Here is a 239,496-nt window from a genome sequence, read left to right on the forward strand (position 1 = left end):
GCTACAAGAGGGGAAGTTGATACGGTCTGAAAACGTGCAAAGCCCGGGGTCCTGAGAAACTTCGCGAGAAAGGGGGCGCGGCGCTGCCCAGCCCATGTTTGGGCAGATTAATGGAGTCGTGGCTCGGACTCTTGAGTCCTGCCCTGGGAGGGACAGTATCTGTTTAGATTTGTGTCTAAATTTAAACCCCTATCCGGCCTCCCTCCCAACTCCCCTCCATTCCCCTCCCCTCCTCCTGCGTCCCTCGGTCCCTCCCTCCTCCTCCTCCTTCCTCGTTCTCTGGCGCAGGGCCCCCGGCCGGGGCAGTCCCGCAGCCGAGCGCAGCCAGGCGCGCGCCGCCGCCCACTCGCCCAGAGCCCGCTGCAGTCCGGAAAGTGGCCCGGGCTGGGAGCGGAGGGGACAGCGGGGGATCGTGAGCTCCTGCCGAGCGAGCGAGCGGGCGTATCCGCTGCCGGAGGTCTACCTGGAGGACTGGAGGCATGGAGGTAATGACCGGGGGAGACTCGGGGCTGGGGTGGGGGTGGGGGTGGGACGCAGGGAGAGTGAGGTCAAGGAGCTCCTCTCCAGGTTGCTGTCCCTGATCACAAGAGGGAGCACGCAGCTCCAAAGATGCCAGGCCAACACCAAAGGCTGGTCCTTACCCCTACCGAGGAGACCCCTGTGGGACAAGTAGTCTTGTCAGGAAAAGATCGCAAGATAAAGTGTGGGGGGCGGGGCGGCGTCCCTCTTTAGGGATTCGGATGTTTTGACTGAGCACATGCATGTCGTTTAGAAAATAAAATTAGGTACCGCTAAGGTCATAAACCGATAAAGGTGTGTGAACCAAGAACCCCAAAACAAAAACTCCAGTGACCCTGACTCAGAGGCACTGAGAAAAAGAGCGGGTAGTTGAGGTTGGGGCTCCATGGGCATGGCTTCCTCTTTCGTTTGCAGCGTGGCCGTTCAGACCAGCTGTCCTCTTGCTTCTGAAGTACCCCTTGTGCCTGTGGCATCTTCTTTCTTTACTTTCTGAAAAGCTCCCTTCATGTCAGTCCAGTGAACTTATTTCCGAGAAACTCGAGTCTCCCCAGGATGTCCTGCCTTCTGAGGTTATGTGCACCTTGGGGTGTGGTAACCATATCTGAGGGGTGTGCAGAGGTGAGTTCCGGACTTTTCTGCTTCTGAGAGGAGACTAGGGACTTTCCCTGCACTTTTCCAACCTCAGTGGAATACAGGCCACTGCTTTCCATCTGAGGAGTAGCTGGGACATTCCTTCCCCTAGCTCCCTTCTCCACATCTACCGACTTCCAAAGATGCCCTCCTTCAAACCCACTCCCACTCAGAAGGAAACTGCTCTTCCCTGGACCGTGGTCTACAGTGGTCCCAGTGATTAGAAGTACAATCCCTTCTAGGCCTGAGCCCGCTGTCTTTTCTAAGTTCCGCCGTCTTCTTACCATCTCTAAAAGAACAGTAGATTTGTCCTGGATAGTCAGCTCAACCAGTTTTCATTAAGAAACAAAGGATTGCATTCTGGGGAACTTGAGTACTTGGGATGCTGGGGTCTGAGATGGACCTTCTGTAGCAGTAGGGTAGATAGACCACAACACATTGCAGATGGGCTTGCAAGTCTGCCCAGACCCTACAAACTCAAAGTGATAGGATTCTCTGAGCTACGGCTACAGGACAGAGGGGAGCAATGGCCCAAGGACCCACAAAGAAACTGCTGTACTTGTAGGTTCCCTCTTTGGGGAGCACTTGCCGTGTTTCGTGCACCAAGCTGGGAGCTTGTGGGATAACTACCAGGACTGTAATGGACAAAAAATGAAATACAGCTGGGCTTAAAGCAGGGTGCTGCTCGAAGGCCCAGTGCAAACTCTAACTTTAATCTAGAGAAACACAGAAGGTCTCCCTCCACGGGGACACTTCTTCCTCCCTCAGCTGAGGAAGAAACAGGGAGTTCAAGGCTCTGAAAATATCAGTCCAGCAACTTCCTGTGTGGCTTGGTAGGCAGGAGGCACGAAAAGAGGGCTCTCCCCTCTCTAAATCGCTTTATACAGTAACTGAAAAGGGATTGGATGGAGATAGCCAGATTCCTGTGTGCCATACGCTGGACCAACACAGGGAGAGATTACCTAGTCAACCAGAACGCCAGGCAGATCTGCCTATGATGGTCTTGAGGTTGATGGTCTTGCTGGTTGGCAGCGGCCGCTTTGGAAGTTTCTTTGGCAAAGCCAATAAACCAAAACACTGCCACAACTGGGCATAAAGGGCATAAAGGGGAAACAGAGGACAGCGGAAGTGACGGTTCTCAGCTAGGAAGGAGCCCAGAATCAGCCTCAGGAAGGAGCGCCTCACTTTATTTGAGAAGAAACCGAGTCATGTCATGTCCCCATATCAAGTATTCAAACCTAATCAGCAGGCCGTGGCTCTAGTGCTCCAACCCACGCTTACCTGCTGCAAACGTTGGGGAAAGCTTCCAATCGCTGGGGCTGTTATTAGTTGCATTAATCACACCTCAGCCCACAGGGATCTCTCAGGGGAATAAACAAAGCAAGGTGGCACTTGAGCCCTGCCTTTCAGACACTCCCAGTCCAATAGAGGAAACAGCACTCACGTATCCTGTCAGGCATACTCTTTGAAGAGGTGTGCTAAGTGACTGTTTCTGCAAGCGAGATTTGTACTGGTCAGGGTCGATGCTAAGCAGGAGAAACCTTGAGATCCAGGCAGCGGCCAGGTAGAGAAACACACAAGGATGGGGCTGGGAAGAACACACCAGCTCTGCTCAGGAAGGCAGAACAGTTGGTTGGAGGGGAAGTAGGGGGTCATTAAAGGAAGAAAAGTGAAAGCAGCAAGATAAAGCCAGGAGACCAGTAAGTATAGGAGCCACTCAGCAGGTGGTTGAGCCATCAGGGGCTGAAATCTAAGCTACCCAGAAGGCCTTACCTCTTCTTCATATAAAATCTCCTTCCCTGGCTGTGCTCTTAACCTGGAATGTGTCTTCTAATTCACCGTTTTCAGACCTTGAAGGCCAGTTCATGAATGGCCCTGGCGTCTGTGCCACAGACTGTAGGAAACAGAGAGATGCGTGGGGTGGCGGCCATGATGCAGCAAGGTGGTCTATGCCACCCGTGAGTACACAAGGCTCTCAGGCTAGGGGGTCCCTTTGAGGCGTAGGATGAAAGACAAAGGGTAAAGACTCCCGTGTGCTAGAGGGGAAGCAGAAACCACATCTGCATTTGAGTTCACCAGGGGGCCCAGAAGAGGAGACCTTGCATAGCCTGTGTGAGGCCCCAGGTTTGATCCCTAGCAGAGGGAGGGACAGAAGGAGGGAGAGAGAATATACCTCAGTAGAGGAAGGGCTGCCTTACTGATCTGTGGGTCTCCATGAACCAACACAATGTCCATCCCAGAACCCAAATTTTCCAGGAAGATTTGCCTGATAAAATAATAGAAAATGTAGTTCAAATGTTACCACCTCTGGGCACCTCCCCAGAGGCCCCCCAGCCTCTACAAAGCACTTAACAACCCCACTGGGACTGGCTCTCTGGCTCCCTGCTGGGAGGGACCATATTTTCTATTTCTAGGGCCTCATGGGTACCAAACAGGACATATTGATTGAGCGAATGTGTTCTTGGAGTTGAGACTTTTAAAGTTGACTTTTAAAACAGAGAGAAGGAGAAAAAAAGAAAGAAAAGAAAACGCAGACTTTAGTGTGTTTGTTGGTTGGTTTGACGGTTCTGGGTAGTAATTTCAGTACTCGGAGACATACAGACCTCTTCAGTTACAGAAGCGATTGTCTCTAGAAACAATAACAGTGAAGTTATTGTAGATAGGAAGCCAGGGGAAACCCCGTCCTAGCCTTTGAGGGCACAGCATGAATGTGTGCATACACACAAATAATGGTTTTTTAAAAAGTAGGCCAATACGTGTAAATAAAAGTTATTTTTTAAAAAGCGAGCTGAGAATGGCGGCACACGCCTTTAATCCTAGCACAGAGAGGCAGAGGTAGGCTGATCTCTGGGGGTTCAAGGTCAGCCTGGTCTACACAGTTAGTTCTAGACCAGCCAAGGCTACATGGTAAGACAAACCCTGTCTCAAAGGTGTGTGTGGGGGGGGGGGGGGTCAAGCTGGGTGTGATGGCTCACAGTTTAATTATAGAACATGCAAGCTTGGAGCAGCAGAGTCAAGATAAAGATCATCTTCAACTACATACCGAGTTCCAGGCAGCCTGAGCTCTGTGAGCCCGTTGTCTAAAGAAAACACACACAAGCCAGGCAGTGTTGGCGCACGCCTTTAATCCCAGCACTGGGGAGGCAGAGGCAGGCAGGTCTCTGTGTGTTTGAGATCAGCCTGGTCTACAGAGCAAATTCCAGGACAGGCTCCAAAGCTACAGAAAAACCCTGTCCTGACAAAACAAAAACAAACAAACAAGCAAACAACAACAATAAAGAGCATACGAACACATAAAATCACAATATCAGCAATATAAGTGTGTGCATGTATACACACGTGTCTACATACTGATATATGTATGATGTATTTATTTTGTAACCTGTCTTAATTCATGTATTTTTACCTTGTTAAAAATTGTGCTGCTTTATTTTTAGACCAATTTAAAACATTAATTTTTGTTTTATTAATTATTACTATTATTGTGTGTGTGCACGAGTGTGGGGTCTCAAATGCCGCCCTGTGCATATGGAGATCAGAGGACAGCTTACAGCAAGCAGTCAGTTCTCTCCTTCCACCACGGGAATCCATTCCGGGTCAACCCAGGTTGTCAGGCTTTTTCCAGTGAATACATTTACCCATCGGACCATCTTGCCTGAGCCTCTATTTTATTTTATTTATTGGTGTGGAAACGCCAAGTCTAGGGAAGAAAAAGGATTATTCGGGGATGTCCCAGTGAACCTCATTGGTTTTCCCCCATGGGTCACTGAGCCATGGTGTGCTGGTTGAGGTTGGTGGTCATAGTCGGGACTATTCCGTCTCTGAAGCGGGAGGCAGGCTGGATGGATGTGTGGGCATGCCGGGATACCCACTCCTCGCTCTCTCCTTTTGGGTGGGACCCTCGCAGTCACTCTGGCTCCTCTTAACAGACATCTTCCGTTTGCTGGGCTGTGAGAATAGGAGCAGTTTCGGGTAGGCGCGCTGTCAGGACCCGGCTCCTATCGCAGGGGTGAGAGCATTCCTGGAGCGGAGTCGGATTTCAGAGCCTGATCCTCAGCAGGCTGCCCACAGCAAGGAGAGCCTGAGCCTGGCTCCCGCGGTTCCGTGAGAAATCTGAACGCTGGCGGCTCAGCAACTCCCATAATCTTATCAGAGCCACAGGAGAAAGCCGTTCGGTTCCAGAGAACTCTCAAAGCAACTGCCTTCGTCTAGTGAGTGAGTGTCTTGATTTTTGCCGAGCCAGTCTGGCCTACCTAAACTCACTAGAAAAAGGCCCTGTAGCCCTGGGACAAACAAGGCAATACCTGATTGCTCCAGTCTTACTGGAAATGAGCAAACCAGCCTTGGAGGTATGCTGGGTCTGGGGCGCAGTCGGACCTTATCTGGAGAGTAGGTTAGCCCACACTTTAAAAAGTCCCAGTCTCACGAAGTTCCATCACAGCTGCAGCACGTGGCTCACGTCCACCTTCACAGAGTCAGGTGGACACATCTTTCTGTGATCCCACAGGCATAGCACAAACATTAAAACACTCCTTTCTAATGCATTTCCTTAGGACCCGCCGGGAGCTCATCTCCCAAACGTACATACCTGAGCCAGACCAGAAGGACATTGCCTTTGTCCTTTGTTTTTTTTGTTTTGTTTTGTGTTCGTTTGTTTTTTAGAGACAGGGTTTCTATGTAGTTTTGGAGCCTGTACTGGAACTCACTTTGTAAACCAGGCTGGCCTCGAACTCATGGAGATGTGCCTGTCTCTGCTTCCCCAGTGCTGGGATTAAAGGCTTGTGCCCTGGCTGGGCCATCCTTTGGTTTTTTGAGGCAGGTTGCTCTCCACCCCACCTTTTCCTCTTTGGGGTTTTGTGAGTACAGGTTGCAGGGATTTGTGGAGACTGACTAGCGAAACCCATGAGGCTCACCTTGTAAAGCCATTCATCTGGGTGGGGCAAAGACTGTTCTACAGACAGGGCTCCAGTCACTGCCTTTCAGCTCTCCGTAGCTCCCTAGAGGGGTGAGGTGGACATGCAGGACCCTCACCTCTGTGAGAAGCCCACACGAAGTGCCGCTAAATCCCACTGTCAGTGGACAGTGGGAGTCCCCAGCTGTAAATCCTCAGTTCTGGACAATGGAACTAACTGCTTCCTTGTCAAGAAATGAGCATCTTGGAGCATCATAGATGCCCCTACCCTTTGTTTTGGATCTGCCTGCACCACTTCGGGCTACCCTCCTGGCCTGTGGATGGCAACCGCAACTTTCTCCAGCTGAGTCTTCTACAATCTATTGGTGGCAGTTTGCGAGATGTCAGATAACAGTCTTGTTATGCATGCGCGCGCGTGTTTGTGTGTGTGTGTGTGTGTGAGTGTTGTGTGCACATATATTAAGTGCTAAAGTACACATGAAGGTCAGAGAGGTCAACACTGTCTTCCTCAATTGCTCTCACCTTGCATTTTGAGAACCTGTCACTAAATTTAGAGCTTGCCGATTCAGTCATGCGCCACCATGCGTGACACACACACACACACACACACACATACACACCCTTTTAATTAAGTGCTGGGGCTTGAACTTGGGTCTTTATGTTTGCAGGGCTAGCCTTAACGCCTTGAGCTCTCGCTCCAGCCCACAGAGCTGTTTAATTAGGCTTAACCAACACATAATGGTCACTTACTGCCTGCCACGCACTGGGACCTTAGCTGTGGCCTTATCTCTTACCTCGCTGGGCTTCTAAGACGGGAAATGGGCACTTAAACCCTTAATTGCAGAACTGGATGAGCAGCAGCGAGGGCTTGCCCCACTGGAGGAGGGGTACCACACCCAGCCTGGGACGGGGGATGGGGTGGGAGGGCAGGGAGTGGAGGGAAAGGGGGAGGCTTCCTGTGACAGATGACTTCCGAGTTGAGTGTTGAAGGAGGACTAGGAGTTAACCAGCAGCAGAAAGTTAGAAAGAGTACATTCCAGTCAAAGACAAACAGTGCAGTATGCATGGGAACTAGGCGCAGTTGGTTCCTGGAAGGTAAAAAGAGATGAGATTTGAGAGGGAGGACTCTGGTGGTAGCAGAGAAATGTAGATTGCAGCTACTACCATAAAAGGGCTCTTTCCTATTTGGAGACCCAAGATCTACACGCAGGATGTGACTTTCTGAAAATACAAAATGTGATCTTGATAAGCTGTGAGGTGCACGGTGGAGTTCAAAGTCGGCTTCTTCTGAGTAGGAGCGAAAACAGGCTTCCTCCTTGGGCTTCCCTCCAGGTGTTTCCTGACAGCCTTGGGGGCTTGTCACAGGGAGCTCACTCCTACCTGCAGCTCCTACTGAGGACCTCGGAGGTCAAGCCCACCAAAGCCACCCTCAAGGCCCTCTTATCTTTTTTTTGACTCGAGGCCTTAGAACAAGCCACACACACACACACACACACACACGTTAGCCCCACCCAGAGCAACGGAAACGAAAGGCTAAGCCTGTGGTTGCTGTTGCACAACGCAAGACATAGACCCGCGAGGGCATTTCCATCATCTAAGATGCCATGGAAGGCTTCCACCTCTTCTGAACCCCCCTTCCTGCTCGACCCTCACTCGAATAGTTCATTCCAAACACATGAGCTACAAGGCCACTTATTCCAGCCCGCTGCCCCACCCCCACTCTCTCAGCCCTCTAGAATACATTTCTCAGCCTCAGGTCCCTGGCTTGTCATGCTTTTGAGATATGAGTTGATGGATAGTGGGAAATTCATTCCGCACAGCCGCAGTAATGGCAGTGTGGGCAACATTTAAAAGCTGTTGTCATGGCAATTACTGTAACACGTTGCATGCCTACTATATGCAGGTATTTTCCATAAATTTATCTTTTTAATCCTCATAATATCTTATTGCATCTGCCTCTGAATAAGGGAGGTGAGGGTCTATGTTGCTGGAAGATCTGGAAGGTGATCTTCGCAGGAGCCACGAGGTAAATCCGAGGGCGGGGTCCTAGGATTCCTTTCTCTTCCTGGACAAACTTCTTCCAGACCGTGCCAGGCCAGGCGGCCCAAGGCTTGGAGTTTTTTAAGACCTGGCTCAGGTGAATTAATTCTGAATCCTCATCTAAAAGACTCCAAGAAGGTTTCGCTGTGTCTTTGGTGGAGACAGGAGGCCACTGGTGCTAACATCAATGACAAAAAAGGAGGTGGAATTTTCAAAGTTGATTTTTGTTATTGTTGTTCTTAGTAAGGTTTTTGGGACTGGGTCTCATATAGCCCAGACTGACCTTAAATTCTTAAACCTCTCTCACCTCCAAATGACGGCATTATAAGTGTACATTACTTCACCCAGCTTAAAAACTGACTCTTAGACTAGCAGAGGAGTTTGGGAAGTAAAAGGAACGAACAGTTCCTCTCATCCCCCTTTATTTGAAAGGAGGGGTCCCTAAACATGACCTATGGATGGCCACACTCGAAGTCAGGTAGTAGCTGAGTCAAAGCTACAGCAAAAGCTTCCTAACCCCCAGGGCACTACAGGACACATCTGATCCATGGGCCTCGCTTCGCTTTGCTGCCTCTACAGCTGTCTCCCAAACTTTAGTGTTTGGTGTCTGAGGTCCTCCCAGCAAGCATTATTCTCCATGGGACTTAGGAGAAAACCAATTCCATTATCACTGCTTTAACTAGAGTCTAAAGACCCAGAGCCAAGGCTAGAAAGTGTCCATCCCCCACCTCCACCTCTGCACCCTCCACCTTGTGCCACTGCACCCCCCACGTCCCATCCCCACTCCCCTTCTTGCCAGCCAAGTACAGCACTGTGCCCCCTTCACTGGGCCTCAAGATGGCTTCCTCAGGGAGATCTGTGGTCTCCATTATCTGGCCATGGCCTTGACCCCTCAGGATGGCCTGGCTTTGAATACTCCAAGCAGAGTATGGATGATGCTACAAGTTTTCCTTGTGGAAATGTATGGGAGGCTCAGTGAGATACCTGGTGCCAAAGTCAGGGGCATTAGCCAGTGTCTGCATTTGCCAGGGCTCTGCTAAGAGGTGGCCATGGCCAGGCCAGGTGTTAGCGGAACCACACTTCCTACAGAGGCTCCTCCAGCAAACAATCCTCTTCTGACTTCTCTTCACTCCTGGTACTTGCTGGTTCCGGCTTGGGAACACATCCCTCTTCTCTCTTTGTTCTTTACAGGGACATTGTCACTGAATTATGATCCTAGGTCGCGATTTAGGATGATGGTCTCCTCATTTCAAAACCCTTAACTCCATTTACCAAGTCTCATTTTACAAATAAGGTTGTATTTACAGATTCTAGGGATCAGGGAGTGAGTGTGTGTTTGGGGAGTCACTAATCACCTCTTTACATCAGGAAACATGTTATCCATACAGACAGAGGGCAAGGGATAATCCTTGGTATTAGGTTAGGGTGTAAGCATCCCCACCTCTCTGCCCTAGGGGCAAATGTCTAATGAATATAATGAATACTCATTTCCATTTGCTGAGTGACTAATTCCTTACCTCTTAGGTAGCCCATCTCCACTCTGGTGTCCCTCATACCTAAACTGGTGCACATTTAGCTACAGCTCTTCAATGGGAGAAGCTACTGTTGGGAAGGGAGGCCCCTGGGAAACATAACATCTCCATGAGCCACCCTCATCTCCTCCTGACCTCATCTCCTGCTAGTCAAACTAGATGATGGCTTAGCAGGGTGGTAGGAGCTCAACAAAGCTCATGGCCACCTTCAGGAAGGGACAGGTGGCAGGATTCTATAATGACTTTGTACCCGATCTCCCTCCGTGTTCTAATCCTGCATTCCTTAGTCATTCCCATTCTTTCAGTCTTTTATCTAAAGACATCTACTGAGAAGTTACCAAATGAGAGCTACTAAGACACAGTAGTTGCTTTCAGGCTGTCTGCCTCCTGGAGGTGGAGAGGGGAGCAGAAATCGAGGCAAGGCAGTGTGGTGCTTCCGCGAAGATGGCGAGTAGAGAGTTAAGCAACTTTGTGGGTCTAAAGTTCATATTTATCTTTTATTACAACCAAGGAAAACTAGAGAGAAAGCAACTGATGAACTTTGCCAATACAAGGCAGAATAGATCTTCACATTTCCTGCTTCACTAAAAAGTCTGCCAGATACTATGGGCCTGTAGACTGAAGACAGATGCCCCAACATTACAAACCAGGCCAGTGTTGCTGTAACGAAGGCCACAGCCCTAGCCAGTGAAAGCAGCAAATGTGTGTTTATGACTCGTGCTACATGGTTGTCACAGCTGGGGTCTCTGTTCCACCTCATATTTGTCCTTCATCGAAGACCCAGAAAGGGGACAAGTGGCCACACAAGTCCTCAGCACCACAGGGCCGGGATAGTACTGGCCTATCACCCCACCTCAAGTGCGGAGAGCTGGAAATCCTTTGTGGATGGTTTCTATAGGCTGTGGGGGTCTTGATTCACAACAGTGACCATCTTGGAGCTGGTCTGGAAGCAAGGCTTTGTCCTTCAGGCTGATGAAGGTGGGAAGGCCAGGGAAAGCATCAATTATATGCACCCCTCAGTCTCGGGCCTAGAGGTTTGCAGAGCTCTGTGTTCAGATCCGCTCTTCCTGATTGAAGTGAAAGTTGCTTTGTAAGCAGGAAGATCGTTCTCAGTGATGCCAACTGTTCTCTGTGCTTTAGAAAGGCAGTGGGTTTGGAAGGGAAGTCGGAAGTACGTATACACCCATTTCTATAGGAAAACCTCGGAGACATCTATAGCCAAGCCATTAAGTGAAGCTGTTTGGACAGATTCTTAAGCATTTTGGTCCTGGAACAGCTCGTTTCTCAGAGTGCCATCAGGAGATGCAGTTTATAGCTCTATTGGCTCCAGGGAATTCAAACCTCCTGGCCTATTGCTGCAGCACAGTGCCGAGCCACCCAAGGGACTTTGATTTTAAAGCAACCCTGCTCCCCTCAAAGAGGGGTCCTAAGTCTATTTCCTACATGCAGTTAACTCTACATGGAGACTGACCATCCTTTTGTTCAGAAAGCCTTGCCTTCTGAGCCTGTTGGCGGGCTCAAGGTCAAGGGAACTTTGTGGTGAAGTTGCAGGGCACAGTAGTTCCTTCGTCTCCTGGCGAGCCAAGAGGGGTGCGGTACAGGAGGGAGACGGGGAATCTGAGTTTCAGGTTCAAGAGTAATAACAGCCTCAGAATCCATTCCCCATCAGGAAAGCTAATACCTCCTTACCATGCAGGTTGTTTTAAAAGAAAATATGATCCTGTATGTCATAGATAAGATGATTGATGCTGTCAACTTGAAAAGCTACAGAGTCTCAAATTCAAGGTGGTACTGGTGTTACTAATACTTAATAAACTAATGCTTAAAAAATGTGACAACCCTAAATAGGCCTTATAGTATAGGTGCTGGAAAAGGGAGGAGGCAAAGAAGGGGACATGCGCAGAGCTTTGAGACAGTAAGGCTTCTAATATAAGCAAGGACCTTTCATAGAATAAAAGTGGCTGTAGGGCCAGACATATAGCTTAGTTGATAGAGCATTTGCCTATGCATAAAGACCAGGGTTCAGTCCCTGGCACCACGCACCAGGTGTGGTGGTGCATGCCTGTAATTCCAGTTCTTGGGAAATGGAGGCAAGAAGTTCAGATTCACGGTGAGTTGGTGGCCAGCCTGTCTCAAAACAAACCAAAGGTTCTGGAGCCAGTAAGATGGCTTAGCCAGTAAAGGGTTGCTGCCCAAGCCTGATGCCATGAGTGTGATCTTTGAGTTCCCACATAAACATGGAGGGGGAGAACCAACCGCACAAGGTTATCCTACGATCTTTAAGTGACTTCTGTGGCATGTATGCATTCCCCCATTCACATATCTTACCCAAAATAATTAATAATAATAGTGATCATAATAGTATTAACAAATAAGTTCTGACCTGTGCCGTGCAAAAACACTTTCGCTCCTCTAAGCTGGAAGGGCTGAACACCTTGGTTATGGACCCTATGGTGAGAACAATATACACAGCTTGCCCTTGTCCCTGAAGGCAGGATCACAGATGTCCTAGAGCCACATGCAGAGACAGCCCTGCCCCATAAGTGCTAAAGAACAAAGGCCCAGGAGCCAGATGGCTGGGGTTCTATCTGATTTTGCCATTTACTGGACTGCGATCTCCTGGGCTCTTGGTTTTCCCATCCGTAGAGTGGAAAAGTCTTAAGAGCATGCACCTCTGGAGTTAATGTTAGTGAAAAGTGCCCGGCGTAAAAAGTGAGTCTGGGAGGAGGTTGTCGTTTGGAAGAGAACAGCCCCATGCAGCTGGTGCAGCCTTGGTGGGGACACCAGGACATCTGAAGTTCCCCTCTAGCCCCAGGGTCTGTGACAGACAAGGAGTTGTTGCTGACCACACATCAGCCCACCTCTCTGGACTTCTGCAGACAGCTGGGCCGGGTGTGAAATAGCAGATCAAAGTTGTAGGCTCCCGGGGCAGCTAAGGGCTGCCAGAGGAAGGGAGACTCCTTGTCTTAATAAATGTGTTTTGGAGAAGGGGATGGAAAGAGAGGGTAAGGGAGGGGAGGAACAGCAAGTGTTTCATGCCTTCACCCGGGAAGAGTAGGTAAGGGAGGAGACAGAAAATGAGAAGAGTGGTCGCCCTTGGTATAGTCACAGACCTCGGGGGATGTCTAAAACCACAGAGTACCGCCCGGATAACCTGGTCATTTAATGTCCTCCCCCATTTATTTATTTATGTATTTATTTATTTATTTATTTATTTATTTATTTTTGAGACAGGGTCTCCCTCACTTACATCCCACGCTGCCCTGGAACTTGTAGCAATCCTCCTGTTTCAGCCTCTCAAGCACAGAGGTGGCGAGCATGAGCCAACAAGCCTGACTTGCCTTTCTGATCACAATTGGAGCCTGCGCTGTGGTCCTGACCTTCCAGTGTGAGGCACAAGCTGCACAACTGCCTTGCCTTTGTTTTGCTTTTCTCTCCTTCTTTGCAGCCGTAGACAGATGACTCAGTCTCATGAGAACCTTACCAGTCTCAGGTTATGGTTTCCTTTTCCCTAGCTTATCCAAGCTCCTCACCCGCAGGAAGTACTTCATAGCTTCTTTTGGATATCTGGATCACCTGTGCTGCTGCTCCCGCGCTCTGGGGCCAACATTAAGTGAAATAAAGTTGCTTGAACCTGAGCAGTGACGAGACGGTAGATCTGTAGCTCTGCTATTAACTAGCAGGCAGGTAGCATGGATATGCTGGACAAAGAGGGCGTAATTTGTAACCGTTAAATTCTTCCTTCCTGGAAGTTTCCATTCAGTATTTTTGGATTGCAGTTAGTCGTGGGTAGTTGAAAATAGAGAAAATGCAGTCAGGGCTAATGGAGACGATAGTGTGTCCCACTCCTGCTTTCCCGTGTCCCTCACCTCCCCACCACACTCCACCCACCCCATCTCCCTGCTGACTTTCTGTAAGCAGGTCTGCTGGGGAGCAGAACAAAGTGGGGTGCCGAGCCTTAGGAGCACAGCAGGGATGGGAGGGTAAGAGTCTAAACATTCTGTCGTGAACCCATCTCTCCCTCTCAGCCATCAGTGAAGAACTTCTGGCTAGGTTTAGAGAATCAAATGTTCTCATAAACCAACAAGAATATCCTGATTTCTCAAACTCATATTATGAGGGATTTTTTTTTTTTTTTTGGCAAGATGAATTCAGAGTAGATTGAGCTACCCTGTGTAAAATATCCTCATTACGGACCTTAGGTCTTTCCCCAGGACAGTCTCCAGTGGCAAGCCTTGGCATTCTGTTCTTGGCACGCACTTGTTAAATATTTTTGTTAACGATTTGAATGAAACCTAGAAAGAATCCAGATGACCCACAGCTGGGATACTTAATATGATATATGACACATTCAAGTTCGAAATGATTTATAAAGGATGGGACACGGGGCCAAAGCCAACACAATGAAATTAAACAGGGATAAATGCGAAGTCCTCTGCTTAGCTTTAGTGTTGGACAGACCTGGCTTGGAAACACACATCTGCTTGTTCCGTCTTTCTGCTGTAATGTCGCAGCTAGCTGCACAAAGAATGCTGTCTGGGCTCTTGGAGGGAGTGAAATGTAAAGACAGTGAGCTGAGGGTTTGGGGGTGAGTGGAAGTGATGCACTCCCAAGACAAAGCAAGGAATGGGTATTGTGAACGCAGTGAGCCCATGCGGTTGGAGAACTTATGGAGAAAATACATTCTGCATTTATGCAGCTGGAAGCATCTTTTCTAAGCACGAACAATGGTGAAGGGATACCGGTGAGGGACTGCAGGGCCTCCGATGTGTAGGGTGCACACCAATGGTTGCACATGGGGATAGGGCCAGTAGGAATGCATGAAGCGAGCCTATGTGCTGATTAGAAGACAGCATTGACCAGTTTGTGCCTCCTTCTGTCCATGAGGGCCCTGGAGGAGAGCCTCTCAAGGCACCAAAACTGCTGGCAGGCTCTTAACTGCCCCCAGTGTATCATGGGTGAAGAAAAAAGAGGCAGAAATACCAGTTCAGGAGCTGAGGTACTAGTGAGAGGTGGCCTTGGGATTGAGATGGCAAAGACATTGCAAACGCAACTAAGGAAAGATGGAGCTAGAACTCCGGGCTGATGCTTTTCTTCAAAAAGAAAAAAAAATGAGAAGGGGAGGGAGTGAAGGAGAGGAGAGGAGGGAAGGGAAGGGGGAGAGTAGGGGAGGAAAAGGGAAAAAAAGAGGGGAGAGGAGGAGAGGGGAAGGGAGAGAAGAGGAGGGGAGAGGAGAGGAGAGAGAAAGAGGGAAGGTGAAAAAAGAAAAGAGAAGGGAGAGAGGAGGAGAGTAAGGAGGACTCACTCTCAGATTTTATTTCCACCCTGCACCTATTAGAATTTCTTATCCTACCTAGGTGACCCCCTGGGATGTGTGTATCTCCTCCTCCTTCCCCTCAATCTTCAGGATAGGGGCTCAGAGGAAACAGCATCTTTAGGACCTCCGGGCTGTGACCCGTAGGCTGGATAGTGGTAGCCAGATGGAGAACCCCGTAGATAGAATTATTTGTTCCTTATGCAAATGTCCTGTGAGGGCTTTTGTGGCTGTCAAGCTACAGTCCCACACTGCAGATAATTTACAAACCTGCTGTCGGGTACTGGAAAGGTCCAAATGAGGCAAGTTTCCGTTATTATATTCCACAATAAAGTTGCAACTGAGTGGGGAAGGGAGTCCTTCCAGAAAGCCTAGCACTTTGTGTTCAAGGCATTTCCCATAGTTTCTAGTCACTTACAAATAAAAAACATTAATTTATTAATAAGGACCTGAAACTGGAACAACATCTCAAGACCAAGGCCAGCCTGAGCTAAAGAACCCAGGTGGTATAGGGAGTAAAATGATGATCCCACTAAATATAACTGCCTCCAACTTCCTGTGTCTTTATTATTCTCAGACACGTAATTATTCTTTTAAAATTACTATTACTGTTTTATTATGTGTATGGATATATTTGCATGTCTGTTGGTGCCTGATGAGGCCAGAAGAAGGCATTGGATCCCTGAGTTATGGATGACTATAAGACAGCAAGTGGTTGCTGGGAATTGAACATGGGTCCTCCAGTGTTATTAACTGAGCTGTCTTTCTGGCCCTCACTTACACTATTATAATAGGCATATATGCATATAGCTTCTCACTCTATCTTTTCACTTAAAGTGACTTGCAAGATAACATCCTTGTTCTTACAAAGCCGTATTTTCGCTTCAAATGTCTTTGTGATAGTCTGCTGCACGAATACACCATGGTTTATTATTTTTCTATTTTGGGTCATGGCATTTGCTTCTACTTTCTGTGTGTTATAAATAACATAGCTCTAAACAGTGCATGTATCTTTTGCTTGTAATTTTAAGTAATTTCCTTGGAAGCAATTCCCAAGAGTGGAATTATTAGGCCAAAGGATATGGCTATTTTTATGACTCTTGATGAGCACTGCTGCATTGCCCCGCCTGCCCGCCTTCCACACAGCCTAGCTGGACCTGGTACGGCCACATTGCAGGCTCAGCAGGAAGACCAGAGAGGGAATGTAAGGCAGGAGGGACTCACATGCTGTCCAGCAAACAGCCCTCTCCTCACAGGGCCCTGCTGCCTCCCAGCTGGGAGGGGAGAGCAAGGCAGGGCAGGAAGGGGATGTGGACACTCTGGGAAATGAAGCAACCATTTGGTACTTCCTGCTGAAGCATCTGCAAATGGGGTAATAACATATTGGTGGGGTGTGCGCGCACACACCTGTGTTTATACTTGTGTGTGTGTGTGTGTGTGTGTGTGTGTGTGTAGCGAGTGTGCAGGCACAAGAACTTGATCTAGTCAGGAGTAGGCAGAACCTGAGCACTGGGCTAATACAAAGGGAATGTCTTCTAGGGAATCCTTCACAGCTGCATCTAGTGTGGTCCGGATCAGGGAGGAGCAACCATCACTGGCTCACTTAGTTGCGTGGTAAATATTTGACAAGAACACAGCAAGTCAGCTTGTTTGCGGGGGTCTAGACTCCATGGGAAAGTGACTTGGCCCCTGTCTTCAGCAGGGGTCAGGGGTTGCTGTCTACTGAGGAAATCAGAAAGACAACAGGGGATTGCTGCAGTTTGATCAAGTTTTCTGACAGATACCACTCAGGTATCCTGTCCAGAGTAAGGAGCAGATAGGGTGTTTTGTAAGGGGAGGGGATACTGAACTCAATCCAGAAGCACAGGTCAGGACGGGTTACAGAAGGACAGAGAAGGATGTTCGTGCAGTAGGGCACGCGAGTGTGACTGACATATGGCTGGTTACAGTGGGAGCTCCTGTCAGACCTTCAGAGCAGCATCAGGGCTTGAACTGGGAGGACCCAGGATCTCTGCACAGAAAGTGCTGCAGGGTGCAGACTAGTCCCAGTGGAAAGTCTCAGGGGCTAGCCTTAAATCTGTGCCCACATAGCTGACACACGCTTCCACCTAAATTGAATCTTCATGGGTGTGGCTGATGAGTTATAGCTCTCCCTTTTGTGGTCACCACTCAGTCTATGCTCAGAGCAAAGGGGTCAGGGATTGTACCATCGGGCTTACTGTTTCAGCTAACAGTCACAGTCACTATGACTCGGAGAGTGGGTGGAGCTTCAAGGCAGTGATGCAAACCTTTGGGGGCTGCTCAGGCATCTAACTCTAAGGCCAGGAGAGCTGGGCTTCAGCAGGAACAGGGAAGGGAAAGGCAGGGAAAAGAGGTCCTTCCCTTATTGGGATAAGACTTTCCAACCTGAGTCCAAGAAGACTAAGGATCCTAGGTGCCAGTGTGGATACCCAGATATAACCACAATTTTAAGGACAGACCAACTGGAATTCTTGTTTCCGTAGCAACGGCAGCTCACCGGGGTCTCTGGGTACATGTGCTTCTGTTGTTGTGCGCGCATTAGAGGAGACCCCAAGGGTCTTTAAAGTCTAGCTTAAGGAAGCTGGAGCTAGGGGTACCGAAAGGCACTCCATCACTAAAGCGCTATGGGATACTGGAAGACACTCCATCACTAAAGTGCTATGGGATACTGTATCAGGCATGCAAGGTCTGGAGGCCTCACCGGGAGATAGTTTCCTCCCTGTTTGACAAGCAGGGAGAGTTAAATGAGATAATGTGTTCATAGGCAAAGATTTGGAAGACTACACATGCAAAGTATTGTTACCACTGTTCTTTTAAAAATACAGAAAAATATCTGGATATGACTTAGTCCCTTAACAAGAAGCATGTGCCCAGAAGCCTGGAAAGGTGTCTGGGAGTGGGGATAAAGCTGTGGGCATATACCTCTGTTTGAAGTTCTGCCTCTTCCTCTTCTTATGGCTTCCCTTTGATGCTCCAAGCACTGTAATAGATGAGAGGAGGGGTTGGGTGGGGTCGACAACCCACTCAGAGGCTGAGAGTGTTTGAAGGTGACAACCAGCGAATGGCAGCACTTTCTGACTCCCCGGAAGAGGGTTGAGCGCTGGTGGGAGATACTCAGAGATACCTGTTGCCCACCCCTCAAGGTCCGCTGCCCAGCCATCCAGCCATAAACTGTCCCAGTCAGCAAAGAGCTAAAGATGCCCCTGTATTAAGGACAGAGCCGGAGAGATGGACATCCAGAAAAGTGTCTCAGGTTTGGGCAGCACTGGGGAGATGGCACATGCTATGAGCAGGAAGGTTGTAGTCCAATGTGGGAGGGGCAACCCCACAACTTCTGCAAGGCCACCAGGTGTCTCAACCATCAGAACATTTTTCCTTGTGGTTCTGGAGCCTGGCAGTCTAAGATGAAGGTGGCTGTGTGCTGTCCCTTCTGAAGCTTCACTCTAGGGCTCTTACGTGGCCGTCTCCTCACTGGGTCCTCACATGGCGTCTGTATTAGCTACCTTTCTCGTGAGGAAATACCTGACACGGGGGGAAGGGTTTATCGGGGATTACTACTTTAGAGGTGTCCGTCTCTCGTGGCAGGGGTTAAGGCAGACCCTCTCACAACAGCATTAAGAAACAGAGAGGGACACAAGAAGGAGCCAGGGACAAAATACTTACGAAGATCACCCCCCAATGGTCTCCTTCTTGTAGGTAAATCCCATTTCCCAGAGTTTCTAATTCCCAAATGTCCTAGGGACCAAACATTCAACACAAGGAGCCTGGGGACAACATTTCATGTTCAAGCTATAATGGTGGGTGTCTATGCCATTTTCTCTTCCTGTATGGTTTCCTGTGTTGGTTCCTTCCTATGTCCCTTTGTTTCCTAGCAGTCATATGAGACAGCCTGCCAAAAGACCACCCTCAGGGCTGCAGAGAAGGCTCAGTGGCTAAGAGCACTGGTTGCTCTTGCAAAGGACCCAGATTCAATTCCTAGCACCCACATGGTGGTTCACAATCATCTGTAACTCTAGTTCTAGGGTGACACCCTCCTCTAATATCCATGGCACCAGGGATTCATGTGGTATATATAAATATGTATAATCAAAACACTTATACACATATAATTAGATAAAAATTTTAAAAGACCACCCATAAGGTCACATTTTAATCTAATTATTCTGGTAATTATACTAAATACAGTTGCATTCTGAGGTGTTGAAGATCAAGACTTCAACAAGGGAGCTTTGGCAGACTCAATCCAAACCATCACAATGCCCCCAGCCCCTCGCTGCCTGGCCTGGATGAAAATGGAAGGTCCCAGGAGTCAACTCTCTAGCCATTGCTACTGCTTCCGCCTGGCAGAAGAATGTCAAGGGCTCTGAATAACACAGCCCTTGGAATTCTTTGAGCCCAGTGGTCTGGGGCCACCCTGTCACTCACCAGTTCCTGCCATTCCTATCCCCTGCCACATCCTGAGAGCACAGAGTACAGTGTCGCTGCAGAGATTACCTCACCCTCTGCCCTCCCTTTGACTCCAGGCATGGCTTCCATCATTCACTTCCTTATGGGTTGATAAACCAGTGATACCCATAAACATAGTGCAAGGTCAATGCTGTGAACCACATTTCCTTCCTTCCTTCCTTCCTTCCTTCCTTCCTCCCTCCCTCCCTCCCTCCCTCCCTCCCTTCCTTTCTTTTTTCCTTCCTTCCTTCCTTTCCTTTCCGTTTGTTTGTTTTTTGAGACAGTTTTTCTGTGTAGCTTTAGTCCTGGAACTCGCTTTGTAGACCCAGCTGGTCTCGAACTCACAGAGATCCATCTGCTTCTGCCTCCCAAATGCTGGGATTAATGGCGTGTGCCACCGCTGCCCGGCTAATTTTCAAATGACTCTGAGTAGCATTCCTCCAGGCTGGCTTCTCCCCCCATATCATACCATCCCTGACTCTTCCCTCCAGGTCCTTCAAGATCTTCTTACTGGGATTTTCCTCCCCTGTGTTTATTCTATGTGAGAAATCCTGTCTTCCCATTGAAGACAGAGAGGAAGGGAGTACAAACATGGGTAGTCACCCAGGAGGTGTGGTAACATGAACCAGTGGCCTAGGTGGTTCCTGTCCCCCTGCCATCCCAGGTTTCTGAGAGGAGAGCCTAGCTGGGTTATCAGGTCCAGGTGGAAGGAACTCTCCGACCCCTGGCTCCCGCCTCCCTCCTAGTTTTTCATCTCTCATGGGGCTCCTGTTCCCTTCTTATCATCTGGACTGGAAAGAATTTAAATAGAAATGGAGCTGAACCCCTTCAAAGTTGAGTCCTCTCCATGGCCCGATACTTGAGGGTATTTTCAGCCCTTGGGGCCTAGGTGAAGAGCCAAGCAGTTGTCACTGGAGCTCAGCTGGCTCCTCCCTAGATACAGCCAATGGATCAGCATACCCAGGGGAAGACACAGATTTTCCAGTGACTGTTTTTCTGATTATGAGAGGCGTGAACAGCCCCAAGGCTAGTAAAAATTTACCATTTTTGCTACCCTGGCAAATTCTCTCCCAGGCTTTGCTGACGCTGGGTGCGGCATCCATTGTGTTCAGTTACTCCATACACTTGCTATAGATTTTTCGGCCATTTTTCTGTTGTTGTTTCACATCTATCTCATGGTGCTGGAAATATTGTGTGTCATCTTTAATGGGAATGTGATGTTTTATGACCTTCGTGCTCTATAACAGACTTCAGTTCTTCTCTGAAGCTTGCATTCAGGTGGCTTCTAATTTTTCACCTAATGGGATCAACACTGCTATACACAATTTTGCGTGACCAACATTCTTTCTCTACCTCCTTAGTGTATATTCTAAAAGTACAACGAAGCATTGCTTATGTTATTCTTCCAGATGACTGCACCAAAAGGGTCAGCATTAATCACTGTGCAATGCTCACGGCAATTTTTAAGGAGCCGAGTCCCACCATAAGCTTTGGCTTCTTACCCCGGTAACACATTGGGCTTTTGCCATTCTGATAAGCTAGGCAACAGTCCTTCAGTGCCTTGCATTGTATTAGTAGTGTCATCGGTGCCTTCCCATGGGGACTTGTGAGTTGGTGTTTTCTTGCTTGAGAAGATTTTCCTTCTCTGTTGCTTTCCCCAGACTTCACACACACAGACGTGGGACTGCCCTGAGGAGCCTTTGCCTCCACTGTCCTCTTTAGACTCCAGCAATGGTGTACACGCCCAGATGAATGTTAGAGATTCTAACATCCCAAGCCTGGGAACTATTGGAAATAAAAGAGAGCTAAACAGACTGCTCTCAGTTAACACAGAGGGAACTAAGTCACAGTGGCCTAGAACTTGAGTCCCAAAGACAGAACACCCAGTGGCTGCTGCCTTGAAACCAACCGATTTTGTTGCTTATGTGTTATATGTCAGTCTCTCTTCTAGAAGCGTGGGGGGCCCAAAGTACATCTATGGTTTGGCCTTCATGGGATGGTTACAGTAGGGTGAAAGGAACAAAGTGCCAGGGTGGCAAAGCCAGTACTGTGGAGAGAATGGGGGAGGAGGGGTTCTGACACAGCTCAGGGAGAAACTTCATGAAGGCCCCTGGGAGAGGTAGCAGGGGTGGGATCAGAGAGGATGAAGGACTGTCTAGACAGGGGCAACTGGTCCAAGGCATCTGAGGTATAGAAACTGCACAGGGCCATGGAGATGCATAGTGTGTTGGAAGGGCTGTAAGAGGTCCATGATGGGAAGTACAGAGGCCTAGAAGAGGCTTCGCTGGCTGGATTCCAGCTCCACCACAACTCTGGGGCCCTGAGCAAGTCATGCAGCCACCTGAATTCCAATCTGCCATCCACGTGTGATCCAGAAGCAGTGGCAAGGATGCAGTGGGCTCGCGTTCGTGGTTCCTGCGGCGTGGCACATTCCGCTGCTGAGGAAGTGTGACCTTCTCAAGAGGAAAGATGAGCAGGGCCTTATGTTCTGAGTAGGTCTACGCTCCCTTATCAGAAATGCTTGTGGCCAGAACTACTTTTTAAAGATCGATTCTGTTAAGCCGGGCGATGGTGGCGCACACCTTTAATCCCAGCACTCGGGAGGCAGAGGCAGGTGGATCTCTGGGAGTTCGAGGCCAGCCTGGTCTACAAGAGCTAGTTCCGGGACAGGCACCAAAGCTACAGAGAAACCCTGTCTAGAAAAACCAAATAAATAAATAAATAAATAAATAAATAAATAAATAAATAAAAAAAGATTGATTTTGTTATTTTTAATCATGTATGTTTGTGGGTGTGTGCTTGTGAATACAAGTGCTCAGAGAGGCCAGAGGTGTTGGATCCTCTGGAGCTGGGGTTACAGGTGGTTGTGAGCTGCCTTCCATGGGTGCTGAGAGGCAAACTCAGGTCCTCTGGAAGAGCCGCAAGTGCTTTTAACCACTGGGCCATATCTCCAGCCCACAAAATTATTTTTTATCAGCTGGGTGGTAGTGGTGCATGCCTTTAATCCTAGCACTTGGGAGGCAGAGGGAGGCAAATCTCTGAATTCAAAGCCAGCCTGGTCTACAGAATGAGTTCCAGGAAGGCCAGTGCTACACAGAGAAACCCTGCCTCAAAAAAATTACATAATATATATATATATATATATGTGTGTGTGTGTGTGTGTGTGTGTATATTACCCTTAGATTCTTTTCAGATTCAAATATGTGGCTATCTTAACTTATTTGGGATACAAGTGAATTATAAATATGAAATTCATTCAGGCTGATGATAATTTTGTAACATATTTTTTATTTTTTGGTATTCCGTCGTTTGGATTGCCTCCTGTCACATGAGATCAGTGTGGAATTTTCTGTTTGTGCTCTCGTGTTTCCATCTAAAGAATTCTTAGTTATGGAGCATTTTTGATTCGGGATTTGACGATTAAGGATGTTCATCCCCTACAAAGGCGTTTTGAGCGTAGAGTGGGTACCATGTACCCAGTAAACCAAGTGGGAAGGTGACTGAACTCAATTTTGAGAATGATTATTTGCACGGTGCTGGGGGAGGGGGGAGAAGAAAAACAGAAGCAAGAAAACCAGTTAGGTGACCGTCATCAGTGACCACAACTAAGGGAGAATCGGTAGCGGTCTGAGGGTCAGTGGTCACAGTGTTGTGAAAGCTAGGTCAGAAGAAAATGCTAAAGACAAAAGCCCCAGGCTCGGCTATCTCTTACATGATCTATTTCTGGATTGCCACTCTTAGTCCACTCCGCAATCAGCCAGGTCCTGCAGAGACAGCATCATGTCCTCTCTAGACAGGACTATCATCAACACCCTTGTGACCCTAGGGACAGACTTCCTGGGATTGAGAAGACAGTGGAGGAGGAACACAAGAGTCCCTTGTTTCCAAAGCTGGCTGGAGGCTGCATGTCTCCCCAAGGAAATGAGGTTATCTTCGCTTCCCCTAATACACCCTCCTGCAGAAGAAGCCCTGAGCTTGGGGACTGGGAAGCCTGTCACTGATAGACACCATCAATTATCAGGATGCCTTGGGCTGCTAAAATGTGTGGTCCAGGCACATCTCTGCCTGGAGAGGGGTGCGCTTTGCTGAGAGGAAATGGCTCCAGTCAGGTATCGCTTTGTTTGCTTGCCCTGTGAAGAAAAGAAACGATTTTCCTCTCATCTTTTATTTATTTTTTAGGGATCAGGCAGATATTTTTAATTCTTCTAGCTTCCCGCTGCCTACAGGTGTTTCCTATGGTGTTGCTATGGAAAGGACAGATTCCATGACATAATCGGCTTTGTTCCCAAGGGCTCCCAAATCCCTGCTCCTTGGATCCCTATTGTTGCCTTGGATGCCGACTGGCAAGTTGTGGTGACTGCACTCCTCCACCTACCTACCCTGTGCCCCTCGTCCAGCCCCCCACCCCCAACCCCAAGCTGTCTGGAAGCACAAAGGGGATCCTCCCGGTCCAGCCACACACTGGCTGTGGAGTCCCTGGAGACTGGGGACTGGGCAGAGGTACAGGCACCCAGGAGAGCAGTTCTTGACTTCTAACCTGCAGACAACTCTCCCTCCCGTTACTTAGGGGATGATAGGTGAGATGTCTTTCCTCTGACATTGAAAACAGTTAAGAGCAAAAAGTCGCCCAAGCGACTGTTCTGGAAAACACCATGTTTTCCGTGCACTAGAGAAGCCTGTTACAGGAAATCTTTTTATAAAGAAACTATTGTTAAATAATATCTGTTTATTTGTTTACAGTCTACGTGGATTTATGGCACCTCATGCCTGTCTTTTAGACTGAATAGAACAAAATGTTCACAGAATGTTTTTACCATGTAGCTTCCTGGCTGGTCTCTAATTCAGAGCTCAGAGATCTGCCTGCCTCTGCCCCCCAAGTGCTGGCACTAAAGGCCTGTGCCACCCGCTCTGCTGAGGTGGCCTTTCTTTTCTTTTTGTGCGGATCACAGAGTCTTTCTCTGTAGACCAGGTAGACCAGGCTGGTTCAAACTCCCAGAGCGCTGCCTGCCTCTGCCTCTTGAGAGCTGGGGTTAAAGTCGTGCACCACTACACTGAGCCAAGTGAGGTTTTTTGTTTGTTTGTTTCTGTTTTGGGTGTTTGTTTGTTTGTTTGAGACAAGGTTTCTCTGTGTAACAGTCCTAGCTGTCCTGGAACTAGCTCTTGTAGACAGGTCTGGCCTTGAACTCATAGAGATCCACCTGCCTCTGCCTCCCAAGCGCTAGTATTAACAGCATGCACCACCACCACCACCTGGCTGATTCTTTTTTCATGTAATTTTTATTTTTGATTATGTGTACGTACATGTGCTGTGTGTTCATGTGGGTGCAGCTATCCTCAGAGGCCAGAACAAGTCATTGTATCCCCGGAGGCTGGAGTTACAGGGTGTTATGAGCTTCTCAACATAGACGCTGATTCATTTTGCCGATTAAGAAACTAAGGCTGGGAATGTTAGGAGATTTAATCATTGTTAAGGGACTGGAGGAGGATTTGAACCCAGGCCTTTCGTCTTGTTTGGAGTTTTATATTATAATACTACTTATAGTTTGAGGAGGAAGAAATAATACTTTTGATGTCAGTTAATACTAAAAATATAATATATTATGAGCATATAAAAATTAACAATAAATTAATATATTAAGCCCCAAGACTATCACATGGAATTGTTGGGAAAATGGGAGCTGTGTGATGGAAGAATTCTTCCCATAAATCAGCAGTAGCAGACAGATACCTGGCTTAGCCAAATGTAGCATTTCCCATCCCCAGAGAAAGTCTCTTTCCCACTCCCTCTCATTATGTGTTATAATCGTCCATTGAGAATCAGACTGAACTGATGATTTGGAGTCTTAGCTGAGTAGCCCCAGCCATTCATTCAGATGGACATGGGTTGCCCACACATCCCTAATGTCATTTCGTCTCTGTAGACCTTGAGGTTTACAACGAACACCTCTGCCTCCAGAGGGGGCGTGTCATGGACTCAGCCGGCAAAGGTCACCACTGCAGGGTCAGAAAGAAGCTCATATATTGGAGAGATCCATTCCCCATCTCTTCCAAAGTGGGGCATTGTCCTCGGGGCAGAGTGACCTCTTCTGTCCACACTGGCACGAAGAGTAGAAGTCGACCTTGAAGACGTGAAGCTTGCCTGGGAGTCGACTCAGTGAGTTTTGAACCCAATGCCGTTGGGCCAAGCACACGACCATGGGAGATTATCTCTGTGATTCCCTGGAAGTAGGGACTGATCTTGCTGTCCATGCACCTCCTAGGATGCAGAGAGAACTAGGAGCAGATGCCTGTAATGTATACACAGGAAGTATTTCATCTCTATTGGCTCCTGCCGTCTTTCTCCTCTCCCAAGCTAATGACTTCATGACCTCCACTGGGGATGGAGTCTGTTTATTGCCAGGAATATGAGTTTGTGCTCGACTATTCAGCTCTGAGGAAATCAAGGGTGTGGGATGGAAAGGAAATCACCTGTGCTCCCACTTCTCACTGGAAATCTGTTTCTTCGGGGCGGATGGCGAGGTTAAGTGGCTGTTCGCACTTCAGATTGCTCCCAAGAGGAGGAAGAGGCAGCTCTCTGAAGATGTGTCTGAAGCTACTGCAAACTGGCTTAAGTTTCAGTTTTCCTAAAACCACCATCAGGGTGTACATATTTACATTTTGTACCAAAATATCTTCATGCAGTTATTGGTAACTTTACCTCCTCCTCCCCTCTGGGCGTGTGTACCCCTTCCATAGACACCTGGGGTTTGGAGCTGACCTCTGAGAGGCTGGCAACTCCCTCACTGGGGCGTTTTCCAGGTTTAGTTCCCACGTTCAAGCCACACCTTCCTCAGAGAGCAGAGCTCAGAAATCTCACGTCAGCAATTCAACATTTTTTCTGTTTCGAATATTTTATATTTTAATGCCTCTTGGCGATTATCTTTCTTTCCCTCAAAAACACATGACGGACAGCTTTAGACATCGGCTCTGAGTGCTCCCTAGTGGCGCATGCCTGCACACGCGTGCTCAATCACATACGTGTGATTGCATGACTGAGATTATACCAGCATACTGTCTTTCTCAATACTACTTTGATTTTAGTTGTTTATTTCAAATCAGCTCTCTTCCCCACAGCCCCTAGAAACCTCATGTGTGTCTTTCTGCGGAATGTCTATGTTCCTATAGCTAGTCACTTGCATGTGTTTGTACACATATATACAGATGCAAGATATACACACAAGGGGCAGCAGGTTTTACATAAGCGGGACCATATATTGACTTCACTATGTCTGTGGTTCTATATGTATGTTACAATATTTTTGTGGAAGTTCAGAATGTTCTTTCATTCCTTTTATTGGTTTTGTAATAGCCTGTTATGTGGATAGACCATAAACCATTTCCTTTTTTACGGGTATTCTCTTTGTCGCCAGTACTCTACTGCCGTAAACAGTGCTGCAGGCGGCCGCTGAGCCCGTATTCCTGGGGCTTTTTACAGCCTATGAGGTGGACTGAAGAAGAGCTGAGCCGGGAGGATTTGTGTAATCTAGTTTAATAGATGCTGCTAGGTCACTTTGCCAAAACACTGAGACAACTCGTGTTTCCTCCAGCGATGGATGAGGGCTCCCCGGCGGACTCTGGCCCCTCCACCTCCTCCTTCCTGCCCCTGTGAAAGGCATAGCAAGCTCAGTGCTACTTAAAGTCACATTTCCTTACAATGAGTCCTAGCATCTTTCTATGTAGACTGGCTTTTCACATCTGCTTTTCTGTGGTTGGCGTGTTTGTGCTCTTCGATTATATGTAGACTGTTCATGTCATGCCAACGTGCTTTCTGTGACAGATGCCGCCTCCTTTTTGTCCGTGTTACCAGTTCTTTTCCAGATCTGCTGTTTTCTCTTTCTAGTATTTTTTACCATTCAAGTTTTTAGGGACTGGGAAGATGGCTCAGTTGGTAAATTCTGCTGTGCAAACATGAGGACCTGAGTTCAGATCCTCAGCCCCCACATAACAGCTGGGCATGGCAGCGTGTGCCTGTAACTCCAGCCCTGGGGAGGCAGAGATGGGGGACCCCTGGAGCTTCCCGGCCAGTTAGTCTAGCTGAATCAGTGAGCGCCGGGTTTAAAGAGAAACCTTATCTCAAAAAATAAGGACAGCGATTGAGACGGACACCCAGCATGGACTGCTGGCCTCCCCATGTGTGCACACCATGCACACCCCCACATGTATGTGTGCACACACACATACGTGAACAAGTATACATATACCACATACTAGAAACAGGTTCCAAAAGTTTTAATAATTACAGGGGTTTTTTGTTATTTGAAGATTTTTTTCTTAAGATTTATTTATTTACTGTGTATACCATGTTCTGTCTGCATATATTCCTGTACACCAGAAGAGGGCACCAGACCTCATCATAGATAGTTGTGAGCCACCTTGTGGTTGCTGGGAATTGAACTCAGAACCTCTGGAAGAGGTGCCGGTAGTCTTGACCTCTAAATCTCTCCAGCCCTGAAGGTTGTTTTGTTTTGCTTTTTAAAAAGGTGTCTAAGTTCTCTGTCTTGATTTAAAAAGGGAAGTATATCATGTTGACACTCATGTGTCCTGCAGTTTACTGCTGCATAAATTTGCCTTGGAAATCCCTGGGACCTCAGAACCAAGTGCGGGGAATTTTAGCACAGCTTGCTGAGTCCCGACTCACACCTCCCCTCAGGCCTTGCTGAATCCTGTGACTGCAGTTTCACCCAGGCTTCAAGCCCATTCTTAGATCCCACAGCAGATACCAGTCTGGAATGTTTCTCTGTTCTAACTGCTGTCTTGCTGTCCCTCCCCAGAAGCCTCTCCCCCATGCACTCCTTAAATGGAAGTCTCCGCTTCCCAGCTCTCTTCTCTACTTTGCCCTTTGCTGTGGTGGCTTGGACATGGACTGTTCCTGAACTCTCCATGTCCCTGCTCCAGACATGCCCAGTATTACAAGGTCTCTCTCAGTAGGGTCCCCCACCTTCCCTGGACCATCAGCCCTCTCTCTGGAAGGACGTCTGTACCACTGAGATCTGCCCCACTGGATTGGATTTTGCAGCCTCTCTTTGCATGATAGGGATCCAGGTCAAGTGTTTTTCCTTCAAACCCTCTACCGTTTTCACTTCTTCAAGATAGCTTCCAAATATTTTGGCTTCGTGTTTAAAATCTTGCATTTATAGGACACTTAGTCTGACAAATACTTTGCACACATCCTCTCATTTGATTTCCTTTTTTTTAAGAAAAAGATTTATTTATGTTTATTTTATGTGCATGAGTGTTCTGCCGGTGTTTGTCTGTGTACTGTGTACATGCAGTACCCTCAGAGCCCAGAAGAGGGTGTTGAATTCCTTGGAGCTGGAATTATAGACTGTTGGGAGCCGCCATGGGGTACTGGGAACTGAACCCCAGGTCCTCTGCAAGAGCAGTGTGCATTCAGTCTCCGAGCCGTCTCTTCAGGCCCTCATTTGACTGTTGTGCAAGCCTGTGATGGTAGGAATTGCTATCTCCTCTTTACAGAGAAGACCCTGAGAGTTCTGGAGGTGACGTCATCCACCCACGGTCATGGAAGAGTAAGCTTAGCATCAGACTTTTGTTCCCACAGCTCTGTCCCTCACCTCATCCTCTCCCCACCTTTTCTTCCTGGGTTCGGGAGTCTGAACTCTCTATCCACCTGCTGATGTTCTTGAGTCTGCCATGTTGAATGCCCTAAGCCAGCTGACTTGCAAACTCCCAGGCAGCCTCTCCTGTTGCCACCACTCATCTCAGGACAGGCATACTGGGACTGAGGATGCACACGGACACATCCAGGTTTTGTTTTTTTTAAAAAAAAAAAAGTTTTCTAAAATCTTCATTTATGTGTATGCATGTGTGTCTGTGTGTAGATCCCACGTGTGTGCAGGTATGTACAGGGGCCAGAAGAGGGTGCTGGATTCCAAGCAGTTGTAAGTCACCAATGTGGGCCCTGGGGACCGAACTCAGCTCCCTGGAAAGGCAGTGGGCACTCTCAACCCCTGAGCCATCTCTTCAGGCTCACACAAGCAGCTTTCTCATGTGGGTTCTGGGATCAAATTCAAGTCATGAGGCTGCCATGGTGGGGTTTTACCCACCGAGCCACCTCACTGCCCCATCGCCCAGTTTCTCTAGCTTGTTTGGTTTTCCAGCCTTTAATCCTTCCCATCGTGGTTTCCACCTCTGTTCCGCCATCTTCTTACTGTGTTGGTCTTTCTATTTGCTCCACATTTCTCCAGGTGGGCTGTCAACTTAAACAGCACAGGGGATATGGCTTACTTCCCTGTGAATACTCCCCTTATTGCATTAATCGACTGCTTTTTATTTTTCAAGAATTCTTCCTGGTCTCCAGAAAAAAAAATGTTGTTTATTCAAGACTCTACAAGAATATTTTCTTAAATTTCAGTTGTCAAAACCATGACCATAAACTTACAGAAGTCCGTGCTCAAAGTTACCAAGCAGATAATAAGTACTTCAGGGTCATAGTAAGTAAAACCAATCTAAAATAGGAACAATAAATTGTGGGAGGAGATGGCTTTTAATATTGGGTTTTTAATCCCTCATGCACATTATTTCATTTAATATCATAAGGGTCTTAGAGACACAATATCGTAGGTACAGCCTCATTTTACTGAGGCGGGAAATGAAATTCTGAGGTCCCTGGCATGAAGACAGACCCCGCCCTTCCCACTGTTACATCCTGCTGGCCAGATCTTGCTAGCCTCTTCCCAGGTATCGGGCTAACTACACGCAGGCCCACATGGGCCAGTCCGACCTCACTGCCAGCACCATCGTGAAAATGAAACCCTCTACTCTATGCTTTCTGAGGGGATGCAGAAGGTCATTTTCAATTCCCCGTCCTCTGTGAGAACTAGGCTGAAAGTTCTCTCCTGGGAAAGCCACCTCTGTGACCATCCTGGGTACCACCCAGACAGTTAGAAAATGTGGGGTGTGCTGTAGGGTGATGGCATAAAGCATTGCCTAGATTACCCACTGATCCACTGTTGGTTGATAGAGAGAGAGAGGGGAGGGAGGGAGGGAGGGAGGGAGGGAGGGAGGGAGGAAAGAAAGAAAGAAGAGAGGGAGGGAGGGAGGGAGGGAAGGAGGGAGGGAGGGAGGAAGGGTTCAGATGTAGCTACAGGAGGCTGGTTTATCTGTGTCTTAGCTCTCATGAGCATTACTCTCGGGTTGGGGCTCTTTCTGGGTTCACTACTTGGAAGGCCTTCTTGAGTCTGGGTTTCCTGCGAGCGAGCGATATAACTTATGCATGAGTCTGGCAGATCCCAGCTCTTTAGCCCCCGGGGCAGACACTGCTCTTCCTTGGTAAGGGATCCAAACCCTCCTTTTCCTAGTTCATTCCTTGATAAAATGGGTACAAAAGATATAAAAGAGCTCACAGAATATTTGACCACTTAGCTGGAGATGTTACATCTTCTGAAGAAAGGCCCTGTTCTAGCATAGGGTGGGTTATTAAAACCAGAGAAGACAACACCCAGGGAAGGAATATGCGATTGTAATGGATTTCTTAGCTCCACGTAGACACAGGGGCTCCAATTATTAGTAACGGATTGATCAGGGAACATTCCCCCTCTGTCCTCCTGTTACTATTTCAGGGACCCTGATGAGCCGCCGCCATTTAACGAGAATGTGCCAATCAGTTTGCTCAGAGCCATCCTTGGCTGAGGGTCTCTCTCCACTTTCGCCATAAGGTCCTGGTCTGTATTTATCAGGCTTTCAGAATGTTGGTCCGCTGGTGTCGATTCGCTGAGGCATGGGTCTGTTTCTTCATTCTTTATTGGCAGGCACATGCGAGGTACCTCCTATGGGCCAGGCAACCTGCTAGAGGCTGGGAACTAACCGCATTGTTTCCGTGCTAGGGGCTGACAGCAGAAGAGACTCTCACAGAGCTGTGTCTTAAAGTTCCCCTTAGTTCTAGTTACACAAGCTCCCCAGGTCCCCCAACACCTCTTCACGTACGCACGCACGCATGCACGCACTCACGCACGCACTCACACGTACACACATACACACATCACTTACCTTGTCTACACCGCTATTACTTATCTTAAATGTCACAACTTGTATCGGGCTTCTTTCTCGTGTGCTTTCCTCACCCTTCCCCTCTGCGGCATTTTTGCCCTGATAACTATAAACAAGGAAAAAGAACGATCGCTGTTGAGTGGGCCTCTCCCACAGTAGCCTCCATTATGGAAGGAAATATTTCTTGGCACCCCCTGAGCACTCTGCTGTGCAGGGCACAGGCTCCCAGAAGCATGAAGGCACGCGTGTAAGACAAGGTAGGACAAAGGAGGAACAGCTACTTCTGCCCACGTTTGGCAGAGGGATGAGAGCTGCCTTGCAGCCGCTGGAGTTTGTGTAAGTGCCCAGGCTGGGCTTGGGAGAGGCTCGGTGTCGGTTTACCAGGCAAGGTCTCTGTATGCATAGGCCCAGCACTCTCCGGTGCTAGACAGCGTTTGGTCAGTGTCGTGGGACAGGCTTGTGAATTCAGTCGTTTATTTAAAATAATTAAGTGTTTAGTCTTCTGTTAGTGTCTTCTGTGTCTATACTGGGCAGTTCTACATGCGTTACTTCCAAGAACAAACCAGGACCAAGTGGACTCAGCGCGTGAGACGTTTTTCTCCATGTTTGCAAACAGCCTTTGGCTGTCACTTCAAACACTAGAAAGCCTTGCTAGAGAGGGAGCTTCTTATCTGGAATTTTCAGGGAACCGTGGCAATTTAATTTATAGTAGGCAATTTAATCAAATCGTCATGTTTTGTAAGACCATCGCAGCAGATAGGTAGTGACTGATGGGGAAAACGGTTTAGCGTCCTCCCTTCTGGTCACTCGCGCCCAGTGGCGTGAGCCCAGGCCTCCTGGCTTCCACAGACAAGCATTTAGCTGGGCCCTGGCTTTGCCTGGCCTGTCCTTTTCAGACCAGCCCTTGTCCTATCTTCTCATTATAGCTAATAAGAAACCACTCATGTATGAGACAGAATTCTGTGCACATTCCCCCAGAGGAACTCCAAGGAGCATTGCTGTCCTTGCTCAGGGAGTATAACCCATTAATAACTCTCTGCCTCAGTTTCCCTAGCCACGGGAAGCTAGTGTTTCTCCTTCTAGTCAATCAAATCTTCGTGTTACATAAGGTCTATGAAGCCATATCTGTAGACGGGCTGGCATTTGGAAGGTGCTCAGGGCACTGTAGCCACTGGCATTACCAATGGGTTCTTCTGCCTATGAACTGGGTCCACAGCTCAGATGAAAGATATCTTAAGGGTTAGTCCCCTCCCCAATCCGTCCTTGTCAGACACTCAACAGTAGGTACTCTAAGGCTCAGCAACACACACTCCTGTGGGCACCCCAAGCATGGGACATCCTGAGAGCCCCCAAATGAATCTCCCACTCATGGCTGTGCTGGCTCCATCCCTCAGGGAGCCAAGAGGACGCTGCTGTAACAGGAGAGGCAGCAGCTGACTGGCAGGCAGGCCAGGTCCTTGGGAAATTTGTTCTAATCTTAGTAGTCTCCACCTTCTGCTGTGACCAGCAGGATAAATGTCACAGACCTCAAATACACATACACTGTTACTACTGTGATTCCCAGAGAAGGGTTTTTGTGGGTCTCTCTAGGTGGCTGCCCAAAAATCTTGAGGCTTACAGTGAGAGGGACTCTCCGGTGGTCAAGTATATTAGTGCTCTTACCAGGGCAAGCATAGCACAGGGCTGGGAGGTTCTGAACAGACTTTGGGAAGAGACGGATTGTGTATTTACTTGTTGATGAAGGTGAATGAGTTGTCTGGGAATCAGGTGCATCTGACCATTTGACTCTGGGACATGATGTTGCCGTCCACAAAGTTCACAGTCAAGAACTGAGCAAACGAATTAAAAACAAAGCAAAACAACCAAAAACCTGATAATGTTTTAAGTAATTTTGTGTCGGTCTGCATTCATAGCAATGCTTTGCTGACCGTGGTCTGTGTCCCTTCATTCCTGCTTGTCTGAAGCCTCTGCTGTCACCCCATAGTACAAGCTAAGATCCAGCCCCTGGAGGCTGACTCCCTCACTCCCACGCTGGTGCTGTGGGTCTGTGTGCTCCGCCTCACCCTTTCTGGGCGCTCATCCTGTGGCACCTTCTCTAACTTCTTTTCCTCAGCCCTGTCTCTCTTCCTGGGCCTCTCCTGTCAACAACACTCTTGTCTACCCAGAAGCCTCTTGGCTCTACCCTGCACCTCCCATCTTCCCCTCCTGCTCCAGCCACGGTTTGGGATGCCTCAGAGCCAAAGTCTCCTGTGTGTTCCCACGGTTGTGTCATCAGAGATCCTCAACTAGATGCTTCTCCCCTTGCCATCTCCCCCCCCCCTGCCCGTTCCTGACCCTCTCAGTCTCCACCCACCAGGATCACCCCTCCCACTGTGTTCACTGCATTTGTTGACTTGTGGTCCTTTCCTTCCAAAGGCAACAATAGCGGTCAGACTCTTGGCTCCAGTCACTGACTCTGACTTTCTCCTGCTCTCCTCCTTCTTGTAGAAATTGTGTGGTTACACATGGCCCACCCAAACCATACAGACTATTCCCCATTTTAAGATCAGCCGATAGACAACTTTATTTTCACCATTTACTTCGTCTGCCATTTACCATGTGACCTTATGTAGTGACGTGACAGCTTCCAGGGACTAGGATGTAGATACATGTGATGGGGTCAGGGGACCATTACTCCGTCTCTCCTGGTGGCGGACCTGTTTGTGGTACTTCAGCGCTTGCTTCCAGAGGTGCAGCAGTCCTCATCCTGTCCAGCTGTGCTCTTCTCCTCCAGTGTGCTCCCTGGTTCGCTGTGTCATTCTGATGTCACAGGTGCAGAGGCTGGGGCTTCAGGAACTCATGTGACTTATCCAGAGTCGTCTAGAAAGAGGAAGCTCCAAGAGAAATGAGGATATCCTAGAAGTGAGGATAGCCCGAAGGCGATCCTCAGCCATGACAGCAGGCCTCCCAGAGCTCCCGGCAGGAGGTGGGAGGAATACACAGAAAATAACAGAAATGGTCCAAATCAGAGAAATGAGGTCATAACCAGGATGAGGAAGGAAGGAAACAGTGACGACACATGTATCTTTTTAGTGGTACTGCCTTCAAAGAGTGAAGCAAATTACCTCCCGCTGCCCAGCATCCCCAAAATGAACTGAAATCTCCAGCATGGATAGATGGATGGAGGGATGGCTCACGGATTAAGAGATTACAGCGGTGGTGGTGCACACCTTTAACCCCAGCACTCGGGAGGCAGAGGCAGGTTGATCTCTAAGTCCGAGGCCAGCCAGGGCTACACAGAGAAACCCTGTCTCAAAAACTAAACAAACAACTGACTGCATACAACTCCTGCAGAAGACCCAAGTTTGGTTCCCAACACTCCAATTGGGTGACTCACAACTGCCTCTCACTCTTGTTGTGAGAGACCCAACACTGTCTTCTGGCCTCTCTGCAGGCATATGCGCACACATAATTTAAACAACAAAAAGGCATCTTCAAAACAAAAAGACTATTCATTGTTGCAATGTCTGCCTTGAGACTATACAGCAGGTCCCCTAACATTTCAGCCCACACCAGCCTAAGGAGTGAACTTAGTTCCGCACCCCGTGTTCCATGTGGCAGCTCTCACTTAGCCCTTCTCGTGCACTGAGTGGGAACTAGAGGAATGAGCCCGTCACCCAGGGAACTCATCAGAGGCTGCGACAGCTGTGACATGCTCATCACTTCCTCTGTGTGGTTGTCCCTGGTATTTCTTCCCCACGCTTCTGGGTGAGGCCACCCAGCACAGAGTGGCCCTTCTCATCATGGTATTTTCTACCACCAACCAGGCCTTCAGGTAAACCAGGAGCTCCAACGCCATAAAGCTTACCCTGTAACCCCCAGACTTCACCTTTGTTAGGCACACAGCTGGTGCCCCCGAGACTCAATCCCTGCCTGACTGAGTACAAAGCCCGTGCTGGTTCTTGCAGCAAGCTCATTCTGTCCTTGAAGACCTCTGGAGATTGGTAGCTTTTTTATAGCTCAGCTCCTTCTCCCAGCAGCTGACTGCAGGGCACTCCTCAGATGTGCCCGCAGCAATGAGGCAGGCTGGGAATGGGAGAATTCTGTCAATGGAGACTCCAGAGCACAGGGAAAGGTCAGGACTGTGCAGGCAAAGTCAGTTTTCTCTCGATTAGACCCTTTAGGCTGGGTGTAAGGATTTGTTGTCTTTTAAAGTAATAATTTGATTGAGATGTAAATAACACACTATACAATTCATCTATTTAAAGTGGACAATTAGTGCCGGCAAGATGGCTGGGGTGGGGTGCGGTGGGCAAAGGCCTCCAAGTCTGACAACTTGAGTTTAACTCCTGGGACCCACTTAGTGAGAGGAAAGAAATTAATCTCCAACATGCACACCATGACACCTGTGCACAGATACACACACAGACACACACACACACACTCACACACAGACATACACACACACACACACACACGCATTCAGTAAAAATAAGTTTAAAAAAAATCAATGGGCACTGGGTATGGTAGTGCACACCTTTAATCTAAACACTTTTGAGGTAGAAGCAGGTGGAGCTCTGTGAGTTTGAGGCCAGTCTAGTCTGCAGAGTAAGTTCCAGGACAGCCAGAACTGTTGCAGAGAGAAACCCTGTCTGCAAAATAAATAAATAAAATATTACAGGCCATTAGAAGGGGCATGTTGGCTCGTGCCTATAATCCCAGCACTTGGGAGGCTGAGGTGGGAGGATGGCTGTAAGTTTGATACCAGCCCATGCTACAGAGAGTGAGACCCTGTCTCAAAAGTGGGGGGGGGGGGAGGGTGAAACAATCTGTATTACATCCGTAGATGTGTACAGCCATCATCAGTCAACATTAGAGCACTTTCGTTGTCATCTTCAAAAGAAGAAACTTCTATGGCTACATCACCCTGCCGTCTGTCCTCCCATCCCCTCTGGGCAAACGTCAATCCTCTTTCTGCCCTCTAGGTTTGCCTGCTCTGGACAAGTATTTAGGGCTTCCTGTTTAGTGTGATGTTGGTGTAATTATCTATGTTGCATGTGTATCAATATTTCATTCTCCTTTTAAAGAATTACTGTGTGTGACAGAAGGGGCTGCGTGTGCCACGGAGCACATGTGAAGCTCAGGACAACCTTGTAGAGGCAGCTCTCTCCTTCCACCTCTCCGTGTATCGTAGGAGTTGAGCTCCCTAAGCTTACCAGGATTGCTCCACAAGCATTTTACCTGCAGAGCCAACTCACAAGCTCCTAATTTCATTCCTAATTATAGGTGAATATTATTGCACAGTGTAACTGTTACAATCTACCTCTCCATTCCCTGGCTAGTGGGCATGAACCTGATACTTTGATTCAAGTGCTTTGATTGACTTAGGGATCACACAGCTTGGATATATGTTTAGGATTTCTGTGAAGTATTCCTGGGGATGGTAAACGAGGAAAGGATGGGGTATCTGCTAGGCACCCATCTTGGTAATAAAGTGGCCCATCATAATGGTTGGCACAGGATGTCCACTCATAAGGGAGAATATGTCTTAGCTGAGCCCTCTGTACTGCAGAGGGGATAGAAGAGTAACGGAAGATTGGGCCTAACTCTGAACATCTCTTAGCCATTTGCGCAAACTGCTAGCCTCATAACCAACATTCAGCAATAGGGAACAATTATTGAACCCTTCCTGTGTGCCAAGTTCTATTCTAAGCATTGTAAATGCATAACTCATTAAGTCTTGCCAATGGCTCTATAACATAGTACTATTATAATAATTCCCTTTATACAGATTGGGATCCTGGGACACAAAGTTTGGTAACCACTGCATCCAGTGTAGATGGATTTGACCTGACTAGGGGTATGGAGGAAATGGAGAAAGGACAGACACCCCAAAAATCTGGGGGCAGATGATCTGTGCAGACACCAATGGAGTGGTACCAATTCCGCTACAAACCAGGACATCAGCATGTTTATTATGTATAGCACGGGGCTGGGGGGGGGTTAGCTAGTCTCAGTAGGATGTGTTTGCAGGGGCGCAGTCTCCAGCTGTAAGCTTCCAGGATGAGGAAGCTGCAGCTGTATCTTTTGCACACACCAATCACTCTTTCATAAACACTCACACTGGGCCAGAAGAAAGCTTTGGCCCAATCCGAGTCTGACCCAAATGGGAAAAGCTCTGACAATTCCCTGTGAGTCAGAGGCCTTGATCCTTGACGTGGCCAGCTCATGTCACATAGTACACATTCACTCAGGTCTCCACTGGCCCAGGGCTTCACTCGCTCCCTACAGTTAACATCTAGGGCCACAGAATAGAAAACGTGGGGCTGATATTTGCACTCAGTCAACCTGTGCCCCACACAGAGCATGGTAAAACTGTCACTGCACCCTGCCTGGAACACAAGGCTCATTCCCAATCAAGTGGGGACTCTGTGGCTAATAGTCTGCTTCTTGCTATCCATGAGGGGAGGGCGGTACAGCCACCAAGAACCAGGACACAAGTTGCAAACTGTGTTGTCGCAAAGGCTGGTGGGTATTAATAATCTCACTTACAAAACAGGAAACTGAGGCTCAAGGTACTGTTGGTCAGCTTTCCATTGCTGTATTAACAAATACCCAAGTTAAATTAACTTTAAAGTATGAAAGGTTTTTTTTAGGTCTGTGGTTTCTGAGGTTTCCAGGGCCAATTGGTCTTGCCGCTTCGGGCCTGTGGTAGCATAATAATACATCATAGGGTGAGTGTACAGGAGAGGAGACTCGCTCAGCTCACGGCAGCTAGGATGCAAAGAGAGAAGAGAGGTCCGGGTCACAATGTCCCCTGCTACAGCACGTCCCCAGTGACTTAACGCTCTACCACTAGACCCAGCTTCTCAAAGGTTTCACCCCCTCTCAATAGCAGGCTGGAAACCAAACCTCAAACACATGGACCATGTAGACATTGAAGATGCAGCGGAGGCCCCTGCACATCGAATGCAACCAGAGCCCGCATCTGGCTCCGAATGTATTGTTCTCATCCATCATCCCTCTGCCTTTCTAGGCCTAAATAATTCCTTTCCTTGTGCTTGTACCATAGCTCACAGGTTTTTCAGAAAACGTTTTTCTCAGATTACATTGCTAAGTTCCAAGCATTGTCATAGAGCTTTCTGTTTCCTCTGTTACCCATCACTGTTACCTGGGCATTCACCCAAACTCTAACCCTCTGTATGTTCCTGCTTTTATACCTGCTGGTCCCCATCTAGAAGACTCCCCAGGACTCCTGCCCTTAGGCACCCAGGACTCTGCCCCATAGTAACCCCCCCCCCCAGGTCACTGGGCTGCAACACCAAGTCCCAGATAAAATGGAAAGCCCAGAAAGACCCAAAGAAGGACTCGCCCCTTGCCAATGCCTAGGGCTCCTTTGGTAGGTTGAGTATTTTTTTGGGTTTTCCCTCGGAGGGAGTTGCAGAGGCCAAGGAACTTCTATTTTCAGGTCCTCGAATCTTACAAGTGGGTAGGCTGGTGATGTTTGGGACTTTTTTGGTCTGTGTGAAAGGACTATTTGTTCTCACATACCCATTTCTACTCTTCTACCTCAAGGATTTGTTATTGTTCTTCACCTCTGCCTTCCATTTTCCCCTAGAGCAGGCTGCTCACAGCTTGAAGTCATCACTTGTTCCCACAATGCATTTGACAGCATCTGGGGATGCTCAAAAGAGAATGGATGAAAGAACCACCTAGAGGGATGAGGGACACCACACACAAGTCATGCGGAACATTTGGGGTTACTCGCCCTTCCCCCATTCACTTTAGTCAGGGAACTTTCTGACATTGCTCTACCCCATCTGCAGTTCACACCAGTGTCTCCCCTGGAGCAACAGGGGTGATCCTCCTTCATGGATGAAGGCCAGCTCACACAGAGGAGATAGCACAGTGTTCAGCCTTTGGTCTCTTCCCGTTCTGCGTTTCTTCTAATTTGATCCAACCTTGTGACTTCAACTGCCATCTCTACCTGGGCACTCTCACGTGCCTGTCTTGGTTTCCTCCTTTGACCTCTAGGCTCGGGTGTATATTCAACTCTCTCTACTGCATCTCAACTAGGGTGTCTATGAGACATTTCAAACTTTCATAATTGAGAAAATACCATTCCCCTCATCCCATCTGTCCCACCCACTCTTCCAACCTTTCCCAACCCAGAAAGTACTTCCGGTGTCCTACTGTCCATAACAGAAGTCGGGCACCATTTTTGGTTCTGCTCTGTTCCTCACGCCTACACAGGCTTCATCAGTAATGCCAGCAGTTTTATCTCCAAATCTCTCGTCTCCCCCTCTCCTGCCTGCATGTGTGGGCCCCTCCACTGTCAGCCCTGGTTAGCTCACACCCTGCAAGCACCTGCCTTTGGTCTCCTTCCCATTCTCTTCCATCTTCCACGTGGAGCCTCTCTATGTGGGTCCACTCACTCTCTCGCTCAGACCGAAACACAAGCTGCTTGTGACGGGGTACCCACGGGGGCTGGCCCCATCCCTTACCTCCCCACCCAACTCTGGTGCCCAGATTGTTCCTGCCTCATTTTCCTCTGCTCTCCCTCATCCTGTTCCTGTTTGTGATTGTGCTCAGGAGACCTCCCTTCCCCATCTTTTCCCTGCCTGGGATTTAACGGAGCTACTCCTTTCTCGGAGATACCTTTCCACACCCTCACTGGAAGGAGGACCGGCTTTGCCTCCATCACATCCTTTCTCAGCCCCGTATCTCCTTGTTGTTGGTCTGTCTGCATCTTTGTTGTTGAGAGCAACAGTTCTGCCCTGTTCACCTTTGCATCAGAGGCTAGAACAGGGTCTGTGAAAGAGGAGAAAGAGACACACGAGGGTGAAGGGCTGGACGTGTGGGCAAAGCTGGCATTCCATGGTGGTTCCCTCCCATGCCATCACTTACTCACTTGGCAGAAAGTTACTCTACAGCATGGCTCCACTTTTCTCCTCCAGTTGAGGTAAAAATCAGACAGTGCGTCACACTGCTCTGAGAACAGTACTCAGAAGCAGGTAGGATAAGCGAACCTGCCTAGTCTGGTCCAGAAGCCTTTCCATCGTCCTAGGATGGCAGTGAGGGAAACACTGGGATAAACGGAAGAGTTAGGAGCAAAGAGAACACCCCAAGACGCTACACTGCTCCTTCCCAAGTGATGATGAAGCAACTCTGTAGGGATGGGAACTCTTCCTAGGAGAGAGCCTTGTCTTATGATCCTTTTCCTTTCTGGAGGACCAAAACAGCAAGCATCCTTTATGTCTTTGAGGCTCTGGGTTCACTGTTCTGATGAGCAAGAAACATTCTTATTGGCTAAGAGCAAACGATCCTCCACCCTCAAGCCCAGCCCTCTCGTGGCCGTGCACAATCAGGCTTCTCAACATACCTTGGTTCCCTACACTGTAGCCCAGAGTCTGTTAGGCAGTTCAGCTTTCAAACAACAAGCAGAGTGGAGAAGCAGGGCAGAGCCAGAGAGGTAGCCTGGCCTTCTTCTGGCCTACACACAAAGGTTCTACTATGTGGATGGTCAGCATCCTCCAAACTGTGTTTACTTGGCATAGCAACACCATCCAGGAAGCTCCACACAGTCTAGACATAGGCTCCTCAGTTCTCAGAAAATCCCACAGACATGGAAAGGAAACATCACAGGTGATTTGCTCCTGGCCGCGGCAGAGTCAGACATTCTTGTAGCTGTGGTCTCAGAGGTAGCTGGCAGAACCGGGCTTGTTTGGTGGCAGGAAAGGTATAGCAAGCAAGATTCAGGTCCAGAAGGATGTTGTGGAGGCTGGGGCTGCAACCAGGTGTGGTCCCCAGGGTGAGTTAAGGGTGTCAGCAGCTGGAGGAGCAGGTACCTAGGTCCTACACTGGCAAATAGGGCCGAATGGGGATGGGACAAGCTCTGATGAACTCCTTCTACACTTCAGGCCCAGTGTTAAGTACTTTATGAACCAGAAAAAAAAAATTTATCCAGGGAAGTTGAGAGTGTTGGGAATGCCTAGAAGGAGGCAAAGACACTGAAGTCATTTTTTTTTTTTTTTTTGGTTTTGTTTTGTTTCGAAACAGGGTTTCCCTGTGTAGCCCTGACTGTCCTGGAACTTGCTCTATAGATCAGGCTAGCCTCAAACTCACAGAAATCTGCTTGTCTCTGCTTCCCCAGTTCTGAGATTAAAGGTATGTACAACCACCGCCCAACTGAAGTCTTTCTTAGAGCCAAGAATACATGGGCTACAGATGTTGCTCAGTAGGTAGAGTGCTTGCCTGGCATGCACAAAACCCTGGGTTCGGTTCCCAGTGCTGCACAAAACTAGGCATTGTAACCTCAACACTTGAAGAGAGGCAGCAAAGAGATCAAAAGTTTAAGATCGCCAGGCATGACGATTCATGCCTTTAATCCCAGCACTCAGGAGGCAGAGGCCAGAGAATCAAGCTGTGAGTTCAAAGCCAGCTGGTCTACAAAGCAAGTTCCAGGACAGCCAAGGCTACGCAGAGAAACCCTGTCTCAAAAGAAAAGAAAACAAACAAGCAAACAAACAAAAAAGTGTGTGCTCAGTGTCTTTAAGAGTAGCTTGATTTACACAAGACCTGATGGGGGTGGAGTACAGTACAGAAGACAATGAGAGTGTGGGAGCCCAGCCTGGGATGGGCTTGCAAGCTGTTGCACCCACCGAAGGAGCTCTGTGGCTAAGACCGCAATGCAAGCTGGAAGCAAAGCCTCACATGGGCTGAGCTGCCAGCCTGAAGATCATGCTTCTTCCATTGCACCTGTGCAACTCGCTGGCTAATAATACTCTTGATACTTACATAATAGCCCTTTGCAGTTCTTAAAGCGCTTTCCACGGGATGTATTTTTACTTAACTCATGGCCCTCGCTGGGTGTCAGGGTCAAATATTCCCATGGTTAATTCCGTTTGGTTTCTCCTGTGTGACTTTGGCTAACTGATGTGTGCCTCTGGCCTTCAGTGTGTGCAGTAGCCATCCATCAGTACTCGGAAATTTAGGAAAGGAGGTGCCCTGGGGACAGGTGGAGGTGATAAGCTTTGCCATTTGAAGATAACTTATTAACCTAGGGGACTTACGGAAGCAAACTCGGTATTCGAATCTCTCCTTTCACCCAACTCGTAAGCCCTTAGTGCTCCCAGAAGCCTTCCGGTTCCCTGCCACTGAGCCTCTTGCCAAGCACATCTTGAGACAGGGAAGTTCCGGTGTTTTTGATCCCTCTGTAGCTCTATTTTTAGCTGGAATGTTTCTCACTGCACCACTAGCCCTCGGCGCCTGGAAGCTGAGGTAGAGTGCACCGTCAGCAGGCCTGGAGGAATAAATAGCAGTGGACAGAGGCCGTGCTGGTGAGTGACAGGAAGCTAGATAGATGGACAAACCCATCAGCCTGCATCTTTGCCAAGGGCAGCTTGATTTGCCATACTCTGCCCCCTGAAGCCTTTCTGGCGCTCCAGGACAGTGAGGTGTGGGTCTCTGACCGCTCTTCATGTGACCAGTGGAAAGATCAGACATGGACCAGCCCTGAGCCCATCCAACAGCCTCCTCAGATGGAGTGTCCAGGCTTCCAAGGCATTCCCAGCAACTTGAGGAAAATCTGGGGGGGGGGAGAGATAAATAATTTGAAATCCTCCTTTAAATCAATGCCAGTGTTTAGACTAGGGTGGGATGAACTTGAGTGACGCGGACAACAGGAATGAAATACCTGACTTCGGCCCCAGAACAGCCATTCACATCTGGAGGTCTGAGGCTCCATTCTTTCTTTCCTACCTCTGCACAGATCTCCTTTCCAACCAGATATATTTATGCTACTTAATTGCTGGGAGGTAGCAGAGGCCAAATCTAAAAGTGGAGACACTTTTAGAACCAAAGGGGGTGGGGTGGACATGTCTGTGCACAGGGGTATAAGTGGCATAGAAATGCATGCTTATGCTGGAGTTGGGGCATGATCCATCTCCGAAGTCATGATACCACCCGTGGGGAGGCAAAGACAGAGTTTCTCAAACTGCTACCCAAGTCCCCCAAGACAAAGGGAGAGTGATAATGTTCTCTATGTTAAGAAATGTCACCATCACAGTGAAAAACAAAACAAAACAAAAAACCTAACAGCTCTAGGGTCGAGCACATAAGACCACCAAAAACCAAGAGGTGGAGCCAGCAATGTGGTTCAACAGGTAAAGGTGTTTGCCACCAAGCCTGACAACCTGAGTTCAATTCCCGTGACCCACTGGCAGAAGGAAAGAACTGACTCCCACACTAGGGGACAGGATAAGAGCGCTGCTGGAACTCAGACAGGAACTTGCTCCACCTCTCTCATTGCTTCAGCAGTCTGAGCCTTGACACGGGTGGTGCCAGTCTCTCATTAGGGCTGTCCGAGTTTAGTGACTGACAATTTAATGGCTGTGGAAATTGGGAGGAAAGGAGGGGAGGAGCAGGGTGTTGTTATTATGACTGGCTACAGGTCCAACTTGCAATGCTGCAAGTTGTCCTCTGACCTACACACACGCACACACACACACGCACACTTTAAATTTAAAAAGGAAACACAGAAGGAGCTGGGTATGATGGCACACATCTATAATCCAAACACTGGAAGAAGACAAAGTCGGACAGATGTGAGTTCAAGGTCATCTTAGTTTACAAAACAAGACCCTGTAGGAGAGAGAGAAAGAGAGAGAGAGAGAGAAAGAGAGAGAGAGAGAGAGAGAGAGAGAGAGGAAGAAGGAGGAGGAGGAGGAGGAGGAGGAGGAGGAGGAGGAGGAGGAGGAGAAAAGAGGAGGAAGAGGAGGAGGAGGAGGAGGAGGAGGAGGAGAGAAAGAGAAAGAGAAAGAGAGGGGGGAGGGAGGGAGGGAGAGAGAGAAAGAAAGTAACCTAAAACAGGTTACTATGTAAACCACAAGACCTGCCATTTGCAGGGTCAGTAACTCACTCTGTATATCAAAGTGACAAGTAGCATATGGGATGGACTGTGCCCTTCAGGCATCTTAGCTTGAAACATCAATAAACTAATGGCCAGGACAGAAGGCTGGACACATAGCCAGCCATGATAACAACCCTGTTCTTTCCCCACCAACCCACAGCCATTAAATAGTCACCAAACCCAGAGCAGCCCTAATGAGAGACACTGGCACCGCCCCGCCAAGGCTGGCCCGCAGTGAGAGAGCTGGAGCAGGTCTCTGAGTTCCAGAGCCCTCGTCGACTGCTACTGCCTCTCAAGTCGTTCATTAATAAATGGTCACCACTACCCACGGCATTCAGCTAAGTAGGGAAAACAAAATTTAAAAAAAATCACATCTGGATGTGAAAATTCTAGAAAGGGCAAATGCTCTCTCTGTTTCCTACCCTAGTTCCAAATGCATTTTGCCACCCTACTGAACCCCCATTTTTTAGAGTCATTAAACAGGAAGGAGGTTTGCAGACTATTGTTGATACTTCCCATGTTTGATGGGTGTTTGCAGAGTGGGAGACCCTTCCCTGACTGCCTCCAGCTTCACCTTGGATTATTTGTCCCCAGGGGCACATCTGGAACCCTGTGTAATACATTGTAGCTACTCACTAAATGTAGATAATTGAATAGTGTGTGTGTGTGTGTGTGTGTGTGTGTGTGTGTGGTTGTTTTTAAATTTGGATATAGGAACCAATTGCAAAATACTTTTAAAAATGTATCGTCAGGGGCTGGAGAGATGGCTCAGTGGTTAAGAGCATTGCCTGCTCTTCCAAAGGTCCTGAGTTCAATTCCCAGCAACCACATGGTGGCTCACAACCATCTGTAAAGAGGTCTGGCGCCCTCTTCTGGCCTTCAGGCATACAGACAGAATATTGTATACATAATAAATAAATAAATAAATATTTAAAAAAAAAAAATGTATCGTCACAGAATTCCTGATGCAACCACAAAACAGGTGCCTTTCATGGCACCCCATGTGACCCTCCGAAGAGCAGAGTGTGCACTCACTTGATGAACGTTTGCCTCTCCTTTGTTTGCCAGGAAAGATCGGCAGAGACCAACTCCAATGTGGACAGCTCAGCGCAGCCTTCCGTGGCCCAGCTGGCTGGGCGGTTCCGGGAGCAAGCGGCTGTGGCCAGAGAGGTAAATGTGGAGCTGGGACTGGAGGAAGAGGATGCCCATCAGGCCCTGAGGAGAAAGCTCGCAGGAGGAGCTTTGGCAATTACCAAATTAGGAAGAGAAGCCAGAGAGGGTCCCTCTGAATGTGAGGAATGTACCACCAACCTGCTTCTTTGGGGCAGAGAATCCTTCCCTACCAGAGCCGGGCTTCCACCATGGTGAGGAGGGGTGAATGAGGCAGAGCGTGGACTCCTGTTCCTCTTGAGCGTCCACGGACAGGGATGAGTGCTGTATCGCTTTGTCCAGCCTGGATGGGTTCAGAGCAAAGAAGTCCCAGCTCCTGCTTCTAGCCTCGGAGCAGGAAATAGGCAAGGCGGCATCAGATCCAGAACTGAGGATTCGCTAGGAAACACTTTCCAAAAAGATACCAGGAATGGAGGACCAGTGGATTCTAGAAGAATCCTGCTGAGAAAAGAAAAAAAAAATTTTAAGTGTTAAAACTTTGCGCAGTTGGACCAGATTGTTTCAGACATGTAGTGTGTGGCTTCCATTCCAAGTGAGCTGAGGCTAGGCCAGAGTGATGCACGCCTTTAATCCCAGCTCTTGGGAAGCAGAGGCAGGCGTATCTCTGTGAGTAGCCCAGCCTGGTCTATAAAGCAAGTTCCAGGACAGCCAGGGCTACACACAGAGAAAGCCTGTCTTGGGGGTAGGGGTGAGATGAGCAATAGCAAGCGTGGTGCTGCACGCCACCGAGATTTCAGCACGTGAGTGTTGAGGACCAAGGCTTCAAGATCATTCTCAGTTATATAAGGACATCAAGGCTAGGCCAGGCTGTAGGAGACTATCTGTCAAAGCAACCAAAGCAAAGGCAGGGAGAATCCCCAGGTGGCAAGGGTCCGCCTCGGCCCCGTGGCCTTGTTCTTTGATGTACACAATTTTGCACTTCTGTTTTCTCAACTAAAAATAAAATCGACCCATGCTATCTAAACAGAAATGCTCTAAAGGACAAAGAAAGGGGGTGGCGATGATCTAAGAGACTGGTTCTGCCTCACGGCCAAAAAGGCAAAATGTGGATGTCATCTTGAGAGGATGGCTCAGATCAGGGGGTGGGGGGACCTCGAGTATAAGATGACATTATTGCTGAACAGAAAGGGGAGCAAGATAAGAGCACTGATGCATTCAGCAGGAGGACATCCCTGAGACAGCCGGTTCCGGTTCCATCACCATTCTTTCCTCCTCTAGCCATTCCCTAACCATTCCTAACACCAGTTTCCAGCCCTTCCTCCTCCTCCCTATCGCCCCATTCACTGCCTCTCTTTTTCTCTCTGTGTTGTCTGTCACTCTCTCTCTAGACACCAGCCAGTAAACCAACAAGAAGGAAACCACCCTGCTCTCTCCCCCTGTTCCCCCCCAAGGTAGAGCTGGGCCAGAATGGTGAGGAGGTAAGTGCTACCCTGGGATCAGAGATGCTGGCTGCGGGGCTTCATCCTCCTTGCAGGAAGAGCTGCAAACACCACACATTTAGACCTTGACATCAGCACAAGGGTCTCTCCACCTCAGATGCAATAATGGGTGTTTAGCAACTTCCTGGATCTTTTTAACCTTGGAGGCTCACTTTCCCCAATCTCTTACTCCAAGACTCCTTAAGCATCAGTCAAGGACCAGAGTGGTGTTTCTGAGTCTAAGGGAAATGGTGGTAGAAGAGGCGTGGAAGGGTCCTGGAAAGAGAGGCTGTGCTGTCGAAGGCAGAACTATGGTGCTGGAGACGTTCATGCTCACTCCCTACCCTCGAAAAGGCTGGCTATTGTCCGGGATCACTGGAAGAAAACCAGAGCACACAGGAGGCCTCCTGGCCCTCGGATATAAATAGTCAGTGCTGCCAACATAATGAAGGCTCTGGTGTCATAGATCATAGCCAGTAATAGAGTCCCGGCCTGCTCGCTGGCCCAGCCTTATTTATCTAATTGTAGCTGTTTAGAGCGGCTGCTGCGGCCCCAACCCAGCAGCCCATGAACTTTCACTGTGGTCACGGCCGTGGTCCTGCCAGAAACCAATCTGCACGTTGTCTTCAGGCCCAGGAGGCCAAGCCCAAAATAAAGCAAGCAAGTCACACAGCTCAGCTCCCAATTCCCACTTCAGCTCCCTCCTTTTCCCTCCCCTTCTTTCTGGGGACCAGCATCCTGATAAAAGGCCCCAAATACCCCTGTGAACTTAGGCAGACCTACATTTGGTCCCCTATAAAGTGAAACGGTTGATGTAGATGAATGGATTTTCAGGCCTTTTTGTCAGCCCAGAGCTCACAAGTGCATCAAAAAGCGGAGAACTCAGGCCAGCAAGAGGGCTCAGCGGGTAAAGGCACTTACTTGCCACCAAGCACAGTGACCTGAATTCAGTCCTTGACAACCACATGGTAAAAGGAAAGAAAGTTGTCCTCTGACCTCTACACATGCTGTGGCACGTGTGTGCCACACACACTCACACACACATAATAAATACAAACAAACAAATAAGCAAGTAAGTAGAGTCAAGTGGTGGTGGCACACGACCTTTAATCCCAGCACTTAGGAGACAGAGGCAGGCGGATCTCTTTGAGTTCGAGGCCAGCCTGGTCTACAAAAAGAGTTTTAAGACAGCCAGGACTGTTTTGAAAAACAAAAACAAAAACAAATGTGTGTGTGTGTGTGTGTTGCTTGAGATATGGCTCAGTGGATAAGAGCACTCATTGCTGTTCCAGAGGACCAGAGTTCGATTCTCAGCACCCACACATGGTGGTCCACAACTATCTGTAACTCCAGTTCCAGGGAATTTGATGCCTCTCTTTGACCCCTATGGACACCAGACACCAAAACACCCATACACATAAAGATTATTTAGTTAAAAATAAATTTTAAAAAATTCAAAGGACAGAGAACTCGTAGCTACCTCCCAGTCAAGTAGGGTTGGGGGGGGGTCTGGGGCTTTTTCCACTGGGCAGAATGGTCTTGTGAGCTGAGAAGTCCCCAGAACCTAGGTTAACAAACTGTTAGGTCTCCTCAGGTGCTGGCATCCATGATGCTATGGCCCCATGGCATTCCCAGCTGATGCTACCACCGCCAACTTTGCCAACTTCTCTTTACAAAGGGTTAACTTTTGTAGCTCTTCCCTGTTGAGTTTGGCACCTCTGCTGGTGCAGGGCTGAGGCTGTGGCCATCTGGGGCTGTCCCCAGGGCTTTCCTCAAGAGGATCATTGCCTCCTACTAGTTCCTCATTTGTGAACCGAGGACAGGAACATTACCAGAAAGTGTGCGGTGGGGCTGGATGGGGAAGTTTTGCTCGTGGGAATAAAAGCAGATGAAATGGGTCAGGCTCATAGAGATTGGATTTTACGGCTTCATTTCACGGACTTTATAAAATCCAGAAGTTAAAGGCATGTAATGGCCAAGGGGTAGAACGAAGAGGAAGGTGGGGGTCAACCTGAGAACCCCTCTAGAGTGTATTTATGCAAACACTGCCCCCAGGATCGATGACTTTCTTTTTGCCTTGAAATTCAGAGTGAGGGAGTCATGGCACGCAGTCATAATCCCAGCTCATAGCAAGCTCCAGGCCATCCTGAACTTCAGAATGAAACCTCTGTCAGAGAAAGTGGGCACAGTTCTCCCGGCAGAGCTGGATGGAGATGTTACTTGCCTGTGTAGTACATGCAGCCTACGGAAACCCTGACAGCCTTCCGGTTACCCTAGCTCATGCCCAGGGATGGGAAGGACTGCTTCATCCCTTACCTCCTATACCTTCTGGGCCTGAGATGTGGGGTCAGCCTCCAGGATTTCTCCTGCTGGTTGTAGGCAAAGTAACAAGTTACCTTTCCTGAGAGAACCAGATGACATGGAAGGACATGGATACTACTTCATGAGAAGCTATCAGGTCCACAACTTCTAGATGTCATGTTAATACACATACACATAAAATAATGAATGCCAAGTTGGTTTTTTTCTCTGCAATTTGTTTAACCTTAACCACTGGCCTGGAGCCTGTCATTAAATTATAAACTAAATGCTGCCATCTGCTGTCCATCCTGTGAACTGCACTAGCGGTTGTACAGGATCCCAGTCCACACCTGCTGCCGTCTCCAGCACTCACTGTGCTCCAGAGGTGCTGCTTGTTGGATTTCCACTGTCTTCCAGAAGAGTTGGGAGAGTTTATAATATTACCTAAAGTGAGATTCGGTAGGGAAGATTTTAGCTGCAGTTTATGAAAACCACGAAATTCCTCCGTGAAGCCCTGAAACTAGGAACCTCTCAGTTGGTGCCGAAGGATCATGATGCTCACTAGATACCAAAGTTCCTTGACAGGCATCTCTAGGAACATGTCTGACAATGGAGACAATCCAGAGCTTGAAGGAAAGCCCTCGGCATCCTTTGCCATAGCCAAGAAATCTTGGTAGAGCAGGCATCCACCTAGCCAGCAAAGTTGGAGTCAGAAGGAGCAGGTCCCGTTGCAGCATGCTCTCCCTTGGCACCAGCATCTGAAAAGTTCCTGATCGGTTGTTTCTGTCTCTCTTCTTCTACAACTAATATAATCAGACACCTCAGAATGTTACCAGGCAGCAGCAGTGATGGTCTTCTTACGGTTCCAGCACAGCCGTATATGGAGATGGGGGAGGTAACATACTCTGGTCCCCAAATACTGAGACTATCCCTTCTGTGCTTGACGCTGTCTGTCAACGTGAAAGTCGCCTTTTATCTCTCCACCATCATTTATTCACCATGACTGTCCTCACCTTTGTATTATACTGGGAATTTAGGGTGAAACAAGGAGCCAATCCTTTTACAAATATCTAATCTGGAAGTGGGAAAGACTCACAGTGTACATCAATCACAAAAATAATTTTCAGAGCCTGCATAGTAGATAGCAGTCACAACTGTTCGTTCAGGGAAGGGAGTAGATCACCTTCATGTTCATGTACCCACCGTGATGCGTGAGGGACATTAGATACTTAATGTGTGTATCTGATAAATTAAATGAATAGTCACATTTGGGAAAACTGTAGTACATGAACCATGCCATTGATGGAATTTTCCAAAATATCAATTCCATGAAGGAATTTTGCTAATACCGCTGCCTAATTTCATTCCCCGCCTAGGATTTATTGTTTTGTTGGTGACCATTTTTGCCCTCTGTCTGTGAAATCCCCTCCAATTGTTGATTCGCCTTGGAAGGCCATGAAGAGATTCTCCCTGGGAGGGGAGGCTTCCTGTAGTCCGAAGGTCTGCCCTGACTTCTCAGCTCAGACTCAAGTGGTCTTGCTTGTGGTGAAATGCGGGGGTGGGGGGTGGCCGGGGGTGGTGGGGAGGTGCGGGCAGGCAGGAAGTCTGTCTCATTCAGGCCTGACAAGGTAAGTGGGCATCAAAGCGGTGGCGGCTTGAGAGACCACTCTGTCTCCTCCCTCTGGCTCACTTGGTTGCTTTTGGTCTATTTGCTCTGTAGAAATCACCATCCAACACCAGCCACCCACCTAAAATCAAGGTGAAGAGCTCTCCGCTGATTGAGAAGCTTCAGGTCAGTGTGAAGTGGCACACGCATCCCCATGCATGCTCATGCACGCTCATGCGCACACCCTGCCTCACGCACATTCCCTGGCACCTGTGGTCCAGCATTCCCTGGTACTCATCATATGCTATTAAAAAAAAACAGAAACAAAACACAACCTGGACTTAACAATGCTGCCTCTTGTGCATTTTCTGTATTTAATTCTTCCCATGACTTAGTCTCGTCTGCTTTGTGCATTTGTCCTTAAGACAGCACCCGGTAAATAATAGCTACTTTCCTAAACACGCTTAGTGCCTTGAAGCCAGAGAGTGCTAACATTGGGAGTTCTCAATGTCATCTCTCTCGCCTGAGAGGAGTACTGGGGAGTGGGGCATTGTGAGTTTGGAGTGTACTAGCCAGAGAGTAGCCAGAAATCAACCACAAAAGGTTGTGGAGATCAGGCTAAAAGTTGGGTCAGAGGACCTGAGTCTCAGAAAGGGTGTTTAGACTTGCTCAAGATCATCAGCAGCTATTGAGAGAAAGATCCTATATCAAATATAATTGGCTGTGTGGAACTTTCTGTTGTTCCGCCAGCCTCTACTACCAGTCCCCTCTCTGTGAGGTCTTACTATGACCAGCCCAGTCAGGTCTACTCAGCTGTGCAGGTTTGGATCTATAAAGAGCAGGAGGAAGAGTGTGCCCCTAGCCGGCACTGAAAACCTGTGGACTGGTGATTCAGCTCAGTTGCCAGAGCTCAGAAAGCCCCATTCAATTCAGAGTTCAATTCCTGGCGCCTAGTCTTGTTGGAGCTGCCTTCAGCCCCAGCACTCTGAAGGTAGAAGTTCAAGGTCATTCCTGGCTACACAGGGAGTTGGAGGCCTGGCTCTGTGAGGCCCTGTCTGGGCTGTTAATGCATAACCCTTCCATAGCCATCTTCCTGCTCTACTGTTGGTAAGGTTGGTCTGTGGTCTCCCACCTGTTCTCCCACTGAACCTGTGATTCCATTAGGCATTGGTTACCTCTGCGTGACTCTGCCTTTGGTCTCCCTTCATATCCATTTTGATCTGGTTCCGTTGTACTGCAATGCCCAGAGAGATGCCTTGAAGTGTGCAGCACCATTGTCCTGTCTCCGAAGACAGAACTCTGCCTGCAGGCCTAGGGGCAAGCAGGTCAGCCACAGACCTCAGGGTATTTAGCCATCTTCCTCTCAGGAGACCAATACTGCCTCTGTCGAATGATCGCAAAGGCGACAGCTGTATCCAGCAGAGATAGGTGCACACAGAAGATGTTAGTAGGCAGCAGATGCTATTGGCTAATGGGAAGATGACATGAGTGCCAAATACTGTAAGATCCTGGGAGCTGATGGTGCTGCCAGCAGTTTCTCTTTGGGCCACTGTGACTCCTCGCTGGAGCTGTCATCATCACCATCATCATCATCATGAGAAGGTCTCACTATGGAGCCCCAGCTTGCCTGGAACTCACTAATGTAGACCAAACACACGGAGATCTGCCTACCTCTGTCTCCTGAGTGGTTGTTTTTGTTTGTTTGTTTGTTTTTTAGTTTTTTGAAACAAGGCTTCTCTGTGTAACAGCCCTAGCTGTGCTGGAACTAGCTTTTGTAGACCAGGCTGGCCTCAAACTCACAGAGATTTGCCTGCCTCTACCTTCCGAGTGCTGGGTTTAAAGATGTGCACCACCACCGCCCGGATGGCACATATCTTTAATCCCAGCACTCAGGAGGCAGAGTCGAGTGGGTCTCTGAGTCCAAGGCCAGCCTGGTCTACAGAGCAAGTTCCAGCATAGCCAAGGCTATACAGAGAAACCCTGTCTTGAAAAACCAAAGGAAAACAAAGCTACACCACTGTGCCAGACCAGGACTGTTGGAGTGACTATTGGGTCCACCTCAGCATGCCCTGAGTGTCCGACAAGGCGACCTACTGTGAGCCAGGGAACAGGCCGTATGGCTGGCTATACAAGCCTTCCAGAAGCAGTCAGAGTGCAATGGCAGACAACCGGTTTGGGAGAAGCACACAGAGTCTCCTCTTGAGTGTCCTCAGCCAGCTGAGGCCAGTGAACAAACATCTTTTCCCCTTTCTTGACAGGCCAATTTAGCCTTTGACCCAGCAGCTCTTCTGCCTGGGGCTTCACCCAAAAGTCCTGGACTCAAGGCTATGGTGTCACCATTTCACAGTCCCCCTTCCACACCCAGTAGCCCCGGCATCCGGTCTCAGCCAGAAGCAGAAGAGGTACCTGTGAGCTTTGACCAGCCCCCGGAAGGGGCTCACCTGCCTTCTTACAATAAGGTACTGTCTGCCTCCGTCATATCGTGGTGTGCCCAGGGAAAAAAACCATCATCGACAGTATTTTAGGTCATTCCCATTGAACCCAGAGCTCAGCAATTGGCTGAAATGCTGGTCAGCCAGCTCCAGGGATCCATTGTCTCAAATCCACAGGTTGCCTCTTGTTTTCCAGAAGATGCCAAGAACCCAAACTCAGCCCCCCTCGCTCTTTCATCGACAGCCAACACTTCACCCACTGAGATTTCTCCCCAAATTATTAACTGACAGACAGCATTTATATCTTCCTGAGACAAAAGCCTGGAGCCTACCAAGTAGTTTTACAATCCCCCAGAGCAGTGGTCCTCAACCTTCCTAATGCTGCAGCCCGTTAGTACAGTTCCTCATGTTGCAGCAACCCCCAACCATAAAAGCATTTCACTGCTACATCATGTCTGTCATTCTGCTAGTGTTACAGAATTCTAATGTAAATATCTGGCAAGCAGGATATCTGATATGCAACCCCTGTGGGGTTGAGAGACGTTGCTCCAAATCCTGCTTTATAATAAACAGCAAACAACTTTACACCCTCCTAGGGAAGTTAACGGACCTGCAGTGAGTTTGTTCAGCACACGTAGTCTTCCTCTTAGCCTTTTTTTTTATTTTCAGGATAATAGTCCTTCATGTCTTCTCCCAGGTGCGGACTAGAGGCTCAATAAAAAGACGTCCTCCCTCCCGGCGATTCCGGCGATCTCAGTCGGACTGTGGGGACCTTGGAGACTACAGGGCTGTGGAGCCATCTCAGGAAAATGGTGCCAGGGTAGAGAATGGCGATGATGTGTTCCCTAGCAAGAGCAAGGCCCCCGGGTCTCCCCCATCCAACCAGGAGTCCATGGGAGATGGGGTAGAGGGAACCCTGGGAGCCACAGAAAAGCCTCCTCGAAGGAGCTTGTGCAACAGCACAGAGAAGCCAGAAGAATGTACTGGGACCCCAGAGGAGGCCAATGCAGGAGAGAAGGCTGGACAGAATCCAGACACAGCTAGCCAGGCTGGTCTGGAGGTCCCAGAACCACCCCAAACCTGCAACACAGAGGCTGAGAAAGGGTGCGAGAGTCAACTGGAGGGGACAGAAGCTGGAGAGCGTACAGGCGCTGGGACGGCCACAGAAGGGACAGCCTCTGAGGAGAGTTTGGCAGATGAAGAGGAGCGGTTTGGACAGAAAAGCCCAGCTGCAAAGACACCAGAGGAGGGAGCAGTCAGGGAGAAAGCTCCCCAAAGTCTGGAGCAAAAGGAGAGGCCACCTCTGGAGCCAGGCTGCAGCCCAGGGGTCGACAATGCCCCAGCAGAGAACAGCAATGAGATCCAGAATACTCAGGAAGCCTCCACGGTAGGTAACTCTGATGGCACATACCGTATCATGCTGGAGATGCCCCCGTTGTCACATGTCCTGTTCCTCCCTGTCTGCTGTTAAATCAGCACAGTCTGCAAAAACACAGTTACCAGACCCTCACCTTGGGCTGACCCCATAGAGACTGACTGTGGGGAGAGAAAGGGAAGGTGCATCTCATGTTCTGGCCTACTTCCGGCTGACTGGGCCAGCTTCTGGGTGTGCATGGAGTGAGCAGGGTGTGATGCTAACTCAGTGACCAGTGCTGGCAATGTCTACGGGGAGCAGAGTATTCCTGGTGGGACCCAGAGGTGAAGGAGTCTGTGTGTAGTGAGCAAGGGTAAGACATCATGGACACGTCTAAGCACAAGTTCCCTTGGGCTGGGTCTTTAGAGAAGACTTTATGTGACGTCTATTTAGTCTCGGGCAGGGTGGGTCTTTCAAGGAGTCTTTGTGTGACATCCACTGAGTCACAGGCAATGTCCTGTGTTGCACCTGAGAAGGGGGCAGCACAGTCCCTGCCCTTCTGTCACCCCACACACCCTGGACCTTTCCGTCCACTTGTCTATTCCCACCAGCTCCACGGAATCCCCCTGGAACTCACCGTCTGCTTTGGGGGGCTGCTCGGTTCTGTGGAGGCTTGGAAGAGCAGCCAGGCGCCCCTCCCCAGCCTGTCATCCTTCTGTGTTCCTTGTCAGTTTTGTCTCTCAGCCACCACATGCATCCTGCTATGGTAGCCTCTGGCCTTTCTCTCAACCTTTGTGTTCTCGCTCGATGAGATTCGTTCTTTACACAGGAACCGAATCGTGGCTAGATCGACGGGTGGTTGACCGGCGTGGATCTACTCTCAGCAGGATTTCTCACTCCTCTTTTACTGGGGTTTGGAGACACAGTCCCACAGGGTGTGGCTTGACACAACAGAAATGAGCCGAGCGTGCCTCTCATGCCTGTCATCCCGGCACTCAGTGTGAGATGGAAGTGAGTTCAAGGCTAGCGTGGGCTACATAGTGAGTCCACGACAGCCTGAGGTAAAAGTTAAGCAAATAACTGTCTCAAACAAACAAACAAACAAAAACTAATAGAAATGTAGTTTCTTACAGTTCAGAACATCAGAGACTCCAAAATTAATAAACTGAGTTCCCCCAGAGGGCTAAAAGAGAACCTGACCCTCTTCCATTAGCTGCTGCCTATGCCCTTCCTGTCTTTTCTGGCCTCTCCCGGCGTCTGGTGGCTGTCATAAGTGTTTGCAGTCTGTGGCTTGAGAATGCCTCACTGCAATCTTTGTCGCTATCACTGTGTGACCTTTGTGTCTGTGTCTGTGTGTCTCAGATGTCCCCCTTTTCTCGTCTGAGCTAGCAGTCTTCAGAGGCAGGATGTGCCTTAAAGCCAGTGTGACCTTATCTCGAGATCCTTCACGACATCTGCAGCAATCTGCTTTCCAAATAAGATCAAATTTAGTGCAGGAATGGACACACACTTCCTTCCCTGGCTCTCCCCAGAGCTGTGCTCTAGCAATCCGATGTCTTTTTTTCTGAAACAAACTAAGTTCATTCCCTACTCCGAGTTCTACCTCTGTAGTCCACTCCGCCTAGAACACTCCTCTTTCTGACCTCAGTTCCAACCCATCCTTCCGGTCTCAGCTCAGCTGATGTTTACCACTGAAGTCTCTCTTGTGACCACTCAGTCAAAGGAATCTGATTCCCCTCCACAGTTACTCTCTCCCATAATCCCACTTTATCATTTTCCTGTGGGGGTTTTTGTTTGTTTGTTGTTTTTTGTTTTTCGAGACAGGGTTTCTCTGTGTAACAGTCCTAGCTGTCCTGGAACTAGCTTTTGTAGACCAGGCTGGTCTCGAACTCACAGAGACCCACCTGCCTCTGCTTCCTGAGCGCTGGGATTAAAGGGGTGTGCCACCACCGCCCAGCTGGGTTTTTTGTTTGTTTATTTGTTTGTTTTTTAGGTTTATTTATTTCATTTTATGTGTATGCATGTAGGTGCACCTCCTAGTACCTGTGGAGGCTAGAAGAGGGATCCCCAGAACTGGAGGTAGGGATGGCTGTGAGCCACCATGTGGGTGCTGGAAACCAAACCCAGGTCTTCTGTGAGAGCAGCCAGTGACCTTAACCACTGAGCCATCATCTCTCCAGCTTCTCGCCTCTTTATTTTTATTGTCTCTTGTACTTTTCTTCTAGTATTTCCTCAAAACTTTTACTGTAGAACCTGTTGAAGTTCTTAAAATATGTGTAGAGTGAGTGAAGAATTGTTAGATAATTAATTAATTTCCCGAGACCAGGTCTTACTCTGTAGCTCAGGCTAGCCTGGTACTCACAATTAGCCCAGAAGGCCTTGAACTCAAGGAAACCCTCCTGCTTTTAGCCTCTTGAGGACTGGGATGGGTGTGTGCCACTGTGTCCATCTAAATAGACAAATCTTTAAAGAGCAAAAGTCACTTGGCCCAAAGTAAATGACTCCTGATGGCAGAGCAGCAGGTGCAAGAGGGGCCGCTGTGCTGTGAAGGCTCCATTCAGGCCCGCGGGTTCCATCATACAAAGTAAATTAGGGGAAGAAAGTATGGCACTTTAATACTTCCATTTCTAGCTGAGCCTTCTTTAAATCAGATTTAGAATGAGAATCTTTTAGAACATGGAGATTCCACTAAATCCCAGATTACAGCAAATGCCCAAACCCTTAATCCTCCTTGAGTCCAAGGAGTCCCCCACCAGTGGCTCCCACCCCTTCCTTGCCCAGGTTGAGAGACACCTGCCTTCTAGGAGCCCTTCTGTCTCGCTGACAGCCACTTCCGATCCCCAGGAGGGTCTCCTGGGTACAGAGTTGGGGGGAGAGTCTCAGGTTGAGGATGGGTTCCTGAAGAAAATTCGGGCCAGAGCTAGAGGGCAGGCTCTGTCTGGTCATCTTCTTCAGTTTTATACTTTGTGTTCCTAAGCCAGAGAGCCCGCAGCCAGGGAAGTGGGTGTCTCGGGAACACTCTCCCAGCAAACAGCAGCAGCTCAGATAGAAAAAGAAGAGCTTCCCTCCCCCACCTTTCCACACTCTCCACCCCACCCCTGCTGACCTCCAGTCACTGAGAGGCAAAACTTTAGTACCATTTAGTCCACCCTCCTGGTTTTAGAAGGGAAGGAAGGTACTGTGGGCCTGGAAATTGTCCAAGGTCACCAAGCTCCATCAGTGCTGACCTTCCGGGCACCTGTTCACATCATAAGAATAAGCTGTTTTGAAGCACCTGCAGGGATTATCGTTTCCCATCTTCTTTGGTCCCTCTCAAGCCTGGTCCAGACCAGAGCCAGAACGCATCAGACACTAGGGCAAAGAATTCCCCAGCGATAGTTATGAGAGGTCTCTTGGCACTTCCCCAGACACCGTGCCTCTCCAGGGTCTTTCCTTGGGCTGGAAGAGACAGGCAGCATGCAATAGTAAGTGGGTTCTCACTCCCATCTAATCCCGTTTAGTGCTTTGATGGACACAAATCAATTAATTGATCAGATAAATTAATTACAGTGGCATTTGTCCAGTCGGCACTTAAGAAACACGGATTGTCTTTATCACTGTGGGAGAGACTGGGGCTTCAGAGCCAAGGGAACAGAGGCAGAAACAAGGCTTGGACTGCCGTTCATGCAGTGTGAAGTACGAAGGATGAAACAAGGCATTCAAGAGAAAGGGGGTGCGCGGAGGGGGAAGAACTCAGTCGGGAAAATGAGGCTCGAAACCCAGATCCTCTACACCATGCTTCAAAAGGGCGGGAGCGGGAGGGCAGACAAAGCAACGCATGGTGGAACATGCTTTAACCCAGCACTTGGGAGGCTGGGGCAGGCGAATCTCTGAGGCTTATGTGGTCTACATAGATAGTTCCAGGCCAGCCAGGGCTACACAATGAGACTCTATCTCAATAAACAAACAAATAAATAACTAAATAAGCAAACAAGATGGACAAGAACTTATGAAGACATCCAGCATCTGCCTCTGGCCTCTACACCCAATGTGTATGTACAACTCTACACACATTACATGAAACTGTATTGTACATACACCACAGAGCAGGGAAAAGTTACATAGACATCAAATGTAAGGTGTTCTCTAAAGGGTTACCTTTCTGCTCTGTTACCCCTCACAGATAGTTTAATATCTCAAGCTCTGGTCCCTGGGATTAAGTCCCAAGTTTACAATTTGGACCCTGGAAAGTCACTTCCCTCTTATTCCTTAATTGTTTTACCTATAATGTAGAGTTAATGGAACTACTTAACTCCCATGGATTTTTTTTTTTAAAGATGAAATAGTGTGTGTTGCGGCTCACTCCCACTGTATGAGTTTTGCCTTGTCTCACATCCCCAGGGCGATCTGCTGAGTGTCGGTCTTTCTTCCCTGTGTACAGGATGACATCCCCATCGAGGATACACGAATGTGATGAAGAGCTTGCGGTGCCGGTGATGAAGCCACTGGAGACATCTCCCTGGAAACGGCAGTGTCAATAGTAGCGGCTGCAGCGCATGAAGCCACGGCGGAAGCAGAATCACTGAGCATTTGGGGTCGGCCCAGGATGCTGGGCGAATCATCCCCTGTAGGCCACCGCAACTGTCTCCTCATTGGAGATTAGAGTTGGGGGCAGTTTGTGTCATTTGATGGACTTGACACAAAGTAAAATGTACTGAACGAATTGGCTGTGGCCACAGTACTGTTGACCCCACCTCTTCCTGCAGCTGACCTCCCGACTAGGCTCTGGTTGAGCTTCTGTAAAGTTGCAGCCTTTTTATTGTTCTAAACTTTTTATGGCTCTCAGATGTAACTTAAAACTAATTTCAGGTAGATAAAAAAGATAGTCTTGTGGAAAATAAAATCCTCGAAGTTACAGAGAGCTGAAAGCATATCAAAACCCTCGAGGCGATCTTTCTGCTTACTCCAATGGGGAAAAGGCCAACCAATTTCAAAAGCAGTGGACTCAAAGAGATATTTATTAAAACCTTTACAAACTTGTTCCTGTCTGTTCCAAGGGCAGGAGCATTTCCGGTCACATAGTCTTGGCTGATAACAACAAGGGGAGGTGACTGGCCCATCTCATCCCATCAGACCACCCCTAGGAGGAGGCAGGGCAGGAACTCCTGTGGGGAGGCAGGATGCTCAGACTTGCTGGCTTTGAGCTTCATTTCCTCCACTGAAGGTGCAGCAGTATGCCTACGTGATGCTGCAAGCCGGGGCTGCAGGCTCCTACTTGAACACGGCTGACCTCTGGGAGGTGCCTTTCGTACCCAGGGTTCGGCTGACCTTCTGTTAGCATCCTTCTTAGCTCTCTGGGAAGCTTTTATTTGTTTGCTTTTGATTTTTTTTTTTAAATCTCACCACGTAGCCTTCAACTCACTTTGTAGCCAGGCTGGTCTTGAACTGCCTCTGCCTCTGGATTGTACTAAGTATCACCATGCCTGGCTCTCAGTAAGCATTTCTCGGATCCAAGCCCACGTTCTTCTCCTGGACCCATGAGGCGTGAACTGGGGTCTTCAGCCCGTTTTCATCTGTCTGGAGATGGAGGTTTTGCAGGGATGGTGGTTGGACCATCCACTCCTCTGCTCACCTCCACTTCCTTCTTCATTCACTCCCGCTAAAGAAATGTTAACCTGAATAAAGGATGGGTCTTCAGGTTTGGTCCTTAATTCTGAGTGGAATAGTTCTGTGTCAAGGGGTGCAGACCTGTCTTCTAGAGGGATGGTTTTTCTGTAAGTCCATTAGACCACAACAACTCTAGATTCAGAAAACAGTCTCACAGACTTAAAAGGCCAATGTCACCGGTGGTACCTCAATTTTCTCATCCAGTTTATAGGTTTCCTAATTCCAAGATAGTATTATTATGTGAGATACATTATTTTTTTTTCAAAACAGCCTTTAAAATAGTTTGTAAGTGGTAACGAACTTGCGACCTGGTCAAGACTGACAATGTCTTATATAAACTCTGAATTTGAACAGAATTTGGGGAAAAGCATGTCAGACATGTCTCGAGATCTGCATATTGTCCACCTGCTTGCTTGCCCTCTATCACCCGGGATGTCTGCCCCTTGAAGAACACATGGTTTTACTTGTGCATCTCAGTGGGTTGTTTCTACACCCATGGGACTGCTTGGTGGGTGCGGAGCATGATAACTGTGAGAGTTCACGATTCTGTGTGCTGGGGAAGGTGTGTAAAAGCAAGGGCAGGATGTAGAAACTGGACTCTTCAGAAGGCACTAGGGCGTGGTAGAAGAGGAGAAAGGAGCAGCTTTAGAATGTGGTGACATTGTGACATCACAGGGACGTGCTTGGTGGGGTCAAGGTACCTTTGTCCATGCCCCCAAATCCCAGCCCCTGTTATTTGCATCATTTGTTCTAGTTTATGAAAGCAGCCCCGTTCCCCGGGGTTCTTTATTACTAAGGGTCCTCTTGGCAGGGTGTTCCTAAAGGGCAGGCGCTCACCTCTTCTCGGGCAGCTTGTGCTTCCCTGAAGCTCCCGAGACTGAGTGCTGTATCTCCACGGTGACTAGGGAGGCTTCCACATTTGAACTGGCTGTTTTTTGTTTTGCTTTGTTGTTTTGTTTTGTTGGGGGGGGGGGGGGGGTGAGACAGGGTCTCTCTATAGTCCTGACTGTCACAGAGAGCACACTACGGAGAACACTCTGTAGACCAGGCTGACCTCAAATTCATAGAGCTCCTCCTGCCTCTGCCTCCTGAGTGCTGAGTTTAAAGGCTTTTCAGCACCATGCCTACAGACAATATTTGAGTTTTAAAAAGATATAAAGCTAGGCATGGTGACTCAGACCTGTAATCTCTTCTCTAGGAAGGCTGAGGCAGGATAGTTTCAAAGAGTTTGAGGCCAGCCTGGGCTTTACTGTCACACACACACACACACACACACACGCACACACACACGCATGCACACACACACACATACACACACGCACACACACATACACACACGCACACACACACGCACATACACACACTCACACACGCACACACACACATACACACACGCACACACACGCACACACACACACGCACACACACATACACACACACACACATACACACACACACACAAACACTCACACACACACATACACACACACGCACACACATACACACACGCACACACACATACACACACGCACACACACATACACACACGCACACACACAAACACTCACACACACACAAACACTCACACACACACATACACACACACGCACACACACATACACACACACGCATACACACACACATACACACACGCACACACACATATTAACATGTGAGTACACAAAGCTGGCTTGTGTCTTATGTGGCACATTGTCACAACTAGGTCAGGAAGATGTTGTTTCGTTTGGATTTCTTAAGCAAACAAATTGTTCTGTGGTGACAGGCTGAAGAGAAAGGCATCTTTCGAGAAAGGGGGAGGTGGGAAGAGACCTGCCCAGTTTAGAAGATCCTGCTTGTTCCTGTTTGCTTTTCTGTGATAAAGCATTCTGAGCAACTTGGTGAGGAAAGGGTTATTTGGCGTACACTTCCGGGTCACAGTCCATCACTGAAGGAAGTCCCAACAGGAACTCAAGCAGGGAAGGATGCACACATCTCAAAGGAATGCTGCTTTAGGGCTCACACTCCCTGACTTGTTCAACTAGCTTTCTTTTGCAGCCCAGGACCACCTGCCTAGGGATGGTTCCACCCACAGGAGACCACTCCTATATCAATCAAGACAATCTGTCAGCCATAGCCACAGGTCATTGTGATCCTGGAAATCCTTCAGTTGAGGTTCCTTTTAATCAAGGTGACTCTAAGTTGTCAATAAAAATTAACAATACATTGGTTTATCTAGAATGAGTTAACTGGGTTTCTTCATGTTTCTCTGGCTGTGATGAAATCATAGCCAAAGCAACTTGGGGGAGAAAATGGTTTATTTGGCTAACACTTCCATATCGTTGATCATCAATGAAGGAAGTCAGGGCAGAAATTCAAACAGGGCAAGAACCTGGAGGCAGAAACTTGTGCAGAGGCAGAGGCTGATCCCGTCCACATCTTTCACCAATTAAGAAAATGCCCTACAGCTGGATAACATGGAGGCATCTTCTCAGTTGACGTTCCCTCCTTTCAGATGACTCTGGCTTGTATCAAGATGACATAAAACTAGCCAGGAAGCTGGGTGACCATAAGAAATTGCAGGGGCTGCTGGCGCCACGCTAGTACAGAGATCCCCACCAAGGAAGCCAGCCATACAGGTTTGGGCACGAGGTCCGTCAACTAGGTAGTGTTAAATATATGTCAAGTAAAGGAATACATGATTAGGAAAACAGCATTATCTCCTGGTTAGGCCTTTGGGTTACACACATTAATGCCATGGTGGGCTGGGAACGTAGCTCAGTTAGTATAGTGTTTGCCTAGAGTAGCAAAAGGATTACCTTGAGTTCAGGCCAGCCTGGGTTACTTGGTGAATTTGATGTCAGGCTAGGCTAAATAATGAGACTGTTTAAAATTAATAATAAAACAAAGCAAAACCAAAGGAAATGTAAGGTCCCCACCCATCATTTCACATCTGTCAGTTTCTGAGCTGTTTTCTTAAAAACGGTCAGCTAAACCAGGCAGTGGTGGTGCACGCCTTTTAACTTCAGCACTGGGGAGGCAGAGACAGGCCGATCTCTGTGAGTTCAAGACCAACCTGGTCTACAGAGTGAGTTCCAGGACAGGCTCCAAAGCTACACAGAGAAACCTGTCTCAATCCCCCCCCCCAAAAAAAAAGGAAAGAAGGAAGGCCAGGTACACAGGTGCACAGTCTTGGAGCTGGAGGTCAGCTCTGACCTTGCTGGGTCCTCAGGTGAATAATGACTTAAGCTCATAACATAGCTTTACACAGAATGGAAATTACTGGAAATTAGGTAGCCTATAAAATCAGTGCCCACCCTTAAAGAATGCATGGGTTGGGGTTAGTGGGATGGCTCGGTGAGTAACAGTGTGTGCCATCAAGTCTGGCAACCTAGGTTCAATCCCACATGGAGAAAAAAAACACTGATACCAATATGTTGTCCTCTGATCCCTAACCATGCAAGCAAACACACACACACACACACACACACACACACACACACACACACAAAGCTTGCCTGAAGATCAGAGTACAGAGCTAAGTCACCAGGAAGTGGCGGCACATACCTTTAATCCCAGTATTTGAGAGACAGAGGCAGGGGGATCTCTTAGTTCAGGGCCCTCTGGGCTACACAAGATTGAATCTATCTAAAAGAGAAACAGAGCTCACACAAAGGTGATCCCAGCACTTGGGATCCCAGGCCTTTAATCGCAGCACTAGGGAGGTGGAGACAGGAGTGATATGGCTGGGCAGAGAGAGGAATGCAAAGTGTCCGCGCTTTGGTGTAGACAGACAGTTGCAGTCTGAGGACAGAATCTCCCCTTTAGTCTGAGCATTGGTAGAGGTAAAAGAACTCTCTAGTGGCCAGCCTCTCTGCTTCTCTGACCTTCAGCATTAACCCCTGCACCTGACTCTGGCTTTTTATTATGAAGACCAACTACACCAAGATTAAAGGTGTGTGCCACCACCACCTGGCCAAAACATTGTTTTCCAATGAGTGAACTGGATTACCTTTTAACAAGCTCTCAAAAAACAAGAGTCTAGAATGATTTCATGGTTATTACTCAAAGAGTACGTGTTACTGAGATGCGGAAACTCATTGCCCTCCAAGAAAACAAGGGCATCTTCAGATCTAGGATCCCTTGTACTAACCGCTACTGTCTGATATCTAAGGGAGCCAGGGTGCTGGGTGGCACTAGCCACTTCCACAGCAAGGTTGGCGGGAATTGTCGTACTGATGAATTCTGGAAGCACACGATGAATGGTGGAAAGGCACAGAAGGGCCTGCCATGTGATGCCTGCAGCTGTCCTGACTCATCCTTAAATAGTTTTACAAGCCCTGTCTTCTTCTCTTTGGTTTTTCAAGACAGGATTTCTCTGTAGCTTTGCAGCCTGTTCTGGAACTCGCTCTGTAGATCAGGTTGGTCTCGAACTCTCAGAGATCCGCCTGCCTCTGCCTCTGCCTCCTGAGTGCTGGGATTAAAAGCAAGCACCACTATCGCCTGGCCAAGCCCTGTCTTGTTTATGGTTTAAAAACATACCTTACCTTGACAATAGCGAGATGGCCCAGCAGTTAAGGGTGTTTACTGCTCTCATAGAGGACCTGGATTTGGTTCCCAGCACCTGTGAGACATCTTACAACCTTCTAACTTATGGGCACTGAGGACATATGGTACATATACAAACATAAATGAAGGAGTTGTTAAAAAAAATTGTTACTTATCTTGATTTTTTTCAGTGCATATTTGCTTTGTTTTGAAACAGACTCCCCAACATCTCAGGCTGGCCAGTTCAGCACCTGGAACTTGAAACCCTACTGTCTCCAATTCCTGAGGACTAGGATATAGGCATGCATCATCTCTCCTATTTTATAAGATGCTGAGCACCAAACTGAGGGCTTTATACATACTAGCCTACACTCTACCTGCTGGGCTGCATTCCTAGTCTGAATCTTAAAAGAGGGAAGGGTGGGGGGGAAGGCCTGGAGAACGAAGGAGAAACAGTCTGTGTGACAGAGAGATTGCAAGATCTCCTGTGGGAAGGATAGGTGCCCACGGGACAGCCCTCGAGGTTTGCATTCCTTCTCTCTCACTCTCTAATTTCTTAATTTAATGTATGTTCATGTATGTGTGTGGGCATGCATGTGGAAGTCAGAAGACCACTTGCAGAAGGGAGATTTCCTACTTTCAGCACTTGGGTCTTGGGGATCGAACTCAAGTCATCGACTTGGTGGCAGATGCCTTTACTCACTGAAGCTGGGTGGTGGTGGCGTACGCCTTTAATCCCAGCACTCAGAGGCAGGTAGATCTCTGTGAGTTCGAGGCCAGCCTGGTCTACAAGAGCTAGTTCCAGGACAGGCTCCAAAACTACAGAGAAACCCTGTCTCACAAAAACAAAAACTCACTGAGCCACTTCTCCCACCCTCCCTCTCTGTTCCCTTCCTGGGGCAGTGACCACCAAATTATAACTGGATAGTAGACTTGGGAGACATCTGAACCAGACAGGTTTTCTCCTTCACAATATGACAACTGTTCCTGATCATCAGAAATTAAATTGGGTGGTGTTGACCAAAAGGTGCCTCAGGACTACCAGGAAAAACACACAGTCAGCCACGGCTTTGGGACTGCAGGAATTCGTGAAGGCTTTTCAACACTTTATCAAAATAAGTGTATTAATCAGTATGAAAGAAAATTGATATTTACAACCGGAGAGAGAGCGGGAAAGAGAACTAGACAGTGACCTTAGGATAAGCAGTCTGTCCCTGGGATATGGACAGTCAAGACTAGTGATCCTGCTTTAGCTGGAGAATCCATGCAGACACCTGTTAACAGGACAGGGAGTGGGGACATAGGTACCCCTACACAGTGAGCTAGTTTTTATGCCAGTTTTATGTATGGTGGTTCTTTTTCATTGGCAACACTGGACCGTTTCTAAAGAAACTATAAATCTTGAATAAAGCAGGGTCAGGCCACAGTGGAGAATGCTTGCTGTCTTGCTATGCTATGTAAGTCCAGGATCCAAAGATCCCAAAACCTATGTGGCAGATCTGTTTCCAGTTAAAGCAGAAATGATTGATGGGGGACAGGGCATTTCTAACATGAATCATCCCACTATTTTCTTAAGAGCTCCTGAGAGACCGGTTTATAAGACTGTTAATCAGTATGTTTTGTTTTTTTAAAGACAGGATCTCACTATGTAGCCTTGACTGGCCCACCTTCCTCGGCTCCTGTGGTGGCTCTATGCCTGGTCATAATGGATTTTACATAGAAATATTTCCAGGTATATTTCCTTTAAGTCACATACAAGATGCACATAAATTAACAAAACGGTTCATTTCTTATTCAAGGGTGTTTTCTGACACGGATTTGCGTATGTATCTGTTTTGTTTGTTGAGTGCCGTCAAAACCATCTGTGGGTCAACCTTTATTTTCCATCGGTGTGAACAAGCTTCAGCCTGCACTTCCTGTCCTGTTTCAATTAACTTTGTGTGTGAATTTGGGAGTAATAATACTTTTTGAAACAAGAGCTGAGTATAGGGACTTGAGATACAGAGTAGTTTTAAGCATTAAGAAGTGGGAGAGGACAGGGTGGTGGTGACACACCTTTAATTCTAGGGGTGCAGAGGCAGGAGGATCCCAATGAGTTCGAGGCCAGCCTGGTCTACAGAGCTTGTTCTAAGACAACCAAGGCTACACAGAGAAACCCTATCGCGAAAAAACAAAACAAACAAACGAAGAAGAAAAGAAGATGAGGAGGAGAAGAGAAGAAGGAGAGAATGAAGGGAGGGAGGAACCCAGAAGCGGCCATGAGCCAGCGAGAGGGCAAACATGCCAGGGGGACCCGCGGAGAAGTCAGACCAGGCTACAGGACAAAGGCCATGTGGACTGAACCCAAGCTAGCCTAAGGATGGAAGAAAGCTTTGAAAGCGAGGGTCCTCTACAACCCTGCCCTAATGCGTTAAGCATGGTGAGACAGGAAGAGCGGGGGTGAAATGCGGGGAAGAGAGTATGGTAAGGTTAGCCCACCACAGGAAGGTAGGGAGGAGGGACAAAGGCTAGCCCAGTCTAGACGCCTGACTGAGAAGCTAACCCCACGTGAGACCTTAACCCAGAGCGGCACACTAGGACCCGAGGTCAGATTGCTGGAGAGGAGATCTGCCCCACGGGCTCTGGGCACACTAGGACCCGAGGTCAGATTGCTGGAGAGGAGATCTGCCCCACGGACTCTGGGCACACTAGGACCCGAGGTCAGATTGCTGGAGAGGAGATCTGCTCCCACGGGCTCTGGGCACACTAGGACCCGAGGTCAGATTGCTGGAGAGGAGATCTGCCCCACGGACTCTGGGCACACTAGGACCCGAGGTCAGATTGCTGGAGAGGAGATCTGCCCCACGGACTCTGGGCACACTAGGACCCGAGGTCAGATTGCTGGAGAGGAGATCTGCCCCACGGGTTCTGGGCACACTAGGACCCGAGGTCAGATTGCTGGAGAGGAGATCTGCTCCCACGGGCTGTGGGCCCCCACCCAGCCCCAGCCCCTCTCTTCGGTCCCGGGAGCGCGAGGTTCTTCCGGGAGCTGCATTGCCTAAAGAAAGCAACTCAAGGTCTCTGGACCTCAGTCCCCTCCCGCTGCAAAAAGGCTACCGGCTGCCGACAGTCGGAGTGCTTAAGGGACGGTGCTGAACTGAATATCAAACGGCTTCAGTGCGAAGTGCTTAAAACGTTGGGGTTTCGGGGAAGACCACTGTTCCCATAGCTCCAGACCGAGGCGCGTCCGTTTCCCTCGCCCGCGCTCCGGGAGTCATCGACTCTCTCTCGGCCCGGTTTCCTTCCAAGGCTCCAAAGTGACCCAGGGCCGAGTGGCCCCGGGCGATCCCAGCTCGGCTCGCTGAGGGCGGCGGCGGCGATCGGCTCCGGAGCGGCCGTCTGGGCAGAGGCGCGTCCTCCTTGCTCCCCTTGGCCGGCCGGAAGGGGCTCCAGCCCCGTACCCCGGAACCGAGGTTTCCCGGCCGGGTCAGCGAGAAGGGCCTGAGAGTGGCTGAAGTGAGGCGCAGAGAGAGGTGCTGCTGAGAGCGGCTCGTTGGTCTAGGGGTATGATTCTCGCTTCGGGTGCGAGAGGTCCCGGGTTCAAATCCCGGACGAGCCCTGGTTTTACTTTTCCCACCCTTTGATCTACAGATTAAAGATCAAATTCGGTTTCAGTTTTGGTACGGATCTCACCCAAAGACTCAAGTGAAACTATTCCGGTCCTCGGAGCTCGACTATCCGTCGATTTCGTTTTCGGAGCGCAGGACCAGGTGACCCCAATGTAGGTCAGCAGGGCAGGGTTCTAAAGCACACTATCAGTGCAGAAACCTGCGAGATCCGGACGCTCCCACACGTGACAGGGGCGTCGGGGACTGGCAGAGCGGCGTTCCAGAATCCCTGGAAGCCGCAGCCCCGCTTTACGACAGAGCAGCCTGGGCGCTGTGGTTTAAACCCGGCTGCAAACTACCGAGCACCCCGGGTCCCTGCGCAGGAGTTGAAATCGGAATAGGCGGGGAAGGACATGGTTAGAAAACATTAACGCTCCCACGATATTCCTTTTACTAGATGTTGAATATAAAGTGTGCTTTTGTTTGTTGTTTGAAAGAACAATTTTAGGTTTCTGTTATATTTTGTGTATTTATTTGCTTTTCACCAAAAAAAACTCAAGGGCTCGTCCGGGATTTGAACCCGGGACCTCTCGCACCCTAAGCGAGAATCATACCCCTAGACCAACGAGCCGTTGTGTGACGACTTCTCCTGTCATCATAAAGGTCTATGAAAATATTTAGTCTGGCGCCCCCATGTGGTCATTTTTATATGGAAACGTTTATAGTTTTTGGTTTACATTTTATAGACTTAGTTTTTAATTTTCCTTTTTCTCTGTTTTGTTCCTTAAAAATTAAGTGAACCGGAAAACGCAACGATATCATTACTAGTGTAATACTGATCTATTATTTTGAAAACCCGAACTCTTTGTGGCTAACAAACTGCATGTGACCGTCAATGTCCGAGGGGAAGTGACCCTTACTGAGTCCTCCATGTTTGCATGACAGTATTTCACACTTTCCTATTTTGGTGAAATCGTCCGTTTCTTGCCATTACATATTTTAAAGTACTGATCTTCAAGTCCCAACTTTCCATCCTTGAACTTTTGCTTGAGACTGTTTTGCTTTTGTTTTCAGCTGGAAAACCTGTTCCTTTTTTTTTTTTTTTTTTTTTTTTTTTTGATAAATCCCAGACTCCAACTTTCCTGGGCATGGAAGAATCCGTTTACATATCAAAGCCAATATTTTTCTTGAACATGGTCTCACTATACAGCCTGGAATTTACTATAGAGTTCAAGCTGGCCTGGAACTCACAGAACCCCACCTACTTCTGCCTCCCAACTGCTGTGATTTTTATAATTTTAATTTAATTTACTTAAAAGCATGTTTCACAGCAGCCCTGAATTGCAATCTTGCATCTCATAATTTCTTGGGAGCCAAACACCCAATAACAATTATTAATTCTTAATTTTATTGTGATTGTGGCCTGACTGTCCATTACCTTTGTAAGACAAAGAAATCTCAGGTTGTGTTTTCTCCAGCAGCGCACACCATATACTAAAATTGAAACAGTACGGAGAAGAACACCATGGCCCCTGTGTCCTATTTTCTTTTTTAAATCATAGCTTGTTAACTATATTAAATCTTTAAACACTTCATTGATGCTTATATCAAGGGTAATAGTCAGTAATTTAAGTGACCACCGTTTGCCCCAAATTCCTTCTCAGTATTCCTTTTGTACTCTGAGGAATAGGAATTGAAAATCACCACCCTAGTAAGAAATGACAAATGGGTGTGGGGCTTCCTGCCTAGGCTCATTGTTTCACATGCACGGTGTTCAGCAGTTTACTGCTTGGTTTTTTGCTCGTTCATCCAGCAAACATTTGGACCCTGACATGTGAAATCTTTTTATTTTTTTTCTGGGAGTTGACACCAGAAAACTACAGCGCTGGTATTCTAAGGTGCTCTCTCTGCCCTTTGTTTTGTTTGAAACCGCCCTGACTGCAGTCTTTAATGCTTAGGGCTCAAGGCAAAACTGGTGAGGATACTCTTTAAAATGTTAGTAAGTTCCGGCTGCCAGGATAGTTTACTCATGAAAATCTAACTGGAAAAAAAAAAAAAATGTGTTCCCCAACACCAAAGAAGTCTACACCCTAAATGAAGCAGCGATTACTACTTACGAAGACAACATAATCCCGTCAGATTTTGGATCTTTGATGGCACCGGTCTCCACACACTGAGCATCTACGCCATCCTTTTTTACTGAATTCGCTGTGGCTAGCATGCTCATCTTCTCCCCGCTTTCAGAGCAACACAGTGAAACTCAGAATGCCCTCAGACCTCTAGCAGTCAATCTGGCTTGCCTGGTCTCCTGGGATTACAAGTGTGAGCCACCCTGGCCAGCTAAGGAGTTTATCTTCTACTCTCCAGCACCCCAGATACTAGCCTATCTTATTTATTTTATTTATATATCTATCTTTTCATTCGGTGATGAACAAAACTGACAATAATTAGACTCATAATAGCGGTTGCCTTAGGATGGAAAAGCTTCCTGTCTCGGTGGAAAGAATATGATACTGTTCAGTTTGACACAAACCAGAGTCACCTAGGAAGAGGGACCCTCAGTTTAGGATTGCTTCCATCCGATTGGCCTGTGGGCGTGTCTTAGGGCTTTATCTGATTAATGATTGTTGCGAGGAGGGGCCTAGCCTTCTCTGGGCCATGTCACCCCTGGGCAGGTGCTCCCAGGTGCTCTAAGAAAGCAGGCTAAAGCCAGGCAGTGGGAGCACACGTTTTCAATCCTAGCACATGGGAGGCAAAGGCAGGCAGATTTCTCTGAGTTTGAGGCCAGCCTGGTCCAGGACAGCCAGGGAGGGCTACATAGAGAAACCCTGTCTCAAAAAAACAAAACAAAACAAAACAAAACAAACAAACAAAAAAAAAAAACAGACAAAAGAAAGCAAAATGAACAAGACACCAGGAGCAAGCCACTCAGCACTCCTCCTCCATGGTCACTGCTTCAGCTCCTGCCTTCAGGAGACATGAGTTTGTGCCTTGGCTTCCCTCAGTAGATTGCAGGCTTCTTGGTTAAGGTGCTTATCACAGCAATATAAAACAAACCAGGACAGCCTGTGACCCAGTCTGGGACACATTCTTCCCTAGAATGAGGTCCTTGTGAAACCGGACGTGATGGTTGCAGGGTACATGAAGTTTAAATCTTGAGGAACATTTTGTCCCAGCTACACTGAATGATATACTTGGTGGCAGAACCTTCTGGAAGAAGCCAGGAAGACAGGGAGAATTCTGAGGCCATGGAAAGAAAAAGGAGCCTCTCCAGACTGTGACTTAAACAAGAATTCCAATACCTGGACTTTGTACTAGGAAGGTTGCTTACTGAAGGTCATTTTTTTTCAATTATGTGTATAATGGTTCTTACACTTAAAATATTTTATGTCAAAATAGCAATGAACCAGGCCTGTGACCTTGCATGTGACCTTGGGTAGGGCCTCATTCCTCTTCCAGACATTTGCTGGGGATCTCATAAATTGTTAACTCTGTGGGGTTTTGTTGTTGCTGTTTGGTTGGTTGGTTTTGTTTATAAAAATGTGGGTTTTTAAAATTAGTGTGTGTGTGTGTGTGTGTGTTATGTGCCTGTGAGTTCAGGTGCCCTCAGAGGCCTGAGGTGTGGGATCTGCCTGGTACCTGGAGTTATGAGCTGTTTCCTGTGGGTACTGAGAGTTGAACTTGGATCCTATCTCTTGAGCCCATTACTTAATTAACAATAAAGATACCCTTACTTCCTGTATCTTGGTGATCTGTCAGCTGCTGTATCAATTCTGATCCTGTCAGGAGCACCTCAGGAACACACTGTGGTCTCATTTAGTACCTTCTTTAGCAAGGGCCTGAGATGGCTTGGTAGGTAAGGGTGAAATTACCTGGCGCAAGTGAGAAGGAAGCATGAAACACGCAACAAACCGGCTTAGGAGTTTATTAGAGGAGACGTGTGCTGGTGAAGTCAGTGTGCTGAAGATGGTGCGTCCAGCTTTTAAAGGCTGCCTAGCACATGCGCACAGGGGGTTAATGTAGGTACGTCGTATGCAGGTGACTAATTTCGTGCATGCACGCAAGGCTTACATAGCTGCGTCATACGTAGGTGATGCAACCATGCTGCAAGTGGGTCACACAGGGCCTTTTAAGGTCCCCGGGGCCCTAGGTCTTTTTGCCTCACATACATGGCCCTGGAACCCGGAAGTGCCAGCCATGCTGGTTGGCTAAAATCATAACATTCCTCTCTTTTGTTTATTATAAAAAACTGGGGAGTTTGGGGTCTTTAATGGGTGGGAATGGGGTGGCGTCAGGTCTCTTGTGACTGCTTCCTGCTGATTTTGTGGGCGTCAGAGAGTTGAGGTGCTTGACCACGTACTGGGGTGGCTGATTACTTTCGTGTTTTCCCCCCGTCTCTGTGGAACTTACTAGCTGGTAGCTTGGACCTCACAAGATGCTGGAAAGCCAGAAAATTTTGTCTGGAAAAGTTTTAGATACTGATGATTGAGGAAGAAGAGTTCCAAGATGGAAGATGAGGGGCTTTTGGGAGTGGAGGAGGGAATTTCTCAGGGGTTCCCAAAACCAGATGAGACAGATTTTGGTGGGAGAAGACAGTGGTGGGTGACCTAAAGGTTAGTTTCCTTGACTCACAAATAAGAAACTCAGTGGCCGCTAAAGCGCATATGCAGGGTGCCCAGCCCTGAGTGGTGAGGTCCAGCTTCTTTGGCAGGTATGCTACAGGTGCAAAGGAAGGTCCCAGCTGATGTCCTAGGACCCCAAGGGCATATCCCTCCTTCTCTGTTCCATAGAGAAAGGATGAGTTAAATCTGGGAGATGAAGAGCTGGAGCCTGGATAAGGGCTTGCTGGAGTCTCCGGAAGGGTTTAGTGTAGGCCCATATTTCTACATGGTGTGACAGCCAGGCTCTTGGGCCATAATTTGTACCTAAAGTGGTCACGTGCCCTTCCAGACAGGCTGTCACTACCCTAACGAAAGGTCAGGATGTTGCTCTGCCCCTCCTTCTTAATTTGGAGGATGCCTGAAAAGAGAAGCTAATTCAGCCTACACGACAGAGCTAGCATACCGAGCAGGAAGACGTGACAGCAGGCACAGGTAGATGTGGACAGGACTAAAAGCCATTCACCTGGTTACCTAGGAAACAGAATGCTAATGATTTCCCCCTCAGTTTACATTTTGGTAAAAAGGCTATTTGGAGAATAAATGAAGGGAAAATTTCAGGATGTAAACTCAGGATTTCATGAGGGATCATGAAGAATCTCCCTCCTGATAAAGCCATGTGAGTTGCGTCTTCATTCCCATGCCTCCATGCTGGGCTGGAGAAATAATTTAGGGTCTGGGCTACCACTGGACCATGACCATTTAGTAATGGGATAGGGAAAGGGACTCATGCAGAGAGCCAAGAGCTGCCTCAGATAAGGGGCAGGCAAGGAGAGAAAAAGAGGGGTTCCAGGAACACAGGAAGCCAGCTATTCCTAGGAACAATAAAACCTCTTCTTTTGTAGAATTTAAGGGACTTAATTAGCTTTTTTTCTGTCTAGGGTAATAGCTTTTTGGGTTGGGGTAATAGTTAATCCCAAGTAATAGCCCTTTTTGGACAGGAAATTTAAAAGAGCAGAGGTATCGGTTTTGTCGATCTCCAAGGATGGACTGCAAAGTAAAATATCATCTACGTACTGTATGAGTTTAGACTTGGGGAGAGACAGTGAGAGAAGATGGGAAGCTAAAGCCTGCCCAAACAGGTGTGGGCTGTCCCTGGATCCCTAGTGAAGGATGGTCCAGGTGAGCTGTGTGAAAGGTGAGTGTCAGGGTCAGTCCAGGTGAAGGCAAAGATATTTTGAGATTGAGAGCTGAGAGGAATAGAGAAAAAAAGCATCCTTGAGATCTAGAACTGAGAAGTGGGAGGTTCCTGGGGGGATAATGGGAAGAAGTGTCTAAGGGTTAGGCACTACAGGATGAAGAGGGACTACTGTGGAGTTAATGAGCCAGAGGTCTTGAACCAGGCGATAGGTTCCATTAGGTTTATTTTAACAGCAAATATAAGGGTGTTAAAGGGAGAAGAGGTGGGACAAAGTAGCTTTTTTTCTTAGAAAGTCAGAGATAATAGGCTCAAGTTCCATAAGGCTCTGGAGAGAAAGGGGGTACTGAATTTGGGTAATGTACTTAGTAGGATCTTGTCATTGGATAACAATGGGGGAATGGTGTTTAGCAACAGAAGGTTTTAGGTGTCCCAAACTTGGGGGTCCACCTGAGAGATTGGTAGAGAAAAAGAGCTGGGAGTTTGGGAGGCTAGAAGGAAGAGGAGGGGAGCTTTGGACTAGTCTAGGGTAAGGAGAATGGAAGGAGCAAATGAAATGGAGGCTCCTACTTTTGCTAAAAATCTCTTCTTATAAGAGGTACCGGGCAGGTTGACATGACTAAAAAGGAATGAGTGAGAAAAATACCTCTAAAAACACAGTTAAGTTGTGGGGTCTGCTGAGGTAGATAAAGCTGTTCCCTGACACCAACAAAAGGGACTTTCCCAGATGTTCCCAAGACCAGGAATGATAAGGGAAGAATTAAATGATACTTATTCTGGGCGAGTCTGGTCCATTTAGATAGGTCCAATTGGCTCCCTGGAGCTTATGAAAAAAATGTTTGAAAAGAAGTACATTTCAGACATATTAAAAGCTTATGATTATGATAGTATAGTGTTGGAATAGAAGACAGCGGGGAGGAGGGAGGAAATGAAGGGAGAATTATTAGAAAGTAGAATTATTAGACACCCCAATGCTTTACCTCAAGCAAATCATAAGACATTTGAAACACGGGCCTGGCAGTTCTCAATCCCCAGGTTGCGGGGGGGGGGGGGGGGGGGGGGGGGGGGTAAGGGAGCAGCAAGGACAGCACACAGCACGGATCAGGCGGTCTGTCACCTTGGCTGGTGTGGGAGGGGGCGTGGCTAGCACATGACAGTGATGATTGCGGGCTTTGTCGTTTCTCACATGGTACACCTTAAAAGCCCACTCTAAGACTTCTGCCTGTGGGGTCAAGGGGCCTTTCTCCAAATATCTAAGTTTAGCCTTAATGTTGGGGTAGCACTGAGAAAAAAATGAACCATGAGTAACTGTCTGCCTTCCGTGGTTTCTGGATCTAAGTTAGTACATTGTAACAGAGTTTTAGTGAGGCGTTTCAAAAATGCAGAAGGATTTTATTTGTATCCTGAATAACCTCTGAGAGCTTATCATAGTTTACTGGCTTGAGGAACTTATGGAGATCTGCCAGGAGGCAAGTCAAAAACCGGTCCCTAGTTAAAATCCCACCTGGAGTGTTATAGCCCCAGTGTGGTTCCTGCTCGGGGACTGCATCGGCCCCCAGTGGGTGTATTACATGAATTTGGTGAACCTCATCTACATGTAGTCTGTCCTGCTCCCAAACTCGCCTGTGCTCTTCAGGAAGTAGGTTATTAGATAGGATCATATAAATATCATAAAAGGTGAGATGATAAGACTGGGTAATATATTGAAATTGCTTTATGAAAGAGGTAGAATTAGATGTATAGGTCCCCAGTTTTTGTTCCATATGGGAAGAGTTCTGAGAGGGAGAAGGGGACGTGTACCCTAACCAAATCCATCTATGCCAGCCACCTCTAGCAATGGGAAAACTGCAGCTAGCTTTACTTGGTCAGGGTTGGGTTCTGTAGCAGCACATGAGTGCATGAGAGGAGGGGTGAAAGTGGGTGCTGGAGCCGGGCGGCTGCTGTGGCCTGGCACAGGAGGAGGAATGATCCAGTAGGTGTAGGGGGAGAGCTGAAGAGCGCAGCAGAGGTTGCAGGGGCAGATGCGACAGATGCGAGCAGAGAGAGGTGTCAAGGCAGGTGGTAAGCCAGCAGGTGGTGGAGGAGTGGAAGTAGCTGCCCACTGAGGTCGGGAAGGTGGGGGTTCGTTAGCTGGGTCCAGAGCAGAAGTGGATGGTTCTTCCAGCTCAGATGGCAGAGCCAGGAACATGCGAGCAGGTGAACAACTTGCAAGGACAAGAGGGCTTAGACTTAGAGCTTAGGTAGCAAAAGGCTAGGATATAAGGAAACTCCTTCCATCTGCCTGTGCACTGACAGTAGTTAGAAAGCTCCCATAGAACACCAGGATCAAAGGTGCCATTAGGCGGCCACTTAAAATTGTTATCTAAATGGTAATGAGGCCATTCCACCCCCCACCCCCTCAGCAAAGACAGGGAATTTGTAAGCAGGGCATTAAGGCCTGGGGTTTCAGGGCCTCTAAAAGGCATCCCAGGGGGGAGGTTGGATTGATGGTCTTCGATAGCTGAAACCGTGAAAACCTGCAATAACAGCAATACCACAAGGCTTATAGGAGGACGTCTCCTCTCTATAGGTGCTGTGTAAAACAGCGACACCACAAAGCCTATAGGAAGAGTCACTTCTGCCGGGCGGTGGTGGGGCACGCCTTTAATCCCAGCACTCGGGAGGCAGAGGCAGGCGGATCTCTGTGAGTTCGAGGCCAGCCTGGTCTACAGAGCTAGTTCCAGGACAGGCTCCAAAGCTACAGAGAAACCCTGTCTCGAAAAAAAAAAAAAAAAAAAAAGGAAGAGTCACTTCTCTACAGGTGGGGTGTTGGTGTTGAAGCCTGACTGGCTCTGGTCTGGGCAACTCAGAAGCCAGAGAGGCTAGAAGCAGCTCAGAGCAGTCTCTCATGGTGGGGACCACTTACAAGTGGTCAAAAAAAAAAAAAAAAAAGAAAAGAAAAGAAAAAAAATCCAAGGGACCCGGCGCCCCAAGGTAAACGCACTGCCCAGCGTGTGCAGTGCTATCACGGGAGGACCACCCTGGGTTGTCTGATCACGTTTTTTAGCTATGGGAAGCAACCAGAGATGAATGTCAGCGAAGGGCTCAACTGTAGCCGTGAAGGCCATGGTTGGGGGCTTTCTCCCATTTTTAGGAACGCAAGAAGATTGGTGGGAGCTCAATGGTCAATTCCTCGGGTTCAAAGAAACAGTTAAGCTGACCAGAATGGGGAAATTCACCAACTGAAGCCGATGCTGTGCATAGAGGTCACAATCAGGCAGCTGGAAAATGTGTTTGTTGTGGAAAAATACCCGGTTCCCGATCCCGACCCCGAGAGGGGGCGGGAGAGCCTCCGAAGTCTCAGGCACCAATGAAATTACCTGGCGTGAGTGAGAAGGAAACACGAAACTCACAACAAACCTGCTTAGGAGTGTATTAGAGATGTGTGCAGGCCTGGGGAAGTCAGTGTGCAGAAAGAGAGAGAGGGCTGAAGATGGCGCGTCCAGCTTTTAAAGGCTGCCTAGCGCACGTGCACAGAAGGATGACATAGTTATACACAGATGACAGAACTCACACATGTGCACAAGGACTTACGTAGCTACGTCATATATAGGTGATGCAACCATGCCACACGTGGGTCACACAGGGCCTTTTAAGGCCCCCTAGCGGCTAGGTATTTTTGCCTGAGGGCTTGTCCGCACATGAGTGGCCCTGGAACGCAGAAGTGCCAGCCATGCTGGTTGGCTAAAATCATAACAAAGGATGCTTGCCACCAAGCCTGACTGAGATCAATGCCCTGAACTCACGAGGTAGGAGGGAACTAACTCCCTTGGAGTCATCCTCACTTCCACATGTGCCTCCCTACACACGAAAAATAAATGCGTGTAACTTCTTTAAAAAGTTAACTTTCTTGCAGGGCTGCAGTGGCACATGCCTTTAATGCCAGCACTTGGGAGGCAGAGGCAGGAGGATCTCTGTGAGTTTGAGTCCTGCCTGGTCTACAAAGCGAGTTCCAGGACAACCAGAGCTAAACATTGAAACCTTGTCTTGGAAAAACTAAAACAAAACAAAACAAAAGTTAATTTCTTTACAATCTCTTGAAGATAACTTCCAAAACAAACTAAAATCTTATCTGTAACTGTCTTAAATTCAATGAAGGGAGGCTCTCTTGGAGAAGCATGCCTGGGTCTTTCTTCCCCACATCACCCCCTCCTAAAATCTAACTTCAGCCATCTTTCCACAAACTCAAGCTCCTAGTTGTTCAGGGTTCTTTTTGTGAAATTCTTTGCTGTGGTGAAGCCAAGGATCCAGTTTTACCTGAGTGAGATAAAAGGGACGCCCTCGGGCTGCAGTGGGTGACACACACAGCCGTGCTCTGTCCCTTCCGCTATTCACATTTCTCCTGTAATAATTACCACTTCCCCGAGGACCTCTATTCCCTCTATTCCCAGAATTTTCTGTCTTTAGGCTCAGAGAGAAATGAAAACCTTGGTTTCCAGATTTTCAAATTTCTGGGTAAGAATTATTTTATTATGGCATTCTTTCTACAAGACAGGTCAATGAAACTAGTTTTGCATAAGGGAACCTTTCTCAGTGTAGCCTGGCGACTTAGTTACCTTTCTACTGCGGGGAAGAGACACCAAGGTAACTTATGGAAGAAAGCATTTATCAGGGTTTACAGTTCCAAAGGTTTGGGGAGCATGGCAGCAGGCAGGCAAGCATGGTATTGTATGTAGCAATAGCTATATATGTATGTAGCAGTAGGGAGGGAGGGAGGGAGAGAGAGAGAGAAAGAGAAAGAGAGAGAGAGAGAGAGAGAGAGAGAGAGAGAGAGAGCACTAGCTGGGAATAGCATGGGGTTTTGAAGCCTCAAGGCCCATCCCCAGTGTCACACCTCCTTCAATAAGGCCACACCTCCTAATCCTTCCCAAATAGTTCCACCAAGTTTTCAAATATATGGGCCTATGGGGGCCATTCTCATCCACACCACCTCTCCTTGTTTGTTTTTCAGAACAGGGTTTCTTTTTGTGTAGCCCTGGATGTTCTGAAACTCATTCTGTAGACCAGGCTGACTTCAAACTCACAGAGATCTGCTTGCCTCTGCCTTCAAAGTGCTTGGCATACACCACTGCCATCCAGCAGATTCATGATTTTTTTTAAAAAAATGTTTTTATCTATTTATTTAATGTGTGTGTGTGTGTGTGTGAGAGAGAGAGAGAGAGAGAGAGAGAGAGAGAGAGAGAGGTGGTTTGAAAGAAAATGGCCCCCAAAAGGAGTGGCACTATTATGTGTGGCCTTGTTGAAGGAAATGTATCACTATGGAAGTAGGTTTTGAGGGCTCATACATGCTCAAGCCACACCAGCGTCTCAGAATACTTCCTGTTGCCTGCCTCTCAAGATGGAGGACTCTCAGTTCCAGCACCATGTCTGCCTGCCTGCTGCTATGATGATAATGGACTAAACCTCTGAAACTATAAGTGAGCCACCCCATTAAATGTTCTCCTTTATAAGAGCAGCTGTGGTCATGGTGTCTCTTCATAGCAATAGAAACCCTAAGATGGTGTGCTACAGTGTCCGTGTGGTGACCACAGGACAGCTTGTCATCCTCTTCTACCATGTCAGTTCCAGGGACTGACGTCAAGTCATCAGGCCTGGTGGCAAGGTCTTTACTGGGTGACCCATCATACAGGTTCTTGGACTCATCATTGGGTCTAATTGTTGACCAAAAATGTTCAGAACATTTTTCTGCTCCCACCCACATATTGCAGTATTTTTCTTTCTAGGGGTAACATTTTATTTTTAGTTTAAGTACACTTTTAGACGACATACACGTTATGTTTCTCATATATATATATGTGTGTGTGTGTGTGTGTGTGTGTGTATCACACTATAATATAAATACTACTCTAAATAATCACAGTCAAAAGTAAGGAAGCGCTCAAGATGACATCAGTCTCATTTGACTAGGGCTCGGTGCTGTATGATGACAAGCAGCATCCAGTTATGGTGACAGGCAATAGAGCCAATGTAATTGCTCAATTTGTTAGCATTTTTCCATTTCTAAACCACCCTTAAGGAAAATCCTGTCTGGAGTCGTGTGGTCCAGAACAGCAACTGAGCCATCTGGATTCGTGTTTTTAGCCATTAAAAAAGAACTAGTAGTTATAGAAATTGACCAGGATGTGCTCGATTTGTTCTGTAGCCCAGGTCATACAGGGCTTTAGTTTTTTCTTGCTTTTGACCTTCAGTTTGCCTTTGAGGGAGTGAACACCATCTTTGCTATGTACTTGTTTAGGCTTTCAGTGTCTTTCGTGAAGTCAGTTTCCTGTCAATGATGGATTTCCTGTCATTACTGTGCTTTTGGTACCTTTGTCCTCCGAGCCTCATTGGAAGCATTTCCACCGGTGACCAAATCATTGATGATGTCACTTTCTATCCCACGGTCCCTCTAGCCCTCTACCATGAGGCACAGCCTGGCTGAAACCTCCTGGATCATGGTGATGTCAGATACCAGATACTAGCAGATGACCAAGATGGCGGCTGTGGCCTGAGGTGCTCACCTGGAGGAAGTAGCTGGCTGAAACTGATCTTAAAGACAAGACGGACAGGCTAAAAATTACAACTCTTTTTCTTGATTATATTTCCTACTTGATCTTTAGGATATTGTATCAATCTTTTTTTCTGAACCCCTTCTCAAACGCTGCCTTCCTCTCCACCCCCATGTGATACCTATGTCACATTCTTGTGCATGTACATGGCTCTCTCATCCCTCTCTCTCTCTTCTGAGACAGGCTCTCCCTATGCAATCCTGACTGACATGGAACGCACTGTGAAGAACAGGCAGGCCTCGAACTCACAAAAAACCTGTTGTAGAGTATTTAATTATGTAAGGATGTGTTACATTCATTAAAGCTGCATTTGTTTCATTATGAAAAGATGGGTTGCTGTTTCTCTTTGCCTTCCTGAGGTACCTGATTGGTTTAATAGAAAGCTGAATGGCCAATAGCTAGGTGGAAGAGGGTTAGGTGAGGCCGGTAGGCAGAGAGAACAAATAGGAGGAGGGATTGAGAAAGAGAAGAGAATGAGGGAGAAAGAGAGGGACATGCCTGGGGCCAGCCAGCCAGCCAGCTGTAGACAGGCAGACGTGGAAGAAGCAGGAAAAGTAGGTTAGAAAGAAAAGGTAAAAAGTCCTGAGGCAAAAGGTAGATAGAAACAGGCTTGTTGGCTGAGACTGTTCATTCGTTCCCAGCTGCCTAGACCCGAAATAATCACTCAGAAACTATTTTAATTGTAATACTGTTTGGCCAACAGCTTAAGCATATATCTAGCTAGCTCTTAGATTTTAAACCAACCCATCTCTATTAATCTGTGCATCACCATGAGGTCGTGGCCTACCAGCAAGGTTCTGGCATCTGTCTCCTCCAGGGGCTACATGGCATCTCATTGGCTCCGCCTACTTTCTCTCTATATCTCTGTTCGGAGTTCCCACCTGGCTTTCCTCAATTAAGCAACTAGCTGAGAGCAGCTTTTTTTTTTTTTTTTTTTTTTTTTTGTTATTAACCAATGGCAAGAAAACATATTATAGCATACAGAGGGGAATCCCACAGCACAGGTTAATTTAAAAGAACCAGCCAGAAACAAGCTTAAGCTAGGCTGAACATTCATAACTAATAAGACGTCTCTGTGTGGTGATCTAGAAGCTGGTTGGTGGCTCAAAAGAAAACTACAAAGAACACCTGCCTCTGCCTCCTGAGTGATAGAATTTAAGGGGAGTGCTCCCCTTCCCCCAACATGGGATTTAAGGGGAGTGCTCCCTGTCCCCCAGCATGGGGCACCTGCTTCAGAGTCTCTGTCACTTTGTCATTCCTGTCTCTCTCTACTCCCTGCAGAATGACTTAAGGCCTTCAGAATATCACCACTGCACACCCTCTTGGCACTCTTTCTTTCCTTTTCTCTCCCTCAACCTGGAAGCTGTTACACACCTGATACACTTTCCTGTCCTCTAACCTGGAAGCTGTTACACACCTGATACACTTTCCTGTCCTCTAACCTGGAAGCTGTTACAAACCTGATACACTTTTCTCTCCTTCAACCTGGAAGCTGTTACACACCTGATACACTTTCCTGTCCTCTAACCTGGAAGCTGTTACACACCTGATACACTTTCCTGTCCTCTAACTTGACTTTTCCTATTATGTTTTTGTTTTATTTTTTGAGAAAGAGCCTCACAGTGTCATCTACACTGTGGCTCAGGCTGGCTTAGAACTCCTGAAGCAGCCTAGTTTGGCTTCAAACTTGAAACAATCTTTCTCAGACTCATTCTTCACAGCTTGGCCTTTCTGTTTCTCTAGTGAACTTTTATTCATGAAAAGTCCACCTCAAATACACCATCCACAAATCCTTCCCAGAGCCCTCTTGGCCAAGTGGGTCTATGTTGAAATCCATGACAAGCATGCATGTCTTTGAGAACCACTCTTCCCAAGCCTCAGGTGTCAGCTTTACTTGACTTTCTCTTCGAGATTTGCCTTGAGGAGAATGTGGTGGCACATGCCTTCAACTCCAGCATTCAGGACCTTTAATTCCAGCAGGCAGGAGGCAGAAACAGGCAGATCTCTCTCTGTATTAGAGGTCAACCTGGCAAGTTCCAGGCCAGCAAAGACAATGAGACCCTGCCTCAAAGAAACAACAAAATCCCAAAGAATTGTTTGAAACATTGAGTATCAGTTTGCCTAGTCTACCAGACAGGTGTTGCTTAAGAGTGAAGTCTAGGGGCTGCGCATCTACAGCTCAATGAACAGGACACCTATTGGGAGAACCTTCTGACAGAAAAGGCAGACTAGCTGGGGTATGCTTTCCTGGTTTTTCTCTAATTGCCTGGGAATTGGGAATTTGCTCTACTGCATGGTTATGCAGCTAGACCACCAAAGACATCAGAGAGACGCTGTTAACACTAGCTTTTGATGTTGGTACACACCTTTGGCAGGAGGCTGTGAGTTCGAGGCCAGCCTGGTTTACACAGAGAAACCTTGTCTGGGGGTGGGGGAGGGCAAAACAAAAAAATTCCCAAAACCAAAACAAACTAAAACAAAAAAGCTGGCTTTTGTCAAAACCCTGAAACGAAAGGTTGCAGTTTGGGCTCTTGCTCCATGTTCTACCACTGGTTCCTGTCTAAAATTCGTTCTCCTCCCGACTCCTGCATTTTCCTGTTCTTCCTTTGCTCTCATCTGTTTTGTGTTCCGGTCCCTCCATTTTCCCCCTCTGAAGGCCATTCATTCTCAGAGTCCTCCCACTCTTCAGGATGTGTATGCAGCAGTCCCTGTTCCAGACTAAGGAAGTTCAGAATCAAGGTGAGGAGCTTCTCCAACTCCTAACTTTTCTTGTACAGGCAGAGGGACATTGGTATGCTAAACAAACAGCACCTACACAGGTGTTCACTGGTGATCGAGCCGGCAGGAAAGAGTTTCAGCTCCCATTCCTTCCCAGGCCTTTGAAAACCCAAAGAGGTAAGGGCAAGGTGGAGACTTCTCAGGTTGCAACACAAACGATCAGGTAAAAACAGACCCTGGGCGAAGGTAGAAGCGATGGTGGCTCCTTTTCTGTCTGGACCACTGCATGTAAGTCTCTCCTCAGCTCACTCACCTCTCCCACCCCCTCCCCCACCCAGGAGTATCCAAGCAGATCCTAGTTAGAGATGAGATCAGGACTTGGAAAATTACCACCCGGAGGAAAATGAAGAGAACTGTGGGGCTGACTCCAAGCGAGAAGGGCAGACCCTGGCGGCGGCGGGCCGGTGGTGAGCCCAGGGCCAGCCACGCAAGCAGGATCAACGTCGGGCGGCTGCAGAGGCGCAGTACGAGGGTACGCCGAACGGACACACCAAGGGTGGGACCCGGGGGACGGGGCCTTTCTCGAGGAGGGGCTGGCGGGCTCTCGAGTTGTCCAATGGTTCCCTTCACGGGTTGTCCGGAAGACCAATGAGCGGGCAGCGGGGCGGGCACAGGGGCTGGGGCTGGGCGGTGGGCTGGCGGGTGACCACTGGGGGCCGGGAGCGGGGAGCAGTGGCGTGGAGCTGTCCTCGCGCTCGCACCCGGGACCCGGAGCTGCGGGGTTTGAGATCGGCGAGCCGACCGCTGCGGGGACCCGGGCCGAACGGAGCGGCGGGAGTAGGATGGCAGAGACCGTCGGAGCCGTGGCTCTGATTGTAGCCCCGGCCCGCCGGCGCTGCCTGTGGTCGGTGCTGGCCGCGATGCTCGGGCTGTGTGAGTGCTGCGGGGCCGGGCCGGGCCGGGGCCGGGAGGGGGGCTCCGCGGCCGTGCGCGCGCTCGGGGCGCCGCGGAGGGGAGGGGGCGCGGTCTGCGCGCTCCGGGGCTCGGGCATGCCGCCCGGGGAGCGCGGCCGGGAGGCGAGCAACCTCTTTCTTTGGATCCCTGAACGTGGAGGAGGAGGGGGCTCCGTTGCCTTGCAGCTTCCCGGGGGGTAGTCCCGGGAGCTTACTTACGGCCGGTCCCCTGCCGTCACCTCCTGGTGATTCTGGGTCTCCCGAGGCCTCCTGGGAATCCGACTCTGGAATTAGGATTCTCCACCTTTGGGAGATGGCGGAAGGTTGCAGGACTTTTCATCTATGGGGCCTTTGTTGGTTTATTTCCTTGTTTAAGCCAGTGGTTTTCTTTTACCTGGTAAGATCCATTCTTACGCTTCCGTGGTAGAAAAAAAAACCCTGAGAATCCCATTTGTCTCACCTCTGGGGTCTGAAATCCCAGAGAAGAAATTTATGTTAGTTCTGAAGTAGAATGCAAAGGCTTAAAAGAATTTAGTTGAATTCGTGTTAATGCCAAACATGAATTCGTATTAGTGCCAAACATTGGCACCATAATTAGACAAGACATAGAACATTTACAAAGCATACTTTTACTTTGATTTAAATAACCCCCCTCCCGGCCCCTTACCAAATAACCAGACTCAAGTTTTTGATAAAGGGCTCCGGCTCCGTTTATGTGGATTGGATGAGCAGTTTTATGGGGCGTCTGAAGTAGTGTCTGCCTCAGGACTGTGTGTGTGTGTGTTGTTCAAAGCAAAGTACTTGTTTCTGTCTCAGAATTCGGTTAAATAGTGATTACAGAGAGCCAACTGCTAAGGAAACACGGGGGGGGGTCCCCGATTTCTTTTGTTGTGCAAAATGTAACTTGTTCAATGTCCATTACTCAGTTTCTTTCTTGTAAGAGTTCCGAATGTAGTAAGTCCTATTTGGAACCAGAGATATAGGTGAGAGTCTGTTGGATTACCAACTTTCATTTAAACTAGTTGTTAATAGTGTAGATGTGAAAACAGACAGGTTCACTTTCTGTGTTAGATGGGTTAGATGGGGATCTCTTCTGTGTTTTTTTTTTTTTTTTTTTTTTTTTAGAAGCCAGTTATGGTGGCTTACACCTTAAAATCCCAGCACTTGAGGGGCAGGAGACAGGAGGATTGCCATGAATTTGAGGCCAGTCTGGGCTGATTTGAGGGTACTACTCATTAGGGTTCATCTTTTACAAAAAGTTCTTTTGAGATATCACCTCGTGTTATTCAGGCTGGCCTTGAACTTGGTATCTTCCTGCTGCTACCTCCTTGGGCTCCTGGGGTCTGCAGGACGGAGACCAAGAAGTGGTAGATTAAAGGTGTTTACCACACCCTACTGTTGTGGTCTGGAGATTACTTTCACGTGTCCTGGACTGACCTCCAGCTCCAGGGCTCAAGCTGTCCTGCCTCAGCCTCCAGGCACCTGGGACTACAGGAGCAGCATCACGTTCATCCGGAACAGCTTCTCAAATTCTGTCCAGTTACTTAGCAAATATCTGTCTAAGCACTTGTTAGGCAGTAAGTACCTAAAACTCTCACAGAACGTGAGGTCACAGTTTTGTTTTTTATTTGTTTGTTTTTCAAGACAGGGTTTCTCTGTAGCTTTGGAGCCTATCCTGGAACTAGCTGTTGTAGACCAGGCTGGACTTGAACTCACAGAAATCCGCCTGCCTTTGCCTCCCGAGTGCTGAGATTAAAGGCATGCGCCACCACTGCCGGGATAAGAGGTCATAGTCTTTTACCTAAGATGCCAGATTATTAAGAAGTAAAAACAGTCAAATCAATTAAAGACAAAAAAAAAAAATTGAAAGTGGAGATTTATTCAATGTGGCCACTTTGGAAAGACCAGAGATCCGGTGATCAGTGGAGTTGCCAGCCCACCCCTCAGGGTCCTGAAAGTTTGAAGTTTAAATAGAGGGCTAGAGGTATATATGCAAGTCTAAGCGGCCAGGTCAAGGTATGGGTTCACCCACTACAGACCCATCATTATCCGGGCTTCCCTCGCTCCAGCAAGGTGGTCCAACAACTTGTTAGTGTTGCAAGGTGCTGACGGTAACATTTTAGCGACAGAGATACAGCCTGGAGACTTGATTGGGTTCTTTTCCTGGACTGAAGCTTGCAGAGGCCTGCCATTGAATAAGTAGATTGAACTCTACAGATAACCAGTGTTGTCACCTGGGGTCATATTTCTTGCATCAAAACTCCCAGCCCCAGTCCCTTTTCTCCTTCCTTTTTCCCCTCAGCAGTCACATCCTTGCTATATGCCTACACATTTAGGCTAATGTTAGAAGGAAAGAACCCGGCCTTAGAAGTTAGAGTACATTAAACACGCACACGTGCACAGCCAGGACTCTTGCCTGCTGGGAGCACGGGTCACGGGGTGAGATGTTTACGAACCTACTGACCCCGTTATGCGCTCATCCGCATTGGTCCGGTTTGTGTTCTTTCCGCTGTTTACAGCTGAAAATTATCTTTTCCATGTTTATTCTTGGCTTTCCCACTAATGATGATATAAATCACCATGGAGGCTGAAGTAGAAGAAAGTCGGAAAGCCCAATTACTAGATGCTGATGATTTACTGATTTCCTTGGAGCACTGCTTGTCCTACCTATTTGCCAAAGGTGACTTCACTTGCTACCTGAAACAAAAGGACCTGGAGGGATAGCTGAAACAAGGGGTTGTTGCCCTTAGCAACCCACTAACTGCCGGTGTGCTTCTGTAAAATCCTGCTCGATTGCCCACCCCACCTGTGGTTGTAGAGTATTAAATGAGAATACGAACTGGACCTGGGGTGGAGGCCTTTCAGGAACTCTCCTGGCTTCAGTCCACCAGTGGCAGCTCCTCGCTTCCACCCTCACTGGTCTTGTGTGCTTATTGCAGAAGGATTCCCGCAGCAAGGCCTAGGAAAGTGCCCGGACCACTTGGGCAGTGTCCCAGGGATCCAGTACTGTCGGGTGCATTCATTGGTTAGCACGCTGGCTTGACTTATTTCGCAAGTTGAAGTTTGTTACCCAAAAGGTTGAAGTAAAGGAACTTTTGAATTTTAATCTTCTGTTTAATTCGTTTACATATATTTGTTTGAGACAGGGTCTCACCCTGTATATAGTTCAGGCCGACTTCAGTCTCACTGTGTAGCTCAGCCTGGCCTTGAACTCACAGTAATCCTCCTGTGTTGGCCTCTTCTGAGTGTTGGATTACTTGTATGAGTCAGCACTTTTGACTTGAGTTTTAAAATCACAGTTAAAGCTTTCTAAGGTTGTAAAGTATGTAGATAATGTACCTTAAACAAAATGTTGAAATTGGGGTCTAAAATTCTGTGTATCAGGTACTTCTTGCCTATAAAAAAAAACCACGAACTGCCCACTGACACCCTGGCAAGCCCCAGGGGAGTACAGAGTCCTTATGCAGCCACTTCTTCCAGTCTACCTTTCTGTAGTCATCTGTCGGCCCCTCACACCGTGACCCCTCACCTACAGGAGTCCCTGCTTTCCTGAGGTCCTGCTCCCCTCAGGCTCTTTCCTCCTACCCTGGCCTCCTCTCTTCCCCTTCTTATGTCTCTGACTGTCACCATTACCAGAAAGCACCCCATCTTCAGAATGTCACCCCGCTCTTCAGTGCCCTCTCCCAAGCCCACCGCAAGTTGCTGGAGCTCATCAAGACTGTGGTCTTGCTCCCCACCACCGTGCCCCGCCCCCTCGGTGTCTTAGTCACTTCCTGGCTGCTGCTCCCCTCTCCAGCTATCCGCAGCCCATTGTTGGAATCATTTCCTGGCAAACACTCTTCCCTTTCCAGCACTCTGGCCCTTCCTTGTGTGCACCTGGCAGCCCCTCAAGTCTGCGAGAACTCCACCGCTGCCTTGCGTCTGCTCTTGCGTCGGCTGCTGTATCAGTGCCCCTCTTCCAGCTCTTTCTTCCTGTTTTACAGGACAGGCGTGCTGTAGAATTCGTCTTGTTAAGAAGCCTGACTTTGCCTTCATAGTGTCTGTGCTCCATTTAATAATGACTGAGTCTTGTCATCTGGAAGTTTTGGAATTTGACGTTTACATTGAGAGTCTTTTATTCCCCCTAGCTTTCTTTCTCTTCCTACTCTTCTCTTCAGTCCCGGGTTTCGGGTGCTTTGTTTCCAGCCTTTCCCTCTGGTCTGTGTTCTCTCCAGCAAATGCCAGGGGGGAACCAAGATAGACAGCATCAGAGCTTTCTGGGCATGGAGGTTCACCCATGAATTCCCTCCTGATGAATGGAGCTCCCACAAGCATGCATGCTGAGAAGGGAGGCTGGACAGTCTCAACTCCTGCTGGCAGAGACTGCTGCACAGGGCTGCCCTGCGAACCTTGACCTGTTAATGGCACTGTCTGGGCGCACAGGCACGAAGCTAGGGCAGTGCTTCTCAACCTTCTAATTACTGCTGCGACTGTTTAATACAGTTCCTCATGTCATGGTGACCCCCCACCATAAAATTATTTTCGTTGCTACTTTATAGTTATAATTTCCCTACTGTTATGAATTGTAATGTAAATATCTGATATGCAGGATGTCTGATATGTGACCCCTGTGAAAGGCTGTTGGGGTCCTGACCCACAGGTTGAGAACCACTGAACTGGGGATGAGGTTGCCCAAGGCCCAAACTTACAAAAGCCCCAGGAAAGGCTAAGGATGCCTAGGTCCTGTCAGTGCTTAGAGACAATTTGGGCAGAAAAGTAGTGCACATAAAATAAGTGGGACCAAGATTTTACACTTGTTACTAATTATGGTAATTCTTCAGAAAAAAGAGAACCTAAAAGCCTTTTATGAAGGTAGAGTACACAGCAGTGAGTTTCACCATAATGCTTCAGTGTATATGTGTCACAAATGTTCTGTTTCCGTTTTCCCTGCTACTGTCTCCTGATAAATAATTCCTTAGGGGATAAGTGCTGTCCAGTGGGACCGGACCTAAGTGCCCTGATGTGTAGCTGCTGACTTATCATTAATTCATTTCTGTCCCTAAAAGAACCTGACAAGGCAGGTACTCCACGCTGAGTAGCCCTCATCTGAGATGTGCAGGACCAGAGTTGCAGGTGTTTTTTTCTTAAACTTTGGAATGTCTGCATCAGCATATTCTTACTGAGATGTCTTAGATGGGACCACTTCTGTGATGCAGATTCATTTATTTAATAGACAACATTTATAAGGAACTTGAAGGTGATTTATACGATATTTTTAATATAGCCATGTTTTGGTATTTATTTATTTATTTACTTATTTTGGTTTTGTGAAATAGGTTTTGCTATGTCTCTCTGGCTGACCTTGAATTCACTCTGCAAAATTTGGTTTAGGAATTGATGACTTCACATTGCTTCAGGAGGGTGTGAAACAGTTCATAACTCTTTGGAGAGCAGGGCTGACGTAAGAGTAGGGAAAGCAACTGGCTCACCTGAGAGCACCTTTGTGTGTGTGTGCGTGTGTGTGTGTGTGTGCGTGTGTGTGTGTGCAGTGCGTGTGTGTGTGTGCGTGTGTGCGTGTGTGCAGTGTGTGTGCGTGTGTGTGCGTGCGTGTGCGTGTGTGCGCGCGTGTGTGTGCGTGTGTGTGCAGTGTGTGTGCGTGTGTGTGCAGTGTGTGTGCGTGCGTGCGTGTGTGTGTGCGTGTGCAGTGTGCATGTGCAGTGTGTGTATGTGTGTGTGTGCGTGTGTGTGTGTGTGCGCGTGTGTGCGTGTGTGTGTGCAGTGTGTGTGCATGTGTGTGTGTGCGTGTGCAGTGTGCATGTGCAGTGTGTGTGTGCAGTGCGTGCGTGTGTGTGTGTGTGTGTGTGCACAGGTATAAGCCAGAGATCAACCTTGGGTATCATTCTACCTTGGTTGTGTTTATTTAATTTCAAAAATACTTATTTTATTCATGTATTTTTTCCTGCATGTATGCAAATGTGCCATGCCTATACAGTATTTGAGGGTGTCAGATTTCCTGTAACTGGAGTTACAGACTGTTGTAAGACTCCACATGGGTGCTGGGAACTGAACCCTGGTCCTCTGCAAGAGCAGTCAGTGCTCTTCACCCCTGAGCATCCTTCCAGCTACACACACACACAAACACACACACACAGACACACACACAGCCCTTCCTTATTCTTTCTTACGATGCTATGATGCCCTCTTAGCCAAAACTTACTTAAACATTTTCTTTGAGAATTCATATGAGCATATGGTTTTGAAACTTATTTTTAAAATGCCAGTGTGACTTAGAAAGCTTCATGTTCGCTTTCTCAAAGGGTCTTGATCTATCTCTACTGGTAACATGAGTCTTCTGTAAGAGGCTATTTGACTGTTTTGTACACTGGTCAAACAGGCATGGCATCACACTTGGTGATTTGGCAGAGTTGGTTGTTCCGGGCACTTCTTGAGAGGTCCCTGGTACTCACCATAGTTGGGGAGAATGACCCTAAGGAATTGAAAAGTTTTTATCCCATTGGACAGGTATAGTGAGTCAGGAAGCAAAAGATACAGTTATCTGAAAGTGACCGGGAAAGTCTTGGGTGAATGAGATGCCCTGAAGTGTCTGTGTTACGTAATTAACAGTGTGTGTTCTTTCCCCCTTGGTTGTGTTGGTGTGTCTGTGTGTGTGTGTGTGTGTAACTCACAAAGAGCAGTAAGCTTTGCTTTGACCAATACAGCTGGCCAGTAGGTGGTAAAATGTCCAGAGATTCTGAGACACTGTGGATGTGGGTTTCTCTGGTAAGCGAGGATGAACTTACGTGGAAATCCTGAGTGTACACAGCACACTTTCTGCTCATCGTCAGTGACTGCTCCGGCCACTGCGTAGGAATCAGCAAAGCCCACAGGATGCTCAGACTCATTTCTTTGAGTTACTAAGATTTTAAAATTTTGGTGTTTGTGTGTGTAAGAGCACAACCTTCAGGAGCCTTCACGTTCCTGTGGGTCCCAGGGATGGAAGTGTCTTTACCCGTCACCCATTTTCACGTCCTTTTACTTTCTAACTTAGCTCTCCTGCATGAGGACAGGTTTATTGTATGCATTGGTAAAGTGAGCATGGAGTCAGGAAGAAAGTAACCTTGGGATTATTATTATTATTCACATCCTGATTTTGCTTAGTATGGCCTGGATACCTTCAATAAGTCACCCTCCTGGCCTCGAGTATTTTCATCTGTAAAATGAACCCGAGCCAGACAGTCTCGAGGCCTGTAATACACGGGAACCCTTAATTAGGAGGTAGTGTAGGGCTGCTGCGGCTGGCAGCTGCCCAGGGCAGCTAACCTGGTCTGAATGCAAGTGGTAAGGACTCAAGAGCACACGAAGAAGTTATGTCTCGAACCTGGGCTCGGGGCCCCAGTGGCATCCCTGAATTATAGTAGTTCACATGTCTGCAGGAGTGGGTAAAATGCCATATTGTTTTTCCCTCTCATATTGATTTTGTTATAATTTCAGACCTAAGGAAAAGTTGTGGAAGAATGCAGGGAATCCCCTCTGCCTTCACCAGATTGTTTTCATCTCTCTCCTCTCCCTCCTTGCTCAGCATCAGCAGTGATGCTTCCTGCCCCCCAAGTACTTCACTGCACACTCTGTAAAGACACTTTCTCATATAATCTCAGTGTCATCATCAAAATCAGGAGCTGAGTATTGGAGTTGTGTTATTATCCGGTATGTGGCTTTAATTTGCCGGTTGTCTTAAGATCATCCCGTATAGCATGGCAATCCTTGTCTCTACTCACCTATAGTCTGGAGCACCCCACCCCCTGCCTTTTAAACATTCATACCAGTATCTTTAAATATAAATAGCAGAGCAGGTGGTATTGTAGATTGTTCCTCATCTCATCTGTCTGGTGATTCAGTCTCTCCATTTGGCAGGAATGTCACAGGAACGACACTGTCAGCTCAGGCCACCAGGACACACTGGCCTGTCTCTCCGTCTCTGTTGCTGTGTTGCTCCATAGTAGTAACCATCTTTTCATGCTTTGTAAGGAACTCTCTTATGAGGGATATTTTGGAACTAAGGAAACGTTTGATAAGATTATCATCAAAGTGGTTGTGGTGTTTGAAAATACAGCTTCAAGAGCTTATGTCAGATATTTGATAAGTATATAAGATTCATTTTTTTCCCCTTTTTTTGGAGACAGTGTTTCACTGTGTAGGAAATGTACTGTGTAGATCAGGCTTGCCTTGAAACACAGAGACTGGGCTGTCTCTGCCTCCTGAGTGCTCTAGAATTTATTATTAGTTATTTAAAGTAGGTATGTGTTCTTTTTTTTTTTTCTAAAAAATGTGCCTTTGTGCTACAGAGATGGTTCAGCTGGTAAGAGCCTGTTTTATTGACATTTTCATTCTGATAAAGCTGTGCACAACAGGAAGGGGGACACACAGATGTTCCCATCCCTCTTGTGTTTTATTTCCTGTCCAAGTGTGAGCATTTGCACCTGAACACTTTCTGGCTGTGGTAAATTGATGCTGGACACACTCACCAGATTTTTGTAGGAGCCAGAGAGCGCCTGATTCAAGCACTCTCTTTATTTTAGTTGAAAATGAGTACTTATACGTTTTGTTAACCATAACATCATTGTAGAGGAATCTTAAAAGAGCACCCGTTAACCTATCTGTCCTTGTTGTGTTTTTTGATTGGTTGTGTTTGTTTTGTTCAGTGTGCTTTCTTAGTGCTAGTAAGGATTAAACCGAGGGTCCTGTGCATGTCAAGCAAGTGTTCTACCACTGAGTGCATCCCCGCTCATTTTAAATTATGGGTTTTTTTTTTGTTTTGTTTTGTTTTGTTTTTTCTTTTTAGATAGTCTCAATGTATAGCCGAGGCTAGACTGGTCCTCACTGTGTAGCACATCCTGGCCTTAAACTTGTGGTCCTTGTGCTTCTGCGACCTGAGTGTTGAGATTTCTGCCATGTCTGGCTCCATCAATCCCTTTGAAATGTATCTGGAAGTATGCTGGGTACTGGGACATAAAGACTGCCGAGAAGTTGTCCAGGGAGCTCTGAAGATGGCTCAGCCACTAAGAGCTCTGTCTGCTTTTTCAGAGGACCTGAGTTTGGTTCCCAACACCTACATTGGGTGACTCACAACTTCCTGTAACTCGAGCCCCAAGAAATCCAACATTGTCTTCTGGCCTTCATGGGTACCTGCATACATGTGGTATCCATATACCATACATACAGATACATACACAGATAAAAATAAGTCTTTAGTTGGGTATGGTGTCACATACTTTTTTTTTTTTTTTTTTGGTTTTTCGAGACAGGGTTTCTCTGTGGCTTTGGAGCCTGTCCTGGAACTAGCTCTGTAGACCAGGTTGGTCTCGAACTCACTGAGATCCGCCTGCCTCTGCCTCCCGAGTGCTGGGATTAAAGGCGTGCCCCACCACTTTAATTCTAGCGTGCTGGAAGCAGAGGCAAGCAGATCTCTGTGAGTTCAAGGCCAGCGTAGTCTACAAAAAGTGTTTGTTTTTCTCTGGAATGTGGAAGTGTCAGTAGATTGCAACCATAGGATACCGAGTGAGTGGCAAGGTAGAACTGCTCAAATCAGAGACATCTTTCCCAGTCTTGTCCGATGGAGTCGTGAAAGGCCAGGCTTTTTCAGACTGGCCTGGTTCTGGGCTGAGCAGAAAATAAGCATCGTGTGTGCAGAGGACTGAGTACTTCTGTGGGTGGGCAGGGGAGTGGGGTGGGGGAGACCACCACCAGCAGGCATGGCGCCTCTCATGTGGGAGGATGGGAGGGAGGCCTGGTTTTGAAAAGCCTGAGGGGTTGTGTTGGAGACTGTGGGTTTGGTGAAGCCAAGACGGCACTTTAAAATCAGAAACTAGCACAGGCAAAATTGCATTCAAATCGAATTTCACTGAGAACCTGCCCAAGGATAGCAGTAATAGACGCAGCTCCCTGCTGCCTGGAGCTCTGAAAACGATGAAGTGCTTCTCCCACCATTTAGCTCGCTTTCCTTTGTGTTCAGGATGCTCTTCGTTCCACTCTCGTCTGCTGTGGCAACACACAGGTGGAAACTTTAAGTTCTCAAAACTTAGCAGAGTAGTAGTGGTTCAATCCCTCTATGGAATCTGTAGATATTCTGGCCACTGTGCTGAAGAATAAATGCTGCTTCGTGTTTCATTTCTTCCTAATGTACATTTCTAACCATTAAGATCATGACAGCTTGCACACTTTTAGAGATGTGTGTGTGTGTGTGTGTGTAATGTGGGGACTTTGTTAACCAGATTTTGTTACCATTTTTTTGTTATGTGCACATTTTAAAAGTATTTTTAAGAAGGCAGTAGAACATTGCCTTAGTCTTTTGAAAAGTTCAGGTTCATAACATTTATTTTACCAGTTAACTTTACTGTGTCTGAACTTAGTCAAATGCCAGCGAAGCTGGGCTCGTCTGCCGCAGGCCTGGTCCTGACTGCCTCTTCTGTATGCCAGAGAGGGGTCTTAGGCTCTCGAGGGCATTTCAAGGTTTGGACGCCTGGGCATTCATCACGATGTCAGAGTGTCTGAGGGTAGAGGGTGAGACCCATGTATGCGTATTTTGTTTGTACTCTTTTCCTAGTTTGAGACTGGGTGGTACGTCGCCCATGCTTAGCCTTGAGCTGCCTGAGTAGACGAGGGTGGCCTTAAATGCTCCACGTCATCTCTGTCTCCCACGAGCTGGGATCATAGCATTGCCATCACACCTGGCATGCCTTGCTTTTAAAAGCAAAATGTACATGTCTGTTTGTGTGTCTATACCACATGTGTGTAGATGTCTGAGGAGGCATTAGATCCTCCGGAGCTGGAGTTACAAGGCGGTCAGCTGCCTGACTTAGGTACTTGGGACCAGATTCAGGTCCTCTGAAAGAATAGCAAACACTCTTAACCATGAGCTGGCTTTCTAGCCCCAAGTGCTTTTAAGTGAACTTTAGTTTTTTTTTTTTTTTAAGTTATTTGGGGTGCACAGCAAAATTAAGAGGAAGATGCAGCTGCTTCAGCCCCCCCCCCCCCCCCCGGTGTAATCTCCCGTGTCAGGTCCTCCACTAGAGTGATGCGTGTAAGAAGGCTGTGGAATGTGTGCTGGACAACATTGTCACCCAAAGACTCACACAGTGGGTCTCAACCTTCTAATGCTGCGACCCTTTGATCCAGTTCCTCCTGCTGTGCTGACTCTCAACCATAAAATTATTTTCATCCCTACTTCAAAACTGTACTTTTGCTACTGTTAGGAATCACAGTGTAACCATTTGTGCTTTCTGATGGTCTCAGGTGACTCCTGTGGAAGGGTCCTTCCACCCTGTGGGGGTCACGACCCACAGGTTGAGAGCCACTGAACAGGTGTTTGCAGTAATGTTCACTTCGTTATGAGCATGTATACAGTAGTTCCAGAGTTTTTCAGTAGTCTAGGGGAACATCACTAACTTTTATTCATTCACTCATTCATTCGCGTTTTGGGGGACGCTCTTCTTGCCGTTGACCATGAGTGAGGTCTCTTCTCTAGTCATGGCAGTGATGTTTTCTGGTGTGGGCTAGATTTGTTTCCCACGTCTACTGACATCCTGTAAATCTTCTAAGATTGAGAGTTCACACAGATTTAAAGACACAGTGATCTTTTGTCTAAAGGGAAATTTTAGAACACATTTCTGCACTTGGGAAGGATGAAGCATTGAGTGGTGAACTCTCCATTGGTTATGCTTTCAACACGAGATGTTACGTTATAACCTGAAGTAAAATTATCTGATTTACACAAAGTACCTTATTTTCATCTGATTGCCAAGAACTGAGGACATGTTTGGATCCTACATGCGTGTGTTCCAGGGCAGGCCAAGGGCAGTGGTGCCATTTGTGTTGCCTGTTGGGTTGCATTGAGCCTTCGGTCTCTAGAGAAACTCACTGTAGAACACCCCCATATTACTCCTTGGGAATCCAGGGGCGGGGACTGGGGCCTTGCCCATGCTCTGTAGATGTTTGTCTATCTCAACAAGGCCTGTCAGTTCCAGGATGGGCTTGTAAGAATGAATGGTTGCTTGGGGGGGGGGGGGGGAGTCACAGGAGACGGAGACGAACAGTAAACACAGAGAGGCAAAGAAGCAAGTCCAGGCTTTATAGTCAAGTGATTCGCACAGTGACTGGCCTGATTCAGGACCTTTTGAATGTTTCTCGCTTCAGCAACAGAACAATCTTTGTTAGTCCCAAAAAAAGTTCAGGATAGAGATGTGGCCAGCTGGACATGGATGGGAGTGGCAGGAACAGACCCTGAGAGATTGGGGGAGAGTCCTGCCTGTCACTACAAGTACATGGAAGTTTCTCTTAAACCGAGATCTACAGTTGAATTCCCTTTGCAGGAGACCTGTAGATGCCGCCTCCAAGGTGGTGGCAGCCAATAGACTTTACGCTGATAATCTCCGTAGACGCTTTCTGTGATGGTGTCTTAAATCTTGAATTCATTTCTTGTGAAGCAGTTAGGACTTTCATGATTGAGCTTGGTGTAATGTTTTTTTTTTTCTTTCTTTCTTTCTTTCTTTCTTTCTTTCTTTCTTTCTTTCTTTCATTTCGCTTTCCCCCAGTGTTCAAACAGAACCTGGACACACTGAGCAGGGACCAGGAATTTGTCAGGTAACAGCAGAGCCCCAGTCCCCAGCTCTCTGATGGCTGTCGACAGCTGTCCTTTCTGCTGAGAGTGGCAGGAGAAGGCCAAAGAAAGGACAGGATGTCAAGGGAGCGCCAGGGTGGCGGAAGGAAGCCAGGCCTGAAGCAGAGTCTCATAGTGCAGAGGAGCGTGTTCCCCACCAATGAAGAGTTCTCTTGATGAGTATTTCGGGCTCACTGAATGGAGAATATTTTTGTAGCCACCCCTCACTTTCTTTGTGTCATTCAGCTAAGAGAGCTCCAAAATAGCATCCCTGACTGAGGGAAGAAAGGAACCCACTTGAGCTGCAGAGTGGCCCCTAGCCACCAACAGCAACCAGGCAGCTCTGCATCTGCGCTCCTACTTAAGCACTCTGCACCTTCACTGACACGCATGACCAGGGTGGCCCTGTTTCTATCCGGCTGGATTGTGCAGGCACAGTAGGCACTGCTGAATAGTGGTGGCGCACACCTTTAATCCCAGCACTCGGGAGGCAGAGGCAGGGGCATCTCTGAGTTCATCCTGGTCCACAGAGCTAATTCCAGGACAGGCAGGGCTGCACAAAAATAAGCCCTCTCTTGAACAAACAAGCAAACAAACAAACAAGAAGACATCTTCCCGGTCCTTACTAATGTCTTTCCCTGAGTTTTTAACCTGAAAAATAAAATGTGTGCGAGGGACCGACAGAAAGCGTGGCTGATGGCGTAGATTTTGAATACCAGGCAGTACTCTGGTGCCACCGTGTGCCGTACTCCTGTGCCCCCTCCATGGCCCAGCAGTATCCACTACCCTGAATGATCTTGTTTAGTGTTGTGTTTTGTTCCTTTCTGTTAAAGGGTCACATGAGTGCTCGTTGTAGAAGACGATATTAGCCCATCCCCATGTACTGACAGAATCAACAAATGGTAGGCCAGAGAACAGTTTCTAAATAAATGGATTGGTTGTGCTCTTACACACAAGAGAACATACTGACGACTTCAAAGTGCTTTGAAAGAAAGAAAAAGAAAGAAAATCAAAATCAAAGCAAACGCCTTCTTTCAATGTCAAGGGAAACTGTAACCGCCTCTTTTGAAATGATTAAGGTTTGAACAAAGCCGCGTGCTGTAGATAGCCGAGGATTGCTTCAACCCAGGACTGTTTCAGGATCGCTGTCTGCCTGGCCTGAGGGAGAGTCTGTTTATTCACAACTGTGCTGTCTGTCCAGTTTGTTTTCAGCGAGTTTGTGAGTTTGAATTTATTTGGAATGATAAGGTCACCAGGGCATGTGTAGGTGGAAGCCTCCCTGACTTCATATGACTTTAGTAATTCAGACGATTAAAACAGGCCATGTCAGGAAAGGACCTCTTGGACAAACCGAGTTTGGATCTGCTTTCTTCAGGCCAGGTGGTGTGGCCCACGCCTGTAGACTTAGCTAGATGGATTGCCAGGTCAGAGTTGGCCTGACCGACTGCGAGACCAGACAGCGGAAGCAGATGCATTGTTTCTTGGTTGCTTCATACTCCCATGTCTTTTCCTTGTGTTCTTTTCTAAGTGTTCTGGCTTCCCATCGAAAGCGCAAGCACAGCAAGTGTGGCATCTTAGAGCCTTGACCTTGCTCGGATGTTTCTGTCTGCCAGGTGTGTTCTAGGTCCTTCTCCTGAATCAATCCCTGTGACCGCTCCTAGATCCATCAGCGAGCGTCCCTTCACCGCTGAAAGAGAAGTTTGGGCAAGGCCGTGCTCTGTTTTAGAAACGCTATTCTCTAGGGCACCATAGCTGAAGGGTTCTTTTGGGGTTGTTTGTTTGTTTTCTTGACCTTTAAGCTCTAGCATAACTCAGCAAGGTTTTCTGCTGCTTGTTGAACCATTGGGGAAAACAGAAACTTCCATGCTATGTGTGAGTTTATGGGAGTGTTGTGAGCCTCAGAAGGCAAGTATGGCAATGTTTGATAATCACTTCTTCTTTTTATTCATCCATTTCATTTTTATTTTATTTCTAGGCAGTAGTTTTCCCTGGCGTCAACAGAAAAAACTCTTATTTATTTACTTACTTATTTTTCAAAAAGTGAGTTTTGGGGCCCAATGTTTAATACATTATGTCCCGGTTCTTTGTTTTGATTTTTTTTCCCCCTCCAATTGCTGTAATAAATGCTATGACCAGAACAGTCCACTCTGAAGGGAAGTCTGTGCGGGGACTCAAGGCAGGAACTGGAGCAGAAACCATGGAGGAACTCTGATTACTGGCTTGGTCTCCAGGTTCTCATTCAGCTCCTTCTTTTACCTCCTGGGACCATCTGCCTACCATGGGCTGAGCCCTCCCACCCCCACATTAATCGTTACTCAAGAAGATGTCCCACAGACCTGCCTCTAGGCTGACTTGGTGAAGGCGTTTCCTCAACTGAGGTTTGTTCCGAGATGACTCCAGTTTATGTATCGTTTACGGAAAACTAACACACACTGCAACAGTCATTTTCCTTCCCTTATTTTTTCACTCTTATGTTTTTAATTTTAGTTTTATTTACGTGTGTGTGTGTGTGTATGCACACAGAATGGAAGTTGGAGTAGAATAGTGTGCGTGCCATAGCATGCAGTGGGGGTCAGAGGACAATGTCCAGAGTCCGTTCTCTCCTACCATAGGCTCTAGGTCTCAAACTCGGGTTATCAGGCACGTACAGTAAGCACTTTTATACTCTAAACTATCTAGCCAGCAAATTTTATTTTCTTATTATCTTGAGAAGTATCAGATTTCCACATGGATTTTTTTTTTTTAGATATCATTATTTTCGGTTGACCTTTCCCACCACCCTCTCCTCTCCTGTCTCTCTCCTCCCCCCTTCAATTTTGTTTTTATAGTACATCTGTTCTGTTGTCCTTCCCCTCCTAGAATCTCTTCCTCTCACAGAATCCCTTCTCTCATAGGCCCTTTTGGGCCTTTTGGGTTCTTCACCTAAATGCATACACATAAAATTAGAAGCGAGGATCTGCATGTAAGAGAGAATGTGAGCTGTTTGTTTTTCTGAGCTTGGGTTACCTTTACTTTGTGCATTTCCTAGTTCTACCCATTTTCTTACGTGTCGTAAGTTCAGGTTCTTTACAACTGAATAAAATCCCGTTGTGTGTATGTTCCACGTCTCATTACCGTTCACCAGTGATATATCTCTAAGATAACAGCCACTTTTTTTGTTTTTTGCTATGACACCATGCATATGAATTTTAGATCTGAAAAGAATCCATTTGCTATTTTTCCGCAGTGGGATTCCAGCCTTTGGTGGCTGGGGTGTAACTCAGCACAGACCTTCCGGTGTCTGAGTGTCCTTCTCATTTGCGTGTGTAGACGTTGTAATTAGACCCTGAGAACTCCCTTTTATGACTCTGAAGCTGAGCTGTCTGAATCCATAATAATTTAACTATGTTTTCCTACTGTAATAATTAAAAGGGTGAGGGGCAGGTAGGACAAAGCAAGCCATTCCTAATTGTTTCAGACACTAGTGAAAGCTCCCTTTGCTTGGGCTGCACAGAACGTAGCCTTGGAGGGAAACCTACCTTCTTGTTCTCTCTCTGCTCATATAGGAGGGCATTTTTAACAACTCCAGCCCTGGTCGTTTCGGAAGGTCAGAAAGGATTGCAGTGTGCTTGTTTAAAAGCACACTGGATTGTAGATTCTGCCATGGGGGAGAAACCATGCGCAGGTTTAAGCAAGAGAAACTGTTGCAGTGTGCTGGGTAGCAGCTGGCTGGATTCTAGCTGCTGTTATTGCATAGAAACCACCTGCAGGTTGAGTCTGAGTTGGAAGAGGCGAGTCTGGTCTCAAAATGGAGGACCATGACCCAGAGGAGCCAGAGCAGTTGTGGAAGCCATTTATTGGTGGCCTGAGCTCTGAGACTACAGGTGATAGCTTAAAGGAACATTCTGGGACATAAGGAGCTTTTGCAGACTGTGTGATGTGAGACCCTTAACAAAACCTTCCAGGGCTTTGGTTTTGTGACCTGCCCTTGTGTTGAAGAGGTTGCTGCAGTAATGTGTGCTGAACCACACAAGGTTGATTGGCATGTGGTCGGACCAAAGAGCTGTTTTTAGGAAGGGTCTGTAAAGCCTGGAGCCCATTTAACAGTGAAGAAAATCTTGTTGGTATTGAAGAAGATACAGAAGAATATAATCTGAGCGGTTCCTTTGAAAAGTATGGCAGCTTGAAGCCATCCGCATTCTGGAAGGCAGGCAGATTGGGAAGAAAGAGGGGATTTGCTTTTGTAACTTTTGATGATCATGGCACAGTTGATGAAGTTGTTGTTCAGAAAGCCAACTGCCAGTGGGCATGATTGTGAAGTGAAAAGAGCCATTTCTAAACAAGAGATACAGTCTGCTGCATCGCTGGGAGGTCTATCAATGGGCATTATTGTGACGTGAGAAAGGCCACTGCGCCATTAGACACAAGAGATGCAGTCTGCTGGATCACAGAGAGGTCGGGGAGGTGGATCTGGCAACTTGATGGCTTGTATAGGAAACTTCGGAGGTGATTTTGGTCACGGTGGAAACTTTGGTGGAAGAGGAGGCTATGGTGGCAGAGGTGGTGGCAGCAGACAGGTAGTTATGGAGGTGGTGATGGTGGATGTAATGGGTTTGGAGGTTACGGTGGCAGCTGTGGTAGTGGTCATGGATACAGTGGTGGTGGTGGACCAGGAACTGAAAACCAAGGTGGTAGATAATGTGGTGGAGGGAACTATGGCGGTGGTGGGAACTGTAGTGATTTTGGAGACTGTAGTGGACAACGGCAATCAAGTTATGGGTCCGTGGATGAGGGCAGTGTTGGAGGATGGTGGTGTCTGTATGGAGGATGCTCAGATGGTCTGTATGGTGGGTGGTGTCTGTATGGAGGATGCTCAGATGGTGTGGGTGGAGGATGCTCAGATGGTCTGTATGGTGGTGTCTGTATGGAGGATGCTCAGATGGTCTGTATGGAGGATGCTCAGATGGTCTGTATGGTGGTGTCTGTATGGAGGATGCTCAGATGGTCTGTATGGAGGATGCTCAGATGGTCTGTATGGTGGGTGGTGTCTGTATGGAGGATGCTCAGATGGTCTGTATGGTGGTGTCTGTCTCTGCTGGGAATAGTGGTGGATCTGATAGTAAAAGTTTAACAAAATGGCTACAGAAGAAAGCGAGACATTGTCAGGAAAGCTGCAGGTTACTTTAGGACAGTTCCCCCAAATACATTAGAGGAACTGTAAAGATAAAATCAGCCGCAGAAGGAACAATGGTCCACAGTCATAAACGTCACTGCAGCTTAAACAGGAGACCCTTCTTGTTCAGGACCGCCATAGCATGGTTTGCAAAACACGCAGCTGTTTATCAATGCAGTGTGGTGTCAATTAGATGTATATTCTGGAGGTCTGTAATCTATTGAAGCTTTTGCTTTTCATTACACTAGTAGAAGTTGTACCAGGCATAAAAGAAAATTAAGGAATTTTTAACTTATAAAAGGGAAGGAAGAAAACATGCAGGTTTAAGCAGGAGAAGCTGCTGCAGTGTGCTTGGTAAAAGCTGGGTGGGCTTGAGCTGCTACTCTTGTAGAAACCGTGGGCAGGTTTAGGCCAAGGTTTCTTCCCCAGCTGCCTTCTCCTGAGAAAGCTGTGCTGAGTGTTTGACACAATACTTTCCATTTATCTCTCTTTATCTCTGCTCCTCCTGACTCTCAGAGACACTCCCAGGCTTGTCCTTCACAGTGCTCTCCACACTTAGCTACATTCCTCACTTGCTTCAGAAGAGTGGACGCTGCCCGCCTGTTTGAGTGAGATGATGGAGAAATAATGCTTCAAGCAGTGTGAGGCCTGGCTTGATTCTGGGCCCTGGGGGGAGTCCTGGGGCTTGAGTAGAGGAGTGATGGAATCCTACCTGGGTTCCTGCCCTCTCTGTGGAACACGTGCAGCTAAGTGAGTAGGGATGAAAGTAAAGACACCAGTTCGAAGGCCATTGAACTCCTCTAAGTGAAGGTGGCTTAGACCACTTGGAGAGGTGCACGTGGTTTTCAGACAGCTCTGGAGCATGAGAGGGAAAGGACTCGAGAGGACTCTGGAAGCCTGGAAGGCCAACGGATAGGAGTTAGGAGTTTGATTTGGATATATCAAATTTGGGACAGATGTCAGTTGTGTGTCCAGAGTCATCACTTTTAGGAGATGCTTAACAGCCCTGATGTGGGATGAGGTCGCAGAAAAGGAACATTAAATGCACATGGGTCCGAGGGGTTATCCTGGGGCTCCTTAACTCGTGAAGGTGGGGGGCAGGGGAGAGACACAGGCAGCACATAAGAGAGTCCAGGGAGAAGAATCTCCCAGAGCCAGACTAGGAAATTTAAAGGAGCGAGGTTGAACTCTGTCGGGTAAGATTCAGAAACTAACCATTGGCTAAGCCGCCGGGAGGTCATTGCATTCCTTAGCAAGGACATTTTTGGTTGGAGGAGTGGGGATGTTAGTCTGAACTGGGTTTCTTCGTGAGAAAAAGAAGGTAGAAATTAGAAGCTGGAACTGTCTGGAGCTAGAGTTCGTGTCTGGCTCTAAGAGTTACGTGTTCACATTAACTGGTGAGAGGCTGTCTCGGCACGAAAGGCCCCTTGCTTTAGTCACCAACTGTAAGGAATTAAATCAGACCCGTCTCACACAGATTGCTGAAAACCTGTTAGATAGCTGACTAGGGTTTTTTTTTCCTCAAAATTCTTGACTCTAAACTCTGCTGCTGCCCGGTTTTTTGTTTGTTTGTTTGTTTTAATAGACTCTCACTGCACAGGCCTGGCTGGCTTCTCCTCACCATTGTCCTGCCTCAGGCTGCAGTGCTGGGGCCTTAGGCCTGTGTGACTTTACCTAGTTACCCCCAGTTCCTCATGCAACATTCTGTAGGAAAGACCCCTTTGCAACTGGGCCCCGAGGCAAACTTCACAGAAATCCTTGGAAAACTTTGTCTATGGATTTTAGAGACAGGAGTTGCAGGTTCTCACCATCTGAAGCAAACGTCTGGAAACCACAGCCAGTCACAAGTGTCAGGCAAGATAGTCCTCCTGCCATGAGCTGGTTAACTGGTCTCTTGTGCTTTGTCTTTGGTTGGTTCTGAACCCAACTCCCCCAGGGCTGCTTTTCTGCCTGCCCACAATTGCAAGGCATGCCTTTTGTTTGCTTCTAGTCTCAAAGAAAGGCTTATTTTGAGGTTTGGACCACAAATAATAATCCATTGTTCCCTGTAATAATAATCCACCCTCTTTGAGTAGAAAAAAAATTTGCCTGATGCAGTGTGGCTATCAGTTTATTTAAAAGAATAGCCAAAGTGCCCATTATATTCTGAGAATAAACATTTGCAAGATGGTTGGGAGGAATGAGGGGGTGCTCTTATTCTCTTTGGCTAGAGCCTCATTAAGCCTTGGGGAGAAAATGGCTTTCAGTCCGGTGACAATGTTCGCCTGTTACATTCTAAGTAATTGAACACAGCAGGTATTTATTTCTTCTAAGAGTACCTTATTTTGCGGACTGGTATTTTTAAGTTAACAGTTTCAGGGCAGATGCATTTTGCCTGTGAAAGTGCCTCTGTTTTGAGTGAAGACTGTCTTAGCAAGGCTGTGCCTCTGTCTTAGCAAGGCTGTGCCTCTGTCTTAGCAAGGCTGTGCCTCTGTCTTAGCAAGGCTGTGCCTCTGTCTGGCCCCACAGTGGCCTCTGATCACAGATCTTACAAGGGGGTGCATTTTAAAATTGCAAATGGCAGACACATTTTAATTAGCATTCCCTGGACTTAGGCTAACTGATCAGACCTGGAGGGTGACATGCCAACCCAAACCAGTGTGGTCTGGTCCGTTCCTTCTAGAGTACCAGTGTCTCAGGGAATTTTTAGGGGAAGTAAGATTTCACTCATAAAACCAAATACATATTTTTCTGCCTTGAGTCTTTTATGGGAAAAGTATCAGTTAAGTACTAACAAGTATGTCTTAGACTAGTTTAATGCTTTAAATATGAGTGGGGTAAAACTTAATGTGATAATAATTGCTGTATATCAGAATCAGATGAATATAAAAAGTAAGAATAAGGCCTTCATGTTATTAAAAATACCTCCCCCCCAAAAAAAAACCTCAAGAAGGCTTTTTTAAAAGTTTGTTGCTTGTCAGTTTTGGTTTTTCAAGACAGGGTTACTCTGTAACTTGCACCATTACAGGTTGACCCAGGCTGACCTCGAACTCACAGAAATCTGCTTGCCTCTGCCTCCCAAGTGCTAGGATTAAGAACATGCACTACCACACCTGGCTACCTAAGGAGGCTTTCCATGGGTGAGCGGTCCACTGTGGAACAGCCGGTGTTTCCCGTTGCATTAGTTACGTTTCCGTTGCTGTGCTGAGATATCCCGATGAAAGCAGCTTATAGGAGACAGGGCTTGCCGTGGCTCACAGTTCTAGGGTCCAGCCTTCCTTGAGGAGAGTTATGGCAGCAGCTGGAGGCGGTCAGTCACATTGTGTCCGCATCCCCAAATCAGAGAAGTAGCAAATGCTAGTGTTTAGTTTGTTTTCCTTTTATTCAGTGCAGGGTCTCAGCCCATGCAGCGGTATCATCCACAGTTACTTCAGGGTTCTACCTCACCTGAGGCCTGTCTCCCCGGTCCTGTCGAGCTGACAGTAATATCCATCACATTCACGACAACCTGGGACTTAGAAAGACATCAAGGAAGCCCGGGAGGATATTGCTAAGGGAGAGAAGTCATTCTGAAAAGGCTCCCTCTGTGACTCCAACTATACAGTATTCTGACGAAGACAGAAATTTGGAGACAGCAAAAGGCCAGTGGTCGCCAGGAGCTGGAGGCCATGCTTCAGCAGTGGAACTTGGGACAGTGAAATATTACACATGACACCTTCATGAGGGATGTACAGTGTTAGACTCGCTGTTAAAATCCATAGGACTTAGAGAGTCTAAGCCAGAGTGAGCCTGATGGAAACTAGGGACCGCAGTTAACATAATGTAGCAATGTCTGTTTATAATTGAGACAGATGTACCACACTAATGCCAGATGTTAGCAATAGAGGGAACTGGAGGAGGGGATGGGATTTGGGAACTCTACACTTTGCTTTCGGGATTCTGTAAACATGAAGCTGCTTTTACTGTTAGTTTTTGTCTGTTAATTATTTTTCAAGATTTGTTTATTTTATTTTATTTTATTTTATATGTATGAGTGTTTTTTCTGCATGTATGTATGTGCATCACGTCCAGGAGATTAGAGCCCCTGGAAATTGATGGTTGTGAGCTACCGAGTGGGTGATGAGAATCGGGCCCAGGTCCTCTTCAAGAGCAACAAGTCCTTTGAACTGATGAGCCATCTTTCCAGCCCCAAAAGGAACTCCTCCCACCTCCCCCACCCTACCCCTACACCGCGGCAGGGTCTTACTATGTCTCCCTGGCTGACCTGGAACTCACTGTGTAAACTAGGCTCAAACTCACAGAGATCTGACTCCTTTGCCTCTGGAGTGCTGGGATTAAAGGCATTTGCCACCACACCTGGTTCATCAGTTAATTAAAAGGAAAAAAAAAATGACTACAAACTAGTGAAACATATTTAATTAATAAAAACTCAAAAATGAACCAAGGCTGTTGGTCATTACCTGCAATCCCATTACTAAAGAGGCCGGAGTAGGAGGATTCTGAGTTCAAGGTCAGCCTGGGCTGCATTGTGAGGCTCTGTCCCCATGTAAACAAAATGCCTCCCAAACAGTTGTTAAAAAAACAGAAATAATAAAAAAACCAAAAACCAGACAGTGAACAGCTTCTCTGATACAGTAACCTCTCTTTCTTTGGTAAATATGTTCAGTGGTATCTCTGCCAAATCCTGCTCTTAAACTTTGTTCCTTCCTCTTCAGTGACAGCCAGGATATCGGCCCTGGAGGTGCATACTCCCAAAGAAATCTTCGTGGTGAATGGGACCCAAGGCAAGCTGACGTGCACATTCGATTCTCCCAACACAACTGGGTGGCTGACCACGGTCTCCTGGAGCTTCCAGCCAGACGGCACAGACAGTGCAGTGTCGGTGAGCACCCCTCCCTCCCCTTCTTCCTCTTCCCCCATGACTGCTGCACTGCTGTCCTGTGATCAGTGGTCCATTTCTACCATCCAGTTCTGAAACGAGATACCGCAGGGCTTTCTTCTCTTGCTTCAGCATACTCCAGGAAAAAGTTTGCTTTGCTTAGCATCTCTTAAATGAGCTTATTTCCTCGTCTTTTTATTTATTTCTCTTGCCACCACTACCCTAGCCTGTCCCTTCTGACCATCAGATCCCATTTGGAATTGCTCACTTCTACACGGCAGCCTCTGCTGGACCAAGTGACTCTAGTTATTTACCCCACACCTTTTCCGCTACACTTGTCCCGTTTTTAATTTCTATTTGTTTTACAGTATCTGTATCTGTCTGTCTATTCTATTTATATCCCACACACAGAGGTATATATAGTCCTTTCTGATGTAATGATGATTTTTTTTTTAATTCAACCTGTAGTGTGATTCTGCAGCATTTACTGGGACTTTACCATGCCATGTATGCCAGGTCTTCCATAAAAGTATCTTTGCTCTTGGAGCTGGAGAGATGGCTTAGTAGTTAAGAGCCCTTGCTCCTCTTCCCAAGGACCCAAGTGGTGGCTCACGACTGCAACTCCAGTTTCAGGGGATCTGAGTCCCTCTTCTGTCCTCTGAGGACACTGCCTACACATGGTACACAGACATGAATGCAGGCCAAACGCTTTTGTACATAAAATGGAACTAAAAGGACATGGGGAAAGCTTCTTTGCAGTGTGAAATGAGTCTGGCACGTGGTTGCCAGGGTGATGAGGGCCACACTAAGCACTAAGAGGCTGGATAGACAGTGTGCGGGTGTTGTTTTCTTTCCTATCCGTGTTGCCGTGATAAGATACTTTGATGGGAGCAACTTAAAGGAGGAGGGGTTTTAAATTGGCTCACAGTTCACAGGCACAGTCCATTATAAAAGAAAGAAGTCAAGACAGCTTCAAGCCGCTAGTCACATCCCAGTGACTGGAGGGAAGCAGAGACCCACGAGTGCATGCACAGCTCACGTCCTCCTTTCTCTACTGACCAGGTCCCCGCCCAGGGAATGATGCCAACGACAGTGGGAAGGTCTTCCCGTATCTGTTAACTAAGTCAAGCTCATCTCCGCAGGCATGCTCAGAAACCCGTCTTCCCCGTGTTTCTAGATTTCATCATCACAGAAAACCAGTGACTGGCTAGAAACTAGTTGTATAGTAGGTGCTTGCTAGACATGGACCAACTGTTCCGATTCATGTCTGTAAAATGGAGCTAATACAACCTCCCACAGAGGGGATTGAGAAGAAGGAAGTTCTCAGTATGGTGTCTAGCTCTCAAGGTGCTAACATATAGAACTATGTGCTGTTGTCGTGTTGGTCCATCGTGTGTCCTTTGAATACTGGCACCTGCTTTAGCATTGTTCCTGGCAGGGAAAACGAGTGCCATCTGTCACTCAGTATCTAATCCGGAGTCAGGCCTGGTGGCGCCCACCTTTAACCCCAGCACTTGGGAGGTGTCTACAGAGGAAATTCCAGAACAGCCAGAGTTCCACAGTGAGACCCTGTCTCAAAACAAACAACAAAAAGCACAAGCAGAATGGCCCCTCTCCTCTGGCTACTGAGTGCTATAGTTTGAATGTGTTCCCAAAAGTTATGTTGGAAGCTTGGCCTTAAGCCCGTTAGGAGGTCCTTAGGGTGAGACCAGTAGTGATGAGAATAGGGTCCCCACCATGGAGTAGGGTGACTCCAGGAGCGGAGAGACTCGCCCCTCTTCCATCTTCCCATGTGATATCCTCTGCCATGTTCTGACGCATGCTCTCTGGCTGCCAAGACAGTGCCAGCGCTATGGAGTTCCAACTCAACCTACTGCTGATAGGTTACTAAGTCTACGTGCTGGCTCACTGTATGCCTATGCCACTAATCCTCCTACTTCTGTGAGGGGGGTTGTGGGGAAGGAAGGAAGAATGGACCCTAACCCTCTCCATCACTCCTCAAGAAACCCAGCAACATCCTGTTGCATGTGGATAGATGGGAGTCCCTCACTGACTCCCCTGGTTTCAAAAACAAATCAAAAACAAAATCAAAACAGCTTTCTGTTTGACCCAGGTAGCTTTGTTAGAATGTGATATCAAAGCTATGTACTCCTGCCGGGCGGTGGGGACGCACGCCTTTACTTCTAGCCCTCAGGAGGCAGAGGCAGGCAGATTTTTGAGTTTGAGGCCAGCCTGGTCTACAGAGTGAGTTCCAAGACAGCAGGGCTACAGGGGAAAAAAAAATTTTGAAAAACCACAACAAACAAAAAACAAACAAAAAGCTGTGTACTCCCTGAGGAAAAACACTGTGTCTAGGTTGAAGCAAATTCTTGGGCGAGCCTGTGTCCTTCAGGATTTAGTAACAGGGAAGCTCTAAACATGAGAATGTGTTCATTTGTTTAGCTTCCTTACTGGGTCTAGGTGGGCATGATTTTAAGTAAGACAAAACGTGTAGGATGCCTGCCCTAAGGTTTCTACCTTACAGTAGCTGTGAGGGCAGCAGGAGGAATCCTAACAAAAGTCTAGGGAGTCGGTACAAAGATTCTGCTCCCATACAGAGAGCATCAGTGAGGAACATTGCCAGTATTCCCATAGATTAAAATTAACCACACGTTTATTTAAGAGCGTCTAAAAGAACTCCGTAAAATTGAGAATTTCTCTTTAGTTTTAGGATGTCGGGATTATTCAATCTATAGAAAATAAAGCAGCTATCAGGAAGATAACTTGAGGTTAAAAGCTTTCTCTTTCCTTTTCTTTCTTCTCTCTCTTTTTTAGACAGGTTCTCTATTATGTAGCCCTTGTTGTCCTGGAACTCACTTTGTAGTCCAGGCTGACCTCAAACTAACAGAGCTCTGCCTGCCTCTGCCTCCTGATTGAATGCTGGGGAAAAAAAGGCATATACCTCAGCTGGCAAAAACCTCCTTTTAGGGAGCAGTTCTGTTTATTCTCACAGTGTTCCTGCATTGTGGTTTGTGAAGGTTTAGATGACTCGAGGCTTACAGCTAACCTGCTGCATTTCTGACTTGCAGGTTGTTTTCTTCTAATTTTAGATTCTTATAGGAGAAGCGTACCCAGCATGCCCTGGCTTCCCTAGTGCCTGAAGTCGGGCTCTACCTGTCTAGCATTGAACTGACTTTTCTTCCCTTCTCTGTTCTTTTAGAGTAGTCTTATTCTTTGAAGTGCTCCCATGGGACTCTGTCAGGATTGTTCTGCCTTCATCTATTCCCACTTCCCTTGTGATAGTTTCTTAGGAATAACAACCTTTGCTGCTTCTCCTTGAGTCTGGTCTATGTGCAGCTCTCTTCCTTGTCCCCAGACTGGCACATAATACCCGTTCATTCTACTCCTTCGTGATGTTGGTCAACACTGCTGATTCGGAAGGCAAGTTAGGGAGTATTTGGAGATGATTCGGAAAGGGAAGACTTGATTATTTAAAACGCTTGCTAGGTTGACAGCTTTTTGCTTATTTCCTTATTGAGGGCAGGGGACAGAGGGAAAAAGGAAGACAGGCAGGCAAAATGTCAGCTAGCAGGAGAGGTGCTGAATCACAGAAATCACCTAGACTTTGAATCAAAGGTGGATTTGAGTTCCACCATCAAGACCTGTGACCTTCAACAGGTCAATACAGCTTTCTGAGCTTCCCAGTTCTCGCCTGTGTAGCTCAAGCGTGGGGAAGAGGAGATCAGATAAGGACTGAAGAGAATGCGGAAGCCTGGGGTGTATTTGTGAAACAGACTCTTAGAAGAAGGAAGAATTACTATGAGGTTTATGAATAATGGATTTCTAAGGTCGTTTTTATGCTGTGATAAAGTGGCAGTGACTAACTGGGTAATTTATAAGAAACACAGATTTACTTCTTACAGATTCGGAGTCTGGAAAGCTGAAGACCAATGACCCCGGCATTTGGCAAGGACTTCTTATTGTGCCATCCTGTGGTGGAAGCCGGAATGATGAGGGAGTGAAGTCCCTTTGCCAAACCCACGCGTGATTTGCTCTCCCGCAGTGGGAGTGCTTTTAGAAGGGTCCCCTAATGGCACAGCACGGCTGGTCCAGACGACGGGAATTCTGCTCCGGCAGTGGCTGGCTCATGGGCTCTTGTTTTCTCATTGCAGTTTTTCCACTACTTACAAGGACAAGTGTACATTGGGGATTATCCTCCGTTTAAAGACCGCGTCACCTGGGCTGGGGACCTCGACAAGAAAGATGCATCCATCAATATAGAAAATATTCAGTCTGTTCACAACGGCACCTACATCTGTGATGTCAAAAACCCTCCTGATATAGTTGTCCGGCCTGGGCACATTAGGCTCCACGTGGTGGAAATAGGTACTTCCCACAGTGTTTGGCATGATGGGATGTGATCTCTTTTGTCATGTGTAGCTGCAGAATAAGATCTGTGTTTCAAGATACATTTGGCAGGAAATGTTTTTGGAATTTATTTATTTATTATTTTTAAAGAATCTTTTTTAAATGATTTATTTATTTATTTTATATGCATTGGGTGTTTTGCATGCCTGCATGTCTGTATGAGGGTGTTGGATCCCTTGGAACCGGAACTACAGACAGTTTGTGTGGGTGCTGGGAATTGAACCCAGGTCCTCTGGAAGAACAGCTCGTGCTCTCAACCGCTGATCCATCTCTTCAGCCCCCAGAATTTATTTTTATGGTGTTGGATATCAAACTCCAGGCCTCATAAATGCTGGCCAAGTACTGTACTGCTGAGCCACATCCCCAAGCCCTGAAGGGATGGTTTTTGCCTTCCAGCTGTGCCTTCCGTCTCTGGACTCTGCGGCTTAGCCCAGCAGAGCTGACTGTTGGGGAGCTGGTGCCCAATCAACACAGCAGGTGCCTTCCCTTCCCACACCTCTCTCTGGAGCCCGTGGTCTGATTTTGGGCACGTTAGTTGTTTAGTGTTAAGAGCAAGAACGACCAAATCCACTGTGGCTGGATGAAGTGGGCTGTAGGAAAAGGAGATTAAGGCTGTTTGATATTGCCAAGGCTGATATTTTAGTGTCTCCTAGAGCAATACAGAAATTTCTTCCCTTGTTTGAGGATATGCTGCAGGGGATGCAGGTTCCAGTGTCTCTTCTTGAGACAGCCTTCTGCTGGCCATGGACTGGTGTAAATCCATAGCTCCAGATTTGCTTTGACTATAGAATGTGGGGAGGAGGGATTGTGGGTGTAGAGGTGCTTGGCTCTCTAGTCATTTTCACCCGATATGCCGTATGGGCATGCCATCTGTGGTCATCCTCAGATGCTGCTCTGTGTAGTTTGTCTAGTAGAGGAGGATAAGTAAGATGGTAACTGATAAAGAAGATTCCTGCTTATTAACAAAACTCCCTTTCTTCTCTCTGCACCCCCTCCCCCACCTCCCCCTATTCTCTCCTCTAGACAATTTACTGGTGTTCCTGGTGTGGGTGGTGGTGGGCACCGTCACTGCCGTGGTCCTTGGCCTCACCCTGCTCATCAGCCTGGTTCTGGTGGTCCTCTACCGGAGGAAGCACGCGAAGCGGAATTACACGGGGTAAGAGCTGCGATCTGTTAGCGACGGGTTGGCGAGAAGGAATCAGGCTATATAAAAACGTTCTTCTCTCTGGGAAAGGCACCATGAGGGACTCTCTGCTGTTTGCTCTTCCATCGGGCCCAAGCGGTCCCAGGTTTATGGTGTGGCTTGCTGCTAGCTGCGGAAGATGCTGGTCTCTCGTCTGTCTTTGCTTCTGAGGCCTGGGGAGGTGAACTGCTCTGCAGCAGTCAGGCGCTGAGTTTCCATACCTTCCACTCAGCAATTAGAATTCTTAAGCCACAGACACCACTTACCTAACCTTAAGGGTTTAATTTTCTCAGGCATGGCGGCACACGTCTGTAATTCTAGTACTTGGGAAATAGTTCAAGGCTGTACTTGGCTACACAGTGGGTTTGAGGCCAGCCTGGGCTACATGAGACCTTGTCTCAGAATAGCCCCGGGACCTGGCAAGGTTGTTGAACAGGTAAAGATGGTTGCCTTCAGGATGAATAGTCAGAGTTTGATCCCTGAAGTCCATATAGCAAGAGGGACCTAACTCTCATGGAGTGTCCTTTGACCTCCATTTGTATGACATGGTGTACATGTGTGCCCCCCCCCCCACCTCGGACTCCCCCCACACAGATAAATGTAAAAGAAAAAAATTGAAATGAGAAAAAAAAATTTAATCGTAATGTATTGCTATTGATCCTACAAGGGCCTTCCTTTTGCTCTACGGAGATGCTCTGCCAGTATGTGACCCTCCGGGCCCTGTGTGATGCAGGGCTTCTCTTCCGCTGTCTTTCCCACCCCACTACGACCCAAGCAGCTTCATCGCTTTGCTGTTTCTTGGTTGTGTGCACCTAGTGTGGGAGAGTAAGAGCTAATGTGAAAACGTAACAGGAAGAAGGAAGAGGTGCTTCTGTTTTGATGTCACACAAGGGACAACTGAGTGTAGGGCTGGGTCTAACTGCAAGACATTCTCTTTTCCCCACTCCAGCTGGAAAGCTAACCCCTGTAAGCTATAGCGCTCATGCGGTCAGACTGGGGATGAAGGCCGCATTCGAGTTGCTCTAGCCTGGGCAGCACCACACACGCACAAGCTAACTTGCGCCATCCTAGAGGAACTGTGATTAGAGAGGCCTGCATGCCCGGATAGTGGGAGCCTCTCTCTGTGGGCTCTGCTGACCTCCACTTGTTAGCAGTGCTGTGTTTAAACAAGCCTGGCTGTTCTGATTCAGGTATTACTTGCTTGGAATGCGTCTGTTCTGCTGACTCTTGCTCCCTTGCATGGGGTGTGTTTTGTGATTAAATACAGCAGGATTGATGGGTCTCAACACGAGACTGATCTAAGGTAGTAACGCTTCAAGACCGTAGTTTTTGCTTGGGGTTAATAAAGTGGACGAGAAGATGTTTCTTCGGTCCTGCATTTCACCATGGTTGCTGCTTTTCTTAATTTGGTCATCTCACCACCACCACCATTTCCTGCTTTTCTTCCTTGGTATGCTGGGACCAGGTCCTACTTATCTTCCCTTCTTTAAAAAAAAAAAAACAAAAACAAAAACAAAAACCCAGCTGACATAGAAGACATATTGGCACAGTAACAAGACTGCATCTCCTCTTTTGCTCCCCTAGACACATGTAACTGATCACATTGCCCATATGTGTAACGTGTACATGTTCAGCCCGTTCCCCTTGTGGACACTAACCGGCAGCTCGGTGCTAACCCAACAGCTATTATGGTTTGTTCACAGGTGTGTTGTTTGACCGTAATGAAAATATAAAACATCCAGATGAAGTTAGGTTCATCTCAGCGTGTATGTGTGCGTGCCCTTCATGTAAAATACGTGTGTGTGATTTCCATACATGAATTTATTGTCGATGATTTAAGACCTTCTTTGTGTTAGAATAATTGAACAGTTTGGCTCAGGGCATTGTAGCCTCCCATTCCAGAGAGGGCAGTTTGCAAAGTGCCCAGGATGCTTTGGTCTTAGTAATGACACTTTAAATGCGATCTTCTCCAGACTTCTTACTTCTTAGGTTATTATGTCAGCCCTAATGACCTGCTTCCTGTTCAGTTTCCCTGACTTATTCCTGAGGTAGCATTTTGTAACGATGCCCTGATGCTTCTCACAGAGTTCAGTCCATGTAACAATCCGTGTAGCATCCCAGAGTTTCTCATGGGTCATGACTTCCTGGTTGTTTGTTTGTGTTTTTTTGGAGGCTTTTGTGTTTTTGGTTTTGTTTGATTGTGATGTTGATAGGGAAACAAAATGTGGGGAACTAAAGAATGGAAGGAGAAGGAGAAGGGGAGCCACGGTGGATGTCGCCCTGGGATCTTTGAGATTCATCCAGATGAGGCTTTGCTTTGATGATGAGTAAAGCACTCGGCCATTAAGCAAGTAAAACTTGCGCCTTTAAACGTTTATCCTGAACGGGGTGGATGGCAGGAGGAAAGACAGCACAGCACACACACAGGAAACAGTGTTGCTGCTTGCTGCCCTCGGCCACAGCTGGCTGCCTTAGAAGAATGCCGGAGTTGGAGGAGCAAGGATAGTTTGTAGCTGTTGATGGTCTGGAGCCCCACTGTTTTGTTTCCTGTTTTCTGTTGTGCGTCTGCTGCTTCATTGTGCCGTCCCTTGCATTTCTGTACTTTTGTTTCCATTTATTGTGAATTTTTGTTTTCACATTTGTTCTTCAAATCGTCACCTCATCAGCTGCAGTACATCAGAGCGTTTGTCACCAGTTAAGCAGGCTCCACGGAAGTACCCCTCCGACACAGAGGGCCTAGTAAAGAGTCCGCCTTCCGCCGGATCTCACCAGGTAACAGCTGATGGCACTCTGCGCTAAGGTTTGGACCGCTCTAACTTCTTGGGTATGAAGGAGAATACTGTGATATTCTCACTGTAATAGACATGCAGAGGAAGGGAGGAAGATGGAAGAACGAAAGGGCTGGTCTGAGAAGACCCCAGGAAAAAATATATAGAGCAAAGAACTGATCTTAGGGAAGTTTCTCACCCAACCACCACTAACGTTTATGAAAAGGTGTCTCCTTTGGCCTAAGTGCAAGTAGCAAGTGGCTTTGTCAGCTTTTATAGTCTTCAGTTGCCCAAGAAAATAAAATCTAATAAACTGTATTCTAAAGTACTTCGTAAGAATTTTAACAGGGAAGAACTGGGGCGATGCTTCATCCAGTAGAGTTCTTGGAAAAGGACCTGGGTTCAGTCTGCAGAACCCCCATATAAAGGAGGAGGGGCAGCTGGATGTGGTGGCAAGCACTTAAAGTCACAGTGCTGGAGAGGTAGGGACGATGGACCCTCAGGCTCACTGACCAGCTAGCCTAGCCTAATTGGAATAAGTGCAAGGTCCCATTGAAAGACTGTGTCTCACTGGGCGCTGGTCACGGTGGCCCATGCCTTTAATCCCAGCTCCAGGGAAGAGAAGCAGGTAGATCCTTTGTGAGTTCAAGGCCAGCTTGGTCTACATAGTGAGTTCCAGGACAGCCAGGGCTACGTAGAAAGACCTTGTCTCAAAAAAAACGAGAGAAGGGGAGACTCTGTATCCAGAGAAAGAGGCAGAGAGAGAGAAAGAGAGAGAGAGAGAGAGAGGGAGGGAGGGAGGGAGGGAGAGAGAGAGAGAGAGAGAGAGAGACCCAGTATCCAAAGACAAGTGGATGGCGCCTGAGAAACCACATACATTCAAGGTAGTTTTTAGCGCATGCACACATTTTCATGCAGGCACATGTACACACACAGAAATTAGCAGGGAAAGTTGGTGTTCCCAGTGTTAATAATAAAGCAAGAAATTTATTTCATGACCTGCCACAGTGGTCAGGATTTATGATGCAGAGTACCAGAAGATTTGTTTTCAAGAAAAAGTTGATGTTCTTGCTAATGATAATAAAACAGAAAATTGATTTTCTTTAGGGAAAAAAATTGAGGGGCTAGAGAGATGGCTCCAACAGTTGGGAGCCCTTGATTGCTCTTGCAGAGGACCTTGGTTCAGTTCCCAGAACCCACATGGTGACGCATAATTATTTCTAGCTCTCGTTGCAGGCAGTGCAGTACCCTCTCCTGACCCTCCCAAGCTCCAAGCACAGATGTAATGCACCTACAGATATTCAGGCAAAATATTCAAACACATAGAAACACTCTTATCTGGATAATTTTTAGGCCAGATGAATAAGGAAGAGTATTTGGTTCCTACTTACTGTGGGAAGCTCTGAAGAGAAAATCTTTCATTTGGAATTTAGCACAGGACCCAACATCCTGCTTCCTATTGTGTTTTTCCTGCACCGCTTTGAACTGTAACCATGTTATTGTCAAAGCTTCAGAGGTTTGTGGGGTCTGTGTGGAATAGGAACCATTAAGGAGGTTATTGCTAACGGGACTGATTTTTCACAAACAGTAAAAAGGATATTTGTGTTCCATAGATAATATTCGAAATCTTATTCCATGGGTTTACATGTGGTGAGAGAACTTACACCAGACAGGAAACTGACACATTGTCCTGACTTTCTAAGACACAGCACGCTGTCAGGATTGGGGTTCACACCGGGTCTCATAGACAAGCAGGTGTTCTATGGCGGCCACACCAGGCTCATAACCTATTCTTGTCCCCCACCCCTTCCATTGCCTCAGTTTACTGATTTGGGCCCTGACAAGGAACAGAGCTGTAACAAAGTCAGGAGAGTTACAAATAGATTTAACGGCTAAAGAACCCTTGAGGAAGTTCTTCTGCTGAAAACAGACTCTTAGTTTCAAACAATAAAACAATGGCTTTTCGAGACATTGTAAAATAGGGCACGTTGCCAGACGGTCAGTGGCACACGCCTTTAATCCCAGCACTTGGGAGGCAGAGGCAGGCAAATCTCTGAGTTTGAGGCCAGCCTGATCTATAAGAGCTAGTTCTAGGACAGGCTTCAAAGCTACAGAGAAACCCTGTCTCCAAAACATAACAAAAACCAACAAACAAAAATAGGTCACGCAACACTGTAACCTCTCAAAGAAAAAAGCAGTGCAGGCCCTGTGGTTGCACCAGCGTACCACAGACAATTGCAGCGTGGGGGGGGGGGGGGGGGAGTGGTAACGCCTGGGCTCAGCTGTGTCACTGAACCAAGGAGGTGGACCTGAGAGTTTGGGCTGGATGTAGATTTGTGCAAATGTGGTAGAATGCTTCTGAGACCTGGAAAAGAACCTTCTGTGAAGAAAAGAATCCACAGTGCTTAGAGCTCACCAGGAGCTGGGAATGGTTTGTGGAGAAACCTGTTAGCGCTGGTGCTCGGAGTAGCACACCATTGTAGGTGCTTACAGTAACACCCAGATAAAGGGTACTCTGGACCCCCTTTTTACAGAGCCTGAAAAGAAGCCTCTAGAGATTCCAACTGATCCAGAAGTAACTGAGCTGTATGCCACAACAGACTCAACAGCGCCCAGCAATCCGGGACCCAAAAGTGTAAAATTTATGTTTGGTACCAATCAAAAATGACTAGGCATATGGCCAGGTGTGGTAGCGTACTTGTAATACCAATACTTGGGAGGCTGAGACACAAGGATTGCCTAAAGACCAAGATGGGCTACATAGAAACCCTGCCTCAAAAAGGGCTAGGGAAACTAGGCATAGAGGAAGCAGGTAACCCGTGCTCACTGTGGCAGCTCATCTACTAAAACTGGGATGATACAGAGAAGATTAGCATAGCTCCTGTACAAGGATAACACACAAATTCGTGAAGTGTTCCATTGAGAGAGAGAGAGAGGGAAGGAGGAAGGGAGAGAGAGAGAGAGAGAGAGAGAGAGAGAGAAGGAGGGAGGCAGGTAAATAAAAGAAATCAAGGGGAAACCAACTGTCACTGGGGTCTGGGAGCTGGAGAGATGGCTCAGCAGTTAAGAATTCTTGCATTTGCAAAGGACCTAGGTTTGGTTCCTAGTACCCACAGAGTAGCTCACGGTTGTCTATAACTCCAATTCTAGGGGATCTGACACCCCCTTTTGGCTTCCTTGGGTACTAGGCACACACATGGTGCACATACAAATATGCAAGCAAACATTCATACACATAAAGCAATTAATAAATCCTGTAAAGTATGGGCCCAGAAACGATGGACATAATGGGATTCTTAAATAAGGACGGTAAGCTGGGTGGTGGTGGTGCACATCTTTAATCCCAGCACTCGGGAGGCAGAGGCAGGCGGATCTCTGAGTTCGAGGCCAGCCTGGTCTACAAGAGCTAGTTCCAGGACAGGCTCCAAAGCTACAGAGAAACCCTGTCTCAAAAAAACTAAAAAAGAATTATGGTAAAGATGTTTTCTTACAAGTAAACAAGGAGCTAGAACTTTGCACATAATGAGGAAAGGAAGACGGGTCAGACAGGCTGAGTGGGGAATGAAAACGCTGGGTACCGCTCACAGACCAGAGCAGCTGTGCTGCCTCAGATGCAGTCCCAGCGCTTGCGGGGTAGACAGACCGACCACAGGCTTGAGGTCAGCGTGAGTTACAGAGTGGGAGTGATGAAAATTCAGGGGGGTGCAACAACAAAGATTAGCAATAGATTCTATCCAAAAGGAAGTATGCTGAAAACGAAATACAACCAGAATTTTACATCTAATTTTTTTTCTGGGGGAGGGGGGCTGCCTTTGACTATGACTAAAATCATAGGAAGCAAAACTGAGAATGAAAAGGGACTTAGTAAACTCAGCCATATTAATTACACTGATTGTAAAATTCAGAATACTCAGTTAAAAGTTGGAGGGGGTCAGGGACCTCAGTGGCAGTGTATGTGTGTGTGTGTATGTGTGTGTGTGTGTGTGTGTGTGTGTGTATGTGTGTATGTGTGTGTGTGTGTTGCCTGTCTGTGGAATTTGTGAAACCACTGACAATACTATGAAATGAATCGTATGATTTTCAGATTCATTGGGTAGATTTGTTTTAATGATTATTTCCATGGTCATGCTAGGTCATATCAGAGGCTTCTATGCTAGGGTTCAAAATCTACTTCAGATAATCCTCCGTTCCCACAATCCTCAGACACTAGTAGTCCTAATGGATGCTTTTGCTCACCTCAGCACCACCTTCAGATAATGTGCCTGCCGTACCTCCCTCCCAGGCTAGCCGCTCCGGAGAGTCCCAGGAGTGCCTCATATCTGAGGGTACTTTTGTTTCCTCGGTGTTCATCCAGGGCCGCAGCATTATCGCTGCGATGAAGTTCAAGTGCACTCCCTACTCATCCTCTGTAGCACAGTTTCTAAAAACCCAGAGACAGAAACTGGGGTTCAGCCTGAAGGTCAGAAAAGCCACTGGCTCGTACCTCTACCTCGGTCTGAAATGGTGATCTTGCCTCCAGGAATCTCAGAATGAGACTGTGTGGGAGATGTGTGTGTCTCCTCCCATTTTATAATCCTCTCTAGTGCACCACTACCACCCTGTTTCTATGACAACTAGTGTGGCTGCTGAGATTAAAGGTGTGTGTCGCCACTGCCTATAAGGCTGATCGGGGCAGCTGTTTTATTCTCTGAACTTCAGGCAAGCTTTATTAAAATACAAATGAAATATCACTGCAATCCTCTGCATGGTTTCTTTTTTCAGGTTTGTTTTTTGGAGACAGGGTCTTGTCATATGTAGCCCAGCCTGGCCTTGAACTTTAAGCAATTCTCCTGTCTTAGACTACTAAATGCTAGGGTTACAAGGGACCACCACTATGACTAGCTTCAAACTACTTTGTTTTGCAGCCCTTTTTTCTCAGCCTCGGATGGCTGCCTTGCTTTTGGCATCGTGTAAAAATCGGTAAAAGGGAGAAACTCCGGGTCTCCTCGTGTGCAGTCTCTATCATGAATGAGATATTTGCCAGAAGCCCCCACAGACTTTTTCTAGCCCCTTAGGCTAAAAGCAGGTCACTTCTTCTAGTCACCTGCAAGGGTCAGTAATTGGACTGAAATAACATCTTGGTTCACCCTAGAGACCCGTATAAATTTCTTTGCCTCAGATGGAGATGATGGTGACTAGCAGAAGCACAGGAAGGTTCCGCCAACATAGCAGGAGGCAGGGTGGGTTTGGGAGTCGAGTTAGGAAGGCTCTGGCTAAAACATCATCCTTCACAATAGCCACAAATAGCATAAAATATCACATAGTAACTAACTCTAATCAAACAAGTGAAAGACCTGTATGACAAGAACTTTAAATCTTTGAAGAAAGAAATTTGAAGAAGACACCAGAAAATGGAAAGATCTCCCATGCTCTTGGGTAGGAATTAACATAGTAAAAATGGCAATCTTACTAAAAGCAATCTACAGATTCAACGCAATGCCCATCGAAATCTCAGCAAAATTCTTCACCGACCTCAAAAGAGCAGTATTCAACTTCACGTGGAAAAGCAATAAAAACCCAGGATAGTTAAAACAATCTTGTACACTAAAGGAACTTCTGGAGGCATCACAATCCCTAACTTCAAACTCTGCTACAGAATTACAGTACTGAAAACAGCCTGCTATTGGCATAAAAACAGACAGGAGGAACCGAATTGAAGACCCAGATATTAATCTACACACCTTCAAACACCTGATTTTTGACAAAGAAGCAAAAAAATATAAAATAGAAAAAAGAAAGCATATTCAACAAATGGTGCTGTCATAACTAGATATTAACATGTAGAAGAATGAAAATAGATCCTTATCTATTGCCATACACAAAACTCAAGTCCAAATGGATCAATGACCTCAATATAAAGTCAACCACACTGAACCTCCTAGAAGAGAAAGTGGGAAGTACAATTGAATGCATTGGCACAGGAGACTGCTTCCTAAATAAAACCCCAGTAGCACAGACACTGAGAGAAACAATAAATGGGAACTCCTGAAACTGAAAAGCTTCTGTAAAGCAAAGGACACAGTCAACAAGACAAAACGACAGCCTACAGAATGGGAAAAGATCCTCACGAACCCAACATTGGGCACAGGGCTGATCTCCAAAATATACAAAGAACTCAAGAAATTGGTTATGAAAAGAATAAATAACCCAATAAAAAATGGGGTATAGACCTAAACAGAGAACTCTCAACAGAGGAATCTAAAATGGCTGAAAGACACTTGAGGAAATGCTCAACATCCTTAGCCATTAGAGAAATGCAGATCAAAACAACTCTGAGATTCCATCTTACACCTGTAACAATGGCCAAGATCAAGAACACTGATGACAACTTATGCTGGAGAGGATGTGGGGTAACAGGAGTGCAAAGTGGTACATCCCTTTGGATATCAGCATGGCAATTTCTCAGAAAATTAGGAAACAACTTTCCTCAAGACCCAGCAATACCACTTTTGGTTTATATACCCAAAGGATGCTCAATCATACCACAAGGACATGTGCTCAACTATGTTTATAGCAGCATTGTTTGTCATAGCCAGAACCTGGAAACAACCTGAATGCCCCTTGACTGAAGAATGGATAAGGAAAATGTGGTATGTTTACACAATGGAGTACTACACAGAAAAAAAAAAAGACATCTTAAAATTTGCTGGCAAATGGATGGATCTAGAAAACATTGAGAGAGGTAACCCAGACCCAGAAAAACAAATATCATATGTACTCACTCATAAGTGGCTTTTAGACATAAAGCAGTGAAAACCAGCCTACAAATCACAATCCCAATAGTAAGACAATAGTAAGAATCCTAAGAGAGACATACATGGATTTAATCTACATGGGAAATAGAAAAAGATAAGATATCCTGAGTAAACTGGGAACATGGGGACCATGGGAGAGGGAAGGGGAGAGGAGAGCAAAGGAGGGGAGCCAAGAAAAATGTAGAGCTCAATAAAATCAATTAAAAAAATAAAAAGGAAGGTTCTGCCTAGAGCTTGGGGCACTATAGCACAGGAGGAAAGATGAGCAAGAAACTTCCCTTTATCAAGCTTAAATTTTACCACAACTAGTTAAAGATAATTTTTGTGACTATTTGAGTAGCTGGGTCATTTTCTGGACAGAGTCAATACTTGGTATGCAAAAGACAAGTATTTCGGAAAGCAGCGGTTTGATGGAATATTTATATATTTGTCCCTGGGAAGTTTCAAGATCTCATGCAGCTTCCCATTTAGTCTTCACAGTGGTTCTGCATGATGTAATATTTCATCACCTCTGTATTGCTCTGAAGGCTTCTGTGAGCTGAAGCGATTAAACCTCGATTGTCTGGTTCTAAGACACATGCAAATTCTTCCCTGCTTGACCAATTCTTCCCAACTCTCTTGATAATCAGAACTGATCTCGTTTGTCTCAGAGTCAAAACACACAGCGTTTCGCTTGTATTTGCCTTTTAAGACACAGTGAAGTAAATCCTAGAAATAGTGTTTGGCCAACAGTTGGTGAGCATATGGTGAAGGCAGGTGTTCCCCCTCAGGGAGCGCTAAGGGGTTGCAGGTGAGTCTTTCAGGCTGTGAAGTAGACACAGCTGGGTCTCTGAGTTCCAGGCCAGCTAAGACTACAAGAGTGAGACCCTGGTCTCAAAAAAAGAAAAAAAGTGAGTCATTGTATGCCTGAGAGACGAGAGTCAAATTATCCAACACTGCAGAGTCTCTGCAAAATGTACTGCTGGACATTTGTAAGGACTCAAGCAGAGTCGCCACCGTGCAGAGACTTCTAGAAGGACCTTCAGCAGTGTGTTCTAGTATGAAATGAAATTTGATAGAGGTGGAATTGAGAGCTGATCACATCTCTCGTTGAACGAGTGCAGCTGAAAGAATAGACCACCTCAAGCAGTGTGCTTCTTGAAACTGTGTTTTGTTTTTTGAGGCAGGATCCCTCTGTGGCCCTGAACTCACAGAACCTCCCCCCCCCCACCCCCGCCTCTGTTTCCCAAGTGCTGGGATCAAAGGCCAGCACCTGACTTCTTGAAACATTTTAAAGGCCTGTTTGTGTAGTAAATTACTGGGGTGGTAGCCAAACAAAATTTTCACTTCATTGATTTGTAGTAGCTGTCGGGGTAGTGGGGAGTTAGAGGCTGAATGCTGAATTGTATAGTGAAGCTTCTAGGCTACCGTGGGTCATCGCTGCTCTTTGTCTTACTCACCCTCATGTGGCTCTCCTAGAAGTAGTAAGCTCATTTCTCCATCAATCTTATTTCCCTGGATTTTCCTGAAGTCCAGAGCAGGCTCATTGTCAAAATCAAGGTCCTGAGGCATGCTCCCCAGAGAGAGACCCCAGTGACCACCATCTTTTAACTAGCTCCAAAACCAGGCTTCCGAGACCTGTTCCAGTTGGAGCTGATCCCTGACCTCGGCCATGCCCCCACGGTCCTGCATTGCGTTATACACCCCTTCATCTGGCCTGGCTCCTCCATAGTCTCAAAGTTCTAGGTGACTGAGTAACAAAGACCCTGACTTTATCCCTGTTGTTCTCGAAGGGGAAGAAGGAAAGGACTAGTCAGGCATTGGTAGGCAACGGTTTGTTCTTCAGTTGCCAGTCCAGCCTCAGTTTCATTGCCTTTCCAGGCAGTCTCAACGTGAAACACAATACTGTCTGCCATGAGATACTTACTGGAATTTTAACATTTACTGGCTGGTACAGAGGAGTCTGTGTTTTTCTTCTCCACCACACCAAAGAGAAGTTCTTAAAACTGCCAACTCTGCAGATCAGTCAGACGGGCGCCTTTCGATGTGCTGGATCAGTCACCTCGGACTGTTGTAAAGTATCCTTGTGTGACGTGGTGCTGGCGGTCACAGCTGGCATCCGACAGCATGCACTGTCCAGCGCTGCCTAGGTTATTCACCGGTACCATTAATGTCTCATCACAAGGCCAAAGGCCCCATCGTTAGAACTTACTCGAAGTATGCCCGATGCCACCACGTGGCCATCTGCCAGTCTGCAAAGAGAGTGCCTCGTGAATTCTGAGTGTTCCTCTACCTGAGTTCAGATAGGTCTTACTGCTTCTGAGCTAGCATTGCACAGCCCTGCCTGGACCTTTCTTCTCTGTGGGACTCAGACTGCTGACCTCTGCAGGATCTCAGCCTACACACTGGAGGGCACAGGTTGGCCTGGCTGCCGAGGATTTGGCTCCTGCGCTTGCTGTTTCGTTACAGTAGAGAACGGAAAGACACCATTGGACTTCTCAAAGTTCCCTGGATCAAGAGACAAGTACGGCCTGACTTGGGGCCATACTGCATTTTTTTTTTTAAACCAGAGCTGTTCTGTTATTGTTATTTACAATTCTGCAGGTTTAAAAGGAATTGGAAAAATCATAAATGTAAACTGCCCTCTGGCAGTTGAATCATCAGCCTCTGCCCAGACTTTTGTCCCCGGAGAGTCAGGCTTCGTTCGCCTTGGCTCCTGGAAGCCCAGCCTCTCTTGCTCTCCTGGATTGGACTCTGATGACCATCTTGGACTTCATCGGCATCCTCAGTGCTGAGGGGGAAGGGGAGGACTTGCACTTGAGTTTTTCTTTACATTTCTTAGATTTTGAATGAAAACAAATTAACTTAGAAGGACAATTAACTGGTATTGAACCTCAGAGAGGCAGTCTGGCAATGCAGTTTGCTGGCGAAAGGCATCCCCAGCCGACCCAAGACCTGAGGACCAGTCCCTAACACCAAAGAGAAGTGGGGATGCGGTGCACAGAGCAGCAAGCCTTTAATCTGTCATGGAAGAGTCAGACTGAAAGGATTATATTGTATTTATATTGAATATTTAAAGTGTCTGAGGATTTATATGTGTAAAGGGACCAGCACAAATTATATGGATGACATTTTCTACCAGGGTGATTCTGAAACTCAAGACTTCAGTGGCCCTTGGGTGGGTCAAGGACCCCGTCTAGTCCTTCTGCCCAGTCGCAGTTTCAAAGGCTGACGAGTGCTTTGGCATCTGGTAAAATAAGGGACATTGACCAAAGAATATAATATTTTCATAGAAATGCCTAAGTATTTACAAAACCAAGGGAATAACAGCTAATTTTCATGTACCAGCTTTGGTGGTTTCAGGGGATGTCCACTCTGATTTAAGGTCATTCCCAAACATTTAAGAAACCTTGACTCTTCAAAGGGGAGGAATCTCTGCTTTGAAAACCTAGAGTATGCTATAATAATTGCTTCTGTTCCTGGAGCTTAGGGACCATCAGTTTTTCCAAACCTCTAATTTGACTTCTCTTCTCCAGGGCCCAGTCATATACGCGCAGTTAGATCACTCTGGTGGACATCACAGTGGCAAGATTAATAAGTCGGAGTCTGTGGTGTATGCGGACATCCGGAAAGACTAAGAGAAGACCCCAAACTACCTTAAGCAAGAAACAAATCCAAACTGGACTCTTGTGCAGAAGATGCCCGTAACCACGTGTGGTCTTGAGGACTCGAGCAAGGACAAGCACATGTATACTCAGAGAGAAAAGAAAATGTATATAAAGGATATGTATATTCTATTTAATCTTCCCTATGTGAGAGGCCAAGGGTTGCATGATGAAGAAATGGTTTGCGTCTACGTAAGTGTAAATTGTCTTGCTGTTTCTGTGTATCCTTCCAGAGTTGTTCCTATTGGATAGTTTCAGAAGCATCCATATCATTGAGTGATAAGGCTTGCCTTATTGGAGACTTCACAGAACTGTTAGTGTCCCCAACAGACGTGGCCTTTACACCTAAGGGCTCAACCAGTCTTAGCATTTCTTGTAGTTAGAGAATGAGGTGTTCAGGGGAATGGAGTCTCTCACAGTATCAGAACCGTTTGTTTGTGCTGGCTGGCACACCACCCGTTAGCCATGCCTCCTGAGGACAGTAAGAATTTTTTGTTGGTGCTATTCTAAAATATGAGGGCATTTTCCGCTCAAGATTGTCCTCACCATCCTTCTGTGGATGCTAAGGTCTCGCTAATAAGCTTCTGTCCCTGTGCGAACAGCACAGCTGACTAAGGGTATTCGTGGTTAAAAGGGTACAGATTGCGGAGCCCAGCAAGATCTTAGCATGGGAAAGACTTCAGGGGAGGGGGGCAGCATTCTCTTTTTTTCTTCCCAGCAATTCTGTGAAGGAACTGCACTTTCCAGACATCTCCTGCCAGGTGCTTTACTGTCTCCTTGCTAAGCTGAGATGATGTATCTGATACTGATGCTCTATGACCTTTGTTCAGATGACACCTCTTAAGGGCTTCCTATATCTGCTTCCATGACCTCTTTGCCCAGTCAGTGCCAGATCCTCGGTGGGCCCAAGCCAACCTTCTTCCCTAGGCTGGAGCAGTTTGCTGCCAGCATCCTGGGTTGAGTTGGCAGCCTGGTTCCAGCTGCTTCCAGGACAGTGCTGAGACCTCACAGCCTTCCACCCCACACCACTTCCTCTGGAAGTGTGGAAGTGTATTTCCTGCACCTCTGCACGCTGGGGCCTGGGTGCAGATAACAGTGAGGTCACGTCCAGATAGCAGACCTGCCCTTCCCATATCCCCTGTCCGGAAGGAAGAGGCATCCTAAAACTTACCTGTGAATTGTGAAGGGACACATAAAAGATTACAGATTAAAATTCCTGTTTGTTTTCTCAATGGAAATGTATCCAGCTAGGGAGAAGTATCAAGTCCATTGTTACTTTTGATATTTTCATTTGTACTTCTGTGAATATTTTAATACATTTTTTCAATTTCTGAGTGGTGGTGTCTGCTTGTTTTTAATCAAAAAGAAAAAGAGAAGCACCTGGTGGTGGCACAGGCCTTTAATCCCAGCACTTGGGAGGCAGAAGCAGATGGATCTTTGTGAGTTCAAAGCCAGCCTGTTCTACAGAGCTAGTTCCAGGACAGCTAGGGCTGTTACACAGCGAAACTCTGTCTCAAAAAAACAGAAGGAGAGAGAGAGAGAGAGAGAGAGAGAGAGAGAGAGAGAGAAACCTTTTCATTTGTATCAATACGGCCACACGAGCCTTTCTCCGGTGTACACCACTGTGTGACTACTTCAGGGCATTTGTGCCACTGTCCCCTAAAGCAAGACTTCTGTGGATGTTTCTAAGCGACATGTTCTCTAGCTCCTTACGTCTGTGTTCAGATGTGCCTTTAGAGTGCTTCTGCAACATATAAAAGCTACCTTGGGCCAGTAAGATAGCTCAGTAAACCTGACAACCTAAGTTAGGTCCCCGAATCCACTTGCTGGAAAGAGGGAACTGGATCCTGAGAGCTGTCCTCTGACTGCCACTTGCCTGGGTGTGCCCGAGTGCACACACAACACAGATACGCATTTAAAATGGTTTGAACTAAAATCGCAGCTCCTTAGCCCCATCAGTTCTGCTCCTGCCAGCTGAGTGGTCGCTTCTCTGGTCTCCCCACGAGAACACAGAGAGCAAGACTTTGCTGTTTTGTTCATGGCTCCACCCTGGGGAGCATGTAGCAAAGCCTCGGGGACTTTCCAGCCGTTTCCTGCATGCTTGCTGGGCGAGTGTATCTCACTCTTCCACAGGGATGCGGAGAACTGTCCTGGGCCGGACACTGCACTACACAGGAAGAAACAAGGGGAGGATAAAGCTCCTTGAGCTCTGAGTCCCTCACATGGCAGTGGTACCTAATCCCTCCTAAGATTTGGCATGTGCCGACTGCTCGCCCTTCTCGTTTGTAACGCGCTGAACTAGTCAGCTGTGCTAGCCTTACACCCCTTTTTTAGAAAGACTGTGGCTTGGATTATATATATTTTGCCCAACCACTGTCAGCTTAGCAGTGATGAACAAGGAGGGGCGGAGACTGTTTGGACTATAGTGGTGATTCTCAACCCTCCTAAGGCTGCGACCCTTTAATGCAGCTTCTCATGTTGTGGTGACCCCCAGCCATAAAATGATTTTCGTTACTACTTCATAGCTGTAATTTTGCTACTGTTCTGAATCATAATGTAAATAGTTTAGGATAGGGGTTTGCCAGAGGAGTTGTGGCCCACAGGTTGAGAACCGCTGTTCATTTCTTCTTTATCCAGCTCACTGCTCCACATGTCTGGCAGTAGTTTTTTCCCAGTTTTTCTCCAGGATCTGGGTGTGGGGCGTGGAGGGATGGTAAGGTAGATGATAGCCACATAGCCATCCAGGGTTAGTTTCAGTTTGAAAGATGGTTTGAAGATAGAAAAAAAAAAATGAAAAGTCTACATGGTCACTTAATCTGTCAAGAGCTGTATCACAAACGATACCACTGACCAAACAGAGGCGGTGCTTTCTAGCGATGTGGATGTGTTGCTGGTTACCAAGAATGCGAAGTGAGTCCCAGACTGTCATAACCTCAGGCTCTTTGGATGGGAGAGATGGAACCCTCAGGGATTTCCAGTATCTGTACTTCTCAGTGTTGCTGGCCTTCCTCCTGCGGCCTGGGCTCTGGTTTCTCAGCTGCACAGGCAACATGCCAACCCCGTGCATAGGCTCTCATGGAGGCCTGGTCCAGCAGGCTGAGCTGGGATAAGAGGGAACCTCTGGGATTCATTCTGAAAGCAGTGGAGGTGGGTTTGATGCCAGCAGGATCTCAGACTTCACGCTGCCTGTTTGGGAAACGTGTGGTTTTGCAGAGAAGGAGCCTGGCACTGGGGCGCTGTAGAAATGGTGGCAGGGATTTAGCTGAGCACTTGCTTCCCTTAGAGTCAAGACTATGCTATTCTGAAAAAACTTGAACATGCATAAAAGAAGAGTAAAATCAGTCTCCCTCATCCACCAGGGGTATGGTACACTCCTGTCCTCCCAACACTTGAGAGGTTGAGACAGGAGGGTCAGGAATTGGACTATGTGAAATATTGTCCCAAAAATAGAAACAAAACCCACACTGGGCCAGATCAGAACTCTAAGGGTAGCAGGCACACACATGGTACACATACATGCAGGCAGGCAGGCAAAAGCAAATACATATTAAATGATTTAAAAACTAGAATCATGGACATTGGGAAGGATAGCAAGTGAGATCTAAGGATGGATAGTTGCATGTGCATGAAACCCAATTATTACTGTGCTAACCTAAAAAAGTTAATTAAAAATATGGAAGCCAGGCAGTGGTGGCACATGCCCTTATTCCCAGCACTCAGGAGGCAGAGGCAGGGGAATCTCTGGTCTACAGAGTGAGTTCCAGGGCAGTCAGGGCTACTCAGAGAAACCCTGCCTCAAATTAAAAAAATAAAAAGAACGACCACATCCTTGGGAAACAAGATCATCTTGCCGTGTTAAATTAAAACATGTCTGCTGTGTGTGAGAGTTAGCGCACACCACTGTGTTAAGTGTGGCTGTCAGGGCAGCTTGGTGACCCAGTTCTCATGTGGCCACATGGGTCTTGCAGAACAAACTAGTCTGGGTCAGCAACAAGCCTCCAAGCCATCTTGCTGTCCACATACACATTTTGGAAGATGCATTCCAAAAGCCAGAGTCTTGGCTTTATCCATTTCCCAGTGTGTAGTCAAATGTCCTTTGTTGTGAAGATGGCATTTTTACAATTGGCTTCTTCAAATCAGGTCCTAGGAAAGACTTGCGGGGTGGGGGATGAGGGAAGTCTATTTTAAAGCCAAAAATGGGATCACGATGCCCTTGCAGTTTGCCTCTCCGTTGCCCTTTAGAGCGTGGTGCCAAACGAAGCCTCATGCCAGTAAAGCAGCCACCAGGACTCCTCTGCTATCCACGTGGCATGGTATTTTAAGTCACTTCTCAACTAGCAGACATTTTAGGCTGTCCCCAGTTGGTCTCACTAGTAATTCTGTGGTTATTTGTCCTTATGAACTATTAAAGAAAAAAAAAACCCCTGCCAACTGTAAACAATTGTAAGGGTCGGACCAGCCCTTCTGGCCCTTGGAAATGGGACCTAACATCTGAGAGTGTCAGCAGGGGGGTCCTGAGGCCTCCTCCCTCCTCACATCCTTCCTAAAGCCTCCAGGAGCAGACAGGAAAGCCTGACTTTGTGGTTTGGAAGAAAAACATTTGGGAGCAAAAGGCTGGAGGGAGCTTGGGGATCAACAGGAGACTGGGCGTGTTTACCAGGAGGGAAAACAGACCTTTCAGGCTCAAAGGGTCCCTGGGGACCTGCTGCTTCCAGCTTCCATTTCCTCCTGCAAACAGGACGTGAAACTTAATTGTCCTCTCTTGGCTCTGGCATCCGTTTCTTTGCGGTGGGCTTTGTAGTGTGGCCTTTAGTGTTCAGCCTTTAAGGGTGGGCAGCTTTTTGGTTTTGTTTTGGTGTTTTTTTTTTTTTGTCTCACTACGCCTGGTGCAAGAAGTTGGACATAATTTAATATTCTCACACTTGCTTTTGCTCCTTGTCGTCAGAGCTGTGTGGCTGCCACACTGTGGTGGACAGTCTGCCTTGGAGGGTACTAACTGATGTCAGACATTGGGCCCTGAACCATGGCTCTGCTTAGGTGTGGGGAATAAAAGAGAAGTTGGGCTGGAGAGATGGCTCGGTGGTTAAGAGCACTGACTGTTCTTCCAGAGAACCCGGGTTCAATTCCCAGCACCCACATGACAGCTAACAACTATTTGTAACTCCAAGATCTGACACCCTCACACAGAGATACATGCAGGCAAAATACCAGTGTACATAAAATAAAAATAAAAGATTGTAAAAAAACCAAAAAGTTAAAGAGGGGCCAGCTTTTGACTGGCGGTTTCTCTCCGAAAGAGACTGAACTTTAAATATAGACCATATTCTTGCCGCCTTTCTTCTTCTTTGGTACTAAAATTGTATGGTAAATGGGGGTGGTTAATAAGCCGTATTGTGTGTGTGTATGTGCGTGCGTGTTCATTGATTCAGAAATTTTCTTTTTTTTAATGTTTCTCACTTATTATGATTTTGTTTTAAACCCAAAGATGCTCATTTCTCTTTTGGTACCTCATCTTCACCACCTTGCCAGGCTCTCTTCCGTGTGCTGCTGCTGCTGCTGCTTGGGAATACACACGGGAATAATGGGGTGGTCTCGGTGGAGGGGCTCCCACCTTCCTGGGATTTCGCTGAGTGGCAGAGTGTCTCTCACTTGACTCCTGTGTGCACGCCTTACCCTTTGGACCCCTGTTCCGGGGAGTTCCACTGCTGGTTTGGCTGTTGACAGCCTTCCTTGGGCTTGGCTTTGAAACTCTGCTTATCACCACAGCCTTCTCTGCCTTCGACCATTTTAAAAAGACCTTTAGCTTACATTTTATTGCGTGTGCACACACGTGTGTGTGTACCCCAGTGCGCATGAGGAGGTCAAAGGATAACCTTTCTGAGTCTATTTTCTTTCCACCATGTGGATGCCAGCGGTTGAATTTTGGTCTTACTCAAGTTAGTGACAAGAACCTTTGCCCGCCAGGCTGTGGTGACGGGACCCTTTGACCACTAGGCTCTCCCATCAACCCTTGAAGTTCTTTCACTACATTTTTTTCTTTATTTAGCTTTTAGACACTTAATTTTTAAGTGATATGTATGTCGGGGAGGTGGTACGTGCACAGGAGAGCAGGTGACTGAGGGCACCCCAGATCTTCCCTGGGGCTGTTACACATGGTTGGTTTGAGTTTTGAGGCACAGGTACTGGGAACTGAACTCCAGTCCTGTATAAGCTGTGTATGCGTTAGCTGCTGAGCCATCGTTTCAGCCCCACGATGAAATGAACTTTAGATTCATTCTGTAAACAATTTTCTGGAACGCTCAGTAGACCCACAAGAAGAATATGGAACATTTAGGAAACTCTGACCTCATTCTTGCTGGCCCAGCGGTACCCCAGAGGTTTGTTTAGAATATATCTGGACGTCCCTGCTCTCTTCCTTGTAAACTTTCCTTGAGGAAAGGTTTTTGTGCTGGCAGAGGGAGGACGTCTTGAAAGCCTGTTAGAGGATCTTGGTCCCAAGAATGCAGAACACCCATGCGACACATGGTTATTGGCAGCTACCAGGCACCACACTGCTTCTGCCAGAAACACCCGACAGGGCTCATATCACTAAAGGAATGGGATGTGTGTCTCTGGCAAGGAGGTCATGTGGTTGAGAGTCCTGCCATGAATCCCTACGGCACAGACCCCAGGCTCTTGGCTGAGTTCATAATTTAATATTGACTTATTGAAGTTGGACAGGAGGTAAAAATGCAAGAGAATGAAATGAACAGGAAGGAGCTACTTCTTGCCTGGAAATGACTGGCCACTTCCTGATCCTGCTTCCCCAAAAAAGAAAGAAAAAAAAGGAAATTCAAGATTTGGGTCCTTGGCCCAAACCCCAGGCTGGGGAGCAAGGCCCCAGGGGATAACCTAGTACTATTAATTTTGCTAAATGGACACTGTATCAAAGCTCCTTCTGAATAAGTCATCTCTAAACTCATTCCAGTCCTCATTAGACAAGTTTCTTCATGTGGTGTTGGTATGAGGACACACTGGGCAAAACGCAAGAGAACGTGTTTTTTGGTGTACTTGCCCATGAATGGATGCCTGTCACATACCCCTCCCGCCCAAGGCTCATAGGACATCACAGAAGAGGGGTGAAAAGATTGTAGAAGAGGTTGAGGAGTGAGACAAAATAGTGTCAGCCTTGACTGGACCACATACCCTCAGGAACTCGGTCACTATAATACCTGCACAAAATCAAGTCAATCTACAATCCTGAATGGGGGTCCTTTGGGGGGGCACAAGCCCCCACCCAGCTGAGAGGAGAACTATTGACAGTTTATGGCTTCCCAGGGAGGAAAGGTCTACTGTTGTTTGGGGTGTGGGCCTTGGTCAGTTGACCACGCTCCAGCGGATAACGTCACAAGCCCCAACTTCATGTCTTTTTTATTATTATTATTCTTTTATAACCCACCGAATCTGAGAAGTGCTTCCCATAGGCACATGGAAGAGGAGTTGGGGTGAGTGTGAATATCAAAATACACTGTCTGCATGTATGAAACTCTCACAGAATAAACATTTTAAGAAACGATTTTGGTTCTTTGAGGCTGGAGAGATGGCTCTGAGATTAGGAGTAGCGGCTGCTCTTTCAGAGAATCTAAGCTCAATTCCTGGCCCTCACATGGCAGCCCACATCATCTGTGAAGGATCTGATGCCCTCTTTTGGCTTCCTTCCGTGGGTACCAGCCATGCATGGGGTGCACACACATAGATACAGGCAACACACCTATACGTGTAAAATGAAATTTGATTCAAAAAGGACCCACAGGCTGAGAACCAGTGATCTAGAGCCACATGTGGTGAAGTAAACCTATAATCCCAGCACTGAGAAGCATCTTGAGTTCAAAGCTAGCCTGGGCTATATAGTGAAAGAGACGGAGTGAAGGGGGGGAAGGGAGGGAGAGAGTGTGCAGGCAGGCATAATAGCTCTTGCCTGTAATTCCAGCACTGAGAAGCATCTCAAGTTCAAGGCTAGCCTGGGATAAATAGTGAGACTGATGAGGAGAGAGAGAGAGAGAGAGTGTGTGTGTGTGTGTGCAGGCAGGCAAGCAGGCAGGCCATAATAGCTCTTGCCTGTAATTCCGGCACTTGAGGCAGATGCAGGACGTTCACCCCAGGTGTTAATAGGTTATACAATGAGTTCTAAGCTAAGCTAGGCTACAAAGAGAGACCCTGTGAAGAGCAAGGGGGCAAATCCAACGAACAGCAAAGACCACACATACAATTCCACCCTTCCTCTTCGAATGAGGTTTGGAGGCGGGGATGGTGGTGTCTCACGGTGGTGGCAGCCGCCACTTTCTGAAAGTGGTTTGACCTGGTAAACCTTCATTCACCCTGCTGGCCTATTCCCCCACACTGTAAGGTGCTTTGAGGTAACTGTGAGAAAGACAGAGCTTGCCAGAGGCCGTCTGGTGCTGGAGACACAAAGCTGAATAATGGAAGAAGCCCCTCCCCCTCGATGACCCTCGTCCTCCATTAGTCCAGTGAGGAAAGAGCCTAGAGCCAACCGCAGCAGTGAGCTGAGCCTCAGTGAGCAGACGCCGCAGCTGGGCAGCCCATGCAGGTGGAAGAGGGTGTGGAGGCAGAGAAGCATGAAAGCGGGTGAAGAGAAACCCAAAACTCCAATAAGAGCTGTTTCAGGTTCCAAAGACTCCACCCCCAGCACCCGCCCCACCCCCACTCCACCCATCCCTTCTTTGCTCCACCTCACCCACTCCTACTCCACCCCACTCCTTAAGGGATTTAGGGGAAGGCCTTGAAAGCCTTACAATATAAGCTTAGGAATTTCATCATGGTCCAGCCTGGGGATAATTTTTGCTCATTAGGAAGCTAATTCTGCCAGTTACACAGGTAGAGGGTGGAAATCTGAAATTGGGAAACCAGCTGATAATGTGACTTACTGGAGAGTCGGATTACCCATGAAGGAAGTGGGTTTTTAGCTGCAGTGAGGGCAGAGATGAGAGAGATGGGAGAAATGTTTAGGTAGAAGTTCATGAGCGCTGAGAGAGTATATAATGAGGGCCGGGGACAGCCAGGTGAGACAGCTCAAGCTTGTTATCCCAGCGTTCAGCAGGCTGAGGCAGGAGGATTTCTTTTGAGTTGGAGATCAGCCTGACTACATAGTTCCAGGCTGACCTGTAGTGTGATATCTCAGAAGAAAGCCATCGGGGTTACTAGAGACAGAAGCATGGAGACCTAAGACCTGGTCCAGTAATATGAACAAGCAACTCCAGGGAAGGTGGGATTTAGGGTCGACAGCCTGGGGCCGGAGATGCAGGGGCAACTGTAACTAGCAAGTATTGGCAGGATGCTCGCAACTTTCTAGACCTCAGCTCACTTGGCCTCTGTATCCGATCGTGCACTCTTACCGAAAAGCCCACCTCTGACTTCAGCGCCTCCTCTCTCCTGTGATCTACCCCGCACATCGACACCCTTGATCTGAATTCCAGTCCATTCTCTTTTACAGGCCACCCTCATTCCGACTTGCATCATGAGGTACCTCTCAGTGTTTATCTTGACCTAGATCTCTTCCAATCCTGAAAGTGGTGAAATCTGGGTGGCCTCGTGGTCCACCCCACTGGTAGGACACCTGCTTAGCCTGGGCACATCCTCTGAGTAGAGCCCCAGTAGCTCATATAGAAGTCATAGACTTCCTAAAACAGAAATGTGGTCCACCCCACTGGTAGGACACCTGCTTAGCCTGGGCACATCCCCTGAGTAGAGCCCCAGTAGCTCGTATAGAAGTCATAGACTTCCTAAAACAGAAATGTGGTCCACATATTTCCTTAGCAGTCATCCCGAGACTCCTCTTTTGAGTGGTTTCGATGGCCCGCAAGGCTCGGGTGATGTTCCTCATATCTCTTGTTCACTTCCCTTTGCTCGGTGGATGTTCTCCAGACCAGCTGGGAGGACCCCGGGCCCCAGACCTCCTAGACAGCTCCAGGATCAAATGCTGTGTGTTGACCTGGAAAGGCCTCCTCCTCTCGGCTGGCTTTCACCAGCCCTTCTCAAAGCCACAACACGGTGTGTGCCAGGCTTCCCTTGCTCTGCATTTTAACCGTCTGTTTGCTCTCTGGCCAGCATTAACACACACAGCTAACCACGTTATGAGAGGCCTTCTGCAGGTGCTGCTAGCCCCATTTTACAGACCAGGAAACTGAGACACAAAGAGCTTTCTCCTCCACGGGCACAGACTCAACAACTGGATCGGGTCCAGTGAGTTTTCAGGTCTACGGCAGGAAGCACAGGTTAGACCATTTCTTACTCATCACCGTATCCTTGCCCAAGGGCCTGGCTAATACACAGCTGTTAAATCCTTCCTGTCGGTCTCCGTGAGGTCATCCAGTTCAGTCACTCAGTAAACACTAAGTTCCTAGGGCTGCTAGAAGAAAGAGCAAAAGCAAATATCCTTTATACATCCATTAGTTGACAGGCAGCTCCTAAACGCCTACTATAAGTAGCTCCTGTATGTCTAGCTCTGGGCTTAGCGCTAGGTAGCAAAGACAGCATCTGTCCTGTAGGAGTTCAGAGTAGGTGAGATTCATGGGGGAAAACCTACAAAACAAAACCTATAAAAGGTCATCGCGTTTCTCTTCTGTCCCTAAAGTTATCATGGATGATCTAGTTCGTCCTAAAAATAATTCTGTGAGGGCTGATCCAGAATGGCTGGGTGTTTCCTGTGGGGAGCAGAGGCTGCTGGTCGGAGACAGGGCTTGGAGCACTGCCCTGAAAGGTTACTAAGGCTACAGCAAAATCCAGTGCTGCCATCTGCTGGCCACAAAGAAGAGGCACCCACGCCCAGGGTTTGTGAAGCAGTCAAGGACAGAAACCAAGTTCAGCCAGCATCCCTGTAAAACCTGTACGTGGTCTCAGACGTGGAGAATTTTCAACCTGGGCCCAGACATGTAGAATAGACACTCTCCAAACTGCAGCCTAGTTTTTTCTATTCTTGTCTGTCCCTCTTTTCTTTCCTGTGTGGGGCGCTGAGTTTTTGTTTTTTAATCCTGTTACTTCGGTGAAAATGTTTATCAGCTATAGTTCCCCAGTGGCATTTTCAGGGTCACTTACGTATACCTCTGTATCACCTGAAAATGCTTTACTTCTTCCTTTCCCATTTCATCCCCTTGATCTCCTTCAGTTGTCCAATTGCTCCAAGACTTCAAATACTGTATTGAAGAGGTATGGAGAGAGCAGACATGTGTGTCTTGTTCCTGATTTTAGTAGAATCGCTTTGTGTTTTTCTTAAGTTGATATTGGCTATGGGCTTGCTGAAAACTGCCTTTCCTGTGTTCACCTGTGAACACAGGATCTGTGAACCTGTATCTCTAACCTCTCCAGGACTTTGGTCATGAAGGGCTGTTGGACTTTGTCAAAAGGCTTTTCCGCAGCTAACGAGGTGATTATGCCGTTTTTATCTCTCCAGTTATTTATGTGGTGGGTTTCATTTGTCAATTTACATATATTGAACTATCTCTGCATCTCTGCGATGAAGCCTACTTAAACATGGTTGGATGATCTTTTTAATAATAAAAATGTGAGGTACGATAAATTAGCCATTTTAAAAGGCTGGAGAGATGGCTCAGCTGTTATGAGAGTGGCCTACTCTTGCTGAGGACCTGAATTTGGCTCCCTGCACTCACGCTGGGTGACTCACGACTCTCGGTAACTCCAGTTCCAGGGGTTCCAAGGCCCCCAAGGGCACCTGCCCTTGTGTGCACCTCCATTAAAAATAACAAAACAAATATGTTAAAATGTTCACAGTGGCTGGGCGGTGGTGGCACATGCCTTTAATCCCAGCACTCGGGAGGCAGAGGCGGGTGGATCTCTGTGAGTTTGAGGCCAGCCTGGTCTAGAAGAGCTAGTTCCAGGACAGGAACCAAAAAGCTACAGAGAAACCCTGTCTCGAAACCCCCCCCCCAAAAAAAAAAATGTTCACAGTGTTTGTATGTTTGGTGTTGAAAAGGAAATGGAGAACATTATAGTAACTCCTTCTTGAGTGCCATTTCCCGTTCTAATCCCTGAAATAAAAAGAAGGCTGGATAGTGGCGCACACCTTTAATCCCAGCACAAAGATCTCTGGGAGCTCGAGGCTAGCCTGGTCTCCACAGTGAATTCCAGGACAGCCAGAACTACACAGTGAGACCCTGTCTTGAAAAAAAAAAAAAAGACAACAATAATAAGACCTGTTTATGGAAATAAAGCCCATAAAGTCAGAATTTCTAGTGTAAGACTTTAAGACAATCCTGAAGCCATTTTTGAATCCTCTCAGCCTCTGTGCCATAGTGCTTCCCCTCCTCCCCTGGGAACCAAGGACCTAACAGCTACACTCACACGTACTCAGTTCCTGAACAATTACCCATATACGTATGCTTTGGTTCGGTCCCCTGGGAAACGGGGTCAAAATGACCTCTTACCTCATCTGATCTGGCAACAGCTCTCCAGTCAACTATTGGTAATAGCCCTTTCGAATAAGCTAATCAGAATAGTCAAAGAACAACCCCCCTTGCTTCTGTGGCCCCTTTAAAAGTTGACTGTACCTGCTATTCGGGGTCCCTCGGCTTCCCGAATGCTGGGGGACCCTGTCATGACAGAAATAATAAAATCCTCATGCTTTTGCATCGGCTGTGGTGTGTGAGATGGTCTCTGGGAGCGACTCCTTCTCGGTGTTTGGACGCTAGAGTCCAACACTAGCACGTCTTATATTTTGTTTTTGTCACTACTAAAAATTTTTAATAATTTTTGTCACATGAGGAAAAGACGGACTTGTTAAAAAATTTAAAGGAACCTTATATATTGTTATCTAATTTCTTCTATTATGCGATTTTCTATTTACTTTTCTCAGCTAAAATTAGAAGATAATAGCTTTAAGTACTCTAGTTTTAATTAATTTTTTGAGATAAGGTCTCTTTCTACATAGCCCTGGCTGTCCTGAAACTCATTATGTTGACCAGATTGGCTTTAAACTCCGATCTGCCTGTCCCTGCCTCCTGAATGCTGGGATTAAAGGCACGTGCCACCATGCCAGGCCTTCTAAATTTTTAATTTTTTAAGGTTGTTTTTATGTGCGTGAGTGTTTTGCCTTCACATATGTTTGTACATCACATGTATGCCTGGTGCCCTGAGAGGCCAGAAGAGGGCATCAGATCCCTTTGGAGCTGGAGTCACGGACAGTTGTGAACGGTCATATGGGTTCTGGGAACCAAATATTGATTCTCTGGAAGAGCAGCCAATATTCTTAACCATTGAACCATCTCTCCAGCCCCTAATAATCCAATTTTAAATAAAATAGCTCATATAGTACAAATATCTGTAAAAGGAGGAGAAGATGCATAGTTAATCTAATATTTATTTATTTATTTATTTATTTATTTAGGTTTTTCTTTTTCCTTCCTTGAACTTGCTCTGTAGATCAGAGCTGGCCTCGAACTCACAGAGATTCGCTTGACTCGATGGCCTCGAACTCAGAGATCTGTCTGCTTCTATTTCTCAAGTGCTGGGATTAAAGGTGTATGCCACTACAGCCGGGCTGACAGGCATTTTAAACAACCAAACTTTGCATATTTAGCAAAGTTTGGTTGTTTAAAATGCCTGTTTTCGGCCGGGCGGTGGTGGCACACGCCTTTAATCCCAGCACTTGGGAGGCAGAGGCAGGCGGATCTCTGTGAGTTCGAGGCCAGCCTGGTCTACAAGAGCTAGTTCCAGGACTGGAACCAAAAAGCTATGGAGAAACCCTGTCTCGAAAATCCAAAAAATTAAAATAAAATAAAATGCCTGTTTCCTATTCTGCTACCTTTACTTGGTTAGTTTATGGTGTATTGCTCCTGTTTTATGTGTCACACTTAGGTCATGCACAAAAAAGCCACTAGATCATAATGGCTAGTAGGTTCGAATGCTATGATCCAGGAGTTTCTTCCTAACCCTTTACCAGTCTTTTCTCTCTCCTGAAGACAACTATCCTCTTAGCTACTCAGCCTCCTCTGTATGGATCCTAGAAATGAGCCTTGCTAGCGATGATGAAAAGTTAGGATTTGGTCCCTGCATGCACAAAGTGTGATGCTTGGTAAGCCTGGGAGAGTGCAAACCAGAGTTCCTGGAAAGATGCACGCATCTGGGGGTCTTCTGGAGAGCTGATGGATAGATTAGAACTTCAGTGTTTGTAGGGAAGTGGAATGTTGCAGCTACATCGCCTAAATACAGTTTATCTTCAGCTCTTTAGCTCCCGGAAGACCCAGTCCTTTTCCCGGCTTGGTGTCTGACCTAACACCCTTGTAACTAACAGGTGGAGAACCTTTATTATGTTCATAGTAACAGACTGCTATCTTCCGCCAACAAAAAGGCTGAGAACGTTTTCAGGGAGCCTCCGAGGCCATCGCAGAGATGTCTCTGCTTTGCTGTAACCTGCATTTCTACCAGTGTTTGAAAAGTGCCTTGATTCATGATTTTCTTTGTTCTGTTCCTAAAACTTCATGAACCCAGTGCCATGTTGGAACTCAAGTCTGTGTTCCCAGGCCGTGCGTCACCTGTATTTTGCACCATCTCTTGCCCCCTTTAAAGTGAGAGCTGTTTTCACCTTTGCTCTTCGTTCCTCCTGTGTACTGACATATGGGAACTACAGTGCTGTGGCAGGGCTCACGTCAGAGCCCCGTGGCCTCATGTCCTAGCCCGCTCCCTTCCCAGGATGCCAGCTTGCTAGGTCCTGTGACTAACCTTGTGAGACCACAGGGGTCTGTCCCAGTTCCTCTGTGAAACCCAGTTATATTATTAGCAGGAGAAAAGATACACAGTCTTGCCTTTATGTCTAGGAAATAAAGATGAATACTATCGTGAGTTAGATGTTTCTTACATGTTTACAAACTTGGAGCACGTAAAATATACCCACATCAAAAATTACGGTTTCTACTTAAAGCATTTATTTCTGCAGATGCGAGGTGCCGGTGGGATGTCACCCCTGGAAGCTGCACTTGGGCTCTGCAAACTGTGTCCTTTCTAATCTTGCCAGTTCAGACCATAACAGGGATTTGACATTTGTAGCCACTGAGCGAACTGGGTTTGATCCCTGGAACCACATACAGATGAAAGGACAGAACCAACTTCATAACATTTTCTTCTGACCCCCTGGCCTGGTGTATCTGCGTATGCATGGGTGTGCACATGTGTGCATCCATGCGTGTGTACTGTGATATGCAATACAAGATGCCACATGACCTTGATACTAGTTTTTCCTCTGTCGAGGCAGGAGAACAGGACAGGATGAGGGTTGGAAGACTCCGAAAGCCTTCTGAAGGCTGGAAACGCCTCCCAAGTGAGGCCAACTAAAACCAGCTTTTCTGCTGCTACGGCAAAAGCCAGTGTTCAGACATAACCCGTGCTTATTATGCTGCGGAAACACACCCACCTGGGTAGAGTTAAGATGCTAATCAAAAGTACAACAACATACTAAGTTGTATGTAGAACTGTGTGTCAGCAAGATATGTGGGAAAGGCCGAATCCTTGTGGGCAGCTGCTCTTAGAACCACTAAACGTTTTCTTGCTCGAACCCAGCTCCTCCCACATGGAAATGCACTGTCCCTTCATGGGCTCTGTTCTGCTGGGACTGCAAGTCTGTCAGTCCCTCCCTCGTTCAGGGACACCAGAAACCCTCCAACCCCTGATATAGATGATTGGAGTTTGCATAGGCTGAGCACCACAGGTCAAACAGCCTGAGAAGGCACGGGCAACTATGCAAAGTTAAAGTAAGTTGGCTGCTGTCCCGTGCTGACCCCGTGCTAAGGGGGTGTGTAAGATTCTAGGTATCTGGTCCCAGGTTTGAACCTGGAGGGGCCGGCTATGAAGACAGGACAATAATGGACTATGGCAAAACAAAAGGGAATAAAAAGGTTCTTACTGCCGTCTTTGCTCTTGCTTGTGAATTATTAGAAAGGGTTGTCCAGGATATTCACTCTCATCAGGAATTTGTTCTTTTGAACATCCTGAAGGGCTACGTTGCCTGAGGCAATTCTATCCCATGATGGAAGGCTCAGGACGGTCTGAAGCCACTGGTCTCCTATGAACTCAGAGGCTGAGTACCACCATTCCTGAGGGGAAGAACAGAGAACAAAGGCCTGGTCAGTGCTCGTGGTCAGACTCCAGAAATGATCGCATGTCCTGAGCATGTTTTGTTCTAAGACAGGTCTCACTGTGCAGCCCTGACTGGGCTCACCTTGAATTTAGGCTGATTCTCCTGCCTCTGTGACTGACGAGCTAGAATTATAGCTCGTACTGCCACACACAGCTCTGGCTCCTTTGAGCTTTTAAAGACAAGGGAATCCACAGGCAAGAATGATCTCTGATGGAGGAGGGTCATCTTTCTATCTGTTGATTTCATTGGTTAAGCAATAAAGAAACTGCTTGGCCCTCATAGGTTAAAACATAGGTGGGTGGAGTAAACAGAACAGAATGCTGGGAGGAAGAAGCTGAGTCAGGGAGCCGCCATGATTCTCCCACTCCAGGCAGACGCAGGTTAAGATCATTCCTGGTAAGCCAGCTCGTGGGCTACACAGATTATAAGAAATGGGCTAGTCCAGGTGCGAGAGTTAGCCGAGAAAAGGCTAGATATAATGGGCCAAGTGGTGTTTAAAAGAATACAGTTTCCGTGTAATTATTTCGGGGCATAAGCTAGAGCTAGCCATGTGGGCGGCTGGGTGCCGGGGACGCAGCCCCGCCACTCTTATTACAACCGCCACTCTTATTACAACCGATCTCTTTACTTTTCGTTCTTTTGTTTTTGTTTTATTTGTTTGTTTGTTTGGAGACAGGGTTTCTCTGTGTAAACAGCCCTGGCTGTCCTGGAACTCACTCTAAACCAGGCTGGCTTCAAACTCAGAGATCTGCCTACCTCAGTGTCCTGAGTGCTGAGATTAAAGGTGTGTGCCGCCACCACCTGGCGGTGGCTGCTGCCGCCACTGCTGTCGCTTCTTCTTCTTCTTCTTCTTCTTCTTCTTATTATTATTATTATTATTATTATTATCCCCCCCCTCTCTCTCTTTCTCTCTCTCTGAGATGATTCCACGCATGTGGCTGAGAATGATTTTGAGCTCCTCATCCTCCTGGCTCTGCCTCCCAAGTACTGGGATTACAAGCCTGCGTTAACAGGCACAACTGATGAAAATGATTTTCGTTGTATAAATTAGCAGGACGTGGATGCATCTTCAAATTAAGTACCCATAATTGCACGTGTAGTCACTCATTTCACAATACCATGCTGGGTGCTGAGCCGAGTTTTATCTTTGAACATTCCCATGTGCACAGTCATGAAAGCAAAAGGAAAGTGGAAGGAGCCACAGAGATGGGGAGAGACCGTGCTAAGGGGGTTTGTATGAGGGAATTCTCTGAAGAGTAAGAAGAAATGCATAGTCCTGAGCTATAGATACAGACCCTTTTTAGGTAAGGTCTGTGAGAATCACTGTGGCTGGAATGTGTGTCTATCCACCACAAACCACATGTTGGAGCCCAACCCCTAAGGTGATAGTAATGAAAGCCAGGGTTTGGGGAGATCCGGTTCTGAGGTCCTTGGGGTCTGTGTCCTTACAAAAGAGCATGGGAGCTCTTTGGACAGGCAAAAAGTAGGGAGAACAGAAAGACAGGGAAAATTAAGAGAACACTAGGAAGGAGGGAGTTGCTTGCTCTAGATCAGTGGTTCACGACTTGTGGGTCATGACCCCTTTGGGAATCCAATGACATTTTCACAGGGGTTGCCCGCCCCCTTCACTGGAGTCAGCTAAGACCATCAGGTATTTACAATTCATAACAAAATTATAGTTATGAAGTAGCAACAAAAATTTTATGTTTGAGAACCACTGCTCTAGAGTCTGGTTGAAGTTAAGAATGCCTGCTCTGTTATCAGAATGGGTTGTGAAGCTTACCATGTGGAGGCGAGCTTCCTCTCCCATACAAGGATCTTAAATATGAATACTAAAATAGTAACAATCCATGCTAAAGCCCCACAAGTAACTTTGAATATGCCTTTGTGCCTTCCCAAGCTGTGAAGCTGCAGGTTTCTGGAAACCTCAAGGGGGGAAAAAAAAGACCATAAACATAATTTACAGCTTAAAAAAAAATCTTAGCTTACTTGTGCTGTCCAGGAACCACCTTTGGACAATGCAGTTTCAGAGGCCACCAGAATCCCACAGTAAATGAATCACTCCTGAAAAGCTCACATTAAGTTGTGTGTGTGTGCTCTCCTTTCTCTAAGCACTATTAATGCCCTGCTTAAACCCGTGTTTAAGCCTCCTCTTTCTGCCCCCCAGTTCTACTTCTGTTTAAGGGATTTAGCCTCCGATTATTTTCAGCAGCAATGTCAAGAATCCTGGCTTCAGTTGAGTGGAGGTTCTCTCTAGGGAAGTCCTCAGGCGTTGGGTGGCAGAGTGGGGCTGTCTCTGGATGCTGCTCCTCCTGCCGCTGGTGTGGGCACAGCCAGAGGCACCATCAGTGAGGAGATCCTCCTCCTCAGATATTGAGTTCTAGCGCCATAGTCTTAGACTGACCAGCCTGCAAAACTGTGGGCAGTGAACGCCTCCTCGTAAGCCCAAGTGGACTAAGACAATGACTTCCCATGCTGCCTAAAACCCAACTAAGAAGTGACTTCTGTTGCTTCCTCAGAAGGGTGAGCGCCCACATACATAACCCCAGCACACACAGTGGCCTGGTGGCTGCTGGTACGTACCTTGCTCATGCTTAGCCAGCATTTCTCCAACAAATTTCCTTGTGCCTCAGAAAGCTCCAGAGCTGTCTTCAGGAAGAAGTCACAACTATGTCCATCTCCCATTAGTATGCATACATAAGCCATGAGATGGTAGAGCCTTGGGTAGAAGACGGGGCCAGTGGTGTTTTGAGCCACAAGGTTCTCTAAGGCCTAGAGAAGACAAATGACAAATATGACCAGGGGCTGGAGATACAGATGGCTCAGATGGTGAAGTGTTTTGTCAACAGGAGCTCAATCCCAGAACCCACATTTAAAAAGCATGGCAAAGGCTGGGTGTGGTGGCAAAGAACCTTCCCTAGGACTCGAGAGACAGAGTCAAAAGGATCTCTGTGAATCTGAGGTCAACCTGGTCTACACAGCAAATTCCAGGATGACTGGAGCTATAGGAGGGAGGGAGGGAGGGGGAGAGAGAGAGAGAGAGAGAGAGAGAGAGAGAGAGAGAGAGAGAGACCAATGCATGGTGTCACAAGCTTAAAGTCCTGGCCTATTAATGAGGCCTGTCTCCATCGCTTCCCCAGTAACCACAGATGACTGGAAACACCTTATACTGTACCTGTGGTTTTGCTTGACTCATGGGAATGAGTCAGTTTCCTAGGTTTGTGGGAAGAAAGAGAGTTCATAAACTATTGAAGACTCACTAATCTGACTTTTGATTTTAGACCTTGGCCTATCCTGCAGATCTGTAGTATCCCTGGGTGTGATAGTTTAGGAATCGGTGTGGACATAAAGAGATGTGGGGTACCAGCAATTGAGAAGATTGCCTTTCCTAAAATGAATCCTGAGGTAAATCGTTTCAACAAATTGGCATGTCCTTAACTCAAGCTCAGATAACAGAACTTAAATAGGGCCTGTGAGATGGCCCAGTGGGTCAAAGGCACTCGCCACCATGGAACCCGAGTTCCATAGTTGGGAGCCACACTGGTCTCCATGGGTTCACTGTAGCATGAACAAGCTCTCTCCTCTCTCTCTCTCTCTCTCTCTCTCTCTCTCTCTCTCTTTCTCTCTCTCTCTCTCCCTCTCTCCATGGGTTCACTGTAGCATGAACAAGCTCTCTCCCCTCTCCCTCTCTCTCTCTCTCTCTCTCTCTCTCTCTCTCTCTCTCACACACACACACACACACACACACACACACACACACATCAAATGTAAAATAAAAGAATTATGGACCAAGAGCATGATTGCACTAAGCATCAGTTCCCACACAAAGGGCTGTCTTAAAATCTTGAACTTGAGAGTTCGAGTCCAGCATGGTCTACAAGAGCTCGTTCCAGGATAGGCTTCAAAGCTACAGAGAAACCCTGTCTCAAAAAAAACCAAAAAAAAAAAGAAGAAGAGAAAAAAAAAATCTTGAACTTGGAGGAGGATGACCCCTATGGACAGTGAAGGAATCACATGTAAGATTCTTTAAAATACAAAACAAAATAAAACCCAGTAATATGCAAAACAATGTAATGGTGGGAAGCCAGTCATCAATAGTCTATTTGATAGCAAATTTCAACAAATAAAAATATATGCATATACACATGAAGCAAAAACTTGAGTAGTGGTGTCATACAGTGTATAAAAACTACAGTCCCGGCCAGTGGTAATGGTGCACGCCTTTAATTCCAGCACTCTGGAGACAGAGGCAGGTAAATCCCTGTGAGTTCAGGACCAGCCTGGTCTACAAGAGCTAGTTCCAGGACAGCTAGGACTGTTACACAGGGAAACCCTGTCTCAAAAAAAAAAAAAAAAAACCAAAAAACCTACAGTCCCTAAATAGAGTAGTTAAAAACAATTTGATTTTTATTTAAAATTTTATTACATTTATTGTGTAAGTGTGAGTGTGTGTGTGCTCACATGTGCTACAACATATGTGTGAAGGTCAAAGAATGACTTTCAGGAGTTGGTTCTCTACGTCTGCTATGTAGGTCTTGTAGATCAAATTCTAGTCATCAAGCTTGGCTGCAAGAATCTTACATGCTGAGCCATCTCTCCGGCCGTTTTCGTCTTTCTTTTAGAGGGTTAAAAAACAAACTTTTAGCATACATAGGTACAAATTCGGTATCGAGCAGACAAGTCAGGAGGTAGATGGGAATGCTAGGGGAAGAATTTGTGCTGGAGGCAGGGAGTAGCCTCACCTTGAGTAGCTCAATCCCACTGGCCTGGGCGGTCTCAGCTTGCTCTTCTATTTGCTTCTGAAGGTGGAGGGCTTGCCCTTCCATGTACCTAGAGATTCCTTCATAGTAAAGAACTGTTGGGGTTCTTCGTGCCACGAGAGTTTTAGCTCTATTGGAAAATTTGTAGAAGTTGTGCCATTCCTGAAGTCTGGCGTACCTGCATCGCCAGAGAAGAGATGGCAATCGGTATGGCTCTCCGGATGGGCTGGTTTCCTGAGAAATCGCTCTGGATGTCAACTTTCAGTACCTTGGCCCTCAACCTGCCTCCTGTCTGCTACAGCAGAATGGTGGGTAGGTGATACGGATCAAGGAGAGGGTGGAATCGTGAGATTCGGGAGGAACAGAGCCCTCAGGAGCAAACGTGGAGTGTTGGCCACCATCTGTTTATGCTCCCTGGGCTCTAGGAAGTGAGGCAGATCACACACTTCAGAGTGGAGGAAGCTGCCCCAGTTGCAAAGAGAGGTGGGCTAGCAGTACTCAGGGTGGCCTGCAGGTGGGCAGGTGTCACTCGTGGATTCCCAGGTCGGGTCCAGATTTACTAAACCACTCAGGCTCTGGGAGTAAGGGCCAGGAATTTGAGCAAACAAGCCTTCTGATGATTCTTTTTTTTTTTTTTTTGGTTTTTCGAGACAGGGTTTCTCTGTGGTTTTGGAGCCTGTCCTGGAACTAGCTCTTGTAGACCAGGCTGGCCCCGAACTCACAGAGATCCGCCTGCCTCTGCCTCCCGAGTGCTGGGATTAAAGGCGTGCGCCACCACCGCCCGGCTTCTTCTGATGATTCTTATGGCCCCTAAGTATGAGAAGCATTGGCTTGGGACACAACTGTTGCAAGAACATCCCGACTGGAACCGAGAGCAGTGAGGAATGAGCCCAATTGCGAGATGGCAGAGCCTTGGATTACTAGCTTACACTGGTGTACCAATTTGATAGTGAGCCTTATCTGGCAAAGGTAATGTGGGGCCCAGAATAGCTTGGCCACCCTGCTGCCATGTTACTGGCAGGCAACACCGGGTTCCAGGAAAAGCCATAAGCTGACACCACCCAGGGAGGGTCAGTACCTGACATTCCAACCATTAGATAAGATCACCAGATGCCCTGAGCCCAGGACAAACCTGTTTGCCTTTTGCCAAGATACCCCTAGACAAATGTCTACCAATCAGGATCATGAATCCCGAAAATCCCCTCATCCCCAACCTCTGTTATGATAAAAAACAAAACAAAAACAAAACAAAACAAAAAAAAAAAACCCTACTCTGCCTGGGCTTGGCACTTGGCTCTCAACTGCTGCATCCGACAGATGGAGAGTCCAGGCTTGAACTTGAATAAACACTCTTTGCTTTTGCATATGGATTTGGTCTCCATGGTGATCTTTGGGGGATGTTCCTCACAATCTGGGCATAACAGGTAATTTTCTGGATGTTAAGTTCTCCTATGTAATTTAATTTTGTGTTTAAAGCATGGTCTCATGTAGCCTAGGCTAGTCTTCAACTCCACCTCTGAACTCTTGATCCTTCTGCCTCTGCCTCCCACGGAGTGGGAGCATAGGAGTGAACCACTATGCTCGCTTTCAAATATGTTTTTTTATCAAAAGTCATTCGACTTCAGTTTGGAGTTGCTCTAATTTCATGACAAAACTTTTGATGAGTCATACTAGACAACCTGGCTGTGTATAATGTGATATCGAAAAGAGGATGGGGGGTCTGTAATGGTCTGTCCTGTCCCTGAAAGAGACAGGCCCTGCCCACTCCCAGAGGCAGGCAGATGTTCCTTCTGCTTCCCAGTCTGAGATCTTTCTGTCTCTCTCCCAAAGAGGCAACTTCTGCCTCTCTCTCTTTTCCCCACCTCTCCCCTCCCCCTCTCTGTTTCTCTCTCTTTGCTCTTCCCCCTTCTCTCCTTCCCTTCCATAACCCACTAAATAAATATCTAAGTTCACTCTGCATGGAGTGCCTATCTGTCTTGGTCTCTCACCCACCATACGGCTCCCTGCCTGGGACTGGTTGCTTTCGTGGCCTGCCATGGTCTCATGGCCCACTGCCCTCTGCCGCCATTCGGGGACCTGCAGCACTTTATTTTTACCATTACAGGGTCTCAGTCTAGGAGGTAACATGGAATTTGGTTTTTTCCTGATTTACCTTGAGGCTGTACTGTTTATCTCATTCTGAAGGTATGGTCCCAGCTTCAGGCTTATCAAGCTAATACAGTGCTTCTTGCCTGACTGTTCTCTGTGAGCAACTCCAGTGGGGCCAAAGGTCTGGGGTTATTTCCCTGTTCCTCTCACTTCTCCAGTAAGGGGTGACTTGGTTAGTGATTTGGGAGCAACTGAGATAAGCCCTGCTCAGTACCTATGCCGTCTCCATCGTAAGAACCAGTTAAGCTGACAGGGAACATGGCATTGAATTTCTCCGCCATTGGACAGGAAGAGGCCTTCCTTGATGGGGAAACCCACGGTTTCTACAATGTCCTGCTGCAGAGTAGTTAGGTCTAATACTGGAGCCTTAGTGTTATTCCCTGCAGATATTATATAGCCCATATCCTCCAACGTCACTACCTCAAAATAACGTTTTTCCATCTGTTTAGATCTGGGCAGATATATGCGGGCAACTGGTGCTATTTCTTCATGTGCCCGAACCATAACACTCCTTAGAAACTGGTCCAGTTGTCCTTCAGTAGCCCCCCAGTGCCAGGATGCCCTCAGCCCCACAGATGCTCAAAACTCTTCCATCAAATGGTGCAGCATTCACAAATGCCATGCACATCTTCTTGCAGCGTCGCTAGATTCCTGATAATACTGACTGCAGCCTAACCTGTGTAAACAGTTGCTACACTTACTGTGTCAGGAATAATGACTAGTCTCCACATGCTGGGGACAGTCCCAACTCTCCCCCAAACCTCATAGCTTCTCTCCTAGGTTCACGAACCCACAGACACAAAACTCCTGGCTGTGCCGAAAGCTCTGTATTGCTCTGCCATTGAGACAAGAGAGACAGAACTACTTTTCTGTCCTTAGCTGAAGGTTTCTAGCAGATCCCTCAGGAGGCCTTCTCGATGAATAGTCCCTGGCACCTTTAAACTGTCTCAGATGCAAACGGTCAATGTGCTTTTTTTTTTTTCTTTTAAAGTATTTCACTGAACTATTCTTTGGGATTTAACTTTTTCACTTTAGAAACAAAATGGTATGTAACATATTGTTACCAGACCGCTATGCAGGAGTAAAGACCCAGGAGGAGACCACTCTGGAACTTGAGGATTCTGTTGTCTTCGTTGTGGTCTATGAATTCCAAACATTCCTCAAATGTTCTGTAAATGAAGCCTAGAGGAGAGAGAAGCAGAGTGTCTTGCAGTAGCATGGCATGGCGGAGTGTGTGTGTGTTTCTGGTCTTTAGTCCCCAATAGAATTTCCCACTGCAGGGAACATAGTATCTGATCATTTTAGGATTCAGAGGATCCTGTGGGTCTCAGCAATCACATTGCTGCATTGGCCCGTGTTTGCCAAAATCTTGGTTGTATTCTGAATTCTTATGGATACGCAGCCCGATTCCATAGAAGAGACTGTGCCCAGCTATAAAAAGTCCTGGTAGTCCAGGAATCCTCAGGTTTTTTTTTTTCACCCATAGGTCCCTTACTGGTAGCAACATGTGTCTCCCCTTTGTGAATTGTGTGTGGAGAACAGACTCTGGATTGGTCCCTCTGGTTTACCGTGGGGGCCACCTACTCATTGCTATTTAGAGGAAAGAACTTGTTTTCCAAATCACTGTGATTGAGGGTTCCTGGAAATAAGATGTCTGCAGAGACTGACTGGAGAGCTTCAGTGATAGAGAGTTAGGATGTTGCAGGTACATTTGATCTTGGACTATCTTTAGCATCTTAAATAGTCATTCCTTGCCCACTTTTGTGTTGGGCCCAATAATCTGCGACTGACATACAAAAACCTTTAGAATGTTTTTAACTTAGCAGACCACTATCTTCTACCAACTTAGCCTTAAAGCTGGGGGTGTCTTCAGACATCTGAGGCCTGTGGCTGAGATTCATCCACTTTACTGAAATGGGTCCCTCTGATGTTCCCACCTGTGTATTTGAAAAGCACCTTGGTTTATGACTTTCCTTGTGATATTGTTATAAAAGAGTTCACGGAACTGGTTCCATGTTAGAACATGGAATTGTGTTCCTGGGCCATCATCGCTCGTATTTGGCTTCAGAATAGACTCTGATCCTCTTTGAGGCGAGCGCTGCGTCATGTTGACATTACCTTCAGAAACTAATGCCTGTAACTGTCCTACTCAACAGGTCAACCACTGTAGGCATGCAAACACTTTAACAAAGTAGCACGTTATCACCGACGATGTTCATGCTTGAGAATCATGCAACCGAGTTACAAAAATGATCTCATGAAGTTTTAAGTAAATTCACAATTCTGTGTTGGGCCATGTGCTGGGTTTTGTTTTATTTTGTTTTCCAACTTGACATAAACTACCATCATCTAGGATACACCTCCTTCAGTCCTGTAGGCACTGACGTGGGAGGGTCCTGCCCAGCCATTGTGGTAGGTGGTCCTGGGCTGTATAAGAAAACAGGCTAAGCAAGCAAGAAGAACAAGTCAGTAAGCAGCCCTACTCCATGGTGCTTCAGTTCCTGCTTCCAGGCTCCTGCCCTGAGTTCCTGCCCTGACTTGCCTTAATAACGGACTGTAACTCCATTGCAATATATTGTAATATCCACTTAAAAACCCGAGAGGGCTTAGAAAAGGGAGTGAGGGTTTAACACAGCTTTTTGTTGTTTGCTAGAATGTGCTGCAGAGAAATTTTCCTGACTCAGCCTCAGCAGGAAAAAAGCTGCACCATTTTAAAATGCAGCTTCCTGGGCTGCGCCGCCAGTGCAAACTCCAATGGCTTTTTATGAGACTGGATGTTTGTATTCCTGCTTGGGATCAGGAAGAAAGTATTCTGAGACCATGCCAATGGCTCAGCGCTCCCTGCATGGGCAGACTGTGGGATCAGGCTTAGGCAAGCGGGAGAGCATGGCGGATTTCTGCCGCCATACGGAGAGATGTTTCCAGGCTGCGCAGGGCTCGGCGTGGCAGATTTGGATGTAACGCAGATTAAAAGTTCATTCTCAGAGTTAAACTGCTACAACTTGCTTGACGGCAATGTGGACTGCTGTGTGCCTGGAACTGTGCGCAGCTCAGGGGCACCAAATGGCTCTGAGGCAGGAATGCTCCGCCATGGTGAACTGTGCTGAACTCAGGTGGGAACTATTGTAATTATCATAATAACAGTGCAGTTAAGGTTTAGACTGGGCAGGAAACAGGCAGTACCGTATTACCCTTACATGGCGCAAGTTAAGTTTTTAAGAAGCGCTTAGCATTTTAAGAAGTGCTCCTGGACAGTAAAGAATTACAGATTCACAACAGGATGGATTCAGACATAAAAGACCTCTAAATGGGTCACAGTGTTGGGTGAGTGTACATAGGCTTGGGAGAGAGAAGAAAAAGAATATCGAGAACAAAGTTAATGGTTTTAAAAAAGGGGCAAAGTCTTTAAAGAGACAGAATAAAGTGATAGAGTAAAAGTAAGCCACGTAAAAATGGAAAATTCACAGAGAGTCTGGATTCTTTGTATTATTGTGTGTGTTTTCTTTGAATTTTTTGACTATGAAAGAGCTAAATACAAAAAAAAAATCTCATTAAATGGGCTGCTAAGCTGAACCTGCATATATGTTCTAAAGGTATCTTGACTTCAGAATTTGGATCTAAGGATATCATGTTTTGGAAAAGAGTTTCTTCTTTTGTTTTCACAGAGGATGGGACCCTGTGGATTGCTTCTAGACCAATATGGTATGATAGACCACGCCCTCCTGAAAGGTTGCTGTGAACACCCTCAAAAAATTACTTCACTCAACTGTTGACTGAGATGAACCTGACAAACAGGATATACCATGAAAGACCTGATTAACAGCACCCTATACAGCAGGAAGAATTTTGGAGAGAAATAACTACGTCCATATTCCCAGATATTGTTTATAAATGTTTTTTTTACATTTAAAGGGGGATATGACATAGATATGAATAATTTATATTGATATAAATTTTGCTTCATTGATATAAATTTAAGGTCAATTTTGTTAAATGTATATGTATTTCTAATATTAAGGTATTTTGATTGTGTAGTTCATTTTTAAAATGTAATGTATAATTAGGAAATATAGGTTATTAATGGATAATCATCAATAATAGTCAAGCTTGTAGTCATGTTAGTTAAATTTTCTAGATATATAGAGATATATTTCAGTTAGATAGGCATTCTTCATATCTTTCAAAGACTACAGAATATGACATTTAATGTTTTAATAATTTAGGGCTTTTCATGACAATGAGACACGTCTGTTCCTGGCAGCACCAGCTATTTCAAGAGGAAGATGGGCATTGAGGAGGCTCCTTATGGAGTTTGATAGCCATTTGGGCAAGAAACTGCTCTCGCCTGGACTGATGCATAAACTGGACAGGAAGAACCTGCAGAGAGAGGACTGCTGAACTTGCCTAAAGGTGAGATGGTCTTTCGGGGTTCCTGATTTATGAAAGAGTCTACAAGACATTCTGCAGGACACAGCAAAAAGTGACTGTCTTTGAATTTTCCTGCTTCATGGAAATGTCTGCTGGATACTAGGGGCCTGTAAACTGAAGATGGATGCCCCAACAGTACAGAGGAACTTTGGGTGACTGTCCAGACAGCGAGATGTCTCTGTCATTTCTAGAGTTTTGAAAGTTGCTTATTTCTTGTTTAATTAGGTAATATTATATTCTTCTGGAGTCTTTGATGAAGTTGAAGAATGGATAGTCATAGTTTTAGCTTTTCTTAGTTATGATAAAATTGATCTAAATATTGTAACTGTAATTCTTGCTTGATAACTGTTTTGTTATATGTAATTTTACTATGTTAAAGTGAAAGCCTTTCTTTTTTTTAAACAGAAAAAGGGGGAATGATGTAGGTGGGTCTTCTTTGTATGTGTTGCTTTCATTGGTTAATTAATAAAGAAACTACTTGGCCTGATAGGTCAGAACATAGGTGGGTGGAGTAGACAGAACAGAATGCTGGGAAGAAGGGAAGTGAGTAAGACGCCATAGCTCTCCTCTCCAAGATGGACACAGGTTAGAATCTTCCCGATAAGCCACCACCTCCTGGTGCTACACACATTAATAGAAATGGGTTAATCAAGATATGAGAGTTAGCCAAGAAGAGGCTAGATATAATGAGCCAGGCAGTGTTTAAATGAATACAGTTTCTGTGTAATTATTCTGGGGCTAAGCTAGCCATGTGGGAACTGGGCAGGACAAAAAGCAGGCCTGCCTGCAGCTCCTTCTACACACCCCAAGTTACTACTGCTCATGGGCTCATGGTATTTCATCACAGCAACAGAGACCAAACAAGGACAGGCCACACTCATGGGTATGTAGCCTGTAGGCCATGTGTTGGGCATGCTTGTCAACATGAAGCCTTAGGAAAATCCTGTGAATGCTGAATGCTCCTAGTAAAAAGGCACATTGTAAAAATAGTTCCGGTGACGACACTCATTCAGAAATTGATCTGACAGCTCAGACCTACAAGCTTATCTCCAGATTTTATTTTGTCACTGTCCCCCCCCCCCACCCCACCTCACCCCCAAGCACGCCTCCCCACCCCTCTTCGAGACAGAGTTTCACTATGTAGCCCTGGCTGTCCTGGAACTCACATGTAGACCAGGCTGGCCTCGAACTCTCAGAGATCTGCCTGCCTTTACCTCCTGAGTGTTGCGGTTAAAGATGTGCACCACCTCACCCGGTGTTTACTGCTCCCTTTAATTGCTAAATAGCTCCTTGAGTCACATCACCAGGCTCTCTCCATCCCTGAACACTAACTAGGTGGCCCCAAACCCCTTAGGGCTGCTTCACCATTCCAGCTAGGGGATCCACCCCAATTTCTTTTCATTCCAAAATCCAGAATAAATCCCATGCTTACCAGAATAAAGCATGATGTCCAGACAGACAAAATAGAAAAATGCCTTGCTGAAGATGTGCTCCTCTGTTACAGAGAGGTCCCACAGCCATCCGAGGACCTGGACCAAATGCTTGTATCTAGGTAGGGTTAAAAAGCAGTGAGAGCAAAGGGTCGAGTTGGGTCCTGGCCTAGGTTAGTCTTGATCATAAATAGTAATTCAGAAACAAATACAACTCTTAAAACAGACTTCAGCTGGGGGTGGTGGTGGTGACATATACCTTTAATCCTAGTACTCGGGAGGCAGAGGTAGGCAAATCTGAGTTAGAGACCAGCCTGGTCTACTGAACGAGTTCTAGGACAGTCAGGGCTGTTGCACAGAGAAATCCTGTCTCGAAAAACAAAACAAAACAAACAAACAAAAAATAGACATCAAACCTTCCTTTGCTCAGAACTAGAAGCTAAGTCTCTAACTGGATCCCTCACCCCAAATTGTTCTTTTAGGGCTCTTTCATACCTGGGGGATTAGAGTCATGCCAAACTGGCCAGGATCTTCAAGTCTTTGTTGCTGTTCTTTGGGCATGCACAATGCTTTTTTAATTCCCCTGGACTTGACAGGGTTGGAGGCTTAATTCCCACAATAGGTATGATTGATTGCCCTTCTGTTCCTGGCTAAAGTAACCAGTTCAGAGTTGAACAGAAAATAACTCCATTAAAAGAATTTAATGAACTTCATTAAAAGAGTTTAAAAGAGCCAGGTGTGGTGGTACACAACTTTAATTCCAGCATTGGGGGAAGAGGAGGCAGAAGTAGATGAATCGCTGTTGGGGAATATCTTTTTCAGGTGTGTAACTTTTGTTTATGCTGCATTTGTTTAACTCTGTGAAGCTGTGAGTCTTTGCCTGTCTAAAACACCTGATGGTCCTAATAAAGAGATGAATGGCCAATGGCAAGGTAGGAGCAAGGATAGGCAGGGCTGGCAGGCAGAGTATAAATCTGAGTGGAAGAGAGCAAGGAACAGCAAGAGAAAAAGAAGAGGAGGACATCAGGGGCCAGCCACCCAGCTATACAGCAAGCCATGGAGAAAGAAGAAAAGAAAGGTATACAGAAATATGCTGGGCGGTGGTGGCATATGCCTTTAATCCTAGCACTCGGGAGGCAGAGGCAGTCGGATCTCTGAGTTCAAGGCCAGCCTGGTCTATAAGAGCTAGTTCCAGGACAGGCTCCAAAGTTACAGAGAAACCCTGTCTCGAAAAACCAAAAAAAAAAAAAAAGGTATACAGATATAGAGAAAGGTTGATGAGGAAAAACTGGTAAGAAACAAGTCAAGGTAAGGCCAGGCATTCATAACTAAGAATAAGGCCCCTGTGTGTGATTTATCTGGGAGCTGGGTGGTAGGCCCCTCAAAAAAGTCAAAAGAGTAAAATATCCTACAACAGATCGCTGTGAGTTTAGGGTCGGCCTGGTCTACAGCCAGGGCTACACAAAAAAAAAAAACCTTGTCTCAAAAAACAAAACAAACCAAAAAAAGAAAAAAATTAGTACTGTGTGTGTGTGTGTGTGTGTGTGTGTGTGTGTGAGAGAGAGAGAGAGAGAGAGAGAGAGAGAGAGAGAGAGAGAGAGATGTGGGAGGGTCTTCTGTCTATGTGTTACTTTCATTGGTTAATAAAGAGACTGCCTTGGCCTTTTATTAGGACAGCAGCTTAGAGAGGCGGAGTAGACCCAACAGAATGCTGGGAGAAAGAAAGCAGAGTCAGGCAGATGCCATGAAGCCCAAGATGGACGTGGGTTAGAATCTTCCCGGTAAGCCATGACCCCATGGTGATACACAGTTTATTAGATTTGGGTTAAAAGAATATGTAAGAGTTAGCCAATAAGAGGTTAGAACTAATGGGCCAGGCAGTGTTTAAAAGAATACAGTTTCCATGTAATTATTTCAGGTAAAGCTAGCTGTGCGGGAGCCGGGTGGGATGAAAAGCAGGTCTGCTCGCCTCATTACTACATGTGTGGGAGGAAGTGATGTAATATTAATAGGTGAAAGATGACAGTTATCAGTTACATTATCTTGCCATAAACTGTGCTCCCTTTCCTATGCTATGATCAGGGTGAAATAAGCCAGAACTCTCAAACAGCTGCCTGTCCACTGCTTGTCCTGTTAGTTTTGTCATCCAGATAACCTGGAGTCATCAGAGAGAAAGGCTTCCTGATTGAGGAATTGCCTAGATCACATGGGCCCGTGGCCATGTCTGTCGGGGCTTGTCCTGATTATTAATTGATGCTGGAGGGCCTGGCCTACTGGGGGAGATACGATTTCTGATTCTAAAAGCTAGCTGATCTTGGACTGGAAAGGGGAAAAAAAGAGCAAGCCAGCAAGAAGCTATGGTTTCTGCTCAGGTTCCTGCTTCAGCTCCTGCTCCGAATTTCCTCAGCGATGGACTGTGACCTGGAAGTGTCAGCTAGAATAAACACCAGCACAACCCCCTCTGTTTTTGGGGTAGTGTTCTGTCACAGAAACAGAAAGGAAAGGAGAATCCTAACTTTGGAAAATGCTTTAGGAAAAATACCTGCTTTTCAAGAAGAGAGATTTAACCAGTCTGCAGAGAACCATGTGGTGCTCTTTGGGATTCTGGAGAAGAGACCACATCTTATGGGCTCGGGAACCTAGGAAGAAAGCAGTCGTGATGCGTTTGAGGTTATTGCATGTAATTTTATGCCCTTTCTTACCTAGCTAGCATTTACCTAACTCAATGGCCAAGTCCAGATGACCCATTAAGAACTTGATATGGCCCAGTGTGTCAGCCACATAAGCTATGATTTCGATGGTATCGTCTTTCGTGGGGAGGTTCAAGAGCTGCTCCATGACCAGTATTTCATATCTGAACCACACGCCCTCGTATCCAGCCAAATGGTGGTACAATGAATAGTCCAGAAAAGCCTTGATGATCTAGAAGGGCAGTAACAGAGAGAGAAGGCGGGAGATTGAGGAAGAATCCTGAGGCGAAAGCCCTGGTCAGTGCTACCAGGAAACTCTGTTCACTACACTTGGACTGCAGCTAGCCATGGGGCCAATGTCATGGACTTAGGTGCAGAAGTCAAATTAGGCGTCTGCCACTCACTTCCTGGGCCTTCTAGAATAAGCCTTGTGGTCTCGCTTGTAAACATTCGTCAAATGAAATATGAACATTTTAATTCATATGAAAAATAAAAACAATAGTTTACCTGTGTGGATAAATGGCTGCACAGCACAAAACAGAGCAGGTAAAATCAGGTCTACACAGGAGGTAGTCATGTTAAGGCAGAGGAAGCATTTGAGAGAGAATTATCCTTTCTTATGCATCACTTTTGTAATGCATAAGAAAGGTTGTAATGGTTTGGTTAGTTTGATTAAGGAAAGACTAATTTAAAACATAATTGGAGACTTGAGAAGTTGCTTACTCTTTAATCAAATCTTTAAAATGAGAAAGTTGCCTCAGAATATAAATGCTTAGAGAAAGCCAAGGTCAAAAGAATTCCTTCTGAAGAATCAGTTCACGCACACACACGCACATGCACACACACACATGCACACACACGCACGCACACGCACACATGCACACACACATGCACACACACATGCACACACACATGCACACGCACGCGCACGCACACATGCACACACATGTGTGCACACACACATGCCCACACACATGCACATGCACACACGTGCGCGCACACACATGCACACACACGCACGCACACACACACACATGCACACACGCGCACACACACACGTATATAATGCTCTCATATGTGCATACATAATACAAAATTCATTTCATAAACTGCTTTGAAAAAAATACAAGAGAATAGGCTAATAATAGATTATCTAATAATTCAAATATTATATGTTGGGGTGTGATTGTACAGGGGAGGGTTTTTAGGGCTTTTCTCCAGGAGGATGTTTTTTCCTGGAAGTTCTCAAATTCTGTCAAAGGCAAGTCTCTAGGTACTTGTTAAATCACAAAGTTGTTCTTTGCAAGTTCCAGATTCCTGGCGTGAACATGCCAACTGCCACCTCAAAGGAAGCGTGGTCACACGTGGTGGTGGGCAAATGAACAATTTACAGCAGCAACAGTCTGACTCCTTGTGTGTGGACCAAGAGAACAGAGTCCAACTGTTTCAGATTGTGGGGCAGAAAGAAAACTCAAAGTTGTGTGGCTTGCTGGTGGTCCCACTGAGTATGGGTGGGGTCTGGAAACCACTTTCTGGGTTCTCATCTAGTCTTTCTGTTGTCTGAAACTGTCCGTGGCTTGATTCCGTCTTTTGAAAGAGAGCCATCCTTTTACGTTTAGCTTCTTCAGCTCTCATTCTCTGCAGTATACTACTGAGTTTTCCAGAAGCATCATATGTGATACTAAACCTCAGTGGAGATGAGATTAACATCTAATAATCCAAGCTGGCCTAGTGGCGCATACCTGTAATCCAGGTACTCAAGATGCTGCAAACTGGGAGGCAGCCTGGGCTGCAGAAGGAGGCCTGTCTCAGTGAAACATAAATCTTCCTCAAGCAAAAGAAGACACACAAGCCATGCATGGTGATGCACGCCTTTTATCCTAACACTTGGGAGGCAGAGGTAGGTGGATCTCTGTGAGTTCAAAGCCAGCCTGGTCTACAGAGCTAGTTCCAGGACAGACAGGGCTATACAAAGAAACCCTGTCTCAAACAAACAAACAAAATAAGACAAAAAACACAGTGGAGCTACAAAGCAAAAGATTCTCTCTCTCTCTCTCTCTCTCTCTCTCTCTACATATATATATGTATATATAATTAAGATATTTATAAAAACTTAATACAGTGCCCCACTTCTCACTGTATTTTGCTGCTGTTTGTAGAACTGTAGTTTTTCAATGCAAATGTTTATTAAGTTGATATACTCTTACTTCTGCTGTCTTTAAGAATTTTAAGTTTTTCTCACTTTGTGTCCTATAATATCATTTCCAACTCGCAAAAGCAAAAGCTGTTTGACTCTTTATTGATTTCTGACCATGGAGTCATCTGGGGCCAAAGTGTTTGTTAGCTGCTGTCAAAACTACCTGGCCAGGGAGGCTTCCACTACGACCGTGTGGTTTCCAATTCCCCCACTGGCTTTGGCTAGGAGGTTTGTGGTTTTCTAAATGAGATTCAGCCATTTCAAGGGCAGCTACCAACATACCTGGAAGTAATTCTGAGTTTCCAGTGAGGTGTTCACTTGCATCATCACTGCCAGCCGGCCGTAGTACTTGTAGTGGAAAAAGAAGTTCAAGCTATAGATCTTCCACAGCAAGGAGAAGCATGCAGACTGCAGGTAAAGTAGAGCCAGCTTCTTCCTGTCATGGGACGGCGGATGGGCAGAGAAGGCCTCATCACCACCCGGCTCCCGCGATCGGGCTCCCGCGATCGGGCTCCCGCGATCGGGCTCCCAGTGCCCTCCTGCTCATCCCCCCCAGAGCCCTTACCTGAACTGGAGGCCTGACCCACGACTGACGATCACATTCACTTTTATGAAGCACGTAAGTAGGTTACATTGAATTGGCGACTTGATTTGAATTTCACCTTCTGTGTGAAATCCTAGAGACTCGAGTGGGATGATTGGCATCCATGTACCTTTAGCCAGTTTCGCTTAATTATTGATACCTGACAAGAGCAGGTGTTTTTCTTTTTTTTTTTATTTTAAATACTTATTTTATTTTTGCTTACATATACACGTGTCTCTGTGTGTAAGTTATGTGTATGCTGGTGTCCTCAGAGGCCAGAAGAGGGTCTCAGATCCCCTGAAGCTGGAATTATAGGCATTTGTGACCTAGGAAACAAACTCAGGTCCCATGGAAGAGCAGTAAGCACTCTTAAACACTGAGCCTTTTCTTGGGCCTGAAAATTAACATTTGCTTCTTCTCTTTCTTATAAAACAAGCAAACAAACAAACTCAGAGTCTTACTGTATAGCCCAGTCTGGTCTTCAACTTAGGATCCTCCTGTCTCAGACTCCCAAGTGCCAGAATTACAGGTGTATACTACTATGCCCACCCTTCATTGATTAATTTTAAAACAAAGTAATCAAGGGGCATATAAACATTTAATACATAATACATAGTGGCATGTGGTTATAATTCCTGTATTTAGCTAATACACTGCAGAAAGGTAACAGACAGCCCACAGAAGGTATCACAATAGACAGTGCGCTCTGGGCATGATGCATTACTTAGCCAGAAGGTATGTTCTGGACACGGTGTATTGGTTACTTTTCTTATTGCTGCGGCAAAATATCTGACAGAGAATCTTAGGGAGAAGTTTTTCGAGACAGGGTTTCTCTGCGTAGTTTGGAGCCTGTCCTGGAACTCACCTTGTATACCAGGCTGGCCTCGAACTCACAGAGATCCACCTGTCTCTGCCTCCTGAGTGCTGGGATTAAAGGAATGTGCCACCACTGGCAGAAGAACAGTTTATTTGGGCCCACGGAGTGTCCATCATAGCAAGGGAGGCGCACCTCCATCCAGGTGTTTTTATCTAAACTCTTATGGGGAGGAGCGCTGGTTGCCAAGGACCCGGGTTCGATTCCTAGCACCGTGTGATGACTTACAACTGCCCGAAATACATTTGTGGTGGATCTGACACCGTCATCTGACCCTAGTGAACACCAGACATGCACAGGGTACACAGACATACGTGTAGGAGAAACATTCACACAGATAAAAGGAAATAATTTAAAAAAAGCCCCATGTCATCACAAAATAGATACCATGGTTCTCCATTTTATAAGGAAGAAAATGTGCTTCATAAAAACGAAGCAGGTTGGTTCCAAGCACTCATGCGTTACCCTGCCTGTCCCCCAAGTGCCAAGATTACAGACATGAGCTCCCAGCTCCACTGGTATCTTCTTCCTAAATATTCATTGTAGTTATCTATTCGTTTTGTATATTTATAGGTACATGTGATACCCACACCTACGCGTGTGTATAAGAGCATATCAGAGCCCTCAGAACTGGAGTTACAACCATTTTTGAGATACATGGTGTAGTAATTTGAATGAAAATGTCCCTCACAGGCTCTGGCATCTGAACTCCCGGTCCCCAGTTAGTTGGGGAAGCTTAGAAGATGTGACCTTACTGGGGGGGGGGGGTGCGTATGTTGCCAGGGGCTGGTCTTGGTGCCATGTTCACAATGTGAGCTCTTAGCTGTTCCTCCCGCCATGCTGCATGCTTGCTGCCATGCTCCCCAATACATGGCTTATTTCTTGTGTACTGAGATCCAGACTCTAGTCTTTATGGTTATTCAGTAAGCATCCTTAACCGCTGAGACATCTTCAGCCGTTCAATCACTTTTTTATTTTTTGTTCATTTGTAGACCAAATCTTAAATTAATGACATTTTAAATTAATGAGCACCCATCCCTAATGTAACCCTCATCAAGTTTATAGAAGGCTGGGGAAGTTTATCCTTTGGCAGATGTCCTCAAGGCCTGCTAGTCTTCTTTGAAATAAGAATAATAATTAGTATCTTAGTAATGCATGGGAGAGAGGATGCTTGCTGCTGAGGTTCTAAGGAACAGGGCACTGGTTCCGACATCTGATTCTGGATCCAGAGGGGAGTCATTGTTTGAATAAGAAAGAGACTTGGTGCTCACTTTGTGTGGTAGTTTGAATTTAATTGCCGCCCCCCCCCCCAGCTCATAGGGAGTGGCACTATTAGGAGGTGTGGCTTTGTTGGGGGAAGTGTGTCACTGTGGATGTGGGCTTTGAGGTTCCGTGTATGCTTAAGCCACACCCAGTGTCTCAGTTCACTTCCTGTTGTCTGAGGGTCAAGATGTAGGGCTCTTAGTCCTTCTCCAGCACCATGTCTTCCTGCATGCCACCATGTCACACCGTGATGATAATGGACTAAACCTCTGAAAATGTAAGCCACCCAATTAAATGTGTTTCCATTATAAGAGTTACCATGGTCATGGTGTCTCTTCACAGCAATAGAAACCCTGACGAAGGCCACTTTGTGAAGGATCCTGTATTTTATCACCTGGAACTCTTTGACAAAGGCTGTTTGTGAAGTGCTCTAGGGACCCTGGCCCTGGCCAGCAAACCCTTACCGTATCTGCCTCCGTACCATCCTATAAGTGATCAAACCAAACAGGAGTGTTCGAGCTACTGGAGCACCACGCCATGAGAAGAGACTTACACGGTGTGGAAACTCTTCTCATCTGGGGAACGGAAATGAGACCCTCCACTTTCCCCAGCTCCTTCCCTTACCCTGGCACCGAGCCCTCCTGGGGATGCTGGTTCATCAAGTGGGAGAATCTGTTCTTTTCCACGTGTGTTTGGAAAAGCAGGGTGATTAAGTTGGTCGGAAACACTCGGTCGAGAAGTTTCAGTGCCTTCCGCAGCATTTTCTTGGCGAGTACCATCTGCCCCATATTAAAAGAAACCTAGGGGAGATGGGGAAAGAGAGAGGAAAAGCATTCTGTGTTCTACTGCAGTCAGTGTGCCCTAGACTCGGTGTGCTCCAACAATAAGTGTGGAGGAGTACGTGTCTAAAAAAGCAACAGAATCTTCCTGTGCTTTGACATAGTATTAAAAATAAATGTTTATTGGGGGCCTGCACAAGGAAGGCTGCAGAGTAGGGTTTAGCATTGAGCTGTGTATCATATAAGGGAATGTTTAGTCATTTATGTGCACTGTTTCATAGACATTTCATGAAGATGTCAGCCTACTTGGCAGGAAAGAGATCAAGTTATAGCGAGACAGTATTGAGTCAAGAAGCTTGGGGTTCTAGAGTCTTGGGCAAGGATCTGTGCCAGCAGGTGAGAGGAGAGTATAGGATACACACAGATGACTTCTACTCCTTCTGTGGATTGCCAACTTTAAGCCTCCAGTGGTTTCTTACCTGGGCTTTGAGACTATAAAATGTAGCATATTCAAAGGCCTGGCTCCAAGAATCTTCATTCGTCAGAGTTTTCAGCAACCGCTCCCCCTCACCCAAATACATGTATGCCTGCAACCAACCAGTAAAGGGAAGAAACGTGGGTGACAGAGGATCTATTACATCAGTTAGTACTGAAGCAAGGGAAGCTGGAGCCACTTCAATTCCCAGGCCATCCCCATGCCTGGTCCCTTTGGGTATAGTGGGCCTCTAAACTAGACAGAAGCTGGGTGAGTATTTTAGCTTCACGTCTACCTCTGGCTGCTAGATCTAGCAATCACTTCTTTTTTTGTTTCTTTATATGCATATAATTACCTCAGTTTTAGGGGCATGTTGCCATGGAAACTTAGAATTTTCCTAGGGGAGTGTTAACTAATGTTGGTGGTCTCAAGTTTGTCTGTGTGATGGTTTAGCCAAGCTGCAGGGAAACAAACGTGAGGGCTATAGGACTAAAATCAAATTCCCATCAACCAGGAAACCTAGAGATATTTCTGTACTCTAAAGTGGTGTTGGACAGCAAGGCACAAACCACTTATCAGGACTGTGTTGAAAATGAAACATTTATTCTAAGAATGAACCCAGATCATGCATGTAAGTCCATTTTTCTCTTTCCTGGACAATTTCAAAAGGGCCAATATTTCATTAATTAATGAAAGATTTGCTTTGTAACCTAGGGTGGTATTGAACTTGCTATGTAGCTCAGGCTGATTTCAAGCTTGTGACTGTCCATGCCTGGCTTGGTTGTAGTGCTATAATTATATAATATTTTAATATAATAATAATAAATCAATTATTAATTACTTTTTTTTCAAAACAGGGTCTTGTGTATCTTGCATGGCCATAAACTTGCCATATAGCTGAATCTGGCCTTGACTAGATCCTTATCTTCCTGCCTCTACCTCCCAAGTACTGGCATCACAGGCACATGTCCCCATGCCATGATGCATGATGATTGTGGTGGTTTGAATAGAAATGACTCCTGTAGATGCGTGGATTTGAATACTTGGTCATTAGGGAGTGGCACTCTTAGGAGGTGTGGCCTTGTTGGAGGAAGTGTGTCACTGGAGGTGGGCTTTGGAGTTTCAGAAGCCCAGTGGCTCACTTTTCCTGCTGTCTGCAGATCTCAGTATAGAACTCTCAGTTCCTTCTTGAACACCATATTTCTGTCTGTGTGCCACCATGCTTCCCAACATGATGACAATGAACTAAACCCCTGAACCTGTAAGCAAGCCCCCAGTTAAATGCTCTCCTTTGTAAGAGTTGCTGTGGCCATGGAGTCTCTTCACAGCAGCAGAGCACGGCCTAAAACAATGATGGTACTTGACATTGCTCTAACTCTCTTTTCTCAGTCCGAGATCACGTCCCTTCTCAGCAATGTGATTTTTTCTAAGGAAAGGGCTGCTAACAGGGATCAACATGAAATCGTACAAAAGCACACAGGAGCTAGACTCTGGCTGTGTGTCTGAGTCTTAGGGGTGGAAGAGGAAGAGGAGGAAGAGGTGTAGAACAATAGCTTACCTTATAGTTGTCACCCAGGAGGAGATAAGCAGATGCAGTTTCTAGGAAGTAGTACAGGGCTTTGTTGTTTTCTCCTAAGGCTACAAAATGTTGGGCCAGTGGCAAGATGACAATCTGGAGCAGCTCCTCACACCGGCATGATTCTGATGGAATGATGTGTTCCGGAGACGACCTCATCTTTATGATAACGTTGTCAAAGAAATGTAATATTACTTCCTTTATTTCTGTGTCACTGTTTAAATATAAGAATAGGTAGATCATCCGTAGATTTACAGACACGGCCCAGATTTTAATATGAAATTATCTTTGAAGACTAACAAAGATCCAGTGTTGCTTTCACTGACCAGATGCACCAGGCAGCCCCTACCAGTTTTCCTATGTACCTAAGAGGCCTAAAGAGCTGACTCAGAAGTGACCCCAAGGGTGATCTCATGACCACTGCTTTTGTTCTAGTGCCTAAAAACTCCATATGTGCATACCTGAGGTTCTCAGGGAATCTGTATTTCTTATGGAACTCTGACTTAGACAAGATGACGTCCTCTTCAGCTAGAAAATAATTGAGCAAATGAGACGTTTGCCATTCACCAAAGACTCTTATTCCCTTTTCCCAGCAAGGAACCATATTTTCCAGTCCATCACCACCCCACCCCAGGCACCTCAGCTTAGAAAAAGCCATGTGGTTCTTTTCTCTGGTAGAATCAGATCATATGTGATGGGTGTCACTTCTGAAGTAGATGGGTTTTTACCCTGTTCTTTCCTTAGACAGGATTGTAGCTGGTTCTGAACAACCAAAGGAAAGCAAAGCACCAACCAGGAGGAGCCTGAGTCTGTAGCTGTCTGCCAGACCACTTGTCAAAATTTTAGTGGATTTTTTGTTTTGTTTTGTTTTTGTTTTTTGAGACAGGGTTTCTCTGTAGCTTTGGAGCCTGTCCTGGAACTAGTTCTTGTAGACCAGGCTGGTCTCGAACTCAGAAAGATCCACCTACTTCTGTCTCCTGAGTGCTGGGATTAAAGGCATGTGCCACCACCACCCAGCTTAGTGGATTATTACAAAGGCTGGTAAATAAAGTCCCATTCCAATGTGCTGATCCCACTGAAATGCTGGTTTGTTATAGCTGATAACATTATCCTAACCCACTTAACCTACAATAATTAAAACTACAGTTTAACAATCATAAAGTAACAATAATGTGTCCTAAAGAAATCGAAATTTAAATACATACACACACATACATATATAAGTTGTTTTGAGATGGGGCCTTATGTATCCCAGGCTGCCCTTGAACTCAACTTGTAACCAAGGATTGTGGGAGAATGGTCTGTATTCTGTCAATCATATTTTTAAATAAACACTGATTGGCTGGTAGCCAGGCAGGAAGTATAGGCAGACAATCAGACAGGAAGTAGAGGCGGGTCAAAGAGAACAGTTGAATTCTGGGAAGAGGAAGCCCATTCCTCTGCAGTAGTGACCCATCCACAGAAGAAGGAAGATGTGACTGTCTCACTGAAAAAGGTACCGAGCCATGTGGCTAACTATATACTAGAATAATGGGCTAATATAAGTTATAAGAGTTATACAAGTACTCTGCTGATTCTTCCTACATGGTCTAGAAAACACAGATACTCTAATGAAGCACTCCAAAGGCTAACTTAAGGAGATAAAGTCTTGAACTAGACATCTTCCGTCTAATGAGACTTCAGTAGGTTGGAAAGTCCCATGGGGAGAAGAAAGTAGCCTATTCCAGAGCATTTGCCAGTGGCAGAGGTAGGGCAGCCGCCTAGCAATAAAATATGACTTCATAGGTTTGTTTTGCTTTGTTTTGGACAGTGTTTTACTATCTAATCTAGGCAGTCCTTGAGCTCTGCAGGCCTCCTACCTCCTATTCTTCATCCTCTTGCCTCAGCTTCCACACACCTGAAGAGAACTTTTAGTTCATAAAAATGAAATTTGAAGGTTCTGTGCTCTTGTCCTTACAGAACAGATTCCCCGACATGTGTGACTATCATCCTGCATGTGGAGCTTTGCCAGCGTTCTTAACACACTGCATAAGAACCCTACCCCTAGAACACTAACCAAGCCTTTGTAGTTTGTGTAGCCCCATCTAGAATCTCAGTTTAGATGGCAGCATTCACTGTGTCTTGGTTTCTCAGTACAGATTTTAATGTCAGCAGCATTCTACACATGTATTAACTTCGTTTTCTCTGAGACAAGGTCTCTTGGAGCCCAGGCTGGCTTTATACTTGCTATCTAACCAATGATGACCTCAAACTCCTGATCTTCCTGCCACCATGTTCTAAGTGTTGGGATTACAGGTATATACAACAATCAGTTTAGTTTTGTAATAGTAATAAGTATATTTTCAATTTTGAAAAAATTGTAACGTCAAGGATGATAAGTGATGGTAGTCAACAGGTGGTGACAACTGGGTACATTTCTCTGACACCTCATTGCCCTGGGGAATGAGCCCTACCACTGATGAACCATCTTCTGTGTGCCTAAGTCCTTGGAAGACTTGACTCTTTAAGATTTCAAACTCAGGGGCTGGAGAGATGGCTCAGTGGTTAAGAGCATTGCCTGCTCTTCCAAAGGTCCTGAGTTCAATTCCCAGCAACCACATGGTGGCTCACAACCATCTGTAAAGAGGTCTGGCGCCCTCTTCTGGCCTTCAGGCATACAGACAGAATATTGTATACATAATAAATAAATTTAAAAAAAAAAGATTTCAAACTCAAAGATGGACCCTCTTCTTTTACATTATTTACTTGTGTAAGTGGGCATATGTGCCACAGTGTACATGAAGACATCAGAAGACAGCTTGTGGGAAGCAGGTCCTTTTTATGATTCATGTAGGTCCCAGGGATCAAACTGATTTGCCAGGTTGACAGTAGTCGCCTCTCTCCTCTGAGCCATCTCAAAGTCCCTGATATCTGTTCGCTTCCCGCCCTCTTGAAAATGTGAGGCAGAGCTGGGGTATGACTGCACATGACTGTAACACCACCACTCAGAAGTTCAAGGCCAGCCTGGCGTAAGTAGTGAGTTCCAGGCTAACAGGGCTATATACCAAGACCCTGTCTCAGAAATGAGAGACCGAGAGAGAACTGAAGGGGGAAGAGAGTTAACTGAAACTAAAAATGTATATATAAAAAAGCCACATGGAGCCGGGCGGTGGCAGAGGCAGGCGGATCTCTGTGAGTTCGAGACCAGCCTGGTCTACAGAGCTAGTTCCAGGACAGGCTCCAAAACCACAGAGAAACCCTGTCTCGAAAAACCAAAAAAAAAAAAAAAAAAAAAAAGCCACATGGAAACCTACTATTTTGTTAGCTAATTATTAAAAAAAAAAAAAAGTTTGAAGGGAAGTACCCTTGTATGAATGGAAAATGTTGCCACCGCAAGTCATAGGTTGTTAAGCAGAAATGCCAGAACCAGGTGTGGGATACCTCCTATGGTCAGCAAGGATCCAGAGGTTCCCTCCCCCAACAGTATAGGCTATTTCCATTTATTTTAGATAATAGGATAATCTATTGTTGTTGCTTTGCTAAAATGACAAGGTATCAAAATGCCTTCTAAGTAGCTCTGCTTCTACCCATAGCTTAGTGCTGTTTCTGTTTGAGTAGGTGATAACTAAGCAGACTCAAAGCTGGATAAAGTACCGAGCATAAGTGGCTGTGGCGTGCTCAGCCCTAACGAGACATCTGTTTTGACTCCTCAAGGCTCAGGGGATATCGTGGAAGTTAATCCACGTGCCACCTCACTGGCTTCTATCCCTTGCTGGGAGACACTTTGATTTCAGCTCAGCTGCCCTTTGTTTGCAGCTGTATGGAAGCTGAGGGAGATGGACTCCACTACTCCAGCTGCACTGCCAGCTCTTTCCTGCCCCGTGGACCTGTCGCACGGCTTGTGTCCCAAACCCCGGGGGTATTGGAGCCTTTAAGGTCCTGACCCAATCAATCCATATAGATCTTAAACGTCCAAGCAAGAGCTGGGATTGGTTAGAAGTGAATTAAATTTTACTTTTATATCCTTGAGACTTTGCCATCTTCTTGACTTTATCCATATCCAAGGAGTTGAGTCGGCTGTCCACTATGTAATGGTGGTAAGGAATGAAGTCCCTGTTCTTGCAGTGGTTGCACCGATGGGCATTTGCCTCCAAAAAGCGGGCACATTTCAAATGCAAGACCTTCTTCTGGTCCTTAAGCCAGAGTTCATAGGCCGTTTTCTGCATTATAGGTCTGCAGAAGCGCAGGATCTGGCACTCAATCACTTTTCCTTCCTTCTCACGGAGTTCCTCTACATCACGAGCTGGAAGGAGAAGGAAGGACTCTTCAGCCAGGCAGCAGGCATCAATCCAATTGCTCCTTCCTAACACATGTTATTGTTGGTAGGTTGTTTTTGTGGTGATGGGGTTTGAACCCTGGGACACTGTGCATGTTAGGTTAGTGCTCTGCCTCTTCACTCCAGTTCTCTTATCTAGACATGCCTCTAGCCAAGAGGGAAAGACAAACGTTCTCCAGGTACTACTCACCTAACCCCTCGCTGGGCTTCAAGGACAAAGAGCGATAATGCACCTCAAGTGTGGTCACGTTTTGTTTTAGGGCTAGTTGAAGATCTTTGATACTCCGGAAACAATCAAAAATATTTGATTCCACGAGGGTGGCCAGGGCCTTAATCATGGTCTTCATGTTCCAGCAGGGGAGAATCTCAAACAGCAGCTCTGTGGTGAAGGTTAGGCCAATGATGGCAGCACATCTCACCAGCATCTGATGGGAAAGGCTCATGCTGTCCAGCTGGACCAGAGAGATTTCTGCATGTGGAAAGCCACAATGGGACACTAGTTATCTGCCATTATCAGATGCATTCTAGAGATAGATGACTGTCCAGAGCTACGATTCTGGTTTATAGAAACCTAGCTAAGCAAAGTCAAAAAAGATAATTGCTTAGTACCCAGTTTATAGATACCCCTCATACTGGAAACATACAAGATGCAGTTTCTATAGTTTCTCCAGCTGCCCCTCTGTCTTCACTGACTCTTCTTTTCCATGGATCTGCCTCAGGAGTAAGCATAAGGCTCTCCATATCTGCTCAAGGGATTTATTTCTGCTCATGACACCCATTATCATCTCTATTGCTTTAGTAAGGGCTGAAGAGCCCAGAATGCCATCCTAACTCTTCATCTAAGCTTGGACATAGTTCATGTGTTCCTGGTCTTTAGATTTTGTTTTTGAGGTATGTGTGTTCTGGGGCCTAAACCCAGGTCCCCCAAGCTTGCTTCACAACCTGCTCTACCACTAAGCCACATCCCTGACCCCTTCTTAGAGACTTTTTAAAAAGATTTTTTTTTTTACTTACATGTGCTTGTTTGTGTGTGTGCACTTAGAAGTCCACATTGAGAGCCCTCCTCAATTACTCCTCATCTTATTTATTTACTTACTTACTTGTTTTTTTTTTGAGACAGGGTTTCTCTGTGCAACCATAGTTGTCCTAGAACTCACTTTGTAGACCAGGCTCCACCTGCCTCTGCCTCTAAAGTGCTGATATTAAAGGTGTACACCACTATTCCCAGTCATTTGACTTTGTGAGATGAGGTTTATGGTATTAGAATGAGAATGGCTCCCAAACGCTCACATGTTAGCCTTCTATTGGTGGAACTGTTTGGGAAGGATTAGGAGGTGTGGCCTTGGTGGAGGAGGTGTGTCACTGGGAGTTGGCTTTGAGGTTTCAAAAGCCCACACCATTCCCAGATAGCTCTCTCTATCTCCCATTGATGGATAAGGATGTAAGCTCTCAGCTACTGCTCCAGCACCATGTCTGCCTGCCTCCATGTTCCCCTCTGTGTGATGGTCACGGGCTCTAACCCTCTACAGATATGAGCCCAAGTTTAAATGTTTTCTTTAATGAACTGCCTTGGCCCTGGTGTTTTGTCATGGCAATAGAAAAGTAACAGGTCTTTTTTTTTTTTTTTCATGGAGCCTGCTACTCACCAATTCAACTAATCTGGTAGACGCTAAGTCTCAGTGAGCCTCCTATCTTTACCCCCTTCAGTGCTGGTGCTAAAACCATGTGCCACCATGCCTGGTGAGTTCTAGGGATTGAAATCAGGTCCTTCCTCTAGCCTGGCACAACAAATGCCTTACCACCTCCCCAGCTCTTCATATTTCACTTTTGTGCATTTGAACAAGCATTTGTTCAGTCCAGAATATGTACCAAGAGAAGGAGTCTCCTAACTAGAGGGAGAAAAACCATATCCACTGTATAACCTGCCTACCACCTGGGCAATGCAAAAGCAAGTACTCAAAGAGCTTGGTTATCATCTTTCTTTAGACAGCCATCCTAGATGAGGCAAAAATAAAACCTACTGAAAAATGAATGCAAGTTCAACTTCCTTTACCTTTCAGTGATGCTGGAGGGGACAAGTTCTTTAGCCTGACACCACTTGCAAGGTAACAGACTTCCTTACGTCCCTCAGATACCAAAGTATAAAAATGCGTATCTTCTGACGGCCTAACAGAATTCTCTATGGGGAGACAAGAGGGCAGGAAAGTTGAGAATCATTTTCCTGTCTTCAAAGAAAAGTCTGATTTCCCTGAAAACTTGGAGAAGAAACTCAGGTGAGAAAAGCTGAACAGACGTCGTGGTTCACCAAATGTTCTAGAACATCTCATTTTAAATAAAACTGATATATGAGAATCTAAATTAACTCAAATTATTTTATGTTCCTTTCCCACCCTCCAAAACAAGAATTGGTACTATTGGTGTCTCCATAATACTTTTAGCTTTACAAAAATGGGGTTCCCAACAACCTAGACTCCATCCTATCACACGTAGTACATAGAGCTCTGTTCTCATTTGTATGCCCACTGGTCTTATAAGGGGACATGGCTATAACCAGGAGGAGATTTAAAATGGTGAGGGTTCCGAATAAACATGCCTACTATGTTGGTCTACCTAAACGTGCTCCAAAATGTTTACTGCTCAAGTTATTCCTATAACACTTAAATGGGTGAGGTACAAATGCACTGGTAAATAAAGCCAAGTTCCTCATCTCCTGGAGAGGTAAGTCATGAGCCCAAAGGCTGCCAGGCAGAAAGCAGCCCACCAGTGAGCACGAGCAGTACTAGACAGTTCACAGCAATATATTTATTAAAGACTTTCAGTGTGATATAATCTGTGAGGGTGATCAGCATGAGTAATGCATGCTTCCAGGCCTCTTGGTGCATAAAACTATGGTGACAGATATCCAAGTAATTAACCAAAACACCAGGAAGAGTGAGCAAGAGCTAACAAGCAAAGAGTAATATGTTGGGATAAAGTCAAATGAAGGGTTCAAAAAGACCCTGATGGGGCCCTTACATTTCCCCATGTTATTGGTGTATATTTTTGGTTTTTTGTTTGTTTTTTTATTCCCCCCCCTTTTTTTGGAGGGGGGAGAAGATCTCAAGACAGGGTTTCTCGGTGTAACTACTCTGGCTGTCCTGGACCTCACTCTGTAGACCAGGCTGGCCTTGGACTCAGAGATCCAACTGCCTCTGCCTCCCAAGTGCTTGCACCATTCCTGCCTGGCTGAGGTGCGCATCCTTTAGCCCAACCCTGGAAGTCTAGGTTAGTTGGATTTCCTTAGTCTTAGGATCTCAGATCTAGTGCTTTCTTACTCCCTGGAAGCCCTCTTCCATGGGCTAGCCTCAATCCTTGCCACCTTGCTCTGCAAAAAGACCTAGTGACAGAGTAGTCCCAAGAAAGCCACTTACTGAACAGGTTGTTCCAGGTCACGTTGGTCTCTTCCTCAGACTCTGCTTGTTGGAAAAGGAGAACTCTGTGGTGGTCGAGGTTCTTCAGCAATTCTTCACAGTAAAGTGGGATCCCACAGCTCCCTTCCACCAGGTACCTGTAGGGAGAACAAGGCGGAAGGCTCATGGAAAGAAACAGCTGTTGGTTTAGAAGGCACTCTTCTCCACCCCCATGTCTTTCAACTCGTTGTCAAGTCTGGGGATTGATTTTTCTTCTTTTTGCTTTCCGTGCTAGGCCCTGTGTGTGCGTGGTGTGCACTCTGCCGCTGAGCTACATTCTCTTTCGTATCACAGTTTAAGTTATGTGACAAATGAGTGTTTCCAAAACTGAGATGGCATAATAAAGCACATCCTCTGGCTTGCTTCTCTTCCTCATGCTGTAGGTAATAATTTTGATTCGCTTCGGTTAATTCTGTCAACATTTGTTTAAAAGATACAAACAGGTCCTAGCAACATGGCTCAATGGTTAATGACACTTGCTGCACAGGCCTGGGGACTTAGATCAGTAACAGAAGTGCTTGCCTTGTATGAGTAAGAGACTTGGTTCTGAAAGAGAGAGAGAGAGAGAGAGAGAGAGAGAGAGAGAGAGAGAGAAAGAGAAAGAGAATGAGAATGATTGTATACACTTGTAATCCTAGAGAGAAAGAACACACACACTTGTAATTCCAGCACTTGGGAGGATACGGAAGGTGGATACCAATTTCAAAGTCAGGCTAGACTACATAATAAGACCTTGCCTCAAAAAATAAATTCCTTAAATAGGACCAAAGAGATAACTCAGCAGATAGGAATCATGCTGCATGAGGACCTGAGTTCATATTCCCAAACCCATGTAAAGAGCTTGGAGTGGTCAGATCACACATGCAGACAGGAGGATTGGTATTAGCTTTTAGCCTAGCTCTAGGTTCTGTGAAAGACCTTGTTAGGTGGAGAATGACAGAACAGGCTACCCGACATCTTCCTCTGGCCTACACACACTCATGGATGTATGTACCTGCATATACATGTGCATATTCATTCACACATACATAAATATACCCCTACCCACACACGTATACATGCACAGCAAAAAAGACAAAAACAAACACCAAAGGTAGAAATAATATTTATAGTTACATACACATACATCTACCATACATATATGAGAATCACAAACACCCTGCATGCGTATATGTGAAATACATCGCTTGAGTTGTACTAAGTGAGCCCTTGTCCCATGCATCTTTCTTCCTTCAGTAGGGTAACCTAAATAGAAAGACCTAGTGTTAAGTGTCTGTAATCTCATTATTTTGGAAGCCAAGACAGGAGATTTCTATGAGGTTAGGGCACAGTGAACATCAGCCCAGCCAGGGCTGCATTGCAAGATTCTATTTCAAACAAATTGAAACAAAATGAAATGAAAACCAAAACAGAGTGGAACAGAATGATAAACATCAGCTAAAAAGCCATGGTCTAGTTGTTAAGGGGGCTGCTGTCAAGATCCCAGTGGAAGAATCACTGACAATCTCAGAACACTCATAAGAATGTGTTTTCAGCCCCTGGCTCAGACTAAGAACCCCACCAGCAGCCCCTCTCTCGCCAGCCACATAAGACCTTGCTGAGCTGCAGATGTGGTTTGTACGACTTCTCTTTCCTGTCAATTCCCAAACATGTATAACCATGCTCTTGGTCACTGCTCATCAAAGAAGGCTGACCCACACCTAGCATGATGAAAGGGAAGCAGGTCAACTAAGCAATGCTTGAGGAAGTGTGACAGGGTCCCATATCAGGGAGGCGATCAACACGTCCTGCAGCCCAACCCAGGGAGAGGAGATGGCTCTTTCGGTAAAGTGCTTGCTGCATAAGCCTGAGGATCTGAGTTTAGATCCCCAACACGCATGTAAAAGCAGGGTGTTGTGTACTGTGGAATAATCATCTCATACACTGTAAAGCTCAAATTGGTTTAGTAAAATGCTGAAGTATAGGCAGGGCAGCCAAACTAAGGATGATGGAAAGCATAAGGGAGGAATCAAGAGACATCAGCCAGATGCAGGGGAAACATGAGATGAACATGCCATGCTAATAAAGGCACTGTCAGAGCATAAATAAGAAATATGGGTTAACTTAAAATGTAAGAGTTAGCTAGTAATAAGCCAGAGCTATTGACCAAGCATTTACAATTAATTATAAGCTTCTGTGTTGGTTATTTGGTACTGGCAGCTGGAATCGGGACAGAAACATTTGATTGCAGTTGTGTGCATCTGTAATTCCAGCTCTGGACAAACTAACTGAACCAATGAACTGAGAGTTTGGTGAGAGATCATGGCTCAAAAATCAGATGAAGAACAATTAAGGAGGATACCCAGCATTAACCTCTGGCCTCCACATGTATCCGCATGAACATATTTATAACACACCACAGCCTGAGGGATCTGAGAAAGTTCAGATTTGGAGGATCAGTGCCTGGGGGGGGGGGGCAAGAGCTCAGGATAGGAGGAGGTTACTTACGAGTCCAGCTCTCTGGGGATACTGCTTACACTAAGGTCAATGCAGACCTTATCACGGATTTCCTGAGGCTGCATGGCACCAAGAATGATATAAGTGGTGTTCCGGTTCTTCATTATAGCATTGGCAGCCGCACAGGGACTTTCAGGGAAGGGAGACAGGCCCATCACAATGAAGATGGGCATGGACTGGATGAGCTTTTCTATGAAGGCCCAGGAGGTTCCGTCCACAAACTGGGCCTCATCAATGATGAAAACAATCCTTTCTTCTCTCACTGTCTGGAAAAGGGAGAGAAACAGGGACATGCTTGTAGACTCTGGGATCTTGTGTACAGGTGGAGAATGTGCAGTCATTGAGTTTTATGGTTTACACTTTGTAGATCAGGCTGGCCTCTAAATTACAGAGATAGATACCTCTCAACCGTGTCTTCAGTCAGGAATAAAAGTGTGTGCCACCACAACCAGCTAGTAGTGGCTTTATAAAGAGAAAGCAAGGGAAGGAAGGATGGAAGAAAGGAAGGTAGGAAGAAAACAGAAAGCACTAAAGTCAGTGTGACTCACCCCTGTGATCCCCACACTTGGGAGGGAGACAGGAGGATCAGGAGTTCAAGGCTACCCTTCCTATCATGAGCTCAGAGTCAGCCTGAGCTAAGAGACCTTTTTTCAAAACAAACAAAACCCTAGAGCATAAAGTGTGTTTTTAGTATGTCCTGGGTTGAATTCTTAGTAAAAGAAAAAAGGAAAAAAGATCATATAAAATTATAGGATAATTAGGGTTATGGGAGTATCTGCAAACTCAAAGAAAAAAAAAAGCAAAACAAAAAACAATGCTCATTACATAAAAATAATGGCCTTGTCAGCTAAAAGTCATTTTAATCCATTTTAATCTACTCATAAATGATTCTGGGAATATGATTTTTTTCTGTAACATATGCATAAGCACCATGGGCTAGGTAGTGTGTACATAGTCCTGATGGAGACAGATCTGCTCCTGACACTGCTGGTGGCTTGTGTACTTTGGTTTAAACTCTGGTATAGGTTACAGTTTAAATAGATTGTGTATCCTTTTTCCTGTACAGGTTGCTACTAGTCTTAATTATTCGTCCACCCATTAAACATTTAGTGTATATCTATTAGGGTTGTGCACAGCTCCAGCAGATGCTGGAGACATGCAATAGACCATGAATGCATGGTATCCTGTCTCAGCCTCTCAAGTCCTAGGATCATGAGTGTGCCACTGTGCTGTGTGTGTGTGTGTGTGTGTGTGTGTGTGTGTGTGTGTGTACATGAGTGCAGGTGTGTCCACACAGGCCAGAAAGAGTTGCCACTCTTTCTGGTGGAGCTGGAGTTGATGTGGGTGCTGGGAACTGAACTCGGGTCCTCCTAAGTACTGAGTCATCTCTCCAGCTCCTCTATAGCTGAATTCTGAACAGATTCAGCTCAGGTTTGGAAGGATGGGGAGAAGGAAGCACTGGCGGATATGGCTGTCACATGCTTCCAGTGTTCTTTACCAGCAGAGTCCGAGTCCCTTGAGGCAGCTGGCTTTGTGACCATTTTGTCTAGTTTCCTCCCCCGGTGGCGTGACCCACAGGTGCTCTTACTTGCTCCAAGATCTTCATAAACAGCGCTTCCAGTTGCTTTTGCTTTCTTAATGTGCTCATCTTGGACATCTCCCGGGAAACAGGGAACTGTGCAGAGAGCAGAATGTGAGCAGAAGGAAACAGTGATGGGAGCGACGAGCCACATTGTCTCCGAGCAAATCACAGCAACCGTTCTGAAGTTTTGGATGCTCAAATGCTACTCCCCCCAGGGCCCTCCCTGCCTTGAATCCTCTGTGCCACTGAACAGACTAGCTTCAGGACAGAAAAGAGCACACGCTATCTTTACGTTTGATGCCACTTTTTGACAACAGGGTGATTTTGATCCCTAAGTCAACCAGGATAGGACAGTGTGGTTATGACAGACATACAATTCAGTAAGTGGCTGTTCGGGTTTTCCTGGGCATAGCACTTTGAGATACCTCCATTGTCTTCCAAGAACAAGGTACCGGGGGTGTGGGTATGGCTCAGTGGCAAAATAAATGCTTAGCAGTGGGAGGCCCTAAGTCCACCCTTAACTCCTATAACTAAATAAATAAATGTATTTTTTGTTTGTTTTCTGAAACAAGTTTTCTCTATATAACAGTCCTGGCTATTCTGGAATTTGCTCTGTAGACCAGGCTGTCCTAGAACTCACAGGGATCCGCCTGCCCCTGCCTCCTGAGTGCTGGGATTAAAGGTGTGAGCCACCACTGACCACCAATAAATATAAATTTAATGTGTGTTGTTTCATGTGAGTTAATGATCTAAACTTCAAAACCCTTATATTAAGTGTTTATGTGTAATAGGGAATTGCATTATCATCTTGGTTTACCTGAATGTCTTTAGGGCTTGAAATAAATCTTGACTAAGTGATTAAAAAAGATTTATTTTATGTGTGTGTTTTGCTTGCATGTATGCATATGTGCCGTGTGCATGCATGCTGCCCACAGAGGTCAGAAAAAAGTATTAAGTCTCCTGAAACAGGAGCTATGAATGGTTGTGAGACACCATGTGGATGCTGGGGACTGAACCCAGGTCTCCTGCAAAACAACGAATGGTCTTAACAGAGTCATTTCTCTAGCCCCTCGACTACAGGTTTTAAATATTTGTTTTTATTTATTTTTATTTTATTTTTTATTTTTGTTTTTCGAGACAGGGTTTTTCTGTAGCTTTGAAGCCTGTCCTGGAACTAGCTCTTGTAGACCGGGCTGGCCTCAAACTCATAGAGATCCGCCTGCCTCTGCCTCCTGAGTGCTGGGATTAAAGGTGTGTGCCACCACCTGGCAAAGATTTATTTTTAACTATGTGTGTTTGTATGCATTTATGTGTGAGTCTGTGCACGTGGGTGCAAATATCTATAGAGGCCAGAAGAGGGCATTAGATCCCCGGAGCTGGAATCATAGGCACTGGTTGGTTGGTTGTCAGCTGCCTAATGTGGATGCTGGAAATTCAGGTGCTTTGCATCAGCACTACACGCTTTAAACAGATGAGCAGTCTCTCTAGCCCCAGATGACTAAGTTGTTTTTAAAAATGAATATAAATGCAGTTCAAGGAGAATGGAGAGACATTAACACTTGGATACTGCAGGAAAGAATAAGAAAGGTGTGCTGGCTAGTTTTATGTCAATTTGACCCAATCTAGAGTTATCTGAAAGAAGGGACCTCAATTGAGAAAATGTCTCTTGTAAGATCAGCCTGCAGTCAAGCCTGTAGGGCATTTTCTTAATCAGTGATCAATAAGAGAGGACCATGCCTGAGCCAGTGGTCCTGGCTTCTCTAAGTGCTCTGGAAGAATTGGCGGCACTCTAGGATAAATTTTAGCCTTGCAATTGCAGAGGAGTCAGCCTCTAGCAAACTGACTCCAACAGCTTAGCCAAGGGCTCCTTTACTGTTATACAATTTACATCCTTTAGCAAGTCAGTTTCTACATACCAAAACCTGTTATCTGAAGCTCCCAAAGAGACAAATGCCAAAGCAATTCCTAGTCACAGGACATCTCAGTTGGCTGAATCCTCCTGTCACCAAATGTTGTATAGGCTTTGGAAACTTTAGGGAATTCCCAGATAAATTTTACATACTTCAAACAAAAGGTACAGGACACAAGAGGTAGCCATCAAAAAGGCAGGTCAAAGCCAGGTGCTAACACTCCATCAAACCAGCCACAGAATTCGGAGTGAACCCTCTCCAAGTTCAAGAAAGCAGGCTGATGGGTATGGTGGTGCACACCTTTAATCCCAGCACCTGGGAGGCAGAGGTAGGCAGATCTCTAAATTTGAGGCCAGCCTAGTCTACAAAACAAGTTTCACAGAGAAACCCTGCCTTGTCGGGCAGTGGTGGCATATACCTTTAATCCCAGCACTTGGGAGGTAGAGGCCGGCGGAACCCAGTGAGTTTGAGGCTAGCCTGGTCTACAAAGTGAATTCCAGGATGGCCAGAACTGTTACACAGAGAAACCCTGTCTCAAAAAACCAACAAAAGCAGACAGAGCAAGCCATGGGGAATGGGGAGCAAACCAGCAACAATAAGCAGCACCCCCCCCCCGCCGCCGCCGCCCCCATGGCCTCTGCATCAGCTCCTGTTTTTTTTTTTAATTTATTTATTTATTAAAGATTCCTGTCTCTTCCCCAAGCTCCTGTTCTTTGAGTTCCTGTGTTGACTTCCTGTGATGATGGGCTATGATCTGGAGGTGTAAGCCAAATGAACCCTGTCTTTCCCACCTTGGTTTTGGTCATGGTATTCCATCACAGCAATATTAATCTGACTAAAACAAAGGCTAAAGGCACATGAAGTCATATAGCATCAAACAGGAGCTGCCGTGCTTGGCCCATAGCTATTTTTTTTTTTTTGCAGGAGTCTAATGCAAGCTAGTTACCTGAACATGGAAGATGTCATTAAGAAGACAGTGGAATTTATCATCCAACAGCATCTTGACTTTATTTTGCAGATTGGTCTGTCGTTCTTTGTAATGTTTACAAGTATCTAGACCTAGTACATTAGCCATGAGTATCTGGATGGTATAAAAATTTTGATGGAAGCTGATCCTAGTCAGTGCAATAGCAATAGCCCTGTTCATAAGACAACCGAGAATCAGGAGAACATTTTTAAATACAGTCCCTGGAGAGAGCAAAGGCTGGAGGAAAGTTCTGATTTCTCATGCTTAGCTGCAATGCTTAGCTGCAAGGACGGAGATTTATTGAGCTACCTGGAAGCTGTTTTTATTCCTGCTTCAGGTATCCCAACCTCCTCCATCGTTCCACGATGTTAACCTTGGTATCTTCTAGTCCTGCCATCACTGCCTGCGCCCAGGTCCCTTAGACGTGTGCCTATCCTGCTAAAACAGCATGCCACTTCCTGTGCCTGCTGTCAGCGACCCTCTGAAGACAACCCCTTCTAGAAACTTGAATAATATAGAGAACATTTGCTGGCGTGTGTGAAACCTGCAGTTTGCACCCGAGTATAGCACCCAAAGCAACCCAAAACCTGAACAAAACGAGGTGAATCTTGCCTTTTTTCTATTTAATGCTTTTCAGGGTTCCCATGGCCTATTTTGTGTGATATACAGAGTGGCCAAAGCCTCTTTGTGTATGCCTCACTCCTTTCTGCCTGGCTATCTACCATTACCAAGTGGATGGGAGTTTCCTATACAGCCGGGGCTGTGTCTCTTCTCTAGGACTTTACTTTCCTCCTGTCTAGAGATGGCGATTATTGGCCACTGCCCCACTTCTGCAATGGCCTCTTGGAAGACTTTCCTGATGCCCTGAATTTAGGCTACCCAATTGTCTTTGCATTCCTGCAATATTCTGCTGCCTGCCTCTGCCAGCACCCTCACCACATTCCTTGCCATCTTCTAAGCTCCTTGAGAGGAGGGACCATATAGCACTCATCCTCAGGGCACTGACACACTCAGGATTGACTTGTATTCCCCAAAGTCATCCAACTACTGCAGAATGCGACCTTGTGTGGTAACAGTATGGTCACAGAGAATCAACTAAGATGAGGCTGTAACTTGAGCTGGGTGTGGTGGTGTGTGCCTGGAATCTCAGCATTCAGGAGGTAGAACTGAGAGGATCTAATGTCAGGCCTAAGAATGTCAAAGCTAGCCTGGGCTACATGAACCCCTGCCTGTAACTAATACTTAAGTAAACATGTGTACATAGAAAACACACAGAGAGAGATGCTGTGTGAAGGCAGAGATTTAGATAATGTGTCTCTCCAAGCCAAGGACCACCAAACATTGGCACTAAAGCACCAGAAGCTAGGAAAGAATAACAGGACCGAGTTTCTTAGTCCTTGGGATTCCAACCCCACTGACACCTGGGTTGAACTCTTAGCCTTTCTGGTTTTATGGTACTTTGTTGCAGTCCCCTGGTGACTGATAGGGCATTTAGCAGTTCTTGAAACATAGTAAGTATATAATGTAGTAAGTAATGCGGTGCCTCAGTGTTTCTTGCTGTAATCATCTCCTTTTGAAACTGACTTTTCTTAGGCCTGACATTAAAGATGGATAGAAGTTGGATAAAAAAAAAAAAACAAGATTAACAAGCACTTCCACCTTATATACCCCTGCAGTTAGGAGGGGAAGACACAAGATACTGTTGTCATAATCTTGGTCATCGTTACTATATAATCCAGTCCCTCAGAGTGGCAGAGTGCTCATCCCGAAGAGGGTCCTTAGGGGGTCCTTACAGCCCTTCTTGGGTGAAGTATAGCATAAGTACGCAAGCTCTGCCCTTCAGATTGGAGGTCTAGTGACCCAGCATTCTTTGGCCCTGTTCTCAAAACTAAAGGGCTTAAAGCAGCAGTTCCCTTTTGAGTTCCCCAGACAGATTCCAACTATGGTGGCCACATCTCTGCTAGATGTCACCTACCTAGACACTGAGGTTAAGCAGCAAGTTTTCAAGTCTCCAAGCATGCCCAGAAATTAAATTGAGGTCTCCAGATTCAGCCCCTTTTCTCTTAGTTTGAAACACTTATTACTAATTACCTATTCAGCTACAGGGGTCAATAGCTCTAGTCCTCTAGTTTGCCTAAGGCAAGTTATAAGCAGGAGAAGACACCAAAATAAGGGAGATTCCTTTAAGGATGCCAACATTTCCAAGGTCACAAGAAACGTGATTTCAAGACACACTAACCTGTGGTTTTCATGCCGGGAGGCCAGGTATTCGATCTCTGTAAGCAAGTGGCTTTTGCCATATCCTGGAGATCCTTCATACATTAGAACTCGGCTGCAGTTCGTCATCAGAAAGTCTTTCATGGCAGACATGAAGTAGTCGATCTCCTTAACACGTCCTGTTGTTTGTTTGTTTAAAGAGCAAACCCATTGACAGAGAATCATTTAGAGATAGTTTTGAAAAGGCACACAGTGATACCCTAAGAATGTCTTTGGAGTTCCATTGCTCATGGTACTTCTTTAGGGTTTGGTTGGTTGTTTTTGTTTTGTTTTGTGTGTGTGTGTGTGTGTGTGTGTGTGTGAGATGTAGCTCAGGCTGGCTGGCCTCAGTGTTACTAGGTGGCTGAGGATGACTGGGAAGCCCCCATCCCCTGCTTTCACCTCCCTGGAGCTGGGGTTACAGGCAGGTGCCTCTATCCCTGACCTGAATTGTTCGTGGAATTTCTTAAAGCTCTATACAGTCTTAAATTTTTTTTAAATCTTTTCCTAAGGCTTTAATTAGCAAGATGATTTTGCAAGTTTATTTGGTTCCTACAAGCTGTGAAGAAAAGTTCCTTTGTGGTTGCTCCCTCGCCCTACACCAGGCTAGGAATGGAACCCAGAACCTCTGGAATGCTAGCCAAATGCTTGGTAATATCTCTATTACCAAGAGACAGTATTTGTAAGATCATTACAATTTCATTTAATTGTCTTATATAAAAATCGAGTTTTGAATAGGTTATACAACTAGGAATTGAACCAAGGCTCTTAACTTTAAATCTTATTTTTCTGTTTTCTTTAACCAACTGATTATATAACTAACACATGCTCACTGTAGAAAATATGGGAAATGAAGGAGGAAAAAGAACAATATAAAAATCATCCTGGGTGACAACCCTATCACTTTTTTTTCTGGCTGCCTTAAAATGTGTATAGTAGGCGGCGGCCCAGGCTGGAACCTGATAACTCAGCCCACGGTCTCCGAAACCTGGGTGAATGGGAAGGAGATGGAAGAATTGGACTCTCATAGCAACGAGCAATTTCTGTGAGAAGAACTGCGGGTTCATATTGGGTCTCTTCTAGTTTCTTTGCTGGGAAGATTACTAAGGAGGCACCATTTTGTTAGTTGTGGATAGAGCACCTGTATGTGTTATCTAATGTCTTTGCTAAAATAGAGTTATGAATTCATGTAGAAGCAGTCTAGAAAAGGACAGTATATAAGCTGTCTGGCATTGTAAAGGTTTGAGTATTGTTTGATGGAAATTACTCTGCAAATTCTATCGCTTCTCTTGAGCGAAATATACCTTTTGCGGAAATGTGTCTGAACTTCAGTGATGTGAGCTGTCTTTTGAGACTTGAGGCTCATTTGGGAGACTGGAGTCAAAGAGCCATGTAGTAAAATCCTCCAGCTTTCTTGGTACTGGCTATATGGAACACTTACTTTCACTGTATTCTAAAAGGACAGGGTTTTTTTGTGGGGGTGGGGGCAATGTTGTTTGTTTGTGTGTTTTTTTCTTTTTTGAGAGAGAGTTTCTCTGTGTAACAGTCCTGGCCATTCTGGAACTCTGTGAAGACCAGGCTGGCCTTGAACTCAGAGATTTACCTGCCTCTTCCTCCCAAATGGTGGGATTAAAGACACCTGCCACCACTGCCGGGCTTCTAAAATGAGTTTTAAGTTAACTTATTTTTAAATCCATGCATCATATTTCTATCTAATCAAAGCCCTGGCTGGACTTGTTCATGCATGCTTGTAATTCCAGCACTTAGGAGGGGTGGCAGGAGAATTAGAAGCTCAAGAATGGGTCTAGCTACACAGCAAGTTCAAGGCCAGCCTGGGCAATGTGAAATCCTATCTTGAAAAACAAAACAACAAAATAACTGATAAACAAAACCTACTACAGCAACTGTTACAACTGTTTTTGATCCTAATATTTTTCCAGGTAATTTTGTTGCCCTCTGTCATAGTTTTTTTTTTTGAACAGGGATGCTTATCAAAGAAGAACATTTCCCACACTGCTGACCTCCTTGCAGTTTATCTTTATATATAATAGCTTTGAGGGTGGGAACCTGATTTTTACCCAGGACTGTGGAATATGACCTAAAGAGGCTGGTTCATCATCTGGATCAAATGGAGGAATGTCTGAGGGTCATCCCATGGGTTCTAAGATCACTACCAGTCCAGCAGAAGGGGATGAGGACCCCATCTTTCAGTCATCGCTACCTCTAGGGATGGAAAAGAAGGCCTTACAGGAGTGGGAGTGCTCTCCTTCTCTAGCTCTGAGTGTGGGAGTCTGTGTTTACCAGGTGCAAGCCTTGGGGGGGGGGGGGGGGGCGGGGCAAGGGTTCTCTTGGCCCAAGTGCGGCTGTACAGCTCAGGAACTATCAATTTCCTGCAAAGACACTAAGATTCCAGCCTAAGCCAGGTGGTAGTGGTGCATGCTTTTAATCACAGCACTCAGGTGGCAGATGCAGGCAGATCTCCGTGAGTTCAAGTCCAGCCTGGTTTACAAAGTGAGTTCCAGGACAGCCTCCAAAGCTACAGTGAAACCCTGTCTCAAAACAAAAACAAAAACAACCAGACAAACATACACACACACACAAAGAAGATTCTGGCCTAACATTCCTCCAAAGGAAGGGATAGAGTCTCCTCTTAATGGCCCTGATACAGTGTGACTGATTTAACTTCAGATACATCTTTCAGGGATGTTAAATCTAACAGAAGGGATCAGCAAGGGCTCCTCCAAATAACTGTCCTCAGAATCTACATCCAGGCTACACCGAGTCTCTGCTCTTAGAAGTACTAGTGCCTTCTTTACATCTACTTCCCCCTCCAACTTGAATTAGGGCCCTGCCACCAAGAATCCCAACAACATCACTTCTCCATAGACTGTAGATGAAAGCAGATGTGTGGATGGCAGGGGACTGAACTCTGTCACCACCCCACACCCTTAAGTCCTTAAACACTTAAATATAAACATTAAAGTAGAATTTCTGGAAGAAAAGTAAGACATACTTTCAAAACATATGGGTGAGGAAAGATTTCTTAAATAGCACACCGAGAAACACAGGTGAAAAACAAATGATTGACAGACGGAATTACATTCCAGTTAAGAATTCTGCTCATTAAATATCAGGGAAGCGCTTGCCTTGGCAAAGCACATGATTGAAAATAGAATGATCCTGAGATGTACAGATAACACAGAAATCTGGGAAGGGTTCCATGTTTAAAGAGAAAGAGAACACCTAGTGGGGTGGTGGCACAGGCATGGAATACCATTATTCCAGAGCTGGAGACCAGAGGGTCAGAAGTTCAAGGTTGTCCTCAGGCATATAGACAGTTGAAAGCCAACTTGGGTTATAAGGACCATCTCAACAATAGTCACCACAGCAAGAAAAATACAAACTAAACCATGTCTCAAAAAAAATTAGCCCAAATGAAAAATAGAGGAGAGATTTGTAGTAATCATTTTACAAAAAGATGGATAGACAAAAAGGAACTCACCACACCAGAGCAATAACAAGTGGAAACTACAATAAGGGACCATTCTCTACCCCACAGGGTTTCCAAGTCCTAAAGACTGACAGAAGCGGCTCTTGGCAAAGATGAAGGACAATGGTATCATCTACCAAAATTATACTCTTTGTACTGACAAAATCACTCGTATATATGCATATATGCACATGTATGCATACAATTACATAATACTAGGTGAGCATACATATTCGTGCTTATTTGTCTTGTTCTTTGGTTGTGCTGGTGCTTGTGATGATGTCTTGTCCTTTGGCAGTCTCCTGAGAGCTGAGATTCCAGGGATTGCACCAGGCTATTCGTCTTCTATTAGAAAATGCTTATTACAAAGAATGCTCGTGGTAACACTGCCTGTAAGAACCTGGAAATGACCCAAATCTTATATACCAGGAAAAAAAATGAATGGTACATTTATAAAATGGCATGAAATATAGTAATAACTGGAAGTGACTCGTAGGAACAGCCAACAACATGGATACATGCCATAACACACTGCTGCATAAAAGATTGCCAGAGTGTAAGATACGTCTCAAACCATCACCACCACCACCATCAAACAAAATGAAAAATAAGCATGTATGTGCTTTCTGTCTAATATATGTAATATACATATGTGCATACATGTAGATATATGAGTGATAGTGTCAGAACAAAGAGCATGCGGGGGGGGTAGTCAAAGTAAAAGGTACACATAGGTATTTTCATGTGCGGCCACTCTGTTTTTTTTTTTTTGTGTGTGTCCAAATGCCAGGCAAGAACTAGTTATAGAGATGTGGAATCCAGATGTGGAATCCAGATTCTCAACTGTTTCTCCCACTCCCCTTCTCCCCCTACCTGGACAGTGGCCGGGAGTGGCAGAAGACTCTGCCCTTGACCTTTGACCCAGGCTTTCTTCCCAGGGACTTGTGAACCTTTTCCCTGATGGTCCCTCTGCTCTTCTCCTTCACTTCCTTCCCTGCAGACGCAGGCCCTTCCTGGGGAGTCGGTGGTGGTGTGTGTATGTGTGTTTTGTTTGTATTTTCGAAGGGGAAGAAAGAAGAATCAAAGATTCTGTCCCAGCGGAGGGAGAGGTGCTGTCTGAGGCGGGGGAGAAGCAGGGAAGGCAGACAGGTATCCTCAGTAAGGTAGGTGGTTAGACCATAAACATGCTGGGCAAGGGAGTCAAGGTGGGGGGGGGGGAGAAAAAAGGAGGCAAAGGGGCCAGACGCAGACCCTTTGACCTTAGGAGGTCAAAGTAAAGGAGCAGAGCCAGGCACAGAGGTGTTTCCTGGGGTGGAGGGGCAGACACAGTGCCTCCCCCTTCCCTCTTCTGCCCCCGCTGCTCTGGTCTTTTCTGCATCCTCTTCCCACGGCAGCAGCCTTGGCCCTGTCATTGCATCCCTATCTCTTGCACGTTCAACCCTCTACTTCCTCCTTTTGCATGGGCACTATTACAATCACTATTTTAAAGTATGATTCCCTGAGCATAAATTATGGATGTGCAAGAGACAAGGCCTTTGTGTGTTGCCCACGGTGGCCCTAAACTCCTGGCTCAAGAGATCCTCCTATCTCAGAGTCCTGAAGAGTCATCATGCTGGATTTAAGTTATTCGTTGGTTTTTTTTTAAGACAAGGTCTCACTCTGTCAACCCCGCTGACCTGGAATTCCTATCTAAACCAGGCTCACCACAGACTCACTTTGTCTCTGCCTCTTGAGTACTGGAATGAAAGTGGCAAACCACCCTGCCCAGCTTTGTGTATGTTTTTAAATAAGCATAAACGACCTGGAATATTAGAGCCCTGGGATTGGAAGAGGTGAGGGAGGAAACAGGAAGGCACATGAGAAGATTCCTAACACGTTGCTATTTTCCTTTTTTTGTATGAGTATATATGTGCGCATGTGCACTGTATAGATGGACAGACGTGGGGGCACATGGGCTCATGGACAGAGAAGCCAGAGGTTGACAGCAGGTATCTTTAATATTATCACCTTCTAACTTATCTCCAAGCAGGATATCTCTTACTGAACCCAGGACTCACCCACTGGCTAGACTCTGCAGCCAGTGAGCGCCGGGATCCACCTGTTTCGGCTCCACTAGCTCTGGGGTTACAGAAATGTGCAACCATGCCCAACTTTGTATGTGGGTTCTGGGAATTTGAACTCGGGTCCTCATGTTTACATGGCAGATACTTTCAACACTGTGCCATTTCCCAGCTTCATTTTTGTATTTCTTGACCTAGGTTATGAGTATATTTTCATTTTGTCATAATTCATTAGGATGTGCTCTTCTTGTTGGTATCGTTTTCCTATATGTCTTGTTAGAGTTCAATAAAGAAGTTCGAAGAATCGAGAGCTTGTACAACATGCACGAGACCCTGAATTAGTCTCTAGTTGCCTCCTATCCCCCCCCCAAAAAAAACAAAGAAAGTTTCAAATCCTAGTTCACTACCTACCCATCAAAGGGTAACCCTCATGTCTTCTGCAGATGAGATATGCCATACCAAACATGCTAAAGAAAAAAAAAAAAAAGAAAGAGAGAGAAAAGATGTTAGATTCAAAACAGAAACACTGAGAGCAAAAGTGACTAGTCTTTAAACCTTTCTGTGGGTCTGTAACAAGTCTCCCTTTGGTTGCAAATACCGAAGGGAGAGAAGAGAAAGTCTACTTGTAACGGAGTCCAAACACTGTCTGTACCAGCCGTTACCATAGCGCCTGGCTCGCTATCCAGCGAATGGTTCTTGCTCTTTCATTGGTAGACAGGAACCCTTCGGTGGTGGGTCATGGAGCCCAGTGATCTTGGATGTGCTGCAGAATCTCACATCCTGGAGACATGTTATGAGCTGCTCACTAATAGCTCGACTTTGCTGAGCACACGCTATATGCCTAACATAGCTGTGCGTTCACACTTTGTCTTTTCTTTTACCAGTATCTTTAGTTCTGACAAAAAAAATTAATATGTATTATTAGTAAGTATATGAATCCTGTGTTGTGGCTGTAACCCAGTGGGAGAACATTTGCCCAGCACACGTGACACCTCAGGTTCAATTCCCAGGACTGCCAAAAATAATCCACAAAAAACCAACCACACACACACACACACACAACAAACAATCAAAACCCCAGAGGGGGAAAGTACTACTCTAATGTCCATTTTACAAATGAGTAAACTAAAGAGAGCTTAACTTGCCCAGCCTCCTGAAGCTCATGGTGACAGTGTCTAAACACAGGTCAGGGTGCATATGCATTTTCACGTGGTTTTTACTTTGAACCATCCCTTCTCTGTCCTGTCATGCTACTTTGTCTTATTCTCTGATGGTGTCATATTACTCTGTCATATGCACCTATCAAACTCTCCCGTGCAATATGCAGCTAACTTCATAAAGTAAAAATTTCAGGTCAGGATCCAAGCCCTATTGATAGCTGTATCTGTCTCCAGACTCTTTTTTTCCTGGAGAGATGGTACAGAAAGATCATGGAGAGTGCAAGGATTTGGGGCTTGTATGGAAGTTGTCTGTATGCAGTGACCCACTTCCCTACCCTCCCTGTACCTGTACCCTTTGTGGTCTAGCTGGGCACTGCCTGCCTGCTCTGGCTTTACCTTGGGAGTGCTCTGACCAATCAGATGTCAGCAAACATGAGAGAACGAGGCTTGTGCAGGAGCCAGCCGCCTCTTGTTCTTCACACGTGACTGTAACAACCTGCCTGGTGGAGGACGAGACCCACAGAACCAAATTGCTCCAGTTCTGTAAGCCCAGCTGCCCCAGTGGTCTCAGCTGATGTCATTCATTGGATCATTCAAAACCCTGCTGAACCCGGGCACGGGAAAAAGCAGCATGAGATCAGCCCAATTGTGACAGTATCAATTGTGGTCCATAGTTCCCCACCGGGGGTGGGGGGTGGGGTGGGGGTGGGACCAACCTGTTAATTGTGTTGGGGATATAACTCAGCCCTAGTGAGCAAAGCCAGTGACTAGAGCCCCTGTACTAAAAAAAAAAAAAAAAAAAAAAAGTTTGCTGTTTTGTCCCACTGAGGTTTATGGTTGCCTATGAATCTGGGTTACTGCAGCACTTTGAATCTTGGCTCCCTGGCTTTAGAGAGAGATGACCATTGGTGAGTCATTTAATAGCATTTTAATTTATAAAATTGAGACAACTGTTTCTACATCACATGATCAAACATACGAATAAACAGTATTTTTGAGGTAGAATGCATATTTAATAAGTGCTCACTAAAAGTTATCATTAACCATACACTTAGTCCAGCACCATCGTGTGATGACCCATGTGTGCTAACACAGAGGGCTGTGCCCCAGAAATACAAAGCAAATAGGAAGAACTTTCTGAAGGAACTGCAGCCTTGGTTGACCGATTCTTTAAGACTTAAATTCTAATTTGTTCCTGGAGCAACAGTTTCCATTCTCCATGTTGTTCGTTCATGCACCATTTATTCATCACTGTTTATGGCCTACTGTGTGCCTAGCACAGGGGATAGAAGGGCGGACAAAAGATACTCAGTATCCAGCCTCGCTGGTAACGAACACAGAGGATAGAAGGGCGGACAAAAGATACCCAGTATCGAACCTGGCTGGGCTCACAGTGCCGTGAGGGAAAAGTAAAGCATGTCAGTAGTTGTGATATAGGAACTGGGGGTGCGAGTTAGAGGTAGAGCAAGTGCTTAGCCTATATGAGGCCCTGGGATCCATCTCTAGAACCAGTAAATGAAGAGACAGTGAAGTAGTGTGAAGACAGTCTACTAGAGGCATGTACTGTTGACTTACATAGGGGTGAAAAGGGCTCCTTTGTCTAGTAAGTGAGGAAGAACTCCAGAGCCACCCTCGCAGAGAAAAACATTCCTGAGCTATATTATAAAGGTGGGTTGGGCAGAGTGGCAACGATAACCTGCCATTAGACACTCCCAGTGAGGGTGTGCAGGAAGGGATGAAGTTGAAAAAGTTCCCTTGTTTGTTACTGCCAGGAAATTGACAGTTAATATGAAGTGTTTAGCAGCCATTGAACAATTTTAAGTCCAAAGGGACATCTACACATCTAAGCTGGGCTTCAGGAAAGACCCATGAACAATATCTTAGCCTCTTTTATCCCTCTTGATGCTGGGCACAGTTAACACATCAGTGGGTACTGAATGGTGACCAGGTCTATCTGGTATGTACCGAAATCAGGGAACTCTGTTCTGTTTGCACAGCCGCTGAAGAATCACCCTCAATCTCTCAGGCCTATGTGAAGATGGCCCTCTTCCATCTTGCTATATCAGTAGGGTGGAGAAAGATGAGAGTTGGCTGGACCCAGGTGGACTCAGGTCTGGGAAGGCATAGATTTCAGCTTCATGAAATGGTCTTGAACCTCAAATGGGGGACCGATCCTTTGCTATCAAATCTCCCCTTTACTAGAAAATATAAAAAACGTCAGTGACCACACTCACACTTTCTCATTAAGGCCCAAACACTGATACACCGGTCCAGAGTCTGCAACACCTTTCATGACTTTCTTTGGAAGCTCTTTAAAAAAATAGGCTGGTAGGTTGCTGCCATCATAGGTGACAGAGTCGCAGGTCACGATGCCTGGGTAATACATCATCATCCTGGCAGCAATATTGACCTTCTGACCAATGACTACAACAGGAAGGAACAAGTTAAAGGGGAGAAAAAACAAAAGCTGGTAAAAGTCACATAACCTGAGGAAACTCTCCAAATGGCTTTTCCCCTTTGTTTCTTCTGTCTGTCATGAATGGCACATGAATTTAGCCTTCAGTTGGCCAGTGCTGATTTCAAACAATCTTCAACAGTTAACTCAGCCAGTAGCAAAGTTTCTGTCTCACCTGGGAGACCAAGGGGATGGTCTGTTTAGGGACTGAGGGCCCTTAAATGTAGAGAGGTGTTTGCAAGGCAGACAGCCACAGGCCTGTTGAGTAAGATGTACCTTATCTTCTATAATGAAGTAGACCAGCACTGTGTTGGTTAAGGCAGTGGTTCTCAACCTTCCTAATACTGTGACCCTTTAATACATTTCTTCATGTTGTGGTGACCCCAATCATAAAATTATTTCATTGCTACTTAGCTGTAATTTTGCTACTGTTATGAATCATAAAGTGAATATCTGATATGTGACTCTAGGGGATGTAACCCACAGGTTGAGCATCACTAGTAAGGGTTCAAAATGTTGTATGTCTACTGAATGAAACACTGATAATTCAGTGTGTGTGTTGTTAGTTTGTTTGTTTTAAATAGAGTCTCTCTGTGTAATCTGGCTGGTCTGGAACTCATATGTAGACTCACAGAGATCCGCCTGCCTCTGCCTCGGGGATTAAAGGAGTATGCCACCACATCCAGCCATGGTTTTGTTTTGAGACATGGTATCACTCTGGCCGTAAGCCCCTAGTGGACCATTTCTGCTAGGTAGGTCATAATCCCAAAGGTCCCACAGCGTTCCAAAACAGTCTCACCAGCTAAAGACCAAGTATTCAAGCGCACAAGCCAAGGGGACATTTCACATCCAAACCACAATGTCTCCCTCAAGCTGTTTTCCGGGGTATTTTGTAATGGGAACCAAAAATATCTTTCTGACACACTATTCCCTGATATGGCTTAACTTTCTCTTTGAGTGAGTTCTGCATTTATCTCAATGTCAGGAATGCTGAGCCCTGCAGGCAATTGTCTTGGTATAGGGATCTAGTAGTAACCATTCCCTGAGAGACTAATGAACACACCACAGTTTGGCCAGTTCTGGCTTCATATATTTCTTGCCCCCTGTTCCTAGTACCCCCCCCCCCCCGTATATGCCTGGATCTATCATCAACACCTTGAGAAGAGGATAAGATACCAGCTCCCCTGTTCCTTGTGATGTGGCTACCAGGCATCCTGTCTTGCGTCATGACCCTTCACCTTGCTGATGATGAAATCATTGAGTATCCAGACCTGGCTAATAGGACATCTGGGGCCAGGCCTGCTGGAAATGGGGTTATAGATGGTTATGATCCACTATGTGGGTTCTGGGAGAAGAGCCCAGTTCCACTGAAAGAGCAACAAGTACTCATAGCTGCTGAGCCAACCCTCTAACCCTGACTGAGGTCATACTTTCTTTAAAAATGGTTTATTTATTACGTATACTGTGTTCTGCCTGTGTGTATACTTGCATGCCTGAAGAGGGCACCAAAGTCATTATAGATGGTTGTGAGCCACCATGTGGGTGCTGGGAATTGAACTCAGGACCTCTGGGAGAGCAGCCAGCGCTCTTAACCTCTGAGCCATCTCTCCAGCCGACTTCATACTTTTTATGCTCACCCACGGCACCAGAAACACACACACTACAGGCCTGGCATTGTCAGTGGGCAAAGCGACATGGCTTTGCTCCACTTGGAAAGACTAAACCCTGAGGGCTGAGCTCATCGCTCACCTCCCCCTGACTTTTTTCTTTTTTTAAAGATCTCTCACCAAGCCTAATGTCATGTTGTATGGTGAAAGTCGAGTGGAAGTGGGTTGGGTCTTCATACCTGTGTACTCGTGTCTCACAGTGTGTCCAACGATCCCACAGAAGACGATCCCACTGGCGACACCGATGGAGACAGTACTGATGTCACAAGGAGAGGGAGAGGGAGAGGGAGAGGGAGAGGGAGAGGGAGAGGGAGAGGGAGAGAGAGAGAGAGAGAGAGAGAGAGAGAACGAACAATAATGAACATTTACAAAAAAGATGATGAGCATAGAAAATGTGGTATGGGTGGGGAAAGGCATTAGGAAGGGGAGGGGAGGCAGTCTCGAACAAACAGCCATTTTTTTTATACTCTGTTTAGGACCTTTATACACAGCTGAGAAATGCGAAGGAGAGAATGTCTGAGGCTCTGACCAAGTTATTCACTCTTTCCCTTCTTTCCAGCTTCCTGTGCCCCACCCTCTCTGTTCCATTAAAACAGAATATCAGATAGGATTGGGGTCGACACTCACCGGATCTTGTGGACTTGAGAACAGAAGTCAAATATATCCACGGCGCTTTCCAAGGCGTGAGTGATCTCGTCAGATGCCTTTTCCCCAGGGAAACCGAAGACGCAGAGGAAGGAGCACCCCTGTAAGGGAGAGTGGGCAACACGGCATCAGTGGGCCCCAGCTGATGGCCTCACCAGGACGCGTCACAGCAATCTTCCCTTTCCGAATCAGGTTTCATCCCAGTTTCTGCCAAGTCTGTCCTATGTTTGGTAAAGTGGGGAGTTCCCGGGGCGCCAGCAGTGGTGTAGCTTCTTTCTTTGCTCCAGAGATTGATCGTTTCTGCTGAGCTATTGGTGGGCAGTCGTGTCTGCTTTTCCCTGTGGACAAGGCCTTGGACTTTGGAATGGGATGTGCAAGTCTAAGAGGCACAACAGAGTGGTGGTGGGAAAGGCACCAGCTTGGGGACAGAACCTGTCAGGATGACTTGGGACATGCCCATCTTTAGTCCCAGTCCTAGGAGGCAGAGGAGAGAGGTCTCTATGAGTTCCAGAAAAGTCTGGCCTACATACCGAGGGCTGGGATAGCCTGGAACACAGTGAGGCTCTGTCTTTTAAAAAGGCCATAGAGGTGTGCGTGTGTGCGTGCGTGCGTGCGTGCGTGCGTGCGTGTGTGTGTGTGTGCGTGCTTGTTTGGGGCAATAACTTAGCCCTTACAGAGTACCTGGGTTCAGTTCTCAGCACCCACATAATAGCTCTTACTCACCTATGACTCCAGTTCCAAAGGCTGTGATGCTCTTTCTTCTAACCTTTCTGGGCACCACGCATGTAGGAAAAATACCCATATACATAAAGTAAAAATTAACTTAAAAATGCTTTTAAAAGATGGCTCAGTGAGCCAAGGAAGACCAACATGGAGGAAGAAGAGTAACACCTGGAAATTGTTCTCTGACCGCCATATGCAGACCTTAGTTCACATATGTTCATGTATATATATGCCCGTATAAAATGTGATTTGAAAATCTTGTAAAAAGAGTATCAAGGCATTGTGGCACACACTTTTAGTCCTGGCACTCAGAAGACAGAGGCAGGCAGATGTCTGAGTTCAAGGCCTGTCTGGTCTACATAGTAAGTTCCCGAGCCGTCAGAGTTGCATGGTAAGACCCTGTCTCAAAAACAATACAGAATAATCTCAAGGCTTAAATGAGCTAGTCTAGGTAAAATGTTGAGAAGAGGCCCTGGCATGTTGGCCATGTATTAGCTGTTATAAAGACTGGTATCCTAGGTTAAGTGTCCAATCATTTGTGTGCTCTACCTGGCCAATGTCTGTGGCCTTAAGTGCTTACCTCACACTTCTGGGTAGGTTTCCTACTCTGTAGTTCGTACTTACCTTGTCAAACATGAAGACCTTATTGATCTGGCCTCGGAAGGCCTTCAGGACAGAAGTGATGTGCACACAGGCGGCTTGGATGGCTGAACCTATGACTTCTGCTTTGTCTTGCTCTTTAAACATCAGGTTCACAAACACTATCGTCACTGGGCGAAGCTCAGATAAATAGCCCCGGAGCTGCTTGTCATCGATCTGCAAGGCAGAGGGCAGCTGTCTGCGGTGTGTATCCTGTTCAGCAGCACTCCAGCCCACACCCCACGTCACCACTGGAAAGAAGGCCTTTTGAGACATTGAGGCACCCGAAGTTGTCACACTGTGAGGTATCCACAGCCAGCCCATGGGAAAACGAGAAGATGACAGGACCCATTATCCAGATCTCTTCCACTGATGCCAGCAAACACGCATGCAGAAATACACCACTCATCAGTGAAGATTTACACAGTTGCCAATTCGGCCAGCAACGGCTCCATTGCCTGACAACCAAGTCCCTCGGGCTAGAAAATGGCTTCACAGCAAGAACTATTGCCTTTTGATCTCTGATTTTCCCAGTTAAGTAGAAGAATATTATTCTATGTCATTTAACCTTGTACTTGGATCTCCTGGTGCCTTCTGGAATATTTTAAGATCCTGTCCCACTATTTTCAGATAAAAATGCAAACCCCAGCAATAATAGTGCTTCCATTTTCTAGACTAGATGGCAGAGGCACAGAGAAGTAACGCAGCTAGAAAGTAGCAAATTAAAACCCAACTTTGGATTCTAGCATGTCACGCAGCACGTGACTATACTATGAGGTAGTATAGTTTGTTTTATTGTTTTCCCTAGGCTTCCTTTTCTCTACATTCCCACCCAGTGAGAGGCTACAGAGAAGAATTCCCAAATCATCCCTGCCAGTCATTCGCCTTGAATTTTGTTAAATTAAGTGCTTTGCAAATCAGTGGGGGTAAGAAGAGTCACTGTACTTTCTGTCCAAATAGCACAAAGGTTTCAGATTCTCCAATGACAATGTAAACCACACCTTACGGAAGCAGAAATTGCTACAGAGGATTAAGTCCTCTTGCTTTCTGACTGCCTCATCTAGCCTCAGGGTTGGGTTCATTTAACTGTTTTCTTTCCATGAAAGATAATGATTTTTAACAAACCAGTCTATTGATTTTTTTCAAATACATTTGCAAATAGTTTTTAATAAAAATTGTCTCATTAGATCACACGTTCTTACTTTTGGCTGAGGAAACAGGACTGCAGCATCTCTGAGGACCTATGACCTTGCAGTGCTAGGACAGACCTTGGCGAAGTCCTCCAGGATTCAGCTTTCACCTTCCTTCAGCTCTCCACCCCAGATTTACCTCTTTAACAGTATTCCTTTGTTTCTACCCACAAAATTCCTCACCAACTCCTGAGCCCCATCTTATACTCCATCCTGTAGGCAATGACTGCAGCAGTAGCTAATGGGTTCTAGCTGTTGAGGTAGGGGAGACTGTAGTTGAGACTTTCTCTTGGACAATCACAGGCACTGGTAGTAGTCACACAGCCATTTAGGGGCAATCCCCTATGCTTGGAGTTGAGGGCAACTGCCCCTTTAAAAAACTATGAAAAACAGGGCCCTAATTCCAGCAACTCAAAAGGCTCACAAGTCAATCAAATGCCTTCCTCGACTGAAGACAGTTCAAAACCACCCCAGGAAACTTAGTGACAGCTTGTCTCAAAAATAAAAAAAAAAGTAACTACAGGTTTTTGTTAGTTAGACTGGGTATTATACATAGAGCCTCTAGTATATTAAGCAAATATTCTATCATTCAACATAATCTTTTGTCTTTTTTTTTGAAAGGCAACCTCACTATACAGTTCTGGAATTGGCTCTGTAGACCAGGCATGACAATACAGCTGTCTATTGCTTCCAAATGCTGGATTAAAGGAATACACCACCATGCCCGACTATGTGGTTGTGCATGTGAAGGTATTTCTCTCACATGCCAGAAGAGGTTGCTAAATTCTCTGGAGCCGGAGTTACACGAGACTGTGAGCTGCCTGGTGTGGGTGCTGGGAACTGAATTTGAGTTCCCCACAAGAGTAATAAGTACTCTAAACCACCTGCCCTTCTCTCTAGACCCTTTCTATTTTGGGGAGGCAGAATCTCTGTAAATTCTCAGGCTATATTCCCCCTAACCTCCTGAGAGGATGGGATTTAAGTGCTTAATGCCAGGCCCAGAATAAATGTTGTTTTTGTTTGGTTGCTTGGTTTGGGGATTTGTAGCCCAGGCTGGCTTGATACGTAGTCAAAGCTGACTTCTGATGCTCTCTGCCTCCACTTGCCAAGTGCTGGGATTATAGGTGTAGACCACTATGACCAAATCTTTGTTTTTTTGTTTTGTTTTTGTTTTTATGAGACCATCTCTCTGAAGCTCAGGCTTTTAGCCCTAACCCTAACTCACTGTGATCCTCTAGCCTCAACCTCCCAATTCTAGGATTATAGCCATGAGCAACTTACTTCTGCTGTTATGTTTTCAACAGCTCTGGTTTGCTCAGTTATATAAAGCAACACTGTCCAAGTAAGGCAGACAAGCATAGGGAATAGCTTATTAACCCAGGACTCCACTTGGTTTGGGCTGTATCAACTTCTAGTAATGCACTTGGCAGTCAGAGCCCCTCACCTGGCTATTCTCTGCACACACTCACCACTCCAAACACTGCACCTAGCAACCTGTTAGCAGCCAAGACCCCAAGTGCACGGAGCTACATGAATACCATATTGTTTTGAATGAGAATGACACCCATGTTTGAACACTTGGTTTCTAGTTGGTGGAACTGTTTGCGAAGGATTAGGAGGTATGGCCTTGCTGGAGAAGGTGTGCCATTGGGAGTGGGTTCTAGCCATCTACTGACTGCTACCTCCTCTCTGCCATCATAGATCTAACCTGTTGGTCATGGTGTTTATTGCAGCAATAGAAAAGTAACTATCTTAGAGTTACTATTGCTATGAAGAGAGACTATGACCATGGCAACTCTTATAAAGGAAAACAATTCATTGAAGTGGTGGCTTACCATTTCAGAAGTTTAGTTCATTATCATCATGACTAGGAGCATGGCGGCTGGGAATATGGTGGCGTGAAGGCAGACATGGCACTGGAGAGGTAGCTGAGAGTTCTACATCTTATACAGGCAACAGGAAGTGGTCTATCTCACTGTGCATGGCTTGAGCATATATGAGACCTCAAAGCCGGCTTCCACAGTGACACACTTCCTCCAACAAAACCACACCCACTCCAACAAGGCCACACCTCCTAATAGCTCCAAACCTTTGGTGGCCATTTTCTTTCAAACCACCACAATAATTAAGACACATACCCAACTCTACACCAAACAGTGGAAAAAGCTTTTTCTTCCCTTAAAAACTGATCAACTCAGACATATCCTAGTCAGCTGTGCTCCAGTGATGTCAGAGGTCAGGGTGAGGGTGCTGCTCGTCCCAGACTGGATCTAGCCAACACTGGTTTAAAATGCCCGTGCAACCAGGCAAACTGTGTCCTTTAAGAGAACTTTCAGGGAGAATCCATTATTTACCATCTTATGCCTATGCACAGATGGGCATGCATATGACTAAAATCAGAGGAGTTATGAGAAGAAATCTGTGCAGTACCAGTGATATAACAACCTGACACTTAAAATAGAGGCTTACCCATATCACAATGCTTAGCAATCAAACTCCTCCTCCTCCTTTTGAGCCCCATAAAAAGAAGCCCCAGGCAATAGCCAGAGCACTCTTACTTATGTGGCCTGCTTTTCCCATGCAGCATGTTATGATCCACATTTTTACTTCACTCTGGAAAGTTTCCCTGCTGCACTGTAAATCTGCATGTGCTTATGCCTACAGTTTGAGTACGATGCCAAGGACCTGGAGACACGCGACCAGGCCCGGGCGGCTGGTAACCCAAGTTTCTTTTTGCTGCCATGGTGTACTTATGAACAAAGCCTCCTTTATGCCCCCTTTAACTGTGTCCCTCTCCTCTCTCCTCCCCTCCTTCCCTTTCTCACTCTGTGATTTACAACGCTAGAGCTGGCACCCAGAGCTTGACACAGGCAAGGCAGAGGCTCTACCCCTGGACCACACACCTCCCTTAACTTTTAATAGTACCCTGACTTGGATACCAAATTTTGAAGTCATCCATACATGAAGAATGTGGAATGACATTCCCAGAAAATCCAGTTAAACATTCTGCAAGGGAGATTAACAGATTGACTAGCACTTCATGGCTGTAGAGAGTTGGACTGCTACAGATCCAGATCTGGTCTATCTTTAGATAGCACATAATAGCCCCTTAGTAGCCATCCATTGCCTATCTTGAGTAGCCTAACATCTTTTCAGTTATCAAGTGAAAACCTTGGAATATGTTAATTTAACAGATCTCCTAGGCAACCGTCAAACTAAGAACAATATCAGAAAACATGGGACCTATGACACTCTGCTGTCATCTGCCTACCTGATATTCTCACCAATATATTTGAAAAACATCTTGATTTATGACTCTTTTGTGCTATGTCCATGAAAGACTTTCCATGTTGTAACGTATTATTTGGGACAACCTGAATCTGTGTCCCAGAACACTGTCACTTCTCTTTGAGACCTACATGTTGAGCCAACAATATATATATATATATATATATATATATATATATATATATATATATATATTTTTTATTTAGGAACCATTTTAATAGATTCTGTGTTCTGTTCACTATTTTGTCTTTCTTGCAGTTAAAGAGATTGCTGACACCTCAAAGCTGAACACATTGAACTATGAAAATACCTGCTTCAAAATGATTTCCATCACATACTTTTGTAGGGACAACTCGAGTTCAGGATCAGACTCCAGCATGCAGGCAAGCCTCAGGAAGTCTAAGAGGACAGAAGGAGAGTGCAGGCTCAGCAATGCTAGAGATAGTCTTCTTGTTCCCACTCCCTGGGGCAGGAGACCCTGGGGCACCGATGATCAAAAATAGCCAAGGTAAACTGAATTGTCGTGGTGGTACTGGTAGTGGTGGTGGTGCACGCCTTCAACCCCAGCACAGGGGAGGCAGAGGCAGGATCTCTGAGTTCTAGGCCTGTCTTGTCTACAGAGTGAGTTCTAAGCCAGGACAGCCAGGTCTACATGGAGGAAATCCTGTCTTGAAATGCGTCCCCTCCTCCCTGCCACTCTACATACACACACACACACACACACACACACGGTCAAGGGAAATCTACACAAGGGTTCTTACAGGTTGTGGACTTCTCTAAATTCAGCTGAATGTGACTCAGTACCAGGACTGAACTAAAATGCTTTGTAACTTAGAATGATTCTTACTTGTGGATTTGATCTTGAATTCTGCACTGCAGGTTTCTTAGGGGCTTCACTGTAGTCAAATGGGAGCTTGGCGTGAATGGTTTGAGAACTGAATAGAGAAGACTAGGAAGTTAAGGACAGAACTCCAATTTCCTCAACTTTTAAGGAAGGGGAAGGAAACCAAAGATCTTTTGCATTTTATCTTGATAGCGTATGGAAGAAGATAGATGGGAATCGGTGCCCAGAAAGGGAAGATGGCTAGGTACTCAGAGCTGCTGTTCTGGGGAAGTTAGTTCATCTCCTTTATGTCAAAGTCAAGGGCTAGAGCTGTGTTAAGGAGTGCACCCACTTGGCACAGAGCCACTGAGATTGGCTCAAGTCTCTACTGACCACTGCAGAGGCAAAGGGACTATGCGTGGGGGCTACTTACTTTTGTGGTCGCCAGAAGGATAATAATCCATGAAGGTCATACACTTGGTGAAAAACTCATCAAAGTTAAAAGTAGGGGGTGGTTTTAAGAAGCTAACCTGAATAAAACAAACAGTAAAATTCCAGTTATTCTGAGGGCTGTATGACCTTGGGAAAGCATTTCCCAGCAGAACAGTGTGCTTTTGAATATCTAGGACGTGACACACACAGTGACTGGCACATTTAAGACAGGGTCTCACTCTGTGGCTGAAAATGAACGATGTACCACAGGCTGCCCCCAAGACTTCTGGCCGTCCTTATGTGTTGGCTTCTCGGGTGCTAGAATTACAGGTATCAGCCACAAAGCCCCTATAAATAGCACTATTATTATTATTGCTTGCCCAGTAAGACAGCCTCGCCAGACCCAATAAAGGGGATTGAACCCAGGGCCTTGCACTCCACCACTGTGCTACACCTATGCCCTGTTTACTTGTTTGTTTGTTGCTGTTTGAGATAAGGTCTTGCTAACTAGCTCAAGCTGGTCTCAGATTTGTAAGGCAAGGCTCTCCATCGCTAGGGCTATAGGAGTGTCACCACGTCTGACCAACGGGTTGTAAAGTGTAATTCTTGAATTGAGGCAGGTTGCAGTTGCCAGTAGTGCAGGTCTGTGATCCCAGGTATGGGATGCTGAGGCAGAAGATCTCCAGTGCTGTCTATGAAGGACGTTCAAGGACAACCTGGGCTACTTGCTACTTAGTGAGACAGTGCCTCAAAATGAAAATACAAAAAAAAAAAAAAAAAAAAGAAGCTGGAGCCAGGAGGTCTGTAGTGGTGTACCCCTTTAATCCCAGCACATAGGAGGCAGAGGCAGGAGATCTCTGAGTTCGAGGCTAGCCTGGTCTACAGAGTGAGTTCTAGGATAGGTTCCAATGCTACAGAGAAACGCTGTTTTGAAAAAAATAAAAAAGCTGGGTCTGTACCTCAATGAGATAGGGTATTTGCCTAGCATGTGTGTGGTTCTGGCCATCAGTACTGTCCAAAAAAAAAAAAGCTGTTAAAATTTTAAAAGCTTAGGAGCATAGCTTATACTGAACAGATACTTAGACCCTAGGTCCTAGAGTCAGTTTTTAGCTCAAAAAGAAAAGAACAGAAGTTTAAAATTTTTTTCCAATTACTTTTTAAGATCTTAAGGGTCAGTATACACACACAAAGGGCCACTTGTTTATATTTTTCCACCCTGAGGATTTTTCTTCTTCTCTTTCTCTTTTTGAACATTTTAGTTAAACTAAAACCTGAAAAGACCATATGCCCTTCTTTCTCCTCTTTCCCCTTCCCTCTTTCCTTCCCCCTCCTCCTCTTTCCTTTATCTCTTCTTTTCTTTCTTTCTTTTCTTTCTTTCTGCTGTATGATACAGAGTTGGAGCTTATTATACACACCAAAATATGGGTGCAGACTTGCCATTCTCATCCCATTTCTTTCTTATGAGTGTTAAAAACAAAAAGTGTTATAGCCTAAAAAGGTCCCAGGAAAATCGTGAACTCTGTAGTGTTATGCACTGGGACTGGGATATCCTTGAGTCTCTGTATTCCTACCTCCCCAAATGCAGAAGTTTAGTCCAATAATGTGGTGGCACCAGGCAAAAACAGATGGGGGTTTATCTGGCCGATGGCTGGCAGTCTACCGGGGTTAGGAGGTTGTTGGGTAGAGAAAAAAAGCACTACCATTCCCGGGGTACACATCGCAATCCCAGCAGCCCAGAGGTGGAGACAGGAGGAACAGTAGTTTAAGGCCACCTTTAGCTATGTAATGACTTCAAAGTTAGCTTGGGCTACGGGGGACCCTGTCTTAATAAACACAAACAAATGAGAACGGGACCTTACAACAACTCTCTGTTGCCTCTAGGTCACCACGTGGCGGCGGGTTGCAGATGGGGGGTGGGGAACAAGACGGACTGGACATTTCCTTCTTGAGCTCAGCAGCCCTGGCTCCTCCCACAGGACGTGTCCTTTGGCTTGCCCAGACTCCTTTGAGTTTGCCCGCGGGCACACACTTGGCAGCCGCCACACTCTCACCTTAACTGCTCTCTGGTCCGGAATCCTCTCAATTTCAATCATGCTCCGGTCACAGAGCTGCCAGCAGTTTGGAGACAGAATAACGTCGTTCATCTGGGCCATGTTCTGTGCAAGGCGCACGTCATCTACCGCCTGGCCAATCACCAGAAAGTAGTTGCGTGTTTCATCCCCGAAGACCAGCATGGTGATGTGGCCAGCAGCCAGTCCTGAAGAAGACAAGCAATAATGGGTTTGCACAACAAGTTCTAGGTTGCTTCCCAGAAGCACTGCATCTCTGGAAAATCAGAATCTTGATGTGACCACACAACCACTAAGAAAATCCCATTTTAAAATTTTACAGAGATGAGAGAATGCCTCTTCCAGGTCCCAGTCGTTCCAAATGTTCCTTCTTTCAAAGCTAAGAACATAACTCCACATTTTCACCTTTTGGTGACATTTTTTCTTTTCTTTTTTTGTGGGGGGGGTGGGGGAGGGAGAGAAGAAATTGGGTTTCTAGACAAGGTTTCTCTGTATAGCCCTGGCTGACCTGGAACTAACTCTGTTGACCATGCTGACCTTAAACTCAGAGATTCACTTGCTCTGCCTTTCGAGTGCTGGGATTAAACGAATAATACACCACCAGACCCAGCTCAGTAACACTCTTCTTAAAGGTTTGTTTTTTAATCAATCCCCAGAGCTATTTAACCTTTTCTTCAATTTACATTTAAGGCAACAGAAAACAGTGTCGATAATTTGGAGAGAATTTTCATTTTATCATGGATTGATTTCATTTTATCATTTTGTTTGGGGAGAATTTTCATTTTATCACTGAAAACAAACCTTAGGTCTAACTTTAGGCCATAACTAAAAGGTGAAGAAAAGAAATAGGTATTTGAAAGCCAGATGGTCCATCCAGCAATGGCTTCTCTCATTGTTTTCTCTTTTATTGAGACAGGATTTCACTATATAGACCAGGCTGTCCTTAAACTTGCTGAGATCAGTCTGCCTCCTGAGAACTCTGGGATTAAAGGCCTGCAACTCCCATGCCTGGCTTCCTCTAACTGTTTTCAAGTTGAGAAATGAAGGTTTGGGTAACTGAATAAGAGAATACAGATGCTGTAAAATATTATATGCATATGAAAATTATATATATATATATGTGTGCACACACAGTATGTAACAGAGTGCTCTTAAATTATTGGAGTTAATGTAATTGAAGTTTATTTTCTGCCTTTGTTCTTTGTGCTGATCTGTTTGTGACTATAGCCTTGACTGGGCCTCAGGCGTCTACTAATCCTCCAGCCCCACCCTCCCAAGCTGAGTTTATAGGAGTGAGCTTCCACGCCCAGCAAGCTGTGCATGTAAAATCTATGTGAAATATGAAACTGCATGTGGCTGTTACTTATTAGGAGACTGCCTCAATCAGCCCAGCATAAACTCTGAGCTGTGCTGCAGGTATAACTTGTTAAGTTCTGTTTGCTTATCATTCCTTTAGACAAAGAGATTTCATTCAAGTGTTTTGCTTACATGTTTGTTACGTACACTGTGCCTAGTGCTGTTGGAGATTGGAAGGGGAAATTGGATTCCCTGGAAATGAAGTTATAGATGGTTGTGAGAGGCTATGTGAGTGCTGGGAACTGAACCTGGGTCCTCTGCAAGAGTCTCCAATGTTCTTAACCTATGAGCCACTTCTTCAGACTCTGTATATTAATTCTTATGAAGTAACAGATGATCAGTCTATGGCACTGCTGAATTTATATAGTGACAAACTGCACTCTATTTTACTTAATGTTATATCCCCAAGCCCAAAAGTATTTATGCCTTGAGATAAGGTTCCCTATATAGTCTAGGCTGGCCTCAAACTCACAATAGTTTCCTGTATGTCTTGAGTGATAAAACCATAGACATATGTCACCTCATCTAGTCTACTTTACTTTTATAATAGCCTACTACATAGGCATTATTATCTCAAATTCTTTTTTAAAAATCCTTTTTAAAAAGATTTATTTATAGAGTTGCTCTGTGGACTGGAGAGGGAGGGGGAGAGGAGTGGGGGGAGGGGGAGAAGGGTGGGGGGGGGGGAGGGGGAGGGAAATGGGAGGCTGGGAGGAGGTGGAAACTTGTTTTTTGTTTATGTTTTTTTTCTTCTTTTCTTAATTAAAAATAAATAAATAAAATGCAACATAAAAGAAAAGATTTATTTATTATGTTTATACACACCAGAAGAGGGCACCAGATCTCCTTAGAGATGGTTTTTGAGCCACCATGTGGTTGCCGGGAATTGAACTCAGGACCTCTAGAAGAGCAGTCAGTGCTTTTAACCTCTGAACCATCTCTCCAGCCTTCAAGTTTTTTTAAGTGGTTAATGAGTGAGCAAAAGTTTGCATTCTAGTCAGCCTGACCCTAACTTCACAGCATGATAGAACATGATCCCAACGCTACGGTGTCTGTTCTTTCCCCACTGCTTACTCATTTTTCACTTATTTTTTGAGGTTCTCTTGATATGTCACCTGGGCTAGCCTCAAACTCTCATCTATCCTCCTGCTCCAGCCTCCTGAGCGTCGGGATTACAAGTGTACGCCCAGTTCCAGATACTTACCTATCTTGACTCGGATATCCAGGCCTTCTTCAACCTCCTTGGCCTCAAACAAGCCATGGATCTCCAGGCTGCACTTGATCACCACGGTGATGATATTCTTCAGTTGCTTCCGTTCCACTCTCCACAGGGCCAGCAGGGCGTCACCTTTAAGAGAGACACTGTGGGGCGTTAGTCCCACCCTGGAGATCAGTGTCTCAACCCACTCCCTGGCCACAACTCCCTGAGGTCCCTTCCTTTGTGACAGGGCAGGCACCTCAGTTTTCCTACCCCACCCTTCCAGACTCAGTCAGCTTCCGTACCTGCAAATTTTAGGATGTCTCCTCCAAAAATCAGCACTTCTAAAAAAAGAAAGAAAAGAACAAGTTAAGTCAAACTGACTCTTTAGTGGGCATTACTCATTGGTGACATAGAAGTGGCTTTGGGAGCATGGCAGCACACGCCTGTCATCCTAGCACTGGAGAGGCTGAATCAGAAGGATCACTTGAGTCTGAGCTCAGACTGGGCTACATAGCTAAACCTTAGACCCTGTCTCAGAGGAAAACAGAAGAAAGGTAGAAACAGGGTAGTGAGAATAACAATTCAGAGACTACACTTTTTCTATAAAGTATGATGTGTCATGACTTCTGTGTAGCCTGCCTCCTTGGCGGCAGTCCAGCGAGCACCACAGCCAACCCATGCCCATGTTCTAGAAAATAAAAATCAAACAAACCAGGAAACAGAAGGGTGGAGTTCCCCACAGGACCTAAGAATACTGGTCCTCCTCCCTCTGCTGGTGTATAAGAACACTCTATTTGCCAGCCTTTAAGGAGCATAGGCTGGTAGACTCCACAGGAACGGGAGGAAGGAAGTGGGTTTTATTTGTTGCCATTTGCTTTAGAAATTTAGACTATGGTCTAAGTGGAGATTTGTGTTTGCTGGTTTGTTTTTGGTGCTGGGACTGAAACACAGGGCATGTTAGGCAAGTTAGGCCTTAAAGGATCCTCTGCACCCATACTCCTGCCCCTGCCCACCTCTGGGTTTTAACAGTATCCCACAAAATGCCGAGTGTCTGCTGTGCCAAGTGGGATGCAAAAACAAATTAGATGCCCTTTCTGTGATTTGGAGATTAGATTGTGTGTGTGTGTGTGTGTGTGTGTGTCTGTGTGCAATCATGCACCTGCAGGTACCTACAGAGGCCGGAAGAGACCACTAGATCCCCTGGACCTGGAGGTACGGGCAGTTGTGAGCCGCCCAATGTGGGTATGGGAATTGAATCTTCTGCTAGAGCAGCAAGCACTCTTAACAGCTAAGCCCTCCCCAGTTCTTTGTATTTGTGATTGGGCACCATTGTGTAAGGCAGGTTTACCTAAACTTCACTATATAGCCTAGACTGGATTGGAATATGTAACTATTTTCCAGACTCAGCCTCCCAAGTGCTAGTATTACAGATGTGAGCCACCACCTCATCTCCTCTCTTCCTCTCTCTCCCTCCCCCCGCTGTGTGTGTGTGTGTGTGTGTAAAACACATGCTACATGTTCCGGTAATGGAACTCAGGGCCTCAAAGCCTGGGTGGCATGCTGAGAAAATACACTTCCAGTATGATTTGGGGGTTTTGAGATAAGTCTCATAGCTTAGAATAGCTGGAAGTCACTATTTTCTCAGGTTGCCTCACAATTATGTTCCTTCTATGTCTGTTTCCTAAGTCTTAGAGTTATAGGTTTTGTTTCTACTTTTAGGGAGCATTAGCCTGGGGCTAGAGAGACATCTCTATGGATAAGAGCTCTGGCTGCTTCTCCAGAGGACCAGGTTTGAATCCCAGCACTCATATGGCAGCTCACAAGCATCTGTAACTCCAGTTCCAGGGAATCTGACCCCTTCTTCTGGCCTGTGGGAACCAGACATGCACGTGATGCCCAGACATACATGCAGACACAGCACTCAAATGCAAAATAAAATAATTTTAAGAACATCAACTCTAGTGATATTTCATATGTATTTTAATAAATAAAACTTGACTGAAGATCAGAGAGTAAATCAGCTGCCCTGGTCAGCCTTACAGACCAGGCAGTGGTGATACACACCTTTAATTCCGGAAGCCACACTAGCTTGCCATAGAAACTGGGTAGTGGAGAGGAATATAAGATGGGAGGAGACAGCTCTTACTCACAGTCTCATTCTGAGGATTCCTGGAGGCAGGATTGTCATTTCGAACTGAGGTAGAGGTAATAGCTAGTGGTTGGCTGCTTTGCTTTTTTGACCTTCAGGTTGAATTCCAGTATCTGTCTCTGGGTTTTTTTTTTTTATCAATCATATTACAATCAGCCTAGTTACAGTGGCTTATTCCTATACTCTCAGTATTGGGAATCTGAGGCAAGAGGATTGATTGCCTTGAGTTCAAGGTCATAGCTGTAGAATAAACTCCAGAGGCCAGCCTTGGCTGTAGACTCAGGTCTTTAACATAAAACATACTTTCCCTCATGTAGTCTTATTAGTGAGGCTTGACCACATTCATTTAGTGGTAATCTATCATGTTAAAAGTACTGATGACTGTCCTGGTTGGCTTTTCCTTACTGTGATAAACACCGTGACCACAAGGGCTGAGAGAGGAAAGAGTTTGTTTTAGCTTATATCTTATAGTTCATCATGAAGGGAAGTCAGGGCAAGAGTTCAAGCAGGAACATGGAGGCAGGAATTGAAACAGAGACCATGGTGGAGTACTACTTATTGGCTTGTTCCCATGATTCACCCAGATGGCTTTTTTTAAAAAAATATATACAACTTAGGATCACCTGCCCAGGGCTAGCAGCACCCGCAGTGGGCTGGGAACTCTCGTGCCAGCTACTAATCAAGAAAATGTGCCGCAGACTTGCCAACAGGCCAGCCTGGTGGAGGCATTTTCTCAGTCGAAGTTCCTTCTTCCCAGATGACTCTAGCTTGTGTCAAATGGACAAGACAAAACAAAACACCACTCACCAGAAGCATGGCACATGTATTTCCTGCGGAGGATGAAGAACTCTCAGTCATGATACTCTACTATTCATATACCGACAAAACAAGGACTTGAGATGCTCCCGGGCAACCCCCCACGAGGACACTTACTCTCCACTATTGCACTGATATAGTAGTTGAGGATCTCCACCAGCTGCTCGGCCCCTCGGTCCATGTACATTGCTGTGCTGAACTTCTCCGTCATCGCAGTAAAACCTGAAAGAAACTGCAGCTGGCTTCCTGGGAGCGGGGCCGAGCCAGCAGAGGGCTCCGCCGGCCCAGAGTGCCAGGCTTTAGCCAGGCAGCAGCTCGAAGGCTGGCGGGCAGGGGATGCCATCCCTTCTTCCCAGGTCCCCATGTACACAGTGACAGCGGCATACTGTTGGAAAGAAAGGTTCTGTTCCATGGTTTAGAGACCACTGATTTTTCAAATTCTTCTAATAAGGCACGTTTTGTATGAGGATGTAAACATAGTAGATCATCTCCTGAGTTTGTCAGGGGTGTGCTTGGGACTTGAGCGAAGAGGCTGCGAAGTTGGGGCAGGGACACTGGAGTCAGAAGTCCCAGATGGGGAACTTGAGTGTTTTAAAGACATGCCTGTGACTGAAAGCTGGGGGAAGGGAGATGGGAGACACCTGGGGGAAGAGGTCATTCTCTTTCCCGTGTGCACTAGCTGCCCTACCGCTTAAGGGTTTGAAAACGGTGTCCCCGCTGCAATCACAACCTGCGTGTGATTTCTGATGCATGCCTGCTGCTCACCCACAGGGTGATTAAGCAAGCGTTCCTTTGGCACTTGCCTGAAATATCAACAAACATCAGAACTCCATCAAAACACTTCACTGATGGCCGCTCTGGAGAGAAATCTCCGTAGACGATGAGGTCTGGTAAGTGAGCTGCTATTTTGACGATAGCCCGGTCTTGTAATTCCTCCCTTCGAGCACTCATGTTCAAAGATAATAGTCAGGGTTTTCCAGCACCAGGAAGCTGTCCCCAAGTGAGTCTTCTAGAAACACAAGTTGGGAAAGGAAGAAATCTAACGTATGCTTTTGCTCTTTCCTATTTCTTTCTCTCCAGGGGCTTTTGTTCCAACCCGTGGATGGCTTACTTAAACGACTGAGTCATGGCAATACCAGCTGGCCAGCAACTTCCTGTGAAGACCAAGCTGGTCTCAAACTCATAGATATCTGCTTGCCTCTGCCTGTAGGATCACTTTTCTATACAGAAGTAAGACCGTCACAGAATGGACTTTCCAACCCAACCCTGAACAGCTATCACAAAAATGAATGCATGTGTGTGTGTGTGGGGGGGGGGGGTGTTAGGGGTTCTAGGGAAGTGGCTCAGTGGTTAAGAACACTGACTGCTCTTCCAGAGGACTCTAGGTTCAATTCCCATTACCCACATGGCAACACACAACTGTAACCCCGGTTCCAGGAGACCCAACACCCATGGCAAAATACCAATACGCATAAAATAAAAATGAAAAAAAAAACTGAGATCATTATGGATGGCAGCAACGGGGCATCCGTTTCCATGAAAGGGAAAATCCACTGGTGAGTGTGTACCAGAGTTCCTTTCTTTTGGGGCCACCAACCAGCTCCCAAATCATGACCCATCCGGGCGGTGGTGGCGCACGCCTTTAATCCCAGCACTTGGGAGGCAGAGGCAGGCAGATCTCTGTGAGTTCGAGACCAGCCTGGTCTACAAGAGCTAGTTCCAGGACAGGCTCCAAAACCACAGAGAAACCCTGTCTCGAAAAACAAACAAACAAACAAACCAAATCATGACCCAGAGACTTACTGGTTTTGAATGCTCAGCCTGACTTAGGCGCGTTTCTGGCTAGCTCTTTTAACTAAATTAACCTCTTTCTTCTTATCTCCCATTTGCCTTGGGACTTACTACCTTTCTTACTTCTGTATATCTTACTTTCACTGCGTCTCTATGTCTGGCTGGAGGCTGCCTGGCTTCTTGCCCCTGGCGTGTCCCCCGTTCTCTCCTCCTCCTCCTCTCGTTCTTCATTTTCCAGCCCACGTTTCTCCTATTTATTCTCTCCACCCACCAGTCCCGCTTATCCTTTCTCCTGCCTAGCTATTGGCCGCTCAGCCAATCTTCATTAGATCAGTCAGGTGCCTTGGCAGGCAAGGTAAAACAAATGCAACATCTCCACATAATTAAACAAATGCCACGTAAACAAAAGTAACACACCTTTATACAATTAAAGGAAGAACCTGCAGCATAGACAAAGTTAACTTATCTTTGCCCGGTTAAAATAATATTCTGCAACAGCGTGGGGAACAGCAGCACTGGTCAGTCTAACCAGATTCCATTTCCTTTTGTTTGTTGTCCTTCATCCTCTTTTGGTCTGTTATCTCTTCTCCTTTATAAAAATTAAACGGGGGCGAGGGTTAAGAGCACTGGCTGCTCTTCCAGAGGACTGAGGTTCGATTCCCGGCAACGACATGGCAGCTCACAACTGTCTATAACTCCAATATCTGACACCTTCACATAGACATACATGCAGGCGAAACACCAATGCACATAAAATAAATAAATAAATAAATAAATAAACACAGATGTGAGTTTTTGTGGGTGTATACTTAGATATGGATTATTACATTATTATCTATAGGCACGAGGTTAAGTAAACTAACATATCAGGTTAAAGGGAGAGCGGTGGGTGTGGGCACAAGTGACAGTTGGAAGGCAGAAAGGCTTTGAACTGTAAGTGGAAGGATGTGTTGACATTTCCTTTTATTGCCTGTTGATGCCAAGAAAGTTAGTATTGACTAAGACCTTCTTTTAGGTGTGGACACCAAATGCTCAGACTCAAGTGAGGTTAAAAAAATAATCTCTAGCAGAGTGTAGTGGGCTATGCCTGCAATCCAAGAATTTGGAGTAGAAGTGACCGAGACAGGAGGATCATCATGAGTTCCTGGCCAGCCTGGGCTACAGAGTGAGACCCTGTCTCAAAAAACACACAAACAGAGCCCCTGTCTCCCGCAGGCATTCCGTGGGAACCTGCCTGCCACACAGGGCAGAGAAGCAAGGAAGCTAACTGTGGATCTTCCCCTCACCCTTCTCTCCTCCAAATCTAATCCCCCAGTCTCATCCCTGCCCCCTCCCAACCCGTATCAGACTACCTGCTTCGGTCTCCTCTCCCTCTCTGCCACCATCTCCTGTGGATCATATAGATTTTCTCCTCTGACCTTCCTTCCCCCAACTCATCCCCTATCTCATTCCCCATCTCCAGCAGGATTGATTTCCCTGAGGAACCCTCAGGTGAAGCATGCCAGAGAAGCAAGCAGGCCAATGAAGCAGGCAGGCAAGCTTCAAACCTTCACACTCTGCCAGCTTTCCTCCAAATCCAATCCCTGCTCGCCACCCCCCATCCCCAGTTCTACAATAGACCACCTACTATGGTCTCTCTCTCCTCACTCTCTACCCCCATCCCTGCCACTAAGCAGATCCTGACAGAACACCCTGTTTTCCTCCCTCCTGTGGATCCCCTCAGTCCTTATAGCCCATCCCCATTCCTAAGTAACAGCTCCCAATACCTAGAAACACATTATACCACGGACCCCCCGAAGAATTTTTCTTCCAGGCAACACACATCCACCACACTCTCCTAAAAACCAGAGAGGGAAACAGAAGCCAAGAGACAAAACACCTACCCAACAAAGATCAGACTAGATATCAGATATCACCGAGAATTACAATCTTCCCAATACACCAGCACAAAAACATAGTAATAGCCAACATGACAATATGTCTGCACTAGATCCAAGCAGCCCTACCACAGAGCCCCTGAATATTAATATTCCAATATAGAAGAAACCACAAGAAAAAAGGCCTTAAAACAGCCTTTATGAATATGATAGAGGTCCTTAAAGAGGAAATAAAGAAATCTAATAAAAAAGTCTATGAAAACACAGACAAAGAGTAGAAGGAAATGAGTAAAACAGGTCAAAATCAGAAAGTAGTAACAGAATTAATAAAGAAAACTCAAACCCAGAGGAATCTGAGAATGAAAATCTTAAACAAAAACTCAGAGACAAGCCTCACTAACAGAACACAACAGATGGAAGAGAGACTCTCAGGCATTGAGGACAAGATAGAAAAAAATGAATACCTCATTCAAAGAAAATGTTAAACCTGAAAAACTCTAGGCACAAAATATCCAGGGAATCGGGGGCACTCTGAAAAGACCAAACCTTTGATTAACTGGAACAGAAGGAGAAGAAACCCAGGTCAAAGACATAAAAATATTTTCAACAAAATCCTAGAAGAGAATTTCCCTTACCTAAAGAAGAGATGCCTATCAAGGTACAAGAAGCATACAGAACAGCAAATGGACTGGACAGAAAAGAAATTCTACTTGGCACTTAATAATCAAAATACTACATGCACAGAACAAAGAATGAATATTAATTGTTGCAAGGAAAAAGACTAAGTCACATGTTGTAGGAATTTAGCAGAGTTACTGTATTGGGGGGATACTAGCTTTATGCAGCTGCTTTTTATAAGTGCTTTGACCTTGAAGAACCCTTGTGGTAAAAGGTAAAGAATCCTTGTGGAAAACAGTGATTTGTAGAATTGTATTACTGAAGGGGCGTTGCAGCCATCCCATGACTTTGGTCACAAGATGCCTCAGGCACGCCTGAGTCTCCTGTATTATTGTGTATTGCAAATGATACATAATAAAGGACTAGAGTCACGGGGGCACATGATGCTTTCTTTTAGTAAGATGTGTAAATTAGATTAGGGACTTCAATCAGTAAATGCACCTTTGTGTGGCTGTTAGGGGTTTCGTCCATCAGAGATGCTGGACCAGCCTGCTGCCACGTTGACCTTAAAATTACATCTTGAAGTATCTTCTTTCTTCAACTGATGGGCGCTACACAGTGCATCCCAACAATAACTTACAAGCATTAGAATAACACTGGCTTCTCATTGGAGATTCCAAAAGCCAGAAGGGCCTGGACAGATGTGTTGCAGACTCTAAGAGATCCCAGACTACTCAGCAAAAATTTCAGCCATCATAGATGGAGAAAGAAACACATTCCATGATCAAACTAAATTTAAGCAGTATCTATCCACAAATTCAGACTACAGAAGGCACTAGAAGAAAAATTTCAAAGTGAAGAAACTAATCACACCCAAGAAAACACAAGGAATAAAAAATCTCAGACCAGCAAATAAGAGAGGGTGGGGGAGACACACCACAAGAACAAAGTAAGAGGAATCAAGGAACACTGCTCTCAGCATCAATGATCTCAGTTCCCCAATAAAAAGACATAGACCAAGTTGGGCGGTGGATGCACAGGACTTTAATCCTGGCACTCAGGAGGCAGAGGCAGGTGGATCTCTGTGAGTTAGAGGCCAGCCTGGTCTACAGAAGGAGTTCTAGGACAGGCTCCAAAGCTACACAGAGAAACCCTGTCTCAGAAACAAAACCAAACAAAAAGACATAGACCAACATATTGGATGTGTAAACAGGATTTATCTTTCTGCTGTATCCAAGAAACACACCTTACCAGGCTGTGGTAGTGTACTCCTTAAACCCCAGCCCTCAGGAGGCAGAGGTAAGCAGATCTCTGTGAGTTCAAGGTCAGCCTGGTCCACAGAAAGAGTTCCAGAACAGCCAGGATTACACAGAAAGAACCTATCTTGACGCTCCCTATGCTCCCCAAAAGAAACACACCTTAACATCAGGATAGACATCACTTCAGAATAAAAGGAGAAAAATATTCCAAGCAAATATACCCAAGTAGCAGCTGATGTAGCCACTTCAATATCCAACAAAATAGATTTTAAACCAAAAGTAGTCAGAAAGAATGGGGAAGAATACTACATACTCATCAAAGGAAAAATCCACCAAGAGGACACTGCAATTCTTAACATCTCTGCACCAGACAAGTTCACACACACACACACACACACACACACACACACACAAACCCAGTACCACAGCTTACATCACATGTTGACCCTCAAACACAGATAGTGGGTGACTTCAGTGCCCTACCTTGTAAATAGACAGGTTACCCAGACAAAACCTAACCAGAAGTACTAGAGCTAGCTGTCATCATAAACCAAACGGTCTAACAGTTATTTACAGAGCATTTCATCCAAATATAATAAAATATACCCTCTTCTCAGAACCTCATGGGATGTTCTCCAAAGTTGACCACATACTTAGACACCAAAAATGTCTTAACAGATACAAGAAAATTGAAATAACACCCAGTATCCTATCTGACCACCACAGATTAAAGCTGGACATCATCAACAACAGAGACAATAGAAAGCTTACAAACTCATGGAACCTGAACAAATCACTACAAAATGAAGAATGGGTCAAGAAGAAATTAAAAACTTTCTAAAATGAAATGAAAATGAAGACACAATGTACCCAGTCTTATGGCACACAATGAAGGTGGTTCTTAAAGGTAAGGTCATAACACTAAGTGTCTACATAAATAAACCGAGGAGTTCTCAAACTAATAATTTAATAGAACACTCCAAAGATCTAGAACAAAAAAGAGCCAACAGCATAAGATAAACTCAGGATTTAAATCAATAAAATAGATACAAATAAACAATACAAAGAATCAATAAAATGAAGAGTTGATTCTTTGAGAATATCAATAAGATTGACAAACCCTTAGCCAATTAACTAAAAAGTAGAGAGAGAAGATCCAAATAACAAAATTAGAGATGAAAAAAGGGATATGACAATAGGCATCAAGGAAATCCAGAGAATCATAAGAACATACTTTAAAAACCTATACTCCACCAATTTGGAAAACCTAAAAGAAATAGATACTTTTCTTAATATATGCCAACAATCAAGATCAGATAACTAATTTAAACAAATTTATAACCCCTAGTGAAATAGAATCAATAATCAAGTCTATCAACCAAAAAAAGCACAGGGCCTGGTGGTTTTTAGCACAGAATTCTACCAGGCTTTAAAAGAAGAGTTAATACCAATACTTCTCAAATTATTACACAAAATGAAAACAAGGAATATTGTCCTATTTGTTTTATGAGACCACAGTTACCCTGATACCTAAACCACATAAAGACCCAACAAAGAAGGAAAAATATAGGCCAAATTCTCTTATAAATATAGATGCAAATATTCTCAACAAAATACTTGCAAACTGAATCTAAGAACACATCAAAAAGATCATTCACCTTGATCAAGCAGGCTTCATCCCAGAGATGCGGGGATGGTTCAATATATATGCATAAAATGGTTCAATACATATATGTAATTCACCACATAAACAACCTGAAAGACAAAAAAAAAAACCCCTGCATACTCAGAAAAGGCCTTTGACAAAATTCAACACCCCTTCATGATCAAAGTCTTGGAGAGATTGGGGATACAAGAGATATATGACAATATATTAAAGGCAGTTTACAGCAAGTCCATAGCCAACATCAACTTTAATGGAGAGACTCAAAGCAATTCCGCTAAAATCAGGATAAAGACAATGTTGTCCACTCTCTCCATAACTATTCAATATAGTACTCGAAGTCTTAGCTAGAGCAATAAGTGAAGGAGATCAAGAATATACAAATTGGAAAGGAAGAAGTCAAAGTATTGTTATTTGCAGATGACATGATAGTGTACGTAAATGACACAATAAATTCTACCAGGGAACTCCTACAGCTGATAAACTGTTTCAGCAAAGTATAAAACATGATACAAAATTAACTCACAAAAATCAGTAGCTCCCCTATATACAAATGACAAGTGGACGGAGAAAGAAACAGGAAACGACACCCTTCACAATAGCCTCAAAATATAAAATATCTTGAGGCAACAATATTCAAAGGAAGTGAACGACTTGCATGATAAAACCTTTAAGACACTGAAGAAGATATCAGAGATGGAAAGATCTCTCGTGCTCATATTTCAGTAGTAAAATAGTAAAACGGCCATCCTTTCAAAAGCAATCAAAAGATTCAAAGCAATTCCCATCAAAATTTCAACACAATCCTTCATAGATCTTGAAAGGATAATTTTCAACTTTATGTGGAAACAAACACACACAAACACAACTATAACAAAATAACAACAACAACAAAAACAAACAGGATAGCTAAAACAATCCTGAATAATAAAGAAACTGCTGGAGGTCCCACTATCCCTACATTCAAATTGTACTACAGAGCTATAGTAATAAAAACATCCATGTATTGGCACAAAAACAAACACCGTGATCAATGAAATTGAAGATCCAGACAAAAATCTACACACATGTGGGCATCTGAGTTTTTTTTTTTTTTTTAAGAAAATTCAGAAATACAGACTAGAAAAAGACAGTGTTTTCAGCAAATGGTGCTGGTCAAACTGGATGGCTGCAAGTAGAAGATTGAAAATAGATCCATACTCATCACCTTGCACAAAACTCAACTCCAAGTGGATCAATGAATCAACATGAGACTAGATACACTGAATCTGATAGAAGAGAAATTGAGGAATAGCCTTGAACTCATTGGCACAGGAAAAGACTTTTTGAACAGAACACTGTTAACACAGACACTAAGATCAACAATAAATAGAACTTCATGAAACTGAAAAGCCTCTTCATGCCGAAGGACAGTATTACTTGTATAAAACAGTAGCCTACAGAATGGGAAAAGATTTTTTACAAACTACACATTTAATAGTAAGCTAATATCCAAAATATATAAAAAAATTTAAAAACTGGATATTGAGAAAATAAATAACCCAATTAAAAATGAGCTAAGAATCTAAACTGAGAATTCTCAAAAGAGGTAACTCAAATAGCTGAGAAGCACTTAAATGTTCAACATCCTTAGCCAACAAGAAAATGTAAATCAATACTACATTGAGATTTCTTCCTGTACTAGGCAGAAAAACCAAGATAAATAAAGCAAATGACAGCTCAGTCTAGTGAGGATGTGGAGTAAGGGGAACACTCATCCACTGCTGGCGAGAGTGCACATTTGCACAGCCACCATGAAAATGGTTGGCTAGTCCACATGCCCAGAGTAGATGCCAACAGAAAATAAAATCAAGGGCATCTTTGGAGGTTTCTTATCCCATAATGTCATGTCAGGGGCTTTTTGTTGTTGGTTTTGTTTTTTTAATTTAAATTTAGTTTTATTTTCACTCTTATTTTATCCTATTATTTTTTTATTTATTTTTTTTTTCAAGACAGGGTTTCTTTGTGTAGCTCTGACTGTGCTGGAACTTGCTCTATAGAGCATGAAGGCCTTGTCCTCAGAGATCTGTCTGCCTCTCCTGATATTAAAGACATGTTCCACCAACACACAGCTATTATATTTTATTATATATTATATTTTACATATAATATGTATTAACATAATAACATATTATAAAATATATACTACAATATAAATTTTATTATATATTCAGTATACACACATATATATGTGTAAGGAGTTGCATATATATTATGGCTTCCGGTTTTGTGTTTTTATGGTATTCCTGAATGTGTCTCCACATTTATATCAATTTCTTATGCCTTTTCTTGGACTCTTTTCCTTTTGTTTGTTTTGTACTTTTCCAATTTGTTTTTGTTTCATGTCAAATTCTTTTCTAAGAAGAGACAGAAAGGGGGTGAATTTGGATGGGAAGAAGTGGGAGGAGTGGGGGAGGGGGAACCACATCAGAATATATTGTGTGTGCGTGCTGGGGGGGGGGATCTATTTTCAAAGAAAAACAACAATAATAGTAAGACTTCAATACCACAAAAACTCACAAGTCCAAAGAAAAACAAAACAGAGCCAAACAAAACAAAAAGAAGAAAGAAATAGAAAAAGGCAGATGCAATCTGCTCTGCTGGTCTGAACAGTGCTGGCTTCTCAGAGTTCAGAGCAAGCCTGGCTCTTGGAAAAGCCGGCACAGTACAGAATAGAATATAGAACTCCTATTTAGGGGTTGGTTCCCTGTCAACAAGGAAGAACTGGCTGGTAATTTCAACCAGAAACTGCCCTACCAGAAAGTAGAGCGATCACATATGCTTGTTAATATGTTTTAAGAAGTGAGGAAGGGAACCCTGGTGGTGGCAGCGAATGCCTTTAATTCCTGCACTTGGTAGGCAGAGGCAGGCAGATCTCTGTGAGTTCAAGGCCAGCCTGGGCTATAAGAGTTGGTTTCAGGACAGGCCCCAAAGCTACAGAGAAATCCTGTCTCAAAAAACAAAACAACAACAACAACAAAAAAAAGAAGTGAGGGTAACATAATCCTATTTGACAAACAAACTTTAAAATGGATAGAGGCCTCTAAAATGGATATTTTCATATTGCATACCCTCTAAAATGAATATTTCCATATTACATACTAGAGATGCTTTAACAATAAAAATAAAATCTGGGAACTGGAGGCATGGCTCAGTGAGTTTAGTATGCAAGTGAACTGGGTTCAATTTTTCAATTCTAAATAATAAACAAAAAATAAATAACCAATAGAACAGAGCCTTGGGGACGATGCTGGAGCTAAGAAGGTCTCAGGGTATATGAACTGATTGTGTGAGTGTTCCTTGATATGGTTTGGGGGGCGGATATTGTAGATATGAAGAGTCCAGAACAGGAAGAGAAAAAAGTAGATTGAACATGGCCCACAGATGAGAAAGAGAGAGAGAGAGAGAGAGAGAGAGAGAGAGAGACAGACAGACAGACAGAGACAGACAGAGAGACAGAGAGACAGAGACAATTGAACATTATGGGGTTATAAGGAAAATGATCTTCAGATCTCCATCTTCCTTCAGCTTTGTTGATTGCAACACAGTTCTTTCTCTTGGGCTGGTTCCACTCCCTGCTAGCGGCTCTCCTCAGCAGGTATCCCACGACTGTGGCATCTCTAACATCTTAGATTCTCCAACGCAATCAATCCAGGCTTCAACTTCACAGCTTCGCAAACTGGCCTTCCTACTAGGCCTTCATTCAGGGACACTCCTGACACATGTCTGACCTCAGTGGCTTTCTTTAGACAAGGAGGCAAATTCCATAACCCATGTCTTTTACCCTTAACTCTAAAGCAAGAACCGCATGGCCTAAGATGCCATGTTCTGCTGCTTACTCAGGCTGGAGCATGGCCACCTCATTCAAGTATATGAGCTTTCTGTCCTTCATTGCCTAAGCATGGCTGTCCTGAAACTTGCTCTGTAGATCTGGCTGGCCTCAAACTCAGAGATCCACCAGCCTTTGCTGGGATTGGTGGTATTCCCACCACACCTGGTCCTAAGCTTTTCTTTAGCTCCTTTTCACAAATTGGAAACTTAACTGGGTGGAATCTTGCCCCGAGGTCACCACTCCCTTTATTTAATTTCTTCATCTATTTATTTTCTTGAACACAGGATTTAGCTCCATTCCACTTCCTGTCTCTCTTTTTTCTCCTCAAAATTTACATTTTGTAATTTATCCTGCTCAGTTTGCTCCTTTTTATTGCAAATCTTCATTAGAGGGACAGGTGGTGGTGGCATACATCTTTAATCCCAGCACTTAGGAGGCAGGCAGATCTCTGTGAGTTCCAGGCCAGCCTGGTCTACAGAGTGAGTTCCAGCACAGACTCCAAAGCTACACAGGAAACCCTGTCTCGAAAAGCCAAAAAAAAAAAAAAAATCTTTGTTAGAGTTACCACTAATAATCACAAAACAGAGTCTATATTTGGCTGTTTTGAGATTTCTTCTGCCAATAGAATTAATCCAAAACTTCTCAGGCAGACTCTTCAGACAAGGGCAAAAAAGAGCCATTTTTTTCACCAAAATATCAAAAGACCAGTCTCTAGGTAACGTCCTTCTCCTCTGAAACCTCTTGATATCCTCAGTTCATCAAATCATACTCAGCACCACTGTCTTCCATGTTCCCAGTAAGCAGCGCTTAAAACACCTAACCACCGTTTTCCTAACCACAACTCCCAAGGTCCATATCACTCCCAACAGAAACATGAAACACTATGCCAAGAAAGCAAGTTGGGGAGAAAGGGGTTTATTTGGTTTATACTTCCATAGTATATCTATATACTACGTATATACATAGTATACAATCATAATCCATCATTGGAGGACGTCAAAACAGGAACTCAAGCAGGGCTGGAACCTGAAGGCAGGAGCTGATGCAGAGGCCATGGAGGGAAGCTGCTTATTGGCTTGATTCCCATGACTCTTTTAGCCCATCTTCTTATAGAACCCAGGACCACCAGCCCAGGGATGGCACAACCCACCATAGACTGGGCCCTCCCCCATTGATCATTAAATGAGAAAATGCCTTACAGCAGAATCCCATCAAGGCATTTCCTCAACTGAGGCTCCTTTCTCTGATGACTCTAGCTTGTGCCAAGTTGGCACACAAAAACCAGCCGATATACATGGCAATAATATGGACGAATGATATCCGTAAGGAAAGTAAAGCTAGGCTTGGTAACACATATCTATAATCCCAGGACTTGGGAGGTGAAGGCAGGAGGAGAGAAAGTTCAAGGCCTGCCTGGGATCTACAGTGAGATCCATGTGTACAACAGGAAAGCTCTAATACTGGGTCAGTCTTGTTGGCCACCATGTTTGATACGGTGTGAGCAGTGGTTTCAGCAAGAAATGAGCAGAAGGAGTCCAATGGAGGCTGGAGGAGTGGTTTAGCTAATGTGAGCGCTTCCTGCTCTTCTGCGGGACCCAAATTGGTTTGCTTGCAGTTATGATGGGTGTATTTGATCACTAGAACTACACACAGACTCACAGAAGTGCTAAAGTATTTTCCGTTAAATGGTACTTGACATTTCTCTCTAGCAGGCAATATTTTTCCTTTGTCCTGTACTTTTATTTTTTTTAAAGATTTGTTTGTTTGTTTATTGTATATTCAGTGTTCTGTCTGCACTCCAGAAGAGGGTGCCAGATCTCATTATAAATGGCTGTGAACCACTATGTGGTTGCTGGGAATTGAACTCAGGACCTCTGGAAGAACAGCCAGTGCTCTTAACCTCTGAGCCATCTCTCCAGCCCTGTCCTGTACTTTTAATAATTATAAGTCATGGCAATGTACTTCTATTGTAATGTGTCTTAGAGTATATGGATGCTTTTTGTACCCTGATGTCCATGTCGTTCCCAAGATTCGGGAAGTTTTCTACTGCTATTTTACAGAAGAGCTTTCTGTGCCTCCGACCCATAGTTGTTCTCCCTCAGGAGGCCAATGATCTGAATACTTGTTTTGTTAAGGGTATCCCAAAGCTCTTGTATGTTTTCCTTCACACTTTCTCTTTTAATTTTTTCTGTCTGACACTAACAGTCCCGAAGATCTGTCTTCAAGTTCTGTTGCTTTTCCTTCTGCTTCCTTCCGCCTGTTACTGAGGCCGTCAACTAACTTTCCCATCTTCCTTTCGTTTCTCAGCTCCTCTGGGATTTCTGTCTGCTCTGTTTCAGATTCTGTGTTGCCTTCTTTAATTTACTTAAAAACTGCTGGTGTTTTCCTCATATTTCTAGGTTGAGAATTGTTTATTTGGGGGATGGGTATCTTTTATGAGATTATATGATGGCTTCCCTTAGTGACTTTCTCTTGGTTGGGTAGGTGTCTTTCGAGGTTATCAGTCCTATTTTGACTCACAGCACAAATTCTCTCATTCTCGTCATGATCTCCACGGCTAATCTTTCACACAGTGCTAGAATTAGAAAGCAGAACTGCTTGCTCGCACCCCCCTTAAAGGTTTATTTTTATTTTGTGTGTGTGAATGTTTCGTCTGTGTGTATGTCTGAGAGTCACGTGCCTGCTTCCTGGTGTCCCCTGAGGCCAGAAGAGGGTGTCAGGTCTCCTGGGTCTGTAGCTAGTGAGAGTTGTGAGTTGTCATGTGGGGGCTGGGAATTGAAACCACCCAGGTCCTCTGCAAGAACAGCAAGCACTGTTAGCTGCTGAACCATCTTTCCAGCCCCCTTTAAAAACTTTTAAAATTTTTTAAAAAAAAAAACTTTTAAAAATTCTTTTGACAGGTTCTCATGTAGCCTAGGCTGGCTGTAAACTCACCATGTAGGTGAGGATGACCTTGGCACTTTTTCTTTTCCCTTCCTTCCTTTCTTTCTTTCTTTTCTTTTCTTTTCTTTTTTTTTTTTCTGAGACAGGCTTTCTCTGTGTAACAGGTTTGGCCTGTCTTGGCCTAGAACTCACAGAGATCAGGCTGGTCTCGATTTTGCAGAGATCTGCCTGCTTCTGCCTCCCAAGTGCTGGGATTAAAGTCATGTGCCACCACTGACCAGTGATCTTGGCACTTTTAAAAGAGATTTTACTCTCTTTGTGTATGCATGTGTGCACACATGTGAGTGTGTATATGTGCGCGTGTGCACATGCACTCATGTGCGCCTGTATATATGTATGATACCCACAGGTGGCAGAAGAGGACGTCTGATCCCTTGGAGCTGGAATTATAGGCAGTTGTGAGCTGCCCTAGGAAGGAGCTGTGTCTGAACTCCAATCCTCATGAGTAAGCAGCAAACGCTCTTAACCACCGAGCCATCATCTCTCCAGTCCTGACCTTGAACTTAAAAAAAAAATTAATGTGTGTATAGACACATGTGTGTGCAGATAGATACATGTGTGTGAAGATACATGTAGAGGTGAGAGAACAGCCTCCATGTTAAGTCATCCTCAGAAACCCACCCATCTGCATTTTGCGACAGAGTCTCTCATTGGCCAGAAGCTTACCAATGAGACTGGCCTCAAGCATGACAGTCAGAGAGAACTGATTTCCACTCTGACATCTGCACATTATGGCTGCATGAATTCTGGAGTAATTCTATGGAAAGAGGATCTCTTGTAACCAAATTCTTTCCATCCGAAGCTCAGAGCACAAAAGTTTTCTGCTGTTTTTGGATGATTGTCAGCAAATGGCTAGGGGATATGGCTAAAAGGGCTTGCCATCGTGGTGTTGAAGAATATAGTGGGGTTGAGCATGCTTGCCAACAAGTGAGTACAGGAGAGAGCATCATCTGCAAAACTTGGATTTCAAAAATAGATTTATTTTATTATTTTTAAGTGTGTGTATGCACGCGCGTGCATGCATATTAATATATGTGCAGGTGTCTGTGAAGACCTGAAGTTTCAGGTCCTCCTTGAGGTTAGGTACAAATCATTGTGAGCCACCTGTCATTGGTGCTGGGAACCAAATTCAGGTCCTTTGTAAAAACAGCAAGAGCCACTGAGCCATTTTTTAGTCTTTCTGAATTTTTTGTCCGGGCATTGAGTGGTTCCACTTAACATAGCTGACCCCATACTTGCTGTGTTACCCAGGCTGGCCTTAAATGTACATATATTAATATGCATGCGCATGCTCACAAGCACACACACACACTTAAAAATAATAAAATAAATCTATTTTTGAAATCCAAGTTTTGCAGATGTAGGGTGTCTCAGTTGAACCCAGAGATCTCCAATATGGCTAGTTTAGTTAGCTAGCTTGCCCTGGATATCCTGCCTTAGAAACACTGACATTATAGGTGATAGACCATGTCCACCTGGCATTTAAGGGATGGAGATCCAAACTCGAGTCTTTGCACTTGCTTGAAAAGCAGTTTATCCTTTGGGGTATCTCCCCAACCCCATTTCTTTTCATTTTGAAGCTGGGAGTTGAGTTCAGGGACTTATACATACAAAATACATGTCATACCACAGCTCAAACTTCAGAAGATTCTGCCAAACAGCTTTTCTAAAGCTGATACTGAAGTTCAGTTGCTGTTTATCCCAGCTAAATTACGTTGTAGAATATTATTTTAAGGTGTGTTACATTTATTTTTGCTGTGGAACGTTTGTTTAATGATGCAAAGTGTGCTGCATTCTTTTATTTGTTTAACTTGGTGAAGCTGTGTTACTTTACATATCTGAAAAACCTGATTGGTCTAATAAAGATCAGAATGGCCAATAGCTAGGCAGGAGAGGGCTAAGTGGGCTGCCAGGCAGAGAGAATAAAAAGGAGGAGACATCTGGGAAGAAAAAGATCAAGGAGCAAAAAAGAGGAGTAGAGGAAGACTCCAGGGGCCAGCCACCCAGTTACACAGCAAGTCACGGAGGAAGAAGTAAAGAAAGATATACAGAAATAGAGAAAGATAAAATCCCAGAGGTAAAATGTAGACAGGATAATTTAAGAAAAGCCAGCTAGAAATAAGCCAAGCTAAAGCTGGATATTTATAAGAAAGACTAAGACTCTTTGTGATTTATTTGGGAATTGCATGGAGGGCCCCCCAAAGAGTAAAGAGCCAAAAGTATAAAAAAATAAAACCATCTAATTACAAAATTGAACTATTGTGATTTAAAAATAAAATGTGTGTATGTGTGTGCATGCGTGCGTGCGTGTGCACTGTGGGACAATAGTTTTACCCTGTAAAGATTTGTTTCTTGTACTTGTTTAATAGAATGTTGATTGGCCAGTAGCCAGGCAGGAAGTATAGGTGGCATGACCAGGCAGGAAGTAGATAGGGGGGGAGTGGGGGACAATGAGCACCAGAGAATTCTGGGGAGAGAAAAGAGTCAGTCTGCAGCCATTACCCAGACGCAGAGGAAGTAAGATGTGACTGCCTCACCAAAAAAAGGTGCCAAGCCACATGGCTAACACAGACAAGAATTATGGGCTAATATAAGTTATTAGAGTTATAAGAAGCCTGGGCTAATAGGCCAATCAGTTTATGATTAATGTAGAACTCTGTGTATTTCTTTGGGACTTGATGACTGCAGGACCTGGTGGAACAGAAACCTCGGTCAATGTGTGTATGTGTGTGTGTGTGTGTGAGTGCGTGCGTGCGTGTGTGTGTGTGTGTGTGTGTGTGGTGCATGAATACATGGGTATGGGAACATGTGTCTTTATGTACATGGGAAAGCAGAAGATAATGTTGAGTGTGCTGATAACTCTACCTTATGCCTTTGAGGCAGACTGTCTCACTGCACTTTAGCCTGGCATTCAGTAAGCCTCAGTGATTCTTTTGTTTCTCTCTGGTGCTGGATTTAGCAGGCATTAGCCAAGGCTGGCTTCGATGTAGGTGCTGGGGATTCGAACGCAGGTCCTAATGCTCACGCAGCGAGTACTCTTACCCGCTGAGCCATCTCCAAGCTCTGTTACTGTGATTTTTAAAAGTGTACTATCTTGGTAGGTTTTGTGTTTCTCTGATGATCTGATGAGATCGAGCTCCCTTTCCTGATTATCGGCCATCTAGATGAAGTGTTCAGGCACAGGCGGGCTACTCAAATCTGACCCAGATGATGGTTTAGTCTGCTTACATTTTCTGTTTTGTTGACTATTGATAATGAAGAGTAAAAGCAGAGATTAGAAATATTGTTAGGAGTTAACATAAGGGTTAAAATGGTAATTGTTTTCAAATATTTTGCCTTAATTGTGAAAGTAGCAGAGTAATTGGAAAACATGGGTCCCTAAACAATGTTATGTGGGCTCCTGCAACCACAAAAGACCTCCCTTGGTTAGCTCTACTCAAGCAAGACTGAAGATTACGGGAGGCATTAGGAGAAAAGGAAATATTGTCATTTTCTTCTTCAGTGGAATGATCTGCTCTCTCAAGAACTGCAGTTTTAAACAGTATGGCTGTTCTAGGCCTGGATGTTCTGATGGATCTCAGAGATGCAGAGATGAGGGGGAACTGAGGTAGGGTGAGCAACCTCCTGCCTCCACTTCCCAAATGCCAGGGATCACAGGAGTGTACCAACACACGGAAGATTATTTGTTCACGAGCTTAATTAAAAGGCAAGGATATCTAAAATAAATAGCAGGGAGTTTTTCTTATAAAACTTCCTAAAAATAAAATAAGAACTTTCTATTTGAGAAGAATTTTTCTGCTGTAAGTTCTGCAACATTAGTAAATGATAGTGACAGAGATATGTACGCCCCACAGATACACCCACACTGTAGTAAGACTTTATGAACTTTGCTGGTTGCCTTGGAACTCACTGTTTAGACCAGGCTGGCACTGACCTCGGAGGTCTACCTGCTTCTTCATCCTAAACACTGGGATTAGGGTTGCTAGGCAGTGGTAGCTCACTCCTTTAATCCTAGCACTCTGGAGGCAGAGGCAGGTGGATTTCAAGGGCAGCAAGTTCCAGGAGAGCCAGCACTACACAGAGAAACCCTGTCTTGAAAAACAAAAATAAAACATAAAACCTGACACCTTGGAATGTTATAACCCACAGAAAAGAATAGTTTAATCCCTATTATTTTAAGCACATGTCCATGGCCCTCTGTATCATTGCTGGGTCAATTCTATCAAGCAGAATATAAGTGTAAGCACTGTGGAAATACAACCAGGAATGAAAACCGCCCAAATGTAAGAGCAAGTGAGGATGAAAAGACACCACACATATTTTCTGGATAAATCAGAGTGTACCTTTCACAGTTTTAGGATAATTTAGCAGTACCAAGACATGAAGATGTGGAGAAATTTGGACTAGTTACACCCATTATTTCCCTAATCATCTCTTGTAGTATTTTCTACTAGTTTTTCAGGTTATGCTCAACTTTTCATCAACGATGTGGTCATTTTTTTTTTTTTTTTTGGTTTTTCGAGACAGGGTTTCTCTGTGGTTTTGGAGCCTCTCCTGGAACCAGCTCTTGTAGACCAGGCTGGTCTCGAACTCACAGAGATCCGCCTGCCTCTGCCTCCCAAGTGCTGGGATTAAAGGCGTGCGCCATCACCGCCCAGCTCAATGTGGTCATTTTTAAACAGAACAGAAGGGAAATGGATTGAAAGGAATGGTGTCGCAAAAGCTTGCTTGACCACTCTATCTGCCAACTTCCTTCCTGAGCTCTTAATGGTTTTAGTGCCTATAAACTTCTTGGCCTGTTCACATTGTCTCCCTCTGAACTGTAAATCCCTCTTTAGAAATCAGTTTTAGTCTGTGTTTTTCCCACAGGGGCTTTCTAGCATCTTTACATAGTAGGCACTAACTATTAGACTGATGAAAGAGAAATACAGAATACCCAAGACAAATGGGATGCAAGCCTGCAAACTTTTAACTTAACTAAAAGGCTGGCAGGAATATAAACATTGACTTGACTACCACTCTATGTCCCTTAGCTGTGATACTGGTTTCCCTTTAGCTCTGCTCTTCCCACATACCTCTGTTCTCCAAGGTTGAGGAAAAGCTTGAGCCTAGATTAGGGACTAGATCTTTCAGGAATACAGAGAACAGGAAAGGGGTCTGGTGACATTATTTTGAAGACAGCGGGAGTGCCATGTCTGTCCATACCTGACCCATCAAATGACAGTTTTGTCAAAAAGCCGTTTTCCAGGCCACACCCTCATCAGAAGTGCATTGTTTCACGTGCACTGACTATGCTTCTGATTGGCTGGTGTCACCTTCCCCTCCCCCGCCACTATGAGTAGCCTACTGCTCTTCAAAGACTGGCTCAATTTCAGGTTTCTATGTCTGGACATGTGAGGCAGTTGGAGAGACTGGAATAACCCCATAGTTGTAGACAACTCTTTCTTTGACCATGTGGAAGATGACTGAACTTAGGCCACAGTTAATAGGTGACTCATCAAGAGAAAACTCTCTTAAGCAAGCCCCCAATTTTAGTCAATACAGTAGTTTCGCCATATCCTCTCCTTTGCTGTGCAAACTTTGTTACCTCTGATCAACTTTGTTCTGAAAATGTGAATGGAAAACTACAGAAATACTCTTTATTTTGAAATTACAGTGCTTAGTAGCATAGTGAACTCTCAACAGTGTCCTGTGTGTGACATGTGTCCTCCTTCTGTCCAGTATATTCACTCTGTGTGAATGCCTGGCACGGCAGAGTAGCCATCATTTTACCACAACTGTCCCATCTTATTAATGTTGTCACTAATTTCTTATTGAAAACGGTCATCATAGATGTAGAGACACACACCATATGCTCAGCATCTGGTATCTCTGGTTTCAGGACTCCACTGGGGTGGCTGGGTCTTAGAATAAACAAAAGAGCACTGCTGTAGTGTTCAGTTTGTACCAGGGCTATGAGTTTTACCCGTTTTAATGAATTCATTATTTGGGAAATAAAGTTTTGACAAATTATACATACATCTGTCTGTTTTGAATGGTTAGGTACATGTCTAACTAAATGTACTCCAAGGCCACTTAAAATCTACCAAGGCATATGGTATTTATCTAAAGAAATGTCCCTTTTTAAAAAAATTTTTTTATTTATTTTATTTTATTTTTTCCTTTTTTTTATTGAGAAAAGGAAAAAAAAAACAAGTTTCTGCCTCCTCCCAGCCTCCCATTTCCCTCCCCCTCCTCCCACCCTTCTCTCCCTCCTCCCACCCTTCTCCCCCTCCCCCTACTCCTCTCCCCCTCCCTCTCCAGTCCAAAGAGCAGTCAGGGTTCCCTGCCCTGTGGAAAGTCCAAGGTCCTCCCCCGTCAGTCCACATCTAGGAAGGTGAACATCCAAACTGGCTAGGCTCCCACAAAGCCAGCACATTAAGGAGGATCAAAAGCAGAGAGGGAAATCAGAGAAGCTTCACCTTTCACGATAGCCACAAACAGCATAAAATATCTTGGGGTAACTCTAACCAAGGAAGTGAAAGATCTATTTGACAAGAACTTTAAGGCATTGAAGAAAGAAATTGAGGAGGATACCAGAAAATGGAAGGACCTCCCTTGCTCTTGGATTGGGAGGGTCAACATAGTAAATAATGGCAATTCTACCAAAGGCAATTTATAGGTTCAATGCAATCCCCATCAAGGTCCCATCAAAATTCTTCACAGATCTTGAGAGGACAATAATCAACTTTATATGGAAAAACAAGAAACCCAGGATAGCCAAAACAATCCTATGCAATAAAGGATCTTCTGGAGGCATTACCATCCCTGACTTCAAACTCTATTACAGAGCTACAGTAATGAAAACAGTGTGGTACTGGCATAAAAACAGAGAAGTCGACCAATGGAATTGTATAGAAGACCCGAATTTTAACCCACAAACCTATGATCACCTCATTTTCGATAAAGGAGCTAAAAGTATACAATGGAAGAAAGAAAGCATCTTCAACAAATGGTGCTGGCATAACTGGATGTCAACCTATAGAAGAATGAAAATAGACCCATATCTATCACCATGCACAAAACTCAAGTCCAAATGGATTAAAGACCTCAATATCAGTCCGAACACATTGAGCCTGATAGAAGAGGAAGTGGGAAGTACCCTACAGGAGATGGGCACAGGAGATCGCTTCCTATGTATAACCCCAGCAGCACAGACATTAAGGGCAACATTGAATAAATGGGACCTACTAAAACTGTAAAGCAAAGGACACTGTCACTAAGACAAAAAGGAAATGCCCCTTTCTTTTACATTTTCCAATTTTGTGGCATATAGGCTTTTGTAGTAAGACCTAATGATTCTCTGAATTTCCTCAGTGTCTGTTGTTATGTCCCCCTTTTCATTTCTGATCTTGTTGAGTGTTCTTTCTCTGCCTTTTGATTAGTTTGGATAGGGGTTTGTCAATCTTGTTGATTTTCTCTAAGTACCAGCTCTTTGTTTCATTGATTCTTTGGATTGTTTTCTGTGTTTCTATTTTTTTTTTTTGGTTTTTCGAGACAGGGTTTCTCTGTGATTTCGGAGCCTGTCCTGGGGACTAGCTCTTGTAGACCAGGCTGGTCTCAAACTCACAGAGATCCGCCTGCCTCTGCCTCCCGAGTGCTGGGATTAAAGGCATGCGCCACCACCGCCCGGCTGTGTTTCTATTTTGTTGATTTCAGCCCTCAGTTTGATTATTTCCAGTCTTCTACTCTTCCTGGGTGAGTCTGTTTCTTTTTTTTTTCTAGAGCTTTTGGGTGTGCTGTTAAGTCTCTAATGTGAACTTTCTCCGTTTTCTTTATGTGAGCACTTAGTGCTATGAACTTTCCTCTTAGAACTGCTTTCATACTGTCCCATAGGTTTGGTATGTTGTGTCTTGATTTTCGTTGAATTCAAGGAAGACTTTTATTTCTTTCTTTATTCTTCCTTGACCCAGGGGTGGTTCAGTAGTTGACTGTTCAGTTTCCATGAGTTTGTAGGCTTTCTGGGGGTGGTATTGTTGTTAAATTCTAACTTTACTCCATGGTGATCCGATAAGACACAGGTGGTTACTCCAATTTTTTTGTATCTGTGGATGTTTGTGGATATTACCGAGTATGTGATCAAATTTTTTAGAAGGTTCCATGAGGTGCTGAGAAGAAGGTATATTCTTTCCTGTTTGGGTGGAATGTTCTATAGATGTCTGTTAAGTCCATTTGATTCATTACATCTGTTGGTTCTCTTATTTCTCAAGTTTCTGTCTGGTTGACCTGTCCATTGATGAGAGAGGAGTGTTGAAATGTCCTACTATTAGTGTGTGGGGTTTGATGTGTGATTTGAGGTCAAGTAATGTTTCTTTTACATATGTGGGCGCTTTCATATTAGGTGCCTAGATATTCAGGATTGAGACTTCATCTTGATGAATTGTTCCTTGATGAGTATAAAGTGTCATTCTCCATCTCTTCTGATTAATTTTAGTTTGAAATCAATTTTGTTAGATATTAGGATAGCCACGCCCACTTGTTTCTTAGGTCCGTTTGATTGGAAAACCTTTTCCCAACCCTTTACTCTGAGGTAGTGTCTGTCTTTGAGGTTGAGATGTGTTTCTTGTAAATGGCAGGATGCTGGATCCTGTTTTCGTATCCATTCTCTTAACCTGTGCCTTTTTATAGGTGAACTGAGTCCGTTGATATTAAGTGATATTAATGACCAGTGGTTGTTAACTCCGGTTATTTTTTGGTGGTAGTGTTTGTGTGTTTCCCTTCTTTGAGTTGTGTTGGTGAGAGTTATCAGATGTCTGTGCTATTGTGAGTGTTGTTGGCTTCCTTGGGTTGAGGTTTTCCTTCTAGTATTTTCTGTAAGGCTGGGTTTGTGGATACGTATTGTTTAAATCTCTTTTTGTCATGGAATATATTGTTTTCTCCATCAATGGTGAAAGAAAACTTTGCTGGGTATAGTAGTCTGGGCTTGCATCCATGATCTCTTAGTGTCTGCAGCACATCTATCCAAATCCTTCTGGCTTTCATGGTTTCCATTGAGAAGTCAGGTGGTGAACAATTTAAATAGACCTATAAGTCGCAAGGAAATAGAAGCTGTCATCAAAAACCTCCCAACCAAAAAAAGGCATGGTTTTAGTGCAGAATTCTACCAGAACTTCCAAGAAGAGATAATACCTATACTCCTTAATGTGTTCTACGTACTAGAAACAAAAGAGTCATTACCAAACTCTTTTTATGAAGCTATAGTTACCCTGATATCAAAACCACACAAAGACTCAACCAAGAAAGAAAATTACAGACCAGTCTCACTCATGAACATCAATGAAAAAACTCTCAATAAAATACTGGGAAACTGAATCCAAGAACACATGAAAAAAATCATCCATTATGATTAAGTAGGCTTCAAGCCAGAGATACAGGGCTGGTTCAACATATGAAAATCTATCAATGTAATCCATCATATAAATAAACTGAAAGAAAAAAAACCATATGATCATTTCATTAGATGCCAAAAAATCATTTGACAAAATTCAACACCCCTTTATGATAAAGGTCTTGGAGAGATTAGGGGTACAAGGATCATATCTAAATATAATAAAAGCAATATACAGCAAGCCGACAGCTAACATCAAATTAAATGAAGAGAAACTCAAAGCAATTCCACTAAAATCAGGAACAAGACAAGGCTGTCCACTCTCTTCATATCTCTTAAACATAGTGCTTGAAGTTCTAGCAATAGCAATAAGACAATATAAGGAGATCAAGGGGATTCGAATTGGAAAGGAAGAAATCAAAGTTTCGTTATTTGCAGATAATATGATAGTGTACATAAGTGACCCCAAAAACTCTATCAGAGAACTCCTACAGCTGATAAATACCTTCAGTAATGTGTCAGGATAAAAGAGCAACTCAAAAAATCAGTAGCCCTCCTATACACAAAGGATAAAAAAGCAAGAAGGAAATCAGAGAAACATCACCTTTCACGATAGCCACAAATAGCATAAAGTATCTTGGGGTAACACTAACCAAGAAAGTGAAAGATCTATTTGACAAGAACTTTAAGTCTTTGAAGAAAGAAATTGAAGAGGATACCAGAAAATGGAAAGATCTCCCATTCTCTTGGATTGGTAGGATCAACATAGTAAAAATGGCAATCCTACCAAAGGCAATCTACAGATTCAATGCAACCCCATCAAAATCCAAACAAAATTCTTCACAGACCTTGAGAGAACAATAATCAACTTTATATGGAAAAACAAAACAAAAAAACCCCCAGGATAGCCCAAACAGTCCTATACAATAAAGGAACCTCCGGAGGCATCAAACTCTAATACAGAGCTACAGTAATGAAAACAGCTTGGTATTGGCATAAAAACAGAGATGTTGACCGATGGAATTGAATTGAAGACCTGGATATTAATCCACAAACCTATGAACACCTGATTTTTGACAAAGAAGCTAAATTATAATCTTTAACAAATGGTGCTGGCATAACTGGATGTCAACCTGTAAAAGAATGAAAATAGATCCATATCTATCACCATGCACAAAACTCAAGTCCAAATGGATTAAAGACCTCAATATCAGTCCGAACACATTGAGCCTGATAGAAGAGAAAGTGGGAAATATCCTGTAATACATGAGCACAGGAGACCACTTCCTACATATAACCCCGGTAGCACAGACAATAAGAGCAACAATGAATAAATGGGACCTCCTGAGACTGAGAAGCTTCTGTAAAGCAAAGACACAGTCATTTAGACAAAAAGGCAACCTCCTGAGTGGGAAAAGATCTTCACCAACCCCACATCAGACAAAGGTCTGATCTCCAAAATTTATAAAGAACTCAAGAAACTTGACATTAAAATTCTAAATAACCCAATTAAAAAGTGGGGTACTAGCCGGGCGATGGTGGCGCACGGCTTTAATCCCAGCACTCGGGAGGCAGAGGCAGGCGGATCTCTGTGAGTTCGAGACCAGCCTGGTCTACAGAGCTAATTCCAGGACAGGCTCCAAAGCCACAGAGAAACCCTGTCTCGAAAACCAAAAAAAAAAAAAAAAAAAAAAAAGTGGGGTACTGAACTGAACAGAAAATTCTCAACAGAAGAATTTCAAATGGCCAAAAGATACGGTCAACTTCCCTAGTTATCAGGGAAATGCAAAATCAAAACAACTTTGAGATACCATCTTACACCTATCAGAATGGCTAAAATCAAAAACACCAATGATAGCTTATGCTGGAGAGGATGTGGAGTAAGGGGAACATTCATCCACTGCTGGTAGGAATGCAAACTTGTGCAACCACTTTGGAAATCAGTATGGCTGTTTCTCAGAAAATTGGAAGTCAACCTACCTCAGGATCCAGCAATACCACTCCTGGGAATATACCCAAGAGATGCCCAGTCATACTACACAAGCATTTGTTCAACTATGTTCATAGCAGCATTATTTGTAATAGCCAGAACCTGGAAACAACCTAGATGCCCTTCAATTGAAGAATGGATAAAGAAAGTGTGGCACATCCACACATTAGAGTACTACTCAGTGGTAAAAAAACAATGACATCTTGAATTTTGCATGCAAATTGATGGAAGTAGAAAACACTATCCTGAGTGAGATAACCCAGACCCAAAAATATGAATATGGTATGTGCTCACTCATTAGTGGATTCTAGCCATAAACAAAGGATATTGAGCCTATAGTTCGTGATCCTAGAGAATAAGGTGAACCCAAAGAAAAACATATATAGATCCTCCTGGAAATTGGAAGCAGACAAGACCACCAGGCAAAAGTTGGGAGCATGGGGTGGGGGTGGGGTAGAAAGAAGGAGAGAGGGGGAGAGAGAGGGGAGAAGGGGAGGATTGGGGAGAGCTTGGGGGAGTGGGATGGTTGAGATGGAGGACGGACAGATATGGGAGCAGGGAAGGAGATATCTTAATTGAGGGAGTCATTTTAGGGTTGACAATAGGCTTGGCTCTGAAGGGGTTCCCAGGAGTCCACAGGGATGACCCCAGCTAGGACCCTGGGCAGTGGATGATAGGGTGCCTGAACTGGCCTTGTCTGGTAGTCAGACTGATGACTATCTTGAATATCACCATAGAATCTTCCTCGGGCGACAGACAGAGATAGAGACAGAGACCCATACTGGAGCACTGGACTGAGCTCCCAAGATAAAGTTGAAGAGCAGAAGGAGGAATATGAGCAAGGAAGTCAGGACCACGAGGAGTTGGTCTTCCCACTGAGACTGTGCCTGAGCTAATGGGAGCTCACCAAATCCAGCTGGACTGGGACTGAATGAGCATGGGTTCAAACTGGATCCTCTGAATGTGGCTGACATTTGGGGCAGACTGAGAAGTCAATGATAATGGCTTTGTCTCTACTGCATGAATTGGCTTTTTGGGATCCTATTTTACTTGGATGCATACCTTCCTAAGCCTGGATGTAGGAGGAGGGCCTTGTCCACTTTCAGGACTGGAGGGGGAGTTAGGGAGGTGGGTAGGGTGTACGGGGGAGCTGGAGGGAAGTGGGAGGAGGGGAGGAAGTGGAAATTTTGATTGGTATTATTTAAAGTAATAAAAAAAGGATTCTTTATAAGATTACTTTTCAAGATAAATAGTAAAATGATTGATTCTTTCTTTGTAACAGCAATATGCAACCTGCCAATAAAAAGTTGGCTGAGAAAAAAAAATCTACTGAGGTCCTCTAGTTTTCTTAATCTAGTGGGACACTGGCACATTATGTTTTAAAGGCACTGTCCTGGTTAGTTTTATGTCAACCTGACACAAGCTATAGTCATCAGAGGGGCGGAAGACACAATAGAGAAAATGTCTTTATAAGATGAGGTTCTATGCAAGCCTGTAGGGCATTTTCTTAATTAGTGATGGATGTGGGTGGGCTCAGCCCATTGTGGGTGGGGCCACCCTTGGACAGGGGGTCCTGAGTTCTACACGAAAGCAGGCTGAGTAAGCCATGGGGAACAAGCCAGTAAGCAGAACCCCTCCATGGCCTCTGCATCAACTCCTGCCTCCAGGTTCCTGCCCTGAGTTCCTGCATTGACTTTCTTCAGTGATAGACTGTGATGTGGAAGTGTCAAACACTTTCCTCCTCAACTTTGCGTTTGGTCATGGTGTTTCATCACAGCTATAGAAATCCTAAGACAGTGGTACATATTTAAAACTTAAAAAACTAACTGAAATTGTATGTGAATATTCTCAAAGTTCATTCTAATAATTAAATTTACTGTGTTTCAAATTGTAAAACTACATGTTTTAAGGGGGGGTTAATTATGCTTATGTTATGGAATCCACTCCCAGTGCGAATCCAGCTAAACAGACCTTCCAGTCAGGGAATGTCAGAGCTTTTCTTCTTATGCAAAGAAGCTCCAGTATTGACTTCAGCTTTAAAGAGAAGATTCAGGGCTTTGCGGTCAATCTTTGTTAACACTTAATCTTTATTTTCATTTTAACAACTTAAAAAGAAAAATCTGTTTACTATGGAAAAACAAACAGTATCACTGAACCTTGTTTCAGTATTTCCTTGAGATGGATGCTAAACCACAGAAAAATTGAAAGGTATATTACAAAATTCTTGAGTCTAAAAAAGGACTCTATCTCCAATGGAATATCATTTTCTGAACTTTACTACATTTATTTGGTATATAGCACCAGCCAGATGCTGTTATAAAACATTCTTTTTCTGGCAAAACTGGATGTCAATCTGTAGAAGAATGAAAATAGATCCATATCTATCACCATGCACAAAACTCAAGTCCAAATGGATTAAAGACCTCAATATCAGTCCGAACACACTGAACCTGATAGAAGAGAAAGTGGGAAGTACTCTACAGCACATGGGCACAGGAGACCACTTCCTACGTATAACCCCAGCAGCACAGACACTAAGGGCATCATTGAATAAATGGGACTTCCTGAGGCTGAGAAGCTTCTGTAAAGCAAAGGACACTGTCACTAAGACAAAAAGGCAACCCACTGACTGGGAGAAGATCTTCACCAACCCCGCAACTGACAAAGGTTTGATCTCCAAAATATATAAAGAACTCAAGAAACTAGACCGCAAAAGGCTAATCAACCCAATTATAAAATGGGGCACTGATCTGAACAGAGAATTCTCAACAGAAGAACTTCAAATGGCCAAAAGACACTTAAGGTCATGCTCAACTTCCTTAGCGATCAGGGAAATGCAAATCAAGACAACTTTAAGATACCACCTTACACCTGTCAGAATGGCTAAAATAAAAAACACCAATGATAGCCTTTGCTGGAGAGGTTGTGGAGAAAGGGGTACACTCACCCATTGCTGGTGGGAATGCAAACTTGTGCAACCACTCTGGAAAGCAGTGTTTCGGTTTCTCAGGAAATTCGGGATCAACCTACCCCTGGATCCAGCAATACCACTCTTGGGAATATACCCAAGAGAGGCCCTATCATACAACAAAAGTATATGTTCAACTATGTTCATGGCAGCATTGTTTGTAATAGCCAGAACCTGGAAACAACCTAGATGCCCTTCAACGGAAGAATGGATGAAGAAAGTATGGAATATATACATATTAGAGTATTACTCAGCAGTAAAAAACAAGGACTTCTTGAATTTTGCATACAAATGGATGGAAATAGAAAACACTATCCTGAGTGAGGTAAGCCAGACCCAAAAAGAGGAACATGGGATGCACTCACTCATATTTGGTTTCTAGCCATAAATAAAGGACATTGAGCTTATAATTCATGTTCCTAGAGAAGCTAAATAAGAAGGTGAATCCAAAGACAAACACATAGGCATCCTCATGAATATTAACCTTCATCAGGCGATGAAAGGAGACAGAGACAGAGACCCACATGGGAGCACCGGACAGAAATCTCAAGGTCCAAATCAGGAGCAGAAGGAGAGGGAGCACGAGCAAGGAACTCAGGACCACGAGGGGTGCACCCACACACTAAGACAATGGGGATGTTCTATTGGGATCTCACCAAGGCCAGCTGGCCTAGGTCTGAAAAAGCATGGGATAAATCCGGACTAGCTGAACATAGCGGACAATGAGGAATACTGAGAATTCAAGAACAATTGCAGTGGGTTTTTGATCCTACTGCACGTACTAGCTTTGTGGGAGCCTAGGCAGTTTGGATGCTCACCTTACGAGACCTGGATAGAGGTGGGCAGTCCTTGGGCTTCCCACAGGTCAGGGAACCCTGATTGCTCTTCGAGCAGATGAGGGAGGGGGACTTCATCGGGGGAGGGGGAGGGAAATGGGAAGCGGTTGCGGGGACGAGGCAGAAATCCTTAATAAATAAATAAATTAAAAAAAAACATTCTTTTTTGTTGTTTTTTCAAAACAGGGTTTCTCTGTGTAACAGTCCTGGCTGTCCTGGAATTCGCTTTGTAGATCAGGCTGGCCTCCAGCTCATAGAGCTCCACCTGCCTCCGCCTTCCAAGTGCTGGGATTAAAGGTGTGTACCACTGCTATCGGGCAGCTAAAATGTTATTTTAATACATCTTTATAATAACCCCCTGGACCCGTGCTATTACTTATTATCTTCAAACTTTATATCTTGGAGGAAGATATTCACCAGATTTCAGTCAATGTGGCCGAGCTGAAACCCAAGCCCTATCAGAGGTGGCACTAAGAAATAATACTATGAAGCTTTTAGTAAGGGCTTGGTAGAAAAGCTTGACACAGAACTCAACTACAATGACTTGTGCCATGGTGAAAGTTACTCTTATGGAGTTCAGCATCTACAGTGACAGACTTGTATTAAATAAACTTTTGAAAGTCTTTGAGAGTAGTTGTAAGAGGAATCACTATAGTGTTGTTTTCTGAGACAGTGTTTCATGCAGCTGAGATGAGCCTTGAACTCCCAACCTTCCTGCCTCCACCCATTTCCAAACATTTGAATTACAGGTATATCATATCCACCCCTCCTGGCCATCCTCCCGATACAATCTTGCTATATTGTTCATGCTGATCTAGGATTCAAGATTCTCCTGCTTCTGCCTCCCTAGTGCTGTGACTTCAATACAATTTGTGAGCCAACAGGAGCACTGTTCATTCATGTGACTGAAACTAATGCTTAAGAGACTCTGCACAGAGACACCAGTTCTTTCAGGCTGGCTTCAACCTTACAAGATATTCAGGAACCATCCGATCCTCTCCCTCTACTTCCCAATGCTGGCATTGCAGCTCTGTGGCATATCTGGCTAACATACCCATTTTACTAATTTTTTCCATCTGTGCCATACACTACATGTTTTCCCTAAATGTTTACTATTAGAAACATGTACATATGTGGCAAATAGATGAATTTAATATGCCTCATGAAAAGTGGTAATAATATGACTGTTCAGAAACTTTTGCCCACATCAGATCTCTAGCCTTTTCTCCCCAAAGACAGATTATGATAAAGGGAGAAGTGTTTTGCTTGCATATATGTCTGTTACTAAGAGCATGCATGTCTGAAGAGGCTAGAAAGCTATGGTTCCCCTGGAACTGGAGTTACAGATGGTTTTGATTGACAATGTCAGTGCTGGGAACTGAACCCAAAGTACTCTGCAAGAGCATCAAATGCTAAGCTATTTCTCTAGCCCCGATATATAATTTTAAAGGTTTTTTTTTTTTTGGTTGGGGTATAGCTCAGTTTTAGAATGTGTGTTTACCATGCACAAGTCCTGTATTCAGCCTACCAAAAAGGTGTCTTATTTCTTCAAATACTGAAATAACCTGCTTTGCTGATTATCTGGTTATAGTGCTAAGGAAAACTGGTTTTTACTAATACTTTTAGCTTAGTATTCCAAATTTAAGGCCAAATCAAATAGAATGATTATTTTCTAGTATGAAGCAATCTATGCCCAGAGTCTCCTAGACCCTGGAGACATGTCACAGCATATACAGAGAACCTAGTTAAATTGCAAGAACTCTGAAAGGCAATTAATTTACCCAAATCCACAGCTTATAAACCAAAGAACTAAGATGTAAGTGCAGGTCAGAGGGACTCCACGGCCTTTTTGTGCTCAGTTACTGAGGTTAATTAAAAACTAGGTGCTCTTTATGAACCAGGCTCTATGTTAATGAGATAGCACATTTCTCTA

The 239,496-nt window shown here is 45.7% G+C and overlaps 3 protein-coding genes and 3 non-coding genes across 9 annotated transcripts; 4 read left to right on the forward strand and 2 right to left on the reverse strand.

Annotated features, from left to right (window-relative positions):
* The first annotated feature begins 248 nt into the window (after positions 1 to 248).
* On the forward strand, positions 249 to 60,793 carry Rcsd1 (RCSD domain containing 1). 2 transcript variants are annotated; one of them, XM_041662267.1, is made up of 7 exons: positions 249 to 485; positions 45,417 to 45,518; positions 46,847 to 46,936; positions 50,958 to 51,029; positions 53,102 to 53,302; positions 53,973 to 54,662; positions 59,050 to 60,793. In XM_041662267.1, the coding sequence occupies exons 1-7, from the start codon at positions 480 to 482 to the stop codon at positions 59,080 to 59,082; spliced, it is 1,194 nt and encodes a 397-aa protein (XP_041518201.1). In that variant the 5' UTR covers positions 249 to 479; the 3' UTR covers positions 59,083 to 60,793. The 2 variants fall into 2 exon arrangements, with proteins under 2 accessions (XP_041518201.1, XP_041518202.1); XM_041662268.1 differs by lacking the exon at positions 46,847 to 46,936 and having other exon boundaries at positions 250 to 485.
* A 7,553-nt stretch (positions 60,794 to 68,346) lies between these two features.
* Trnap-cgg lies at positions 68,347 to 68,418 on the forward strand. Its single transcript has one exon. It is a non-coding gene; the product is annotated as a tRNA-Pro (tRNA).
* A 548-nt stretch (positions 68,419 to 68,966) lies between these two features.
* Positions 68,967 to 69,038, reverse strand: Trnap-agg. The gene has a single exon. It is a non-coding gene; the product is annotated as a tRNA-Pro (tRNA).
* Positions 69,039 to 84,206: 15,168 nt separating this feature from the next.
* Positions 84,207 to 127,228, forward strand: Mpzl1 (myelin protein zero like 1). 2 transcript variants are annotated; one of them, XM_041662634.1, is made up of 6 exons: positions 84,207 to 84,441; positions 106,939 to 107,105; positions 111,254 to 111,467; positions 112,533 to 112,665; positions 115,359 to 115,464; positions 125,770 to 127,228. In XM_041662634.1, exons 1-6 carry the CDS (start codon positions 84,351 to 84,353, stop codon positions 125,869 to 125,871), a joined length of 813 nt encoding a protein of 270 aa, XP_041518568.1. In that variant the 5' UTR covers positions 84,207 to 84,350; the 3' UTR covers positions 125,872 to 127,228. The 2 variants fall into 2 exon arrangements, with proteins under 2 accessions (XP_041518568.1, XP_041518569.1); XM_041662635.1 differs by lacking the exon at positions 115,359 to 115,464.
* LOC121455471 lies at positions 118,280 to 118,386 on the forward strand. The gene has a single exon (XR_005975498.1). It is a non-coding gene; the product is annotated as a U6 spliceosomal RNA (small nuclear RNA).
* On the reverse strand, positions 124,417 to 209,331 carry Adcy10 (adenylate cyclase 10). Of its 2 annotated transcripts, none has more exons than XM_041662632.1 (33): positions 209,184 to 209,331; positions 208,498 to 208,602; positions 205,718 to 205,756; positions 205,419 to 205,562; positions 202,841 to 203,046; positions 200,791 to 200,887; positions 199,845 to 199,933; positions 195,042 to 195,233; positions 193,677 to 193,795; positions 193,229 to 193,305; positions 191,162 to 191,351; positions 188,179 to 188,234; positions 182,201 to 182,357; positions 179,941 to 180,133; positions 177,091 to 177,177; positions 175,494 to 175,768; positions 172,968 to 173,104; positions 171,611 to 171,736; positions 169,748 to 170,026; positions 169,237 to 169,524; positions 165,704 to 165,770; positions 165,225 to 165,456; positions 163,671 to 163,778; positions 163,037 to 163,212; positions 159,975 to 160,128; positions 157,523 to 157,727; positions 157,348 to 157,444; positions 154,808 to 154,923; positions 150,012 to 150,129; positions 146,782 to 146,977; positions 144,623 to 144,811; positions 141,806 to 141,995; positions 124,417 to 124,485 (listed from the first exon to the last, which is right to left on the reverse strand). In XM_041662632.1, the coding sequence occupies exons 1-32, from the start codon at positions 209,329 to 209,331 to the stop codon at positions 141,834 to 141,836; spliced, it is 4,824 nt and encodes a 1,607-aa protein (XP_041518566.1). In that variant the 3' UTR covers positions 124,417 to 124,485; positions 141,806 to 141,833. The 2 variants fall into 2 exon arrangements, with proteins under 2 accessions (XP_041518566.1, XP_041518567.1); XM_041662633.1 differs by lacking the exon at positions 124,417 to 124,485 and adding an exon at positions 140,817 to 141,038 and having other exon boundaries at positions 141,904 to 141,995.
* Positions 209,332 to 239,496: the final 30,165 nt, after the last annotated feature.

Source organism: Microtus oregoni, unplaced genomic scaffold (assembly GCF_018167655.1).
Source record: "Microtus oregoni isolate MIOR12 unplaced genomic scaffold, Mior012 000013F_ref0000133, whole genome shotgun sequence".
NCBI lineage: Eukaryota > Metazoa > Chordata > Mammalia > Rodentia > Cricetidae > Microtus > Microtus oregoni.

What these genes read in the sequence shown, in the direction of transcription:
- Rcsd1 (XM_041662267.1), top strand. An exon ending in TGGGCCAGAATGGTGAGGAG is followed by an intron (nt 46,937 to 50,957) that starts GTAAGTGCTACC and finishes TTTGCTCTGTAG; the next exon opens with AAATCACCATCCAACACCAG. An exon ending in CGCTGATTGAGAAGCTTCAG is followed by an intron (nt 51,030 to 53,101) that starts GTCAGTGTGAAG and finishes CTTTCTTGACAG; the next exon opens with GCCAATTTAGCCTTTGACCC.
- Adcy10 (XM_041662632.1), bottom strand. Translation starts at nt 209,331, where the DNA reads ATGAGTGCTCGAAGGGAGGAATTACAAGACCGGGCTATCGTCAAAATA. An exon ending in AGATTCCCTGAGAACCTCAG is followed by an intron (nt 165,457 to 165,703) that starts GTATGCACATAT and finishes ATATTTAAACAG; the next exon opens with TGACACAGAAATAAAGGAAG. An exon ending in GGACTTGGCCATTGAGTTAG is followed by an intron (nt 157,445 to 157,522) that starts GTAAATGCTAGC and finishes CTTTCTTCCTAG; the next exon opens with GTTCCCGAGCCCATAAGATG.
- Mpzl1 (XM_041662634.1), top strand. Translation starts at nt 84,351, where the DNA reads ATGGCAGAGACCGTCGGAGCCGTGGCTCTGATTGTAGCCCCGGCCCGC. An exon ending in GCACAGACAGTGCAGTGTCG is followed by an intron (nt 107,106 to 111,253) that starts GTGAGCACCCCT and finishes TTCTCATTGCAG; the next exon opens with TTTTTCCACTACTTACAAGG. An exon ending in GCTCCACGTGGTGGAAATAG is followed by an intron (nt 111,468 to 112,532) that starts GTACTTCCCACA and finishes TCTCTCCTCTAG; the next exon opens with ACAATTTACTGGTGTTCCTG.